The sequence below is a fragment of the Pleurodeles waltl genome, chromosome 12 (genome assembly GCF_031143425.1).
Source record: "Pleurodeles waltl isolate 20211129_DDA chromosome 12, aPleWal1.hap1.20221129, whole genome shotgun sequence".
NCBI classification, from domain to species: domain Eukaryota; kingdom Metazoa; phylum Chordata; class Amphibia; order Caudata; family Salamandridae; genus Pleurodeles; species Pleurodeles waltl.
Window position 1 is genome coordinate 29,136,903 of NC_090451.1, and position 288,358 is coordinate 29,425,260.

Genomic DNA, 288,358 nt, shown 5'->3' on the forward strand with positions numbered 1-288,358 from the left:
TAGAGAGAGTTAAAGTGATAGACAAAGAGAAAAAAAAGTTTTCAGAACTTTTTGGAAAGACAGAAAAAAACTTTTTAAACTTTGAAGAACTTTTTGAAAGTTTAGAAGTACTTTTCAGCACTTAGAAAAGAGTGAAAAGAGGAAATGCAAAACTTTTTGGCTATGTGTATATACACTGACCTTGTTTTGTATATTTTTCTCTTATGAAAAGTACAATGACAAGAGTGGTAAGTAGTCTCAAGCACTTATCCCACCACTGCACAACCAATGTAGGAGGCTGGACTGGCTTGTAGTGAGTACCAAGGGGTACTTGCACCTTGCACCAGGCCCAGTTATCCCTTATTAGTGTATAGGGTGTCTAGCAGCTTAGGCTGATAGATAATGGTAGCTTAGCAAAGCAGCTCAGGCTGAACTAGGAGACGTGTGAAGCTACTACAGTACCACTTAGTGTCATATGCACAATATCATAAGAAAACACAATACACAGTTATACTAAAAATAAAGGTACTTTATTTTTATGACAATATGCCAAAGTATCTTAGAGTGTACCCTCAGTAAGAGGATAGGAAATATACACAAGATATATATACACAATAGCAAAAATATGCAGTATAGTCTTAGAAAACAGTGCAAACAATGTATAGTTACAATAGGATGCAATGGGGAAACATAGGGATAGGGGCAACACAAACCATATACTCCAAAAGTGGAATGTGAACCACGAATGGACCCCAAACCTATGTGACCTTGTAGAGGGTCGCTGGGACTATTAGAAAATAGTGAGAGTTAGAAAAATAACCCTCCCCAAGACCCTGAAAAGTGAGTGCAAAGTGCACCAAAGTTCCCCTAAGGACAAAATAGTCGTGTTAGAGGGAGAATGCAAGGAAGACACAAATCAGCAATGCAACAACGATGGATTCCTGTCTGAAGGTACCTGTGGAACAAGGGGACCAAGTCCAAAAGTCACAAGCAGCTCGGAGATGGGCAGATGCCCAAGAAATGCCAGCGGTTGGTGCAAAGAAGCTCTTTCTAGGCTGAAGAACTGTGAATACTGCAGGAACGACAAGGGCTAGAGACTTCCCCTTTGGAGGATGGATCCCCCACGCCTTGGAGAGTCGTGCAGAAGTGTTTTCCCGCCGGATGGACGCCAACAAGCCTTGCTACACGCAAATCGTGCGTTTGGCGTTTTTGGACGCTGCTGGGGCCCAGGAGGGACCAGAAGGTCGCAAATTGGACCTGCAGAGAGAGGGGACGTCGAGCAAGACAAAGAGCCCTCACTGAAGCAGGTAGCACCCGGAGAAGTGCCAGAAACAGGCACTACGAGGATGCGTGAAACGGTGCTCGCCGAAGTTGCACAAAGGAGTCCCACGTCGCCGGAGACCAACTTAGAAAGTCGTGCAATGCAGGTTAGAGTGCCGTGGACCCAGGCTTGGCTGTGCACACAGGATTTCCGCCGGAAGTGCACAGGGGCCGGAGAAGCTTGCAAAGTCGCGGTTCCCAGCAATGCAGCCCAGCGAGGTGAGGCAAGGACTTACCTCCACCAAACTTGGGCTGAAGAGTCACTGGACTGTGGGGGTCACTTGGACGGTGTCGCTGGATTCGAGGGACCTCGCTCGTCGTGCTGAGAGGAGACCCAAGGGACCGGAGATGCAGCTTTTTGGTGCCTGCGGTTGCAGGGGGAAGATTCCGTCGACCCACGGGAGATTTCTTCAGAGCTTCTGGTGCAGAGAGGAGGCAGACTACCCCCACAGCATGCACAAGCAGGAAAACAGTCGAGAAGGCGGCAGGATCAGCGTTACAGAGTTGCAGTAGTCGTCTTTGCTACTATGTTGCAGGTTTGCAGGCTTCCAGCGCGGTCAGCGGTCGATTCCTTATCAGAAGGTGAAGAGGGAGATGCAGAGGAACTCGGCTGAGCTCATGCATTCGTTATCTAAAGTTTCCCCAGAGACAGAGACCCTAAATAGCCAGAAAAGAGGGTTTGGCTACCTAGGAGAGAGGAAAGGCTACTAACACCTGAAGGAGCCTATCACAAGGAGTCTCTGACGTCACCTGGTGGCACTGGCCACTCAGAGCAGTCCAGTGTGCCAGCAGCACCTCTGTTTCCAAGATGGCAGAGGTCTGGAGCACACTGGAGGAGCTCTGGACACCTCCCAGGGGAGGTGCAGGTCAGGGGAGTGGTCACTCCCCTTTCCTTTGTCCAGTTTCGCGCCAGAGCAGGGGCTAAGGGGTCCCTGAACCGGTGTAGACTGGCTTATGCAGAATTGGGCACACCTGTGCCCAACAAAGCATTTCCAGAGGCTGGGGGAGGCTACTCCTCCCCTGCCTTCACACCATTTTCCAAAGGGAGAGGGTGTCACACCCTCTCTCAGAGGAAGTTCTTTGTTCTGCCATCCTGGGCCAGGCCTGGCTGGACCCCAGGAGGGCAGCTGCCTGTCTGAGGGGTTGGCAGCAGCAGCAGCTGCAGTGAAACCCCAGGAAGGGCAGTCTGGCAGTACCAGGGTCTGTGCTACAGACCACTGGGATCATGGAATTGTACCAAAAATGCCAGGATGGCATAGAGGGGGCAATTCCATGATCATAGACATGTTACATGGCCATATTCGGAGTTACCATGGTGAAGCTACATATAGGTAGTGACCTATATGTAGTGCACGCGTGTAATGGTGTCCCCGCACTCACAAAGTTCAGTGAATTGGCTCTGAACAATGTGGGGGCACCTTGGCTAGTGCCAGGGTGCCCTCACACTAAGTAACTTTGCACCTAACCTTTACCAGGTAAAGGTTAGACATATAGGTGACTTATAAGTTACTTAAGTGCAGTGTAAAATGGCTGTGAAATAACGTGGACGTTATTTCACTCAGGCTGCAGTGGCAGGCCTGTGTAAGAATTGTCAGAGCTCCCTATGGGTGGCAAAAGAAATGCTGCAGCCCATAGGGATCTCCTGGAACCCCAATACCCTGGGTACCTCAGTACCATATACTAGGGAATTATAAGGGTGTTCCAGTAAGCCAATGTAAATTGGTAAAAATGGTCACTAGCCTGTCAGTGACAATTTGAAAGTAATGAGAGAGCATAACCACTGAGGTTCTGGTTAGCAGAGCCTCAGTGAGACAGTTAGGCACCACACAGGGAACATACACATGCACACCTATGAGCACTGGGGCCCTGTGTGACAGGGTCCCAGTGACACATACATATAGGCCACAAACCTATGAGCACTGGGGTCCTGACCAGCAGGATCCCAGTGACACATAACAACCATACTGAAAACATGGTGTTTTCACTATGAGCACTGAGGCCTGGCTATCAGGATCCCAGTGAGACAGTGAAAACAGTGACAAACACCCTGACATACACTCACAAACAGGCCAAAAGTGGGGGTAACAAGGCTAGAAAGAGGCTACCTTCTCACAGTACACTATTGACCTACCTTCGTTACAAGAACCCCGTACTCTAATTTGTGATTTAGTATTGTTTTGGGAGTCGAGTACGGTTGTGTTCTTCCTCTATCCCCTTTTCTCCCATATACTCTCTCTTAGTGTAATGTCAACCAAAACCCATCAATGAGAGCATCCTCGAGTACCTGATAATTGTCTGCATCTTCCACCCTGACAGGAGTTTGCCCCTCCCTTATCAGCAAAGAAAAGCCACAAGATGGCTACCCACTGCCTTTGAGGGGCCTTATGAACTCTACAATCTCTCTCCAAAGCAGTGATCCACAAATGGATGTCGTCTCCAGCCTTGTAAGGTGGGACTATTTTGCTAAGATTTCTGGAGCCAGAGGGGTACTCCCTGACCCTGGTCTCTCTATAGCTGTTGTTGCTACTACCATGGGGTGTCAACCCCAAATTCTGTCTCTCCCTCTCCAATGCTGAGGCCTCCCTACCTAGGACTAACGGTTGCTGCTGCAGCCTTAGTTTGGTCTCTGCTAGTCTCAGTCTACTATATTCTCTTTCTAGGGACTCCCCTCTGAGTTAGAGTGGTCAGTCTCATCAGAAGCTGCTGAGACATGGGTTGGATTTATTCCTCCTTCTGGGGAATCTTTGCACCAACCACCTAGGAGAAAAAGTGGGCCTACTTGTATGTCCCCCATTTTCACTACCAGAAGTGCTCCCAATAGGAGCATGGTGTTCCCCAGAATCTTCCTGACCCTCCCCAGTGGGATCGAAGTTTATCCTGCCTAACACTGGGGGGTCAGTCTCTACTTCCTGCTCTACCTGGCTCTCTGAGTTTTGGAGGTCAGACTGGATTAGCAATCCAAAGAGTAAAGTTTTGCTGGGATTTCTCCCTGTCTTCAACTTTTTAGAGGCAGATAATTCCCTCAGTTTCTGAAAGGTGAGGCCCTCATACTTATATTCTGAAGCCTGGGTTGTGACCTCTACTGAAGACATGAAATCTAGAGTAGTGTGAGTGCACCTACCTACTCTAAGGTTCTATACTTCCTAAAAGTTTAGAGGGAGGGCTAGGCTAGACCCTCAACATACCCAAACAAAAAGTCTAGAAATCCCTAGTACTACAGTGTAATGTGTCGCCAAGGCTAGTAGTGACCTTTCCTGTGGAAAGTCACTAGTGACAAAATGGTAAAGGAATTGCAAGTATCTTATTCCACCGCTGCACCACCAATGTAGGATGCTGGCCCAGTGTGTGGTGGACACCTATAGTGTTACACCTTATACTGGGTCCAAGTAAACCTCTATTAGTGAGTGTTACAGTGTCTAGACAGGGCTCTCTGTGGTAGCTGTGGTGAGCAGCCAAGACTTATCTAGAAGGTATGTGAAGCACTTGCAATACCACAGCAGTCACACAGTCACTTACGGCACATGAAAGGAACCACACAGTGTTGCAAAAATAAAGGTACCTTATTATAGGAACACTAAACTAGACTACCATAGGTATACTTCCCTCTGGAAGTATGAATTCAGCAAATATATACAGGTAAGTAATTAGGAATAGCATAAATTAGCAAGGGCCCTATGGGGGGGTGGCAAACCATATACTAAAAAATAGAATACAAGCAGGTGTCCCTCCCTCCCTCCCACCCTCCCTCCAGAATGTATGGTATAGTTTAGCAATCGCCAGGAGAGAGTGGAACCCCAAAGGTAAGTATCTAGAAGATCCCCAGCTCCCGGGTGCAGAGAGGTAAGTTACCCAGTTTTCCCTTAGGCTAACATGGGGACGTTGGGGTTGGAAATTGCTGAAGCAGGATGGGACTAGTTGAACCCAAGGGCGGGTTCCGGGTGAAGAAGACCTGCAAAAGGAGGGGATAGAGTCCAGTCCATGCAGGAGTGTCCAGGTGCGGCAGGAGCCAATGCCCACCCTTCTGTAGCTGAAGATTCGGGTCGATGGTGATGGGTGAAGTCCAGCTGTGGGATCCAGGAGCTGCTGAGGAGTCCCTGAAGTCACCTACGAGCTGTCCCTTGCCAGTCGACGGATTGCAGACAGATTAGTGGTCAGGATGGCCACAACAAGCACAAGCAAATGCAAGTGCATGGGCAGTGCAGGGGCCCCCAGGGGCACCCGAGTCCCCTTATTGCCAGCCTTTCCATGGCGTGCTGGCGGTAAGGGGAGTCAAAATCCCCAGGGCAGCGCTGCTGGCAGCGCTGCCCTGGCGGATTAAGACCGCCGGGACCACCATGGCGGTATTCTGCCGATCCCGGATACACAATGTAGTACCGCCAGACTTTTGGCGGTACTACTGTCACATTTCCCCTGGCGGTCACCGACCGCCAGGGTTGAAATGAGGGCCACAGTGCTTGTATCTCACTAACCCAGTGAGCTGATGCTATCGCTAACAGGAAAGCTGCTTTCCTCGTAAGGTGTTGTAGGGAAGCTTTGTGGATGGGTTCAAAGGGAGCCTGCATAAGGTGAGAAAGCATAAATTGAGTTGTCAGGGAGGGCTGCCTAATGGGAGGGCAAACCTTCTTCAACCCCTCTAAGAAATCCTTTATGGCAGGGATTTGGAAAAAAGAGGTTTGTGATGAACATTTCTATAGGCAGTAAGAGCTGCCAGACGAACCTTTATGGAAGAGAATTGCAAGCCAGATTTACCCTAGTGTAGAAGGTATAGTAGAATTACATCCTCTTTGCAAGTAGTCGGGTCCACGTTCTTAGAGGAACACCAGACACACAATCTCTCCCATTTGAAGGAGCAAGCAGAGCAAGTGGATAGCCGTTTAGCCTCCTTGTGGATCTCCATGCAGTCTTGTGGGAAGTGCAAATGTCCGTAGAGCACTAGCTCAGGAGCCATGCCACCAAATTTAAGGAGGAGAGATTGGGATCTATCACCTGTCCTCCGAATTTCGTTAAAAGGTCTGGCCTGTATGGCAGCTTGAGATGTGGATGCTGTGACCAGTGAGGAAGATCCGGGAACCACCATTACCATGACTACTCCGGAGCAATTCAGATCATTTGGGTTTGGAGTGGAACAGCTTGCTCAGGACTGCAGGGATCAGGGGAATCAGTGGAAAGGCATAAAGAAATTTACCGGACCAGTCGATCCACAGGGCATTCCCCAGTCTCTCCAGATGGTAATACCTTGAGGCGAAGTTGCAGTATTTTCTGTTTTCCACTGTGGCACAGAGGTAGATAAAAGGGGTGCCCCACAAGCGGAAGATACTTTGAATGACTTCTTTGTGCAAGACCCACTCATGATTATCGTCAAGAGCTTGGCTGAGAGCACCTGCTTGAACATTCTGGACGCCTGGGAGGTGAGTTGCCGCTACCCTCAAGTTCCTGACCAAAAGCCCTTTCCAAATTGTCTGTGCCTCTAGTGACAAAGCTCTGGACCTGGTGCCCCCTTGATTGTTCAGGTACTACATTATCCATCTGAACAGGCAGGGTGTCAATGGTGAATGATGGGTGAAAGGCCTTGAGCGCCAGATAAACTGTGTGCAGCTCAAGGAGATTGATATGGTATGTCATCTCTCTCTGAGACCATGAGCCTTAAATCTTGAGGTGATGCATGTGGTCTCCCAATCCAAGCAATGATGCATCCGTCACAATGGTCTGAGAAGGGATATGTTGGTGAAACGGCGTCCTTTGGAGGAGATTGCTTGGAGAACACCACCATTTGAGGGATCGTATTGCATTTAAGGAAAGTGTGATTCTGTCCTCCTAGGTGCCCGTCAGTTGGCCCCACTGGTCCTATAGACACTCCTGAGAGGCCGCATGTGGAGGCAAGCATTTGGAGTGAGAAAGATAGAGGAGGCCATTAAGCCGAAAAGAGATGAGACTGCTCTTGTTGTTGGATGAGACACCCTCCTGACAGTCTGACATTTCTGAAAGATCAATAAGCGTCACTTCTCTGAAGGACACACTTTTGCGTGAATGGTGTCAATGGAGGCCCTTAAGCAATGCAACGTCTAGACTGGTGTTGACGAGGACTTGCTGAAGTTGTCGTGAAGACCCAACTGATGAAGGAGCTCACAAGTCCAACTGAAATGCAGTTGGGCTTTGTGAGCAGTGGACGCCTTTATGAGGCGGTTGTCTAGATAGGGGTAGATGAAGATTCAGGGGGTCATTCTGACCCTGGCGGTCGATGACCGCCAGGGTCGAAGACCACGGAAGCACCGCCAACAGGCTGGCGGTGCTTCCTTTTGTATTCCGACCGCGGCTATGAAGCCGCGGTCGCCCAGCCGGGTCCGGCGGTTTCCCGCCGGATTACTCCCGGCTGGGAGAATCCTCCATGGCGGCGCTGCTTGCAGCGCCGCCATGGGGATTCCGAGCCCCTTCCCGCCAGCCTGTTTCTGGCGGTTTTCACCTCCAGAACCAGGATGGCGGGAACGGGTGTCGTGGGGCCCCTGGGGGCCCCTGCACTGCCCATGCCACTGGCATGGGCAGTGTAGGGGCCCCCTAACAGGGCCCCAGAAAGATTTTCACTGTCTGCATTGCAGACAGTGAAAATCGCGACGGGTGCAACTGCACCCATCGCACCCCTGCAACTCCGCCGGCTCCATTCGGAACCAGCTTCATTGTTGCAGGGCCTTTCCCGCTGGGCCGGCGGGCGCTCCTTTGGCGGGCGCCCGCCGGCCCCGCGGGAAAGCCAGAATGGCCTCCGCGGTCTTTTGACCGCGGAGCGGCCAAGTGGCGGTTCCCGTTTGGCTGGTGGCTACCGCCGCCAGTCAAACTCGGAATGAGGGCCTCAGTGTTTTCTTAGATGGGCTGCAACCACAGTCATGCAATTGGGGTTCTGGTTGCTGACTTGAGCTCAAATGATAGCACTGTGTACTGGCAATAGTTATGCCCCACAAGGAACTAGAGACATTTCTACAGAAATCTTCTCTTTCTGAATGCAACTGTTGGTGAATCTGAGATCTAGAATGGGTCTGATTCGTGTTTGTCTTTCTTTGGTACTTGGAAATACCTGGAGTAAACACATGTCCCCTGCTGACTGCAGGGGATGGCTTCCAACACCTTCTTTTGCAAAAGAATGTTATCTCCTGTCCTGAGTAGTTTGAGATGGGAAGTGGACGGCTTTGGTGGAATGGACGGTAACCCTGAGAGAGTACCCATTCTTCCCAGTATTCAAAATCGAGGCGTCTGTTGTGATGCGTTGCCACTCTTCCAGGTAATGTGCAATGCTTCCCTCTACCGGAGTGAATAACAGAAGAGGGAGAAGGGAGGACTCATGGTTTTGTGGCTGGTTTGTTTGTTTACCACCTTGGGTGAGCTTTTGTGCAGAATTTCCTCTTGTCTGCTTGCGCTGTGGTTGGTAGGATCTCTGATGTTGTTCTTGAGATCTACTCAGAAGCCAATGAGGGGTGTGAACCCTCTGTGAGTAAAACCGACACTGGTAGGGTCAGAACGATTTGTGTTGTTCCCTGGGTTTCTCCAGACCCACAAGTTTTAATGTGTCCATTTCAGTTTTCATTCTTGCCATCTTGTCGTCAGCATGGCTGCCAAATAGTGTGGAACCTGAGAATGGCAAATTTTTCATGCAGTGTTGCGCCTCAGGTTTTAAAAATGTTAGCTGGAGCCAAGCATGCCTCCGCAAGGTGACTCCGTGACAATAGCCATGTGCGGCAAGGTGAGAAAATCGGCAGCTGCGCTTATAATCTGATTGGAGACTATTGCCCCCTTGTGAACGATCTCCAGGAGTTCTTCCCTTGTGTCCTTTGGCAGGTGGCTGGCAAAATGCTGCAATGAATCCCAAAGGACTCAGTTGTACCTGCCCATGAGGGCCGAAGCACTGACTGCCTTCATTGACGTGGCTGCTGTACTGCAGACTTTGGGGCCTGCTGAGTCCAGTTTTTTACTCCCCTTATCTGGAGCTGAAGAGGATGATGGAGAGGTGGAATGGACAGAGTCGGTGGAGGATCAGTACGAAGAAATAATGGGTCTTGATCCGGAGGCCAGTATTTCTTTTGAAGCCTGGATGGAGCAGGCTTAGCCATGGCTGGAGTTAGGAAAAAATCCATGGCTGGTTCAAGGAGACCCGGGAACAGTGAAAGCAATGGCCTTGAAGCTGTACGCTGATGTAGCATCTATAGCATCTCAAACATTTTTGATGTTGACGGTGTGCGTACCGACATTGGTATATTGAGTTTTGCAACCCCTCGGACTAGCACCTCTTGAAAGGTAGTAATGTCATCTATCGGAAAAACACAAGGTGGTGGAGAGCCCGATAAAATTGGTGAATAGTCTCTTGTAGAAGAAGAGGAATGATTGTTATGCTGTCACTGGGAGCATGACCTTGACCTATGGTAAGATCCATGACAGCTATGGGTATGCCTTGACGTAGTAGAAGACCACCCCAGTGTGTGATGTCCATGATGAGCGTGGTGGCGTGATCAGGAGCCCGTTCGAGGCCTGGGAGCTGAAGTGCTTCTAGGTCCTGGAGAAGGAGGTATAGGAGGAGGCACTGATGGAAGAGGAAGCACCAGTGGTAGAGGTGGGGGCATCGGAGGATGTGAAGCAGATGGAGAATTTGAAGATGGAGGAGGAGATGGAGATGGTAATACAACCAGTGAATGTGATGACTCAGATGAAGACTAAATTATTTTCCTCTTTCTCCTCTTTCTCCTCTCTCTCCTCGACGCCAACCTTTCGCGACGATGTTTAGCCCTTAATGTTGAATGTCTACGCCATCTCGACGGCCAATCGGCACTACTCGATGATGAGGCACTTCTCGACGCCATACACCAGCGATGGACTGTTGGTGTATAATCTCTCGACGTCGACTGATGTGTCGAAGGCGAGCGTCATCGCTTCCTCAACATCAAACCAGCCCCAAACGACAAACAAATCGGCACCGTACCTTGCTTCAATGTCGATCCTATCAACGTCGACCGGGTCCAATGTCTTCTCTGGCTTGGAACATGCTTCTCAGACCTTCCATGTCCACTGGAAGCTGGGGGAAGGGCCCTGGTGGAAGACTGACCTCCCCTCGCTCTGAAGCCCCATTGTTAGGCTGTGTTTGCCGGTAACATCTCTCTTCTCTTCCTTGAAGACAAATCTTCTCTCTGTCACACAGAGTGTGCCTGGAAAACTTCCTGCAGATGTCACAGGTGTCAGGAAGATGAGAAGAAGGTAGGCCGATGATACAGATGTCTTAAGGGTCTGTTTTGGCCTTTTTCCTCCCACAGCGAGGACACTTATCAAACAATGAAGATATTTTTTTTGACAAAATGCCTCAGTTTTCTGTATAAAAACGAACAAAAAAAGGCAGGAAAAGTAAAAAGCCATTGAGTAAAGGTGTTGTCACCAATTTCTGACAAAAAATGTTGAGAAAAAAAGCTATAATAAGACAAGCTCAATGCTTCAGGGTCCTTTCAGCAGGAGCCGGAAAAAAGAACTGAAGCAACTGCCACCAGCGGGCATGATGGGATACGGGCGGTCTCGAGGTTCTTAAAGGCACAGCTTCTATTTTAGCCATAAGGCTACTCTGCCCTGCTGTCCTTCATCTCTATCATAAAAAGGGGGTTGTTAGGGAGATTTATACTGTTTTGTGTATTAGCCCTTTTTTGTGGCCTAGGTATATAGGCTGTGTAGGAAAGTCCCTGCTTTCTGGCATGGCTGCCCTCACTTTTGCCTGTTGTCAGTGTGCTTAGACTGCTAAACAGGGACCCAGTGACTGTGCTCGCTCCTCTAAATTTAGTTTTCTTGGTACTTTTTACACCCCACAATTGGCATACTGGTATACTCCTGTACGCCCCTGGTAGATGGTACTTACATACCCAGGGCATTGGTACACCAGTGGTCTCCAATGAGCTGCAGCATGTATTATGCCACCCAAGGGAGCCCATGCAAAATCTGTCTGCAGGCCTATCCTTTGCAGCCTGTGTGAAATGGTGCATGCACCCTTTCACTGCTGGTCACTACACTAGGTCACAGTAAATCACCCCAGTGGTAGTCCCTTTCAGCCCAAAGGGCAGGGTGCAGGTCCCTGTGTGTGGGCACTCCTGCATGAGCAAAGATATCCCTATGAACTCCAGTTCCAATGCATTGGACTTCATAAGTACGGGGATGCCATTTTACGCATGTACTGGGTGTCCAGCTACACAATGGTAACACCAAACCTGTTTAGTATCAAACATGTCGGAATCATACCCCAATACTGATCTCAGTATTCGTGGCATGATTCCATGCTCCCTGTGGGTTCCTTAGAGGATTCACCAGATCTACTCCTAGCAGTCTTCCAGGGTCTGCGGGCATCCCGCGCTGCTACAGCCCCTAAGACAACATTCTGCCCTCCTGCTGCTTGGCCAGCTCAAGCAGGGGTTAGCAGAACAAAGGATTTCCTGTAGGAGAGGAGTGCAACCACCTCTCCTTTGGAAATAGATGTTACTGGACTGGGGAGGGGTAGCCCCCCATGCCACTGAACTGCTTTGATGGGCACATTTGGTGCCCTCCTTGCATAATCCAGTTTGCACCAGTTCAGGGACCACTGGTCCCTGCTCTGGTGCGAAACATACAAAGGAAAGGGGAGTGTCTACTCCCCTGTCTAGCTCCACCCCTAGGGTGGTGCCCAGAGTTCCTCCAGTTGGCCACTTGGTTCTGCCATCTTGAATCCAAGATGAGCGAAGGCCTCTGGAAGCATCTGACTGGGTAGGCGAGCTAGCTGGCATCAGAGACCTCTCCTTATAGGTAATCACTCCAGAGAGTGACCAAAACCCCTTTTTGGGTTATTTAGGGACTCCCTTGAGGGTGGGTCCTCAGACTTGTCATGCAAGACCCCACCAGGACCTCTCTGCAAAAACATCTTCTGCTCCTGGACTCCGGAATCACTGCTGGGCAAGGAATCGGACAAGCAAGCAATGCCTGAGAAGACTTCTCTTTGCAACATTGTTTCCGTGGCTCCTGTCAGCAATCTGCAACATTTCCACAGTTGTGCATCCTCTAGGGTCAGCAAGAATTCAACTGCACCAAAGAAGCAAGAAGGAATCTCCATTGGAGTGAAGGAGTCACTCCCCTGCATCTGCAGGCGCCTAAGGCAACAACATCCAGCTGCTGGAATTCCCCCGGATCTGCGAAGATTCTCCAACACAGGTGGTGGTTCTGAGGGATCCTCTGGGTCCTCTATGACTTCTGTTTAAAGTGGGAGACAGTAAGCCCTTGCCTCTGCCACTGGGACAGAATCCCTGTGCACCGCCACTGTTGCACCAACCAAGGCTTGTTGACTCCTGCTCCAAGGGATCTTCAGGCTCCAAGTAGCCCGGCACCAAGCACTCTACCTCTGCAAGGACAGTCTCCACTCTGCTGTTCCAGCGAAGTCGGACTCCTCTTCAGGTGTGCTGACTGGCTGCAAGTGGGTTGGCTGTGGGGGCTCTGACTGCTTCTGCTAGCTCTCCTGTCTTCTGAGAGTCAGCCCAGACTCCCCTCCAAGGGCTGAGTCCCCAGGACCTTGCTGGTCCTCCACAGCTCTGCAAAACATCCAGTGGCTCCTCCTGCATTTGCTTGTGCTTGTTGGTGGCCATCCTGACCATTGACCTATCTTGAGGGACAGCTTGTTGGCAACTTCAGGGACTCCTCTGGAGCTCCTAGACCCGCAGCGTGACTTCATCCATCACCGTTGACCCGAATCTTCAGCTACAGAAAGGTGGACATTGGCTCCTGCCCCTCCAGGACACTCATCCGTGAACTGGACTCTGTCCCCTTCTTTTCCAGGTCCTCTTCACCCAGAATCCATCCTTGGGTTCCACTGGTCCGGTCCTGCCTCTGCATTCCCCAACCTCAACGTCCCCATGTTAGTCTATGCGAAAACCGGGTAACTTATCTTTCTGCACCCATCCGCTGGGGATCTTCTAGGTACTTACCTTTTGGGGCTCCACACTCCCCCAGCACTTGTCTAACTAGTCCATACACTCTGGTGGGGCACACCCATTCGTATTCTATTTTCTTAGTACAGGGTTTGGCCCAGTCACGGCTCGTGGGTCGCGAACAGAGGGGGCGACAACGACGACACATAACATAAAAAAATATATTTAAAAAAACACTTACCTCCGCTCCTGTGACGCGATGCTCCGTTCCTCTGCTCTTCTGTCTCCTCCAGCACAGGCTCCAAGCCTGCCCTGCAGCCAATCCTGACGCTGCTCAGAACAGTATCAGGATTGGCTGGGAGCACCCAGCCAGGGTGCCCCCAGGCAGACTGGGAGCCTGTGCAGGCTCCCTCCAGCCCAGCAACTGTGTTGCTGGGCTGGAGAGACCCTTCTTCGCATGTGTGTTTGGCTGGCCTGAGACGGCCGGTCAAACATGCATGCGCAGTGAGGGGTAGTGCTGAGTGCTCCCCCTCATTGCTCCTAACCCCGTGGCCCGCCCCTTTTCCCCAAAAGTTTTGCAAAAGGTTTGCAGCTGCCGCTGCTGGCGGGGAGCAACGCTCCTCCGCCCTTATGGAGGAGCTGCCCAAGTTTGGCCCCCTATAGGGCCCTTGCTAATTTATGCTTTTCCTGAGTACTTACCTGTGTATATCTGGTGTGTTCATACCTCCAAAGGGAGGTATTCTAATGGCAGTCTAGTTTGGTGTGCCTATAATAAAGTACCTTTATTTTTGGCATATGTGTGGTTCCTTTTCTGTGTGTGATAAATTACTGTGTGACTACTGTGTAATGTATTGCAAGTGCTTCACATGCTTTCTAGATAAGTCTTGGCTGCTCACCACAGCTGCCTCCAGGAGATCTTGGAGCTCCAAGAAGCCCCAACCGCCAGCACTCTGCAATTCCAAGAACAGCATACACCCTGCAACTCCTGTGGCATAGGACTCCTTCTTTGTTGTGCTACTGAGGTCTCCCTGTAAGTCCCTGTGCCTGCTGCCAGTGGGTTCTCGTGGGGGCTCCAATGAATCCTGTTGGCTATTCGAGCCTTGGACTCTGAGGGACAAAGGGTTGTGTTGTTTGGACCTTGCTGGTCCCCAAAATCCTGCTAACTTCCCTGCAGCTTCTTCTTGAAATTGCCAATGCTTGTTGCTGGTTCTGCTGACCACTGACCCCTCTGCAATCCGTGACCGACGTGGGACAGCTCGTGGGTGACTCCAAGGATCTTCCTCCATCACCTAGACTTTTTCCTTCACTGACCTGCAGGAACGCCTCCCTTGAAGGGTGGACATTGCCTACCTGCACCACCTGGACATCTACGAGTGGTCTGGACACTGTCCCCTCCTTTTTCAGGCTCTTGTCCAGAATGCACCGTTGCGTTCCACTGACCTGGTCCACGGCTCTCAACAGCAGCTGGAGAAACGAGGCTCCCATTGACTCCAACAAAGGTTTTCCGGTGTCACTGTACTCCTATGCACCTGGACTCCATGGTGTAGGTACTCCACTATCCTGGGCATCCACGGGTAGGGGCACTATCAAACGTTTATTGTGTCAAGTGGTTTCCTCGGGGTCCTCTGGGAAGGGTCCTGAATCCTGAAAATTCAAACTGGGTCGGTCCGGTATTAGTCTACAGGACATCCAACTAGATAGCACCTCTGCACCAGGGTGCCTGGGGGATTTCTATTGCTTACCTTGGATGATTTTGTACTCCCCCACCCCAACACACTTAACTTGGTTGGGCACCTCCATTCTTATACCACTTTCTTAGTAAATGGTTCCCCTCCCAATAGGGCTCCATGTATTCCTCAGGTTTCCTGTTTGTTTCTAAGTATACTTTCTGTGTTTAGATATCTTCAAGTGGAGATATACCAACATTAGGATAGTGCTGGTGTTATAATAAAGAATACTTTATTTTGTAACACTTGGGGGGTCATTCTGACCCTGGCGGGCGGTGATAAAGCGGCGGCCAACCCGCCAACAGGCAGGCGGTCCAAAAAAGGAATTCTGACCCTGGCGGGAACCGCCAACACAGCCCGCTACTTTAACACTCCGACCGCCACGGCGGGACAGACAAACAGCGCGGCGGTCACCGCCAACAGGCAGGCGGCAGACAATGTACCGCCCACCCTATCACAACTCACCAATCCGCCACTTTTTCCGGGGCGGGAGCCCCGCCGATAAAAACACGGCGGAAACAGACTACGAACGGGAAAACGCTCACCTATACACACTCCAAGAGGAAGGAGGACAGCATGGAAGCCGAATTAAACATCCTACCAGCTATTGTCTACCTGCTCATCTACCAGGAGTACGAACGCCGGCGCAGACGACAACGGTGAGTACTGCACCTACGACACAGGGGAGGGGGGAGGAGGAAAGCTTACGCGCACACACATGTGCCATACACCCACCCCCCCAGCACAAATACCTACACCCCAATGCCGAGCAACAAGTCAGAGTGACACCCCCCAAACCCACCGGAATAATGCAAAGACACAATTAAAATGATCTATAAAATATATGTAGAAATAGCTCCATTAAAGGTATGGGAAATATGTCATATAAAAGATACCAAAATAAGGAATGAACATAGTCAACAATATATACATAGGCAATAAGTCCTGCGCATTCCCTCAAAGTTCCATAGTCCGTGGGCCAATGTGCACAAACACATGGGCAAAGCCCACACAGGAGACCAGATACCATTGGAGAGAACACTGCTGGGGCATCAGATGATAAAACTACAAGCACCTCAGGGGGAAGGGAAGGGGGGGCACCTCAGCCACATGAGTCCTTGACGCCAGATTCACGAGGGGCCTCCATGCCCACTGTCCCATCCTGGGGAGTGCAAAGCCACAGTCTCACAAGTCTCTACAGTGGGTGGCTTGCCCACTGTCCCATCCTGGGGAGTGCAAAGCCCCAGTCTCACAAGTCTCTACAGTGGGTGGCTTGCCCACTGTCCCATCCTGGGGAGTGCAAAGCCACAGTCTCTCAAGTCTCTACAGTGGGTGGCTTGCCCACTGTTCCATCCTGGGGAGTGCAAAGCCACAGTCTCTCAAGTCTCTACAGTGGGTGGCTTGCCCACTGTTCCATCCTGGGAAGTGCAAAGCCACAGTCTCTCAAGTCTCTACAGTGGGTGGGTTGCCCACTGTTCCATCCTGGGAAGTGCAAAGCCACAGTCCATCAGATGGATTACCGACTCCACTGTTAATGGAGGAGGCATGGTGCCCAGAGTGCTTCCTGAAGCCCTGGTCGACACAGAACCGGCACTGTCAATGGGCCAGCGGTGCTTGAGATGAAGGGCCCAGCGGAGCGGTGCAGAGACGGCGGGACCCAGCGGAGCGGTGCTTGAGATGAAGGCCCCAGCGGAGCGGTGCTTGAGATGAAGGCCCCAGCGGAGCGGTGCAGAGACGGCGGGACCCAGCGGAGCGGTGCTTGAGATGAAGGGCCCAGCGGAGCGGAGCAGAGACGGCGGGACCCAGCGGAGCGGTGCTTGAGATGAAGGGCCCAGCGGAGCGGTGCAGAGATGGCGGGACCCAGCGGAGCGGTGCTTGAGATGAAGGGCCCAGCGGAGCGGTGCAGAGACGGCGGGACCCAGCGGAGCGGTGGTTGAGATGAAGGCCCCAGCGGAGAGGTGCTTGAGAAGAAGGCCCCAGCGGAGCGGTGCAGAGACGGCGGGACCCAGCGGACCGGTGCTTGAGATGAAGGGCCCAGCGGAGCGGTGCAGAGACGGCAGGACCCAGCGGAGCGGTGCAGAGACGGCGGGACCCAGCGGAGCGGTGCTTGAGATGAAGGCCCCAGCGGAGCGGTGCAGAGACGGCGGGACCCAGCGGAGCGGTGCTTGAGATGAAGGGCCCAGCGGAGCAGTGCAGAGACGGCGGGACCCAGCGGAGCGGTGCAGAGACGGCGGGACCCAGCGGAGCGGTGCTTGAGATGAAGGGCCCAGCGGAGCGGTGCAGAGACGGCAGGACCCAGCGGAGCGGTGCTTGAAATGAAGGCCCCAGCGGAGCGGTGCTTGAGAAGAAGGCCCCAGCGGAGCGGTGCAGAGACGGCGGGACCCAGCGGAGCGGTGCTTGAGATGAAGGGCCCAGCGGAGCGGTGCAGAGACGGCGGGACCCAGCGGAGCGGTGCTTGAGATGAAGGGCCCAGCGGAGCGGTGCTTGAGATGAAGGCCCCAGCGGAGCGGTGCTTGAGATGAAGGGCCCAGCGGAGCGGTGCTTGAGATGAAGGCCCCAGCGGAGCGGTGCTTGAGATGAAGGGCCCAGCGGAGCGGTGCTTGAGATGAAGGGCCCAGCGGAGCGGTGCAGAGACGGCGTGACCCAGCGGAGCAGTCCTTGAGATGAAGGGCCCAGCGGAGCGGTGCTTGAGATGAAGGCCCCAGCGGAGCGGTTCTTGTCCCGGCGGGCCCCTGTTCAGCGGTTCTTGTCCCGGCGGGCCCCTGTTCAGCGGTTCTTGTCCCGGCGGGGCCCTGTTCAGCGGTGCTCCTCCCGGCGGGTCCCTGTTCAGCGGTGCTCCTCCCGGCGGGCCCCTGTTCAGCGGTTCTTGTCCCGGCAGGCCCCTGTTCAGCGGATGTTGTCCCGGCGGGGCCCTGTTCATCGGTTCTTGTCCCGGCGGGGCCCTGTTCAGCGGTGCTCCTCCCGGCGGGGCCCTGTTCAGCGTTGCTCCTCCCGGCGGGCCCCTGTTCAGCGGTTCTTGTCCCGGCGGGGCCCTGTTCGGCGGTGCTTGTCCTGTGTGTGTAGGGAGCCAGACCTGGGCAAGACTTCCCGCTCATTCGCCATCCGACCTTGCGGTCGCGGGGCCCTCCTGTGATGGAGTCCTGGGCCCGTGGGTGTCGTCCGTCACAACCGGAATGGGGCTGGTGGGGCCCTCCTGGGCAGCTCGCCTGCTGCCTGACTTCTCCGCCCTGCTGCCCTTGCCCTCCTTCGCTGAAGCTCTGTGGCCCTTGCCTCCCTTGGATGATGTGGCAGGGGACGGGGCAAGGCTACTGTCCTTGGTGGCAGCCGTCTCACTCTTGTCGCGCCGGGCCTTTTTTTTTTGGTCCTCTTCCCAGGGGGTGGGCTGGCTGTCCCCTTGCTGCTGGCCGATGTTCCTGCCCTAGGAGCTGGTGGACTCCAATAGCCCTGCACTATGGTCACAGTAGATGCAGGGCTGGTGGTGGCTGAGGTGCTTTTTTTACTCTTACCAGATGAGGGGGTGGGTCAGTGATTGGAACGAGCTCAAGGTTGGAAAGGAAAACGACTTGGGAAGGACAGGGACGGGTAGGTGTAGTGGGTATGGGAGTGGAGGAAGAGGATGTGGTTGTAGGAGAGTAAAGTGTGCTGTCTTTGGGTGCAGGTGCTTGTGACGGAGGCTGTCGTGAGGTGGATGGCTGTTGGGTGGGTGGCTGCCTGCGTTTGTGTGCTTTGGAAGAGGGGGTGACAGACACACTGGGAGAGGACACAGGGGACGTGTAAATGGCAGTGGGGGTGGTGACTGCACGTGTGCGGACTGTAATGGAGGGTGTGCTGGTGATGGAAGTACTGGCTGATGGTGGTGTGCATGCAGGTGTGAGTGGAGACGTCACAGAGAGGGAGGAGGGAGATGAGGAGGTGGGGGACACAGAGGTGGTAGTGACTGTTGGCATGTCTGCATCTGGATGTTGCTTGGGTGAATGCTTGTGGGATCTGTGGTGCTTATGTCTGGATGAGCTGCCCTTGGGTGTAGAGGTGTGTGCAGGCTGGTCTGATGGTGTGGATGGGATAGGCAGAGGAACAGGAGACTGGGACTGGGTGGAGGGAGTCAGAAAAGGGAGGCTGGAGACAGGGACAATGGCTGCCGTCAGTGCTGAGGCCAGAGCGTTGAACGATCGCTGATGGGCAACCTGACCCGAATGAATGCCCTCCAGGTATGCATTGCTCCGATGCACCTCCCTTTCTACACCCTGGATGGCATTCAAAAGGGTAGACTGCCCAACAATGAGTGTCCTGAGGAGGTCAATGACCTCCTCACTGAGGGCAGCAGGGGTAACTGGGGCAGGGCCTGAGGTGCCTGGGGCGAAGGAGATGCCCGCCTTCCTGGGCGAGCGGGCACGAAGCGAAGGCTGAGGGGCTGCTGGGAGGGCGGGGCTGGTGCGCTGGGTGGCGGCTGTACCTGTTGTGGCGGTGGGCACGGATGTTGCCGCCACCGCTAGGGAGCTCCCTTCCGAGGACGTGTCGGTGTCGCTGACGTCTCCACGGGTCCCCGTTGTGGAACTCCACTCGCCCTCTGTCTCACTGGTGTACTCGGAGTCTGTTGTATGGCCCTCCGGGGCCATGTGAGATGCAGCTCCCTCGTGCGCTGATGCCACTTCTCCTCCCCCTGATGATGCTAATGCACACATGAACAGGAAGACAAAGAAAATGGGGGGGGGGGAGAAATGAAGACAGGTTGAGTGCATGCATTGGCAACACCGTTGTCGGAGAGGACAGACACAGAAGCCCCCTGAACTAGGCCGCGCAATCGGGGTACACTACTCAGTTATTGTGACTAGGCCTACAGGTCTATGGACGACAAATGCACACATGGGTGAGGCCGGACCATGGATAGCTGTACTTGGCACCCTACAGAGGTGGGGGGCGGGGGCACAGGGCCGTGTCTAACGGAGGGGCCTAGCCTACAGAATGCGCCCTGGCCTGGAGATAGCCACAGCCCTCCTCCCCCACCCAGACACCTTCACTGCGCGCAAAGATAGCAGAATGTGCTGATACTCACCCCCTTGTGTCTGCTGTGATGTCCTCACGCGCCCATCCAAATCGGGGTAGGCCACCGCCAGGATCCGGTACATCAGGGGGGTCAATTGGCGGCTGGCACCCCTCCTACGTTGGGAGGCCATCCCCAGCAGAGACTCGGCGGTCTTTCTGGTCCCGCGGCGGATGTCCTCCCACCTCTTTCGGCAGTGGGTGCCCCGTCTGTTGTGGACCCCCAGGGCCCAGACGTCCTTGGCGATGGCACGCCAAATGTCGATCTTCTGATGGGCGCTGACCTATGTGACATGTACAGGGTGGTAAAGGAAATCGCATCAGTTTTCTGCCTGGTCAATGTGAGTGGCCCCCTCCTCCCCAACCTTGCCATGTGGCACATGCTCTCATCTTTCGTGCGTTGCACTCCTCATTCGCTCCCCTCCCCACCATCTTACATACACCCCACTCATCACAGACATAGCCCATTCAACGTGCACCCTGTGTACTAACCTGTTGGTCTGGAGGACCGTAGAGTAGCGCATACTGGGGGAGGACCCCATCAACAAGTTTCTCCAATTCTTCAGAAGTGAAGGCAGGGGCCCTTTCCCCAGTCGCAGCAGCCATTGTATCTCCCAGACCGAGGTCACAGCAGCACTTGCAGTATAGGTCCTCTCCTGTGGATGATCAGGTCTCGAGTGATTAAGCTGATAGAAAATGGTGGCCACGCCCGCGGCGGTGCGTACCGCGGCGGTGCGTGCCGCGACCGCCGGCGCACATCGTCATTGGCTCCTGAGACCCATAGGGTTCGATGTTAACCAATGCTGCTTTGCGCCGCGGTCTTCGACCGCCACGGTGTGCCACGCCAGCGCAGTGACCTCACATCCCACTGTCACACTTCACAGGTCAGGCAGCCGCCATTTCAAGGGCCCACATGGCATGATTTCTACTGCGTCACACAGGCCTAGGCCTTGCATTGCCACTCATACAAGCCTTTCAATGCATAGCGATTCATGTATTGTGCAAGCTGTGTGAACGAACCTGTGGGTTGCTTGACTCTGTGCTCCATGTTGTCCTTCCTAGGCACCGTCCGCTGGTACTTGCGAGGAGAAGGATGAATCCTCCCGTGTACCGACCGCTGGTGGACCTGTCGACAATGGAAGAACGACATATCATACTTACATACCGGCTTGACAGAGCAACTATACATGAACTGTGTGCCCAGCTGGAGCCAGACCTGATGTCCCCCATCCGCCAACGCACAGGGATTCCCCCTCTGGTGCAGGTTCTGTCAGTACTCCATTTTTTGGCAAGTGGGTCTTTTCAGACAACAGTGGCCATATCATCTGGGATGTCTCAGCCTATATTTTCTAAGGTTTTGTCCAGAGTGTTGTCTGCCCTGATGAAATACATGCAGAGCTACATTATTTTCCCTGAGGTGGGCGAATTGGCTACAGTGAAGGGTGATTTCTATGCCCTTGGACACATCCCCAACATCATTGGTGCCATTGATGGGACCCATGTGGCTTTGGTTCCTCCCAAAGAAAGTGAGCAGGTGTACAGAAACAGAAAAAGTTATCATTCGATGAATGTCCAGGTGGTCTGTTTGGCTGACCAGTACATCTCCCATGTAAATGCCAAGTTCCCTGGGTCAGTGCATGACGCGTATGTCATGCGAAATAGCAGCATCCCTTATGTGATGGAACAGCTACAGAGACACTGTGTGTGGCTAATTGGTGACTCTGGTTACCCCAACCTGTTGTGGCTACTGACCCCAGAGAGGAATCCCCGGACCAGGGCAAAGGAACGGTACAATGAGGCCCATAGGCGCACTAGGAGGATCATAGAAAGGACATTCGGGGTCCTGAAGGCCAGGTTTAGGTGCCTGCATATGACAGGGGGATCCCTAATGTACTCACCAAAGAAGGTGTGCCAGATCATCGTGGCCTGCTGTATGCTTCACAATCTTGCTTTGCGACGCCAGGTGCCTTTTCTGCAGGAGGATGGTCCAGATGGTGGTGTTGTAGCAGCTGTGGAGCCTGTGGAGAGTGAAGAGGAGGAAGACGACGGGGACGACACGGACAACAGGGATACAGTCATACAACAATATTTTCAGTAGCACACAGGTAAGAATCAGCCACGCCATTTTACATTTACTTAAGGCCTCATGGGTCTCCACTGTCTGTGTTTCCCCCCAGTTCCTGTTAACTGATTTGTGACTTTCCCTTCCCTTTTCAGAGCTGTATGACCCACTGCCTGACTTCAGCTTTGTTTGCCCATGGACTAAAGCTTATTGAAATTGGTATGTTGTCATCACAAAGTAACTGGACATTATTGCACCGTTATGTGTAATACATTTGTAAAGAATACAAGCAGACTCCTGTTATTTTAAGTGCAATAAGTGATTTATTTTAAGTGCTACATATAGGTTCATGATTGTGAAACGGTGACGGGTGGGGGTGGAGTTATGTCCATGGCAGAGTCCAGTTCTCAGTCGCACAGGTGCATTGTCCATATGCCTGGGGAAGGATGGAGCAGGGGCAGTTCAAGGTTGGACAGGGTGACAATGTGGGACAGTGGGATGAAATCAGGGGGTATCTTTGGCTGGCGGGGGTCTTGCAATCCTACTCTGTCTTCTTGTGAGATCTCAGGTTCCGCTTGCGGGGTGGTTCTTCTTCTGCAGGAGGTGGGGTTCTGGTGGCTTGTCGTTGTGTGGGGGCCTCCTGTCCACTAGCGCCGGCGGAGGTGGTAGGCTGTTCCTGGCCTGGGCTAGTGACAGGGGCCCTTTGGGGTGCCACATGGTCCCGCAATGTGGTGACGATCTGGGTAAGGGCCACGACGATGGTCCCCATTGCGGAACCGATGTTCCTCAGTTCCTCCCTGAACCCCATGTACCGTTCCTCCTGCAGTTCCTGGATCTCCTGGAACCGGGCCAGTACCGTCGCCATCGTCTCCTGGGAGCGGTGGTATGCTCCCATGATGGAGGAGAGGGCCTCTTGGAGAGTCGGTTCCCCAGGCCTGTCCCCCCCCCCTGTCGCACAGCAGCCCTCCCAGTTCCCCTGTGTTCCTGGGCCTCTGTCCCCTGGACGGTGTGCCCACTACCACTGCCCCCAGGTCCCTGTTGTTGTTGGGGTGGTGGGTCAACCTGGGTGCCCTGTAGTGGTGGACACACCGCTGATTGACGTGTCCTGGAGACAGAGGCATGGGCCCGCTGGGTGGGAGCTGTGCTGGTGTTCCCAGAGGGGGTTGGGTCTGGTGTAGCCTGTGCCTGTCTGTGGGGAACCGACTGTCCAGAGGTCCCCAATGGGCCGGGCTGGTCATCTGGGTCCAGGGAGACAGAGCTGCTGTCATCGCTGGGGGCCTCTTCTGGGGGTGGGATGGACATCTCTGGACCCTCCATGGCGGTGTGGTGGCGTTCGGGTCCTGCCGGGGTATAAAGGTATGGTTATTGCTTCTGTGTGTGGCATTTCGTGTGATGGGTGGGTGTCCGTGTACCCAAGTGCAGGCATTTCCTTGTGGGGGATTTTGTGAGGGTGGCTTGTGGGGGTGATGTGTGTGTGCAGTGGGCATGCTTTGGTGATGGGTGTCCATGCTTTGTGGTCGCATGCAGGGCTTGGTGTTGGGATGGGTGGGTTGTGATGGTGAGCCATTTGCAAGGAGTTGGTGTGATGGGGGTGGGGGTATGATTTGGCATGCAGGTGGGGTGGGGGTGGGAAGCAGTAGTGAAGATTTGACTTACCAGAGTCCATTCCTCCGCCTACTCCTGCGAGGCCCTCAGGATGCAGGATGTGCAAGACTTCCTCCTCCCATGCAGTAAATTCGGGGGGAGTAGGTGGGGGTCCGCCGCCAGTCTTCTGCACCGCAATGTTGTGCCTTGATACCATGGAACGCACCTTCCCCCGTAGGTCGTTCCATCTCTTCCTGATGTCCTCCCGATTGCGTGGATGCTGTCCCACCGCGTTAACCCTGTCCACTATCCTTTGCCATAGCTCCATCTTCCTGGCAATTGTGGTGTGCTGCACCTGTGCCCCGAAGAGCTGGGGCTCTACACGGACTATTTCCTCCACCATGACCCTGAGTTCGGCGTCACTGAACCTGGGGTGTCTTTGGGGTGCCATGGGGTGGTGTGGTTGAGGTGTGGGGTGGCGTTTGTGGTGATGAGTGTGGTGCGTGTGGTGGTGTGTGGTGCTTGGTGCGTGGATTCTGTGTGGGTGATGGTGTTGTGTGCCTCTGTGTTGTGGGATTGTCTAATCTGTGCTCTCTCTCTAGCCTTCGTTAATGATTTCGGGTCGTAGGGGCTTGTGGGTGATGTGGGGGTGTGTTTTATATTGTGTTGGGTGTGTGGGAGTGGTGTTAGTATGTGTATCAGGTGTGTGTATTTCAAACTGACCAATGTGGCTGAGTTTTGTATGTGTGTGTGTATTTTGACCACGGCGGTGTGTACCGCCAATGGAATACCGCGTTTGAAAGAGCGCCGCGTGGATTTGTGGGTCGGAATGATATGGGCATATTTCTGTTGGCGTGACGGTGGAGGTTTGGTCATCGCCATTTTTTCGCTGACCTTTGGTGTGGAGGACTTTTGTGGATGTCGGGTTTTTGGCGGTTTGCCAGTTGCGGGTCAGAATGACCGTGGCGGTTTACCGCGGCCGCGGCGGTGTTATGGCGGTCTTCTGGCCGGCGGTAAGCACCTTTTACCGCCGAGGTCAGAATGACCCCCTTGGTGTTGTTCTTTCTTGAGTGGCTATCACTGATTGACCACTGTGGTATTGTGAGTGCTTTACACTACTCTTTGATAACCCTGAGCTGCTCTCCACAGCTACGACTAGAGAGTTTTAGTTATCTAGGCACCAAAACACTATCACTAAGGGTTGCTTGGATTCAGCATAGGGTGCCACACCATAGGTGTACACTATAAATGGAGCCAGCCTCCTACAGTTTCATTGAAGTCATACAAGAAACAGTCTGTTTGTCGAACAGATACTGTCAGATCAAATCTCTTGGCATGGTATCCCCCAATATCATTTGGTGGTACAGTAGTTTTTAGCTGTCTTTGTGGTGCAGATTCCTTTTCAGGAAATCTCCTAAAGTAATCTCGGAGCATCAGATGGAGGTCTGTAACTAGGGCTATAGGACCCTGCATGATTGGTTTCTGAAGTGGCTGCTTCTTAAAAGTTTCTACATATGGGTAAGTCTTGTGAAACTCTTCATATGATTTTGTTCTATCATGTTGCCTTCCCCTAAAGGAGAAATCTCCTGGCAAATGGGCTGGCACATCCTGATCAAACTCCTCATCTGTTTCCTGCCATTTTACCCATAGGTGTGACGGGCTACTTGCAGCCCCAGAAGGTCCATCATCCTCCTCATCTTCTGAACCTCCTACCTCTAAAAGCTATTCTGGTGACAGAGGTGAAACTTTGCTTGGTGAGGTTTGTTCCAGTCTTAATAATGGTTCAGTAATAACCGTTGATGGGCCTGTCGATGGAGCTGTCCATGAGGATAAAACCTTGGTCGTTGTTGTGTAGCTGTTAACACTACGGTGCAGGTGCCACAGCTGACGAGGGCACAGACAGGTCGTCCACTGACGGTGTCCACGACGGAGCAGCCATCTTCAATGTTGAGAACCACTAGGTCATGGGCAGTCTCGCCGACGACAAAGACACTCTCGAGATTAGTTGTGATGTAGACAACACAGTTGACACCAGAGTAGCAGTGGTCCTTGAAGTAGACATCTCAGAGGTCGACGGTCTTGTCGACGATTTTGCCGTAGATGTATGTGGTCTGAGAGAACGATCTGAGGTAGCCTTTTTGTGTCTGCATAGGCTAATGCCACTTCAAAAGAAGTGGAAGTTTCTGACCTGAATTTCTTCTTAGATGAGTCTTGTGATGATGAATGACTCAATTTCTCCGGCTCTGGCTTATTTTTCAATGTCACTTTAGGTATTTTCTTAGGTGGTTTCTCACTCACCTCCTTACTATGTTTCCTTCTCTTTAAGGTCCTTCTTTCATGAGTTATGGAACCTTTATCTCCAGAGACTGGAGTTTCAGTCATTTTCTTCTTTTGAAGCCATACTTCTGCCTTTTAATATCTTGTGAGAAAAAGTTCTGTAGTATTTGTAGACATATGACCAGGGTGTAAACAATACAGACACTCCTTGTGGGGATCCTAAAAAAATAGTCTAATCTTACCACAGGTCTTGCAGGGTTTATATATATGTAAACCTTTTTGGATCCCTCTGTCGAAGTAAGCCTCAGCAAGGCCTACTAGTGCAAGGGGTTCGCCCTTCTCTGCACAAAGTCCTCAGACCATATAGGAAGAAGTTGGCACAGAAACTGAAATAAAAGACAAAGTTTATTAAACCTCATGAGGTGGTACCACAGTTCAAACAGCACCCTTCGGTAATGTTTGAAGTAGCACACTGAACTAAGAGAGCATGGTCCTTTTATACCCATGCAGGGGCTAAAAGAAGGTGGTACAATTATAGAAGCAAGACTTATATACATATACGGTCATATGGAAATGCACAGTCGACAGGTAGGAGGGGCTAACAGTTTTCAAGGACTAGTAGACACATTACTGTCGGTTACTAATTACTAACAGCTGCAGACCTTACTGGGCATGTGCAAAGTGGGAGATGCTAAATATAACTTGTCACTAGACAGATTTTCAAGAGTAGTTAACAGGATGGTAGAACAGAGCACATGGCGAGCACATGGCAGCATGTGGCAGAGATAATGGCTGCCATGAATACAAAATGGATTCCGTGAAATGTTCACAATAGTTGCTAAATACAAGATGTCTTCTGCTAATGCTTAATCTAATCGCTACAAAATTACAACACCTCTGACATTGTGAAATTCTTGCAGGATTAGGCACAAGCAGGGTAATATTTCTCTGTGGAAGTAAGAAAAGTTAAACTAAAGGTCACAGTTGTGACAGTATACATTTTTCTGCAAACAACCTGAGCAGAGCTCAGGGAAACTCCCTTTCACATGATGTGTCGTTAGAAATCTGAGGTGTGGTGCATCTGGAGGAGAGGAACGAGGCAAGGGCTTCTCTCTATTGGTTGAAGTTTGTTTTTAATTAAAAGGATGTGCATTGGCATACGATCTCATGGGTTTGGACTTTGCGGTCTAGTACTGCTGATTTCATTGCTAGTTATAATTACTGTGGGACTCCCACCTCAATGGTGGGGAAGATTCAAGCATGTCAATCTATGAAAGATGCAATACTGGAGAATGAGAGGGTTTCTCAGCTCAGTTGTTTAAGGTCTGGACCTTTGAGATTTAGGTACCCAGAGGGTTTCTCAGTTGTTTAAGATCTGAACCTTTGAGATTTATGTAACTAGACATTTGCTCAGTTGTTTAGGGTATCGACCACTGAGATTTCTGTAACCAGAGACTTGCTTAGTTGTTTAAAGTCTGGACCTTTGGGATTTATGCAGAGATTTGCTCAGTTGTTTAATGTCTGGTCCTTTAAAATTCATCCAGAGACTTGCTCTACTGACTGATGTCTGAGATTTTGAGATTTCTGTAACCAAACAATGAGCTCTTCTACCTGTTTTTATTGCCTTTGAGATCTACATATTGAAGAGCTATGGACTTGCCTGAATATTCCTGTAACCATCCAGACATTGTGTTACCTAAGAACTGAACTTACAATAAGAGGCGCAGAAACATTGTTTGCAATTTATTTTGAAAGAATACAAATTCACTGAATTCTGCGGTATGGAATGATCCTGCCCACTGGGCTTTTTCGAAAAGTGATCCACCTCAGGCCATCACAGCACCTTTGATGTAAGCTTAGCCCGTCTTTGTCAATGACAAGCCAGTGGGGTTGGGAATGGGTCAGCCACATCTCCCTCCGTAGCCTCACCTGTAGCTTTCACTGCCTCAGTCCAACTAGCCTGCCCAGTATCCTTGAAAAGTCCTGTTTACCAAAGTGCCCTCACCTCATAAAACAAAGGGCCCTCACAGGAGGATGTCTCACCTCTCCTATCTGCGGTCCCCAACACTACAATCCCCCTCTCTTTGTGCTGTGAAACAGTGAGGAAGGTAAGTACTTTCACAAAAAAATCAAGAGGTGCACAGAAGCATAAAAGAAGAGCTGGAAGCAGAGGGGGCAGCAGCAAGAAATGAAAGAGGGAGAAAGATTCACTGTGAGGCGATAAGAGCACGGTGGGGGCGGCAACAGAACAAAAGTTGGTAACATAAAAGTGAGCAGGTGACAGGCTGTTGACAATGAGCTGGGTGAGCTCTGAAACCACAATGTCCTGACAGCTGCCGGTCTCCTGCCAAAACAAGCACACGGTGTTTGCAGCACTGTCAGGCTGCCAGATAGCAAGGGGCAGACTGCCCTTCTCTAGGAGTTTAATGGCAACCCAGGGCTGTGGATTATTATGCTGTAGTGTAGTTGCAATTTACACAGCACCTCATGCTGCCGATAAGGTGACAAAGCACATTAGGCAACATGTATCCCACCTCTCCTTAGATGTAAGAGTGTCTGTGTGTAATGCATCTGATGTTTGCATTGTTTCGATGGTGTGCCCTTATGGTGCTTTCGATGCTTGGTGTGTGGTTAAGTGAAGTTAGTGAGATGGGTGTGTATCTGTCATGTGGCCTACATCGGTACTGTTTCGATGTTGTGCTTAAGGGCATGAGTTGTAATCCTACTGTGATTTGTTACTGTACTCAGGTGTGAATCTGAAGCCAATAGGAGTGTGGGGCAGGGTATTTAAGCACAGAGCCGCTGAGCGAGTGTTATTCATAGACTCAAGTAGCCCAAGAACAAGTCCATTCACATCAACAAAGACAAGTCCCAACCACCAATCAAGACCAGGTTCGACTAGTAAAATATCCAAAGGTCCTTCAGTGACCTTACAAACTGTTCGACTTCAAGAGGGTTTGCAATGGGTCCAGGCAGTCTTTGTAAGACCATCTGATAAAGTAACTCAGCTTGGTTCCAGTTCGGGTCTACTGCAACATCTAAGTTATTTCCAAAAACAACTTCTCCTCCAAGCCCAGGCTTTTACACATGGACGAAGGCAAGGACCTGGCATCGGATCTCCCTGACACCATCCTGACAATGTGAAGGTCTATCTCTCTCTCCTAGAGTCCATCCTGACATTGTGAAGGTCCACCTCCCTCTCCTAAACCCATCCTGACAATGTGAGGCTCAACCACCCTGACCTCATCCTGACAATATGAAGTTCTACCTCCCTCTCATAGACTCCACCCTGACACGTGAAGGTCTACCTCCCTCTCCTAGACTCTATTCTGACAATGTGAAGTTCTACTCCCTCACACCATCTTGACAGTGTAAAGGTCTACCTCCCTCTCCTACTCTCCATACTGACAATGTGAAGATCTATCTCCTTCCCTTAGATTCCATCTTGACAGTGTGAAGGTCTACATCTCTGACCTCATCATGACAATGTGAAGGCTTACCTCCCTCTCCTAGACTCCATTCTGACAATGTGACGGTCTGCCTCTCTCACACCATCCTGACAATGTAAATGTCTACCTACCTCTTCTACACTCCGTCCTGACAATGTGAAGGTCTACCTCACTCTCTTAGTCTCTATCCTGACAATGTCAAGATCTACCTCCTCTGACCCCATCCTGACAATGTGAAGGTTTACCTTCCTCTCCTAGACTCCATTCTGACAAAGTAAAGGTCTACCTCCTCTGACCCCATCCTGACAATGTGAAGGTCTACCTCCATTTCCTAGACTCCCTAATCTCATCTTGACAATTTAAAAGTCTACCTCCTTCTCCTAAACTCCATTCTGACAATGTGAAGATCGATCTTCCTGGCACCATCTTGACACTGTAAAGGTCTACCTCCTTTTCCTACACTCCAGCCAAACATTGTAAAGGTCTATCTCCCTCTCTTAGACTCCAGCAACTTCAAAGCTTCTTGAGTGGCCAACATACAAACAGACCTACAAAAAAAGGAGGATCAGATCTCTGGTAATTATTGTAGAGAATAAGTTACTTACCTGTAATCCTAGTTCTCCTCCAGGGGAATCCTCATCAAAGTCATAAGCACTGAATATTCCCGCCTACGTGTGGGGACCCCGGAGGATACATAAAATATAATATTATATATATAGCAAAAACATCTCACCAGACGCACCAGACTCAAGCATTTCTGCAAATCAGAAAAGAGGGAACACAGAGTGCAAACTCAGACTTTATTGAATGTGAAAACTGCAACGAAATGCATGGGTATCGTTAGCCAATAGGCCTCCTGTGTGCCATCATGCGCCAAAGATAACAGTTAGGTGACAGTTAGGTCAGTACTTTTTTACGGTGATGTGCAGAACAGGACTCAGCCATGTATTAACTGCTTTATGCAAGTTTAGTCCTGGAGGTGGGTGGGCTGCTTATGACTTTGATGAGGATTCCCCTTGAAGAGAACTAGGATTACAGGTAAGTAACTTATCCTTCTTTTCCAGGGGATCCTTATCAATAGTCATACGCACTGAATAGAGTAGCAAGCCCATCCCACACCCCTGCAGACGAAGCAAGAGCAAGCAAAGAAAACAGTTGACATGTTTATTTAAAGAGGTTTCTTGAGGAGGCCTGCCCTACTTGGGTTTCTGTCTTAGTATCTGACTCTAGACAGTGATGCCTTGTGAAGGTGTGCACCGATCTCCAAGTAGCAGCTTTGCAGATTTCGGAGCTGGGGACATTCTTTAGTAGGGCTTCTGTTGCCACCTTACCTCTTGTAGAGTGGGCTCCGGACATGGCAGGCAATTGCTTGTGGGCCAACTGGTAAGTGAATATAATGCAATAAACTATCCATCTGGAAATGGTTTATTAGAGAAGGCTATGTCCATACTCATAGGGCCATAGTCTACAAATGTAGGAGGCTGGTCTGGTGTGTGGTGGGTACCTATGGTACATTCACCTTGTAGCAGGTCCAGTTATCCCTTATTAGTGAAATGTAGGCAGTGTCTAGATGCCAGGTTCTCTAGAGGTAGCTGTGGATGAGCAGCCAAGGCTTATCTAGAAGACATGCAAAGCTCATGCAATACCACTGTAGTCAAACAGTACTCACACTCATGAAAGAAACTACTCAGTGTTACAAAAATAAAGGTACTTTATTTAGGTGATTCAAATACCAGAAAATACCTTAGAGACTGTATTCCATTAGGAGGTAAGTAATACACAAATTATGTACACTAGTATGCAGAAATAGGCATAAAAACAGTGAGAAAACAGTGCAATTAGTGAAAATCACAATAGTTAGAAATGGGCCTAGGGGGAGCACAAACCGTATACTAAGAAAGTGTTATGCGAATGTCAGTCTCCCACCTAGGCAAGTGTAGTGTGTAGAGGGGAGCTGGGAGTACTAGAAAACCCCAAAAGTAAGTATTAGAACCCACCCCAGTGACCAGGAAAGCAGGAGTAAATCACAGAAACTTTCCCAGAACACACACAGAAATGAGAAGAAGGATTATGCAAAACCCAGAAGAGACTGCAAGACACCAACAGTGGGTTCCTGAACAAGAAGACCTGTTGAAGAAGGGGACTAAGTCCAAGAAGCACAGAAGAGTCCAGGAAGAACAGGAGTCTCTGCTAACCTGGATGAAGGTGCAAAAGATGAACCACAGGTGAAGAGGAAAAGTCAGCACTGTACCCAAGCAGACGAAGTCGGGTTCCTGGAAGGTGCAAATGATGTCCCACGCCGGACGGAGGATTGCAGTTGGGTTTGCGTCATTAGAGTCCGCCAACAAGCCTTGGCACACGCAAATCTCACGGTTAGGGGTAAATGCCGCTGCCCAGGACCAGGAAGGACTAGGTGAACTCTACCCAGGAGGGAAAGTCAGAATATATTATTACTGTCAAGTCCGCGAGTTTGATTCCGGGCGCGTCTTCCGTTTCGGAAACGTTGCTACGAGACACAAGAGTTTAGTGCACGAAAAGCCCAGTGCCTTAGCAAATAAAAGTGGATCACATTTGGAGTGACATACGTAGGGCACCACCTCAAGATGGTTTCTTCTCTTTCTTTCCTTTTTTATTGTTAAAATTTATATGTAAATTATGGTATGTGTATTGTGAATAATATATTTTTTGTACACGTATTTATGTAATATGTTTTAAGTTGTGTATGATATCACCATAGATAATTTTTGCTATATATTAAAATCTTTTTGGAAATAAATATGAAAAAGAAATAAATCCAGAAGCAACAGAATTAAGGACTGTTCTTATAACCTAGCACTAAATTTATCCATACCTGCCATTTTTTGCCTTTTTCATGGAAAACCTCAGAAGGCTGAAATGGCAATTCTGGGGGTCCTCTAAGGAGCCCACAGAGTCCATGAAATCATACAACCAATGCTTGCAAAAGCCATGGGGTATGATTCCAACATGTTTGATAACAAACATGCCTGTATTCGGAGTTACCATTATGTAGCCGGACATAGGTGGTGACCTTTGTCCAGTACACATGTAAAATGGCGTCCCTGCACTCGCAAAATCTGGGACAATTGACCTGGAGTTGGTGGGGGCACCTCTGCTAGTGCAGGGGTGCCCTCACACACAGGTACATTTCACCCTGCCCTCAGGGCTGGAGGGCCTGCTATAGGGGTGACTTATAAGTGACCTGGTGCAGTGAACATGGGAGTGAAAGGATGTTTGCACTTTTTCATGCAGGCTGCAATGGCAGTCCTGCAGAAGCCTTTGCATGGGCTCCCTATGGGTGGCACAATATATGCTGCAGCCCATAGGGATCCCCTGGAACCCCAATGCCCTGAATACCTAGGTGCCATATACTAGGAACTTATAAGGAGGCACCAGTATGCCAATTGTGGGTGAAAGACCTTTGGAAGAAAGAGTATAATCACAGGGGTCCTGGTTAGCAGGATCCCAGTGAACACAGTCAAACACACTGACATCAGGCAGAAAATGGGGGGTAACCATGCCTAGAAAGAGGGTACTTTCCTACAACAAACAGATGGTCAGACTGTCTGATGTCTTTAGTCTTGTCCAGATAAAACTTCTGTACTCTCTTCAAATCTAAAGAGTGTAGCACTCTTTCCGCTGGTGTGGACGGATTAGGAAAGAACATAGGGAGTGAAATTGTTTGGTTAATTTGGAAATCGGACCCCACCTTGGGAAGAAAACTAGGGTGAGTGCTCATCACTACCCTGTTGACATGGAACACTGTGTAAGGCTTTTTGGCACACTGAGCCTGTATCTCTCGGACTGTGTGCTGAAGTAATAACAACAAGGAAAACAGTCTTCAGGTAAGGTGCTGCAAAGAAGCCTCAGGTATAGGTTCTAAAGGTGGACCAATGAGTCTTGAAAGTACCACATTCATCTCCCAAGGAGGAGAAGGGGAACGTACAGGTGGGAACACCTTTTTTAGTCCTTCAAGGAAATCTTTTACCTCAGGTATTTGGAAAAAGGACATTTGAGAAGGTGATTTTCTTTAAGCAGTAATCGCTGCCAGATGCACCTTAATAGAGGAAACTTGTAAACCAGATTTAGATAGATGAATGATAGGGTAGTATTACTTCCTTCTGACCTAGAATAGGGCTGGAATGATTCTGGATATACCACATGTAGAACCTCTCTGACTTGAAAGAATAAGAGCGTCTGGTCCATGGTCTTTTCGACACTCTGAGAATATTCCTGCATTCCTGAGGAAGGCCTAAGTGTCCATACTGCAAGAATTCAGAAGCCATCCTGTCAAGCTCAGCGAGAAAAGGTTGGGGTGGAATATCTTCCCTCCGAACTTGGAGAGTAGATCCGGTCTGCACAGTAGTCTCCTGCGTGGTCTTTCCATTAGGTGGAGAAGATCCGGGTACCACTACTGGCAGGCCGTTTTGGGGCTGTCAGGATCATTCTGGTCCTGGCTCTGTATAGTTTATTGACAATTGTTGGTATCAGAGGAATGGGAGGTACGCATACAGAAATGTCCCTGACAGGCTTATCAAAAGGGCATTCCCCTTTGTTCCCGGTCAGAAGAACCTGGATGCGAAGTCTGGGCATTTTTTGTTTGTTTCATGTGCAAACAGGTTTATTTGAGGCTGCCCCCATTCCTGAAAGATATTTCTAAAACATCATCGTGCAGTATCCAGTCATGAGTGAAATTTCGGCTTAGAGAGTCCGTCTTCATGTTCTGGACTCCGGGTAGATGAATCGCCAAGATGGTCAGTTTCCTCGCTATGAGCCAGTGCCAGATGGCCTGCCCTTCCAGAGATAGAGAGTGGGAGCATGTGCCCCCTTGTTTGTTCCGATAGTACATTGTGGTCATGTTGTCCATTTGGATGAGGAGCGCAAAGGTTTGGATGGCTTTATGGATAGACTTGAGGGCTAGATGTAGTGCCGGTAGCTGCAACATGTTTATGTGGTATTGTTGCTCCTTGGGTGACCAAAGGCCCTGTGTCTGTAGAGTACCCACGTGAGCACCCCAGCCCTGGAGGGATACATCAGTGATGATTGTCTGTGTAGGCAGTGAAAAGGACCAATGATAATCAGTTTTTTTGTTTTTGTTGAAACCAGCACAGGATTCACACTTGCACACGCGGAGACAGGGTGATCCAGGTGTCCCTATGGTCAGTGAGTTGATCCCAGTGATCGTCTAGATTCTGCTGCAAAGGTCTCATTTGGAGCCTGCCATGCATTGGGGACAATGAAGATACACAACGCCATGCATCCCAGAAGGGATACCACATGCCTGGCTGATGGATGCAGGGTGTGAAGGATGTTGGCACACTTCCTTGCTATTGATGATAATCTCACCTCCGAAGGACACACTTTTACGACCTTTGTGTCCAGTGTTGCACCTAGGTAGTGTATCCATTGAGTTGGGACTCGGATGGATTTTTCGAGATTGATCTCCAGACCTAACGATTGAAGAATTTTGATGGAGATCTGATACTGTTTGCTCGTCAGATCTGGGGAGGAGCTTTTTACCAGGCACTCCTCTAAATATAGGTAGACGAAGATGCTTTTTTTTCTCATCGCTGCCGCTACGACTGCCATGCACTTCTAAAACGTTCAAGATGCCAACTTCTCTCTAAACGGAGCACCCTGTATTGGTAATGTTTGGATGCCACCTTGAACCTTAGGAACTTGTAGTGCTTCTTGGTGATTGAAATGTGGAAGTCTGCATATTTGAGATCAATGGAACACATCAAATCCCCCTGATGGAGCTGCAGGTATATTTGATGGAGAGCCAGCATTCAAAATATTTCCTTCCTTATGTGTTTGTTGAATAGACGTAAGTCTACGGTGGGTCTGAAGTCCACATTTGGACCTTTTTATTTTACAAGGAAATACCATGAATATACTCCTACTCCCCTCTGAGAGAATGGAACCTCCTCTATTGCCTCCCTGAGGAATAGAGCAAAGACTTCGGATCACAGGAGCTTTAGCTGGAGACCAGATTGTTTTGCAGGTGGAACGTTCGGAAGAAGAGACTTGAATCAAAGTGAATATCCATTCTCTACAATATTTAAAACCCATTTGTTGCTGGGGATGGTGCACCACTCACCAAGATGGTTAACAACACGTCCCCCCACCAGAGTGGGTAACGGTGATGGAGGAAGTGGAATCTCATTGTTCAGTTGGCATCTTTGAGGAGCCTGGGGGCTGTCGAGTGGTTCCTCGTTCACGCACTGGGATGCAGCCTGGTATTGAGCCTTGGCAGACGAGGAACCCTGTGAGGGGTTTGAACCCTCTGATGATAGGGACACCTGTCGTACTGCCTGTACCTGCGACGGAATTCCTTTTTCTTTTCTAATCCCACTGCTTTAAGGGTATGCACTTCTGTTTTCATTTTTGACATTTCATCATCTGTGTGGGATCTAAATAACAAGTTCCCCGTAAAGAGCATATTCAAGATGCGTTGTTGCACCTCTGGTTTAAGCCCTGTATGTCTAAGCCATGATGTACATCTGGTGCAAATGCTGTGCACGTAGCCATGTGCTGCTAGGTTACAACCATCCGCCGCCACACTAATTATCTGATTAGCGACCAGGACTCCTTCTTCCAGGATTTCCTCATAATCCTGTATGTCTTCCCTTGGGAGTTTGTCAGCAAATCGTGCAAGCGAGTCCCAGAGTGATTTATCATAGCGTCCTATAATAATAACGCTGTAGCACTGGAGACTTTCATTAAGGAAGCTGATGTGCCACACATCTTCCTGCCCAAGGAATCAATTTGTTTGCTTTCCTTGTCTGGTGGGACTGATGCTGAAGTGGCAATAGCCTGCGTCTTCTTTGCTGCTGCGATAATTACAGAATCTGGTGGTGGATTGGCTCATAGAAATAAAGGATCTTGCTCGGGAGCCTTATATTTCTTTAACATTCTGGCTGGGGCTGTTCAAATTGAGGCTGGTGTTAGGAAAGTGTCCATTGCTGGCTGGAGAAGCCCAGGGACAAGAAGAAGTAAAGGTCTGGAAGAGGCCCTATTATGCAATGTCTAAAAGATGACTAATTAAGTTGTCATGGGACGGTCATCATGGGAGTTAGAATGTCAATGTTCAATTTATTAGCTCCCCGGACTAGCACCTCATTGAAGGTGTTCAGATCATTTTGTTGGGGATACTCTCATAGAAGGAGTGTCTGTAAGGTTTGGAGAGTAATCCCTCTTTGATGATCCCAAAGATGTTGACCATGCAGATGATCTACATTCACGGTGACAAGATTGAGGTCTCTGAGCTACACAGGAAGGTGTGGCAGATCTCCGTCTGGATCTGCCTCAAGATCTACTTCTTGACCACCTTCTGGGTCTGGGAGTGGTCTCTTTAGACCTCCTAGTTGGCTGTACCAGAGAGCTGGAATCTTGCAAATGGGCCAGACCTTGTAGGAGGCACTGTACGTGAGTACTGTGAGTCAGGACTCCCTGAAAAAGACCAAGGCCCTCATTACATGTTCTGTGGTATTTCGGCAAGACCTACTGGTACCAGTTTGGATTTATCGTTTTGAGTTGTTTGATACTGTTAGAAATGGGGTTTTTGGTTGGCAGATAGGTTGCCCTCTGTCCAAGCAAGAACCCTCACTCTAGTCAGGGTAAGTCACACACAATCCAAAATCAGCCTGTGCTCACCCTCCGGTAGCTTGGCACGAGCAGTCAGGCTTAACTTAGAAGGCAATGTGTAAAGCATTTGTGCAATAAATCATACAACACCACAGTATAACACCACAAAAATACACCACACAGTGTTTAGAAAAATATAGAATATTTATCTGGATAATTGTAGGTCAAAACGATCAAAGTTGCAATACGAATTTGTAAAGATATCACTGAAAAGTGATATTAAGAGTCTTTAAGTCTTTAAAAAGCAATAAAGTGTCTTTCAAGCACAGAGTACCTGGTTTCTGGTGGGAAATCTCCTCAGAGGGCCACAGGAGAAGAGATGCGTGGAAAAAGGGGTGTGTGCGTCGTTTTCCGCTCAGCACACACAGACTTGCGTCGTTCTTTTCCACGCGGGGAAGTCGGGCGTCGTTTTCCGGCGCGCAGACAGTCTCTTTTTGTGGATCGCGAGGATTACCAGATGTCCCGGGTCTGTGCGTGGATTCTCCTGCTTATTTTCCGGCTGCGCGTCGTTCTGCGGGGCTGCGCGTCGAAGTTTCGATCTCACGGTAGGCGTCGCGTCGATTTCTCCTTGGAAGTCGGGCGGCGTTGACCTTGCGAGGCCGAGCGTCGAAATTTTGGTCTCACGGCAGGCGTCGCGTCGATTTCTCCTTGGAAGTCGGGCGGCGTTGTCCTTGCGAGGCCGTGCGTCAAAGTTTCGCACTCACGGTAGGCGTCGCGTCGATTTCTCCTTGGAAGTCGGGCGGCTTTGTCCTTGCGAGGTTGTGCGTCGAAGTCTCGATCGTCCCGAGGGCGTCGCGTTGATCAGCGTCGGTGTGCGGCGTTTTTCTCGCCGCAAAACAAGCTGTGCGTCGAAATTTTCGGCGCACGGAGCGTCCACGTGAAAGGAAGAAGTCTTTTTGGTCCTGAGACTTCAAGGAACAGGAGGCAAGCTCTATCCAAGCCCTTGGAGAGCACTTTCACAGCCAGACAAGAGTTCAGCAAGGCAGCAGGGCAACAGCAAGACAGCAGTCCTTTGGGGAAAGCAGACAGGTGAGTCCTTTGAGCAGCCAGGCAGTTCTTCTTGGCAGGATGTAGTTTCTGGTTCAGGTTTCTTCTCCAGCAAGTGTCTGATGAGGTAGGGCAGAGGCCCTGTTTTATACTAAGTTGTGCCTTTGAAGTGGGGGTGACTTCAAAGAGTCTCTAAGAAATGCACCAAGTTCCCTTTCAGTTCAATCCTGTCTGCCAGAGTCCCAGTAGGGGGTGTGGCAGTCCTTTGTGTGAGGGCAGGCCCTCCACCCTCCCAGCCCAGGAAGACCCATTCAAAATGCAGATGTATGCAAGTGAGGCTGAGTACCCTGTGTTTGGGGTGTGTCTGAGTGAATGCACAAGGAGCTGTCAACTAAACCTAGCCAGACGTGGATTGAAGGGCACAACAAGTTTTTAGTGCAAAGAAATGCTCACTTTCTAAAAGTGGCATTTCTAGAATAGTAATATTAAATCCGACTTCACCAGTCAGCAGGATTTTAGATTACCATTCTGGCCATACCAAATATGACCTTCCTGCTCCTTTCAGATCAGCAGCTGCCACTTCAACAGTGTATGAGGGCAGCCCCAATGTTAGCCTATGAAGGGAGCAGGCCTCACAGTAGTGTAAAAACGAATTTAGGAGTTTTACACTACCAGGACATATAACTACACAGGTACATGTCCTGCCTTTTACCTACACAGCACCCTGCTCTAGGGGTTACCTAGGGCACACATTAGGGATGACTTATATGTAGAAAAAGGGGATTTCTAGGCTTGGCAAGTACTTTTAAATGCCAAGTCGAAGTGGCAGTGAAACTGCACACACAGGCCTGGCAATGGCAGGCCTGAGACAAGGTTAAGGGGCTACTGAGGTGGGTGGCACAACCAGTGCTGCAGGCCCACTAGTAGCATTTAATCTACATGCCCTAGGCACATGTAGTGCACTCTAATAGGGACTTATAGGTAAATTAAATAGTCAATCATGGATAAACCAATCAATAGTACAATTTACACAGAGAGCATATGCACTTTAGCACTGGTTAGCAGTGGTAAAGTGCTCAGAGGTCAAAAGCCAACAACAACAGGTCCGAAAAAATAGGAGGAAGGAGGCAAAAAGTTTGGGGATGTCCCTGTCAAAAAGCCAGGTCCAACATGACCCCCCACCAGCCTAAAGCCAGGGGAGAACAATCACTATCCTGATGTACTTCCCTGTTTGAGGCGACAGAACAAGGACCCAGGCCCACAACAGCAGGGGCATGCTCCAGTTCTTCGCCTTCCTGACTCCAATTGGATCCCTCTGTCCATACTCTCAGGGCCCACTAAGCCCATCCATGGGGAACCTTTCTCCTTTCCTGCGGATCCCATCTGTGCAGCACCTAACCTTACATTGCTCACAGATGTATCCCAGGAGCAGGATAGTACCACCAGGACCAACACAGTGGTGTTGCCCATTCTATCCCCGGGGTGTGACACTGGTCCCCTCCCCAGGGATAACTCTGTCCACCCGGACAGCAAGCCACAGTGATTACTGACAGCTGCCAGGGATGAGAGCCAGGCCCCAGGCCTCTCAAAGCTCTCCAACCACTGTGGCTGTGGAGAGTGGGGGGCGGTAGCCCCAGGTGCTGGCCACCCTTTAACCACTCTCCCTTCCACCAGGTCAGGGATGACAGCCTGAACCTGGTCCTCCCCTCTGGGGCTTTGTACCCTCCCTCCTGGAGCGGTACCCCCAGAGTCCAACATGGCCAGGGGGCTTACAGAAGTCGCCCTGTACCATTCCTCCACCAGTGCAGGGCTATTAACCTGCCACTGGCCCTCCAACCTGGGGTCTGTACCTTCAGGTTGGACTAGGGCCCGGGGTGAGGCTTCCCTCCCCCTGCCCTCCCTTCTGGGGTCCAGCACCCTCCAACTAGGAGTGGCCTCCTCAGAAGACAACATGGTAGGGGCACTGTTATCAGTAGCCCCTCCCTCTAGGTCCGGGGGGACACCCTGAACCTGGTCTTCCAGCCCAGGGTCTGTACCCTCAGACTGGATCACCGCCTGGCAAACCAGGACTTCCTGGGAGGCACACCTACCCCCCACCAGGTCAGAGTTTACCCTCTGCACCTGCCCATTCAACTCAGAGTCACCACCCTGAAGTTGAACAATTGCCTGGCACGCCAGGACTTCCTGGAGGGCACACTGACCCTCCACCGGGTCAGAGTTTAACCTCTGCACCTGACCATTCAACTCAGAGTCACCACCCTGAAGTTGAACAATTGCCTGGCACACCAGGACTTCCTGGAGGGCACACTGACCCTCCACCAGGTCAGAGTTTAACCTCTGCACCTGACCATTCAACTCAGAGTCATCACCCTGAGGTTGAACAATTGCCTGGCGCACCAGGACTTTCTGGGAGGCACACCTACCTCCCACCAGGTCAGAGTTTAACCTCTGAGCCTGGTTCCCCAACCCAGGGTCACCACCCTGAGGTTGGGCAATTGCCTGGCACGCCAGGACTTTCTGGGGGGCACACCTACCCCCCACCAGGTCAGAGTTTAACCTCTGAACCTGGTCATCCAACCCAGAGTCAACACCCTGAGGTTGGACAATTGCCTGGCACAGCAGGGCTTCTTGGGAGGCACACCTACCTCCCACCAGGTCAGAGTTTAACCTCTGAACCTGGGTATCCAACCCAGAGTCAGCACTCTGAGGTTGAACAATTGCCTGGCACGCCAGGACTTTCTGGAGGGCACACTGACCCTCCAACAGGTCAGAGTTTAACCTCTGAACTGGGCCATTCAACTCAGAGTTACCACCCTGAAGTAGAACAATCGCCTGGCACGCCAGGACTTCCTGGAGGGCACACTGACCCTCCACCAGGTCAGAGTTTAACCTCTGAACCTGGTTCTCCAACCTAGGGTCACCATCCTGAGGTTGGACAACTGCCTGGTACACCAGGGCTTTCTGGGGGGCACACCTACCCCCCACCAGGTCAGAGGTTAACCTCTGAACCTGGATATCCAACCCAGGGTCACCACCCTGAGGTTGAACCATTGCCTGGTATACCAGGACTTTCTGGGGGGCACACCTACCCCCCACCAGGTCAGAGTTTGACCTCTGAACCGGGTTAGCCAACCCAGAGTCACCACCCTGAGGTTGGGCAATTGCCTGGCACTCCAGGACTTTCTGGGAGGCACACCTACCTCCCACCAGGTCAGAGTTTAACCTCTGAACCTGGCCATCCAACCCAGAGTCGACACCCTGAGGTTGGACAACTGCCTGGCACGCCAGGACTTTCTGGGGGGCACACCTACCCCCCACCAGGTCAGAGTTTGACCTCTTCACCTGGTAAGCCAACCCAGAGTCACCACCCTGAGGTTGAGCCATTGCCTGGCATTCCAGGACTTTCTGGGGGGCACATCTACCCCCCACCAGGTCAAAGTTTAACCTCTGAACCCGGTTATCCAACCCAGAGTCACCACCCTGAGGTTGAATCTTTGCCTGGCATGCCAGGACTTCCTGGGGGGCACTCTCACCCCCCACAAGGGACACGCCGTCCCCAAGGGCCACACAAGAGTCTGGTTGGCGCAGGTCTCCCGACCTCTGCCCATCCGGCAGAGTCTGGGTTTCCCCCAAACCAGAAACGGTCTCACCTGGGTCATTCCTGGGGGGCTCTGCTCTCAGAGCTGACCCCTGACTTTCAAGATCCTCCACTGGGGTCTGCCACCCCCTCTCAACCCTATGTCTGGACTTCTGCACCCCCTCACTAGGAGTGGTACTGCCAGACACCAGAACTGTTGGGATGCTGTCTACAGTCATCCCTCCAAGTTCTTCTGACACTGCGGGGCTTCCCTCAAAAGGTGGCCCTACGGTACAGGTTAGGCTCTGAGACCTACCTGGGACACTACAATCCTCTCCCACCTCACTTGGTCGGGAACCACCTAGACCACTCCCTTCAGGAGCACCCCCAAATGCCTCTTCAGACTCTCTGGTACTCACCCAAAAGTCTGCCTCCACTGTAAGTTCCCTGGGGTCAGAGAACTCACACTCCACCTGGTGTTGGCGTAGCTCTGGAAAATAAGGACCAGACATATGCTCTCCAGCAATTACATCACTCTGCCCTTCACATGTATTAACCACAGTACCCTTCACCCAACCACCTAGTAACTCAGCCTTGGAAAAGCACTCTTCATCACCCTCTTGAGACTGGTGAGACAGTTTCTGTCTGTCCCTGACACTCAACCCAAACTCTTCTGGGATGTCTCTACACTCTATATCCAGGACGTCCACCAGGGGGGAACCCTTTTCTCTGTCACTCTCTGCTAGAGTCAGTAAAGTGTCCCTCCCCCCAGTAGGAATATGACTCCCTGTGCCAGTTCCCCAATCCTTCTCAGGGACCCTGTGCATAACGGGAACTACCTCATACCCTTGAACCGCCTGGGGTGTGTCAACTCTCTTCTTCAAGTTGGGTACCACATCTCTGGGCTTGTGCCCTTCTTCAGCAGTACTAGATGCAAGATTTTTGCTGCCACCATCTGAACTGGACTCAGCCCTTCCGGCCTCCAGTTTCAGCTCTTTACAGCTCAGCTCTTGAGCTGCAATCTTTTCTTCTTCCAGGGCTAAGAGACTTGCTGCCTCAGCCCTTTCAAGCTGCTCATCTAGCTCTTCAAAACACCGCTCTAGAGCCATGAGCCATTCTTTTTTCACTGGGTCTCTTTCCTCATCTGAGTCGTCCTCCTCCTCCTCTGAGGGGTACTTAGTCATTTGGTTTCTTGCTGCCTCTTTCTCTGCCCATCTGTCTTCCTCCCAGACTATGTAGGCATGTAGCATCTCTGCTTTAGTAGATCTCTTTGTTACAGGAAGGCCACATTCTCTGCAAAGCTTCCTTAGGTCAGCCTTAGTGAGGTGGTCAGTAGGCAAAAAGAATAAGTAGGTAAGCGATCCCATTCTGATAGGATCTTACCAGCAAAAACCAAAATCCAAAGTCCAAAATATCAATAGTATATCCAGGAGGACATCAGAGACCAAAAGTCAAAAAAAGAATAAAAAATCAAGTTGACCTTCAACTGTGGGTAGGTAGTGAAATACTTAGCTACTGTATGTCACTGCACAAACACAAGTCCTATCCTCACCGCTGATCACCAATGTTAGAAATGGGGTTTTTGGTTGGCAGATAGGTTGCCCTCTGTCCAAGCAAGAACCCTCACTCTAGTCAGGGTAAGTCACACACAATCCAAAATCAGCCTGTGCTCACCCTCCGGTAGCTTGGCACGAGCAGTCAGGCTTAACTTAGAAGGCAATGTGTAAAGCATTTGTGCAATAAATCATACAACACCACAGTATAACACCACAAAAATACACCACACAGTGTTTAGAAAAATATAGAATATTTATCTGGATAATTGTAGGTCAAAACGATCAAAGTTGCAATACGAATTTGTAAAGATATCACTGAAAAGTGATATTAAGAGTCTTTAAGTCTTTAAAAAGCAATAAAGTGTCTTTCAAGCACAGAGTACCTGGTTTCTGGTGGGAAATCTCCTCAGAGGGCCACAGGAGAAGAGATGCGTGGAAAAAGGGGTGTGTGCGTCGTTTTCCGCTCAGCACACACAGACTTGCGTCGTTCTTTTCCACGCGGGGAAGTCGGGCGTCGTTTTCCGGCGCGCAGACAGTCTCTTTTTGTGGATCGCGAGGATTACCAGATGTCCCGGGTCTGTGCGTGGATTCTCCTGCTTATTTTCCGGCTGCGCGTCGTTCTGCGGGGCTGCGCGTCGAAGTTTCGATCTCACGGTAGGCGTCGCGTCGATTTCTCCTTGGAAGTCGGGCGGCGTTGACCTTGCGAGGCCGTGCGTCGAAATTTTGGTCTCACGGCAGGCGTCGCGTCGATTTCTCCTTGGAAGTCGGGCGGCGTTGTCCTTGCGAGGCCGTGCGTCAAAGTTTCGCACTCACGGTAGGCGTCGCGTCGATTTCTCCTTGGAAGTCGGGCGGCTTTGTCCTTGCGAGGTTGTGCGTCGAAGTCTCGATCGTCCCGAGGGCGTCGCGTTGATCAGCGTCGGTGTGCGGCGTTTTTCTCGCCGCAAAACAAGCTGTGCGTCGAAATTTTCGGCGCACGGAGCGTCCACGTGAAAGGAAGAAGTCTTTTTGGTCCTGAGACTTCAAGGAACAGGAGGCAAGCTCTATCCAAGCCCTTGGAGAGCACTTTCACAGCCAGACAAGAGTTCAGCAAGGCAGCAGGGCAACAGCAAGACAGCAGTCCTTTGGGGAAAGCAGACAGGTGAGTCCTTTGAGCAGCCAGGCAGTTCTTCTTGGCAGGATGTAGTTTCTGGTTCAGGTTTCTTCTCCAGCAAGTGTCTGATGAGGTAGGGCAGAGGCCCTGTTTTATACTAAGTTGTGCCTTTGAAGTGGGGGTGACTTCAAAGAGTCTCTAAGAAATGCACCAAGTTCCCTTTCAGTTCAATCCTGTCTGCCAGAGTCCCAGTAGGGGGTGTGGCAGTCCTTTGTGTGAGGGCAGGCCCTCCACCCTCCCAGCCCAGGAAGACCCATTCAAAATGCAGATGTATGCAAGTGAGGCTGAGTACCCTGTGTTTGGGGTGTGTCTGAGTGAATGCACAAGGAGCTGTCAACTAAACCTAGCCAGACGTGGATTGAAGGGCACAACAAGTTTTTAGTGCAAAGAAATGCTCACTTTCTAAAAGTGGCATTTCTAGAATAGTAATATTAAATCCGACTTCACCAGTCAGCAGGATTTTAGATTACCATTCTGGCCATACCAAATATGACCTTCCTGCTCCTTTCAGATCAGCAGCTGCCACTTCAACAGTGTATGAGGGCAGCCCCAATGTTAGCCTATGAAGGGAGCAGGCCTCACAGTAGTGTAAAAACGAATTTAGGAGTTTTACACTACCAGGACATATAACTACGCAGGTACATGTCCTGCCTTTTACCTACACAGCACCATGCTCTAGGGGTTACCTAGGGCACACATTAGGGATGACTTATATGTAGAAAAAGGGGATTTCTAGGCTTGGCAAGTACTTTTAAATGCCAAGTCGAAGTGGCAGTGAAACTGCACACACAGGCCTGGCAATGGCAGGCCTGAGACAAGGTTAAGGGGCTACTGAGGTGGGTGGCACAACCAGTGCTGCAGGCCCACTAGTAGCATTTAATCTACATGCCCTAGGCACATGTAGTGCACTCTAATAGGGACTTATAGGTAAATTAAATAGTCAATCATGGATAAACCAATCAATAGTACAATTTACACAGAGAGCATATGCACTTTAGCACTGGTTAGCAGTGGTAAAGTGCTCAGAGGTCAAAAGCCAACAACAACAGGTCAGAAAAAATAGGAGGAAGGAGGCAAAAAGTTTGGGGATGTCCCTGTCAAAAAGCCAGGTCCAACAGATACCAAACAGCCCAGGGTTCAGAGTGGCCATCATTTAGCTATGAAACCTGTGTTGACCAGTGTCCAACACAAGTATTAAAATGGCTACTCTGCCCACTCACTATGCCCAAGGTTTGGTAAGGACATAGAGGGGGCATATTGCTCATGTAGCTATGCCCTCACATACATTATGGTGCACCCTGCATTAGGGCTGGAAGGCCTGCCAGAGGGGTGACTTACCCATAGTGTATGCAGTGTGTAGTTGGCAGGGAACACAGGCAGTGTGCAATGTCGAGGTTTACTTTTTAGGTTTGCCTCAGCGCACTCAGCCTGCAATGGAAGTGCTGGGTGTCCTGGGATGCATGGCCCTAGAGGGTGGCACAATCAGTGCTGCTGCCCTCAGGGGCCTACCTTTAGTACCTCATGCCCTGGGAACCTAAGTACCATTTACTAGGGACTTATAGTGGTAGCTAAAGGGGTCTCCAATATTGCCAGGGCATAATAACAGTTTTAGGGAAAGAGCTCTGGCCCCGGGAACATGATTAGCAGGAGTCCTGGGCACTTCAATTTCAAGGCTACATCATACATCAGGCAAAAAGAGGGGGCTAACCCTGTCAAGAAGAGGCCACTCCTCACAGTAGGTCTGGACAGCATGGCAGCTTGAGGTGTGGACGCTGTGACTGGTGAAGGAAGTCCGTGAACCACCACTGCCATGGGTACTCCGGAGCTATCAGGATGAGTCTGATTCTCGAGTGGGACAGCTTGAGGAGGACTGCCAGGATCAGAGGGATTGGAGGAAAGGCGTAGAGAAATTAGCCTGACCAGGCTACCAATAGGGCATTCCCCAGAGTCCCTGGTTGGAGGTACCTCGAGGCAAAGTCTTCACATTTTTTATTTTCTGCAGTGGCTAACAAGTTGATGTGCGGTGAGCCCCATAACCTGAAGATACTTTGCACGACGTTGTTGTGAAGGACCCACTTGTGGTTTTCTTCCAGAGCCCTGCTGAAGGCTTCTGCCTGAACATTTTGCACACCTGGGAGGTGAGTTGCCGTGATCTGCAGGTTTCTGGCTATGAGCAATCCCAAATTGCCTGGGCTTCATAGGACAACAGTCTGGACATCGTTTCCCCCTGCTTGTTCAAGTAGTACATCTGAACAAGCAGGGATTGGGTCTTGAATGATTGGTATAACACTTTGAGAGCCAGGTGGACTGCCCTGAGCTCAAGGAAGCTGATGTGATATGTAATTTATTTGAGACCATTTGCCTTGTATTTGGAGATGATTCATGTGGGCTCCCCATCCCAGTCCCCATCCCAGTAGTGATGCATCCGTTATTATGGTTTGAGAAGGGGTCTGTTGGTGGAAAGGCACCCCGTGAAGAAGGTTGGTCGGAGAGCACCACCATGTCATAGATTGCTTTGCCTGAGGGGAGAGGATGATCTTGTCTTCCCAGTTGCCTGTCGCTTGATCCCACTGATCCTCAAGACATTTCTAAAGGGGACGCATGTGAAGGCGTTCATTTGGAGTGAGCAAAATGCCATGGAGCCGAGAAGAGAAGACACTGACCTCACCGTGGGACAAGAGGCTGTCATTTGAGAATGACATTTCCGACGGATCGATGAAAATCTCTCCTCTGAAGGAGACACTTTTGCCTGTATGGTGTCAGGAGTGGCTCCTAAGTACTGCAGAGACTGTACCAGATTGGAGATTTACGAGCCCTGGTAGAGGAGTGACCCTCTCCTCGCTCTCAGGTCTCCGCTCGAGACTGGATTTGCTGTCTGCGCCTTTGTTTTGCTCCATGAAGTCAAATCTTTTCCCTCTGTCTCAGTGTTTCTTCCCACAGTAAGGACACTTGTCAAACAGAGATGGCATAATGTTGGAGAAAATGCCTCTAAAATCTGTCAGAAAGGTCTGAAAATGTGAGAAAAAGTTGAAAAACATTGAGTGAAGTAGGCAGGTGAATTTTGAAGAAAAAAGCCAAAAAGGCCAAGTTCAGTGCTTCAGAATCCTGTCACCAGGTACCGGAAAAAAGAACCGGAGCAACTGCCACCTGCTGAGCCTGGTGGGATACTGGTGGTCTCTGCAGCCTTAAAGGCGCAGTCACTGTTTTCCACTCACATAATAGCAGCCTGTGGGGCTACACTGCCTTTCTACTCTTCATCTCTTACTTTGTCAGAAAAGGGTTTGTGAAGGAGGTTTGAGGTCTGGTGTAAACTATTACCTCAAATTATACATTTATAAGGGTGTTTTTAACCCTTTTCTAAGTACAATCTGAAGAATTACACCACTGCAGCCTGTTTGCCTAAGCTGCATATTATGTTCTTTCTTAATTGTCTCTGCAGGCCTTCCTGAAGCAAGGCGAACATCTACACTTAAGAAGAGACTGTGTAAAGAAGTGCTCCGGGATACTGCACCTGGGGGGAACTATTTAAATGCTTAGGACTGTCAATGGAGATCCCCTATGAGAGAACCTGAGCTCTCAAAGGGTAGCTGTGGAGAGCAGTTAAGGCTTATCCAGGAGGGTGTAAATCAGTTGCAAATACCACACAGGTAATCCATTGACGTACACACAAGAAAGAACCACACCACTGTTGAAAAATAATGTATTACTCATTATAACACAAACACTAAAACATCTCCCAACCGGAGATATGTAAATACTAAAATATACTCCGATACAGGTAAGTAAAGTCATAAAATAACATAGGCCCTTATGGGAGGGGCCAAACTATTTACAAAAAAAATGGAATGCTAAAATCACTACCAACCCAAACTACCACCCAAGGACCCTCAGGACTTGGGAAATACTAGAACACCAATGGTAAGTAAGTAGGTTTCCCCAGGCGCCCATGTGCAGAGATGTTACCCCGGGTTAGGTGTCCATAGCATAACGTGAAGAAGTCGCAGTTGGAGTTTTCGAGTTTTAGGACCCTTCCCAGAGGACCCCAAGAAAACCTGTTGGGACAAGGGAAGTTCAAGAGTGCCCCCACCTGTGGATACCCAGAGAAGTGGAGTTCCTACACCAGGGAGCCTGGGTGCATAGGGGTGAAGTCGTGTCAGAACCTCCTGTTGAAGTCAATTGGGACCACGGTTGTCCAGCTGCTGTTGTGACCCGTGGACCACGTCAGTGCAACCCAGGTGTGGATTCCAGAAAAAGAGGACCTAAGGAAAGAGGGGATAGAGTCCAGACTGCCCAGGGGTGCCCAGATAGTGAAGCAGGGCAATGCCCACCCTTCTTTGGAGATGCTTTCCTGTGGAAGATGGCCGAAGAAGTGCAGCTGTGGAATCCAGGTGATCAAAGGAGGATCTCATGAGTTGCCTACGAGCTGTCGCACGCCAGTAGGAGGGGTCAGCAGAACCACCAACAAGCCTTGGCAAATGCAAGAAAGCGTTGTATGGCTTGTTGCAGAATTCTGGGGACCAGCAAGGTTCAGAAGGCTCACACTTTGTAGTTAAGACAGAGCCAGCCCTCAGCAAGCAGGAGAGCCAGAAAAAATCATTGGAGCCACCAGCAGGACCCTCTGGCAGCAGGAACAGGGAGTCGTAGAGAGGCCTCAGCAGCACAGCAAAGAGTGGTGCCCATGTCACAGGAGTAGCAGGTAGCAGGGGTTGCAGCCAGGCAGCTCCAGCGAGGGACCACAGACCTCTCAGTTGCAAAGAAGACAAGTCAGACCTCTGGAGGGCCACAGAACCACCATGTGTGTTGTAGAGCCTTGGAGAGTCCGTAGGACAGCATGGTCCGCAAACTGGTCTTCGTTGCTGAGGTGTCTGCAGATGCATGGGAGTGACGCCTTCACTCCAAGGGAGATTCCTTCTTGCTTTCCTAAATGCAGGCAGATTTGTTATGACTCTGGAGGATGCTTAGCCATGGATATTGCAGAGTCCTTGCAATGCACGGGGACAAAGTTGCTGTAGGAGCCCTCCTACTAGGTGCAGCCTTGTCTTGGTTCCCGGGCGAAGTCCATCAGCAGGATCCGGTGTCCAGGTCACAGAAGAAGTCTTGAAGATGAATCTTGTGGACAGATCTGAGGTCCCACCTTCAGGGGAGCCCTTAAATAACACAGGAAGGGGGTTGGACACTTACTGCAGTGACCCACCTAACAGAGGGGTCAGGACGTCACCCAGCTGGACTAACCAGTCAGATGCTCCCTGCTGGACTAACCAGTCAGAGGCTCCCTGCTCATCTTACTTCCAAGATGGCAGAATCAAGTGGCCACCTGGCAGAGCTCTAGGCACCTCCCTAGTGCAGGAGCTGGACACAGGGGCGGTCAGTCCTCTGTCCTGTGTGTGGTTTCACGCCAGAGCGGGAGCCAGGAGCTTCTGCACTGCAGTAAACAGGTTCATGCAAGGAGGGCACCAAATGTGCCCTTCATAAGCAGTCTGGTGGTGCTCTTAGGCACCCCCACCCTAGCCCATAGACACCTATTTCTAGAGGAGAGGTGCTAACACCTCTCCTCTACAGGAAATCCTTTGTTCTGCCTTTCCCTGTTCGAGTTAGACTCAACAGCAGGAGAGCAGAACAGTGTACAGGGTCAGCAGCAGCACAGGCTAGCATGCAGACCCTGCAAGACTGCACAGGCTGACATGGGGGATCACCTAGGGACCCCCCCACAGTACATGGTATCATGCAACTAGCACTGGAATCGGTGTAGTTGCATGATTCCAACATGTTTGATAGCAAACATGACTAGGTTCAATGAAGCCATTATGTAGTTGGACTTGGACAGCTTGTGTTGATCAGTATCCACTACATACCTTAAGATGGCTTCCCCACACTTACTAAAGCCCAGAAAATTGAGTATTGCGTTTATAGGGGCACCTTTGCTCATGCAGTGGTGCCCTCACACTTAGAACCATGCACCATGCCCTTGGGCTGAAGGGCCTACCTTAGGGGTGACTTACAGGGACAGAGTAGTCACTGTGATATAAGGTAAACCTTACATCTGGGGTGAAAGGTGCATGCACCATTTCACACAGGCTGCAATGGCAGGCCGGTAGTCACATTTTGCATGGGCCCCCATGAGTGGCACAATACATGCTGCAGCCCTTGGGGGACACCTGGTGTACCAATGCCCTGGGTACCTAAGTACCATATACAAGCGACTAACATGGGTGCACCAGTATGCCAATTGTGGGGTGGAAAAGTTACGTATCAACTAAATTTAGGGGAGAGAACACTGATACTGGGGTCCTGGTTAGCAGGATCCCAATGTACTACAGTCTAAACACATTGACACCAGGGAAAAAGTGTGGAAACTATGTCGGAAAGGTGCTACTTTTCTACATAACTCCCTCCCAAAGAAAAGAGGATAAGACTAGCCTTAGCCAGGTGAGTCCTCATTTCCTAAGTTGGCATAGCTACTACCAGGTCTATGTTCCACTTGAAAACACCATCCCCTGTAGAAAAAAGGACCACCTCCAAAAGTTTTAGATCTTTACCCTTCATCTGTTTAAGCCATTAGAGGGGCTTGTGATCTGTCTGAACAATGAAGTGAGAGCCAAACAGGTATGGCCTCAACTTCTTCAAGGCCCAGACCACAGCAAAGACGTCCCTCTCTATGGCTGACTAACGTTTCTCTCAGGGGGACCACCTTCTGCTAATAAAAGCTACTGGTTTATCGTGGCCCTCTTTATTAAGTTGGGATAGTACTGCTCCTATTCCTATTTCTGAAGCATCTGTCTGAACAATGAATTTTGTTTGAGTGGTCAGGGCTTTTAAGAATTGAAGTTGAGCACATCTTGTGTAATACCCAGTCAGGCCCAGAAAAGTCTTGACCTGAGCCTGGATAGTGGGAACAACCCAATCCACAATGGTTAAAATTTTGCTCTGTAAAAGTTGAAATTGGCCTCCACCTACCAGGTGGCCCAAGTAAACAATGTTGCTCTGCCCTATCTGGAATTTACTAGCCTTGATAGTGAGGCCTGCCTTTTTCAAGGCCTCAAGTACACCCCTAAGGTGTGCCAGGTAATCCTGCCAGCTGGAACTAAAGACAGCAATATGGTCTAGAAAGACTGCACTAAAGTCTTCCAGGCCTGCCAGACATTGATTCACCAACCTCTGAAATGTGACAGGTGCATTCTTCAAGCCAAAGGGCATCACAGTAAACTGGAAGTGCCCACCAGGAGTAGAAAATTTAGTTTTTGGTTTGGCAGCATCTGTTAACAGGATCTGCCAATAGCCTGCAGTCAAGTCAAAAGTGCTGAGATACTTGGCTGCAGTCAGAGTTTCAACAAGTTCATCTGCCCTGGGGATAGGAAGGGTATCACTCTTAGTGACTTCATTGAGACCTCTGTAGCCTACACAGAACCTCATCTCTTTCTTTCCACCCTGGGAATGAGGCTTGGGTACAAGGACTACAGGACTAGCCCAAGGGCTGTCCGAAGGCTCAATAGCCCCCAAGTCTAGCATCTTATGGACCTCTGTCCTGATGCAATCTCTTACATGGTCAGGCTGCCTGTAGGTGTTACTCTTGGCAGGCAGTCTATCACCTTTGTCCACATCATGGGCACACCAGGTGGTGTGACTGGGTGTCAGGGAAAAGAGTTCTGTGAACCGACTGTGTACCTGTCTGCAGTCAGTTTGTTGCTGGTTATTGAGGCTGTCAGCAAAGACTACTCCATCCACTGAACCATCAACAGGGTTGTGGGAGTGAAGATCAGGGAGAGGTCACTCTGTTCTTCTTGTCCCTCATCAGTGGCCATGAGCATGCTTATGTCAGCCCTGTCAAAATAAGGATTCAGAAGATTCATATGAACAACCCTGCGGGGGCTTCTTGGAGTGCCCAGGTCCACCAAGTAGGTGACCTCACCTTTCTTTTCAACAATTGTGTGGGGCCACTCAACTTGTCTTGGAGTGCTCTTGGTGCGACAGGCTCCAAAAACCACAATTTTTGCCCTGGCAGGTAAACAGTGAGATCAGCCATTTGGTCATGCCATAATTTTGAAGTTCTTAGCTGGCCTCAAGGTTTTTATTGGCCTTCTTCATGTACTCAGCCATATGTGAACATAGCCCTAGTACATAATCCACAATGTCCTGTTTAGGAGGTTAAAGAGGTTGCTCCCATCCCGACTTCACGAGAAAGAGAGGGCCCTTAACTGGATGTCCAAACAGAAGCTCAAATGGACTGTAGCCCACTCCCTTCTGTGGAACCTCTCTGTAGGCAAATAGAAGGCAAGGGAGTAGGATATCCCCTCTCCTCCTGAGTTTTTCCGAGTCCCATAATCATACCTTTAAGGGTTTTGTTTAATCTTTCAACTAACCCATTTCATTGTGGATGGTGGAGGTGATGAATTTATAAGTTACACCGCACCCCTTCCACATTGTTTTCAGGTAGCCAGACATGAAGTTTGCACCTCTGTCTGACACTACCTCCTTAGGGAAATCCACTCTGGAAAAGATTCCTATGAGGGCTTTGGCCACTGTAGGTGCTGTAGTGGTGCTAAGGGGAATAGCTTTTGGGTACCTGGTGGCATGGTCCACCACCGCCAGAATAATCCTCTTCCCATTGGCTGTAGGAGGGTCTAGGGGACCAACAATGTCAATACCTACCCTTTAAGGTCCTTTTTGAGAGTTTTTGGCAGTGGCAGTGGCAGCACAACTCAGGTTGGTGGGTGACAGGGAGACATAAAATGCATACTGAATGGGGATCAGTCTGTGTTTTCTTCTTACCACTGGCTGGACACTTTACAAATAGGGAAGGGATTTTTGACAGGAAAAAATGAAAATCCTTGTCAGAAAACAATTTTCTCTCACTGTATAAGTGAAAAGACATCGAGTGAATCTGAAAAAACGTAGTTTAGTGAAGTAATTTTTTGACTAAATCTAAAAAAAGGAGGGTACTCAATGCTCTGGGGTCCTCACTGAAGAAGCCAGAAAAAAAGAACTGACCTGTCACCTAACTGTTACCTTTGGGGCATGATGGGATACAGAAGGTCCTGGAGGTCTTAAAGGCACAGTGCCAGTATTCTTTTGTCATGCTTTAATGCAGCCTATTGGCTAATAATGCCTGTGCATTTCCTTGCAGTTTTCCCTTCAACAAAGTCAGAATTTGCACTATATGCTCTCTCTTTTCTGATTAAAAGAAATGCTTCAGTCTTGTGACATGTTTGATAAAGAACACCTAAATGTAAATTAGGCATTTTTAGACCTAATATGGGCTGCCTAGTTGTATGTAAAAACCTCTAGGTACATTTTTTTAAATTATATATATATATATATATATATATATATATATATATATATATATATATATGTGCTTCAGGGTCCCGCACAAAGGCGGAAATATTCAGTGCTTAGGACTATTGATGAGGCTCCCTGGAACAGAACTCACTGCTTCTCCTGGGCCAGATTAGACTTCCAAAGAACAGACATAAGACCAGGTCGTCTCCTCCGATGGGCCAAGACTGAGTTTTGAACTTTGCCACATCTAAAACGTATCCCTGCCTTACAGAGGTTCAGAAAAGCTTGGAAGAGTCACAACCTTTCCACCCACCTACTATTCACGGAGGATTTCCTCTACCTCCCACCTCAGCTGGAGCGAACCGACTCAGTTCATTCTCTGCATGCGTGCACTTATGCGTTCTGTAAGCCCTCAAGGATGCCTTGCATCCCTGTTGGCATACACATGCTCCACTGACTTTGTGGCCTGATCCACACTCTATAAGCCCTTTAGCATCCCACCCATCCATGTTGGTACACACATGCTCCACTACCTTCGTGGTCAGGTCCACACTCTGTAAGCTCCCAAGCATCCTATGCATCCATGTTGGTACACACATGCTCCACTACCTTTGTGGGTACACACATGTTCCGCTGTCTTTATGGTCAGGTGCATGCTCTGTAAGCCCTCAAGCATGCCACACACCCATTTTGTTACACACATGCTCTGCTGCACTTCGCAGTCAGTTCAACACTTTATAAATACCTTTAATAAATGAAAACTCTCGGACTGCTTTCAGATGAGCCATCAATAATACAAGCTAATGTTGATCAATAACTCACTCTGGAACAAGAGAGGCCAGTGATCTATGAAAAATCGCTCAATGGGGGCTCCTTTCAATGCTCAGCACAGATGCACGGTTAACCTTTAGAATACTGCAAGAGTCTTAATTGATCAAATACTGAAATCTGACTGGCTGAGAATGGTAAAAAACTGAGAGAATGGCCAAATCGCTTAGCAACACATTTTATTACTCATGTCCAACTTGCCCTCCTCCCAGTCATTACATCATGTGGTTTATCTCCAATCTTGAAGACAAGAAGCAAAACAGGGATGCTTCGCATAACCCCTATAATTAGCCCATTATTTGACCTGCACTTTCTGTAATTCCAAGCTCTGTCAGAGCCCTGGAACCATTGTAATAAATGGAAGAAGGGCGAGTAGGACTGGGAGTAATAAAGATTACTGGTAAGAAATTAGGCCACGACCTCTATGTCCCTAGTCCCAGTGATTACATCATATAAGGTATACCAAAGTAAAGATGGTCAGTGACATTCATCGTAAAACAAATATATTCACATTATAATGCAATGCACAATGATTTTAACTGCATTTTAGTGACTAATAAATAACAGAAAAAAATAATTGCAGTCTAAAGAAAAAAAATAAGGCCAGAACAGTCTGCAATACTCCTGAACCAAAATTCCCGTTCCCATCGAGAATATTCTGCAAAAGATAATACCTAATGAAAGAGTGGTCAGAAAACCATGCTGCAGTTCTACAGATCTCATAAAAAGGTACACCCTCCATTTCAGCCCAGGAACTGAAGCACCTCTAACTGATCTCCCTTGAACATTCCCTGGAATTGTTCCCTCTTGGTCTGAATAAGCAAATAAGACAGTCTCTTTGTCCCATCAGCTTATTTTAGAAGCCGTCTTACCTAAACCAGGCAAACCAAAGGTGACAAACTGTGTTTTCCTATATTCACTGGAGCTGTTACGATAAACAGGCAATGCATGTTTCACATCCAACAAACTCAACAACTCGCCTTCATCAGAGAGTGAAGGAAAGAGGATTGAGCAGGATAATTTCTTGACAGGCATGAACTGCAGGATTTATTTTAAGAAGAAAAGGTTTTGGTTTTAGATTCTGCAGAAATCTTAAGATAGGAGGACAACAGAGCAGAGCAGAGAGCTCCACTATTGTGCGGTAAACGTTGAACCAGCTGAGCATAAATGCTCAAAAGGAAAAGATTGCAAAGATTTCAGAACTAGAGGAAGGTCACAGAGAGGAGCTGAAAGACGAGAAAAAGATCTTGTGATTGAAAAACTTTTAAAACGCCTTGTTGCAAAACTTCAGCTCCAAAGAATCATCAGCCTTGCAAACCATTGTGTTCTGAGTAGGTTTTTATGGAAACCATTCAAGAGGAGTTGTGGAATAGAAGGGGCTGAGCAAGAAGGAATAGTTTCTCACTTGTCACACTCCTGTTCTCTCACATGGGTATTTCCATGATAAGTCATAAGCGTTGAATAGTCCCGCCAACATGCGGAAACCCCGGAGCAGTTCTTTAATATATCTTTTTAAGTGGAGAATTTAGCCTTTCTTCAGGAAGGCCCATAAAGACACTTAAAAAGAGACAGATAATGCAGCCTTTATATCCTTGCTATAATAGCCAAATTATTCATCATGAAGTCAAAAAGTGCCAATACACTAACAATCATTTGCAATGCAATAGGGTCTCACATTTCTCCGAGTTACAGCTATTAGCAGTTGTAAACTCACAACCGTTTTTTCTTGCCACATTGAATGGAAAAAAACAGCGCGTTCGCGCTGCTACAGTTCACTCGTAGTGAAACCTATCGGCAAAAGTGCAATTATCTATGTAACCAGCAAAAGTGCAATTAACTATGTAACAGGGTTGATGTTATGCAAAGCGCTCGACTTCTGCCATGCGAGATCGCGCTGCGAACAAAAGATAAAAAGTAGTCCACAAACCTGACGGGAAACAGCGAGCCTCGCATGTTTTTAGTACTTGGTCGCTGCGCTCGAGGATGGCTAACCACCGGAAAAGGCATGACATATGTGTGCCTTCCACTAATGAAAGCAAGCAGATTTTAACAGGCAAGCTCACGAACCAATGAAAGACACTGACTTGACATGGACAGGGCTCCAAGCCCTTTTCTAACGCCTAAAGCATCTTGCAAGTGAAACGCATGCTCGACCCTAAAAATGAGTATAATTTAAGATGTTTTGCAAACAGTATAAATCTCCTTCACTAGCCCCTTTTAATGATAGAGATGAGGGAGAGTAGAGCAGAGTATCCTCATAGGCTGCCATTATATGGCTTAAATAGAGGCTGTGCCTTTAAAAAACCCAAGTCCAGCTGGTGACTGTTGTTCTGTTCTTTTTGAAGGCGATGTGTGACATATGAAGATTGCAAGGATACCTCTGTCTATTCCACCCGGGGGGAGGGAGGGTTTCTTATAACTTATCATGGAAATACCTCTAAGGAAGAACAGGAGTAACAGGTAAGAAACTATTCCTTCTCTTATAGGGGATTTCCTTGTAGTCATAAGGGCTGAATAGAGTAGCAAGCCCATCCCCACATTTCGCAGTGGAGAAGACAGAGGGTCACCTAGGCAGTTTAGGCAAACAGATTTCAGAGGGAAGCCTGCCCTACTTGAGCATCTGCTCTCGCATCAAAGTCTATGTACTGATTTCCAGGGAGATGCTTTGCAAATTTTTTGAATCTGGATGTTGTGCAGTAAAGCAGCAGTAGCCTCTTTCCCCCTAGTAGTGTGCCTTATGTTTAGCTGCTAGTGATTTATAAGCTTTTTGGTAGTACAACAAAAAACATGAAACTATCCATCTGGAGAGGGATTGTTTGGAGGTGGCTAAACTAGTGCGGACTGTAGTGAATCCTAATTTGTTTTAATGGGATAACAGGAGTTAGCTTAGCCTCTAGCTTGCAGACTCGTGCCCCCTCACCTAGTGACTTTTAACCTACTTAGCTTGCTTTGTCTTAGCCCATTTAATTATTTAATTCATCTAAGATGGCTGCCTTGTTTATAGTTAGGCTACTTGTTATGCTTTGCATTATCAGTGCCACCGTGCTAAGGCGTCAAGATCAAGTGACAAAGACAAAGAAACAGTAGGTGTTCACACTTAGGGACTTTCCCTCGCTATACTTTTGAGGGATTTGATTATTATTGACGCCCCAAGCATGTTTGTTATCTATTGTTTGGGAACACACCTACGTCAGGGGTCCTGGTAGATCTGTATAAATACATCACACTTTAGACAGATAATCAAAGGGATTCTGACCAGAGGGCATCATCACCATCGCTGATATCGATGCTGCACGTCGTCTTGATGCTGACCCAGTGTTCGTGTCCCTGCGGAGTCTGAGATAGAGACCTCATTCCAAGGTAACGAGGGTTGGGGGCTCCTCTCATGGACATAGCATTGGCAGATTAGGTTTAGCAAACCAAGCTCTCCTTTAGGTAGGAGGTTAGGCCTATCATATTAGGGTATTAGGACATATTACACATCTTATGTCTTTTATATGCTATTGCAAGATGGTGGGGGTCTTTGTAATAATGACTCTTGTCTTCACAATTCTGTTTCTTGCATTGTTCATTATCCTAATCATTGCAGCCCATGCAACATATCGCAGATTGCAGTTGTGTTAAATAAAAACTATTGAAACTTTACTGCATCTTCATTATTGCCTGTGCTTGGTTGAGACATGATGTATCTGTGAGAAAGGGGTAATCTCCGTTTAACCACAACACTCCCTGAGATGTCTTATTCTCGAGTCCATGCGTAAAGGCTGCCACAAATCACCTTTTACTGTTTGTGTTTTTGGTGTGGTGCTGCTAGTGAGCCGGAAGGGTTGGGACGACAGCTGAGACTTGTTGTAGGATAGGCATAGTCACCTACAAACATAAGTACTGTCACCCTTAAACCAGCAGTCTTGCCCAGAGCAAGAGTCCAAACTACGACAGGACCAGACCATAGTTAATAAACAATTGGCCTGTTCGGCTGATGTCTCTTCTCTTGTCGAGATAATATTTCAGAACCCCCCTAACATCCAGTGAAAGGAGAAATCTTTCTGCTGGAGTAGACGGATTCTGAAAGAATGTAGGCAATGAGATAGTCTGGTTTACACGGAAGTCTGACACTACCTTAGGAAGGAAGTTTGGGTGAGTTCTCATAACCATTTTTCTAGAATGAAAGACAGTGTATGGTTCATGAGAAAATAGTAATTGTATCTTGCTAACCTGGCGAGCTGATGCTATCACTACCAGGAAAGCTGCCTTCCACATGAGTGTTCCAGGAAAGCTTTGTAGATTGGTTCAAAGGGATCCCACATAAGGCGAGAAAGCATTATATTGAGTTCCCAGGGATGCGAGGTATGCCTAATGGGAGGGAAACTCTTCTTCACCCCCTTTAAGAAATCCCTCATGACAGGATTTTGGAAAAAAGAGGTTTGTGACTGACATTTCCTGTAGGCAGTAAGAGCTGCCAGATGAGCCTTTATGGAAGAGAATTGCAAGCCAGATTAGGCAAGTGTAAAAGGTATGGTAGTATCACAACCTCTTAGCAAGTAGTTGATTCCACATTCTTAGAGGAACACCAGATGCAAAATCTCTTCCATTTGAAGGTCTAAGTGGAGTGAGTGGAAGGCTGCTTAGCCTCCTTTAGGATCTCCATGCAGTCTTGTGGCAAGTTCAAGTGTCCGTACTGCAGTAGCTCATGAGCCATGTGGCCAATTTCAAGGAGGGAGAGATTGGGATGTACCATTTGGCCTCTGAATTTTGTTAGTAGGTCTGGTCTGCATGGCACCTTGAGATGTGGAAACTATGACCGGTGAAAAAGGTCTGGGAACCACCATTTTCGTGGGCATTCTGGCGCAATTAGGATCATCTTGGCTTTTGAATGGAACAGCTTGATCAGGACTGCTGGGATCAGGGGAATCAGTGGAAAGGCATAAAGGAATTTGCCAGACCAGTTGATCCACAGGGCATTCCCCAGCCTCTCTGGATGGTAGTACCTGGAGGCAAAGTTGCAGCATTTTCTGTTTTCCACTGTGGCGAACAGGCCGATAGAAGGGGTGCCCAACAAGCAGAAGATACTTTCGAACAACTTCTTTGTGCAAGACCCACTCATGATTTTCGTTGAGAGCTCTGCTGAGAGTGTCTGCTTGAACATTCTGGATGCCTGGGAGGTGAGTTGCTGTTACCTTCAGGTTCCTGGCCAAAAGCCATTTCAAAATTCCCTGGGCCTCTCGTGACAAGCCTTTTGACCTGGTGCCACCCTGCTTGTTTAGGTAGTACATGGTGGTTATAGTGTGGTGCCACCCTGCTTGTTTAGGTAGTACATGGTGGTTATATTGTCCGTCTGAAAGCAGGGTGTCAGTGGTGAATAATGAGTTAAAGGCCTTGAGTGCCAGATGAACTGCGCGCAGCTCAAGGAGATTATTATGGTATGTCATCTCTCTCTGAGACCATGAGCCTTGAATCTGAAGGTGATTCATGTGGGTTTCCAATCCAAGCAATGATGCATCCGTCACAATGGTTTCAGAAGGGACCTGTTGGTGAAACAGCATCCCTTGGAGGTGTTGTGCCATGGGCCTCCGTGGCCCAGGCAGGGGAACTGGTTCAGGCCGCGGTTGGAGCTGCGGTCCATTTTCCCAGCCGCAATGCTCGCCGCTGCCCCTTTTTCCGGCCACAAGTCGTCCGAGACCCAGGAATTGGTGTCAGGCCACGGCAGGTTCAGGGCGCGGCATGCCTCGGCATTAGGAGTGGGCGCCCCACTCCTCACTTACCTGGTGTCTAGCCTCTTTTTGGGCTATTTTTTTCTTCTTTCTTCTTCCTTCCTTTTTCTTTCTTTTTTCTTTTTCTCTGTGGGGCCATATTCTCTTTCTCCCAGCATGCCATTCTTCTTGTCTTCTTCCCTGCATGCATCTGGTTCCCTTTCTAACATGGCGTCCTCACCTATCTAATTCTGTAGTCTGTTCCCAATCTAACAAGGGGTTCTTGCTTTTTCCTGCATGTCACTTCCTGTTCAGAGGTATTTAAAGAGTTTGATTCTTGTTCTCCTTGCGCTGCAACACTTCCTTTGGTGGGGATCACGCTCTGGTTGTTTTGTTCTGATTCCAGCCTTTATTCCTGTTTGTTCCAGCTTCCTTCCAGTTATTTTTCTTGACTTGCAAGTCTGATATTTTTTCATGTTTCTTTTCTTCTGTTCCAGGGAGTTCCTGTCATAGAGGTTTTTTCCCTTAGGGTTTTTTCCTCTGGGACTCCTTCTGGAGGGAACGGATTGCCTTTGACGTACCATTGTCAACAGCACCTTGGCTTCCGGAAAGGGACGCCCTTCCCTTGGCCAGAGCAGGACCTGCAACAATCGAGGTCGTCCTCCAGTACCAGCTGACCAAGGCCGTGAGCAAAGGGTAGACCGTGACAGATTGCAGCACAAAAAGAACCAATTTTTGCCAAGCATTATGGAGGACACTCCAATGGCTGCTGCAGAAACAAACGAGTCGCTACTCCTGACCATCCAACAACAAGCCCAGGAACTGCAACAGTTGCAAACTGAAAATGCAGCTTTACGACAAGCCTTAGTTTCCCAAACAACAGATGTTCCCACCGTTTCTGCTACCACACCACGCTTTTCAGGGGATCCCAACAAATTGCGTGAATTCCTTGATGCCCTGTCAGTCTATTTTATTTTGCATTTCGACCTTCACAGTTTGTGCAAGATAAGACTAAAGTAGGATACTTAATTAGTGGCCTGTCTGGTCCTGCTTTAGCCTGGGTGACTCCTTTGGTAGCCACAAATGATTCCCTGTTGTCTGACTATCTGGCTTTTGTTGCTGCCTTAAAGCAAATGTTTGAATGTCCTGGACTGAAACCTTCTGCAGAAGAAGCCTTATGTGACATTCAGCAGGGTACCTAGGACGTCCTACAATATATCACACATTTAAGATAACTGGCAGCAGAAACTACTTGGGTAGAACGTACTCTTGTTACCCTCTTTCGTAGAGGTCTTCGAGATGAAATAAGGAACAAACTAGTACATTCCACTAGAGTGGAAGATTTAAAGGGTTTAATGGACTTAGCACTCACCATAGAATATCGTCTCAATGAACGCAGGTTGGAGAAGAGAAAACATTGTGAATCATCTCATTCAGGGAGCCCACGTACCATCATTCACCGGTCCGAAAAGACTCGACCTGAGTTTAGAGGAGCTACAGAGGAGGAACCTATGCAAATAGACACAGCTTGTGGTCCCTTAACTGCTAGTAAGCGTGAAAATAGACGAAGAAAAGGATTGTGGCGGTCATTCCAACCGCGGCGGGCGGCGGTAGCCGCCCACCTGGCGGGAACCGCCAAATGACCGCACCGCTGTCAAAAGACCGCAGCGGCCATTCTGGCTTTCCCGCTGGGCCGGCGGGCGACCGCCAAAAGGCCGCCCGCCGGCCCAGCGGGAAAGACCCAGCAACGATAAAGCCGGCTCCGAATGGAGCCGGCGGAGTTGCTGGGGTGCGACGGGTGCAGTGGCACCCGTCGCGATTTTCAGTGTCTGCAAAGCAGACACTGAAAATCATTATGGGGCCCTGTTAGGGGGCCCCACGACACCCGTTCCCGCCATCCTGTTCCTGGCGGTAAAAACCGCCAGGAACGGGATGGCGGGAAGGGGGTCGGAATCCCCATGGCAGCGCTGCAAGCAGCGCCGCCATGGAGGATTCCCTGGGCCAGGGGAAAACCGGCGGAAAACCGCTGGTTCCCCTTTTCTGACTGCAGCTTTACCGCCGTGGTCAGAATGGCCCAGGAAGCACCGCCAGCCTGTTGGCGGTGCTTCCGCGGTCCCCGGCCCTGGCGGTCATGGACCGCCAGGGTCGGAATGACCCCCTGTGTCTTTATTGTGGTGCTTCTGGTCATTTGATTTGTACATGCCCAGTTCGTCTGGCAAAGACTTCAGGAAACACCAATTCCCATCCTCTGTGAGAAGGGAGGGGACAGGATTCTCTGAGATACCTTCTATTTGTTCCTCCAAAAAAGACACAATGTCCCTCTTTCTTTTACCCATTACACTGCAGTTACCGGATGGTCGGGAAGAAAGGGCATTGGCATTATTAGACTGTGGAGCCAGTGGAATATATCTTGATGAGACATGGGCTATGAAACAAAAAATTCCTCGAATACCTAATGACATTCCAGAACAGGTTCATACAGTTGATGGATCCCTTTTAGCTTCTGGTCCTGTCATCAACACTACTCCTACCTTATGTTTACGTTTTGGAAAACATCAGGACCTTGTCTCTTTTGATCTGGTCTCCTCACCTAATCATACAATCATTCTAGGAATACCCTGGTTTACACGGCATAATCCTTATATCAATTGGGAAACCAGAACTATTTCTCTCTCTTCCCAATTTTGTCAAGACCAGTGCTATTCATCAGGAACGTACTGGTCACCAAAGAGCATGCTATTAACATCACAGGAAGTAGGTTGTTCCATAAACTCTATCCAAGGGGTACCCAGTCACTATCTGGAATATGCAGACGTGTTTCAGAAACCCACAAAACCAGTACTACCTCCACATAAAGAATATGACTGTGCCATTCCCTTGGAGCTTGGTGCTGTTGCACCCTTTGGGAGCATGTACTCTCTTACTGAACCTGAAAAGAAGATCCTCAAAGAATATATACAAGAAAATGTACAGAGGGGCCTGATTGTACCTTCTTTGTCCCCCGCTGGGGCCCCCCTCATTTTTGGGCCTAAGATGATGATGGATCTATGCCCCCGTATAGACCTTCGTGGACTTAATAAGATTACCATAAAGGACCGGTATCCACTACCCTGTATAAAAGATATTTTGGAAGCAGTAAGAGGGGCACAAATTTACTAAATTAGATGTTAGGGGAGCCTGCCATCTTCTAAGAATAAAGGAAGGTGATGAAGGGAAAACCTCATTTTGCACACCTTTTGGTCATTATGAATATCATTTAATGCCCTTTGGTCTAACCAGATTCATGGATTCATTGTTTTCCGACCTTTTAAATCAAACCGTAGTTATATAACTAAATGATATACTAATATATTCCAGACATCCAGAACATCGCAATATGCATGTACTTCAAGTTCTAGACGGACTCCGTGCAGCACCAACTATTCTGTAAACCGGAAAAATGTGAATTCGACAAGACTGAGGTAAAATATTTAGGATATCATATTAGTCAAGTTGGTATTTCTATGGACCCAGAAAAGGTTCATGCCATCCTAGACTGGCCATCCCACTCTTCTATCAAGGAAACCCAGTGTTTTTTAGGATTGGCCAATTTCTATTGTCAATTTATCACAGATTTCTCCCAAAAAATCAGCCAAATCACACAAACTCTTAAAAAAGAGAATTTACAGAATGGTTTTGTCTGGAGAGAAGTTGCTGAAACCGCATTTCAAAACCTAAAATGTGCCTTCACACAAGCTCCTATATTACAGCATCCTGATACCATCAAGCAATTTATAGTAGTTACTGATGCTTCAGAAAGAGCCATAGGAGCTGCATTGCTACAAAGGCAAAACGATGTTGGATTAAAACATCTGATTTTCTATCTGTCCCATGTGGTTCATGATTCAGAGCGTAATAACTCAGTTTTGGAACGAGAACTTCTCGCTTTAAAGACAGCTTGTAATCAGTGGAGACAATTCCTTGTGGAATCAAGGGAACCATTTGAAGTAAGAACAGACCATAGAAATTTACAGTGTCTACGAAACTTTCAATGTCGGAACAGTCGCCAAGCCCACTGGGCTTTCTTCTTTAGTCAATGTGACTTCTATATAACCTATATACCGGGTTATCAAAATATTCTGGCTGACGCCTTGTCATGACACTAACCTGAAAGTATTGATCGTCCTACACAAAATCTCATTAAACCAGATAGAATTATTGGTCTAGTACAGTCCTTTCTTGATAAAGTACGGTCTGAGTATTCAACTCTCTCTGAACTTGAAATTAAAAACCTATGTCCAAATTTACTCAAAGTAAAGGGGTATTACTGTCATAGAGATGTGTTGATCCTCCCTTCAAAGACAGTCCAAACAAAAGCACTACAAATGTGTCACGACTCCCCTGTGGCAGATCATTGTGGTATCAAAGCCACACAAGAACTATTCCTTCGCTCCTTTTGGTGGCCTACACTAAAGAAAGACACAGAGAGTTATGTGGCTTCTTGTCCCATCTGTGCTCAAACTAAAATACCCCATACCAAACCAGCAGGATTGCTTCAACCCTTACCCGTTCCACCAGCCCCTTGGCATACTATAACAACTGTTTTCATGTGTTCCTTACCTCCCTCAGCAGGAAATCGTGTTATAATGGTGACCGTTGATTCATTTACTAAGATGGCTCATTTTACTGCATCAAAGAAACTACCCACTGCAAAAGATTTAAGTCAAATTTTTATACAGGAGATCTTTCTCCATCATGGTCTCTCTCAAGTCATTATTTCAGATCGTGGCCCTCAATACATTTCACGCTTCTGGAAATACTTTTGTAAAACCCTACACATCGATGTGGCCTTCTCATCTGGTTATCATCCACAGACAAATGGACAAACGGAACTCCTGAACCAAAGACTTGAACAATATTTTCTCTGTTTTTGCAGTACTACTCAGAGTAACTGGTCTATGTACTTACCCATTGCTGAGTTCTCATATAACAACACAGTACATAGTGCCTCAAAAGTCACTCCTTTTTTCTGCTCTTATGGTTTTCATCCCAAATCCTTTCCTGCTATCATGAAAGAATCCTCTACACTTCCTGCAATCACCTAATTTACTCAACGGCTACGTAATATCCAACGTAATATACATTCCAATCTTCTATCTACCAAATAACAAATAAAAAGGATGGCTGATAAGAGACAATGTGATGCCCCATCTTATCAAGTCAGAGACAAGGTCTGGCTTTCTTTTTAAAATTTTTGCCCCTCAGTCTATCACAAAACAAGTTCAAACCCCGTTATTACAGACCCTTCCTGATTCTTCAAAAAATGAATCCAGTATCATTTTTTCTTTGTTTACCTCAAACTTGGAAAATACATCCTGTGTTTCATGTGTCGTAACTGAAGCCCTATAGGCCTGGACTTTTTCATAGACAATTCACATGTCCCCCTCCTCTGTTGGTGGATGAGGTACTCGAGTATGAGGTTCAGGAAATATGTGACTCTTGCATATTCCGAAACCGTCTCCATTTTCTCATTCACTAAAAAGGTTATCCTCTTAGCGAATGTTCTTGGGAAGATGCCTCCTCTGTTCACGCTCCTCTTCTAGCCCGTAATTTTTTCAGTTTTTATCCAGACAAACCCAGGGCTCGGGGGGAGGGACCTACTGTTGTGCCGTGGGCCTCTGCGGCCCTGGGCAGGAGAACTGGTTCGGCCCGCGGTTGGAGCCGCGGTCCTTTCTCCCAGCTGCAGGGCTCGCCGTGGCCCCTTTTTCTGGCCAAAAGTCATCCGAGGCCCAGGAGTTGGCATCGGGCCACGGCGGGTGCGGCGCGCCCTCAGCGTTATCAGTGGGCGGCCCCTCACTTACCTGGTGTCTTACCTTTTTGTGGGCTATTTTCTTCTTCTTTCTTATTCCTTTTTCTTTCATTTTTCTTTTTCTCTATGGGGCCATATTCTCTTTCTCCCAGCATATCCTCACCGATCTAATTCTATAGTCTTTTCCCAATCTAACATGGCGTTCTTGATTTTATCTGCATGTCACTTTCTGTTCAGGGGTATTTAAGGAGTTGGATTCTTTTTCTCCTTGCGCTGCAACACTTCCTTTGGTGGTGATCACGCTCCGGTTGTTTTCTTTCAATTCCAGAATCTTTCCCTGTTTGTTCCAGCTTCCTTCCAGTTATTTTTATTGACTTTTTCACAGATGTTAAGCGGAGCCAAGCATGCCTCTGCAAGGTCACTCTGTGACAATAGCCAAGGTGCGGCAAGGATGGAGGAATCTGCAGCTACATTGATAATTTGATTTTAGTCCATTGCACCCTCATTAACGATCTTCAGGAACTCTTTCCTTTTGTCCTTTGGCTAGGACTCAGCTAAATGCTGGAATGAATCCTAAAGAGCTTAGCCGTGCCTGCCCCAGAGGGCCATAGCACTGGCTGCTCTCATTGCAGACTTTGCGGCCTGCTGAATCCAATTTTCTACTCTTCTTCTTTGGAGGTGAAAAGGATGATGGAGAGGTGGAATGGACCTTTCTCACAGCCAAAATCATGACAGAGTTGGGTGGAGGATCAGAGTGGTCTTGATCTGGAGGCCGATATTTCTTTTGAAACCTGGATGGGGCGGGCTTAGCAATAGCGGGAGTTAAGAAAAAATCCATGGCCGGCTCATAGGGACCCAGAACCAGGGGAAGCAACTGCTTTGAAGATGTATGCTGATGTAGCGTCTCGAAGATTACTGATGTGGACAGTGTGAGTTCTGACATTGATATATTTAGTTTGGCAGCCCCTCAGACTAGAACCTCTTGAAAGGTGGTAATATGAGGTGGTGGTGAGTCCGATAAAGTTGGTGAATAGTCTCGTGTAGAAGAAGAGGGATGATCAGTACGCCATTGATGGGAGTGTGACCTGGATCTATGGTGAGATCCATGACGGCAACTCTGGACCATGACCAGAGTGCTGGCGCGATCAGGAGTGCATTTGAGGCCTGGGAGCTGGAGTGCTTCTAGATGCTGGAGGAGGCAGTAAAAGAGGAGTTGCTGATGGTAGAGGAAGCACCAGTGGTAGGGGTGGAGGAGGTGGTGAAGGTGGAGGAAGAGATGGAAAGGATGGCAACACAACCAGAGAAGGTGAGTAAACTCTGGAATGCTGTGAATTAGATGAAAAATACATTCTTCTCCTCTTTCTCCTCTCCCTCCTTGACGTTGCCGAACTCCTCGAAGTTGACCTCTCACGTCAATGTTTAGCTCTCGACGTTGACCGTCCACGCCCTCTTGACAGCGAACTGGCACTTCTCGACGATGAGTCACTTCTTGACGTCATACACCGTTGATGGATCAATGGCGTACATTCCCTCGATGTCAACTGGTGTTGTGTTGATGGGGAGCGTCCTTGATGTTGAACCAGCCCTTGACAGCGAACAAGCCAGCGCCTTACTGTGCCTCGATGCCAATTCTCTCTACGTTGATCAATGTCGTTTCTGGCGTGAAACACACTTCTCAGACCTTTCACGTCCATTGGATGCTGAGGGAAGAGCCCTGGTAGAAAGCTGACCTTCCCTTTGCTCTGAAGTCCCACTGGCAGGCTGTTTTTGCTTTTGCTGTCTCTCTTCTCCCCCTTGAAGGCGAATCTTTTCTCTGTTGCACAGTGTGTGCTTGGAAAACTTTCTGCAGATGTCACAGACGTCATGAAGATGAGGAGAAGGTAGACAGATGATACAGACCTAGCCACAGCAAGGACACTTGTCAAACAATAAATGCATTTTATTTGACAAAATGCCTCAGTTTCCTGTCAAAAAAATAACAGAAAAAAGCAGGAAAAGCTAAAAGACGTTGTGTAAAGGTGTTCCCACCAATATCGCACAAAAAATGTTTTTGAGAAAAAACCCATAAAAGGTCAAGCTCAATTCTTCAGGGGTCTGTCAGTAGGAGCCGGAAAAAAGAACTTTAGCAACTGCCACCAGCTGGTCATGATGGGATACTGGTGGTCCCTGGGGTTTCAAAGGCACAGGCCCTCATTATGAACACGGCGGTCGAAACCGCCGTGTTCATGCTGGCAGTCAAACTACTGACCGCCAGCGTCCCCGGATCCCCTTTGTTTCCCCCCGCCGGCCCACAGGAATGCCTGGCCGGGACATTGACGATTCTGTGCGGTGGGTGCAGCTGCACCTGTCACGCAGATCACTTCACGATTTTCCTGTGCGATGGGGCAGTGCACAGGGGCCCGTGCGCTGCCCATGCCAAGTGCATGTGCAGTGCATGGGCCCCCAGGGGTGCCCCGGTGCACCCCCTCTGCCAGCCTTTCTCTGGCAGGGAAACCCGCCAGGGAAAGGCTGGAGGATTAGGTATCATTATCTGAGGGGCAGACAGAGGCAGCCTGGCGGTGAAGGCCCTCATAGTGTTCATTATGTGGCGGTGTGGCCCGCGATGTTGAAAATGACCACCACAGTCTTTATTTTAGACATATAATGGCAGCCTATGAGGCTACTCTGTCCTCCTCTCCCTCATCTTTATCATAAAAAAGGGGTTTGTGAAGCAGATTTATACTGTTTGCAAAACATCATAAATTATACTCATTTTTATGGTATTTGTCCTTTTTGACTTCATGATAAATAATTTGCCCATTGTACCTGGTTCTATAGGCTGCATTATCTGTCTCTTTCTTAAGTGTCTTTACAGGCCTTCCTGAAAAAAGGTGAAAATCTCCACTTAAGAAGATATATTAAAGAACAGAACTGCTCTGAGGTCCCTGCACGTGGGTGGGACTATTCAACACTTATGACTATACATGGAAATCCACTACGAGAGAAATAACCGACAACCAATGAGAATATACAGATCCGAAATAGCCCACTGTCTAAAATATATTTTCATAGTTGACCCCTTTAATCCTGAATTGCCTCTGCTAAATGGGAACCACCTTTTTAGTAAACTTCACCTTTCAACCTCCATATCAAAAGGGTACATTTGAGAGGAAGAGGTGGACTGGTATGTTTTAAAGGAGGCGTAAAATGAGGAAGTAACCCTGCAGGTTGAAGAGCTATTGTCTAGAATGATGGAAACAATATCATGAGTGGCCAAAAGGGGACCATTACTACCACAATTTATTTTCCCTACAGAATTTTCAACAACAACTTCTGAATCAAAGGAATGGATAAAGTAGCAAGTTTGGTCACTTCAATAGGACAGCATCCACTCCTCATACCCCATGTTCCTAGTTGCTGGAGTTGGTGATGGAGACAAATAGATTCATGAATGTCTAGAGCACTCAGTTGGACAAAGTCAGATTCTGTGATGTTGAGAACACCCTTCTGATGTGTTCTGCCTCCGTGCTGTCCAAACCTCTGACATGAACTGCTGTAATTGACAGCAGATACCGATTTTCCCGCAAACCTAGGGAGCATGCTATCTCGTTCCGGAACCATGAATGAGTGATTCTCTGGTGATATACGTAGACTATTGTCACAGTGCTCTTGGTTCTTATCAACAAATTGGATGGGTGCATTTGTTGTTAGAAATGAAAGGGAGCTCTATGCACCACTGTCAATTTTTTCACAATTCAGTGACTTGAAAGCTTCCAAAAGGAACCATCTCGCTTGCACTGAAAGGTTCACTTAAGATACACTCTATAACCTCTTGTGCTGGCATCCGTAAGGTGTGGCTCTGGGTTCAGCAGATTCCCTGTTCTTAGATTCTCTGATAACGTCCACCATTGTAACTGGGATTTGATCACTGATTTTACTGGGATCATTACCTCCATACTGTGAAATACTTGCAGAGAAATCTTGGTGCCCAGAAGGATAACTGTCCAAGGAAGGGCGGCTCTGCACACTCTTCCAGAATAAGAGACTGGCCTGTGGCAGATTCCTGATGCAGTGAGGCATCCGGAGAGTGGCTTTCCAAGGGCAGGTTGAGTTGCCCCCTGTTTTCAGCAGAGGTCTCAGGGACATCAAAGACCTCCGTAGAGGGGCTTACATCTTCATCTGTAATATTTGGAGAGTGGTGCCCTCTGTTGTGCGTACACTGTGCCGGATTCCACCTGGCAGGAGAAGTGTGCGCTGGACTAAGGAAGAAGTCTGAAGGCCGGGTGCATCAGGTGCGGGTAGTAAAGTACTACATGCACGACTGGTGTGTGGTACTTTAAAGTAAGGACCACTGCATCCAGAGATCGCTTGTGAAGTGCAGGGATCACTATTGAGGAATCCTGTTGGGGCTTCGCGGAGGTCGAGTGGGAGACATTTCTCTCGTGTGAAACCTTGACTGCATGCTCATTGTGTGAGTTCAAAGGTTGGGACCCTCAGTGGTGTGGGTACAACCTGAGGAGTGTTGCACGTGGCCTAGTGCGGAGGTCGAGTGGGAGACATTTCTCTCGTGTGAAACCTTGACTGCATGCTCATTGTGTGAGTTCAAAGGTTGGGACCCTCAGAGGTGTGGGTACAACCTGAGGAGTGTTGCACGTGGCCTAGTGCAGCACGACTGAACTTGCGTCTAGTGTGTTCATCCGGAGTGAGAGTCCAATACAGCTGAGGTCATAGGATAATGGAGAGAGTACCTCCATCCAGGGGGGTACAGGAAACCAGGAATTGGTTGGAATCACCCTGTGCCTCGGGGAACCCCAAATCATCATATCCCTGAGTAGTGTCCTCTGTTGTGTGGGGACACGGCATTGAGCACTTTCTACATTGGATTGAACCTTTCTGGGGGGGCCATTGGAGGTTCGTGGGTAATAGACAGGGTGTCTCTAGTCCCCAGGCACAGACCTGGTAACTTGTTGTGTACAATCTGAACTGTCTGGGGCGGGTCGAGACAACACATCCTAACTGCATCTCCCCATTCTGAAGGTGCTGATCTTGGTTACGATTTTGCAACATTGGATCTTCTGGTGGGGCTGGCCAACTCCTGGTCTGTCTGCTGGTCCCAGGGACACTCCCGCTGTGTTTTGTAGACCTCTGAGTGAACCTCCTATTTGGAGCCTGAATGTCTCCACCTTGTTTGTCGGCTGGCCTTTGTTTTTCCTATCTCCCACCTTAACCCTGACACCTGAGGAGTGTGGCCTGGCCGGAAACAGCGAGGTGCCCCAGGGAAAGTAAAATAGTCTGGGGGTTGCAGTGGGTGAGGGCAACTGGAGTTCTGGGTGGAAGGTGGAGAGCGGATTGGGACAAAGGGAGTCTGAAGGCAGAAGGGCATCCACTTGCTCGTTATCAGGGCACCCTCTTGCGAAAAGTGAGTGGGTACAATAGTATGTGCGTGTGAACCTATGCCAAGTGATACCCGGGCTCGAGCCGAGGCACAGCGTGGATGTAAAGGAGTGAGTCCAAGTGAGAATGAGTGAGTGCTGTGGCAGCACTGTGGTGTTGCTGGGTACTCTGGTTCTGCCAGGGAGGTCCTAGAGGACTGACAGCACTTTACTAGCGTGACTGAGGCCGGGGATCTGGGTGTGAGAATGTGAGTACCCTGATACATATTTTTTGCTGTTACTGCCAGCCCCGGGGCACACCCTGATTTACACGTGTTACACTGATTGTGGGGGACATGAGGGTGGGCCTAGTGCTGGCAGCAGGTGGGCACCTTAAGCGGGTGCAGGGAGGAAAGGTGTGTTTTCTCCAAATGTATGCACAGGGATTGATGTTTAACACAGTGGGACTTATTATCATGTGTTGCTTTGTTCATTGAGATTCACACTTATGTGTACAGTGTCTAATATTATGTGTTGTATGCTCATTGACCTATAGGCAGAGATCACATTGTAATTGAACTGCGTCGATCATGTGTGTTTGTTGAATGCAGGATTTCTAAATATACAACCCGTGTGAAGTCTTTTTTTGGGGTCATTCAGCTGGGGTGTTGTGAGAACATGCTGTGCTGTAGTTTTACACTTTGCACCTGGGATAAGCCTTACTCTCTGTGCCAAGCTACCCAAGGGTGAGCATAGGTTATCTGGCGGGTATACCACCCGAGACAAGAGTAGCGCACTCCGCCTGGCTGGGCCAACGCCTTAGCCAACCAGACCGAGCTGCCCCCAACAACGACTGTCACAGATACTTCTTTGGCTGGGCTCCAGTGTTCAGATAAGGCTCCCACTCTTATAAGGTGTCACAGTTACTCATTCGTTGGGGCTCCAGTATTCGGATGAGGTTTGGATGAGATTCCTACTCATATAGGATGTTACATATAGTTGTTTGGCTGGGCCCTAGTACTCAGAGGAGGCTCCCCTTCATATAGGATATCCTAGTTACTTGTTTGGCCGTGTTCGGAGGAGTCTCTCACTCTTGAAGGGTGTCACAGTTACATGTTTGGCGGGCCACAGTGTTTGGATGAGGTTCCTACTTATATAAAGATATTACAGATATTTGTTTGGCTGGGACCTAGTGTTTAAGGAAGCACCCACTCATAAACGATATCACAATTACTTGTTTGGCCCTGCCACTGTGTTTGAATGAGGCTTCCACTTTTATAGGATATCAGTTATTTGTTCAACTGGGCCACTAGGTGCAGATGAGGCTCCCACTCTTTTTTAAATATTTTATTTAGTTACTCAGGTAGAAAAGGAAAGTAATCATTGCAAATTTCTAAGCAGCCATTCGTTCATTAGTATACAACGACAATAAAGAAATATTACATATAGAATCTAGACAATGATTCTCTTTTGCACAAGATTCATATATACGATTCTAAGAAATATCAATAATAAAATGTCTTCATAATGCCGTTTGTTGTTTGCATTAAATTAAAGAAATATCACATATAGAAGATAGACATTTTTTCTCCTTTGTCCAAAATTCATATATACGATTTTAATAAGTATCTATAAGAATTTGTCTTCTAACTGCCACATGTTATTCGCATTGTTTAGGCACTGGCAAAGTTCACAATCCCTGATATCGTGATATCTCTTTAGTGCACCTGCATAGAGTTCTATATTGTTTACCCAGGAATCGTAAAAAGGAACGTCTGCAGTTTTTCATTATGACCCCGGCGGTCATGTTGTAGTGGCAGTTGTACTGCCAACAGGCTTGCGGTACATACCGCCATATTATGACATTGACGGTTTGGCAAAAGCCAAATCGGCAATGTACCACACTGACCGCCACGTCACAAGGCCTCCCACAATAATATGACCCCACCCACGCCATAGTTTCTGTGGATTTTTTACCGCCACGATAACCATGGCGGTATGCACTATCAGTGCCAGGGAATTCTTTCCCTGGCACTGTTAGGGGTCTTCCTTACCCCCCTACCCAGAGTCCTCCCTCACCCTCCCCCTTCCGACCTCCGCCCGACATACACACACCTAAACGCACAGACATACACATGCATACACACACGCATACCCACATTCACCCATGCATGCATACATCCTTGCACACACAGATCCACACACACTGATATATATACAAACACACACGCATTCACACATTACAACATACACGCACACTCACATCCATTCATGCACACATGCACACATTCATTCCAAACGCACCACACCCGCATGCACACACACAGAAGCATACACACACCGCCACACACACCCAACACCCCCTCTGCCCCCCTCCCCTGTCGGAGCACCCGACTTACCTGTTTGCAGGGGGTCCTCTTGCAGGAGACGGGGTGTGGCGCTGCTGCTAGCAGCAGCGTCCACCTGCAGAACAATGACAGGCCGTATCATGGATTATGATGCGGTCGGCGGCAGTCTACTGGCGTGGCGCTGCTGCTGGCAGCAGTGCCACCTTACCGCCGTCAGCCGTCAGCCGCCAGGACCGTATCCTTATGGCAGAATTCCAGCTACAGTCATAATATGGCGGTCGGTAGGTAGCCAGAGTGACGGTCGTCGCCATGGCGGTAGGCGGCATTTACCGCCTATGTCATAATGAGGGCCTTAGTCACTAGGGACACCATCAAAAACACTGTTGTTGCCGTACAGAAAGGTTTTGTGCTAGCAAAATTGCAAAAAGTGCTCCAAAGGGATGTAGAGTCATGGCCACCTGAAGTTTAGTACTAATCCACTGAAATACCTTCCTCCAAAAATAGACTAGAGCGGTACATTTGAAGCATACTTGTAGCCAATCTCCTATATTATGCCTGCGTCTACCAGAAGTAATAGGGAACATTTTGTGTAAGCATCCATTTTTAAAAAAGCCATTCTTTTAAGATGTGCCCCTCTAATGGCTTTATGAGCCATTTGATTGTACTGATTCCAAGTTTGCAAGCCAATTGTACACCCAGTGTTGGCTGTAGGAGGCTGGCTCAGTATTTGGTGTACACCTATAGGTGAGGCACCCTGTACTGAGTCCAGGCAGCTATTACTGATAGTGTTAGAGTTTCTAGATAACCAGAGCTCTCAGTGAGTAGCTATTGCGAGCAGCTGAGGTTTATCCAGGAGGGTGTAAAGTGGTTACAAATATCGTATAGGTCAATTTGTGATGTTCACACGAGAAAAATATTCTATACTTATTGTAACACACACACACTAGAACTAACTTTGGTATATCTCCTAACCGGAGATATGATCATACAAAAACATACTTAGAAAAAGGTATGTACAGGCATTTAATAACAGATGCCCCTATTGGGGTCACACCATATACTAAGAAAATGGAATGCGAGAATCACTTCCAACCCAAACTACCACCCAAGGATCCTTAGGACTGGGGAAGCACGGGAACACCCAAGGTAAGTAAGTAGGTTTCTCCATGCGCCCCTGTGCAGAGGTGTAACCACGGGTTAGGTGCCCATAGGATAACATAGGGAAGCCACAATTGAAGTTTCGTGGATTGAGGACCCTTCTCAGAGGAGCCCGAGGATGCCCATTGGGACAAGGGAGGTTGGAGAGTGCCTCCACCCGTGGATACCCAGAAAAGTGCAGTACCTACACCAGGGAGCCCGGGTGCATAGGGGTGAAGTTGTCCGGTCAGTGGAACTCAGGTCTCAGGTGTGGATTCCTGAAGAAGCAGACAATAAGAAAGAGGGGACTGAGTCCAGCCCACGTGGAGGTGCTCAGGCGGTGCAGGGGGGCAAATCCCACCCTTCTTGGAGATGGTTTCCTGTTGGTTAGTGGTCGAAGAAGTGCAGCTGTGGAGTTGAGGTGATGCAGGAAGACCCCTGGAGTCATCTTAGAGCAGTCCCAGGCTGGTCGTTGGATTGCAAAGGGGTCAGTGGTCAGCGGGACCACCAACAAGCCTTAGAAAATGCAGGGAAACGTTGCACTACGTTTGCAGGATTTGTGGGAACCAGCAAGGTCCAGGTAATCCAACCTTTGCAGGTAGGTCAGGGCCAGCCTTCAGCAAGCAGGAGAGCCAGCAGGAATTGTTGGAGCCCCAGGTGTACTCTCTGGCAGCAGGCACAGGGAATCTCAGGGAGGCCCAACAGCACAAAGAGGGATGCCCACGTTGCAGGAGTTGCAGAGAGGACGTCGTTCTTGGAGCTGGAAAGTGCTTTAGGCAGGGGATTCCTGAAGCTAGGAGGTCTTCGGACTGAAGAGCCAACAAGTCTTGAAAGAAGACAAACAGACGTGGTGCACAGGGGTTGCAGCCAAGCAGCTACAATGAGGGACCACAGACCTCTCAGTTGCAAAGAAGACAGATCAGACCTCTGAAGAACCACAGAACGACCACTTGTATTATAGAGCCTTGAAGTGTCCGTGGGACAGCAAGATCCACCAACTGGTTGTCGAGGTTGAGGTGCCTGCGGATGCAGGGGAGTGACTCCATCTTGTAGTCCTAAATGCAGTCAGAGTCCTTGTGACTCTGGAGGATGCACAGTCATGGAGGGTGCAGAAGTCTTGCAGAATTTGGAAACAAAGTTGCAGTAGGAATCCTCCTACTGGTTACAGTGTTGCTATCAGTTCCACCGAAGATCAGCAGCGGTTCCGGTGCCCAGGTTCCAGAAGTGTCTTGCAGAGGAGTCTTGCAGACGGATCTTGAAGTCTTGCAGACAAATCTAGGGTCCCACTCTCAGGGGAGCCCTTAATTAACCCAAGGAGGGGGTTGGACACTTTCTGCAGTGATCCACCTATCAGGGGGGTTTAGGTGCGTCAGCCAGCTGTACTAAAAAGTCAGATGCTCCCAGGGTCATCTGCTCATCTTATTTCCAAGATGGCAGAATCAAGTGGCCACCTGGCAGAGATCTGTGCACCTCTCTAGGGCAGCAGCTGGACAGGGGGGGGTTGTCACTCCCCTGGCCTTTGTGTAGTTTCACACCAGAGCGGAAGACGGGGGCTCCTGCACTGGAGTAAACTGGTTTATGCAAGGAGGGCACCAAATGTGCCCATCAAAGCAATCTGGTGGCACTCAGAGGCACCTCACCCCACCCCAGCCCAGTGACACCTATTTCTAAGAGAGAGGCTGTCACACCTCTCCTCTACAGGAAATTCTTTGTTCTGCCTTCCCCTGCCTAAGTTACGCTCAGCAGCAGGAGGGCAGAACAGTGTCTTGGGTGGGCACCTTCACAGGCTAACATGCAGACCCTGCAAGGCTGTACAGGCAGACATAGGGACCCCCAAAAGTATATGGTATCATGCAATTAGCACTGGAATTGGTGTAGTTGCATGATTCCAACATGTTTGATACCAAACATGCCTAGGTTCGGTGAAGCCATTATGTACAGGGAGTGCAGAATTATTAGGCAAGTTGTATTTTTGAGGATTAATTTTATTATTGAACAACAACCATGTTCTCAATGAACCCAAAAAACTAATTAATATCAAAGCTGAATATTTTTGGAAGTAGTTTTTAGTTTGTTTTTAGTTTTAGCTATGTTAGGGAGATATCTGTGTGTGCAGGTGACTATTACTGTGCATAATTATTAGGCAACTCAACAAAAAATAATATATACCCATTTCAATTATTTATTATTACCAGTGAAACCAATATAACATCTCAACATTCACAAATATACATTTCTGACATTCAAAAACAAAACAAAAACAAATCAGTGACCAATATAGCCACCTTTCTTTGCAAGGACACTCAAAAGCCTGCCATCCATGGATTCTGTCAGTGTTTTGATCTGTTCACGATCAACATTGCGTGCAGCAGCAACCACAGCCTCCCAGACACTGTTCAGAGAGGGGTACTGTTTTCCCTCCTTGTAAATCTCACATTTGATGATGGACCACAGGTTCTCAATGGGGTTCAGATCAGGTGAACAAGGAGGCCATGTCATTAGATCTCCTTCTTTTATACCCTTTCTTGCCAGCCACGCTGTGGAGTACTTGGACGCGTGTGATGGAGCATTGTCCTGCATGAAAATCATGTTTTTCTTGAAGGATGCAGACTTCTTCCTGTACCACTGCTTGAAGAAGGTGTCTTCCAGGAACTGGCAGTAGGACTGGGAGTTGAGCTTGACCCCATCCTCAACCCGAAAAGGCCCCACAAGCTCATCTTTGATGATACCAGCCCAAACCAGTACTCCACCTCCACCTTGCTGGCGTCTGAGTCGGACTGGAGCTCTCTGCCCTTTACCAATCCAGCCACGGGCCCATCCATCTGGCCCATCAAGACTCACTCTCATTTCATCAGTCCATAAAACCTTAGAAAAATCAGTCTTGAGATATTTCTTGGCCCAGTCTTGACGTTTCAGCTTGTGTGTCTTGTTCAGTGGTGGTCGTCTTTCAGCCTTTCTTACCTTGGCCATGTCTCTGAGTATTGCACACCTTGTGCTTTTGGGCACTCCAGTGATGTTGCAGCTCTGAAATATGGCCAAACTGGTGGCAAGTGGCATCGTGGCAGCTGCACGCTTGACTTTTCTCAGTTAATGGGCAGTTATTTTGCGCCTTGGTTTTTCCACACGCTTCTTGCGACCCTGTTGACTATTTTGAATGAAATGCTTGATTGTTCGATGATCACGCTTCAGAAGCTTTGCAATTTTAAGAGTGCTGCATCCCTCTGCAAGATATCTCACTATTTTTGACTTTTCTGAGCCTGTCAAGTCCTTCTTTTGACCCATTTTGCCAAAGGAAAGGAAGTTGCCTAATAATTATGCACACCTGATATAGGGTGTTGATGTCATTAGACCACACCCCTTCTCATTACAGAGATGCACATCACCTAATATGCTTAATTGGTAGTAGGCTTTCGAGCCTATACAGCTTGGAGTAAGACAACATGCATAAAGAGGATGATGTGGTCAAAATACTCATTTGCCTAATAATTCTGCACTCCCTGTAGTTGGACATCTTGTGTTGACCAGTGTCCACTACAAACCTTAGGATGGCTGCCCCGCACTTACAAAGCCCAGTAAATGGAGTCTGGGGTTTGTAGGGGCACCTCTGTTCATCCAGGGGTGCCCTCACATTGAGAATCATACACCCTACCCTTGGGCTGAAAGGGCTACCTTATGGGTGACTTATAGGATCAGAGTGGAGTGACCATGATGTAAGGCAAACCTTGTATCTGGGGTGAAAGATGCATGCACCATTTCACACAGGCTGCAATGGCAGGCCTGTAGTCACAGTTTGCTTGGGCCCTCATGGTTGGCACATATATGCTGTAGCCCATGGGGAAACCTTGGTGTACCAATGCCCTGGGTACCTAAGTACCATATACTAGGGACTTACATGGGTGCACCAGTATGCCAATTGTGGGTTGTAAAATTAACAACTAAACTTAGGGGAGAGAACACTGACACTGGGGTCCCGGTTAGCAGGATCCCAGTGTACTACAGTCTAAACACACTGACACCAGGCAATAAGTGGGGATAACTATGTCAGAAAGATGCCACTTTCCTACATAACCACCCCCCCCCCCCAAATGAAAGAGGATAAGACTAACCTTACCCAGGCCAGTCTTCATTTACTAAGTGGATATATCTAGAAAGTCCATCTGTGTTGGCATGGTTACTCCCAGGTCTATGTTCCACTGAACGACCACCTCAAAAGTTTTCGATTTTCACCCTTCATCTGTTTAAGCCATAAGAGGGGCTTGTGATGTGTATGAACAATGAAGTGAGTGCCAAACAGGCATGGCATCAACATCTTCGGGGCCTAGACCACAGAAAAGTCCTCCCTTTCTATAGCTGACCAAAGTTTCTCTCTGGGGGTCAAACTTCTGCTGATGAAAGCTACTGGTTGAGCCTGGCCCTCTTCATTAAGTTGGGACAATACTGTTCCTATTCCTGTTTCTAAAGCATCTGTCTGAACAATGAATTGTTTTGAGTAGTCAGGGCTTTAAAGAATTGGAGCTGAGCAAAGCATCAATGGCCTCCTGACAGCTAACTGTCCAGTTTACTTTTTTAGGCATTTTCTTTGAGGTAAGATCACTTGGGGAGGGGGGGTCACAATGGATCTATACCCCTTTACAAATCTCCTGTAATACCCAGTCAAGCCCAGAAAAGCTCTGACCTGAGTCCGAGTAGAGGGAGCAACCCAATGCACAATGGTTTGGATTTTGCTCTGTAAAGGTTGAACTTGGCCTCCACCTACCAGGTGGCCCAAGTAAACAACTTTGCTCTGCCCTATCTGGCATTTACTTGCCATGATAGTGAGGCCTGCCTTTTTCAAGGTCTCCAGTACACTTCTGAGATGGACCAGGTGATCCTGCCATGTAGAGCTAAAGACAGCAATATCATCTAGTGATGCTGCACTAAATTCTTCCAGGTCCACTAGAACTTGATCTACCAACCTCTCAAAATGTGACAAGTGCATTTTTCAAACCAGGGGGATCACAGTAAGCTGGAAGTGCCCAACAGGAGTTGAAAATGCAGTTTTTGGTTTGGCAGCATCTGTTAACCTGATCTGCCAATAACCTGCAGTCAAGTCAAAAGTTCTGAGATACTTGGCTGCAGCCAGAATATCAATAAGTTAATCTGCCCTGGGGATAGGATGGGCATCAGCCTTAGTGACTGTATTGAGGTCTCTGTATCCTATACAGAACCTCATCTCTTTCTCTCCTCCCTGGGAATGAGACTTGGTTACAAGGACTACAGGACCAGCCTGAGGGCTGCCTGAAGGCTCAATAACCCCCAGCTCCATCATCTTATGGACCTCTGCCCTGATGCAATCTCTGATGTGGTCAGGCTGCCTGTAGATTTTGCTCTTGACAGGCAGACTATCACCTGTGACTACATCATGGGCACACCAGGTAGTCTGTTTGGGTGTCAGTGACAAAAAAGTTCTGGGAACTGACTACCTGTCTGCAGTAAGCTTGTTGCTGGTCAGTGAGGCTATCAGCATAGACTACTCCATCTACTGAACCATCGACAGGGTTGTGGGAGTGAAGATCAGGGAGTGAGTCACTCTGTTCTTAATGTCCCTCATCAGTGGCCATGGGCAAGCTTATGTCAGCCCTGTCGAAATAAGGTTGCAGGCGATTCACATGAAGCACCCTGTTGGGGCTTCTTGGAGTGCCCAGGTCCACCGGGTAGGTGACCTCACCCTTCTTTTCAACAATTGTGTGGGGGCCACTCCCCTTGTCTTGGAGTGCTCTTGGGGCCAAAGGCTCTAAAACTCACACCTTCTGCCGTGGCTGGTTAACAGCACAGCCTTTTAGTCATGCCATAACCTTTGCAGGTGTTGGCTGGCCTTGAGGTTTTTAATGGCCTTCTTCGTGTACTCGGCCATATGTGAACATAGGCCCAGTACATAATCCACAATGTCCTGTTTGGGAGGCTTGAGAGGCTGCTCCCATCCCTCCTTCACAAGACAAAGAAGACCCCTAACTGGACCCCCAAACAGAGGTTCAAATGGACTATAGCCCACTCCCTTCTGTGGAACCTCTCTGTAGACAAATAGAAAGCAAACTAGTAGGGCATCCCATCTCTTCCTGAGTTTTTTCAGAGTGTCTCTTAATCATACCTTTGAGGGTGTTGTTGAATCTTTCAACTAACCCTATTCCTTGTGGACGGAAGGGGGTGGTGAATTTATACATTACACCACACTTCTTCCACGTTGCTTTCAGGCAACCAGACATGAAGTTTGTACCTCTGTCTAACACCCCCTCCTTAGGAAAACCCACTCTGGAAAAGATTCCTAAGAGGGCTTTGGTCACTGCAGGTGCTTTAGTGGTCCTAATGAGAATAGCTTCTGGGTACCTGGTGGCATGGTCCACCACCACCAGAATAAATCTGTTGCCTGAGGCTGTAGGAGGGTCTAGGGAACCAACAATGTCAGTCCATACCCTCACAAAGGGAACCCAAATCACTGGTAGTAGAATTATAGGGGCTTTTGTAGTGCCATCTGCCTTGCCACTGGCTTGGCAGGTGACACAGGAACAACAAAACTCCAATGTGTCTACAGTCAAGTGGGGCAACTGAAAGTATGGAACAAGTCTGTCCAAAGTCTTGCTTTGCCCAAGATGTCCTGAAAGGGGAATGTCATGTGCCAGGGTCAATAAGAACTCTAAACCTCTGAGGAATGACTAACCTCCTGGTAGCACCAGGCTTGGAGTCTTTAGCCTCAGAGTAAAGACCATTTCCCAGTAGATTCTTTGACATCCCCTGCCTCTTCTGCAGTCTGAGGACTTCAGGAGAGGGGCAGGATTTCTGCTCTAGGCTTACTATCTCTCTGAATGATCCCCCTGTCCCCCAAAACTCTGTTGTGTCAGGCCCAAGCTCCTCTGGGGCAGTTACCCCAGAAGGTGCAAGGTCATCTCCCTGGAGAGATTGATCCACACATGAAGTCTGGGTATACGGTTTACCCTTCCTACCTCTCTTCTTGGGGGCTGCCTGGGCCATTGTTCCAGGCTCCAATGCTCCTTGTTCTGCCTGTTTTTTTACCTGTCCTCTAGTTGCAACAAACACACTCTCAGGGATGGCCAACATTGCTGCATGAGTCTGCAACTCCACTTCAGCTCATGCTGAAGTCTCTAAATCATTGCCCAAAAGACACTCTACAGGAATAAGTGAAGAGACCACAACTTTTTCAGGGCCAGTAACCCCCAGCTGAAATTTACCATTGCTATGGGGTGGCACTTAGCGATGTCTGCGATGGTAACTTGGTACGTATGCCCAAGTAGAATTTGCTCAGGAGACACCAGTTTTTCAGTTACCTTAGTGACACAAGCACCTGTGTCCCTGTAAGCTTCTAACTCAATACCAATAAAGAGGGAATGCGCACAGGAGGTCCCGGGAGGCGTGTCGAGGGCAGGAGCCCTTTAAATTTCAAACAGCGCTCCCGCCGTCGTGGGAAGCGCACAGGAGGTCCCAGGAGGCGTATCGAGGGCAGGAGCCCTTTAAATTTCAAACAGCGCTCCCGCCGCGCAGGACGCGCCCGGGCGCAGCCCGGGCCAAGGGCGGGCCCGTCCTTGCCCGTCATTGCCAGGAAGAGGCAGGGCAGGGCCACCCCCCTGACATTTATCCAAAGTCTTTGGATTTGGCAACTTACACGTGTGGCTGCCTGAAGGTACTGTGTTGACATTTACTCCTAAAAAAGGTCTTTTTATAGAGGGCCTTAGGACGGTACTCTCCCTTTATTGTTGCAACGCTTTTATCATTACCTGATAGATTTTGGAGTGGGGCTAGGCTGGGCCTCTGCCTCTTCACACTTTTGCAAGAGGTCTGCTTGTATCTATAGTGCAACATTTATAGCTAACGTTGTAATACAAGAAGATAATAGTATTAACTAGGTTTCCCCCACCAGTCCTTTTTCTAATCTCTTTTATAAATACATATTGTGGACTGGTCCACAGAGCCGAAGCACTACATAGGCGGCTCAAGTTATGGGAAAACGTAAGGCATCAGAACCCCCAAGGGGGAAGGAGAAATCTATTAAAAAACTTAGGAATGCGGGTGAGAACTGCACTATAGCTGAAATTGATGATCTTATCGAGGAGGTAGAGTCACTACTATGTAGCAGGGCCACTATTCGGGAGGGTCCCGATAAAAAGATTACCTCCTATTACACGAAGAAAATTGAACCAGAGGAAGATAAAGTGATAGAGATTATTTGTCAGCAAGAGGGGGAGGTATCATCCGATATTAGGACTGGCAGCCCTAAGGATGCTACACCTCGATCCATACACCCATGCACCATTGATAATACTAGGAAGAAGGGCCATACGCAGGAGTATGAAGCTGTGTGCTCCAATAAATATGCAGTCTTGGCAGAATTCGATAGTAGTAATGTACAGAATGCACAAGAGGGGGAATCTGTGGATGAGTTACACCCATTTATCCCAACTGTACAGTTAGATAGAGAGAGGACCTCTCCTCTCAATTTAGAACCAGCGAATCCTCCAAAACACAAAATAAGAACTATAGCAGACCTTTATGACCTACTCACTGGATTAATTCAGGAAGTTAGGGATTTGAAACTTGAAGTAAGAACCTTAACAGATATTGTGGAAAAGGATGGGGGTAGGGGTACCCATAGAGCTCAGTGCGAAAAGGAGTCCCCCCTTATATCATTCCATCCACAAGGTAGACCCACATGTTCTCAAAATTTGAATACTAACCTCAACCCTACCCCAGCTATAGCTAAGATTTTACATCAATCACAGGGATGCATGAGAGGGGTAGATGGGGAAAATACTGGTTCACGCAACTACCCTAGAAGAAATGCTAGTGTTCTATGCCAAGAAACAGGGAATTCACGAAGAGAACCCCATTTGGTAAAAGGACCCCAAAAAGGAAATCTGGAACCTACTCTGAACCCCTATCCCCAAGTATTTAATGATCATAACCGTCACACTATATGGAATCGATATTCTGAGGAGGATAGGTTTCCTATTAGGACCAATGTTGTTTATCTGTTAAATGTTCCAAAATTGCCCTTAAATAGCGAAGAAGACGAGGATTCCTTAAAAAATAAGCTCACACACTGGATCAGGGCCAAAAAACACTGTCTATCCATAATTCATTCAGATCTCAGGGGGGCAGAAAGAATCCCAGGAGAGAAGGGGCAACATGACGTTATTGCACTAACATTCAAGGATGGAAGATTAATCAGAGGCCTGATTGACATGGAACAGAGAACCCCCGCCCCCAAAATCAATGCCATGAGGTTTAGTTTGGATCCATTAATTACCAAACCCCGAGTCCAGAGACATAAGTACAATCACAATGAGGGATTGCAAAAGAGAAATGGTGATTCCAATCTTGAAAGAGTAGATTGACTAATCCAGATAGATCAGGCACAAGTGGGACCAAATGGGGACCCAACAGTAGGTGAGCCCCATGAAGGGGATGATCTTCAAGCTACAGGGGCAGGGAGTGTAGTGGAGTCTTTGCACAGTAGGAAAGATTCAACAGCCTATCTGAGTCCTACTTCCAATGTCACGACCCTAAACGGAAGGGGCCCTATTACCATGATCTCCTGGAATGTAGCCGGCTTAAAAAATAAGCTTATAGACCCCGAATGGCAGGACTATATTGATCAACATCATGTCTGTCTCTTTCAAGAGACTTGGCTTAAAGATCCACCGTATAAATTAGGATATAAAACCTACTTTATTAGTGCAACTTCAGCTGCCAGAGGGAGACCGTCTGGGGGGTTGGTTGTATGGGTGAAAATCTCATTAAATGTCGAGATACGTATGCAAGCCACTGAGTCAGAGGACATTCTATGGTTGGTAGTGGGGAAAAAAAATAAGATAATAACCCACTTGTTCAATGTATATATAAGACCTAGAAGGACAAATTTGGAGTCTCCTGAAATAACTCTACTAGACGACCTGCTCAAAAAGATCCCAGTAGGGGAGACAATTATGATAGGGGGTGACCTTAATTGTAATTATGAACCTATAACTGGATTTGAACATTTAGCAGAAGAAGAAGATCGAATGAGAGCAATTCCTTATTTAACAATAGACAAAACTGTTCCGGGCACAGTGGCCGCATTGCAACTCATGGGCCTTACATTAAAGCACGGACTGAGAGCGTGCAATGGCAGAGTGGGTGAAGGAGGCCTTAATTTGGATACCTTCCAGAGAGGCAACTCAACCTCGAAAATAGACTACATTTTGCATAGTATAAGTGTATGGGGAAGATTAGCGACTTTTAAAATAGATAAAAGAAGGGATAGCGATCACTTCCCGCTAATAATTGAACTCAGGGCTCACCTCCTAGATTTGGATTTGGAATACACAGAACACGATAAGGTGGAGTTACAACCCACCCTCAGTAACAATAGAAGGGTTGTAAAATGGCCAGCAATACTAGGCAATCTGGATACTATGACTAATATTTTCAATACATTTTCTGATCTCCTGGAGCCTTATGCCGAAAATAAACCTATTGACATCCCTATTATGGCCATCCATCAATCAATGAGTATTGCACTAAGATCCGTCCTGACCAAACACCTACAGAATAAGCATAAAAAGGAGAAGGTGCAAACCACCCCAAGCAGTCCATGGTACACTATCAAATGTAGGGAGAGGAAAAGAGTACTGATAGAGGCTCTAAAGCAAAAAAATCAATTAGCCGAACAACAGGCAAGGGCCAGCTACAAGAAAACGCTGGCAACTGCCCAAAGCAACTTGCAGGATCAAAAATGGCAAGACCTGCTGGAAGCAGCAAAAAGCAATGATACTAGGATCTTCTGGAAAATAGTTACCCATGGCAGCAAAGAGGGGATATTTACTACAGATCATCATATAGATCCCAAAACATGGGTTAACTATTTTACACATCTTTACTCTGATCCCCCCACCCCCGATATCTATCCCTCAAGACATAAAACTCTAGCTACTTGGGGCACCTTACCCGAGTTACAATTTAGTCTGGAGGAGACGGTGAATGCCATTGAAGCAATCAAGCCAGGAAAAGCCCCCGGTTTGGATAAGATCCCGGGGGATATGTTTAAACATAGCATTGAAATTTGGGCACCTTATTTAAATCTTTTAAGCAACGCTATAGCAAGGGGAGGCCCAATGCCCGCGACATGGAAAGGGGCAGAAATAATCCCAATCTACAAAAAAGGATCCAGGGAAGACCCAGGGAACTATAGACCAATCAGCCTCATAGATGTCATGCAAAAAATTTATGCTAGACAGATGCTGAATAGAATTAGTAGCTGGATAGAAGAAAACAGCATATTGACTATATATCAAGCAGGCTTTAGACAGCAGACGAGTACAGTCGACCAGGCCTTCAGGCTATTGACAATAATGTGGAAATATACTAGACTAAGGAAAGGTCACCTCTATATCGCGTTTGTGGATCTGCGTGCAGCCTTTGATCTGGTGCCAAGAGACTCCTTATGGGCAGCACTAGGGATACAGGGCATGCCAGGGAACCTCCTGGGCCAGCTAGAGAGGTTACATGAAAATACATTTGCAAAGGTTTGGTGGGGGCCAAAGGGGGAGTTGACAGATCCAATACCTATCAAGAGGGGGGTGAGACAGGGCTGTGTGCTTGCCCCAACACTTTTCTCATTATACATTAATGATTTGGTTCATCATTTGAAACAAAGTAACCATGACTCACCAAGATTGAACGGTGATCCAGTCCCCGCCCTCCTTTTTGCAGATGATACCATCTTATTATCTCAAACTCCCATGGGCTTGCAAACTCTATTAGACAAATTCAGTGAGTATTGCAGCTTGAAGGGATTAGAAATAAATACAAACAAGAAAAAATACCTGACTGTCAACCCCCACAAAGCACTCAAGAGAAACATCCGGATTAGAGGGCAGGCATTGGAACGAGTAAATTTTTTAAACTATCTAGGGATAATGCTTGATGCCAAATTGTCATGGGCACCGCACATCAATAAAGCCGCTATTTCCTTAACTCATAGTTCCATGGCAATTAGCAAAAATTACAAATGCTCAAGGTTTAGCATTGTGTCACCAGTATTTGAGATCTATAGGTCCAAAGCACAGGCTGCTGCTCTATATGGCGCTGAACTCTGGGGATTCACAAAACTAACCCCATTGGTTACCCAGGAAAATAATTTCATGAGGGGGGTACTGGGTCTCCCTCTATCCACTCCGCTGATTCCCTTAACCTATGATATTAACATGAAACAAATAGGTAAATTGGCAGCCCTGAGGCCCTTGCTTTACTGGCGTAGACTTTGGACAACCCCTGAATTGATCCAATACAGCCAAGCACTAATTGAGATCATGGACTTGGACAAGGCCATCTCCCTCCCGTGGCTCCACTATGTAAGGCAATGCTTTTACAATCTAGGGCTGAAATTTTATTGGGATGAACCGCATACACTTACAACACAATCCAAGATCCGACTAAAGCAAGTATTTTGGGACTTCACCCTAAATAGCCCTCTCTATAGCAAGGATCTAGGTAGACTAACCTTAAGTTTCCTGGATATCAAACCATTACCAAGTGCTGAGGAATGGATTGATACTATCCAACCTAGACGAGCAAAAGTTTTATTTATGAAGCTTCGATATGGGACTCTCCAGGTTAAGGCCTTTACTTTTAAATGGGGCCCCTTGAATGGGAGAAGTCATGAGGCGACTTGCGAGCTGTGTAATATGGAGACTCCTGAAATGACGGATCATGTACTCTTAAACTGCAATGCCTACGATAAACCAAGGAGGAAATGGATTCGACCTATTTGCAGGAATCTTGGAATCAGGAATTGCAATGAAGCAGCAAGATTCTTGAGATCTAGCACGATACCATATGTTGTTTTTGGTCTAAGCCGGTTTCTACTAGCAATTTCATTCATTAGAGACAAGGCGGGCCTGAGGCTATAGGCGCTTAACTCAGGCAAAACTCCCACGGTTAATCTACAGTCCCCAAACTGATAATTGGGAGCCACCTTTGGTAATCCAATGGTCTCTGGTTATACAATCAGCCAAGGATATATTTAGCCCAGGGGTTATTGACAATGCCTGGGAAGTACTTGAATTATAACTTTATCTTGCCCCCTGGCACAAGGACCGTAGTCATTGGGAGGTTTTTCAAGTTATCTAGAATGGTCATTTGTTACCTATGAAACTAGTTCTTAGATCCAGCTATTTATTTATTTTTATTCTAAAAAATCCCCCCTTAGCTAAGCAAATAAGTGCCCGATGGCACGGGAGGCAAATTTTATGGGTTTTATGGGTTTTATAAATGAAATACTGTAATTGATTCTTATTTATTGTTTTTAAGACTAACATCAGATAGTCTGTTTTTAGTAGTTAAGTGTATATTAATTGTTGTTGGCAGAATGTGCCTTTTTGTATTACTTGATTGTACCCCTTTTTTTGGCCTTTAATCGAATATAGGCATGTATGAAAGAAAGAAATCATTGGGTTCTAGGGACTGTCAACCGGCTTTTAAAATTAGCAAAACAACCCCTCATGTGATGGAGGTATGCACATTGCCAAGACTTTAGAGGCAATTTGACATGCTAGAGGCAAATGTTTTTCCAAAAAGCATGAATCCTATTTTTACAATGGTCACTATTTATGCTTACTCACAGTTCTAGAGACTAAGTGAATTTTCTTTTTTAGTACATAGTTATTGCTACTAACAGTGAGATAACAATTCCAATTGTTTTTTGCACAAAGATCTGTATTTATAGGTATTTACAATATTTTTATGGTGATTTGTATGATGATGTGTATTGTGTATTTTTATAGTGTTTTTATTGATCAATTGCTTATTCTTATAACATTCATATTCACAACTTGCCTATCTGTATTGTATGGCCCTGGGGGAGTCCTGGTCTTGATTTTTTTTTTTTAACATCATGATGGGTATGATTTTATCGACTTTTTCAAAGTGTTTTCGTTCTTTTTTAGAAATGTAAAAAAAAAATCTGTATGCTTTTATGGTATTGTTTTGCCGAAATAAAGCTGAAACATGCACATGGAATGCTGTCTGTATTTCCTCAAATTAAAAGGCCAGGCTGCCAAAGTGGCAAGGTCAGTGCCACCTTCTGATAACAGGAGAGCTTCAGTGGTTTCTCTGACTAGGCCAGAGTCCACTGCGGTACCCAAGGTGAACCCAGCTACCCCTTTGCATGTGGTAGTACTACTAGTGCTGCTGCCAGGGTCACTAGCGGAAGTAGTAGCAGTATTGGTGCTTTTCTTAGGGCAATTGGGATCATATGTCCTATTGCCTTTTGTTTTGCAAAGAAAGCACCATCATCCCCAGAAGAGGTTTGTGGACCTGATGAAGACTCTTTCTTTTTGTATTTAGGTTTCTCCCCATCCTGTCTTGAGGACTTAGAAGCATTACCCTTCTTTTGGTCACCCCCACTATGGATTTTCTTACCCACGCAGGTGTGAACCCATTTGTCTGCCTTATTTCCCGATTCTTTGGGAGAGGTCATTTCAGTGTCTACCAGGTATTGATGCAGCTTTTGAGATTCACAGTTATTAAGGATGTGCTCTCTCATGATCACATTGTACAGCCCTTCATAGTCACGTACATTACTACCATGTAACCAGCTTTCCAGAGCCTTAACTGTGTAGTTTACAAAACAACCCATTCTTCAGAGGACACCTTCGGAGTTTCTCTGAATGTAATTCTGTATTCCTCAGTAGTAAGCCCAAACCCATCAATCAGTGCCTCTTTCAAAACCTGATAGTTGTCTGCATCTTCTATTCTGACTGCCAAATATTTGTCTCTACCATTGTCTGCAAAGGAGAGCCACAGGATAGCTGTCCACTAGCTCTAGGAGACCTTTTGGACTTTACAGGCCCTCTCCAGAGCAGTTACCCATTTGTGGATGTCATGTCCATGTTTGTAAAGGGAAACTATCCTGCTGAGATTCCTAGAGTCAAAGTGCTCCTCTCCGACCCTGGGTTCTAACCCCACACTCTAACTCTCCCTCTCCACCTCTAGGGCCTCCTTTTCAAGGGCCAGCTGCTCCCTTTTCAACCTGAGCTTAGCTTTCTCAAGCTTGAGCAGGAGGTAACACCTATCTAATGCAAATTCCTCTGAGTTATTAGAATGGGTGGACTCAGCACAGGATGCTGAGGAGAGTGAGGATGAAGTTGAGGATGATCTATTCCTTTTGGTAACCCTTTTCCAGGAGGATGTAAAGTGGTTACAAATACCAAATAGGTCAGTCAGCGATGTTCACACGAGAAAGAACCACATCAGTGTTAGGAAAATATTCCATATTTATTATAACACACACACTAGAACTAACTTTGGTATATCTCCTAACTGGAGATATGATCATAGGATAATTTACTTACCTGTAACCCTACTTCTCTTCCAGGAGAATCCTCATCAAAGTCATAAGCACTCAATCAATCAGAGTTTGTAAAGCGCAACTACTCACCCCTAAGGGTCTCAAGGCTCTAAGGGGGTTTGTCCTCTGAGCTTTAGCCGAAGAGCCAGGTTTTAAGGCCCTTCCTCATTGGGGGTAGCGATGGTGACTGCCCGATGTGCAGGGGCATGGTGTTGCAGCTCTTTGCTGCAAGGAAGGTGAAGGATCTTCCACCAGCTAAAGTGTTCCATATGCGGGGTACGGTGGCTAGTGCTTGTTGAGCGGAGAGGTCTGGTGGGGGAGTAGAAGGTGATGCGGTGGTTGAAGTAGGTGGGTCCTAGGTGGTGGAGGGCCTTGTAGGCATGGACGAGGAGCTTGAAGTTAATTCTCTTCTCGACAGAGAGCCAGTGGAGGCCTCTTAGGCGATTAGAGATATGTTTGCAACGGTGAGTGTCCAGGATGAGTCTGGAGGAGGCGTTTTGGATGTGCTGTAATTTCTTGAGATTCTTCTGGGTGGTACAGGCGAAGAGGGTGTTGCCATAGTCGAGTCTGCTGGTAACCAGGGCACTGAATATCCCCACCCAGGCGCGGGACCCCTGAGCTTATATATATATATGAACACATCCATGCAGCCTATAGTAAAGGCTAAAACTGCAACTTACATTAGATTGTCCTTTAATAAATCTCTTATCAGAGAGAGAATATTGAATGCAAAAACAGCAGCTTTCATTAAAGCGAAAACTGCAGAGAAATCCAAAGGCATTACAAGGCATAACAAAGAAAAACTGACACCATGCCCTTAAGATCTCCAGGACCTCCTGTATCCCTTAATGCCCCAGAGGTGACTGTTGGGTGACAATTAGGTCAGTACTTTTATGATGACCTGAAGACTAGACTATAGGTAAGTATACAGTGCTGCATGTAAGATTCACCAAGGAGGAGGGCAGGCTGTTTATGACTTTGATGAGGATTCCCCTGGAAGACAACTAGGATTACAGGTAAGTAACTTATCCTTCTCTTTCAGGGGATCCTCATCAATAGTCATAAGCACTGAAGAGAATAGCAAGCCCACCCCACATTCCTGTGGACTAATCAAGGCTGAACACCAACGTATACTTTTATGACCGAAACAGATTTCTTAAGGAGGCCTTCCCTACTTGGGTATCTGAATCTAGACAGTAATGCCTTGTGAAGGTATGCACCAATCTCCAACTGGCAGGTTTGCAGATTTCAGTGATAGGGACATTCTTTGGGGCTGTTGTTGCCACTGTGCCCCTTGTAGAGTTGACTTTGGGCCAGGCAGGCAATTGCTTGTTAACTAACTGGTAAGTGAACATAATGCAAGAAACTATCCACAGATCCATAGTTTATGAACAGGCGACCAGGCTGCCTAATGTCTTTGGTTTTAACCAGGCAAAATGTCAGTACTCATTTGAGATTTAGAGAGTGTAAAGCTCTTTCCGCAGGTGTGGACTGTAGGAAAGTACCATCTTGCCTGGCATGTTACCCCCATATTTCACTGTGTATATGTTGTTTTAGTCTATGTGTCACTGGGACCCTGCCAGGCAGGGCCCCAGTGCTCATAAGTATGTGCCCTGTATGTGTTCCATGTGTGATGACTAACTGTCTCACTGAGGCTCTGCTAACCAGAACCTCGCTGGTTATGCTCTCTCTGCTTTCAAAATTGTCACTAACAGGCTAGTGACCAATTTCACAAATTCACATTGGCATACTGGTACACCCATATAATTCCCTAGTATATGGTACTGAGGTACCCAAGGTATTGGGGTTCCAGGAGATCCCTATGGGCTGCAGAATTTCTTTTGCCACCCATAGGGATATCTGACAATTCTTACACAGGCCTGCCAGTGCAGCCTGAGTGAAATAACGTCCACGTTATTTCACAGCCATTTACCACTGCACTTAAGTAACTTATAAGTCACCTATATGTCTAACCTTCACCTGGTGAAGGTTGGGTGCAAAGTTACTTAGAGTGAGGGCACCCTGGCACTAGCCAAGGTGCCCCCACATCGTTCAGGGCAAATTCCCCAGACTTTGTGAGTGCGGGGCACCATTACACGCGTGCACTGTACATTGGTCACTACCTATGTACAGCGTCACAATGGTAACTCCGAACATGGCCATGTAACATGTCTAAGATCATGGAATTGTCCCCCCAGTGCCATTCTGGCATTGGGGGGACAATTCCATGATCCCCCGGGTCTCTAGCACAGAACCCGGGTACTGCCAAACTGCCTTTCCGGGGTTTCCACTGCAGCTGCTGCTGCTGCCAACCCCTCAGACAGGTTTCTGCCCTCCTGGGGTCCAGGCAGCCCTGGCCCAGGAAGGCAGATCAAAGGACTTCCTCTGAGAGAGGGTGTAACACCCTCCCCCTTTGGAAATAGGTGTCAGGGCTGGGGAGGAGTAGCCTCCCCCAGCCTCTGGAAATGCTTTGATGGGCACAGATGGTGCCCATCTCTGCATAAGCCAGTCTACACCGGTTCAGGGATCCCCCAGCCCTGCTCTGGCGCGAAACTGGACAAAGGAAAGGGGAGTGACCACTTCCCTGACCTGCACCTCCCAGGGGCTCCTCCAGTGTGCCCCAGACCTCTGCCATCTTGGATTCAGAGGTGTTGCTGGCACACTGGACTGCTCTGAGTGGCCAGTGCCAGCAGGTGACATCAGAGACTCCTTCTGAAAGGCTCTTACCTCTCTTAGTAGCCAATCCTCCTTCCTAGGTAGCCAAACCTCCTTTTCTGGCTATTTAGGGTCTCTGCTTTGGGGAATTCTTTAGATAACGAATGCAAGAGCTCACCAGAGTTCCACTGCATCTCCCTCTTCACCTTCTGCCAAAGGATCGACCGCTGACTGCTCAGGACGCCTGCAAAACCGCAACAATGTAGCCAGACGACTACTAGCTGCCTTGTATCGCTTCATCCTGCCGGCATTCTCGACTGTTTCCAGGTGGTGCATGCTCTGGGGGGTAGCCTGCCTCCTTCTTGCACCAGGAGCTCTGAAGAAATCTCCCATGGGTCGACGGAATCTTCCCCCTGCAACCGCAGGCAACAAAAGACTGCATCACCGGTCCTCTGGGTCCCCTCTCAGCATGACGAGTGTGGTCCCTGGAACTCAGCAACTCTGTCCAAGTGACTCCCACAGTCCAGTGACTCTTCAGTCCAAGTTTGGTGGCGGTAAGTCCTTGCCTCCCCACGCTAGACTGCATTGATGGGTACTGCGTGATTTGCAGCTGCTCCGGCTCCTGTGCACTCTTCCAGGATTTCCTTTGTGCACAGTCAAGCCTGAGTCCCCGACACTCTAACCTGCAGTGCACAACCTTCTGAGTTGTCCTCCAGCATCGTGGGACTCCCTTTTGTGACTTCGCGTGGACTCCGGTTCACTCCTCTTCCAAGTGCCTGTTCCGGTACTTCTGCGGGTGCTGCCTGCTTCTGTGAGGGCTCCCTGACTTGCTGGGTGCCCCCTCTGTCTCCTCATCCAAGTGGCGACATCCTGGTCCCTCCTGGGCCACAGCAGCATCCAAAAACCCTAACCGTGACCCTTGCAGCTAGCAAGGCTTGTTTGCAGTCTTTCTGCGTGGGAACACCTCTGCAAGCTTCTTCACGACGTGGGACATCCATCCTCCAAAGGGGAAGTTCCTAGTCCTCTTCGTTCTTGCAAAACACCAAGCTTCTTCCATCCGGTGGCAGCTTCCTTGCACACTCAGCTGGCATTTCCTGGGCTCCTGCCCACTGTCGCGACTCTTGGACTTGGTCCTCTTGTCTTACAGGTACTCAGGTCCGGAAATCCACTGTTGTTTCATTGCTGGTGTTTGTTTTCCTTGCAGAATCCCCCTATCACGACTTCTGTGCTCTCTGGGGGTTGTAGGTGCACTTTACACCTACCTTTCAGGGTCTTGGGGTGGGCTATTTTTCTAACCCTCACTGTTTTCTTACAGTCCCAGCGACCCTCTACAAGCTCACATAGGTTTGGGGTCCATTCGTGATTCGCATTCCACTTTTGGAGTATATGGTTTGTGTTGCCCCTATACCTATGTGCTCCTATTGCAATCTATTGTAACTTTACACTGCTTGCATTACTTTTCTTGCTATAACCTGCATAATTTTGGTTTGTGTACATATATCTTGTGTATATTTCTCATCCTCATACTGAGGGTACTCACTGAGATACTTTTGGCATATTGTCATAAAAATAAAGTACCTTTATTTTTAGTATATCTGTGTATTGTGTTTTATTATGATATTGTGCATATGACACCAGTGGTATAGTAGGAGCTTTACATGTCTCCTAGTTCAGCCTAAGCTGCTTTGCCATAGCTACCTTCTATCAGCCTAAGCTGCTAGAAACACCCCTTCTATACTAATAAGGGATAACTGGACCTGGCACAAGGTGTATGTACCTCTGGTACCCACTACAAGCCAGGCCAGCCTCCCACATGGACGAATTAGGAAAAAATATAGGAACTAAAATTGTCTAGTTAATGTGGAATTCAGATCCTAAATTGGGGAGAAAACTGGGATGAGTCCTCATCACTACTGTGTTGACATGAAAAACAGTGTAAGGCTCTTTGGCACAGTGAGACTGAATCTCTTTGTGCTGAAGTAATTGCTACTAGAAAAGCAGTCTTCTAGGTCAGATGCAGTAATTAAACCTTATGTATTGGTTCAAAAGGTGGACCCTACATTTTGAAAGTACCATGTTCAACTCCCAAGGAGGAGAGGGGGTATGTACCAGAGGAAACACTTTCTTTAAACCCTCTAGAAAATCTTTCACTAGAGGTACTTAAGAATGACATTTGGGAAGGTGATTTTCAAAATGCAGTAATTGCTGACAGGTGTACCTTGATAGAAGAAAACTGTAACCCTGATTTAGCTAGATGGAGAAGATAGGGCAATATCACCTCTTCCTTGCCTACAATTGGGTTGAAATCATTTGGAAAACACCACATGTAGAACCTCTTCCATTTGGAAGAGTAAGAAAGGTTGGTTGAGGGTCTTTTTGACTCCCTGAGGATGTTCATGCATTCCTGAGGAAGGCCTAAGTGTCTATACTGTAGGAATTCAGGAGCCATGCTGTCAAGCTCAGAGAGGGAAGGTTGGGGTGGAAAGTTTTCCCTCCGAACTTGCAGAGGAGATCCAGTCTCCACGACAATCTCCTGTGTGGTCTTTCCGATAGGTTGATGAGATCTGGGTACCACCACTGGTGGAGCCATTCTGGAGCTGTCAGAATCATACTGGTTCTGGCTCTGTACAGTTTGTTGGTGACTGGTGGGATCAACAGAAGGGGGGAAACACATAAAGAAATGTCCATGACTAATCTGTCAATAGGGTAGTCCCCTTTGTTTTGCGTTGGTAGAACCTGGATGCGAAGACTGGGCATTTTTTTGTTTCTGTCTGCAAACAGGTCTATTCGCAGACACCCTCATTCTCTGACGATATCTCGCACAACATAGTTGTGAAGAATTTAGTTGTGCTAGTCAGTGAAATTTCGATTGGGAGAGTACGCTTGTGTGTTCAGGACTCCTGGGAGATGAATCGCTGTGATTGACAACTTCCTGGCTATTAGCCAGTTCAAGATGGCCTGCGCTTCACAAGATAGGGGGCGAGATTGAGTGTTCCTCCGCCTGTTCAGAAAGTGCATTGTGGTCATGTTGTCTGGTTGGAACAGGAGGGAGCTGGTTTGAATGGATGGATAGAAGGATCTGAGGGCTAGCAGTTCCAGCAGATTGATGTGTTATTGTTGCTCTTTGTCTGACTCCAGGCCCTGAGTCTGGAGGGAGCCCATGCGAGCCTCTTATTCCTGGAGAGGTGCATCTGTTACAAGTGTTTGTGCAGGAAAGTCCTGGTGGAAGGGGACACCTATTAGTAGATTCTGGTGAAGACACCACCATTGTAGTGATTGTTTTGCAGCCGGAGATAGGGTTAACCTGTCATCCCAATGATCTGCAAATTGATTCAACTGATCCTCCAGATTTTCTTGCAGCGGTCTCATGTGTAATCTGGCATTAGGGACAATGAAAATGTATGAGGCCATCAACCACAGAAGGGACTCTACTTCTCTGGCAGATGGTGTGAAAGTGTGAAGGAGGTTGTAACACTTCTGGGCTATTGAGAATAGTCTCTCCTCCAAAGGACACATTTTTCCAAGATTTGTATCCATGGTTTGTGAGAAGAGGCCTCTTTTTGACATGGTTAGCTCCCACTTCTTGCCTGATGTATGTTGTAGCCTAGAAGGTGATAGTACCCAGGGCCCCTGCTAACCAGGCTCCCTGGGCCAGAGCTCTTTCCCTAAGCTGTTGTGATGCCTTGGCACAATTGGAGACACCTTTGGCTGTCCCCATATGCCCCTAGTAAATGGTACTTAGGTACCCAGGGCAGGAGGTACTAAGGGCAGGCCCCTGAGGGCAACAGCACTAATTGTGCCACTCTCTAGGGCCCTGCATCCAGGTACACCTAGCACTGTCATTGCAGACTGAGTGCCCTGATGCAAACCTAAAGTGAAAACTCGACATGGCACACTGCCTGGGTGCCTTGTCCACTCCTCACTGCATGCACTATAGGTAAGCCACCCCTATGGTAGGCCTTTCAGCCCTAAGGCACGGTGCACTATATTGTATGTGAGGGCATAGCTGCATGAGCAATATTCCCCCACTGTGTCCTTGCCACATCTGGGGCATAGTGAGTGAAGAGAACAGCCATCTTAAAATGCATATGCTGGACATTGGTCAGTACGGGTTTCACAGCAACATGATGGCCACTCTGAACCCTGGATTGTTTGGTATCAAACAACTCAGAATGATAAATCCCCTATTGTGCCATTGGTGGATTTATTATAAAATATACCCAGGGGTCACAGTAGATGTGCCCCCTGCAAAAGCTAATTACCCTGGCATGGTTGCTGACTGCTTCTATCCAGCCTGCCATCACCCGACATCCAATCTACTACTTTGGGGGAGAGATCTGTCTCTCTGGATTGTAGAATAATGCCCTTCCTTTGTCGAGGTGCTAACACCCCCTTCCTCAGGAATGTGCACTGCCCTGGCGGCAAGCTTTAAATGGCTTACCACCTTTGAAACTTAACCCCCAGGCCTACTACTAGCAGCAGACGGCAGCCCCCATTGCAAACCCCCACTTTTGGTGGGAGCAACGGCCAGAAAATACACAAAGGGTAGGAGGAGTGGCCCCACCTGGCATGCACCACTCCTAAGATGTTGCCCGCGAGGTGGATACTCCATTTTATTCTCCTCCATCTTGGATGGAAGGAAAATAGCCAAACAGATATAGGGAAGTTACCCTTCCCCACAGGAAGTGGTCACTTAGTGGGTGTAGACCCCCTAAGGTAGATGACTCATTCTTCACTACTAGGTTCCTCTAAAACGTCCACTTAACACAGTATTTAGTGGGCATCCCTAGACCAGGAAATCACATTCAACAGACAAAAGAAGACCAGCACGAACAAGATACGAAGAATTTGGTAAACCAACTGTACGATTTTATATGTATTTTTAAAGGTGATCCTCCATTGATTACTATGGTGCATAATTATGCATAAAAAGTCTATTTGTTTTAAGCTTTGAAAATTCATATCTTGAAAAAGTATTTACCCAATTCTGATGATCTTGCTCTTAAAGTTTATATAAAAATGTGAAGTATTTTTATAAATTGGTCTCAAGTTATTCTTTTGAGTGTGTGAGTTGCAAGATTGATGCTGTGATTACAACAAATACTTTGCACTTCTCCAAGATTGGCCTAACTGCTTGACCAGGCTACCATATAAAATTAGAGCATTAGCTGATCTAATTTTTGCCCCTGTAAACCAACATGTGGTTGCCCGGAGCCCTGCACAGTGTGCCTAGCTTTGCACACTACATAGAGGGCCAGTCTCCTGCATTTGGTGACAGCAGTGGGATAAAGACTTTGCATTTGCTGATACCACTTTGTCAATTTCGTGAGCACACAGGTAACTCGCCAAATTGCCTTTAGTTAATTTATTTTTGATTTTTAATTGGATAAACATTTTTTGCAATTTTTTAAAAGAATTGCTATGGGCCGTGGTTAGGTCCCTACAACTTTAGCAAAACATTTTAAAAGTCCTTACTTTAGTTGGTCTATCCAAAAAGGGGATTCTAAATTCTTAAAAAGGTCCCAACTTCAGTGAAATAGGAATGGCAGATGCAGAGGCTCAGAACCAGGAACTCAACATAGAACCTTATGAGGTATATAGACATGACCAATTAAGGAAACTCTGCAGACTGCACAAAATTCATACTGGAAAGAGCCCCAGAGCAGAGAAACTTAGGTTTCTGGTGGCCTAGCATGAAAAACATAGCCCCCCAGATGAAGTAGATAATGATGATACATATGTGGTGGATGAAGAAGCTGTGGACAATGGAGGTGAGGGTAGCTCCTCTCAGTCCAGCCCTAGTGCACCATAGAAGCAGACCTAGACATTGCCAGGCTGACCAAGAGACTGTAATATCAATACAAAGTGCACTGTTCCACGAAAGAGAGAAAAGCCAGAGAACCACTTCAGTTCTGAAGTGGCGCAACTATACTGAATGTTTCAGGAGGGCCCTCAAGCACCCAATTGGGTGACAGGTATCATCATCGGGCTAACTCCTCACCAGACTGGTGCTGCAATGCCTGGCGGGCCACCCAGCATTCTGGGTGGCACTCAACCATATTAAAAATGCTAACAACAAGGGTCTGGGAAAAGGAAGAAAAAAGAAGAACCGGAGAGTATGAGAAAAACAAAACTCTTAAAATTAGCTCTGAACCTAAATCATAATTTTAATGAGATAGAGAATGGGTACAGGCTAAGATTAAAAATGGAGATTTAAAAGTGTTTACTGGAAATAATGTACCGTTACACTCTATAATTAGGGAAGGTAATTTACCTAATCCTACATGGTCAACATGTTTCGCGTCTATAGTTGGTCACAAAGTGATCCTATGACGCTTCTTCAGGACTCACGAAAAAAGGTTTTTGTTATTAGACTACTTCTCCTATGTGTCAATGATTAAACAAGTGTAAGCAAAATCACTTACAAAACTGAGGACAAAGTATTCCTAAGTCAATTGGTCAGTACAGTCGCCCAACCCATATTAGAGAATGGGCTCCCTAGGTCTGCGCTAGCATCAACCAAGGAGATCGAATTGGAGTGCTCCTTAGTGTGACCGGAGAACCTGCCCCGTGCCGCGCGCCTGTAGACCTAGGGAGCCCATTCTCTAATATGGGTTGGGCGACTGAACTGACCAATTGACTTAGGAATACTTTGTCCTCAGTTTTGTAAGTGATTTTGCTTACACTTGTTTAATCATTGACACATAGGAGAAGTAGTCTAATAACAAAAACCTTTTTTCGTGGGTCCTGAAGAAGCGTCATAGGATCACTTTGTGACCAACTATAGACGCGAAACATGTTGACCATGTAGGATTAGGTAAATTACCTTCCCTAATTATAGAGTGTAACGGTACATTATTTCCAGTAAACACTCTTAAATCTCCATTTTTAATCTTAGCCTGTACCCATTCTCTATCTCATTAAAATAATGATTTAGGTTCAGAGCTAATTTTAAGAGTTTTGTTTTTCTCATACTCTCCGGTTCTTCTTTTTTCTTCCTTTTCCCAGACCCTTGTTGTTAGCATTTTTAATATGGTTGAGTGCCACCCAGAATGCTGGGTGGCCCGCTAGGCATTGCAGCACCAGTCTGGTGAGGAGTTAGCCCGATGATGATACCTGTCACCCAATTGGGTTCTTGAGGGCCCTCCTGAAACATTCAGTATAGTTGCGCCACTTCAGAACTGAAGTGGTTCTCTGGCTTTTCTCTCTTTCGTGGAACAGTGCACTTTGTATTGATATTACAGGTTTATTGTGGGAGACTGTGCACTGGACCAGCAACCTCCCAGTCCCCTTTCTTGTCTATAATGACCAAGAGACTGGCCTTAGAGAGTCAGCTTTTAAAAATAGAGAAACAGAGAAAATAGTTTTGCCTAGGACCCATCTCTGGTGGCAGCATACATGTTTTCAGTGAGAAATCCTTCACCATCAAACTCCCAAAAGGAGTTGTCCCTCCCTGCACTAAAGGGGATGATATAACCAAATAGTTTTCTGCCTTTGAAAGAGCCTGCATTGGGTGGGAAACTGAGAAAAAGCATTGTTGTTGGAGTTATTCTCAGGAAAGTGCAGGGATTGGCTCCTGACACTGAATGAGGCAGATTCTAAATGGTACCTTGATTGAGGGCTTTGGATTTACAACCGAAGAGTCCATATAAAGTTCAGGGAGGCTCGAAAAATCCAGACTCAAACCTGGGTAGACTTTGTGCACAATTCAGTAAACATGTTGGGTGGTTGGTTAGCTGGAAACAAGGTACAAGATTATGATGGGCTGCATAACCCTTTCATGAAAGGGCACCCGATAAGCAATTGTTTCAATGATAGGCTACATCAACATCTGGGAGACCTGGGTCCAAGAATTGGGGAGGAAGGCACACCACTGGGTCAAAACAAAGGTAACCAAAACTACCAATGGTGGGGGAGACCAAAAGAAAGAGGCCCAAAAGCCCCCCGAATGGAAAGATGTAAGCCAAAACAAAAATAACAAAGCCTTCACAAGCCCCCAAAAAACCGTCACAGGAGGGTGGGCCCAGAGACTCCTAACAGTCTTTGGTGGGTACAAAGGTAGACACTTTGATCTCAGCAAGGCTTGGTGCCATGACTGCAAAACGAAAGGGCATAAAACAGGAGACTAGCTGTGAAACCGAAAGGATTACTCTAGTCAACCTGCAGTATATTTAGTTGCCAAGGTCTAGATGGGATTAAAGGTGTAGCGGGACCATGTCAGTGACCCCACAGAGGCACCATTAGTCACAAAGGGTGGCGTAGAATTATCCTGTGCTGTCTGGACAAGTAATATGCAAGCATACAGACATTACCCTGTGATTAATGGGGAGAAAGTAAAAGCACTGAGGGACATAGGAGCTAGGCTTAACTCAGCACTTGGTCCACTCAATCAGTACCTGGTAGGCAAGTCTTATCCTGTCACCAGTGCTGACAATGAGACAAAGTTCCATCCCATGGCTATGGTAAGATTTGGGGGGGGATAGTAGGGCAAAAAGAATTGGGTGTGTCCTCATCTATCCCAGTGGATTGCCTGCTTAGAAATGACCTGGAGCATTCCCCCTTGGCTGAGGTAGAACTGTAGACCCATGCAGCAATGCTTGGGATCCCTGAATGGGCCTGTGTCAATACTAGGGCACAGAGCAAACTTCAGAGAGAAAGGGGAGGGCTCGATCCTGAAATAATGGACCAGCCTCCCAAGAAAAACATCAAGAAGACTTGGTGGGGGGGGGCAGCTTCAAAACAGATCCCAAATCAGGACCCTCTTCTCAGGAAGAGGTTTTACCCATCTTGGAGGGAACTGAGCCTGAAGAGCTTGGGCCTCACCACCCAGAGTTCTTGGGCCTAGGTGAACCCTCCAGGGGAGATTCGTGCCAGGGGCAGGGGACCTGCCCCACTTTTGAATGCCTGTAGTATCAAACTGCACAAGAAGAGTTAAGATATGTCAGTGGTACCCTCTGGGTTTATTGGGAGGAGGGGCTTCTGTACACTGAGGCCCAAGACCTCAAACCTGGTGCAACCAGGGGGGTGATAGTTCCCCAGCAGTTCAGCTGGTTTCTCCTCACTCTAGCCCATGACATTCCCCTAGCTGGGCATCTGGGCCAACATAAGACTTGCAGTAGGTTAACCACTTTTATTGGCCAGGGATGTCTCAAAAAGTGAAGGACTTGGCCAGTCCTGCGCTACCTGCCAAGCCAGTGGCAAAGCAGGTGGGTACTTAAAGCCCAACTTAATGCCACTACCTGTAGTTGGGGTACACTTTGAAAGGGTAGAGGTTGACATTGTTGGTTCCCTTGACCCTCAAACAGCTTCAAGGCACAGATATAAACGAGTGGTAGTGGATCATGCAACTAGGTATCCTGTGGCTATACCCCTTAGGACCATTATTTCTCCTGCAGTTGCAAAAGCCCTCCTGGGTATTTTCACCAGGGTAGGGTTCCCTATGGAGGTAGTATCAGACAGGGGTTCAAATGTCATATCTGCATACTTGAAACACAAGTAGAAGGAATGTGGTATGACCTATAAGTTCACCACCCCATATCAACCTCAAACTAATGGATTGGTTGAAAGATTTAACCAGACCCTAAAAGGCATGATTGGAGGAGTCCCTGAAAAGCTAAGAAGGAGATGGGAGGTCCTGCTTCTTTGCCCGCTGTTTGCCTACAGGGAAGTGCCAGCCACAAAAGGGAGTATATTTCTCTCTATTTGATCTTTTGTTTGAGCACCCTGTTATGGGACCAGTAACTCTTGTTAGGGAAGGCTGGGAGAAGCCTCTGAAAGAGCGTAAGCAAGATTTTGTGGACTATGTGCTTGGCTTATGTTTAAGAATGACTGAGCACATGGAGAAAGCCAGCAAAAATCTTCAGGCCAGCCAGGAGCTGTAAAGGTCTGGCATGACCAAAAAGCTGGTTGAGTTCCAACCAGGACAGAAAGTTTGGGTGTTGGAGCCTGTTGCTCCAAAGGCCCTCCACGAGAAATGGTCGGGGCCCTATCCCATACTTGAAAGAAAAGGGGCGGTCACTTATTTAGTTGACCTTGGCAGTTGCAAAAATCCCAAAATAATTATTCATGTCAACCGCCTAAAACCCTTCTATGTCAGAGCTGATGTGACCATGCCCATGGTTACAGATGAGGGACAGGAGGATGAGAGTGAGCTTCTCCCTGATCTCCTCTCCACCAAACCACAAGATGGCTCTGTGGATAATGTGGTCTTATCAGACACCCTCACAAAGCAACAGCAGGCTGATTGTAGGTATGTCCTCAACCAGTATTCTCCCTGACCCCTGGACAGACAAACTGGTGTGCCCATGATGTGGACACTGGAGGCAGTGTGCCTGTCAAGAACAAAATATACAGACAGCCAGATTGTAGGTGGCAGGCCTGGTTTGCGGTGGGTACCAATGGTACTTACACCTTATACCAGGTCCAGTTATGCCTTATTAGTGAAATGTAGGCAGTGTCTAGAAGCCAGCTCTCTTCGGTACCTGTAGCTGAGCAGCAAAGGCTGCAATACCACTGTAATCACACAGCACTCACACATATGAAAGAAAATACTCAGTGTTACAAAAATAAAAGTACTTTATTTTGGTGACACAAATGTCAAAAATACCTTAGAGACTATACTCCCTTACGAGGTAAGTAATTCACAAATTACATACACTATTATGCAAAATCAGGTGTAAAAACAGTTAGAAAACAGTGCAAATATTGAAAATCACAACTGTTAGAAATGGGCCTAGGGGGGACACAAACCATATACCAAGAAAGTGAAATGCGAATGTCAGTTTCCCACCTAGGCAAGTGTAGTGTGTAGAGGGGCACGGGGAGCATTAGAAAACACCAAAGGTAAGTAATTGAGCCCACCCAAGAGCCCAGGAAAGCAAGAGTAAATCACAGTAACTTTCCTAGAACACACAAGTACACAAGAAAGAAGATAATGCAAGAACCAGAAGAGACTGCAAGGCAGTGGATTCCAGGACCTGAAGACCTGTTGAAGAAGGGGAACAAGTCCAAGAAGCACAGAAGAGTCCAGAGGGAACAGGAGCCCCTGCTAACTCGGATGAAGGTGCAAAAGAAGAACCACCGGTGAAGAACAATAGTTAGTACTGCACCCAAGAAGACGGATGCTGGAGCCTGGTTGGTGCAGATGATGTCCCACGCCGGATGGAAGATTGCAGTCTGGTTTGAGTCGCTGGATTCTGCCAACAAGCCTTGGCTCACACAAAGCTCGCGGTTAGCGGACAATGGCGCAGCCCAGGACCCGGAGGGACCTGGTGGACTCTACCCAGGAAGGGGAGTCAGAGGGGGCTCTCAACGACTCAGAGAGCCTTGAGTAGACCAGACAGCATGCACAGGAGTCCCACAGCACGGGGACAAAGAAGGTGCAAAAGGAGGCCCACGCAGCGCTACAACAAAGTATCCCACGTCGCCGGCGAACCACTCAGGAAGCTATGCGCACGGGGTACTGTTTTGCATGGGGATGTGAGCTCTTACCTCCACCAAAGTTGGACAGTAGGACGTCAGGACTATCGGGACCACTTCAGTCCACCACCTGTGTTGCTGGATCCACGCAACTCATCAGGAGAGGGGACCCACGTCGCTGGTCGGCGATGCAGAGAGGTGCTCCTTCACTCCAAGGGAGATTCCTTCGTTCTTCTGGTGCAGGCTGAAGACTGGCTGTCCTCTGAGGATGCACAACTGGGAAACAGTTGCAGCTGCTGGCAGGAGCTGAAGATACAATGTTGCAGAAGTCATCTTTGCTTCTTTGTTGCAGTTTGTAGAGTTACTGGAGGGTCCAGATGCAGTTTCTTCAGTGAGAAGGTGAAGTAAAGGATGCAGAGGATTCCTGCTGGAGTCTTGCAATCCAAATCTGAAGAACCACCCAAGAGGGAGACCCTAAATAGCCCTGAAAAGGGGATTGGTCACCTACACAGGTAAGCACCTATCCGAGGAGGGGTCTGACATCACCTGCTGGCACTAGTCACTCAGATGCTCCCAGAGTTCCCTGCCACCTTGGAATCCAAGATTTCAAAACCCAGGGACACTCTGGAGAAGCTCTAAGCACCACCCGTGGGGTGGTGATAGACAGGGATGTGGTCACTCCCATTTCCTTTGTCCAGTTTTGCGCCAGAGCAGGGACTGGGGGTCCCTGAACCAGTGTAGACTGGATTATGCAAGGAGAGCACCATCTGTGCCCTTCAAAGCATTTCCAGTGGCTTGGGGCGGCTACCCCTCCCAAGCCTGTAATATCTATTTCCAAAGGGAGATCGTGGAACACCCCTCTCCCAAAGAAAATCCTTTGTTCTTCCTTCCTGAGCCTGAGTTGCTAAAGCAATAGGAGGGCATGAGCCTGTCTGTGAGGTGGAAGCAGCTGGGGCTGCCTGCAAAACCTCAGAAGGCTGGAATGGCAATACTGGGGTCCCACTAATGAGCCCCCAGAGTGCATGGAATCATACAACCAAATGCTTGCAAAAGCCTCGGGGTACGATTCCAACATGTTTAATACCAAACATGCCTATATTCGGAGTTACCATTATGTAGCTGGACATAGGTAGTGTCCTATGCCCAGTACAAGCGTAAAATGGTGTCCCCCCACTCACAAAGTCTGGGGAAATGGTCCTGGAGGTTGTAGGGGCACCTCTGCTAGTGCAGGGGTGTCCTCACACACAGTTACTATGCACCCTGCCCTCAGGGCTGGAGGGTCTGCTATAGGGGTGACTTATAAGTGACCTGGGGCCATATGTGCGAAGACATTTTCCCATAGACGTAGAATGGGTAAAATCCTTTGCTACATCTGGCCCCTGGTGCAGTGGATATGCTGTAGCCCATAGGGATCCCCTGGAAAGCCAATGCCCTGGGTACCTAGGTACCATATACTAGGGACTTATAAGGGGGGACTAGTATGCCACGTTTGAGTGAAATACAGAGTTATTCAGTATGAAACAACAAAATTTAGAGGAGAGCGAGCATAATCACTGGTGTCCTGGTTATCAGGATCCCACTAAACACAGTCAAGCACATTGACAGAAAATGGGGGTAACCATGGCACAAAGAGGGTACTTTGGTACACAGATCATGTCAGGAAGAGCATCCAGGCAGAGGTTAAAAAGATGCTGGATTTGGGTGTCATTGAACCCTCTGAGAGTCCCTGGGTTAGCCCAGTAGTTTTAGTCCCCAAACCTCACTTCAAAGTAGAGAAAAAGGAAATGAAGTTTTGTGTATACTACAGGAGCCTCAACTCTGGTACAAAAACTGATGCACATCCAATCCCAAGAACTGATGAGCTCATAGACAGACTAGGGGCAGCCAAATATCTGAGTACCTTTGATTTGATATCTGGTACTGGCAGATTGGTCTCACCCCAGGAGCAAAAGAGAGATCTGCATTTTCTGCTCCTAGTGGGCATTATCAGTTCACTGTTATGCCCTTGGGACTGAAGAGTGCACCTGCCACCTTCCAGACGTTGGTGAACCATGTCCCAGCTAGACTGGAATTTTTTAGTGCAGATTATCTGGATGGCATAGCTGTCTATAGTTCTTCCTGGCAGGATCAACTGATTCAGCTATGGACGGTTCCTAAGGCTCTGCAGAAGGCAGGCCTCACTATCAAGGCCAGTAAGTGCCAGATAGGGCAGGGGAAAGTTGTTTACTTGGACCACCTGGTTGGTGGAGGCCAAATGCAACCCCTCCAGCCCAAGAACCAGACCATTCTGGCTTGGGAAGCTCCCACAACCCAGACAAAGGTCAGGGTATTCCTTGGCTTGACTGGCTACTATAGGAGATTTGTGAAGGACTATGGTACCATAGTTGCCCCTCCAACAGAATTAACCTCCAAGAAAATGCTCAAAAACGTAATTGGACAGTGAGTTGTCAAAGGGCCATTGACACTCTGAAGAATGCTATGTGATCTGCCCCATTCCTACAAGCACCAGACTACTCTAGACCATTTATAGTCTAAACAGATTCTTTTTAATTGGGGATAGGAGTGGTTCTTTCCCAGAAAAATGATGATGGACATGACCAGCCAGTTGCTTTTATAAGCAAGAAACTACTCCCCAGGGAACACAAATGGAGTGCCATAGAGAGGGAAGCCTTTGCTGTTGTTTGGGCCCTGAAGAAGCTGAGGCCATGCCTGTTTGGCTCTCACTTCATAGTTCCGACTGACCACAGGCCTCTCAGATGGCAACAACAAATGAAAGGTGAAAATCCCAAATTGCTTAGGTGGTCCATTTCCCTACAGTGTATGGACTTTCAAGTGGATCACAGACCTGGGACTGCCCATGCCAATGCAGATGGCCTTTCTAGGTTCTTCCTCTTAGATGATGAAGACTCACTAGCGAAAGGGTAGTCTCCTCCTCTTTCGTTTTTTTGGGGGGGGGGGGAATTAGTGTGAGAAAAGGCCTTTTTTAACATGGTTAGCCCCCACTGTTTGCCTGGTATATGATGTGGCCTAGAAGTTGTTAGTGCCCAGGGCCCCTGCTAACCAGGTTCCCTGGGTCAGAGCTCTTTTCCTAAACTGTTGTGATGTATTGGTATAATTGGAGACACCTTTAGCTGCCCCCTTAAGCCTCTAGTAAATGGTACTTAGGCACCCAGGGCAGGAGGTATTAACAGTAGGCCCCTGAGGGCAGAAGCACTGATTGTGCCACCCTCTAGGGCCATGCATTCAGGTGCACTCAGCACTGCCATTGTAGGCTGAGTGTCCTGATGCCAACCTAAAATGCAAACTCCACATGGCACACTGCCTGTGTGCCCTGTCCACTATACACTGCATGCACTATGGGAAAGACACCCCTCTGTCAAGCCTTTCAGTCCTAAGGCAGGGTGCACTATACTGCACTTGAGGGAATAGCTGAATATTAAGTATAAGTATTTAGTGGGCATCCGTAGACCAAGAAATCAGATTTGATGGACAGAAGAAGAGCAGCAACAAGAAGATCCAAAGGCACGAGAACTGTGGATCTGCTTGCTGCACAAAGAAAAAGCGACAAACCCTTCCTGCTGCACCCAGGCACTCACAATCGCCACTGAGGAGCTGCTGGACAACTGGAAAAACTCTAAAGAAACCCAGAGGACCTCCAGGCTTCTCAAACCGCCATAGAACTCCCTCCAGACTGGAGGTACCACTCTAAATCCACAAGGAACCAACAAGCCGGTGAAGTTGACTTCACTGACCGGATGCTAACTCTGGAACCGGATGCCGCAGCCAGACTGAACTTCACACCGACGACGTGAGGACAAACACTGCCAGTGTGCCAAGTTTGGTGGCACTGCGCCCTCTAGCAGCTGGATTGTACCAATAATCTGAGTATCGGTCACCTGACTTCGGACACCAAGAAAAACAGCCCACCCTGGACTGTAAAAGGACCAGGAGGAAGCCCCAGTTGAGGGAGTTCAGAAACAACCTGGACCTCCTACCAGAGTGCCTCCGTTGTCCTACAAATGTCCTTTGAAGAGACCTACTTCCTGCTTTTGAGAGCATCCTTGCGCACACTCCTGGTTCACCGATTCGCTCTGCACCCAGCCGCCCTGTGACCTGCACTGACGAACCAGCTGTGGCCCAAGGGTCCCCACCCCTTGCAACCCCAACACTCCAAGGGGATCCCCAGGATTCAAATTTAACCTTACCTGTGCAGTGCTTTCCCAAGTGGTCCCCTCCAGTGGTCCTCACAAGCTCCAGAGATCTTTTCCCGTGGTTTCCACTGGAACCAGGAACCACCCAAACTTTTCCAGCTGGCACAGTGTGCCCAATAAAGGCCTCGACTTACCTGCAACAGAGGAACTTGGTAAACCTGCTGTACAATTTTAAATACATTTTTAAAGTTTATCCTCCATTGATTTCTATGGTGTGTAATTATGCACAAAATACTATTTTTATTAAACTTCAAAAATTAATATATTGAAAAGTACTTACCAAATTTTGATGATCTTCATCTTCAAAATTACATAAAAATCCAAAGTATTTTTATAAATTGGTCTTGGGTTATTCCTTTGAGTGTGTGAGTTCCATGAACAAATGCTTTGCACTTCTCCAAGATTGGCCTAACTGATCGACCAAGCTACCTCAAAAATTAGAGCATTAGGTGGTCTAGTTTTTACCTCTGTAGACCAGCGTGTGGTCTGCTGGACCCCTGGCACAGTGTGCCTAGCTTTGCACACTACACAGAGGGCCAGCCTCCTACAACTGTCGCGAATTTGAGCACACAGGCACTTCATCTGGGCAGAGCACTGACCCCACGCTGTGTACTCTTCCCCCAATCACTGCAGCGCCTTCATCTAGTAAGTATCACCATGAGGAGGCAGTGCCCAGCACCAAGCAAAACAAGCTTGTTTATTTATGTATTTATTTAAGAATTTAGAAAGCTCAATACTGCCACAGAAATGGGGGATTTGACCCTTCTGGAAGGAACAGCTTTAAGAAAGGCATAATTTGAAGGTCTTATAGGTGTGCATATGTGCGGTGTGTGTCAGCGTCAGAGCGAGTGAGATGCTTCAGAGGTGCCATTGTGGCGAGGGCAGAGCGTTTGCGGCGTGTACAAGTGTTCAGGGGAGAAAAAGAGTGGGCAAGACAAGAGGCGTGTGTGTGGGTGGGGGAGGAGGAGGGTCAGTGAGGAATGAGCCTGTTCTGGTCAGTTCCTCGGTGCTAAACCTGGTACCCCCTGCAGCTCGCCAAAAGCTGCTCTTAAAGAAATGCTTGGCGCTATCCTAAGAGTGGTGCCCGGTGCTGCTCTGAGAGTGATGCCTATCACTGCTCTAAGAAACATGCCCAACACTGCTCTGAGAGTAATGCCCAACACTGCTCTGAGAGTGATGCCCAACGCTGCTCTGAGTGATGCCCAACACTGCTCGGAGAGTGATGCCCAACGCTGCTCTGAGAGTGATACCCGGCGCTGCTCTGAGAGTGATGCCCAACACTGCTCTGAGAGTAATGCCCAACACTGCTCTGAGAGTAATACCCGGCGCTGCTCTGAGTGATGCCCAACACTGCGCTGAGAGTGATACCCGGCGCTGCTCTGAGTGATGCCCGGTGCTGCTCTGAGAGTGATGCCCAACACTGCTCTGAGAGTGATGCCCAACGCTGCTCTGAGTGATGCCCAACACTGCTCGGAGAGTGATGCCCAACGCTGCTCTGATTGATACCCGGCGCTGCTCTGAGAGTGATACCCGGCGCTGCTCTGAGTGATACCCGGCGCTGCTCAGAGAGTGATGCCCGGTGCTGCTCTGAGAGTGATGCCCGGCGCTGCTCTGAGAGTGATGCCCGGCGATGCTCTGAGAGTGATGCCCGGCGCTGCTCTGAGTGATACCCGGCGCTGCTCTGACAGTGATGCCCGGCGCTGCTCTGAGTGATACCCGGAGCTGCTCAGAGAGTGATGCCCGGCGCTGCTCTGAGAGTGATGCCCGGCGCTGCTCTGAGTGATACCCGGCGCTGCTCTGAGAGTGATGCCCGGTGCTGCTCTGAGAGTGATGCCCGGCGCTGCACTGAGTAATACCCGGCGCTGCTCTGAGAGTGATGCCCGGTGCTCCTCTGAGAGTGATGCCCGGCGCTGCTCTGAGAGTGATGCCCGGCGCTGTTGTGAGAGTGATACCCGGCGCTGCTCTGAGAGTGATACCCGGCGCTGCTCTGAGAGTGATACCCGGCGCTGCTCAGAGAGTGATGCCCGGCGCTGCTCTGAGAGTAATGCTCGGCGCTGCTGTGAGAGTTGCCCGGCGCTGCTCTGAGAGTAATACCCGGCGCTGCTCTGAGAGTGATCCCTGGCGCTGTTGTGAGAGTGATGCCCGGCGCTGCTCTGAGAGTTGCCCGGCGCTGCTCTGAGAGTGATGCTCGGCGCTGTCTGAGAGTGATGCCCGGCCCTGCTCTGAGAGTGATGCCCGGCGCTGCTCTGAGAGTGATGCTCGGCGCTGTCTGAGAGTCATACCCGGCGCTGCTCTGAGAGTGATGCCTGGCGCTGTTGTGAGAGTGATACCCGGCGCTGCTCTGAGAGTGATGCCTGGCGCTGTTGTGAGAGTGATGCCCGGCGCTGCTCTGAGAGTTGCCCAGCGCTGCTCTGAGAGTGATGCTCGGCGCTGTCTGAGAGTGATGCCCGGCGCTGTTGTGAGAGTGATACCCGGCGCTGCTCTGAGAGTGATGCCTGGCGCTGTTGTGAGAGTGATGCCCGGCGCTGCTCTGAGAGTAATGCTCGGCGCTGCTCTGAGAGTGATGCCCGGCGCTGCTCTGAGAGTGATGCCCGGCGCTGCTCAGAGAGTGATACCCGGCGCTGCTCAGAGAGTGATGCTCGGCGCTGTCTGAGAGTAATGCTCGGCGCTGTCTGAGAGTGATGCCCGGCGCTGCTCAGAGAGTGATACCCGGCGCTGCTCTGAGAGTGATGCTCGGCGCTGTCAGAGAGTGATGCTCGGCGCTGTCTGAGAGTGATGCCCGGCGCTGTCTGAGAGTGATGCTCGGCGCTGTCAGAGAGTGATGCTCGGCGCTGTCTGAGAGTGATGCCCGGCGCTGCTCTGAGAGTGATGCTCGGCGCTGTCAGAGAGTGATGCTCGGCGCTGTCTGGGAGTGATGCCCGGCGCTGCTCTGAGAGTGATACCCGGCGCTGTCTGAGAGTGATGCCCGGCGCTGCTCTGAGAGTAATGCTCGGCACTGCTCTGAGAGTGATGCCCGGCGCTGCTCTGAGAGTGATGCCCGGCGCTGCTCAGAGAGTGATACCCGGCGCTGCTCAGAGAGTGATGCTCGGCGCTGTCTGAGAGTGATGCCCGGCGCTGTCTGAGAGTGATGCTCGGCGCTGTCAGAGAGTGATGCTCGGCGCTGTCTGAGAGTGATGCCCGGCGCTGCTCTGAGAGTGATGCTCGGCGCTGTCAGAGAGTGATGCTCGGCGCTGTCTGGGAGTGATGCCCGGCGCTGCTCTGAGAGTGATACCCGGCGCTGTCTGAGAGTGATGCCCGGCGCTGCTCTGAGAGTAATGCTCGGCACTGCTCTGAGAGTGATGCCCGGCGCTGCTCTGAGAGTGATGCCCGGCGCTGCTCAGAGAGTGATACCCGGCGCTGCTCAGAGAGTGATGCTCGGCGCTGTCTGAGAGTAATGCTCGGCGCTGTCTGAGAGTGATGCCCGGCGCTGCTCAGAGAGTGATACCCGGCGCTGCTCTGAGAGTGATGCTCGGCGCTGTCAGAGAGTGATGCTCGGCGCTGTCTGAGAGTGATGCCCGGCGCTGTCTGAGAGTGATGCTCGGCGCTGTCAGAGAGTGATGCTCGGCGCTGTCTGAGAGTGATGCCCGGCGCTGCTCTGAGAGTGATGCTCGGCGCTGTCAGAGAGTGATGCTCGGCGCTGTCTGGGAGTGATGCCCGGCGCTGCTCTGAGAGTGATACCCGGCGCTGTCTGAGAGTGATGCCCGGCGCTGTCTGAGAGTGATGCCCGGCGCTGCTCTGAGAGTGATGCTCGGCGCTGTCAGAGAGTGATGCTCGGCGCTGTTGTGAGAGTGATGCCCGGCGCTGCACTGAGAGTGATGCTCGGCGCTGTCTGAGAGTGATGCTCGGCGCTGTCTGAGAGTGATGCCCGGCACTGCACTGAGAGTGATACCCGGCGCTGCTCAGAGAGTGATGCCCGGCGCTGCTCAGAGAGTGATGCCCGGCGCTGTCTGAGAGTGATGCCCGGCGCTGCACTGAGAGTAATGCTCGGCGCTGTCTGAGAGTGATGCCCGGCGCTGCACTGAGAGTGATGCTCGGCGCTGTCTGAGAGTGATGCTCGGCGCTGTCTGAGAGTGATGCTCGGCGCTGTCTGAGAGTGATGCCCGGCGCTGCACTGAGAGTGATACCCGGCGCTGCTCAGAGAGTGATGCCCGGCACGCCTCTGGTCTCTGGCTCCCCAGCCACCACCAGTAATTGGCGCTGGAGTTATAATAGAATAAAGCATTCTCGGGCTGGAAGGCGCCTCGGGGCTTCCAAATGCAAATTTAAAACATTATTACCGAAGGCAGAATCTCCCCGGCCTGGTCGTGAAGTGAGCTGTCTCAGAAGGCCGAGGACTGGCCTGTGTGCCAGATTAGACATGATATCTGAGATGTATTTCATAAGCACCAGGCTCGGGTTATTCCAGTGTGATTTTGGGTACAGGGGCTGCAGGGCATGTTGGGCAGTGACAGAAAACGTCTGCTAGCTGATAGCATGTGCAGCTGCACCTGTCTGCAAAGAGCACACACCGTCACCGTGTGCGGCGACAACACAGTCTGGGCAAGTAGACCTGAGCATCTCCTGAGGTGAGATGACTGAGTCGGTGTATCTGAGGAGTGTGGAATACAATCTATCTGTCTATCTATCTATCTATCTATCTATCTATCTATCTATCTATCTATCTATGTGATCCTGGATTATAAATCCTATCTATCTATCTATCTTTCTATCTATCTAGATAGGACCTTTTGTTTCAAAGCGTGTTTGTTTTAGCAAGGGTTTTATGTAAGACATTCCTTTGGGAAAATACAAATTTTCAATAATGTATTGACAATTCTGGCTGGATTGGTTACAGAGCTATTCAAGGAGACATTGATCTGCTGTTGCTCTGCTAGCCTACAAGTATTTGAAGCACTGATTAGGTATTCTGTGGTCAAGAAGTTAAAGGTGGTCACCTGTAGTTGTTTTCATGTTTTGCTATCTGGTGAACTGAGCTGTGCTGCTGAAAATGTGGTTGAGTAGTGGAGAGGCAAGGAGGGAGACTGGCACTGCTGGGTGGGGAGTAATTCAGGTGTACCTTGCAAACAGCAAGGGTCAGTGGTGAGGAGCCCTTTTGTTGTGTTGCCAAGGAACCAAGATGTCCAAATGTACTACTAATTCAGGTATTACGGTTGGCTGAGCCTTTTTCTCTTAAATATTCTAATGGGGTTGTTGTTTGTGACCTGGATGACCCTCACCAGGTCTAAAGGCTCCTCAAATGGTCTCCCTATTCAGATTTCTTGTCCCGTTTTATGTGCTCCTGGCCAATGTAATCTCTCTAACCTGCGGCTCAGCTCTCTAGGACATAGGGCATGTCTCCCTGAACAAAGGCAGACATCAGGTCTTGTGGTTCATAAACTTTATCCACAAAACATCAGATTTACAGGAGTCAACTACACATGTACCGAGAGAAAAGACCATGAGAGAAAGTATATTAATTTAAGAAAACACAATATTGCCTGAACAGGAGCAGGAATGTCCCCTGCAATGTGTGCAGTCACATTGACATATCCTGAGTGGCAGACTGTGATCACCTGGCATCCCAGTTTCTGGTTTTGGCACTCGCTTCACGCCATCATACTGTATGCGCAGAGGCCCATGCTTTCCCTTAATGTGACTCAGGTCCTGCACCTGTCCTATGACCTGGAGGGGCCCACCAGGCATACCCTCATTTTGTTGACTGTGGTCTACCAGCCCTGTCGCACACTTAGCTTATATATTGGTGGTGCAGCATACCATGTTTTGTGAGTCCATTGTTATGACCAGACCTTCTTATCTGTGTCAGTGAAATGCAGGCCTATTGGCCCAACGCATGTCTTGTTCTGCTTCAATGCTCTAAACCTAATCCTGGGCTAATATCCCAAATGTATGTTATGCATGTTTAGGTATTTATTTGTGTAGTGCGTGTAATATGTGCCCAGTCCACGTGCTTCCAAGGACACAGAAACCTGCGCTGTAGTGAGACTGTATCACGGCGTGTAATGAACTGATCACAAGCATTAATGACCCAAGGTATCTGATCCTTAGACTTGATTTGTGTTGCACCAAACTCTCTGACCTAACAGAGACCTGCATAGATTCACAAGAAGAGGCAATCCTGGGGAATGGGAATGGGAGGGTGTTATCACAAGGTGCAGTAGCCCGAGAGCCAGTGTATATTATCATACCTGCTACCATTACCTGTGGTGGTGTTAAATTTTAAGTGTGTGTATTAAAGTACTCTTTTTATCCAAGTAAAGCACTGCGCTGGGAGGACAGGTATTGTGCTGCTGTCTGAGTTCTGTGTTTGTACACCCCACACTACCTCCCTAAGAAGCCTGTGACTGCTTGCCACTGCTACCACTGAGACTCAAGTGCTGAAGAGGTAGTATGTGGCCCAGGTTTCAGAGCCACATTTGAATGGATTACGGAACATCGGAGGCCAAAAACCCAGCCCGCAAGGCTGAAGCCCAGTGGCCCTTGCTTTCCTCATGGCCCTCTGAACTCGGTCTGACAGATCCTCCAACAGAAAGAAAATGTATTCAGACTGATCAGCTATGCACCGTGTGCTTCCTAACTCTATATATACACACAATGACGTTCACGTAATACTAATTTTTCAATAGGAGTTTAGAGTACAATGGATACAGCTAAGAATGGTGCAAGGTTCTTGGTATTAAAGGCATTAAATAAAAGCAGTGAAAACAGGTGACTTTGAATAAATCTAACAGTGTTATAAAAACCACTTCACTGATTTGGTACCCTGGCACACACGACATAACACCATTTTATTCCTGAAAAGGTAATATACTTGATTAGTATTAGAAGAATTCTTGAGCACTTTCATGGATGTGTTTCAGTACTTCTATGACTTACTTTTTGAATCTGCCCTTACAGTGCAGCTGTTGCTAGAGCTTGTGTGATCAACAGAAAAAGAGCTTTATGGAGCACAACTGAGAGAGCATCTTGGCTCTGCCCGTGTTGTTTACCTTAAATACAGCACTTGATTGGATAGACATTTTGTGCTGCTGCAAAGAAAGAGTGTTTGACTCACTGCTATAGGCTCCAGAATGGTGTTTTCTTAACTAACCTGGATGTTCCATTAAAATGTAATGACCTGGCAATGTGCAAGAGGAAAACCCCTCAATCGTGCTCCGATTGTATTGGCTAAGACTATTGCTCCATTAGCCAGCAGTAGTATGAGACTGGTAGACGAACTGGTCGATAGAGCTCGTTAGTAAAGGTTTTTCGCTCATCCAAAATGGCTGCTGGGTCCAAAAGCTTCCCGCCAATTGCCCCTCCTGCACCAAGCCCCAGTTTACTCTCCTAACTGCACCAGCTCCTCCACAACCAACTCCTGCACCAGCCCAAACAACCTCAGCTTGTTCTTCACTCCAATACCATCTCCAGCATCCATGGGGTGTAGATGCTGGCCTACATTGTGGCTCCGGCAGTGGCAAAGGCAGCTTTGGTCACAGATGACCCTGCACCCAATTCCTTCACAGCAGCCGTTCTGAAGGGCAACAGGGATCAGGTACAACTCGTACATCTATAGCCTGTGCCCACCCACACTGCACCCTCAGGCCGAAGTCCTCACTCAATTCTTTCACCAGCCCACAGCCTCAGATGGGGTGCTCCTCTTCCTGCAGCTTTCACCTGCTGTCCCTTCCTGTACCACATCCCCACTCTCTCCCAGCTGACCCCCACAACCTGAGTCTGATCTAAACTCCCACATCACACCTGCCCCGGCAGATTCAGCCCAAACTCACTTCATGTACCATCTCACAGCCTTGGTACACTCTTCCCTCTTACACCAGCCTAGTTGCAGATTAAACTTAATAGGCATCTAGTACTCCAAGAAGAGCAGAAAAGCTTGTGGGTGGATTTGTGGACATATGTGCATGTTCACAAGTTTTGCTGTGTGAGAGGTGTGCTCTTGTAGGTGCTGGATCACTGAGTGGTGTGAGTGCAGGGTTTGTGGTGTAAGTGTTGAGTGAAATGTGTGCCAGTGTTAGTTCAGGGTGAGTGGTATGCCCATGGGAGAGCTGGGTGAGCATTGTGTCAATGTAAGTGAATAGTGAGGTGTGTAATTAATAGATGAGAGGAATCCTGTGTGAGTGGAAGGTGATTGGTGAACTTGTATAAGTACGGGGTGAGAAGTGAGAGCTGTGTTAATGCAGGACAATGGATCTCTAGACACTCCAGGTAGCTCACCCTATCACTGAGGTTTGGTAAGTTGGGCTTTGTGTGAAATTTAAACAAGGATTTTTGTGGCATCAATCGAAGATGTAGGGTGGAGAACATACATTATCATCTGATCCTGCATCAAAATGTCAGCTTTTTGGACATGCCTAAAGTTACATTTCTAAAGGTGGCAGAGCCAGTGAAAGCCAGAGTCACATACTGAGCTCTAACTCTGAAAGATGTATTCTTTGAACCTCACGCCAAGTCTATAAATGGCTTCTGCCACACATGCCTTTTGTCAATCACTAAACTCCCTATCCCCTCATCCCTTCATCTAGTGGATAAACTGTGAAATGTGAAATTGGGATACTTGGGATCAAACAGTTTACCTGCTTGACAAAATTACCCGACTCTGCAACTTATTTTACTGTGTCTCCTTTTCTTTTATGATTGCATTTCTGAGTACCTTAAAAAAAACTTCAGTTTAGGATGTATGCTCTACAAAAGCCACAAATGTTGCACCATATGCAAGCAGCATTTACATGATAACTTACGTGTTTCTTGGTTTACTTATAGCATCATCATAAGAGGCATGAATGTTTCTAGGTTTATGTTTAGAAACTAAGGGATACATTTACTAAATACTCATGCACAGCAGCACAGCAGCACAGCAACCAAAGTTGCTTTGCTGTGCTGTGTTGTGTGGGAGAGAGAACAGGACAGTACCATATCTATGAAGATATGCGCGTTCCTGCTCTTTTCCTAGCACTGGTGCACATTCAGCCTGTCGGGCGCCACACACACCTTTGCATGATAGTGAAAAGGTGTTTGCACTATGTCTAGCATAGGTTTTGTACAGGTAGAATACCATTCCTGTACAAAATGTACAAGTTACTTACCTTCGGTAGCAATATATCTGGTAGAGACATATTCTAGTTGCAGATTCCTTACCTTTGAATTTCCCCAGGCATCAGTCTGGATCCGGAGATTTCTCTTCGAGCAGTACCTCTGGGCGCCGTCAGGTGGCATTGGTCGACTCCGCAGGCGTTGAAGTTGCTGTGATGATGTTGCGGTCGTATATAGGCGCCACCCCGGCACGCTCACATCAGTTTCTTTTCATGACTTTCCACGCCAGTAGCATGGAGCAATGAAGAACACTGAGAGTGGTGCACCAAAACTAGGGCCCTTAAAAGGAAGTTCCTGTCCCTAGAAATCAGTTTGCAGTGCGGGGAGGAGGGGCGACTCGATAAGGAATCTGCAACTAGAATATGTCTCTACCAGATATACCATTACCAAAGGTAAGCAACTTGTACATCTTATAGAGACTTCTAGTGGCAGATTCCTTACCTTTGAATAGGTACCCGAGCAATACCATCCCCGGTGGTGGTCTGTGAACCAAGATCACACCAAGAAATCCTGCAGAAGCGAAAGGCCAAAATAGTCGTCTCTGCAGACCTGACCAGGCAGTAGTGTGTGGTAAAGGTGTGCAGAGATGCCCATGTTGCTGCCTGACAGATATCCACGACTGGAACGCCCCATGCTAGTGCTGTGGTAGCAGCAGTAGCTCTGGTGGAGTGAGCGCGCAAACCTTCAGGGGGCTGTTTCTTAGCCAGAGTGTAGCACATTTTGATGCATAAAAGCACCCATGTTGAAATGGTCCTCTTCTGCACCACCTTCCCCTTCTTTGCACCCACATATCACACAAAGAGTTGATCGTCCACCCGGAAGTCTTTGACCCGATCAAGGTAAAACACCAACGCTCTTTTTGGATCCAGGCAGTGGAGTCTCTCCTCTTCATGTGACCGATGTGGGGGTGCATAAAAGGTAGGCAAAGTGATGGACTACCCGACATGGAAGGGTGTCACTACTTTAGGTGGAAAAGAAGCCCTTGTGTAAATTACCATTTTGTTAGGGTGTATTGCCAGGAGAGGTGATTTAGATGAAAGAGCTTGCAGCTCACCTACTCTGCGGGCACGGGTGATGGGAACTAAGAAGACAGTTTTGATGGTTAAGAGCCGTAAAGAGCAGTTGTGAAGCGGCTCGAATGGGGCTCACATAAGGTAAGTTAAGACTAGGTTCAGATCCCATTGGGGCATGATGAATGGGATAGGAGGAAAAAGATGTGTGAGGCATTTAAGAAACCTCCTAAAAATGGGAGATTTGGATTAAGAAGGTTGATCTGGTAACCTCAAGAAAGCAGAGATAGCGAAGAGATATTCCTTAATGGTGCCCAGGGTAGAGCCTTGTTAGGCAAGGGAAAGAATAAAGAGAATAACTTGAGAGAGAGGAGCAGATAGAGGATCAACAGATTTGTTGATGCACCATGCCACAAATTTCTTCCAACGATTGGCGTGTACAGTTTTGGTTGAGGGACACCTGGCTGCCACAATGACGTTACAGACTTTGGGTGGCACGTCAAAAGACGTCAACTGTTGCTGCTCAATCTCCACTCAAGGAGGCAGAGGGTAGGCAGGTTCGGGTAGATGACCCTCCCCTGTTGCTGCAACAGAAGATCCTCCAGAAGAGGCAGTCTGATCAGAGGAGCTATGGCTATGCTCAAGAGCTCGGGATACCAGACTCTTTGTGCCCAGTCCGGAGCCACCAGGATTACTTGGGCCCGGTCTTCCCTGATCTTCTTCAGAAATCTGGGCAAAAGTGGTATGGGCGGAAAGGCGTACAGGAGGCCTGAGTTCCACTATTGATGAAAAGCGTCGCTGAGCGAGTGCCGCCTTGGAAACGCCAACGTGCAAAACAGCTGGCATTGCATGTTCTCTACAGAGGCGAATAAGTCGAACCAGGGTTCTCCCCACACTGAAGGAAGAGACCTTGTACCACCTCCAGATGGAGACACCATTTGTGATCGACCATGCATTGTCGGCTGAGTTCATCTGCCCTGGCGTTCAGGGAGCCCGGCAGGTGTTGAACCACCACGTTAACGCCCTGATGTTCCAGCCAAGTCCAGAGGAGAAGAGCCTCTTGACAAAGGGTCCACAACCCCATTCTGCCTTGTTTGTTGCAGTACCACATGGCGGTGGTGTTGTCTGTGAACACCTGCACTGCTTTCCCTCTGAGAGAGGGAAGAAATGCTTTTAATGCTAGTCGAATCGCTCAGAGCTCCAGAAGGTTGATATGGAGCCCGGTTTCGGCCGGAGACCAGAGGCCTCTGATCTCTACCTCTCCTATGTGGCCGCCCCATCCGAGGAGTGATGCATCTGTCACCACTGTAAGATCTGTTTGGGGAAAGGAGAGGCATCTGCCTTTGACCCAATCCTGATTTGTTAACCACCACTGCAGGTCACTTGGAGTTCCTTCCGTGATCTGGACCTTAACGGAGAGATTCCCCTGATGCTGTACCCACTGAAACTTCAGGTCCCACTGCAGAGCCCGCCTATGCCATCTGGCCTTTTGAACTAGCAGGATGCAGGAGACCATGGGGCCCAGCAGCCTCGGACTCATTCTCACTGAAATCCAGGATAGAAGCTGAAACATCGGTATCGTAGCCCGAATATCCTGGACTCGCTATTCGGGAGGATACGCCCGAAACTGCACTGTTTCCAGAACAGCTCCGATAAAAGGGAGCATCTGAGAAGGAGTCCGGTGTGGCTTTGGCATGTTCATAGTGAATCCCAGTGAATGCAAAAGGTTTTACGTAGTGTGGAAGTGGGAGACGACTGTCTGGGACGAGTTCGCCTTCAACAGCCAATCGTCGAGGTAGGGGAAGACTGGAACCCCTAACCTGCGCAGGTGAGCTGCCACCACTACCATCACTTTCGTGGACACCTGAGGCGCACTGGTGAGGCCAAATGGAGCATGGTGAACTGAAAATGCTCGTGACCTACCATTAGGTAACATCTGTGGGCTGGCAAGAAGGGGATGTGGAAGTATGAGTCTTGCAAGTCCAACGCTACCATCCAGTCTCCTGAGTCCAGGGCAGATAGGACCTGAGCCAATGTCAGCATTTTGAACTTCTCCTTCTAGAGAAAGAGATCGACGGAGCAAAGATCTAACATAGGACGAAGACCCTTGTAAGGAATGCCTCCTTGGCACGGTTACCCCCTGACTTTTTGCCTTTTGTTGATGCCACTTTTGATTGAAAGTGTGCTGGGACCCTGTTGACCGGGCCCCAGCACCCGTGTTCTTTCCCTTAACTGTACCTTTGTTTCCTCAATTGGCACAGCCCTGGCACCCAGATAAGTCCCTTGTAAATTGTACCCCTGGTACCAAGGGCCCCGATGCCAGGAAAGGTCTCTAAGGGCAGCAGCATGTCTTATGCCACACTGGGGACCCCTCACTCAGCACATGCACACTGCCTCACAGCTTGTGTGTGCTGGTGGGGAGAAAATGACTACGTCGACATGGCACTCCCCTCAGGGTGCCATGCCAACCTCACACTGCCTGTGGCATAGGCAAGTCACCCCTCTAGCAGGCCTTACAGCCCTAAGGCAGGGTGCACTATACCACAGGTGAGGGCATATGTGCATGAGCACTATGCCCCAACAGTGTCTAAGCAAAACCTTAGACATTGTAAGTGCAGGGTAGCGATATAGAGTATATGGTCTGGGAGTTTGTCAAATACGAACTCCATAGTTCCATAATGGCTACACTGAAATCTGGGAAGTTTGATATCAAGCTTCTCAGCACAATAAATGCACACTGATGCCAGTGTGGGGTTTATTGTACAATGCACCCAGAGGGTTAGAGATGCCCCCTGAATACCAGCCGACTCCTAGTGCTAGGCTGACCAGTTCTTGCCAGCCTGCCACAACCAGATGAGTTTCTGGCCACATGGGGAGAGTGCCTTTGTCACTCTGTGGCCAGGAACAAAGCCTGTACTGGGTGGAGGTGCTTCTCACCTCCCCCTGCAGGAACTGTAACACCTGGTGGTGAGGCTCAAAGGCTCATGTCTTTTGTTACAGCACCCCGGGGCATCTCAGTTAGTGGAGATGCCCGCCCCTCCGGCCACTGCCCCCACTTTTGGCGGCAAGGCTAGAGGAGATAATGAGAAAAACAAGGAGGACTTCCCCTAAGGTGCCCTGAGCTGAGGTGACCCTTGCCTTTAGAAATCCTCCATCTTGAGCTTGGAGGATTCCCCCAATAGGATTAGGGATGTGCCCCCCTCCCCTCAGGGAGGAGGCACAAAGAGAGTGTAGCTACCCTCCAGGACAGTAGCCATTGGCTACTGCCCTCCTGACCTAAACACACCCCTAAATCTAGTATTTAGGGGCGACCCAGAACCCAGGAAATCAGATTCCTGCAACCCACAACATGAAGAAGGACTGCTGACCTGAAAGCCCTGCAGAGACGACGGAGATGACAACTGATTTGGCCCCAGCCCTACCGGCCTGCCTTCAGACTCAAGGAACCTGCACAATGACGCATCCGACAGGGACCAGTGACCTCTGAAGCCTCAGAGGACTGTCCTGAACCGAAGGACCAAGAAACTCCAGAGAACAGTGCACTGTTCAAAAACAGTAACGACTTTGCAACTTTCTTGCAACTTTCAAAGACTTCACTCTTCTCGCCCACTCTGCACCCGACGCCCCCGGCTCGAGCTCCAGAGAACCAACACTGCAGGGAGGACACCCAGGTGACCGCGACCTCGTGAGTAACCTGAGACGACCCCCCTGGATCCCCACAGCGACGCATGCAGAGAGGATCCAGAGGCTCCCTCTGACCGCGACTGCCTGGAACAAAGAACCCGACGCCTGGACCAAGTACTGCATCCACAGCCCCCAGGACCAGAAGGAACTGAACTCCAGTGCAGGAGTGACCATCAGGCGACCCTCTGCCTAGCCTAGTCAGTGGCTAGCCCGAAAAGCCCCCCTGTGCCCTGCCTGCACCGCTAGAGTGACCCCCAGGTCCCTCCATTGACTTCTGTTGAAAACCCAACGCCTGCTAAGCACACTGCACCCGGCCGCCCCTCTGCCGCTGAGGGTGTGTTTTGTGTGCCTACCTGTGTCCCCCCAGTGCTCTACAAAACCCTCCTGGTCTGCCCTCCAAAGATGCAGGTACTTACCTGTTCAAAGACTGGAACCGGAGCACCCCTGTTCTCCATAGGCACCTATGTGTTTTGGGCCCTCCTTTGACCTCTGCACCTGACCAGCCCGGTGTTGCTGGTGCGGTGACTTTGGGGTTGCCTTGAATCCCCAGCAGTGGGCTGCCTATGCCCAGGAAACTGAACTTGTAAGTGCTTTACTTACCTCAGAAACTTAACCTTACTTACCTCCCCCAGGAACTGTTGATTTTTGCAGTGTCCACTTTTAAAATAGCTTATTGCCATTTTAACTAATACTGTGTATGTTACTGCTCTAATTCAAAGTTCCTTACTTATCTGTGTGGAGTACCTTGCATTTTATGTATTTACTTCAAATCTTGAATCTTGTGGTTCTAAAATAAATTAAGAAAATATATTTTTCTATATAAAAACTATTGGCCTGGAGTTAAGTCTTTGAGTGTGTGTTCCTCATTTATTGCCTGTGTGTGTACAACAAATGCTTAACACTACCCTCTGATAAGCCTACTGCTCGACCATACTACCAAAAAATAAAGCATTGGAATTATCTAATTTTGCCACTATCTTACCTCTAAGGGGAACCCTTGCACTCTGTGCACACTCTCTCTCACTTTGAGATAGTATATACAGAGCCAACTTCTTACAACCCTTGTCCTTTTTTGGCACCAGAAAGTAGTGGGAATAACAACCACGACCTACTTCTGGAAAAGGGAACCCTCTCTATAGCTCCTTTGTCCAAAAGGGCTTGGACTTCCTCGCGGAGAAGCGCTATATGATCCTCCAATATGCGATTGTATGAAGGTGGCATGGCTGGAGGAGGTGTCTCAAAGGGGAGGGAGTAGCCACTTCGGGCGACCTGGAGGACCCACCTGTCCGAGGTAATGGATTGCCATTGGGGCAGGTGATGGCGAATCCTGCCACCAGCTGGTTCCTGGTGTACCCGCAGACTAAGAAAGTTTGGAGGCTGAGGAGGGGGCGGAAGTGGACTGGGTGACCCGCTGGCTCCCTGATCCCTGGGAACATTGGATCCCGCATCCGAGGCCACGCAGGGGCTGTACAGCATAGACAGGTCAATGGCTAGGGGGGAAAGAACGTGGTTGGATGCCCCTTCCATAGCCATGAAAGAGGCGGACTGATGGGGTCTAGGAGCAGGTGCGAGGCCAAGGGACCGGGCCGTGGTTCGGGAATCCTTGAAGCGCTTGAATGCGGAGTCCGCCTTGTCTCCAAAGAGATGTGTGCCATCAAAGGGCGTGTCCATCAGAGATTGCTGGACATCCCCTGAGAAGCCATGTTCTCAGCCAAGCGTGGTATCGCAATACCACTGTTGATGCAACCGATCTGCCCAGACAGTCAGTTGTATCCAGCCCACAACGAACCATGAACTTTGCTGCATTCCTCCCATCTGTCACTGCTTGGGAAAGGACAGTCCTGGACAGTCTGGAGCTCTAGGCAGCACTTGCGCGACCGTATCCCAGAGAGTATGGGAAGAGTGGCCCAAAAGCCATGCGATGTTCATGGACCACAGCGCTAGACTGGTGGTAGAAAACATCTTCTTCCCCAAGTTGTCCAGTCTTTTTGATTCCCTATCCGGGGGTGTGGTAGGGAATGCGTCTGATGAAGATGATGCCTGGATGACAAAGCTCTCAGGTGTGGAATGTTGAGTGAGGAATTTGGGGTCTGATGTTGCAGGTCTATGGCGGCGCGCAATTGTCCTATCCACAAGAGCCCCTGTGCTGGGTCTGCGGGCTACGGGCTACGGGTCGTCAGGTATAATTATAGGATCTACATCGATTCTGGGCACAATCAGTGTCAGGAGCATCAACGTCTGACCCAACGCCGGGGAAAGTCGTGCTGATATGACCGGCGTTGGGACGGATCCAGAAGCGGATCCGGAGGGACCCTCCAGAGTCGGGGTCGAAGCCGACGACTTGGAACCTGAGTTGACCCCTTCTGACTCATCTGGGCCCGACGGCGCCAAGGGTGGGTCAGTCGGCTCAAAAATGAGGCGCATGGCCTCATAGAACTCTTTCAGTTGGGCAGGGGTGGCACCAGCTCCCTGGAAGTTGGGGAAACGCGGAGCGGACCCAGATGCAGGCTCTGATGACAGAGGCCTAGAGTGTTGACGCTCTTCCTGCGTCGCATCATCCAATCGATGGGGTGAAGTCAAAGAACGTTTATCCTTCTTTGACTTATTTTTCTTGTGAATGCCCTGAAGACTTCGAGGATGAAGAGTGGTGATGACTCCGCAGGCGGTCTCGAGACCTTCCTCTTGAGTGAGGCCGGAAGTGACGCGGAGTCGAGTGTCGGGCCACCAGCAGCTTTAGGGACTGCTCCCTCAAAGCTTTTGGATTCATGGACCAACACTCGGAGCACGACTACAGGCCATGGTCGCGCTCCAAGCAATAGAGACACACAAGGTGCGGATCCAGCACCGACATAGTTCGGTGGCAGGAGTCACAGGGTTTAAAGGCGGTCTTACGTGACATCCCTGAACACATCCACAATCTCGTCACAAAAAGTTTGACAAAAAAGTCATTGGTAGTCAATAAATGACTGAGGTAGAGCTTTCTCCGGTTCTGCGTGGAGGCTGGCGCGGAAAGAAAAGAACTGACGTCATTGTGCCGGGGTGGTGCCTATATACGACAGCGACGTCATCACGGTGACCACAACGCCCGCAAAGTTGACCGACGCCACCTGATGGCAAGCAGAGGTACTGCTCGAAAAAAATCTCCGGATCCAGACTGATGCCTGGGGAAAATCAAAGGTAAGGAATCTGCAACTAGAAGTCTCTATCAGATACTATGCCTAAATAAACTTTAAAACTTTTCCAACTTTGGATGTGTGCTATACAGTGGAACTCACATGCAAAGTTGGAACAGTTTGGAGAAGTACACATATTTCTCCTTTTTAACACTTGCCTCAAAGAGGTAAAACCCTCTCTACTATTGTTAGTAGATAGGGTTTTGCATCAAAAACCATGGAACCATGGGACACTCGTGCACTGCCCGTGAAACCCCTCCAAACTAAAGCAAAGCAGCACAAAGCGCAGCACAAAGCGCAGTTTTGTGTTAGATTCTGGCAGCATTGTAAAGATACAATGTAAATTCCAAATAAACGTTTTATGTCAGTTTGCATCACTTTTGTGACACAAACCTGGTGCAGAATGTTAATAAATTTGCTCCTTAGATTTCTCATAATTGTCACTTATTGCAGCAATTAATTCTAGTGTTCTGAATTGAAACACTTCAATTAAAGAAATATGCTGTTTTGAAGCGTCTTTAGCATGTTTTTACATGACGATTTAAATATTAAGCAGAGGACTCGGATTGTGTTTATGGCACTTAGAAAGAAACAAGCCATATCATTTGCTTAGCTCTCTTATTGCCTTTCTGCGTGTTTCCCTGAAATACATTCTCATTTTGTGGGCAACAACAGGCCTTTACAAGAAGTGAAAACACAAAGACTTGTTAATTGATGGTCCTTTGAAGACCTGTGAAATACTTTTAATGCATGTGAGGCTTCAGCCCCAGCCCATCACAGCTCAAGCAGTGTGTCTGTCCTGGAATCTGATGCTGCATGAACCTGGGCTACGGCAGACGAGGATGGTGGGTAAAGCCCTTTCAGCCCAATGGGTGTTGCGCACATGCCACTGGAGAGTCAAGGGCGAGTTACCACAGCAGGCCACTCCATGCAGGTGGAGCCGAACAGTGCTTAATTTGTAAATAAAAACGTGCCGGTGCTCAAAGCCCTTCTCTTAAACACGCGGCTGCTGCAATTAAATGTGAGAACACTGAATACTGAGGCAGCTTAATCCTGAAGCCATCTTGGGCCTCTTCAATCCATTTACAGCCACTCCCTGCCCCCTCAGCTCACTCTTGCAGCTTTCTCCTTTCTCCTATTGTGAAGCTTTTTCGTTTTTCTCTTCCTCTTCCTCTTTCTCTTTCCCATATGTGTCTTTTGCTCGCAGTGAATGCTTGAGGGAGCACAATCAGTGCCGGCCCCTAAAAATAAGTGCTGGTGCTCCGCACTGGAAACAACAAGCACAAATTAAGCACTGGATCCGGAGTATCGGGCCTGGTTTCTATGGTGAAACCTCTAGAAACAGGGCCAGGGGCTGAGGGAGCGAGCAAGGTCGAACCCTTGTGGCACAATATAGGGGGCATACAGTGTTCCCCCTGCCCTGCCTTAGTCCCCGGAACCTCCAAACCACCCTGACCCCTCCCACCCCAACATCCCCCTAGAATATAACTGGAATACAGCAGAAAGTGACCCATTATTCCCATGGTGCTGGTTATTCTCAATTCTGGGGTCACACCGCGTGACTGACCGGGCCTCTGCTGTTGTTGCACCTACTGTGGAGTACTGGGGAGTACCGGGGGCTCTGGCGGGCCCAAAGGGCGGCCCAGGGCTCTTGGGAGTGGGTGGGGAAGGCAGGGGAGTTGTGTTGTGTGATAGTGATTTCAAGGGAGTTCATTGTCTTTACAAAGTCAAAACTATGTTGTAGATAAAACATGCATTTTTTACACCCTTGATTGCTGGGAAATTATTTTAGAGGTTTTTAGAGGACACGTGTTTCACTTGAATAACCAAAAGCTCGTGCCAGGCTGTAAGGTAATACACGGGAAAGCAGCGCTGCCTGTCAGACGTTCTTGTAAACATCTATTGTGGAGCGGTATAATGCCGTGCTGTGTTGCTCCTGACACTGTGCCACACGTTCCCAGAACGGGCGAGCAGGTGTAGTATTGTTTCGCCTTGTATCGCTTGGCCCGGAGCAGGGGTAAATAACCCTTTTCTATGCAGACTGTACTAATGTGGTTTTTCGAATCCCTGTGTGTGGTGAACTGAGCCTCAGTTGCGCTAAGGGCTAAATGTAAAAAGCATTTTTGCTGTTGTAACAAATTGGGCCATTTGTGCCTGCAAAAATGCTTTGAGAATGCTTGAAAAAATATTTTTAAGAGCAGGCAGTTGTTCCAATGACCACTGGCTACTCTTACAAAATAAAAATTATTTGAAACACATTTGATTTTCCTTTAAGGAAAATTGGCTGTGATTGGAAAAAAACAGATTGCTTTATTTAAAAGCAATCACAGACGTTGTGGTCTACTGACCCCAGCAGGGCACCAACCCTGTAATGGCAGCGAATCATTCTAGTAGGTCACAAATTACAACCTACCTCATAAATATTCATTACACACTATTTGTGACCCTTTAGGAATCGCTATTAGCAATTCTTAGTGGGAGCCATAGGAAATCAGGGCCAGATTTCACTTTGTGGTTCCTGTGCTCCCGGGACCCCTGGGGGTCCGCAAAGCCTCCCCAGGTGGTCCGGGACTGCTTAGAAAATGAAACAATATTAACAGATTAGGTCCCCAGCTTTCAGTAATGAGGCAGTGGGGGGTCCCTGGATTCCAATGATGATTCAGAGGCTGTCCCCGGGTTCCAGTAATGATAAAGTGGGGGTCCACAGAAGTTAAAAGGTTGGGAACCACTGTAGTACATTAGTAATAGTGATTCACAAAAAATCACTATTTGGTCATTGTTTTTACTATTGTTCGTACATGTAGCCCTATGTTCTTTAGGTAACCAGTCTACATGGCCTATTTTCTCGTGTGTACCACTTTGAAAATCACTGATATCTTTGTCATTCCCTGTAGAGGTCCTCTTACCTTCCGTCCATCCATCCACTCATCCACCTGTCCAGCTGTCTCACTCCATCCATCCATCCCTCTCCGACTGTCCGTCCGTCCATCTCCCTACCACCCCGTCCAGAAACCCCAATCCACAGGTGCCTTGCGGCTCCCTGCTGCGCCCTCCCACGCACACACACATCCCTCGCTCTGCACTGAGCATAATTTCTATCTTAAATATGGATGAGATCATTTGCAAGTAATGAATTTAATTTACATGAGTAAAACCAATTCATTAGTGTGTGAATATAGAATCCAATCTACATACATGCATCAATACATTCAGGGGGCCTTCCCTGCCGGGAAAAGCCCCAGAGGTGAGGGGGGAGAGGCGAGGGCACTGGAGGGCTTTATTTCAGGGGAGCTAAAGCCCTCAAAGGAGCAGAGGCTAGCAGGGGAGGGGCAGGGGCGATGCAGGGTTGTGTTTCAAGCAAGGGCTTTGCAGGACTTCTTTTTGGGGAGGTGGAACCCCTAAAGGAGCGGGGAGCAGCGGGAGAGAGAAAGGGTGCTGAAAAGTTGAACATTTGCTTGAGACGAAGAAAGGGGCCCCAAAAGAATGGAGGGCGCCGGGGGAGAGGCGAGGCCTGTTAACCCTTGGATCAGTAGAGGGGAAACCCCAAAGTAGTGGGGACTAGCAGAGGAGAATCGGGGCCACTACAAATGCGCATTTCGGGCGGGTGGAACTGCAAAGGAGTGGGGACTATCAGGGGAGAGAAAATGGCACTGAACATGTTTAAGGTGAGGATGGTAAATTCCAAAGGAGCGGGGACTAACGCGGGGTGGGAGGAGGCCACGGCACACCTTTATTTCAGAAGAGGTGGGGGAGGGGCCCAAGGAGTCTGGACTAGCAAGCCAAAGGCGAGGGTACGCAAGCCTTTTATTTCAGGGTGGGCCAAGAGAGGGGCAGTGCCTCATTCAGAAAACACGTGCCAGGGCCCTGTCAGGAGGCCACTGAATCCTGCCCCGCACATTGCCCCTGTCCCTGCTGCCAATGGCAGCACCAGCTCAACTACTAATCACCAGACTCACACACGTGGGAGAATCCGACCTATCCCAGGCCCCCCGAAGCTGTAAAAGTGGTTGTGTGACACTATTAGTCATCTTAATGTATATTAATATACTAAACAACTGCTGTTGTGCTCATCTCAAAATTGGATGAACAGTGCCACCATGTGACAGACTGTAATAAGAGCCAGAGTTGACAATTAAGTGACAGCTCTGAGCCGGCTCAAATTAAGCATACAGGTTATTTTGCCCGTACGGACGAGCACTGAAGATCTTGCTATCCTTGGGAGAAAGGCTTGCAGGATGAGAAAATGTCTTTGAGCTCCAAGCTGTTGATGTGCATATTCTGCTGATGTGCTGACCACTTCCTTTGGATTTGCAGGTCTTGTAAGTGGCCTCCCCAGCCGTCCATTGAAGCATCCGTCATAATGACGTGTTCAGGAACTAATGATAAAAATGTGAGGCCTTGAGACAGATGAGGCCCGTGAGACCACCACTGTAGCATCTCTATAATCTTCGGGGTGATGGATATCAAGTCTTCGAAGGTGCCTTGACACTGGACCAACTGCAACGATGACCGGCTGCGTGGATCTCCTCTCGTCCTGAGTTGTGTGGATCCTGCATCACTGGTGGTGGTCTGGAGTGGTCCCCTTGGTCCTCTCTGCCATCTGTCCAAATTTGGTGGAGGTAAGTCCTTGCCTTCCCACGCAATGCAGTACTTGTGTGCATAGCTTCTCTTTCAGCTACCAGGGCTTGTTAGAAACTCCTCCTAGGGATGTCCAGGTTCCGTGTAGCTCAAGCCTCCTGCACTCTTTCCTGTAATGCACAGCCCTCTGCATGCTTCTCCTGCTGCATGGGACCCTTCTTCAATTGTGCTGTGTGGGATCCGCTGCGACTCCTGGTTCCTCTTCCAGTGGCTTTAATGTGGGGGCTGCCTTTTCTTCTGTGGACTTTCTGCTTTGCTGGGGGTGCCCTCAGGACTCGCCCTGTGTGGTGAGTCCTCCTGGACCTTGCTGGTCCCCGACAGCTCCACTTTTTGTCCACCGTGACTTCTGCCTTTGCCAAGGCTTGTTGGTGGCTTTTTCATGCCACAGACAGACTGAAATCTTTCATCCGGCATGGGACGTCAACTGCATCCTCCAGGAACTCTTCACCGACTCCAGGGCTGCATTGCTGACTGTCTTCGTCCTACCGTAGACCAACTCCTGCGACCACAGATGGGTGGGTAGTGGCTTCTGCCACCACCGGACACTCCTGCAACTTCTGGACTTGGTCCCCTTCTTCCACGGGTCTTTCTCTTCAGGAATCCATTGCTGGTTTCTTGCAGTCTTGTCTGGGTGTTGCACTATTTTCTTTTTAGTCCTTTTGGGTGGTTTGGGGAAAATCCAGTAAGTTACTCCTTTCTTCCTGGTCGCTGGGGGTCACTGTGGTACTTACCTTTGGGGTTTGCTAGTTCCCCCAGCTCCCCTCTACACATTCCACTTACCTAGGTGGGGGTCCTGCGTTCGCATTCCATTTTTTTAGTATATGGTTTGGGCTCCCCCTAGAGTTACTTGTTTATTTGCTATTGCACTGTTTTCTATCACTTTTTATGCCTATTTCTCATTACTAGTGCACATATTTGGTGTGTTTACCTACCTCCTATTGGAGTATTGACTATCCAGTGTTTTGGTACTGCATTACTGTAATAAAGAGCCTTTATTGTTGTAACACTGAGTGATTTATTTCATGTGTGTGAGTACCGTGTGACTACAGTGGTATTGCATGAGCTTTGCATGTCTCCTAGATAAGCCTTTGCTTCTCATCCACAGCTACACCTAGAGAGCCTGGCTTCTAGACACTGCTTACGCTACACTAATAGGGGATACCTGGACCTGGTATAAGGTGTAAGTACCTTAGGTACCCACCACACACCAGGCCAGCTTCCTACAGGGGTGAAAGAGAAGAGCTCAGCATACTGATGCAAGGCTTACGTGCAGTCAGTCTGCTGTTGGTCAGAGAGGGTGTCTGAAAAGACTACTCCTTCAAATGAGCTATCTTTTGGGTTGCTGGAAAGGAGATCAGGGAGAGGTTCACTCTCAGCTTCCTGCCCTTTATCAGTGACCATAAGCATGGTCATTTGGGCTGTCATGAAAGGGTTTCAGGCGGTTTACATGGAACACCCTTTTGGGGTTCCTGCAAGCGCCAAAGTCCACCAAGTAGGTGACTTCCCCTTTCCTTTCTCAGATGGCTCCAAGACCCACACCATCTCCTATAGTTGGAACTCCAGCAGTGCAGTCTTCAGCTCTTGGCTGACCTCAACGCTGACCTCAAAGTTTTTGGATGCCTTTTCCATGTACTCAGCCATTCTCGAGCGAAGGCCAAGCACATAGTCCACTATGTCTTGCTTTGGTTCTCTGAGCGGTCTCTCCCATCCCTCCTTCACAAGGCAGAATGGTTCCCTCACAGGATCCCCAAACAAAAGTTCAAAGGGGGAAAACCCTACTACCTTCTGTGGCACTTCCCTGTAAGCGAAGAGTAGGCATGAAAGTAAGACATCCCATCTCCTTCTGAGGTTTTCAGGGAGTCCACAAATCATGCCTTTGAGTGTCTTGTTAAATGATATGGGGTAGTGAACTTATAGGTCACACCACATTCAGCCCACATGTGCTTCAGGTAGCCAGACATGAAGTTGGTACCTCTCTCTAATGCCACCTCCTTTGGGAAACCTACTCTGGTGAATACACCAATGAGGGCCCTAGCTACTAGAGGTGTATCGGGTGAAGATACCTCCGTCTTTACTGTACGGTATAGAGCATATTGCGGTATCAAAATGGATCTTTCTCGATAAACTCGAAGGACGTGTCTTAAGGAATATCTTAACTGTAAACTCTGCTTTTTCTGCACCAATATTAAGACTTGAGTAGGGCTTGCACAGTTCTTTTACTGAAGGCCTGGCTACAGTAATTCGCTGGATGTTTAACCTGATGGCGTGCAGTGACGACTCTTTGCGGTCAGTGCGAAAAAAAGAAATATTAGCTGGTCATAGAGCAAAATATACTATCTGCAGGAATTTTCTATATGCCATTGATCATCTACAATTAGATTTTTCTGTAATTTCACTCTCTCTCCAGCACTGCTCAAATCCACACTCAGGAAAGCAACTTGGGCGGCAAATTTCCGCTAGGACAGCCAGGCCTGTGCAAACAGGCAGAGTTTTCTCACAATATCTGATTCCTTAAGGCCAGGGGTCACACAACCCTACCTCATCTGGAACATGTCCGATGGGGTGAGAAGATTCTGGCTGCTGCTGCGACAGGGGCAGCTTCCCCTCAATACATTACAAGCCAGATGGTTTGGTTCATCCGCTATTTGTAATCTTTGCCATAACGGCGTCCAAGATTTGAAACGTGTTGTTTTAATCTGCCCGGCCTTATTGCTTCATCGCCGCAGGTGGCTGTGCTCTTTCTGTTTTACTTTTTCCCTTAGTACTGCTTCCAATTTATTACAAGCCCTCATTATTCCACCTAATGAAATGTTTTGTGGTAGAGTTTTTAACTATTTTAAGTGTTTCTTATTATTGTACTAGTTTAATCAACCTGTCTACGAAAGTTTAATCCTTTTTATTTTTACTATGGTTTTTTATAAATATGTATAATTTTATGTGGACCTCCAGTGGAGTTCTGTAACATAATAAATAAATAAACTTGACCTGATAAACTTGGCCCTAGCAACTGCAGGGGCAGAAGTAGGCCTCAGGGAAATTGATTCAGGGTACCTGGTTCCATGATCCACCATAACCAGTATAAATCTGTTCCCTGAAGCTGTTGGAGGGTCAAGGGGGTTGGTTATGTAAATCCCTACCCTTTCAAAGGGAACCCCAACCACTGGAATTGGAATTAAGGAGGGCTTTGGGTGGCCACTTGTCTTGCCACTGTGGCAGGCAGCACAGGAGTTACAAAAGTCCTTCACCTTTTGAGACATGCTTGGCCAGTAGAAGTGGTTTACCAACCTATTCCATGTTTTTGCCAGGCCAAGATGCCCAGGTAAGGGGATATCATGGGCAAAAGGGAGAAGAAACTGCCTAAACGGCTGAGGTACTACCACTCTCCTAGTGACAACAGGTTTAGGGTCTCTGGCCTCAGTGTAAAGAACTCCCTCTTCCCAATAGGTGCTGTGGGATCCACTGATATCACCTTTCTCCTGACCAGCAGCTTGCTGCCTCAGGCCTTCAATAGTGGGACCGGTTTTTTGTCCCTGGCACAGATCTTCCCTAGAGGGTCCCCCTGGTCCTAAGAGCTCTGCCATGTAAGGGCCAAGCTCTCAGGTTTCCTCCCTGAGGAGAGGGATTGAGTTTTGTGCTCTGTTTTGAAGCTGGTCCCCCAGTTTTCTTGAATTTTCTCTTGGTAGGTTGGGCCATTATTCCATTCAGCGATACCCAGCATGGCTGCATGGGTTGTTCTTTCTACCTCAGCCCATGCTGAGGACTCCAGATCATTACCTAGCAGACATTGCACAGAGATTGCAGGAGATACCACCACCTCATTCTTCTGGCCAGTAACCCCTCCCCATTCTAAGGATGCCATTGCCATTGGGATGTATCTCAGCCTAATTATCAACGTTGAGGACTGTGCCTGTCTTACCAGTCAGATACTGGTCTGAGAGCACCAGTTCCTCGGTCACCATGGTGACACTGGCACCAGTGTCTCTCAGTGCTTCAACTTGAATCCCATTAATATGAGGCTGTTGTCTGTATCGCTCCAAATTAGTGGCCCAGATAGCCAGGGAAGCATATCCACCCCACCCTCTGAGACTTATTTGGGGACAATCCCTTTGTGGATTTTAGGGTCACAGTGCTTTTCTCTGTCCCTAGCTGTAAAATTGCTGCCACCATAGATGGGTGCTAAACCCATTTCTCTTCTCCCTTTCTCCATTGCTAGGATTCTGTGTTCTAGAGCAAGTCCCCCAGCTAATCTCGCTAAGAGAAGCTCCTCTTCAGAGAGTGTTTCTCTGGACCTTGAGGAATTTAAGGCACTCTCATGAGAGGAAGGTGTCCTAGACACTTGGGGTACAGATTCCTCTCTTTTAAGTGGTGGAGGGTCTCTTTTTTCCTCCCCATTTGGGTTGTCTTGAGCCTGATTTACAGGATCAGTGGCCTCATCAGAAGCATGGGACTGCTCATGCTCTGCCAGTAGCTCCTGGAGCTTTGCACTGGTAGGGCTTGAGCCTGCTTCTATTTTGTACTCTTTACAGAGGGCCCTTAACTGCTTATGGGAAAGCTGAAGGCAAGGGGTGATGTTGAGCTCCACCCCCATCCTCTGACGTACTCATTATTTTACTAAAGTTGGGAACTTTGTGAGCCAGAGAAAAAAAACCTAACACAGGTTTTTGCAGTCCTAACTGAAGTAGGTTTTTAAACCTTTTACTGTTAAGCTACAGGGACCTAACCAGGGTCCAAACAATACTTTTAAGAATTTGGAAAAATAGCTAGTTCAAAAATGCAATTCATCTAAAGGCAATTTTTGGATTTGCTTGGATAGTCACTTATTGACCAAGTGGTATCAGCAAATGCAAAGTCGCAGACCCCACCACTGTTCTACCAATGTAGGAAGCTGGCTCTCTATATAGTGCACTAAAATGAAGTACACTGTGCAGAGAGTCCAGTGGATCACCAATTGGTATTGCAAAAGTGGATAGGACTAATGCTCTATTTGTGGTAGTGCTGGCGAGCAATTAGGCTTATCAGAGGGTAGTGCTAAGCATGTGTTGTACTCACAGAGGCAATACATGAGACACACACTCAATGAATAAATCCAAGACCAATTTAGAAGAATAACAATTATTTTTATATATGTTTTAAATGCAAGAACTTTGTAATCAGGTAAGTAGACTTTTAAGAATAAATACTTTGCTGTCCTCAATTTTATCCTATTGAGGAAAACCATTGTTCAGGAAACACATGATTAACAACGACTTACAAAGCCAATCTCAGGGAGTTAAGGGACTGGGCACTGATCAGAATCACACCAACAGGTCACACCCAGAGGCAGTGGGGCGGCCGGGTGCAGAGGGGCAGTAAGGCGTTGGGTGCACAATGGTTTCCTATGGGAGTTTGGTCCTCACGAAGACAGGCTGCAGGCTCTGGCTAGGAAGCCAGTCAGGGGAGAAAAGCAGGTAGGTTTGAAGACTTGAGATGTCCAAGAAGGTAGGTGCACTGTTGGTCCTCATCTCAAGAGCCCAGGTGCGACGGATACAGGGGTGTCCTTTGGCATTGGGTTTCACCGTCTGGGAGTACTCGCGGTCAGAGGGTCCTGCGTGTTGAGGCTTCAGGCGTCGTGGGGGAGTACAGAAGATGTGGACCCAGGGTGGATTCGAGCTCTTAGGAGCCAGGGGATGTCGTTGGCACCGGTAACCCTCCTCAGTTGGGGTCAGGGGTTCAGTGGTTGGTGTAGCTGTCAGGTTTTCTCTCTCCACCAGGCTGAGGGAGAGGGGGGGCCTGTGTGCAGGGGCTGCAAGTGACTTGGATGAGTCTAGGAGAGGTGACACTCGGGTGGGCTTGGGCGCAAGACAGCTGGGGAGCACTGCTTGCACCATTGGTGGGCTCCTTACTGGGTCTAGGTCGTCGGATGCAGAAGTCACTTCAGGTGTCAGGTCTCCCGGCTGCAGAGACCTTGTTGGACACTTTGTTGCTGAACAGGACAGCTACTCACAGGAGTCTGAGTCTTTTTAGAAGGCAGGCTGGCTTCCTGACTTTCTTGAAGCTGCAGCTGCGGGACGAGTATTTTTGTGCAGAGCCTAGAGAGGTTCGCAGGTATGCCGGAAGGGCTGGTACCGGGTCAGATGCTGCTTCCTCCTCTTCTTATGCAGGGTCGACTCTTCTTTGTCCTTCTCCTTCGTAGGTAGTCAGGCTCTCAGTTCTAGTGTTCAGGGGTGCCACCTAAGTACTCAATTTAGGGGTATTACAGGGAGTGCCAGGCGGTAGCCAATGGGCTGCCCACCTTTAGGGTGATTACATCATTTCTGATGGGAAGTGAGCATAACCCTAACCCTAGGGTACTAATTCCTTATGGGTGGGGCTGGCATGAAGTGGGCACACCTCTTAATCTGCCTAATTTTCCCACCAGTGCTGCTGCCAAGTCAGGACAGGTTGGTCATCTCTGCATTGTGGAAAGACCTGGGTTGCATTTCAAAGGCATCAAGGCCTTTGAATCTCCCCACCTTGGAATGTCCGTTCTGTTCTGGACGATGTGTTATCACCTCCACCTAGAGCAGGTCTTCGTTCTGGGCTTCCGAGAGCATTGGCTTTCACCTTAGGGGGCCAGAACTCGATCTAGATGGCTGCACAGGTTTGAACCAGTCAGTAAACAATCCAGTAGCTGGGTAGGTTTTCAGGGGGCATCTCTAAGGTGCCCTCTTAGTGCATGTTTTAATAAATCCATCACTGGGGTAAGTGAGGGCTTATTATTCTGAGATGCTTGCTAACAAACATCTCTGGGTTCAGAGAGGCCATCATGTAGCTGGTGTAGGAGGCTGGCCCTCTATGTAGTGTGCAAAGCTAGGCATGCTGTGCAGAGGGTCCAGGCAACCACATGTTGGCTAACAGAGGTAAAAACTAGATCACCTAATGCTCTAATTTTTAAGGTAGCTTGGTTGAGAAGTTAGGCCAATTTCGGAGAAGTGCAAAGTATTTGTTGCACTTACAGCATCAATCTTGCAACTCACACACTCAAAGGAATAACTTGAGACCAATTTATAAAAATACTTATATTTTTATAAATTGCCTTAGGGCTGAAAGCCTGCCAGAGGGGTGACTTACCTATATGGTATGCAGTGTTGAGTGGACAGGGCACACAGGTAGTGTGCCATGTCGAGTTTTCACTTTAGATTTGCAGCAAGGAACTCAGCCTGCAATGGCTCACTCTCATCCTTCTGTCCCACATCTGTGACCATGAGCGTACTCACATCAGCTGTATCATGGTAGGGTTTTAGGTGGTTGACATATATTATTCTCTTTGTGTTTTTGCAACTGCCCAGGTCAACTAATAAATGATCTCCCCTTTTCTCTCAAGTAGGGGATGTGGCCCAGACCATTTGTCTTAGAGTGCCCATGGAGTAACAGTCCCCAAAACCCAAAATGTGTGCCCCTGTTGGAACCCCTCCATAGCAGCTTATTGGTCAAACCAGAGTTTTTTCAGCTCCTGACTGCCTGAAGATTTTTGCTGGCTTTCTCCATGTACTCAGCCATCCTTGAACATAGGCCAAGCACATAATTTAGAATATCTTGCTTGGGCTCTTTGAGAGGCTTCTCCCGGACTTCCTTCACAAGACTCAATGATCCCTAACAGGGTGCCCAAACAAAAGTTCAAATGGAGAGAAACATACTTTCTTTTATGGCACTTCCCTGTTGGCAAACAGCAGGCAGTGAAGTAGGGCATCCCATCTCCTTCTGAGTTTTTCAGGGAGTCTTCCAATCATGCCTTTTAGGGTCTGGTTAAATCTCTCAACCAGCCCACTGGTTTGAGAATGGTAGGGGTGGTGAACCTGTAAGTCACCCCACACCCCTTCCACATGTGTGTCAAGTATGCAGACATGAAGTTTGAAACTCTGTCTGATACTACCTCCTTAGAGAACCCTACCCTGGTGAAAATACACAGAGGGCTTTGGCAACTGCAGGTGCAGTAATAGTCCTAAGGGGTATAGCCTCAGGATATCTAGTGGATGATCCGCTACCACTAGTATGTATCTGTGTTATGATGCTGTTTGAGGGTCAAGGGGACCAACAATGTCAACCCCTACCGTTTCAAACTGAACCCCAACCACAGGTAGTGGCATTAAGGGGGCCTTAAAGTGTCCACCTGCTTTGCCACTAGCTGGGCAGGTAGTGAAGGAATGGCAAAAGTCCCTCACGTTTTAGGACATTCCTGGCGAATAAATGTGGTTAACTAACCTACTCCAAGTTTTATTTTGGTCCAGATGCCTAACTAGGGGAATGTCATGTGCTAGAGTGAGGAGAAATTCTCTGAACTGCTGGGGTACTACCACCCTCTTGGTTGCAACAGGCTTGAGGTCTCTGGCCTCAGTGTACAGGAGCCCTTCCTCCCAATAAGCCCTGTGGGCACTACTGACACGTCCTAGCTCTTCCTGTGCTCTTCCTGTGCAGCTTGCTGCCTCAGGCCTTCAAGAGTGGGACGGGTCCTCTGGCCCTAGCACACATCTTCTCTGGCGAGTCCCCCTGGGCCCAAGAGCTCTGGGTGGTAAGGTCCAAGCTCTTCAGGTGCAGTTCCCTCTAGTAAGGGTGAATCCTCTTCCTGAGAAGGGTGTTCCTGTTCTGTGATCTGTTTTGAAACTGGTCCTCCACTCTTCTTGCCTTTTCTCTTGGGAGGCTGGTCCACTATTTCAGGATCCAACTCTCTTTTTCCCTTCTGATGTTTGCTCTGTCCCCTTGTATTGACACATGCCCATTCTGGGATCCCTAGCATTGCTGCATGGGTCTTCAGTTCTACTTCAGCCCAGGGGCACTGCTTCAGGTCATTTCCAAGCAGGCAATCTACTGAGATGGATGAGGACACAACCACTTCTTTTTGCCCTTCTACTTCCCATCAGTCGGAGCTTACCATACCCATGGGATGGAACTTTGTCTTATTGTCAGCATTGGTGACAGGATAAGACTTTCCTACCAGGAACTGCTTTTAGTGGACCAAGTGCTGAATTATCATGGTAACACTAGCTCCTGTGTCCCTCAGGGCTTCCTCTCTCTCCCCATTGATAAAAGGGTGCTGTCTGTATTTTTGCATATTACTTGGCCAGACAGCACAGGATAATTCTAACCCACCCTCAGTGACTAATGTTGTCTCTGTGGGATCAATGATGTGGTCAGGCCACACCTCTGATCCCATCTGGAGATTAGCAACTGCATTTATTGCAGGTTGACTAGAGGCATTCTTTTTGATTTTACAGCTAGAGTCTCCAGTTTGGTGTCCTTTGGTTTTGCAGTCCTGGCACCAAGCCTTGCTGGGATCAAAGTATTTCCCTTTCTACCCACCCCTAGACTATGAGTAGTCCCTGGGCCAACCCTCCTGTGCAGGTTTTGGGGGACCTTTAGAAGACTCTTTGTTATATTTGATTTGGCTCCCATCTTTCCCTTGGGGGGTCTTTCTATTGGTCTCCCCCACCAGTGGTAGTTTTGGTTACCCTTGTCTTGACCCAGTGGTCTCTACATTTCTCCTCAGCTCTTGAGGGGAAAGTGGACCCAGGCCTACCAGATGTTGATGTAGCCTATCATTGAAACAATTACTTAGTAGATGCTCTTTCATGAATAGGTTATACAGCCCATCATAATAGTGTATCTTGTTTCCAGCTAACCAACCATCCAGAATTTTTACTGAATAGTCCACAAAGAGCCTCCCTGAACTTTATATTGTACTCTTCAGTTGTAAATCCAAAGCCCTCAATCAGGGTTCCCTTCATGAGGTCATAGGATTTAGAATCTGCCTCATTCCGTGTCAGGGGCCTACCCCTGCAGTTTTCTGAAAATAACTCCTACAACAATGTGCCACAATGCTTTTTCTCAATTTCCCACACAATGCAGGCTCTTTCAATGGCAGAACACCATTTGACTATGTCACCCCCTTCCCTCCTTTGGGACTTTGATGTTGAATGATTTCTCCCTCAACACTTGTATGCTGCCACCAGAGATGGGCCCTAAGCCCAACTCTTTTCTTTGTTTTTCTATTTCCAAGTGCTGACTCTGCAAGGCCAGTCTCTTGGTCAGCCTGGCAAGGTCCAGGCCCGATTCCGTGGGTGCACTAGTGCTTCTGGTATAGGAGCTACCATCATCCGCATTATCCACAGCTTCCTTACCCACTACCGATGCATCATCATCTTCCTCATCTGGGGGATTACTTTTTTCATGCTGGCCCACCAGACACCTAAGTTTCTCTGCTTTGGGGCTCTTTCCAGTATGAATTTTGTACAGTCAGCAGAGGCTCCTTAATTGGTCATAGCTAAATGCCTCATAAGGTACCAGGTTGAGCTCTCGGTTCTGGTTCTCTGCATCTGACATTTTCACTTTACTAAATTTGGGACATTTTTAAGAATTTAGAATCCCCTTTTTGGGTAGGCCAACTAAAGTAAGGACTTTTAAAAAAAATTTGCTAAAGTTGTAGGGTCCTACCCAGGGCCCTAACAATTATCTTTAAAAATTGCAAAATATATTTAGCCAATTGAATATCAAAATATTAACTAACTAAAGGCAATTTGGAGAGTTACCTCTGTGCTCACAAAATTGACAAAGTGATATCAGCAAATGCAAAATCTTTATCTAACTGCTGATACACCAAATGTAGGAGGCTCGCCCTCTATGTAGTGTGCAAAGCAACAACACGTTGGTTTACAGGGGTAAAAACTAGATCACCTAATGCTCTAATTGTTCAGGTAGCTTGGTCGAGCAGTTAGGTCAATTTTGGAAAGGTGCAGAGCATTTGTTGTACTCACATTATCAATCACGTAACTCACACACTCAAAGGAATAACCTGAGAACAAATTCTAAAAAGACTTCATATTTTTATATGATTTTTAAGACCAAGATTATCAAAATTGGTTAAGTACTTTTTGAGATATGAATTTTTGAACTTTGATGAAAATTAGTCTTTTGTGCGTAATTACGCACTATAGGAATCAATGGTGGGTCAACTTTAAAAATACACATAAAATCGTACAGTTGGTTTACCAAGTTCTTCTTTTGCAGGTTGGTTGAGGTTGTCGGTGGGCACACTGTGCCAGCTGGAGAAGTTCATGCAGATCCCAGTTCCAGTGGAGCAGCAGGAGAAGGTCTCTGGAGCTGGTGCAGGGCCACTGCGGGAGACCACTTGGAAAAGCACTGCACAGGTAAGTTTAAAGTTGAATCTTTTGGGTCCTGTGGGAGTCTTGAGATCCCAAGGGGTGGGGGTCCCTTCGGGCACAGCAGGTTCTTAGGTTCAGGGCATAGTGCGGTGAGTGCAGAGCGAATCGGTGAGCCAGGAGCTGTGTGCAAGGATTCTCTCTGGAGCAGAAAGTACGTTGGTTCAAGGATCATTTTCAGGACAATAGGGGCACTCTGGTGGTGTGTTCCTGAAGTACCTTGACTGGCGCTTCCTCCTGGTCCGGTTGCTGCCCCGGGCGGGCTGTTTTGCTTGGTGTCCAACGTTAGCTGACCAATACCCAGGGTATTGGCACTGTTTGGCCGTTAGGGGTCACAGTGCCACCAAACTTGGCACACTGGCAGGATCTATCCTCATGGTTGTTGGGATGAAGTTTGGTCCAGCTGTGGTGTCCGGTTCAGGAGTTAGCAGCTGGTCAGTGAAATAACCCTCACTGGCTTGCTGGTTTCTTTAAGTTGTAGGGTAGTACCTCCATTCTGAAGGGAGTTCTTGGGTGATTTGTGAAACCTGGAGATCCTCTGGGGTTCTTGTAGAAATGTCCAGTTATCAAGCAGCTCCTCAGCAGTGACTGTCGGGTCCTGGGTGCAGCAGGCAGGGTTTGGTGCCTCTTCTTTGTTGCAGCAGGTTCACAGTCCTCATGTTTTGGTTCTTCTTGGTGCTGGTCTTCTTTTGTCCATTGAATCTGATTTCCTGGTCTAGGGATGCCCACTAAATACTGTATTTAGTGGGCATTTTAGGGGGAACCTGGTAGTGACCAATAGGTCGCCTACATTGGGTGGCTACACCCACTAAAGTGACCACTTCATGTGGGAAGGGTCACTTCCCTATCCTGATTGGCTATTTTTCTTCCATTCAAGATGGAGGAAAATGAAATGGAGTGCCCACCTCGCGGGCAGCACCTTAGGCGTGGTGCATGCCAGGTGGGGCCACTCCTCGTACCCTTTGTTTGAGTTTCCCATCACTGCTCCTGCCAAAAAGAGGAGGTTTGCACATGGGGGGTACCACCTGCTGCCAGCAACAGGCCTGGGGGTTGATGTTCAAAGGCGGTTAGCCCTTTGAAGCTTGGCGCCAGGGCAGTGAGCATTCCTGAAGGAGAGGGTATTGGCACCTCCACCCAGGAAGGGCTTTGTTCTACAATCCAGAGAGACGGAGCTCTCTCCCAAGGTTTTGTAGATTGGATGTCTGGAGGTGGCAGCTGGATAGGACCAGTCATCAACCATGCCAGGGTAGTTAGCATTTGCAGGGGGCACCTCTAAAGGGATCACTGGGTACATCTCATATTAAATCCAACACTGGCACCAGTGTGGATTTATCATTCTGAGTTGTTTGATACCAAACAACCCAGGGTTCAGAGTGGCCATCATGTTGCTGTGAAACTCATACCGACCACTGTCCAACGCATGTCATTTAAAACGGCTACTCTGTTCACTCACTATGTCACAGGTTTGGCAAAGACACAGTGGGGGCATATTGCTCATGCAGCTATGCCCTCACATATAATATAGTGCACCCTGTCTTAGGGCTGAAGGCCTGCCAGAGGGGTGTCTTACCTATATGGTATGCAGTGTGGAGTGAACAGGGCACACAGGTATGTGTGCCATGTGTTCCATGTCGAGTTTTTACTCTAGGTGTGCATCGGGGCACTCAGCCTGCAATGGCAGTGCTGGGTGCACCTGGATTCAGGACCCTGGAGGGTGGCACAATCAGTGCTGCTTCCCTCAGGGGCTTACCCTTAGTACCTCCTGCCCCGGGCACATAAGTACCATTTACTAGGGGCTTATGGTGGCAGCCAAGGGTGTCCCCAATTGTGTGAATGCATCACAACAGTTTAGGGAAAGAGTTCTGGCCCAAGGAACCTGGTTAGCAGTGGCACTGGGCACTATCAACTTCTAGGATACATCATACATCAGGCAAAAAGTGGGGGGCTGACCATGTCAAAAAGAGGCCTTTCCTCACAGCTGGGTAGCTCCCACTGACCAGTGTCCAGCACATGCATTTAAAGTGGCTTCCCTGTGCACTTAATATGTCTCTGAATCTACAGAGACATAGCAGGGGCATATTTGTTTATGCATGTATGCCCTCATATGTGCCTGGATGCACCCTGCCTTAGGGGTGACTTACACCTGGCACATGCAGTGCTAGGGGACCTGGCACACAGGGTGTGTGACAGGTCATGTTTATGATTTAGCCTGCACCAACACACACACAGTCTGCAATGGCATCACTGTGTGGGTTTGGTGAGGGTCCCTGAGGGTGGGACGACTGGTGCTGCACCCCTCAGAGACCTTCCTTAGTATCCCAAGACCTAGGTACCAGGGGTACCATTTACTAGGGACTTACAGTGTGGCTAAAGAGTTTGCCAAATGTGCAAAACAACTGGGCGGTTTGGGGGAAAGAGATCTGGCAGTGGGGACCGGGTTAGCAGGGACCCAGTGCACTAACAGTGAAAATCACACCAGAAACCAGGCAAAAAGTGGGACGGGTGACCATGTAAAAAAAAGGCACTTTCCTACAATGATCATCATGTAAATCTGGGCATAAATCACATTTAGAATTAGTACTCGTAGTACTAGGCCCAAGTGTGTTAAAAACCATAAACAGTATGTACCAGCGAGAAAAATAATACTTTCCTTCCCTGCACCCTCATGTGGCGCCAAACGTTGTCAGCATAAGACCCACCCTAGAGATTACCCCAATTCAGTAACACAGTGTTGCTGGGTGCACCCCGGTTCACAATGTTAGCAGCAATATATACATATACAAACATGCAGCACTTTTGATTAGATCAGCAGCCAGAGCCACACAAGTAAAACTCAATGTCAACCGTGAGAGGCTTCTGTCAAGAAATAACGTGTACTGCAACACCACTGTGTTGTTCTATCATTCACTCCCTTAGATTCACTCTGCCACAGATAGCAGGCGGCTCGCTCCTAGCACCCTAATGCGGTGCACTGATATCCGGCCGGTTAATGTCACAGTGTTCACAGAACACCCAAGGCCCCAAACCGCCCTTCACACGCAAACCAGTTCCTGCCACCCCCCCCCAAGCTAAATCTGAACCAACATTTATCCGGATACTAGGCCACTCACGGCTGGAGTCACAGTTCTCAGGATCCCGGGGACAAGGTAGGGGAAGACTGAGATAACAGCTGATCAGGCAACAGTTAAAATATAGAGGTTTGAGCCAGTGCTTAATTTGTAAATAAAAACGTGCCGGTGCCCAAAGACCTCCTCTTAAACGTGCAGCTGCTGCACTTAAATGTGGGAACACAGAATACTGAGGCGGCATAATCCTGAAGCCATTTCGGGCCTGTCAATCCATTTACAGCCACTCCCTGCCTCTTCAGCTCACTCTAGCAGAGTTCTACTTTCTCCTTTTGTGACGCTTTTTCGTTTTTCCCTTCCTCCGTCTTTCCCATATGTGACTTTTTCTCGCTGGAAGTGCATGAGGCAAAAGAATAAGCACCGTCCCTCAAAAATAAGTGCTGGTGCTCTGCACCGGAAACAACAAGCACAAATTAAGCACTGGTTTGGGCACCAATCGGAAGGTTCACTCAGAGGACTGCAAAGCATGAAGTATTATTTTTCTCACTGGCACATACAGTTTATGGTGTTTAACACAGTTGGGCTTAGTACTGCAAGTAATATCTCCAAATGTGATTTATGCCCAGATTTACATGATGATCATGCTTTGTTAATAATGTGTGTGTTGAATACAAATTGTATCTATATATACCTTGTGTGAAGTCTCTTTTGTGACCCTCAGTGTAATTGTTGTGTGGAAGTGCTGTGCCTTTGCTTTACACATTGCCCCTGTGATAAGCCCGACTGCTCTGTGCCAAGCTACTTAAGGGTGAGTGCAGGTTATACAGTGAGTTTAATCTCCCACCCCTGACGGAAGTGGTAGGTTCTGTCTACCTGGGACTTTCCTTAGCCAACCAGAACGTGCCGTCTCCAACAACACACGAACCTCAAAGCTGTCAGACACAGGTGTCAGTGTACACACACGGGTCACAGAGATGTAACATACAGAGCACAGTTATACACAGATAACCGGGCTCAAACACACTAACCTCAAGCTGTCACAACCAGGTCTTAGTTTGTCATCCCAGTGTGTCACATTTGGTTGACAGAGCTATAACACCCAGGTCACATAGTTATCACACACATGGAGTGGCGGCCGGCAGCTTTAGGAGGGAGGGGGGCGAGCGGGAAGCACACACACACACACACACACTCATTCTTTCACACACACACACGCACGCACCTCCATTAACAACACTCATACCATTCAAACATGCACTCACGCACCAAACATTCATTTTAAAACATCACACACACTCATTCTTTCACACACGCACGCATGCACATCCATTAACACTCATAACATTCAAACATGTACACACGCACCAAACATTCATTTTAAAACATCACACACACACACACTTACCTTCAGCCTCGAGGTCCCAGGAGGGTTGGGACTGCTGCCTTCCCTCATTGGCTGACCTTAGGTCAGCCAATGAGGGAAGGCAGCAGTCCCAGCCTCATCACAGAGTGGGATGGGGTCAGTGAGACTGCTGACCCCACCCCACTCTGTGACGAAGTGTCCCTGATTGACACTGGCCCTGGGCGCTTCAGGGCTTAAACCTGAAAGTGCCCAGGGCGAGTGTCAATGGGTGACGCTTTCCTCGTCACCCAGGGGAGGGCCTCGAGGCACTTTTGCTGAGCCGAGGAGGTCACGCCCATAGGAGCTGTGACCTCCTCAGCCCAGCCTGACAGACACTCTTCATGTTCAGCTCAGGCAGCCAGGAGTCTGCGCAAATCGCGCAGGTCTGCTCCTGGCTGCCTGACCTGAACATGAAGAGTGTCTGTCAGGCTGACCTTTGTTCAGCCTTACAGACACTCTTCATGGGGGGGCAAAAGGTGGGGGGGCGTGGCCCCTCCGCCCTAAAGGACGGGCCGGGCCTGCACACATGTCCCTGTTCTGTTCCACAAGGGTCACAGAACTGTTACACATAGGCTCTGATCTGTCACATATGGGTCACAGAGCTGTAACACTGAGGCCTTGATTTGTCACACACAGGACGCGGAGCTGTAACATACAGGCACTAATCTGTCACCACCAGGTCATAGAGCTCTAACACACAGGCTCCTATTCTGTTCCACACAGGTCACAGAGCTGTAATTCACAGGTCCCTGATCTGTCCACAGCATTCACAGAGCTGTAACACACAGGCCTGTGTCCTGTTTATACCATTCACAGACCTGTCACACATAGGCTCTGATCTGTCACAGACAGGTCACAGTGCGGTCACACACGGACTCTGATCTGTTACACACAGGTCGCAGTGCTGTCACACACAGGCCCTGTTCTGTTACACACAGGTCGCAGTGCTGTCACACACAGACCCTGTTCTGTTACACACAAGTCGCAGTGCTGTCTTTGTTCTGTTACACACAGGTCACAGTTCTGTCCCACACAGGCTCTGAACTGTTACACACAGGTCACAGTTCTGTCACATACAGGTCCTGTTTGGTTACACACAGGTCGCATTGCTGTCACGCACAGGCTCTGATCTGTTACACACAGGTCGCAGTGCTGTCACACACAGGCCCTGTTCGGTTACACACAGGTCGCAGTGCTGTCACACACAGGCCCTGTTCTGTTACACACACGTCGCAGTGCTATCTCTGTTCTGTTACACACAGGTCGCAGTGCTGTCACACACAGGCCCTGTTCTGTTACACACAAGTCGCAGTGCTGTCTCTGTTCTGTTACACACAGGTCGCAGTGCTGTCACGCACAGGCCCTGTTGGGCTACACACAGGTCGCAGTGCTGTCACACACAGGCCCTGTTCGGCTACACACAGGTCGCAGTGCTGTCACACACAGGCCCTGTTCTGTTACACACACGTCGCAGTGCTATCTCTGTTCTGTTACACACAGGTCGCAGTGCTGTCACACACAGGCCCTGTTCTGTTACACACAAGTCGCAGTGCTGTCTCTGTTCTGTTACACACAGGTCGCAGTGCTGTCACACACAGGCCCTGTTCTGTTACACACAGGTCGCAGTGCTGTCACATACAGGCCCTGTTCTGTTACACACAGGTCGCAGTGCTGTCACACACAGGTCCTGTTCGGTTACACACAGGTCGCAGTGCTGTCACACACAGGCCCTGTTCTGTTACACACAGGTCGCAGTGCTGTCACACACAGGTCCTGTTCGGTTACACACAGGTCGCAGTGCTGTCATACACAGGCCCTGTTCTGTTACACACAAGTCGCAGTACTGTCTCTGTTCTGTTACACACTGGTCGCAGTGCTGTCACTCACAGGCCCTGTTCGGCTACACACAGGTCGCAGTGCTGTCACACACAGGCCCTGTTCGGCTACACACAGGTCGCAGTGCTGTCTCTGTTCTGTTACACACAAGTCGCAGTACTGTCTCTGTTCTGTTACACACAGGTCGCAGTGCTGTCACACACAGGTCCTGTTCTGTTACACACAGGTCGCAGTGCTGTCTCTGTTCTGTCACACACAGGCCCTGTTCTGTTACACACAAGTCGCAGTACTGTCTCTGTTCTGTTACACACTGGTCGCAGTGCTGTCACGCACAGGCCCTGTTCGGCTACACACAGGTCGCAGTGCTGTCACACACAGGCCCTGTTCGGCTACACACAGGTCGCAGTGCTGTCTCTGTTCTGTTACACACAGGTCGCAGTGCTGTCACACACAGGTCCTGTTCGGTTACACACAGGTCGCAGTGCTGTCACACACAGGCCCTGTTCTGTTACACACAGGTCGCAGTGCTGTCACACACAGGTCCTGTTCGGTTACACACAGGTCGCAGTGCTGTCACACACAGGCCCTGTTCTGTTACACACAAGTCGCAGTACTGTCTCTGTTCTGTTACACACTGGTCGCAGTGCTGTCACGCACAGGCCCTGTTCGGCTACACACAGGTCGCAGTGCTGTCACACACAGGCCCTGTTCGGCTACACACAGGTCGCAGTGCTGTCATACACAGGCCCTGTTCTGTTACACACAAGTCGCAGTACTGTCTCTGTTCTGTTACACACTGGTCGCAGTGCTGTCACTCACAGGCCCTGTTCGGCTACACACAGGTCGCAGTGCTGTCACACACAGGCCCTGTTCGGCTACACACAGGTCGCAGTGCTGTCATACACAGGCCCTGTTCTGTTACACACAAGTCGCAGTACTGTCTCTGTTCTGTTACACACTGGTCGCAGTGCTGTCACTCACAGGCCCTGTTCGGCTACACACAGGTCGCAGTGCTGTCACACACAGGCCCTGTTCGGCTACACACAGGTCGCAGTGCTGTCTCTGTTCTGTTACACACAAGTCGCAGTACTGTCTCTGTTCTGTTACACACAGGTCGCAGTGCTGTCACACACAGGTCCTGTTCTGTTACACACAGGTCGCAGTGCTGTCTCTGTTCTGTCACACACAGGCCCTGTTCTGTTACACACAAGTCGCAGTACTGTCTCTGTTCTGTTACACACTGGTCGCAGTGCTGTCACGCACAGGCCCTGTTCGGCTACACACAGGTCGCAGTGCTGTCACACACAGGCCCTGTTCGGCTACACACAGGTCGCAGTGCTGTCTCTGTTCTGTTACACACAGGTCGCAGTGCTGTCACACACAGGTCCTGTTCGGTTACACACAGGTCGCAGTGCTGTCACACACAGGCCCTGTTCTGTTACACACAGGTCGCAGTGCTGTCACACACAGGTCCTGTTCGGTTACACACAGGTCGCAGTGCTGTCACACACAGGCCCTGTTCTGTTACACACAAGTCGCAGTACTGTCTCTGTTCTGTTACACACTGGTCGCAGTGCTGTCACGCACAGGCCCTGTTCGGCTACACACAGGTCGCAGTGCTGTCACACACAGGCCCTGTTCGGCTACACACAGGTCGCAGCGCTGTCTCTGTTCTGTTACACACAAGTCGCAGTACTGTCTCTGTTCTGTTACACACAGGTCGCAGTGCTGTCACACCAGAACCACCGAGCACCCGCGCAAAGGCCTCGGAGCTGTCTCGAGCACACCTCACCGCTGCCACACACTATACGCGACTTCCCCGTCCGCAGCCCAGGGCCTCGGGTTTACTCTGCGAGTTTACAAATTGAGTTATCTGGGGCGCATCCGTGCAATCAGAGGCTGAGAGAGGCTGCTTTCCGAGGAGCCCTGCCAGCTCGACCCCTCGCTGTCACTGACACAGACATCCCGGGGCCTTCCCACACAGCCATCCATCATTTGCACACCACCTCCAAAGCTCCGCGTCCAGCGAGACAAGGAATTAATGAGTCGGCTTTAATTGTTCCCACTCCGTGAAGCCCACTCGTCACATTAGCGTGAAAAGCGACCAATTTACACGACAGGCTAGGGAAAAGTGACCCCTCTCCTCACGCCGCCTCCTCTCCAAGAAAGCCAGTGAGTGGCAACGGCCAGGCTCGCCGCCCTCTCAAAGCCAATCACCCACCATTACCAGCCACCATTACCAGCCACCATTACCAGGTCACATTACCAGCCACCATTACCAGCCACCATTACCCGGCCACATTACCAGCCACCATTACCCAGCCACCATTACCAGCCACCATTACCAGCCACTATTACCCGGCCACATTACCAGCCACCATTACCCAGCCATCATTACCAGCCACTATTACCCAGCCACCATTACCAGCCACCATTACCAGCCACCATTACCCGGCCGCATTACCAGCCACCATTACCAGCCACCATTACCAGCCACTATTACCCGGCCACATTACCAGCCACCATTACCCAGCCACCATTACCAGCCACCATTACCAGCCACATTAACAGGCCTCTCGGGGAAAGGTGGGGGGCTCTGGGTAGGGACACCAGAGCAAGCTCGCGCATGTGAGCGAGACTGTGTGCGTTGCATTGTTTTGTGATTGCGTTTGTATAGCGCGTACTACACCTGACGAGACATTGAAGCGCTTCGTATGGACCCTGGACCCCAAGCGTGTATGTGAGAGAGAACGCGGTGTGTGCGGTCGAAGTGGGCGAGATTGGAGGGTCACGAGGTGCCCCTACTTTTTTAAGTTATGAAAAACCGTTCCACTACTTCTTATTAAAAGACAACTGTCCTGGGATGGTAAACTTGTGCAAATGCTTCAGCTTAAGTGTAGTTCAGGGAGTCTCCTTTGCTGTGAGTCTGAGGGAGAGGCAGGCAGCTTATCAATAAACAGGCCTTCTTGCCAGGGTGCCTCCTCCAAAAGAAATGCAAATGCGCGCAACTGGTGAATCTGCAAATGTAGAGGTGGCTTGGGAGCAGGTACTGGTTTAATTGATCGGATTACATGAACCTTTGTGATGACAGATTTATTCTTTTCGACTGGTAGTGCAAGGGAGTTACCAGCTGTGCTGTGCAGCGTGTCCTTCTCAGGGCAGTTAAATACAAATAAATCATTAAGGGGGTATTTTGGGATTTGCCCTGGGCTGGCGGGCGGCCGCCAAAAGGCCGCCCGCCAGCCCAGGGCAAATCAACCTTCCCACGAGGACGCCGGCTCAGAATTGAGCCGGCGTAGTGGGAAGGTGTGACGGGTGCAGTGGCACCCGTCGCGTATTTCAGTGTCTGCATAGCAGACACTGAAATACTTTGTGGGGCCCTCTTACGGGGGCCCCTGCAGTGCCCATGCCATTGGCATGGGCACTGCAGGGGCCCCCAGGGGCCCCGCGGCACCCCCTACCGCCATCCTGTTCCTGGCGGGAGACCCGCCAGGAACAGGATGGCGGTAGGGGGTGTCAGAATCCCCATGGCGGCGGAGCGCGCTCCGCCGCCATGGAGGATTCTGCAGGGCAGCGAGAAACCGGCGGGAGACTGCCGGTTTCCCGCATCTGACCGCGGCCGAACCGCCACGGTCAGAATGCCCTGCGGGGCACCGCAGGTCTGTCGGCGGTGCTCCCGCCGACCCTGGCCCCGGCGGTCAGAGACCGCCGGGGTCAGAATGACCCCCTAATTCTGCGTATTACTGAAACCTATATTTTGAAAGCACCGATTTATCTGAAACCTTTTTGCACATTTGGTAGCTGTCTGTGTTATACTTCCTGTAATGCAAGCGTAACATAATGACTTAGATTTTCTCAGTGCTTCCTGTCACAGGCTGGACCCTTGTGGCACTAACAACACACAAGCCACAATTCCACATTGCACCAACCAACATTTAATTCTGTGATGTTTGTGTCCCAGCCAGCCCATTAACTGATAGGGGTTTCATAATACACACTAGTGCACTTACCACTGATTAACTTAACTTTTTCTTTTTTTTGTCATTTAAGTCTGTGAGTTATTATATATGTAGCTACCTGAAGGAGAATATTTAGTTTTTTTAGCCACGCCTTTAACCCTGCCCCCATTGCATGCAGCATCACAGTTCCCATACTTCTTTCTGATGCACTTCGATCGTTGGTGAGAACACAATAACTATGTAAGGGAGAGAAAGGATGCGTATGTGCTCACTGTTGGAGAGAGAGCACTGTGTGTGTGCGCACTACCTTGCCCCTCCAGTTCCTGGGGGAGAGGCACCCTTGGTTGCGCCACAGGCTGGAGCCCTTCTCCCTTCCTCCCACCACTGCGCAGGTCCGGCCACAGTAGCGGATACCACAAAGGGGCTACGTTGACCGGAATTGCGTCATCTGTAGGGGCTGTGGGGACACAACACAGGAAGACATTTAAAGGAGGCTTGACCAGGACCTTGCCCTTTGATCCCCAGAGGTGTCTGCCATCGAAGCGGCAGAGCTCGTTGGAGCCTACTGTGGTGGAAGAACTCACCAGCACCGGAGTCGGCGGTGTGTTTGCAGGGCGAGGGTGGCGGGTGGGAGCTAGGGGGGGCCGCCCGGCGTAGCAGTGGGTGGTGTGTAGGTTTCTGATTCAGGAAGGGAGGTGTTGGTGAGCACTAATTGAACCCCACCCCCAAGGGATCTTCACATATTTTATTTACTTGCTGTTGTGTTTCTGGACACTGAAACTCCGACTTAATGTTTTTTTTGGGAGGGCACAGAAGTTACCTGGTTATAGGCCAGCTGGTTCCATGGTTTGAGGGCGGTGCTAATAACGCCAAGGTTGCGGGTTCAATCCCCACACAGGCCATTGCACACTGCAGCCTTAGTGGCAAGAGACTGTCTCCACGAGTACTGTAACCAATCTGCTGCCAGCTGTCTTTGTAAACATCTTTGGAAATGCTCGAAGACATCCTTCATAATTTGTCAAATTCTGCTGTAGCTTGCGGAGGGAGGGGAGGGTCTTGGGGCTGATTGATGGCAAGTGGCATACGCCATTGTGATATGCTACATGATGTTATGTTGTGTAATGTTTTATATTTGGAATTAAAGGGCTAGGCATGGGTAATCCCCATATTTCAAGTGGTTACAAATCTTCTTTCATATGGAGGGTGTAGGAGGCTGGCCTGGCTTATAGTGGGTACCAATGGTACTTACACCTTACTACAGTAGTAGTGTTCTAGCAGCTTAGGCTGATAGAGGTAGCTATAGCAGAGCAGCTTAGGCTGAACTAGGAGACAATGAAAGCTCCTACTATACCACTTATATCATATAGGTACTATATCATAAGAAAAACAATACTCAGAGTTACTAAAAATAAAGGTACTTTATTTTAGTGACAATGTGCCAAAAATATCTCAGAGGATATACTCCCTTAGGAAGTAAGTAAAATACACAAAATATACACAGAAAACCAAATCAGGTAAGTAACACAGTCAGAAAGTAGTGCAAACACTGTATAATACAATAGGATGCAATTGGCCTAGCGGCAACACAAACCATATACTAAGAAAGTGGAATGCGAACCACGAATGGACCCCTAGGCTAGTGTAGTGTGGAGAGGGTCGCTGAGAGGGTAAGAAAACACTAAGGGTTACCCCACCCCAAGACCCTGGAAAGTAGGAGTAAAGTACTACTATTTCCCCAGAAACACACTAAAGTCGTGATAAAGGATTTTGCAAAGACCACAACAGACTGCAAAGCACTGAAGACGGATTCCTGGACATGAGGCACTGCAAAGGAAGGGAACCAAGTCCAAGAGTTGCGAAAGTGTCCAGGGGGTGCAGGAGCCCACTAAATCCCAGATGAAGGTGCAAAATGGTTGCCTCCGGGAGGAAGAAGCTGAAGATTCTGCAACAACGAAAGGTGCTAGGAACTTCTCCTTTGTCCAGAAGATGTCCCACAGCGTGCTGAAAGATGCAGAGTTGTTTACCTGGCAAAATACTGCAAACAAGCCTTGCTAGCTGCAAGAGTCACGGTTGAAGAAAAAGGATGCTACCCGGGCTCAGGAAGGACCTGGGAGAAGATACAGAGGGAGCCCTCAGCAACGTAGAGAGCCCACGCACAAGATGTAGCACCCGCAGAAGTCCTTGAACACGGATTCAAGAAGTCTGAACACAGCGGTCGTCTCAACACTGAAAAAGAGGGTCCCATGAGACCGGAGATCAACTCAGGGAGCTGAGCATCACAGGACAGAGTGCTGGGGACCTAGGCTTGGCTGTGCATGCAGGATTTCATGGAAATGTGCATAGAAGCCCTTGTAGCTGCAGTTCACGCAGTGCACAGGATTACTGTCGGGGAGGGGAGGCAGGGGCTTACCTCCTCCAAATTTGGACAGTTGGACCACTGGACAGTCTGGGTCAATTGGGTCCACCACCTGTGTTCCAGGGGCCACTCTCGTCAGGATGAGAGGGGTCCCAGAGTACTGGTGACGCTGAAGTTTGGTGCCTGCTGAAGCAGGGGGAAGATTCAGTCGACCCACGGGAGATCTCTTCATGGCTTCCAGTGCAGGATGGAGGCAGGCAGCCCCCAAAGCATGCACCACCAGGAAACAGCCGAGAAAGCCGGCAGGATTAGGCGCTACAATGTCGCTGGTAGTCTTCTTGCTACTTTGTTGCAGTTTTGCAGGCGTCCTGGAGCAGTTAGCGGTCGATCCTTGGCAGAAGTCGAAAAGAGAGGTGCAGAGGACCTCTGGTGAATTCTTGCAAGTCGTTATCTGAGGAAAAGCCCACTGGAGAGACCCTAATTAGCCTTTAGAGGAGGATTGACCACCTAGTCAGGTAAGCACCTATCAGGAGGGGTCTCTGACGTCACCTGCTGGCACTGGCCACTCAGCGGCCTCCAGAGTGCCCTCACACATCTGGAAACAAGATGGCAGAGGTCTGAGACACACTGGAAGAGCTCTGGGCACCACCCCTGGGGTGGTGATGGACAGGGGAGTGGTCACTCCCCTTTCCTTTGTCCAGTTTCGCGCCAGAGAAGGGAATGGGGGGGGATTCCCTAAACCAGTGTAGACTGGCCTATGCAAGGAGGGCACCATCTGTGCCCTTCAAAGCATTTCCAGAGGCTGGGAGAGGCTACCCCTCCCCAGCCTTTAACTCCGATTTCTAAAGGGAGAGGGTGCAACACCCTCTCTCAGAGGAAATTCTTTGTTCTGCCTTCCTGGGACTGGGCTGCCCAGACCCCAGGGTGGCAGAACCCTGTCTGTGGGGTGGCAGCAGCGGTAGCTGCAGAGAAAACCCCAAAGAGCTGGTTTGGCAGTACCCAGGGTTCATAGTGGAGCCCCGGGGATGAATGGAATTGGCTCCCCAATACCAGATTTGGAATGGGGGGACAATTCCATGATCTTAGACATGTTACATGGCCATATTTGGAGTTACCATTGTGAAGCTACATATAGGTATTGGCCTATATGTAGTGCACACATGTAATGGTGTACCCGCACTCACAAAGTCCAGGGAAATGGCCCTGAACTATGTGGGGGCACCTTTGCTAGTGCAAGGGTGCCCTCACACTTAATAACTTTGCACCTAACCTTCAGCAAGTGAAGGTTAGACATATAGGTAACTTATAAGTGACTTAAGTGCAGTGAAAATGGCTGTGAAATAACATGTGCATTATTTCATTCAGGCTGCAGTGGCAGGCCTGTGTAAAGGTTTTTTTGAGCTCCCTATGGGTGGCAAAAGAAATGTTGCAGCCCATAGGGATCTCCTGGCACCCCAATACTCTAGGTACCTAGGTACCATATACTAGGGAATTATAAGGGTGTTCCAGTGTGCCAATTGAAATTGGTAAAAGTGGTCACTAGCCTATAGTGACAAATGTATAGGCAGAGAGAGCATAACCACGGAGGTTCTGATTAGCAGAGCCTCAGTGACACAGTTAGTCATTACACAGGGACACACATTCAGGCCACAAACTATGAGCACTGGGGTCCTGGCTAGCAGGATCCCAGTGAGACAGGCAAAAACAAACAGACATACATGTACAAATGGGGGTAACATGCCAGGCAAGATGGTACTTTCCTACAGAGGGTGGGAGTTTCACTTTGTGTGCACACTATGTGAGTGGGTGTGTATTGTGAGTGGTGGGGGTGAGCGCTGTGTGTTTCGGTATTTGTCTGATAGCAATGTGGGGGAATGGTGGATGTGAGCACTTTGTGTAGGAAAAAAACAATATATAGTGCATGTAAGCACTGAATGTGTGTGTGTGATTGCACCATGCGTGTGTCACAGCGTGTTTCTGTATGTGTTGAAGATAACTGGGTGATTGCATGTGTGAGAGAGTATGTGTGTTAAGATGAATCTCAGATATATATTCATTCCTGTGATTTGTGTTACATAACCAAACTGATTCTTCTACGGCCACTTCAGGGCGCTTTGTTGACATGAGTGAGAGGATTGGATCAATTCGAGACAGCTTGTTGTATGTGTGTGCTATACACCTGTGCCTGTCATCTCATCTAGTCAGATACACTTTGGATGGGTTGCAGGCAGTACCATCATAGCGGAATCACGAGGGACCCTGAGTTACAAAGCACAACATTCTGAGATGGTGTCCCTTAAACCTCAGGTAGCAGGAGGCTATCTAGTCATGTCATCGTGGGGCTCGAGGGAGAGCAGGGGACACCACCAGTCCACGCATGTTTGGCCCAGTTGGGCCCCGCTTGTATGTGGCAGCCTTTTCTACAGTGCTGTTGGTTGTCAGGAGCACCTACAGCGCTGAGAGAGTACTGCATTGTGATGTAGAGCTCCCTAAAGATGGGAGTCTTCAACCCTTCCTACATTGGAGCGGCGTTGGGACGCTCCTGATGGAGACAGAGAAGTTGTTCCAGCTCCTGGCAGCGCCAAAGGACCCTGGAGCCTTGTGGAGTCCATCTGGAGATAAGCTGGAACAGGCAACAATTTGCAAACAGACAGGGCGTGCGAGCCCTAAGGCCCCACAGCGCTATGGGGTGGCTGGGTAAGAGGCTCCTCCTCCCGTTGCACATGGCTGGAACAGGGTGATGGCTGAGGTGTACATTGAGTGAGGTACTGGTGTCACGGGCAAGCCTCAGGGATGTGCTCCCAACTTCACTCAGTGGCGTGCAACAGTGTTCTGTGAAGGATATGTGAGGGGCAGCTTCACTGATGCCCACACAAACTAGAATGACTCTTAATCTGTGAAACAGCTGACACAAGATTTGGGAGACAGGCATCTCTGTATTGCTTTTCTGAATTCTAGATGGTTGCTGACATTCCTTGTTCTATTTGAGAAGTTGTTCCAGAACTCTCAATTCTGAAAAAAAGGACCTCCATGAGGCATTTTTTTTTTTTTTAATGGTTGGGGGGTGATTGGGACTGAGGTATTCTGGAGCCAAGGTCACTCCCTCAAAAGGACAGATTGAGTGTTGATACGCCCTGTCCCAAGCCCTGCGAGAGAAACAAAGGCCTTTAAAAGAGATTTTTATTGCTACTGATAACAAGTGTTGACCTCGAAATCCAGGAGTAATATAGTCCCATCTGCTGACTGCCACATTCTGGATTTGTTGTAGCCTGCCTATTAGGTTTGTAGAAAGACCAAAGGGGTCTCTAAAGGAATTAAATGGTTGTTTTTCTGCTCCTTTGACATGTGTCCACTTCACCCCCTTGGCCACAAGCTACCTTTAGAGATGGGGTGAGGTACCTTTTCGACCATGTGCAAACTCAATGCAGTCTCATCTGCAACTTCAGTCCGAGCCTACAGTACAACCCATCTGCAGCTCGCATGCAGCTCTGTGGTACGCCTCCTCTGCAACATGAGTGAGTGTGGCCTATGGTACGCCCCATTTGCAACTCACATGCAGCCTACTGTACACTTCCTCTGCAACATGAGTGCAGCCTATGGCACACCCCGTCTTCAGTTTCCATGCTGCTGCTCTACTGTACACATCCACTGCACCTTTAGTGCAACCTAAGGTACACGCAATCTGTATCTCCCATTCTGCTCTACTGTACACCTCCACTGCAGCACCACTGGAGCACTACCATTACTCCACTAATGGATCTTTCATAGATTCACATGCTTGAATCATTCTACATTGTCGAAGTGGGAGCCCCACTGTACCATAATATAGCAGTGTGTATCATTACAATAGGCCCTAATGGCAATGAACAGTCTCTTTAATAATATATCTATGTCATTTTAAAAAAAGGACCAAACTTACATTATGACCAATCAGGTAACAGCAGCCTCTAGAACACTCCCAAGAGAGGCTGCACCGCTCAGATTTTCTACCACACGTCGTGAGAAGGGAGTCTCCCTGAGATTTGCTCAGTTTTTTTCCTTACTTCAACCTACAATTCAGCTGAAAATGTCTGAAACTTCCAAAAAAGGACTCTTCAGATCCTGCAAGTCCTGTGGGAAAAAACGTCTTCATATGGAGGACCCACATATGGAATGTCTTTACTGCCTCTACCCCAGTCACCAGGTAAAGGACTGTAAGATATGAAGAAACGTCTTTACAAAGGCTCTAAAAAATAAAGAGGGGAGGCTACGTCTGTGTCTACATAAGTCTAAGAGCCTAAAGACTATCACTTCTGAAGAGGACAGTGACACTTCAGAGAGGTCAAGAAAAAGGGTGACATCCTTTGAGGGAACATCTGAGGAGAGTAAAGGCCTTAAAACCTCACCAGAAAGATCCTCTGAAAAAGGAGAAAAAGCACAATTTCACCACATAGAAGTCCTCCTCTCAACCCACTACTCCATCTTAGAAATAAGGAGAATCTTGTGTCTAAGATTGTTACAAAACCATAGTAGACAACATCATTGTCTCCTGCAGTCTCGGCAGCAACGACAATGGTAGTACCTGTCTCATCTACGAGGCCACTGTCATGAGGAACAACGAGGATGGCGGCCGTTGACGCTCCCATTTTGGCAACAAAGATTCACCCACAGTTGGCGCTCCCGTCTATGACTACTCTGTTGATGGCAGCACTATCGACAACACCGTCATCAATGGCAGCAACAACAAGAAAGACACCATAGACAGCAAAACCATCCCTGCCAACACCAACAACCTCATTTTCAGATATTGCATCGACAACAACATCGTCGATGACATCGTCGATTGGACCGTCACCGATGATTATAAAAGTGGCCACAAGGACAATAACTCCATCGCTAACATCCCCTAGTAAGGTCTCACCTTTTCCTCCATCACATCTGTTAGATATAGAGGAGTCAAATGATGAGAGACCATCTGGACCTGCACACAGTCCATCTGAACTTTTAGTTAAATGTCAGGAAGATGATTACATTGATGATGAAGATGAGCAATATTATCATCAATATTATGCTCCTCCGCCAAAGCGGCATTACAAACACAATCATCAGCATCAGCAATGACAGGAGGAAGTACAGTTACCTGTCTCTTTGGTCCACTATTTGCAAGCTATGTTGCAAGATAACAGACGGATATTTCCTAACACAACAACTGAACAGCAGGTACTACCACCTCAACCAGGTGTACCTACTCAGTATATTCCTCCACCTTTAACTCCCAGAATTACACCCGAGCCAACCATAGCAGCACCACCAAGAGCAGACCCCTCTTTATTGGACGATGAAAGAGAAGAAAGAGAGATACAGGAGAATGTTCCTCCACAGAATGAGTGGGATTACTATCTTATTCCCACACGATCACCTCCACCATCACACCCATCAGACTCTCCCCCGGAGGACATAGGGGGGGTTTCATAACTTGATGGACAGATCAGCAACAAGGTTTCACCTCCCAACTTCCATTAAGCATGCTGATTATTCCTTTACAGACAGGCAAGGAAATCAGTCAGAGCGATCTCCATCGTTGAATATACATGGGAGAAGGGGGTAAAGATTATGAAGAACCCATTTACAGTGGCAGCAGTGCCACCCTGGGTAGACAAAAAGTACAAAGCCCCGGGAGAGTCCCATGCATGCCTGACTGGTCATCCCAAACCTGATTCAGTTATATCGCAGGCTGCACAATGGCATTCCAAGAACCCTTCTGCTCCCATCTCTACACCACCAGATAGGGAGGGAAGACATCAGGACAATGCGGTTAAGAGATTTTCCCTCATGTCAGCCATTGTGGTACAAGTAGAAAATTATTTAGCCATCCTAAGCATTATGATAGCCAGATGTGGTCAGACACTGGCAACCCCATGGACCTTATCCCGAAGACAAGCAAATGGAAGTCATGAGGATTCTACAGGAGGGAGAGCACACCTCCTCTAAGCCTCAACAGGCTTTCATCAACTTACTGGAGCAGCAGTCCTCAGGCACTAAGGATGGTTAAATCGGCATCTGTCAGACTGGAGGTCCAGTCTAAGATGTTGGATATGGCTTATGATGGGGAAATGCAGTTTGGAAAACACATCAATGGTGCATTATTAGCATAGAAACAGACCCTGATACTGCTTGATCTTTCTGCACCCTCCAATATAAAAAAGTAAAATTTCAAGAAGTTTGTCGAAGAGGCTTCTCCTCTTATAGAGGAGCAGAACAACATCAGTAGTTTCAGTCCTTTCAAACACAATACAGAACAACTTATCAGCAGCAGTACCATCATCCACCTGCAGCAGCCTATACCAAACAAGGCCCTTGCCAAAAGAAATCCTCCCAAAAAAGATACGCAGGTCATAAACAGTGACCTACCTTGGTACCGGCTACAGACACCACTCTTCATCCTGTGTGTGAGAAGATTTCCAACCATCTACCCCAATGGAAACAGATAACAATGGACAAATGGGTGTTAGACCTGGTCGTTTCTGACCACACCCCAGAATTTGGGCAGACACCACCAAACAACCCTCCAAGGGGAGCGCACCCCCCTCATCTTCACTTACTGAAAAAGGGAGCCCTCACCATGCTGGCAAAGGGAGCAATCAAGAGAGTTCCTTTCTCACAAAGAGGCATAGGCTACTACCACTGTTTCTTCATGGTAAGAAAGAAAAACAGGGGAATAGAGGCCCATCCAGGACTTAAGAAAACTGAACAAATTCCTACACAAGCAATTGTTTCGGATGGACACTCTCTCCAACATCCTGCACCTCCTCAGCAGTGGAGATTTCATGACGACTCTTGATTTGCAGGATACCTATTTCCACATCCCCATTCATCCCAAACGCAGAAAATAACTTCGCTCCACCGTGGCCGGTACCCATTACCAATTCAAAGTCCTCCCATTTGGACTCAAATTGGCACCTCGCATATTTACAAAGTGCCTGGCACCAGTAGCAGCCACTCTCAGGAACCAAGGTGGCCAAGTGTTTCCCTACTTGGATGACTGGTTACTCAAGGCCTCAACAGCGCACCAAACATTCAAAACCACACAAGCCTGTCTCGACTTATTTCACAAACTGGGTCTAATGGTCAATTTCCAAAAATCAGTTACTATTCCAAACCAAATCATAATGTTCTTAGGATCTCTTCTGGATACAATACACAACAAGACTTGTTTATCCCAAGACATACAACACAAGCTAAGGGACCTGGCTGTCAAGCTGTCAAAAAGAAGGATCTCTTCAGTTCGTCTGTACAAGTCCTTGATGGGCATGATTCCTTCTGCAATCAGTCTTGTACCTCTTCCACGACTGAAGATGAGACCACTTCAAGAAGAATTGCAAAAGCGATGGATCCAGACAGAGGTATTGTTCGAAGACATTGTGGCCATCACTCCAAACTTGAAGACCCTAGTGTGGTGGTCCCAGGCATCTCATTTATCACTGGGCCTGACATTTCTTCCTCATGTCCCTGAGTTCATGATAACCATATATGCCTCTCTGCATGGCTGGGGCAGCCATCTTCAAGACCTACAAATTCAGGGAAAGTGGTTGGCATAACAGAAAACCTTGCATATCAACAGTCTTGAGTTGAAGGCCATCTTTCTCAGTCTACAGCCTTTTCTTTCGAGGATAGCAAGCCCATCAGTGCTGCTTTGTACGGACAACATGACCAGCATGTATTACATAAACAAACAAGGGACACACAATCATTAACACTCTACCAAGAGGATCAGGATCTGTGAAATTGGCTCATTATTCACAACATATTGCTGTTGGCTGAACATGCGTCCGGAGTCAGCAACACTTTAGCAGACACACTCAGTAGGATGACAGACAGTTGTCACAAGAGGAAGCTGGATCAAACACAGCTAAACAGGATATTCTCACACTGAGGCACACCGGCATTGGATCTTTTAGCAACAGACAAGAACACCAAATGAATGCTAGTTCTATGCCAGTCGGTACCCACTCCCAGGGTTGTGACAGAATGCCCTTTTGATTAGAGGGTCAGGAATTTATGCTTGTCGTAAAATCATGATTGCTCCCAAGTGGCCCAAGCAGCACTGGTTTACAGAACTCCTCCTGTTGTCAGAATGCAATCCCATCACTGCCAAAATTGAACAAGGGCCAGATTCTCCATCCGGATTGAACGCCTCTCCACTTGTGTGCATGGCTCCTGAGTTCAATGAATTTAAAGACCTAGACATTCCTAAGGACTGTAGGGGATATTCTGTCTAACATCTGATGTGCAGTGTTTAGTTGCCAGCCTGCTTGGGGACGGGGCCTCGGTGACAGAAAGAGCCTGTCGTAGGCACACTGTAGTGCAGCTCTCAGGGACCTCGCCCATGTTATCCCATCTGATGACTTCAGAGGGGTGGGGTGAAGAGGGACTCTTTACTAGCTCTGACCGCCAGATACATGTGCCCCAAGCACTCCAAGGGCACATGCCCCCTGAGCCCTGCATGCCTAAAAAGCCAGTGCCCCTCTAAATCTTGCCAATTCATGTCATTAACTTTTCTGTAAGTGGTTCTTTGAAGGCACAGAACAACGCTGCTCCCAATAATGAGGTTATGATTATTCAATGAGTGGAGACCGGAGTGAATATTCTATCAGAGGGAGCTCCTGTGTAGGATTAGACGGTCCATTCATGGAGCATGCCTTCTTGTTATGTATTATTAATAGGGCTCCAGGTTTAATGGTATTTCTTTTTTTTTTTTTTTAAGATTTCCATCTGTGTATAGCTATATTTATTTTTATTTTTATTTATCCATAGGTATTTTGAGTTTTGAGAATAAATTGAGTCACCAAACGGTATATTTTCACATTTATTTAACTGATAAGCATGTATTATACTTCGATGTTTGTCACATTTTGGAAAATTAAGCAGCCAAATACAACAAAACACTACACCCACAAGTAAATATTACCATAATATACAAATAACATATACCTGTATTTAAGAAAATGTCATCCTGTTTTTTAACTACCCATGCTGTCTGTCTGCTCAGCAGTTGGCCTGGAATTCATGAGAGACAGCATGGAGAGTCAGCTACAAGAAGCACAACTGCGTATATTTTTCTGCTTTTAAAAATAAAGACAGGAAACATATTGCTTTCTGTCTGCATGTATCTGTACAAATCATAGGCAGCCGTAATTACAAAGTGCTCTCTCTCAGGGACCACCTGATTCCAGTACTGGAGAACTATAGTTACAGGTAAGTAACTTATTTTCTTACTCCAGTATTGGAACTTTCATAGATTCACATGCTTGATTCAGAGTAGGAAGCAGTAATACAAACACATTGTTTCTCAAAAAAGGTCAAAGGCTACAGGGGGACGTTATAGTTAGTGTAGGAAGCTGGCCTGGTGTGTGGTGGACACCTATGGTGTTATCACCTTATATCAGGTCCAGGTATCCCCTATTAGTGAGGTGTAGACAGAGTCTAGGAAGCCAGGGCTCTCTAGAGGTAGCTGTGGATGAGCAGCCAAGTCTTATCTAGGAAACAAGCAAAGCTTATGCAATACCACTATAGTCACACACCACTATCACACATGAAAGAACCACACAGTGTGACAAAAATAAAGGTACTTTATTATACTAACACAAATAATAAAAAAATACTGTATAGGCAATACCCCAACTGGAGGTTGGTAAACACACTATTATATACACATTAGCAATCAATAAATAGCATAGAAAGCAATTGGCATTGGTAAAAGCAATAGCAAATAGTGAAGGCCATAGGTGAGAGACAAACCATATACTAAAAACGTGGAATGTGAAAGACAGCCCCTACCCAAGGAAGTGGGATCAGTAGAGGAGAGCTGGAGGAACTAGAAACCCCAAGAGGTGAGTACCAGAGTGACCCCAGAGACCAAGAGAGCAGAGGTAAGTACCTGGGTTTCCCCAAAACCAACAGGAATACTTTGGAAGAGGATTGTGCAAGACCCAGACAATACTGGAAGAAAACAAATGTGGATCCTGATAGAAGAGGACCTGCAAAGGAATGAAACCAAGTCTAGTTCCTGATGGAGTGTCCGATTGTGGTAGGAGTCACTACCCACCCGTCTGTGGATGCAGGACCAGGTCGACGGTGGATGAAGAAGGTCAGTAGTGCAGCACAGGAGCAGAAGAGGAGTTCCAGTCGGCTGTCGTGATACAGTTGGTCAGTGGTGCTGGACAATCACCAACAAGCCTTGGCAAATGCGAGAGACGGAGAGGAAGGTTTGCAAGGCTGAAGAGAACCCGCAAGGTCCAGGGGACTGAACCCCAAGGAGGGGGGTCAGGGGTGACCCTCAGCAGCTGGGAGAGTCACAAAAAGAGGATGCAGCTCACACAGGCAACCCACTGGCAGCAGGCACGGGAGTCACTGTGAAGCCCACTCAGCACACCTGTAGAGGAGTCCTACGTCGCTGGAGCAGCAGGCAGGAGACTGTCCTTTGCAGGAAGGAGTGTTGGAGGCAGGGGCTACAAAGAGCCTGAAGATCCATTGGAGGAAGAACAAACAAGCCTTGGAAGGTGCAAGAGTCACAGTGCACAGGGGCACTCTACTGCAAGGAAAGGCAAGGCCTTACCGTCTCCCAAGTCAGACAGCTGGCAGAGAGGACCAAGGGGACCACACCAGATCACCACCTGTGATGCAGGATCCATGCAGTTCCGGAGGAGAGAGGATTAATTTAGCTGGTAGTTGTTGCAGTTGGTGTCTGCGGATGCAGGGAAGTGACTCCTTCACTCCAAGGGAGATTCTTTCTTACTTCTTGTGCAGGCTGAAGACTCGCGACCTCAGAGGGTGCACAGCCAGGGAAGTCTTGCAGTTGCTGGAAGGAGCCAGAGAAACAATGTTGCAGAGCGGAGTTATCGCTGTAGTTGCAGATTGTCGGTTCCTGAAGGATTCAATTGCAGTCCCAGTGGCCAGAAGATGAAGTAAATGATGCAGAGGAATCCTGGTGGAATCTTGCACGTCGAATCTGAGGACCTATCCAAGAGGGAGACCCTAAATAGCCCAGGAAGGGGGATTGGTCACCTAGGAGGGTTACCACCTATCAGGAGGAGGCTGTGATGTCACCTAACTGACCTGGCAACTCAGACGCTCTCAGTGGCCTGTGCCCACCTTGGATTCAAGATGGCAGAATGGAGGAGCTCTGGGCACAACCCCTGGGGTTGTGATGGACAGGGGAGTGGTCACTCCCCTTTCCATTGTCAATTTTCGCACCAGAGCAGGGACCAGGGTCCCTGGACTGGTGCAAACCAGTTTATGCAAGGAGGGCACCTAATGTGCCCTTCAAAGCATACCAGTGTAACACCTGTTTCCAAGGGAGAGGGTGTTACCTCCCTCTCCCAGAGGAAATCCTTTGTTCTGCCTTCCTCTGCCTGAGCTCATCAAGCAGCAGCGCAGGCTGTCTGGTATGCCAATTATGGGATGTGCAAAAGTCCTAATCAACCAAATTTAGAGGAAGAGAGCATAGTCACTTGGGTCCTGGTTATCAGCATAGTCAGCAGCATCCTAGTGAACACAGTCAAAACACACTGACAGCAGGCAAAAAGTGGGGGTAACAATGCCAAAAAGAGGGTACTTTCCTACATAACCCCCCCACCACAAAAGAAGGACAATAAGACTAACCTTGCCCAGTTGAGTCTTCGTTGTCTAAGTGGAAATATCTGGAGAGTCCATCTGCATTGGAGTGGTTACTCCCAGTTCTATGTTCCACTATATAGGCCATTCCCTGTAGGGATACGGAGCACCTCAAAAGTTTGGGATTTTCACCTTTCATCTGTTTTAACCATAGGAGGGGCTTGTGTTCTGTTTGAACCAGGACATGAGTGCCATATAAGTATGGCCTCAGATTCTTCAAAGCCCAGACCACAGTAAAGGACTCTCTTTCTATGGCTGACCAATGCTTTCCCTGGGGGTCAACCTTCTGCTAATTAAAGCTTCAGGTTGGTCCTGGCCCTCTTCATTCATTTGGGAGAGTACCACCTCTATCCCTACCTCAGAAGCATCTGTCTGTACAATAAATTGCTTGGAGTAGTCAGGGCTTCTTAGTATAGAAGCAGAGCACATGGCTAGTTTAGCGTCATCAAAAGCTTTTTGGCAGCTAACTGTCCATAAAACATTTTTGGGCATCCTTTCGGATGTGAGGTCATTTAAGGGGGCTACAAAGGAGCCATAGTTCTTAATGAACCTTCTGTAGTACCCTGTCAGACCTAGGAAGGCTCTGACTTGGGTCTGTGTGGTAGGGGCAGTCCAATTCAGAATGGTCTGGATTTTTCCCTGCAGTGGTTGTATCTGGCCTCCACCTACCAGGTGGCCCAGGTAAACCACTTTTCCCTCCCCTATCTGGCACTTTGAAGCCTTGGTAGTGAGGCCTGCATTTTGCAGAACCTCCAGTACATTCCTAAGGTGGACGAGGCGATCCTCCCAGGTGGAGCTAAAGATAGCTATTTCATCTAGATAAGCAGCACTGAAGCATTTCAGGTCTTGGAGAATTTTGTTCACCAACCTCTGGAATGTGGCAGGTGCATTCTTTAGTCCAAAGGGCATCACTGTAAAGTGATAGTGCCCACTAGGAGTGGAGAATGCAGTTTTTGGTTTAGCATTTTCTGATAACTTGATCTGCCAGTAGCCAGCAGTCCGGTCAAAGGTGCTCAGATACTTGGCAGAAGCCAGTGTATCTATGAGCTCATCTGCCCTAGGAATAGGATGAGCATCTGTTTTAGTCACAGTATTGAGGCCTCTGTAGTCTACAGAGGACTTAATTTCTCTTTTACCATTTTGAGAGTGCAGCTTTGGGGAAGTACTACAGGACCAGCCCAGGGGCTGCCTGAAGGCTCAATAACTCCCAAGTCTAACATCGTTTGCACTTCAGATTTGATGCACTTGATGACATGATCAGGCTACCTGTACATTTTGCTTTTAGTAGGCAGGCTGTCATCTGTAGCAATGGTGTGTTCACACCATGTAGTTTGACCAGGGGTCAGAGAGAACATTTCAGAGAACTGTGCCAGGAGATTTCTGCAGTCATCTTTTTGTGACTCAGAGAGGCAGTCTGAAAGCACAACCCCATCTACTGAACCATCCACTGTATTGTGGGAGAAGAGGTCAGAGAGAGGATCACTCTCTTCTTCCTGTTCCTCATCAGTTGCCATGAGTAAGGTCACGCCAGAACAGTCATAGTAGGGCTTCAGGCGGTACACATGGAGCACCTGTAGGGGCTTCTAGGAGTGCCTAGGTCCACCAAATAGGTGACCTCACCCTTTCTCTCCACAATAGAGTGGGGTCCACTCCATTTGTCTTGGAGTACCCTGGAAGCCACAGGCTCCAGGACCCACACTTTCTGTCCTGGCTGGTAAACAGTCAACACAGCCTTCTGGTCATGCCATTGTTTTTGCAACTCTTGGCTGCCCTGAAGGTTTTTGGAAGCCCTCTTCATGTACTCGGCAATCCTAGACCTGATGCCTAGTACATAGTCCACAATGTCCTGTTTTGGAGGCTTGAGCGGTTGCTCCGAGCCTTCTTTCACAAGAGCAAGGGAACACCTAACAGGGTGTCCAAACAAAAGTTCAAAGGGTCTTTTTAAACCTCTCAACTAGTCAATTTGTTTGGGGAGGGGATGGTAAGGGGTGGTGAACTTATAAGTGACATCACACACCTTCCACATGGCTTTAAGGTAAGCAGACATGAGGTTTGCACGTCTGTTTGATACCACCTCTTCAGGAAAACCCACCCTTGAGAAAATTCCCAGGAGGGCTTTGGCCACTGCAGGAGCTGTAGTGGTCCTAAGAGGAATGGCCTCTAAATACCTAGTGGCATGGTCCACTACCACCAGTATAAATCTATTGCCAAAGGCTGTTGGAAGGTCTAGGAGGCCAACACTATCCACCCCAACACTCTCAAAGGGCACCACAACCACTGGTAGTGGAATTAAAGGGGCTGTTGGAGTGCACCTGTCTGGCCACTGGCTTGGCAAATGACACAGGAGCGACAAAAGTCCTTTGTATTTTCAGACATGTGGGGCCCGCGAAAGTGAGGGACAAGCCTGTCCCAAGTCTTGCTTTGCCCCAAGCGGCGTGCAAGGGGAATGTCATGTGTTAGAGTTAACAGGAAATCCATAAAAATCAGCGGGATAACCAGTCTCCTGATGGCACCAGGTTTAGGGTCACTTGCTTCACAGTAAAGTAGGCTGTTATCCCAGTACACCTTATGGGTGCCACTGACATCCCCGGCCTCTTGTGCTGCAGCTTGCTGCCTTGAGCTCTCCAGTGTGGGAGGTCCTCCCTGGTGGCCCCCCTGCACCCAAGAGCTCAGCTGTGTCAGCTTTGAGCTCCTCTAGCATAGGCACACCCAAGGAGTAGATTCTTCTCCCTCAGGAGTTGAATTTTCACTGGAGGCTGGAGCAAGGGGTACCCTTTTACCCTTTCTGCTCTTTTGTTTAGGAGCCTCCTGGGCTATTGTTCCAGGCTCCAGAGCTCCCCATTCCCTTGATTTCTTTGCCTGTGCTCTGGTAAGGGCACATATATGCCCAGGGATGCCCAGCATTGCTGCACAGGCCTCCAATTCCACTTCAGCCCAAGCTGAAGCCTCCAACTCATTACCTAGCAGACAATCTGCAGGTAGATCAGAGGACACTACAGCCTTTTTAGGGCCACTGACCCACCCCCCCCTCCCAGCTCAAGCCAATAACTGCCATGGGGTGGCACAATGTGTTATGGTGAGCATCAGTTACTTGGTACGTGTGACCAAGTAGGTGTTGCTCAGGAGAGACCAGTTTTTTAGTCACTATAGTGACACTGGCATCTGTGCCCCTGTAGGCCTCAGTATCAACACCATTGACTAAGGGATGCTGCCTGTATTTACTGTGGTAAACTGGCAGCTTGTGAAGTAACCCTCCCCCCACCACACACACACACACTTTTTGCCTGGTTTCTGAATGCAACGTGGACTGGAGTGCACTTGGATCCTGCTAACCAGGTTCCCAGTGCCAGTGTTCTTTCTCTAAAACATTGTAGAGGTAATTAGATACACCTTTAGCTACCACTATAAGTCCATAGTAAACGTACTTAGGTACCCAAAGCATGGAATACTACAGGCAGGCCCCTGAGGGCAGCAACATTGATTGCACCACCCTCAAGGACCCTGCATCCGGATGCACCCAGCACTGCTATTGCAGGCTGAGTATCCTGGTGCAAACCTAAAACTCAAACTCGACTTGGCACACTGCCTGTGTGCCTGTCCACCATACACTGCATTTACTATGGGTAAGACACTCCTCTGGCAGGCCTTGTAGCCCTAAGGCAGAGTGCTCCATATTATATGTGAGGGCATAGCTGCTTGAGATACATGCCCCCTCTGTGTCCTTGCCGCAACCGGAAGTCACAGCCAGAACCGACCATACTGACGACAGCATGGACGATACCTACAAGTGTGCCAAGTTTGGTGGCACTGCGCCCTCCAGTGGCTGAGTTGCGCTACTACCCTAAATACTGGTCAGCTGAGGTCAGACAACCAGAAAACCAGCTCCCTTGGTGCTGAAAAAGGTTCAGGAGGAAGCCCCAGTCGAGGGACTTTAGGAACACCCCAGACCTCCCACCAGAGCATCCTCGTCGTCCTGCAAGGCCCCCGGAAGAAGACTTACCTCCAGCCCTAAAAGGTTCAAGTGTGCACAGCCTCCATGACCTCCAACTCGCCCTGCATCCGGCCGCCCTGAAACCTGCATCGTGGAACCAGCTGTGTGCCATGGGTCCCTAACCCCTTGCGACCTCCACAGCCTAAGGGGACCCTAAGGCACCACCTTTAAATCTGCCAACCACTTCCTTTTCCAGGTGGACCTGTGCCAAGAGACTTTCCAGCACTGCTCCTGCCGGAACAGGAAGCTGTCCAAGGCTCTCCAGGTGGCACTCGGTGCCCACCATCCTCATCAACCATCCTGCAAAAGGAGAGACTGGTAACTCAACTGTGTAATTTTATATGTATTTTTATAGGTGGCCTACCTTTGATTCCTATGGTGCGTAATTACGCACAGGAAGACTAACTTTATTAAAACTTTGAAAAATCATAACTCAAAAAGTACTTAACGTATGTTAACCATCTTGGTCGTAAAAATGATATAAAAACCTAAAGTAATTTTTATAAATTGGGTCTTGAGTTATTCATTGAGTGTGTGGGGTGCATGATTGATACTGTGAGTACAACAAATGCTTTGCACATCTCCTGGATTAGCCTAAGTGCTTGACCAGCTACCTCAAAAATTGGAGCATTAGCTGATCTAATTTTTGCCTCTGGAAACCAAGGTGTGGTTGCCTGGACCCCCTGCACAGTGTGCCTAGCTTTGCACACTACATAGAGGGCCAGCCTCCTACACTTACCCATGTTAAGCTGACAGGCAGTAAGGGTGACAAAGTCAATGCTCTCATCAGAGACCAACTCGGCTTTAGTGGTCTCTCTCACTAGCCCAGATCCCATTACAGTCCCCAAGGTGAGCCCAGCTACACTCTTGGACTGATTACTGTTATTACTGTTACCACAAGGCTTGGTGCCTTTCGTAGGACAGGAGCTGTCCACTGGCCTATGTCTTTTATTTTCACAAATGTAGCACCAAGGTTTCTTAAAATCTAAGGAAGAGGATTTATTCCCAACCACAAAGGAGTTCTGTGGGCTGTAGTTTTACCTTTGCCCCACCCTTATCCTGATGCTTACCTGCTTCATTCTTTTTGTAGTCACCCCCTGTGTGAGTCTTTCTACTCACCCTGGTGAGGACCCACGTGTCTGCCTTCTTTCCCAATTCTTGAGGAGAGGTCAGATCAGAGTCCACCAGGTACTAATGAAGCTGATCATATGTACAGTTATTCAAAATGTGTTCTCTTAGAATCAAACTGTATATGTCCTGGTAGTTACTCACTTTGCTCCCATGCAACCAGCCTTCCAGAGCTTTAACTGAGCAGTCCACAAAAATCTACCCAATCTTGGAAGGACTCCTTTTTGGTTTCCCTGAACTTGATCCTCTATTGTTCAGTGGTCAAACCAAACCCATCTAACAGTGCATTTATGAGTGCTGTATAATTGTCTGCATCTTCCTCTCTGACAGTGAAGAGTTTGTCTCCAGCTTTGTCAGAGAAGGAGAGCCACAAGATTGCTGCCCATTGTCTTTAGGGACCTTCTTAAATTTACGGGCCCCCTCCAAAGCAGTGAACCATTTAAAAACATAATTCCACCTTGTAAGGTGGGTCTATCTTGCTCAGGTTCCTAGAATAATAAGTATCCTCTATTAGTGAAGTGTAGGCAGTGTTTAGAAAGCCTGGGCTCTCTAGAGGTAGCTGTGGATGAGCAGCCAAGGCTTATCTAGGAGACATGCAAAGCTCATGCAATACGATTACAATCGCACAGCATGTGTACACATAAAAGAACCACACAGTGTTACAAAAATAAAGATACTTTATTATAGTAACACACATACTAAACTACTGTATAGGCAATACCCCAACTGGAGGTAGGTAAACACACTATTATATACACATTAGCAATCAGTAAATAGCATTGAAACCAATAAGCATTGGTAAAAGCAATAGCACATAGTGAGAGCCCTAGGGGAAGGCCAAACCATATACTAAAAAAGTGGAATACGAAAGGCAGTCCCCCACCCAAGGAAGTGGGATCAGTAGAGGGGAGCTGGAGGAACTAGGAACCCCAAGAGGTGAGTACCAGAGTAACCCCCACCGACCAAGATAGCAGAGGTAAGAACCTGGTTTTTCCCAAAACCAACAGGGGGAATTTGAAAGAGGATTGTACAAGACTAGAAGAACCCAAAGGTGATCCTGACAGACGAGGACCTGCAAAGGACAGGGACCAAGTCCAGTTCCTGATGGAGTGCCCGGTTGTGGCAGGAGCCACTAACCACCCTTCTATGGATGCAGGACCAGGTTGGCGGTGGATGAAGGTCAGCAGTGCAGCACAGGAGCAGGAGAGGAGTTCCAGGAGTGATGCAAGTGATGTCCCACATCAGCTGTCATGATGCAGTTTGTCAGTGGTGGTGGACAATCACCAACACTCCTTGGCAAATGCAAGAGATAGCGAGGAAGGTTTGCAAGACTGAAGAGGACCAGAAAGATCCAGGGGACTCAACCCAAGGAGGGGAGTCCGGGGTGACCCTCAGCAGCTGGCACAGGGATTGCAGTGAGGCCCACTCAGCACACATGAAGAGGAGTCCCACGTCGCTGGAGTAGCAGGCAGGAGACTGTGCTTAAAGTGTTGGAGGCAGGGGCTACACAGAGCCTGAAGATCCCTTGGAAGAGGAACAAACAAGCCTTGGTGGGTACAAGAGTTGTGGTGCAAAGGGGTACTGCCCTGCAAGGAGAGACAATGGTTAGCGTCTTCCAAGCTAGACAGCTGGCAGAGAGGGCCAAGGAGACCACTCCAGACCACCACCTATAATGCAGGATCTACACAGTTCCAGAGGAGATAGGATCCACGCAGTCAGTCGTCTTTGCAGTTGGTGCCTGCGGGTGCACGGGAGTGACTCCTTCACTCCAAGGGAGATTCCTTCTCACTTCTTGTGCAGGCTGAAGACTCGTCACCCTCAGAGGATGCACAGCCAGGGAAATGTTACAGTTGCTGGAAGGAGCCAGAGAAACAATGTTGCAGAGCGGAGTCGTCGCTGTAGTTACAGATTGTCAGTTCCTGGAGGTATCAGTTGCAGTCCCAGTGGCCAGAAGATGAAGTAAACGATGCAGAGGAGTCCTGCTGGAATCTTGCATGTCGAATCTGAGGACTCACCCAAGAGTGAGACCCTAAATAGCCCAGGAAGGGGGATTGGTCATCTAGCAGGGTTACCACCTATCAGGAGGGGGCTGTGATGCCACCTACCTGACCTGTCTACTCAGATGCTTCCCGGGTCCCCTGCCTACCTTGGATTCAAGATGGCAGAATCAAGTGGGCACTTGGAGGAGCTCTGGGCACTACCCCTGGGATGGTGACGGACAGGGGAATTGTCACTCCCCTTTCCATTGCCCATTTTCAAGCCAGAGCAGGGACCGGGGGTCCCTGGACTGGTGCAAACCGGTTTATGCAAGTAGGGAACCAAATGTGCCCTTCAAAGCCTACCAGTGGTTTGGGGAGTCTACCACTCCCAAGCCATGTAACACCTGTTTCCAGGAGAGAGGATGTTACCACCCTCTCCAACAGGAAATACTTTGTTCTGCCTTCCTCTGCCTGAGCTGGTCAAGCAGCTGGAGGGCAGAAACCTGCCTGAGGGGTGGCAGCAGCTGGGGCTGCTCGGAAAACCCCAGAAGACTTGTATGAGCAATGCTGGGGGTCCTCTAAGGAGCCCCCAGAGTGCATGGAATCATACAGTCAATACTGGCAACGGTATTGGGGTGTGATTCCGACATGTTTGATACCAAACATGCCCAGGTTCAGAGTTACCATTATGTAGCTGGACACAGGACACCTATGTCCAGTACACTGGTAAAATGGCTTCCCCGCACTTATGAAGTCCAGTGTAATGGAGCTGGAGTACATAGGGGCACCTCTGCTCATGCAGTCGTACCCTCACACACAGGTAGCTGTACCCTTCCCTGTGGGCTAGGAGGGCCTACCATAGGGGTGACTTACAGTGACCTGGTGCAGTGACCTGTAGTGAAAGGGTACATGCACCTTTTGACGCAGACACAGTTTGCATGAGCTCCCATGGGTGGCATAATACATGCTGCAGCCCATGGGGGACCCCTGGTGTACCAGTGCCCTGGGTACCTGAGTACTATATACTAGGGACTTACAGGGGTACACCAGTATGCCAATTGTGGGTTGTGCAAAAGTCCTAAGTAACCAAATTTGGAGAGGGAGAGCACAGTCACTGTGGTCTTGGTTAGCAGGATCCCAGTGAACACAGTCAAAACACACTGACAGCAGGCAAAAAGTGGGGGTAACTGTAGGAGGCTGGCCTGGTTTGTAGTGGGTACCTATGGTATGTACACCTTATACCAGGTCCAAATTATCCCTTATTAGTGAAATGTAAGCATTGTCTAGAAACCAGGCTCTCTAGGGGTAGCTGTAGCTGAACAGCCAAGGCTTATCTAGGAGACATGCAAAGCTCATGCAACACCACTGTAGTCACACAGTACTCACACACATGAAAAAAAATACTCAGTGTTACACAAATAAAGGTACTTTATTTTGGTGACACAAATACCAAAAATACCATAGAGACTATACTTCCTTAGGAGGTAAGTAATACACAAATTATGTACACTAGTATGCAGAAATAGCCATAAAACAGTCATAAAACAGTTTAAATAGTGAAAATCACAATAGCTATAAACGGGCCTAGGGGGAACACAAACCATATACTAAGAAAGTGGAATGCGAATGTTGGTTACCCACCTAGGCAAATGTAGTGTGTAGAGGATGCTGGGAGTATTATAAAATACCAAAAGGTAGGTAATAGAACCCACCCCAGAGCCCAGGAAAACAGGAGTAAATTACAGTAACTTTCCAAGAACACACAACAACACAAGAAAGAAGATAATGCAAGAACCAGAAGAGACTGCAAGTCACGAACAGTGGATTCCTGGACCTGAAAACCAGTGGAAGAAGGGGACCAAGTCCGAGAAGCACCGAAGAGTCCATGGAGAACAGGAGACCCTGTTAACCAGGATGAAGGTGCAAAAGAAGAACCACCGGTGAAGAGCAACAGTCAGTACTACACCCAAGAAGACGGATGCAGGTTCCTGGTTGGTGCAGATGATGTCCCACGCTGGATGGATGATTGCAGTCTGGTTTGCGTTGATGGATTCCACCAACAAGCCTTGGCATACGCAAATCTTGCAGTTAGAGGAAAATGGCACTGCCCGGGACCAGGAGGGACATGGTGGACTCTATCCAGGAGGAGGAGTCAGAGAGCTCTCAGAAGACCAGGCAGCGCGCAGAGGAGTCCCACCGCATGGGGATAAACAAGCTGCAAAAGGAGGCTCACGCAGCACTACAACAAAGGGTCTCACGCTGCCGGAGAACCACGCAGGAAGCTGTGCGTCGCAGGATCGAGTGCTGGGGGCCGGAGCTGCATGGTGCACAAAGATCTTCATGGGAGGATGCCAACAAGCCTTGGCAACTGCAAAACATGTGGTGCATGGGGGCACTGTCTTGAGTGTGGAGGCACGCTCTAACCTCCAAAGTTGGACAGTAGGACGTCAGGGCCATCGGGACCACTTCAGTCTACCACCCGTGAGGCAGGATCCATGCATCTTGTCAGGAGAGGGGACCCATGCCGCCGGTCATCGCGGCAGAGAGGTGCCTTCTGAAGCAAGGGAGTGACTCTTTCACTCCAAGGGAGATTCCTTTCTTCTTCTTTGTCTTCTGGTGCAGGCTGAAGACAGGCTGTCCTCTGAGGATGCACGACTGGGAAACAGTTGCAATAGCTGCTAAGACCAGAAGATACAATGTTGCAGAAGTTGTCTTTGCTTCTTTGTTGCAGTTTCTAGAGTTCCTGGAGGGTCCAGGTGCAGTTTCTTCGGTAAGAAGGTGAAGTAAAGGATGCAGAGGATTCCTGCTGCAGTCTTGCAATCTGAATCGGAAGAACCACCCAAGAGAGAGACCCTAAATAGACTTGAAAGGGGAATTGGTCAGCTACACAGGTAAGCACCTATCAGGGAAGGGCTCCGATGTCACCTGCTGCCACTGGCCACTCAGATGCTCCCAGACAACTTGTAATCCAAGATGGCAAACCCCAGGACCCTCTGGAGGAGCTCCCTGGGGTGCTCGGGTGGTGATGGACAGTGGAGTGGTCACTCCCCTTTCCTTTGTCCAGTATCATGCCAGTGCTTGGACTGGGGGTCCCTGAATCGGTGTAGCCTGGATTTTGCAATGAGGGCACCAAATGTGCCCTTAAAAGCATTTACAGAGGCTCTGGGAGGCTATCCCTCCCAAGCCTGTAACACCTATTTCCAAAGGGAGAGGGTGTAACACCCCTCTCCCCAAGGAAATCCTTTGTTCTGCCTTGCTGGGCTTGAGCTGCTCAAGCAACAGGAAGGCAGAAACCTGTCTGAGAGGTGGCAGCAGCTTGGGCTGCCTAGAAAACCTCACAAGGCTGGAATGGCAATACTGGGGGACCTCTAAGGAGCCCCCAGAGTGCATGGAATCATACAACCAATGCTTGTGAAAGCCTTGGGGTATGATTCCAACATGTTTGGTACCAAACATACCATGCTCTGAGTTACCATTATATAGCTGGACATAGGTAGTGGCCTATGTCCAGTACACATGTAAAATGGCATCCCCGCACTCACTTAGTCAGGGGAAATGGTCCTGGAAGTCGTGGGGGCACCTCTGCTAGTGGAGGGGTGACCTCACACACAGGCACTCTGCACCCTGCCCTCAGGGCTGGAGGGCCTGCTATAGGGGTGACTTATACGTGACCTGGTGCAGGTTAAATGGCAATGAAAGGGTGCATGCATCTTTTTCACACAGGCTGCAATGGCAGTCCTGTAGAAGCCTTTGCATGGGCTCCATATGAGTGGCAAAAGATATGCTGCAGCCCATAGGCATTCCCTGGAACTCCAATGCCCTGGGTACCTAGGAACCATATACTAGGGACTTATAAGGGGCACCAGTCTGCCAATTTTGGGTGAAACACTGGGTTACCAGTATGCAGTGACAAAATTTAGAGGAGAGAGAGCATAATCACTGGGGTCCTGGTTAGCAGGTTCCCAGTGAACACAGTCAAGCACACTGACATCAGGCAGAAAATAGGGGTAACAATGGCAAAAGTACTTTCCTACACAACCCCCCCAAACGAGGGGCAATAAGACTAACCTTGCCCAGATGAGTTTTCAAGATACTCTGTCATTGTCTAAGTGGAAATATCTGGAGAGTCGCACTGCATTGGAGTGGTTACTCCCAGGTCTGGGTTTCACTGTGGAGTCCATCCCCTGTAGGGAGATATACCACCTCAACAATTTCGGGTTTTCTCCTTTTATTTGCTTTAAGTCTAAAATAGTCTGGATCTTCCTTTGTAGTTATTCAATCTGTTCTCCACCTACCAGGTGTCCCAGATAGCCCACCTTCCCCTGCCCTATCTGGCATTTTGAGGCCTTAATAGTGAGGCCTGACTTTTGCAGGACCTCCAAAACTTTCCATAGGTGGACCAGGTGGTCATCCCAGGTGGTCATCGCAAGTGGAGCTAAACACAGCAATATCATCAAGATATGCTGCACTGAAAGCTTCCACACCTTGGAGGATGCACGACTGGGAAACAGTTGCAGTTGCTAGCAGGACTGAAAATACAATGTTGCAGAAGTCGTCTTTGCTTCTTTGTTGCAGTTTGTAGAGTTCCTGGAGGGTTCAGATGCAGTTTCTTCGGTAAGAAGGTGAAGTAAAGGATGCAGAAGATTCCTGCTGGAGTCTTACAATCCGAATCTGAAAAAACACCCAAGAGAGAGACCCTAAATAGCCCTGAAAGGTGGATTGGTCAGCTACACAGGTAAGCACCTATCAGGGAAGGGCTCTGATGTCACCTGCTGGCAGTGGCCACTCAGATGCTCCCAATGTTCCCTGCCAACTTGGAATCCAAGATGGCAAAACCCAGGGACCCTCTGGAGAAGCTCTGAGCACCACCCCTGGGGTGGTCCTTTGTCCAGTATCGTGCCAAAGCAGGGACTGGGGTGCCTAAACCAGTGTAGACTGGATTATGCAAGGAGGGCACCAAATGTGCCCCTCTAAGCATTTCTATTGGCTTGGGGAGGCTACTGCTCCCAAGCCTGTAACACCTATTTCCAAAGGGCCTTCCTGGGCTCGAGCTGCTCAAGCAACGGAAGGGCAGAAACCTGTATGAGAGGTGGCAGCAGTTGGGGCTGCTTGGGAAACCTCAGAAGGCTGGAATGGCAATACTGGAGGTCCTGTAAGGAGCCCCCAGAGTGCATGGAATCATACAACCAATGCTCGCTAAAGCCTTGGGTATGATTCCAACATGTTTGATACCAAACATGCCTATGTTCGGAGTTACCATTATGTAGCTTAACATAGGTAGTGACCTATGTCTAGTAGACTTATAAAATGGTGTAACCGCACTCACGAAGTCTGGGAAAATGGTCCTGGAGGTTGTGGGGGCACCTCTGATAGTGCAGAAGTGCTGTCACACACAGGTACTCTGCACCCTGCCCTCATGGCTGGAGGTCCTGCTGTAGGGGTGACTTATAAGTAACCTGGTGCAGTGTAATTGGCAGTGAAAGGGTGCATGCACCTTTTCACACAGGCTGCAATGACAGTCCTGTAGAAGCCTTTGCATGGGCTCCCTATGGGTGACAAAAGAAATGCTGCAGCCCATAGGGATCCCCTGGAACCTCAATGCCCTGGCAACCTAGGTACCATATACTAAGGACTTATAAGGGGGCACCAGTATGCCAATTTTGGGTGAAATACTGGGTTACCAATATGCAGTGACACAATTTAGGGGAGAGAGAGCATAATCACTGGGGTCCTGGTTAGCAGGATCCCAGTGAACACAGTCATCAGGCAGAAAATGGGGTAACCATGGCAAAAAGAGGGTACTTTCCTACAGTAACCATGCCAAAAAGACGGTACTTTCCTACAGTGGTTGCCTATGGAGCTGTTGTTGTTGTTGTGTGGTGGCTGGAAGAAATTGCCTCTGATAAGGTCGGTATTACCTATACTGGAGGAAGCCGCTTCTGTAGGAGTAAACTCTTCAACCCCTGGTTCCTTGAAAGGGCTGCCTTACGTATTGTAGGGTACCTAAAGATCTGGCTGTCTCGGTGTCTGTCTTTATAGATTGTAGCACCTCATCGACATGCTTCCGAACAGGGGTTCCCCATAATATTGCATGTCTAGTTCCCTCTAGTACCCTTATCGGAACTTCCAGGTGGAACGAAGTGGCTTTCAGCCATACCTGGCGTCTTAGTGCTGCTGCTCCGGCTAGCTGCCAAAAACCTGTGGATGAGACATCTATGGCACAGTGTATGATCTCCGTGTAAATCTCTTCTCCCTCTTGAAGAATCTTCTGTGCTTCAGATTTAGCGTCCTTGGGGAGGAGATCGATGTATTGGGAAATGTCTGCCTATATTTGGCGGTCGTATGACCCTAGGATCGCCAATTAATTTGATGCACTGACAGTTGTAGCCACAATCGTCGAGAATTTTTTTCCTATGGTACCCCAGGCATCATTCTTCCTTATCCTGGGGTGCAGAAAGTGGAGAAAATGGGTTTCTGGGCCTGTTATTGGTTGCCTGAGCTATCACAGAGTCAGGTTTGGGCTTATGAACTAGACAAGCTGGGGAGTTCTCAGGCATTTTTTACTTCTTGTACAATATGGGAAGTATCGCTGGTATTGAGGATGGGGTCTGCATAACCTTAAGGCCCTCTTCCCAAATAAAATCCACAATCAGGATAGCACAAACTGACTTTCTGGTATCCTCCTTAAAGTCATAAAGAAAGCAATCCAATTCCTTTGTGACGATGGGAAGCTGAATTCTTTTGGCAGCTTGTTCCATAACACTAAGGAACCCTCCTATGTCCTGCAGTGGGGAATCTACAGGTGGTGGAATAGAGGGGCATGGTGTTTGTATTTGGTAGTCGTCCCACTCATTGGGAAGTGAGGCAGTCTCTTGAATCTCACTCTCTTCTTGGTCCTCATCCAATGAAACTGGATCATTTATAGGAGGTAAAGATAGAGGTGTTGCAGTTACTTGCAACTCTGAAGACTGATTTCTGGTAGAAGGTCGCTCTAGTGGTGTATGTGGTTCCGGAATGCAGATCCTGATGGTGGGAACCTGCTATAATAGTCTTGCATCATATGCTGTAAATTGGCGACCAGTGACTTTGGCATTTACACCGTGGGTTCCTGTTGTTGGTGTGACCCTGTCTCATGTTGGTAAACAAATGGTTCATGGACATATGAATAGTAAATCTGAAGGACTACGAGCCACTCCAAAAAGTCCATCACCCGAATATTCATCCTCATAGTCCTCTTCGTCTTCATCATCATCTAGAAGGTTATCTGGAGGGGCAGGCGATACCTTATTGGGTAAGGTATGTGATGGTAACAGTGTCTCTTGTGTGGACTTGCGCCTTAAAGGTCTTAATGTTAAGAGTAGGAAAGCCGGTTGGTGTGAGTCCAAATCAGGTCTTGTTGAAGGCATTGTTTTTATTGTCATTGACGGTGTTGGCGTCAATGGTGTGTCTGCAGGATGTAACTGAGTTGTGGGCGGTGCTGTCCATCGTCAGTGCCGCTGCGTCAGTGCTGCAGTCAACAGTGTTGTCGTCGACAGTGTTGTCATTGTCGATGGAACCGTTGATGGTATTAACATCAATGGTTTAAAATTTTCTGATTTTGTCACTTTCTTTGCTGATGTCGATGGGCCTGAAGGGAAGGAGCAGAACTTTTTTATTGATGGGTCAAATTTAGATGTCCTCGTCGAAGCCCTGTTCACCTGGGGTGTCGATGACAGTAAAGTAGGTTTATACTTTACACTAACCCATGTTATCGTCAATGATAATGATAATGACGTTATTGTCAAGGGCAAAGGTGGTGCAGTAAATGTTGTCTTGGTAGCAGTTGTGGCCAAGGCTGTCATCGATGAGGCGCTCAACGACGGTCTCATCAACTAGACTGACATTTTTTATGTTGGTGGTGGCAGAGATTTGGATGTTTTTTTCACCTGAATAGTGCTGGCAGCTGGTGTGGAAGGTTCAGAATGACCTTTCCCTCTTGAACTTTCTTTCTTTGAGGTGGATGGACTTTCCTCTGTTTTTTCTCCTACAGAATGGGTTTTCTTGGCTGCCTTACTTTGTTTTAGAGCGAAACTCTCCACAGATCTTTTTCTCTTTTTCGATGGCACAGATCTCTGTTAAGTATCGCTGTTGTTATCAGAGAGGGGGTACTTTTTGGTCTTAAGTTTCTGTAGACAAAGTAGGAGCCTAGCCTCTCTGTCTCTCAGGGTTCTGTCAGGAAAGGTTTGACAAATCTTACAATCTTTCACCTTGTAGTCTGGGTAAAGACAGTATGTGCAGTCCTTGTGAGGATCTTCACAGTGGAGCCTAAGCTTCCCACAGGTGCTGCACGGTCAAAATAAACCTTTCATGGGTATAGACATGATGTTAGAAGTCGCAGTCCAAGACATAAACAACAGTATTCAGAAGAATTCCTGTGAGAAAAACTCTAAACTGAGCAGAGCTCAGGGAGACTCCCATCACATGACGTGCGGTAGAAGATCTGAGAGACTGGGGCCTCTGTGGTGAGGGTTGTAAAGGGTACTGTCGCCTGATTTGCGGGCTTTGGGTCATTTCTAATAACACTGATAAGCAGTGGCGGCCGGTAGCTTTAGGAGGGGGGGGGCAGGTGGGATGCACACACACACACACACTCATTCTTTCACACACACACACACACACGCACGCACATCCATTAACAACACTCATAACATTCAAACATGCACGCACGCACCAAACATTCATTTTAAAACATCACACACACACACACACACACCTTCAGCCTCGGAGGTCTCAGGAGGGTTGGGAGTGCTGCCTTCCCTCATTGGCTGACCTTAGGTCAGCCAATGAGGGAAGGCAGCAGTCCCAGTCTCGTCACAGAGTGGGATGGGGTCAGTGAGACTGCTAACCCCTCCCCACTCCGTGACGAGGTGTCACTGATTGACACTCACCCTGGGCAGTTCAGGGCTTAAACCTGAAGCGCCCAGGTCAAAGTCAATGGGTGACGCTTTCCTCGTCACCCGGGGAGGGCCTCGAGGCACCTTTGCTGAGCCGAGGAGGTCACACCCATAGGAGCTGTGATCTCATCAGCCCAGCAACGTTCAACTCAGGCAGCCAGGAGTCTGCGCAAATAGCGCATGTCTGCTCCTGGCTGTCTGAGCTGAACATGAAGAGTGTCTGTCAGGCTGACCTTTGTTCAGCCTGACTGGCACTCTTCATGAGGGACAAAAGGTGGGGGGGGGTGGCCCCTCCGCCCTAAAGGACGGGCCGCGCCTGCTGATAAGCTATTCAAGTGAGTGTCTTTTGCATTAACTTCAATGTCAAATTTTAATGTACTGCTTTCTATGTACCGTGGGACTCCCACTTTGATGACGGGGAATGATTCAAGCATGCATGTCTATGAAGGATACTCCAATAGTGGAGAACCTGGAATGACTACTTCCTTTTTTTTTCTTTCTGCAAAACGAAGCTGTTACAGAGCAATTCTTCAGTTAAGCAATGTATGTCTTTATATTATTGTCTGTTAACCAATTTTCTTTCCCTCTAAAGACTTGCTTCAAAGACTTTCTATCTGGTCTCTTTATATAGTTCTGTCGGCCCTGATGAGCAGGCGAAGACCAAAAACAACATGTTCTTTGGGTGGCCAGAGAGGTTTATTAAACACTGCTGTCTGGAAGGATCCTACAGGCCTCTTCACACTAGTAAACCTTGCAATAAGTCCCTCTGTAGATAGAAAAGGCATTTGCTACCCAAGAGATTAACTCGTCAGAGTTGTTCGGTGGGGCTGAGGTGAGAATAAGCTGTAATGTCAAAGAGATCTCGCAGAATAAACATAAAGGCTGCCTGCCCGCTACCTGCCAATGCGGATGCGGCCAGATAACATACGCTCGCCTTCGGATCTCATTTGTGGAAAAGAAGCTGTCTGATCAATGCCAAGGAGGAGGAAAGGAGGCCGTGTACTCTGTCAGATGGGGCTGCTCTGAGGCGGTGGAGCCCCGGGGTAGCTTTCAGTGCCTGTCAGAGGCAGTGCTGGGCAGGCGCGCTTTTATCTTCAACCGGTGCAACGTTGCTCCCTCGCCTACGGGTCCCTTCCGGTCTAAAACACATTTATTTGTAAACAAACCTTTGCTGCACAGGCGAGACGCAAAGAGTACCTACGGTAAATGGCGCAGTTAGAGTAATATTTATAAAATATCTCTACAGCCGAGCAAGCGGCTGTCTTGCAAGTCATGTCAAGTCAAGTCCATTTTTATTATGATGAGGAACTCCTACGGAGGTGTACATAACAAGAAGTATTACACAAGAGGCTCTATACATGTTAATATCAAAATAAGAGTTAATAAAACCAGAAATAGCCTCCAGAGATATACAGACAACATCTAAAACTGACAACAAGGATCCTGTAAGATGTAGCAACATAGCACATGCCTAATCCCGACACATATGGGAAGGGAAGAATCCACATGCTACTGTGAAGCAGAACAATCACTTTTTACCATGCTCTACAAAGTGCAACATGCACAATGCAATTAATAAAGTGCAAATAATGCCTGATGCATTCTTGTGAGTCACCTCAAAGTAAACTATCACGTAGCAGCATATATGACCCAAGTTAAAATACAAATAATTGTATACATGTTGCCAGACTACATCCCCAAACATAACTGTTCAGCTATAGTCACCACATCTACTCATCCAAGGCCCAAAAAGAAAATAATCGAAACTTGGGCTCTAAAAAATATTCAAAAAAGATTTTAAAAATTGATAAAGCTTATTGCACATAAAGGCAGTATACATTTTCAAACCTCCGCAGCAGAATGTACATTATATTTAATAAACGTGGGCCTTAAGAATTGATGTTAAGCCTCCACAACCCAGGGCACACGAATACTACGTGATTGAGGTCCTGGATGAAAGCCTGCCACAGCTCACACTCTGTTCTTTATGGGCACATTGTCCCAGATGCCAGTAACAACCCGTATAGGGATCAGGTCCAATCTCAGCAGAAGGAACAACATCCGAAGCCCATTGGGCATATTCCTTGTTAGATAAAGCTGGGGTTTATTCCCTAAAGTGCTTTTGACCACCACCTGATGGCGCGGGTTAACTGACTCAAGGCAATAGCTCTGACCAGGCCTACTTTGTGCAGAGAGCCCTTTAACAAGTTCTTCATGGCAGCCTTGGACATATAAGAGTCTAATTTCAAATTACTCTCAAAAATTTCATTAGCCCGCCTAAGGGACATGAAGAATGCACTGCGCTCTTTAAACGGAAGAAAATTTAAACCCTCAGCGCAGCCTGTAAAGTTCCCACCTCACCACAAACAAGCATTTTCAATGCAATAGGGTCTCGCATTTCTCCGAGTTACAGCTATTAGCAGTTGTAAACTCCCAACCGGACTTTTCTTGCTACATTAAATGGAAAAAAAACAGTGCGATCACGCTGCTACAGTTCACTCGTACAGACAGTTGAAGGCGGCATGCAAGTAGAAAGAAAAAAAATGCAAAAATAGAGCGCGATCGCACTGCTACAGTTCACTCGTAATGAAACCTATCAGCAAAAGTGCAATTATGTACGTTACCGGCAAAAGTGCAATTAACTATGTAACAGGGTCGATGTCATGCAAAGCACTGGACTTCTGCCAAGCGAGATCGCGCTGCGAAAAAAAGATAAAAAGTAGTCCACAAACCTGACGGGAAACAGCGAGCCTCGCATGTTTTCAGTACTTGGTCGCTGCGCTCGAGGAGGGCTAACGACCGGAAAAGGCATGACGTATGCGTGCCTTCCACTAATTAAAGCAAGCAGATTTTTAAAGGCAAGCCCACAAACCAATGAAAGACACTGACGTAACATGGACGGGGCTCTGAGCCCTTTTCTATCTACTAAAGCATCTCGCAAGCGAAACGCATGCGCACGCGCATGCGACGCAGGCTCAATCCTAAAGAGGGAGCCATCCCACCTCAGAACAGCTGCTACTGACGAAACAAAGGGGGATAATAAACCAAATTCCAGGCACAGCATGTGGGGAGCCGCAAGCGTATTCAGATTCCACAGTTGACGGAAGATTCGACCCTCAGTCCTCTCAAATAAATGCCAATACTTCATGTCATCAACTTCACATGCATAGCACAGAGAAGGCGAGATGTCAGTCCTATACACAGACAAAACATACCCAAAATGGCGACTCCCACACGATTTATAGAATCTAAGCAAGGCACTACCCTGAAAGAGGGCCCTGTTCATACAAACCTTTATATGGTCCAAATCCCGCCCACTCTTGGAGAAGACTTTACTGAGGTAGAGGCATGAGTAAACTATGTCCAATTTATCAAGTGCCAATTGAGATTCCTTTCTAATCTACAGCTGTGCTTTCTGAAGGTCAAAACCTTGCTTTGGGAGATATTGATCTTTAGAAAGTGAGCATCCGCATACTTCGACAATGCTGCAAGACAGCGCTGCAAACCAATGGGAGTAAGATCCATTACAACTACATCATCGGCATAAAGATCCAATAAAGATTCCTAATTTTAGGAGGATCACCCCTCACTTGGTTAAGGATACCTGGAAGATCCTAAATATATAAAGAAAACAAAAGGGGTGCCAACAGACAGCCTTGCTTAAGACCATTATGAGTTTTGACTTTACAAGATAAGCCCGGTGTCCCTCCCATCAAAATTTGGCACCTTTATCTGCGTGTTACTCATTATAAGACCCAAAAGGTGGTGCGGGACACCCAACCAGAAGAGCTTCCTCCCCGGTGTTTGGCAATCAATTCCATCAATTGCCGTGGAGAAATCAATGAATGCCGTATAAACTGGAAATACCCTAGGAAAATACATATTTTTCCACTATTGTTTGGAGGACAGCAATATTGTCTAAGGTACAACGGTTCTTTCCAAAAACCAGCTTGTTCCGGGGGTTTGATATTCTACTCATGAGCCCATTGCTGGAGATGGCACAGAACATTCTTGGCAATGAACTTGACAGAGGCGTCCAATAAAACTATCTGTCTGAAGCTTGCTGTGGAGTTTCTAGGGTCCGTCTTATACAATGGGACAATACCACTGTCCTTCCAAGATGCAGGAGTTTTCCCTGAGCAGTAACAGTAGTTGAATAATGGGGTGAAAAACGCACTCCAAGCAATGGACGCCTTTTTAAAAAGCACAATGGGGACCTTAATAGGCCCCAACTTGCTAGAGGACCTAGCATTCCCAATGAGACCCGCTATCTCATCCTTTGAAGGGGCACCATACAGTGTTAGGAAATCCTTATCCACCCGAATAATCCAAGGGAAATCAGGCTCAGAATTAGGCGGATAAAACTGGGAGCTATAATCCACCCTAGTGTTTTGAGCATTCTGGATAGCCTGCACCTTCACCCTCAAGTCACAGTATTCAGCGATCAAGCACCAATACTTCTGGGAATCATCAGCCCTAGCCACCCCTCTGAGATTGATCCATTGTGGTCATGATCCCTTCTGCTCTCAAGACATTTATATCAGGTTCATAACCGTTTTAATCGGTTGATTTCACGGTCAACTCTCGGAAAAACACTAATGCTGTTTCAGAATGAATACATGTATTTCCCGCTTTAAAGCCTTCAGAGGGTTGTTTTGTTTCTTCAACATCCGCACATCAATGTGACTGGAATTTAATTTACGGAACTCTTCCAAATGGGATTAAAAAAAAGAATAACATTGGCATAGACGTAGCCCGCCGGATTCCCACAAACTCTCCGGATCTTACCTCTTGCGGCTGCTGTATTCTTGGGTGTCTAAAAAGAGCGACCATTCGACTTGTTGAAACCAGTGGTGCCTAAACAAAAGTGCCCACAGTTCTATGCGATGATCTCTTACATCACATTGGGAAGACCACTAGCGCCTCAAAAAAACCGAACATTTGGTAAGAGGCTACCACATATTCTAATCGGCTCTGAGCGGTGGGGGTATGAAAAGTAGAAGAGGCAACTTCACCAACAGGAGATCTCCCATTCAGTATAAACGAGTCAAATTTATTAAAGGACTCAAGAAAAAGAAATCCACGCTTGTCAATCCTGATTTTGTTAGGTAGAGGCCCCTCTAGTGGGAATTTATTTGCAATTATAAATAAAACACACTGCAGCACTTACAACACTGGTACCACAAGCAGTTCTGCAGGCCTCTTCTCATTAATGACAAAAAAGCATGCAGTGGAGAGATAAACAGCCCTCGTCCAGAGCCACTCCACAACTTCCCCCAAGGCAGATTTGTGGGGCTGGGGTAAGCGTAGTCAGCTAGTCCTGATGAGCAGCGAGAGGCTACGGTAAACGCTGCCTGCTCCTATTGACAGGCACATCTGTGGCCAGATAACAGGGCAGCTGTTATCAAACCTCCTTTGTGAAAAAGAGATGGCTCATCAACGTAAAAGGGAAAAAAACAGAAATTGATTTTCAGTCTATCTGCTAAAACGTGGGCCTTGTAGGCAGAAAAGGGCTGGAAATGACCAGTTGAGCATGGGGTGTTAGCTGAGTAGATGCACTGACTACATATGTGAGCTGTAGGGGATCAGGGGATTTACCGAAAGGTGGATGAAGCTAGAATGGCAAAGTCCATTTTAAAACAGCCACTTAACAATAACACTATGTCACTCTAATACATTTTTTTTCTTTGACAAGTAGTATTGGTACCTTAGACCATGTGGCTGCCCTCGGGTGATCCCAAATAGAGCCTTGCATTAGGAAAGCTTCAAAGTCTGCCATGGATCTGTTTGAAACCGCGATGACTCTTGGAAAGGGAGATCCCCTGCATGTTTTAGGAATGTGTGATGTGTACACACCCTTGAGTCAGGCTCACACAAGCAGCAGGAAGAAGCTGAGAGACAAGCTTCAAGGCTCTCTCCCTCTGTATCAGCACTAAAACATGAAGGACAAATTTGGGTTTGCAGTGATTTCTGCAAACTGGACGAAGTTTATAGGTTAATGTCTGCCCGGCCCCAATGATGGAAACTGATGTTCAAGGACATCATTCCACCTTTTTTCTGGTTCTACTGTATCTAATTAAAGATCACTGGTAATCCCCTGAACTAAGGTGCCCAAAAGTCAAACATTAGCTCGTACTCCCAGGGAGAGTGTAATGTATGATTGCTTGAGGCAAAAATTACACATGGGACATGAAGGCACGATTCACATCCCTACTTCTCTTACAAAAGGTTGCCTATTTAAGCAAGGGCCATCTTTATAGCTACAAAAATGTACGCACATAGCAATGTGCAGTGATGTCTTCCGTGGGGTCCGGGCAGAGTCGGAAATCGCTCAGTGGAGGGTATTTCCTCCTTCATGATATAAGGGCACCAAAGTTTAGTATGTTGCCTTGAAGCTAGTTTCAAGTGAGTAGGATTTATTCAATTTTCAATAGCTACTTTAAAACGATGCATTAAAGCCTTTTCCACTAGGTGATTCTAGATATTAAACTGAAGCACGTGGTGTATGGGGTAGGGTGGGAGAGAACCCCTTTATCACAATTCTGTAGCCTATAAATAGTGAACAGGTCTGAGCATTACACATTTATTTATTTGAAACAGTCTTTTTAAGTGCCAACGAGGCCTCTGGGGCGTCAGAACGCTGTACAAGTCACTATTAAAGGATAAGCAGATATGCATGCTGATCTCGTTTTTTGCCTGCTGACATATTTACATATAAAATTTTGTACAGACAATGCATTAATTGGGAGCAAGTAAAATAAGGGGGGAGGGCAGGGCATCACTGAAATTTTTTCAAGAAAGCTGTTTGGTATTTTGCGAACAAAAAGCAACTAATGGCTGGATAGACGCTGGAAACTTACCGAGGAGGCGTGGCTGGGCTGTGGTGGACAGGGGGAAGTGGGTGGAGCTATGGCCCTGCTAAAATAAGGGCCAGATTTCAGAATAGTGGCACTACACCCAGTGCAGCGCCACTTTTCTTGCGTCACTGAGAGCCCCGCTAACGCCACCATGTGTGCGCCGTATCTAAGATACGGCGCACCATGGCGGTAGATAGGGAACTAGCGTCAACATTTTTAAAGCTAGTTCGGAGCTTTGCATGATTTGCGTCAACAATTTTTACTCTAATCCTGCGAAGCCCATTGAGGCCCATTGTAAACAATGGGGTACCTCTTTTTAACGCCTGCTCTAAGCAAGTGTTAAAAGTGCCGAAGAAATTGACGCAAAGAAATCTCTTAGATCTCTTTGCGCCATTTTTTCGGCCCCTTTAACGGGGGAACGCCCCCTTTGCATACATTATCCCTGGCGCAGGTATAATGTAGCGTAAAGGGTTACAAAGTGGTGCAATATATGCATTGCACCACTTTGCAAATTTGGTGCAGTGATTTTGACCTCATTGGGCAACATTAGCATTAAAAAATGACGCTAATGTGGCGCAAGGAGGCACTAGGGGCTCTTAAATCTGCCCCTAAGTTTATATGGCTGTGTAGCAAGGAGATTCATGGGTCAGGGCTCGAGCGAATCAACAGAAATGGCTGTTTCGTATTACTTCTGCCAGTGATAGGGGACTGGTGGAGAGCTGGGGGTAACGATGTCTGGGAACTAGTGACCTAGGGTTGACGGTTTCAGCCTCCAGGGGTGCATACTTGAAGCACCACGCAGGGTCTCCTGCTCCATGTGTTTAGGAGTCTCTAGGAGCTGAGGTTCTTCATTACCAAGGAAGCTTTTTTCAGTCCTAGGGCTATATTTCCCCATGCAAGCGCCTGCGATACTCACTGACATGCATGTCAGGCCTGCCATCTTGAAAGCACATCCAGCCTCTCACGGACGTCACTTCCGGAATCTCAGATGGTATGTGATGTAATCACGAGGTCAGGGAGCTGCACCCTGTAGTACAGCTGTCAGAGGCGGTCCGGTCAGTCTTAGCTCACCGTGTTCCACAATGATGAGATTTTCACAAAGGAAAAGATTGGTCTCATAGCTAGCTACACGGCCATTTTTGAACTACCTCCTCTACCCCATGTTTATGGTGGCAGTCTAGAGGGTATAATCATCTTGGGTACAAAGTAGAAGGGCATTTCCATTATTGATCCTTCATAAAAACCAGAGGGCATTGCATCTCCTGTGCCGTGGGCTTGGTGTCCATGGACGAACTTGAGCCCATCCGCACCACCCAAAGGCGTAAAGGGCCCTAAGCTAAGAACCTTAAAGACCCAACTTCTGCTAGTTCAGGACCCTGTGGCTGGTTCCGGGGGCTCTAACTTCTACTATATCTTTGAGAGGGATTAGAGGGATTCCAAATCCTCCTAGTAAATTGCTACTGCGTCCGAAGCACGAGGCACCTGGTTTGTGTAGGATAACTGTCCACTGCTGAGCTAGAAGGATACAGAAGACGGTGCCGAGTTATTGGTGTTAGAGGACCTCAGCCTTTCAGTAGCTGTCGTGTCATGGATTAGCAGAAGCTGTTGGGGGCAGGAAAGTGTCACTGCCCATCACTGCTGCCTGTGCTGTCCTTTGGGTCAACACAGTGACAGCCGTTTCCTTCCACTGTGGACGTCAGGTGTTATGTGGGCTAAATGCGGAAAGAGACAAGGCCCCGCCCAGCTGGCACCAAATATTGTTCTGCTTTGTAGACTCAACAAGTCAATCACTTTAACTCGACACCTTTCTATATTTGCACTATACAAGCCCCAATGGCTGCTGTCACACTTGTGTGTGGTGTGTGTGTCACCTCGTCTACCTCGGCCAGCTGGCACTGGAATACAGGTGTTTTTATTGCCCTACTTTCGTGCTTGAATTTGGAAAATTTCAAAACCTAGAAGTATTTGCAGTAGGAGCTCAAACTAAATGAAGCCCAAGTGAGGTCTTTTCAGCGAGAAGGTAAAAGGAATATTTGAGTTGGTAATCGGGTGTGTACAACAGCGGTACTGCCTCGGTGTCTAGCGCCGAAGGGACTGGCGCCCTCGGCTTTTAATGAGGGCGCTTTAATGATCCGACTGGGGAGATCGACCGCTTTAATGTTTCTCGAAATCTGTTGATGTTCGAAAAAAGACAGGAGCTTGTTCTACTGTGGGTGGCAGAGATTCTAAACGAGATGAGACGTCAGTCAGCCGAGGCTGCCTCCCACCTGCACATCAGGTACCCTCTGCTCTGAACTTCCGAGAGTTCTCGGCATGTTCTTCACTGCCCAGCAAGAAGGTGTGTCACGCCCTCTGGCGTCCGCAACGAGGCTGCGCCAGCCTGGAGCCAGGCGGGCGAAGAAGAAAGCGCCCCCAAGGGTTCCCTCATGCCCGTGTGCCCTTGTGCCGACTCCGGTCTAGAGGCAGACGTGGAGATGGTGAGGCAGGAGGGTAAAGATGCTGACCACCTAGCGGCCACACCAGAAACACGTGCAAGGGGAAGGTGACTCCAGAAGGAGGCGAGAGTGGTTGTAACCACCCTGTGCTGCTCTCTTCTTTACAGCCCCTCCTTAACCATATGGATGAATCGTTTCCTCTGTTGACTATCCCATGTGCTACATTGTGGCCAGTTACATCATGCCATAGTAAATAAGGGTGGAGAGTTTGACATGTTGAAGGATGCACTTATGACGCCATCTCTTCTTCCTGCATGTGCTAAAATTATTTAAGTAGGTACGGTCGGATAGTCCCCAGTAAGAGCGATGTTTGTTCAAGTATGCACTCAACCATCTATGTGTTTATTCCAGACTGGATTGACATTAACAGGAAAGTATCAGTCTCCATTTTAGATTGGGAAGGGGATGGTCCTTTTGTGACTCAGGGCCAGATGTAGCAAAGGTTTTTACCCATTCTGTGTCTATGGGAAAAAGTGTTTGTACATATGGCCCACAGTCACTGTAAAACATAGTTTCAGCCAGGACGCAACCCCAGTTGCCCGCACGGGAGGTTGGGTGTGAGGGGGGGGGGGGGGGGAAGCTGGAAAGCTGCATTTTGGATGCGCTTGGCCAGCAATTTTCATGGCACAGGCAACACACTCGATATGAATGTGCATTTGGCAAACTCATCCATCACGAAATGATTGCCTGTTAAAGGAGGTGCAGAGAGTGTGAAGTAGACAGAGGTGTGCTTTAAAAGGAGGAAGTAAGTCATGGAGACATGAGGTACGGAGAGGTCTGCATTAAAGAAGGTAATAAAAAGTGTAGCCAGTTATGCGTTGAAGGAGGTAGCAGGCAGCGCAGACAGCGCAGGGGACAGAGAAGTGTGGTGTCAGGGATGATGAAAGGGAGCACCAGGCCCTGCCTTGCCGCCTCTGCCAGCCCCAGAGTAAACAGAGCGGCAGCTCTCGGTTGCCTTTGTTAGGGGGAGGCTGTTTCTCTGTCCTGTGTTTGCTCTGCTGGGCAGATCTGCCAAGCAACGCTCCCGCCCCGGGCACGGCGGGATTATTAGACAGCTTCCAATAACCGACATCCCATAATATCTGGCAGCGCTGACATTAGGGCTGCAGAGGGAGGCATTAAGATGGCTATCTGCCTTGTCCGCGGCTCGTGCGCGTAATGGACAGCTCGGCGAGCCTCTTAGCCGCCCCTGCTCTGGGGGCTGAGAGGCAATCTGTCCTAATCACAGCAGAGGCATCGGGACACGGTGAGGGATGGGAAAGAACAAATCACCAACATCCTGTTAACTAACAACACGGCGAGGGGTGGGGGCTGGAAACATCATCCTTGATAACTAAAAACATGGCGAGGAATGGGGGCTGGGAAAAACACAAAACACCAACATCGTGCAACTAAACGCACAGTGAAAGATGGAAGACAGAAACAAATCATATCTCGAATCTCATGCAAACTAAGACACGTCTAAAACATCATGTAAACTAAAGACGTGGTGAGGGATGAGAGAAAATCAAATCATAAGCATAATGTAAATTAAAGCCACAATGAGGGATGGGAGCCGAAACCCGAAGGAAGTGAGCTGGAAAAAGCAGGGCACCAACAATATGCAAACTAAAGACACAGTGAGGGACGGGAACCAGAAAAAGTAAATTACAACATCATGTAAAATAAAAATACGGTGAGTGATGGAAGCCGGAAAAATCAAATCACCACCACCATCGTAAATGAGACATGATAAGGAACGGAAGCCTGAAAAAGCAAATCACCAACATCATGCAAGCTAAAGTCAGAGCAAAGGCAGGATGCCGGAAATACCAAATCACCAACTGTAGTAAGCTGGGTTCTGGTTGTAGTACCCCTCATTTTTTTGCCTGGTGTTAGTATGTTTTGGACTATAGTGCACTGGGATCCTGCTGACGGGGGGCCAGTGCTCTCTCTCCTAAATTTGTCTGCTTGGTAACTTTTTACCCCCACAATTGGCACATTGGTGCACCCATGTAAGTCCCTAGTATATATTACCCTGGTACCCAGGGCATTGGTACACCAGGGGTCTCCATTGGGCTGCAGCATGTAATGTGCCACCTATGGGAGCCCATGCAAACTGTGTCTACAGGCCTGCCATTGCAGCCTGCGTGAAATGGAGCATGCACCCTTTCACAACCGAACCTGGCCACTCGACTTAGACACTAAAGATCACCCCTCTGGTAGGCTCTTCAGCCCAAGAGCAAGGTGCATGTCCCTAAGTGTGAGGATAACCTTCATGAGCAGGGTGCCCCTACAGACCCCAGTGCAATTCCTGAACTCTGGAAGTGCGGAGAAGCCATCTTAAGATATGTAGTGGACACTGGTCAACACGAGTGGTCAAACTACATAATGGCTTCTCCGACCCTGGGCATGTTTGGTATCAAACATGTTGGAATCATGCAACTACACCGATTCCAGAGTTATTTACATGACAGCATGTACCCCGGGGGTTCCTTAGAGGATACCCCAGTTCTGCCTGTGGAGCCTTATGGGGTCTAGCTGCCAGCCCGCGCTGCTGCTGACCCCAGACACTGTTCTGCCCTTCTGCTGGTGAACCTGGCTCAGGCCAGAGAGCCAGAACAAAGAATTTCCTGCAAGGGAGAGGAGTGACCACCTCCCCCTGTGTATTAGGTGTCTAAGGGCTGGGGTGGGATGGCTTCCGAGCCCCACCAGACTGTTTTGAAGGGCACATTTGATGCCCTCCTTGCATAATCTGGTTTGCACCAGTTCAGGAACCCCTGAACCCTGCTCTGGCGTGAAACTACACAAGGGACAAGGGAATGACCACCCCTGTCCAGCTCCTCCCCTAGGGAGGTGGACAGAGCTCTGCCAGGTGGCCACTTGATTCTGCCGTCTTGGAAATAAGATGGGCAGAGGCCCCTGGGAGCATCTGACCGGCTAGGCCAGGTAGATGACATCCCTGACCCTTCTGATAGGTGGGTCACTTCAGAGAGTGACCAACCCCCTTTTAGGGTTACTTAAGGGCTCCCCGAGGGTAGGTCCTCAGATTCGTCAAGCAAGACTCTCCAAGGAACTCTCTGTAGGAGGCTGGCTCAGTTTATGATCTAGGCAACCCTTAGTGATAGTGAATAAGGATCCAGATCTAGGTCAAGCAACTAAAGCTTTTCCAGGAGGAGTGTAAAGCACTTGCAACACCACAGTAGTCAGACAATAACTTAGTCACAAGAAAGAACCACACAAGTACTGCAAAAAAACGATACTTTATTACAGCACTACTACTAGACTAGCATTGGTATATCTCCCTTTGGAGATATTACATACAATATACACCTAAAATAACCATCAGAGATAGCATAGAAAAATACAGAGCCCTAGGGGAGGGCAAAGCATATACTAAAAAAGTGAAATGTGAAAGAGTCTAGGCTTGGTGGTTAGCTAGGAGCTGGGGGCAGTTAGGAACACCAGAGTTAAGTACAGTAAGTGAACCCAGCTACCAGGAGTAAGTCAGCTGCCCACCCAGTTGTCCTATAGGCTAACACCAAGAGTAGTGGTTGGAATTTGTGGAATTCAGGACCTTTTCCAGTGGACTCAGAGGAAACCAGCAGGCAAGAAGATGGATGGAGAGTGCCCCTACCCCAGGATACCCAGAAGACAGCAATACCTACACCAGGGACCTGGATGCAGAGGAGAGAAGAGACTCTTGCTGAAGACTATGGATGCCTCGGATTGGCCAGCTGCTATGACAGCCCGTGGACCATGCCAGTGGACCCCAGGGACGGATATGAAGGACCTGCAAAGGAAGAGGTCAGAGTCCAGCACCCTTGGAGATGCCCAGGTGGTGCAGGTGGCAATGCCCACCCTCATAAGATGAAGTCCCTGGAAATCGGTGGAAGAAGAAGTCCAGCTGTGGGGTCCAGGAGCTGCAGAAGATCCCAGAAGTCACCTACAAGTTGTCCCTCGATGGTCGCCGGATTGCAGGAGGGTTAGTGACCAGCCAGGTCACCAACAGCCACTGGCAAATGCTAACAGAAGCAGAAGAGGAGTTTGCTAAGTTTTGGGGACCAGCAAAATCCAAGAGACTCTACCCAGGAGTGGAAGTCAGGGCTGGTCCTCAGCACACAGGAAGGTCAAAAGAAGTCAATGGAGCACCAACGAGTAACCCACAGGCGATGGACACAGGAAGTCATAAGGAGGCCTGACCAGCATGCCAAAAAAGAAGTCCCACGGTGCAAGAGCTGCAGGACAGGGGCTGATCTTTGGATTGCAGAGTGCTGGAGGCCTGAAGATCTCTGGGAGGAAGAGTCAACAAGCCTTGGCAAGTGCAACAGTCGTGGTGCACAGGGGTGCCAGTTCAATGGCAGGAGCAAGGGCCCACAGTCTCCGAAGTTGGAAAGCAGACAAGCAGGACTCAGAGAAAGGCACAGACTCACTCCCTGTGAAGCAGAGGCTTTCAATGTTTGTGGAACAGCAGACCCCACCAGCTGGTAAACATTGTCTTGAGGAGCCTGCAGGACAGTGACTTGTTCACTCCAAGGGAGATTCTTTCATGCTTCCAGGTACGAACAAGAGTCTTTGTGACCCTGGAGGATTCACAGCTTTAAATGTTGCAGACTTCTTCCGGATCCGGAGAAACAATGTTGCAGTGGGAGCCTTCCCACCAGAAGCAGACATGTTTCAGTTTCAAAGCAGACCAGCAGCGGTTCCAGAGGCCAGGAGCAGAAGATGCATTGCAGAGAGTGTAGGGAAGTGCCATCCTTCTGGCATGATTTCTGGGTCAACACAGGATGGACTCAAGGTCGGAAATGCCTGGGGACCTTCTCTGGACCAGTGGGTCACCTGGACATGGGCCATGGGTGTCAGGTGAAGAGTGGACAGGGCTTGCGGATCCGGGGCGGTTCTGGAGTCCTTTTGGTGATTTCTTCTGGACAGGGCCGCTGTCCTTGAGAGTTCTTGGCCCTCTGCTGGGCAGGCATTCCTCCGGTGTTTGTGGAGGTTGCTGGTCCTTCATGATGCACCGCCTTCTTGGAGCAGGGGTTTTTGAAGCAGCAGACAGGCTGGTAGGGCTGGGGCCAAGTCAGTTGTCGTCTGGAGTCTTGACTGCTGAGGTCGGCTAAGCAGTCCTTCTTCTTTCTTGTTTAGGTTGCCAGAAATCTGGTAAGGTTCAGGGGAGCCCCTTAATACTAGATTTAGGTGTGTTACAGGGGTCAGAGTTCAGTAGCAAATGGCTACTGTTTCTGAGGGTGGCTACACCCTTCCTGTGCCCACTCCCTTTGGGGAAGGAGGCACATTCCTAACCCTATTGGACCCTATCCTTCAAAACAAGATTAAGGATTCTGTATGGATGGAGTCACTTCAGCTCTCGAGACTCTAGGGGTGGCTCCAGCTGAAGTAGTCACTCCTCGTTGTTTTTCCTAATTTTCCCATTGGACTTTTCACCAAAAGTGGGGCCTGGTCCTAGGGGTGGGCATCTCCACTAGCTGGAGTGCCCTAGGGCACTGTAACCGGAGGCCTGAGCCTTTGAAGCTCACCACCAGGTGTTACAGTTCCTGCAGGCGAGAGGTGTGAAGCACCTCTACCCAGAGCAGGCTTTGTCCAGAGAGCACAAAGGTGCTCACCCCATGGGGTCAGAAGAATAAGTTACTTACCTTCGGTAATGCTTTTTCCGGTGGATACAGTAGCTACCTGTGGATTCCTCAAATTATTAATTCTCCCAATGCACCAGAATTCAACGTAAACTTTCTTCCCAGCTCTTCACGTCGATGAGGATGTCACAATTGCACAGGTCCGCACGCGACTCTGTCTGACGTCATCATGGCAATAAGAGGTCCTCGCCAACGTGCTGACGTCAGTTTCACCATTTTGTACGTGCCTTTGAGGCGAACAGGTGAATACAGACTTCACAAGAACAACATAGATATATACCAATCCAAACACAAATATAAATCACAATATTTATTTATATAAAAAACACCAAAAACGTATATACATATCTAGCAAAAGAATACTTGGTATGACCAGACAGGCAACGGGGAGGCAGTTGGGACCGTGCGGAATCCACAGGTAGCTAATGTATCCACCAGAAAAAGCGTTACCGAAGGTAAGTAACTTGGTCTTATGATGGATACAACTACCTGTGGATTCCTCACCTTATGAATAGAATTCCAAAGCAGTCCCACACTCGGGGGTGGGTACCTGAGCGGTCACACCAAGAAATCTTGCAACAAGAACGTGCAAAATGGCTGTCCCTTCTAACTTCCGAGTCCAAGCAATAATGCTTCGAGAAAGTATGGAGGGAAGCCCAAGTTGTGCCTTTACAAATTTCAGCAACTGGGACACCTCTAGCCAAGGCCAAAGTGGCAGACTTAGCCCTACCTTCAGGAGGAACCTTCTTTGCCAGTGAATAACAAATCTTTATGCAAAGGATGACCCTCCCGGGAAGGGTTCTCTTGTGGGCGGCCTTGCCCTTCATCTTGCCCACATATCCAACAAAGAGTTGATCATCAATATGAAAGTCCTTTGTCCTTTTAATATAAAAACTCAGAGCCCTTCTTGGATCTAGGCGATTAAGGAGGGTAGAAGGATGAAAGAGTTATAGATTGCCCCATATGGAAGGGAGTGACAACATTAGGAAGGAAAGCCACCCTGGTTCTCAGCACCATCTTGTCAGCATGAAAGAATGTAAAGGGAGGTTTCACACTAAGAGCCTGGAGCTCACTCACATGCCTAGCAGACGTGATAGGCGTGAGGAAGACTAAAAGCTTCAATGAACAAGAATGCATAGGCTCAAACCGTGAACCCATTAAAAAAGTAAGAACCAAATTCAAATCCCACTGAGGCGTGAGAAACGGAATGGGAGGAAACTTGTTAGTCAGGCCTCTCAAGAACCTGATAACTATAGGAGATTTAAACAAGGAAGGTTGATCAGGAAGGCACAGAAAGGCCGACAGCGCCGATAAATAACCCTTCACAGTCGCAACTGCACAACCCTTCTGTGCTAAGGAAAGGGCAAAAAGCAAAACATCAGACAAATGGGCCTTCAAGGGACCAATTTGCCTCTCGCCACACCAAGTAACACATTTTGCCCATCTGTTGGCATAGACAGTTTTGGTGGAGTGTTGCCTGGCCGATAAGATAACATCTACCACTTCTGGAGGGAGAGAAAAATAACTCAGATTGCCCCGTTCAATCTCCAGTCATGTAGGTGCAGGCTCTGGAGGTGGGGGTGTAGAACCTGCCCCTGTGACTGCGAGAGGTCTGCCCTGTGAGGGGACAGAGCGGAGGGCACAATGAGAGTTGAAGAAGGTCTGAGTACCACACCCTTCTTGGCCAATCCGGAGCTAATAAAATGACCTGAGCCCGGTCTTGGCGAATCTTCCTCAGAACCAGACGAATCAAGGGTATTCGGGGAAACGAGTAAAGTAACTGGTCGCACCAAGACTTCTGAAACGCGTCCCCCAATGCTCCTTGCACCGGATACTGGAGGCTGCAGAATGACGGTCAGTGTGCGTTCTTCCGAGTGGCAAACAGGTCTTTCGGTGGAAAACCCCACATCCGGAAGATGTGAAGGACCAGGTCTAGATGAAGACGCCATTCGTGATCAGCCGAGAAATGCCAACTGAGACTGTCCGCACGTACGTTGAGAACCATGGCCAGATGGCTTGCTACTATGCAAATCCGATGGTCCTGAGCCCAGGACCAGAGCCACAGAGCCTCTCTGCAGAGAAGGTACGACCCTACTCCTCCCTGCTTGTTGATGTACCACATTGCGGTAGTGTTGTCCGTCAATACCTAAACTGACTGACCATGAAGGGACGGGTGGAAGGCCTTGAGAGCCAGACGTATCGCCCGCAATTCCAACAGATTGATGTGAAACATCTGTTCCACTAGAGACCAATGACCTTTAATCTCCATGTCCCCCAGATGACCCCCCCACCCTAGAGTGGAAGCACCAAATCGCGGTAGTGTTGTCCGTCAAGACCTGAACTGACTGACCACGAAGGGACGGGAGGAAGGCCTTGAGAGCCAGAAGTATCACCCGCAATTCTAACAGATTGATGTGAAACATCTGTTCCACTGGAGACCAATGACCTTTGATCTCCAGGTCCCCCAGATGAGCTCCCCACCCTAGAGTGGAAGCATCCGTTATGACCGTGGCCACTGGAGGTGGTAAACAAAACGGCCTTCCTTGGGAAAGGTTGGTGTCCACAGCCCACCATCGTAGCTCCATTGCAGCGCCTCTGGAGATCGTTATTGACTCTTCGAGATCCCTTTTGTGTTGAAAACACTGCTTGTGGAGGCACCACTGGAAAGCCCTCATGTGCCAACATGCATGAGTGACCAACAGAATGCAAGAAGCGAACAGACCGAGCAGACGTAGGACCTTGCGGGCTGGAACAACCACTCCATTTTGAAACATTGGAATCAACGTCTGAATGTCCTGAATCCACTGAGGCGGAGGATAGGCACGATTCAATGTTGTATCCAGTACTGCCCCTATGAACAGGAGGTGCTGAGAGGGCTTCAGGTGAGACTTGGGCACGTTCACCGAAGAGCCCAGGTTGAACAACAACCTTGTTGTCACTTGCAATTGATGCTGCACAAGCTCTGGGGACTTGGCTTTTATCAGTCAATCGTCCAGGTAAGGGAATACAGATATTCCTTTCCTTCTGAGATCCGCTGAAACCACCGCCATCACCTTCGTGAAGACCCGAGGTGCGGAAGTAAGACCAAAAGGAAGGACCGCAAACTAGTTAGTGTTGCGACCCCACCACGAACCGGAGATACTTCCTGTGCGACTTCAGAATGGGGATATGAAAATAAGCATCCTGTAAGTCGACAGACACAATCCAATCTTCCTTGTTCAATGCCAGAGGCACCTGCGCCAGAGTCAGCATTTCGAATTTCTCCTGTTTGAGGAACCAATTCAAAATCCTCAGGTCCAGGATAGGCCTCAATCGACCATCCTTCTTGGGAATCGCAAAATATCTCAAATAGCATCCCTGACCCATTTCCTGCTCTGGAACCAACTCCACTGCACCTTTTGATAAAAGGACTTGAACCTCCTGTTCCAGCAACAGGAGATGATCTTCTGAACAAAACGAATGACGGGGAGGGATAAGAGGGGGAAACTCCCAAAAGGAAGGGCATAACCTTTCCCCACAATACTTAGTATCCAAGAGTCCAATGTGACTAACTCCCACTCTTGGAGAAAATGAAATATCCTGCCACCTACGATAGAAGCATGACCTGAGATGGATGGAAAACTAGGGCTGCTTTCCTTGTTGTGTTCCCCCAGTGGAAGAGGATGAGGCAGGGTGCTGCTGGCTGCAGGCTCCTTTCTACAGTCTTGGACACCGCTGGAGACATAAGAGGCTTTCTCCACATGTCCAAAATAGGCTCAGTAAGAGCATCATTGAAAGGGAGCAGGGGCTCATCAGAAGTAGGGGAAGGATGCAATACCTCAGTCAAAATGTTTGTCTTTACTTCCAAAGCTGGTAATGGAAGCTCCAAAAACTCCACAGCCTTCCTTATGACAGTGTGATAGGATGCTGCCTCCTCTGTAAATTCACCTGGGATGAAAGATCCCATTCAGGGGAGGTATCCAGTCTACCAGCAGAGTCCAGACCCTGAAACTCTCCCACAGACTCAGAAATCTCTCCTTCCTCAAATAACTGTCACTGGTATTCCTGTTCTCCCAAGAGCCTCAATGCTCTCCTCCTCGATCTCAATCTGGCCTCCAATCTCGGCATCAACAGTTAGCCTACGTCTACGACGAGGGCTTCAGGACAGATGGACGTGGCAGAGGAGATGATGGAGATACACTGCATCCCGACCTGGACCCATCCAGCACCAGTATTGACTCCATGGGCGCCGTCAGCATAATTTGAGGTGATGACGTCATTGGCGCCGTACCAGCACCCTCAGCCTGATAGAAGGGCACAAACGGAGCCGACTTGTATCGCGCCGGCGAACCCAAGGAGGACGCTAATGGACCAGTGGGACCAGCCGGTGCACCAGCAGGGACCATAGCTTTGTTAAAAATGCCTAACATAGTATTTAGGAATGCCGCCGGATCCGGTCCCGGAGTCGGGAAGGCAGGAAACCTCTGTTCGTCTTGTGGCGCTTGGGTCAGATCCGAAACTTGCGCCACCGGCTCCTGAACCAACAAAGGTGAAAAGTGAGTCGGTGGACTCACCAGGGACTCAACAACCTCGATCAGTGATGGTGTCGGAGAAGCCTGAGGACTCTGAGGCTGGGGAGTAACAGTCAGACTGACCTCCCAAGCCAAACGACGTTGTCTCGAAGGGGACCAAAACCGATCTCTGGAAGAACGGCATCGAGAATCTTGTGAGATCTCGATGACTTATGAGAAGACCCTTGTCTTAGATCTCCAATGACCCTTGTGCCCTCTCTTAGCTTTTGCTAAGAAGAGTTTACCCTCTCTTTCTTTTAAAGCCTTTGGATTCATCCTCTGGCAAGACACTCACCCTTCCACGTCGTGGTCCGAACTCAGACACCACAAACAGTCTTCATGAGGGTCTGTGACTGACATATGTCCACCGCACTCACGACAAAGCTTAAAACCTGATTTCTTTGGCGGAGACATTGTAACAAGTACAAGACACCTTTGAACAGTAGCTGTTCGAGAGCCAGGAAAAAAACGTTCGCGTCGAAGGCACGGAAAAAAGGGAACTGACCTCAGCACGTCAGCGAGGACCTCTTATTGCCATGATGATGTCAGATGGAGTCACGTGCGGAGCAGTGCAATTGTGACGTCCTCGTCGACGTGAAGAGTTGGGAAGAGTGTGTCCGTCGAATGCTGGTGCATTGGGAGAATTCGTAAGGTGAGGAATCCACAGGTAGTTGTTTCCATCAGAAACTTGTCTGTTAGTGGCAGGCTGGCACAAACTGGTCAGTCCTGCACTAAATGGTTGGGCAAAATATAGGAAGCATCTCTAAGATGCCCTCTGGGTTCATTTTACAATAAATCAAACACTGGCAACAGTGTGGGTTTATTGTGCTGAGACGTTTGATACCAAACTTCCCAGTCTTCAGTGAAGCCATCATGGAGCTGTGGAGTTCATAATGACAAACTCCCAGCCCAGGTACTCCATATGGCCACACTGCACTTGCAATATATAAGAATGGACTTAGAGACTGTAGGGGCATATTGCTCATGCAGTTATGCCATCACCTGTGGTATATTGCACCCTGGCTTAGGGCTGTAAGGCCTGCTAGAGGGGCGACTTACCTATGCCACAGGCAGTGGTTGGTGGGCATGGAACCCTGAGAGGGATGCCATGATAACTTTACCCTTTTCACACAACCAGCACATGAAATTTGCTATGGCAGTGTGCATGTATTTGGTGAGGGGTCTCTTAGTTTGTCACAAAACATGTTGCAGCCCTTAGGGACCCTCCCTGATCACAGAGCCCTTGGTACCATGGTACCTTTTACAAGGGACTTAGCTGAATGCCAGGGGTGTGCCATTAGGGAAAGAACACAGGTGCTGGGGCCTGGTTAGCAGAATCCTAGTACACACTCAGTCAAGTTGGCATCAGATAACAGGCAAGAAGTGGTGGGGGAAATTCTGCAAACAAGGGGCCAGTTTCCTACACAAGCCCCCCCCTCCTGCCATCCAGCCCACAGGCCAGGAGACTCAGCCAAACCTGGGAGATTTTTCCTAGTCTGTCAGGCGAGGAAGAGTAGGGAAACAGGCTGGTTTGTTACAAGGCATACTCGGCCCTATATCCTCCAGTCCAGGTCATTCCCTCTGGGGAACTGACCTACCTCAACAGTGATAGGACCCAATCTACATTGCCTCTTGTCTGTGTTTGTAATGTCTACACCCATTCTTTTTTATCTTGGGGCCAGAGGCATCCCCTCTGCTAATTTTATCTTAGCCAGGGCCACCCCCAGCTTACCCACAGAGGCTACCCACAACAGGAGTAATCCCACCATGACCAGCAGGGTCAGGGGCCTAGCTTGATATTTGGGGTGGGGTCAGACCACCATGCCAAGGACAGTGCAAAAATAAAGGCTAACACCCAGCAGAGGCCACTGACAGATGTCAGTGTCCAGAACCACACCATTAGCTCTTCAGCAACAGGGGAAGGGGCTAAGATTCTGACTTCTTTGGGTTCAGGGCACCGGCCTACTGTGTTAGAATGGGAGGGTTGCTACATCTTGTGGTAAACACCCTGCTCCCACTCTCTTCTGTTAGCTGAGAAGCCACCAACTGATGCCTAACAGTTACCTGACTGGTCAGGACGTCTTGTGGGTCAGGCTGGCCTTCACCAGTGCCAACTCTGGAGTTCTTAACTAGTGGAGCAGAACCTCCGTGGCTCACTGGAACCTTGGCTAAAGGCTGCCCACCTTTCCTGCACTTCTGTTTCTTCTTTTTCTTCTGGGAGGTACCTGCAGACACTGCAGGGGCAGCACCTCCAGAATGCTTGAAAGAGGATTGGAACTGGACCAGCTCCTCTTTTGGGCTCTGACCAACCTCTGGGTGGTCATTTCCAAGGAGACAATCAAGGGGGAGGTCTGTCCTAACAACCACCCTTCTCCAGCTAAGGGTCCCACCCACTTCTAAGGGCATTAAAGGTACAGACCTATTAGTGACTTCGCCAAAGCTAACCATTACCCTGGCAGTCTTAACTGGAATATACTGGCTTGAGAGCACCAGTTTGTCATGCACAATTGTGTGACTGGCACAGGTATCTCTCAGGTCAGTGGCTGGGATTCCATTCACCAGTAGGTGGTGGAAGTGTTTACTCCCCTCTGGAATCTCCAACTCACCTGTGGGACCTACTGTGAGAAGGGGCCCTTTTTGACATGGTTATCCCCCCACTATTTGCCTGGTATGTGATGTAGCCTAGAAGCTGTTAGTGCCCAGGGCCCCTGCTAACCAGGTTCCCTGGGCCACAGCTCTTTCCCTAAACTGCTGGGATGTATTGGCACAACTGGAGACACCTTTAGCTGCCACTGTAAGCCCTGGTAAAAGGTACTTAAGTACCCAGAGCAGGAGGACTAAGGGTAGGCCCCTGAGGGCAGCAGCATTGATTGTGCCACCCTCTAGGGCCATGCATTTAGATTCACCCAGCACTGCCATTGCAGTCTGAGTGTCCTAATACAAACCTAAAACACAAACTCAACATGGCATACTGTCTGTGTGCCCTGTCCCCTACACACTGCATGCAATATAGATAAGTCACCCCTCTGGCAGGCCTTTCAGCCATAAGGCAGAGTGCACTCTACTGTATGTGAGGGCATGAGCAATATGCCCCCACTGTGTCCTTGCCAAACCTGGGACACAGTGAGTGAACAAAGCAGCCATTTTAACACATGCTGGACACTGGCCAATGCGAGTTTCACAGCTACATTATGGCCACTCTGAACCCTGGGTTGTTTGATATCAAACAACTCAGAATGATAAATCCAAGGTGGTACCAGTGTTGGATTTATTATAAAATGGAACCAGAGGTCGCCTTAGAGGTGTCCCCTACAAAAGCTAACTACCCTGGCTTGGTTGCTGGCCAGTTACATCCAGCCTGCCACCTCCAGAAACAAATCTGCACCCCTAGGGTGAGGGGCTCTGCCTTCTGGGATGGAGAACAAAGCCCTTCCTGGGTGGAGTTGCTAATACAGTCTTCCTCAGAAAGGTGCACTGCCCTGTTGGCGAGCTTCAAAGGGCTTACTGCCTTTTGAAACTCGACCTCCAGGCCTGTTGCTAGCAGCAGATGGCAGCCCCTGTTATAAACCCCCACTTTTGGCGGGAGCAACAGCAGGAAACTCGAACAAAAGACAGCAGGAGTGGCCCTACCTGGTATGCACCACCCCTAAGGTGTTACATGCGAGGTGGACTCTCCATTTCATTTTCCTCTATCTTGGAAGGAAGGAAAATAGCCACAGGAAGTGGTCACTTAGTGGTTGTAGTCACCCTAAGGTAGATGACCCATTGGTCACTACCAGGTTCCTCCTAAAAAGCCCACTAAGTACAATATTTAGTAGGCATCCCTAGACCAAGAAATCAGATTCGACACCAGAAGACGACCAGCGTCAAGAAGATCCAAGGCCAGAGAACTGTGAACCTGCTGCACCAAAGAAAAGACGCCAAACCCTACCTGCTGCACCCAGGACCCGACAATCGCCAAGGAGGAGCTGCTGGATAACTGGAACAACTCTAAAGAACCCTAGAGGACCTCCAGGCTTCACAAATTGTCATAAAACTCCCTCCAGAGTGGAGGTACCACTCTAAAGCCACAAAGAACCAACAAGCCAGTGAGGTCCACTTCACTGAGCAGATGCTAACTCCAGAACTGGACATCACTGCCAGACCAAACTCCACACCAAAGACCACAAGGACAAACCATTAGCCAGTGTGCTAAGTTTGGTGGCACTACACCATCTAGCGGCTAAATCGGACCAATACCCTGTGTATTAGACACCTGACTTCAGACACCGGTAAAAACAGTCCACCCGGAACTGAAAAAGGACCAGGAGGAAGCACCATTCAAGAGACTTCAGAAATGACCCAGACCTCCTGGCAGAGTGCCCCTGTTTTCCTGCAATCGACCCTTGAACCGGCCTATCTCTTTCTTCTGAGGGCATCCTTGCTCACCGCTCCTGGCTTACTGACTCGCTCAGCACCCGGCCACCCTGTGCCCTGAACCAAAGAACCTGCTGTGCCCTAAGGGTCCCCCATCCCTTGCGACCTCAACACTCTAAGGGGACACCCAGGATTCACCTTTAAAATTACCTGTGCAGTTGTTCTCCATGTGGCCCCTCGCAGTGGCCCTGCACCAGCTCCAGAGACCTTTTCCCACTGCTGCTGTCGGAACTGGGTGCCACCCCAACTTCTCCAGCTTGCACAGTGTGCCCACTGGTGTCCTCGACCAACCTGCAAAACAAAAACTTGGTAAACACACTGTGTGATTTTATATGTATTTTTAAAGGTTATCCTCCATTGATTCCTGTGGTGTGTAATTACGCACAAAAAGACTATTTTATTAAACTTAAAAAATTAATATCTTGAAAACTACTTAACCAATATTGATGATCTTGTTCTTAAATTTTATATAAAAATCAAACATATTTTTTTTAATTGGCCTTGCGTTCTTCCTTTGAGTGTGTGAGTTGCAAGATTGATATTGAGTACAACAAATGCTTTCCCCTTCTCCAAGATTGGCCTAACTGCTCCACTAAGGTCCCATAAATATTTGAACATTTGGTGGTGTAGTTCTTACCCCGTAAACCAACTTGCGATTGCTTGGACTCCTTGCACAGTGTTCCTAGCTTTGCACACTACATAGAGAACCAGCCTCCTACATTTGGTGGCTCATCGGTGCGATAAAGACTTTGCAATTGCTGATACCACTTTGTCAATATTGTGAGCACACGGATAACTCTCAAAATTGCCTTTAGCTGAAATGACTTTGATTTTCTATTGGATAACAATTTTTAAAATAATTGTTGGGGCCCTGTTTAGGTCCCTACAATCTTAGTAAAAAGTTTTAAAAGTTCTTACTTTAGTTGGCCTATCCAAAAAGGGGATTCCAAATTCTTAAAAAAGGTCCCAAATGTAGTAAAGTAAAAATGACAGATGCAGAGACCAAGAATCAGGAGCTCGACCTGGAACCTTATAAGGCATATAGCTATGACCAATTAAGAAGACTCTGCAGACTGTACCAAATTTGTACTGGAAAAAGCCCCAATGCAGAGAAACGTAGGGTTCTGGTGGCCCAGCACAAAAGAGATAATCCCCCAGATGAGATTGATGATGATGATGATACGTGTGGTGGATGAAGAAATCCCTGTGGATAATGGGGATGAGGGTGTTTCCTCCTCCAGAAGCACTACTGCACCCACAGGAGCAGACCTGGACATTGCCAGGCTGACGAAAAGACTGGCCTTAGAGGGTCAGCTTTTGGAAATAGAGAAACAGACAAAAGAGTTGGGCTCAGGACCCTTCTTTAGTGGCAGCATACAAGTATTGATGAAGAAATCCTTCAACATCAAACTCCCAGAAGAAGTTGTTCCTCCCTTCACTGAAGGGAATGATAAAGTCAAATGGTGTTCTGCCATTGAAAGAGCCTGTATTGGACGGGAAATTGAGAAAAAGCATTGGGACACACTGTTGTGGGAGCTATTCTCAGGAAAGTGCAGGGATAGCCTCCTGCCACTGAGTAAGGCAGATTCTAAATCATATGACCTCACGAAGAGAACCCTGATTGAGGGTTTTGGATTTACAACTAAAGAGCACCCTATAAAGTTCAGCCAGGATTGAAAAACCCAGAGCCAAACTTCAGTAGACTTTGTAGACTATTCAGTAAAAATGATGGGTGGTTAGCTGGAAACAAGAGACAAGATTATGATGGGCTGCACAACCTATTCATGAAAGAGCATCTGCTAAGTAATTGTTTTACTGATAGGCTACATCAATACCTCATAGATCCACTTTCCCCTCAAAAATTGGGGAGGGAGGCAGACCACTGGGTCATAACAAGGGTAACCAAAACTACCACTGGTGGGGGAGACCAAAAGAAAGAGGCCAAAAAGCACCCCCCAAGGGAAATATGTGAGCCAAAACTAAAATAACAGAGTCTTCTGAAGGCCCCCAAAAATCGGCACAGCAGGGTTGGCTTAGTGGCTCCTCACAGTTTACTGTGGGTACAAAGGTAAGAACTTTGATCCCGACAAGGCTTGGTGCCATGACTGCAAAACTAAAAGGCAACAAACTAGAGATTCTAGCTGTAAAATCAAAAAGAATGCCTCTAGTCAACCTGCAGTAAATGCAGTTGCTAATCTTCAGATGGTATTAGGTGTGGCCTGACCATGTCAGTGATCCCACAGAAGCAACATTAGTCACCGAGGGTGGCACAGAATTATCCTGTGGTGCCTGGCCAAGTAATATGCAAAAATACAGGCAGCGCCCTTTGATTAATAGGGAGAAAGTAGAAGCACTGAGGGACACAGGGGCTAGTGTTACCATGCTAACTCAGCACTTGGTCCACTCAAATCAGTACCTAGTAGGGAAGTATTATCCTGTCACCAATGTTGACAATAAGTCAAAGTTCCATCCCATGGCAACCTTTGATTGGAGGGGGAGGGTAGTATGGCAAAAAGAAGTGGTTGTGTCCTCATCCCTCCCAGTGGATTTCCTGCTAGGAAATGACCTGGAGCATTCCTCTTGGGCTGAACTAGAACTGAAGACCTATGCAGCAATGCTAAGGATCCCAGAATGGGCCTGTGTCAACACTAGTGCACAAAGCAAACTTCAAAAGGAAAAAGGAGAGCTGGATCCTGAAAAAGTTGACCAGCCTCACAAGAGAAAAGGTAAGTAGACTGGTGAACCAGCTTAAAAACAGATCACAAATCAGGGCATCCGGGCCAAAATAAAACTTTAAGTAAGTTAGTTAACCACTTTAATTGGCCAAGAATGTTAAAAAAAGTAAAGTAATTTTGCCAGTCCTGCTCTACCTGCCAAGCCAGTGACAAAGCAGGTGGACACTTAAAGGCCCCTTAATGCCACTACCTGTGGTTGGGGTACCCTTTGAAAGGGTAGGGGTCGACATTGTTGGCCCCCTTGACCATCAAACAGCTTTGGGACACAGATACACACTAGTAGTAGTGGATCATGCCACTAGATATCCTGAGGATATACCCCTTAGAACCATTAGTGCAGTTGCAAAAGCTCTCCTAGGTAATAGACCAGGGTAGGATTTCCTAAGGAGGTAGTACCAGACAAATGTCATGTCTGCATACTTAAACACATGTAGAAGGAATGTGGGGTGACCTATAAGTTCACCACCCCATACCATCTCCAAACAAATGGGCTGGTTAAAGGATTTATCTAGACCCTAAAAGGCAAGAATGGAGGACTCCCTGAAAAGCTCAGAAGGAGATGGGATATCCTGCTTCCATGCCTTCTGTTTGCCTACAGCAGAGGTCTTCAAACTGGGGGGCGGGCCCCCCTTGGGGGGCCTCAAGTGATCCCAGGGGGGGCGCCAAACTCTGGCCAAAATAAATATTATACAGATAACATGCCTTTGTTTTAAGCAGAAGCATGTTATTGCAGTTTTAAAAAGGTAACAGTACATAACTGCAATGTTTAAATAGGTTTAGACCTATTTAAACATTGCCATCTTTCTAAAATAATTGTGAAAAATTCTGAAGGGGGGCCCAATGGTTTTAATTTTTCAACTGGGGGGGCGCGGCATAAAAAAGTTTGAAGACCACTGGCCTACAGGAAAGTGCCAAAAAAGGGAGTAGGTTTCTCTCCATTCAAACTTTTGTTTGAGCACCATGTTAGGGGGCTACTAAGGAGGTCATTATGACCCCGGCGGTCGGTGGTAATATGGCGGTAAGTAGCGCCAACAGGCTGGGGGTACTTACTGCCATATTAAGACATTGGCGAGTTGGCTGAAGCCAACCCGTCAATGTACCACTCTGACTGCCATGGTGGTGACAGCCGCCGGGCTGGAGATATCTATCTGCAGCCTGGCGGCCGTCACTGTTCCGCCTGCAGGATTATGACCCCGTCTACCGCCATGGTTTTCATGGCTTTCTTACCGCCACGAAAACCATGGTGGTAGGCACCATCAGTGACAGGGAATTCCTTCCCTGTCACTGATAGGGTTCTCCCCCTCCCTCTCCAGTTACCCCCCCCAACCCACCCTGCCTCTCCAAAGGCGCCCTCACCCCCTACATTCACGCCCCCTTCACACACATACAGACATCCACTCACACACACCTGCACACACTTTCAAACATACACGCAGACACAAATACAACACACACGCAGTCACACCTTCATACATGCACACTCGCATCCAACACGCAACACACACCCACATCCACGAACACACAAACATACACACACACCCCCACGCATACAACTCCCCCTGTCCCCCTCCCCTGTCCTGTCCTTACCTGTAGTCAGGGGGTCCTCCGGCAGGAGGCGGGACGGGGCGCTGCTGCCACCAGCAGCATCCGCCAGCAGAACACCGCCAGGCCGTATTATGGGTCATAATCCGGCCGGCGGCAGTCTACTGGCGTGGTGCTGCTGCTGGCAGCAACGTCACCTTACCGCTATTCGCCTGCATGGCCACAGCCTGATTTCCGCCATCCTTCTGGTGGAAATGCATCTGTGGTCATAATACGGTGGGCTGCTGGTAGCCGCGGCGACGGTCTTTTTGCGGCCGTCGCCGCAGCGGTAAGCAGTTTTTACCGCCAATGTTATAATGAGGGCCTAAGTCTTGTTAGGAAAGGCTGGGAGAGGCCTCTTAAAGAGCCCAGGGAAGATATTATGGACTATGTGCTTGTCCTACATTCAAGAATGACTGAGTATATGACAAAAGCCAGCAAAAACCTCCAGGCCTTCCAGGATCTGCAAAAGTTCTGGTATCCCAGAAAGCTGTTATAGTTAAGTTCCAGCCAATGCAAAACGTTTGGGTGTTGGAGCCTGTTGCTTCAAGAGCTCTCCAGGAGAAATGGTCTGGGCCCTAGCCCATCTTTGAGAAGAAAGGGGAGGTCATTGACTTAGAGGACCTAGGCAGTTGCAAAAATCCCAAAATAATTATTCATGTCAACCGTCTAAAACCCTTGTACGATAGAGCTGATGTGAACATGCTCATAGTTACAGATGAGGGACAGGAAGATGAGAGTGAGCCTCTTCCTGATCACCTCTCCAGCAACCCACAAGATGGCTCTGTGGAGAGTATTGTCTTATCAGACACCCTCACAGAACAACAGCAAGCTGATTTCTGGCAAGTCCTCAACCAGTATGGTGAATTGTTCACCCTGACCCCTGGAAAGACAAACTGGTTGTGATCGGGCGGCCACGATCACGCCACAAGGCGAAGCAACCTATGACGTGTCGGAGATCCGCGTTCCACCGTTCCCATGGGAACGGCCTCGGAGTCCTGGGGGCGTTTCCCTGTTTCTAGGGAACGGCTCAATGCCTTCCGGCTCGCCGGCCGCGATAAAGAGGAACTGAACGTTCCGGGAGGCGAGCGGGAGGAAGGAGTGACGGAGACAAGTGAAAGCGCCAAGGAGAAGATCGCGAGGAAGACGGGAGACGATAACGGAGAGGAGAAGGAGAGATCATATCACGGAACGCCGGAGACGAGGAGCCCAAAAGCCAGCCACGACCCCGGAGGGTCGTGGCTTACAAAGGTACGGTCCTTACTAGGGAGAACAGACCGGAAAAGGGAAAAACATACAGGGGAAGGGAACTGGGAGGAGGGAGAGGGAGGAGGAGGGATGGGGAAGGAAGGGTAGACTCCCTAACTAAAAAAGGAGCCAGACTGTCCCCTCTGGTCTGGGAGCACCGTGTGTCTAAAACACAATACATCACCACGTTTTAAAATAGTGCACGGGTGTCTCTGCACTCTTCCTGTATACCCCACTTGGCCCTCCCCTATTCCTACCTGAAAGATAAAACCCCGGAAATAGCCAATTTACTTACCTTAGGTTTCTCATGTTTTCTTGCCGGTCTTCTCCCGGGAGCCGCTCGTATTTACCTTAGAACAGTGACCTGCAAAACGAGAAGAAGAAGAACGACAAGATTAAGGAAAAGAAGAACGTTAAACCATAGACTTTACAGATACTTACCCACTGTGGAAAGCAAATAGAAAAAAAATAAGAAATAAGAAAAGACACTAGAACAATAAATTTCTATTTACTCACCACCTTACGCCGTTTCCAGTCTGGTTTATACCGTCTAGCCTGTCACATTGGTGTCAGAAGTGGGATATTGCCCCTAGAAGGCTAAGAAACGGTATAGACAATGAGTGAAGCCCCTACTTTGGAGGACATGATTAAACAGCTGGCCGAAGGCCAACGCCATTTACAGTTGGTGTGGGAAGCTCACCAACGTGAAGCCAAAGAGGATAGGGAGGCGTTGCAGTCCGCCTTAAAAAGTCAAGCCACTATCCTGGCGAACAATCAACTTGTACATGGAACCGCGATGAAAAAGCCAACCGAGACGATAGCCTCCAGTAAAGTGCACCCGAATGTCCCCAGTTCGGTCTTACAAAAATATCAGGAGGGCGAAGACCCGGACTCATTCTTTACTAATTTTGAAAGGGTAGCTTCCTCTGCTCAGTGGCCGGAAGACAGATGGGGACAATACATCGCTCCTCTACTCACAGGATTTATGCAGACAGCTTACCAGGCGGCTAATCCCGGTGGAACCACCACCTACCAGGACATAAAAAGGAGCATTTTGGAACGGGTGGGACACGATACTGAGTACTATTGAGTAAAATTCCGGAGAGTAAAATGGGGACACAATGAAGACCCCCGCACCTTCTACTTTAGGGTCCAGGATCTGGCACTAAAGTGGTTGGGCCCGATAGGATCTAACAGAGAGGATATAATAAAGACGATCATCCTCGAGCAATACCTGGAGTCCCTTCCTTCCAGTACTCAAAACTGGATAAGGCAGCATCCTAATGTAGATACAGACCTAGCCATAGACTTGGCGTGTGCCTATCACAGGTCCACCGATGTGAGAGTACTACAACCTCGACCCAACGTAAAAACACTCACTACTCCATCAAAACCCAACCCAAGATTTCCTGTAGAAGAATCCTTCCATGTAGACAGGGGGAGGCCCCTCCTATGCAAGGACCTCAATGCTTTCACTGTGGAGAGTGGGGTCATATAGCTCGGACATGCCCCAGGAAAACAGAGGGGGTTGAGCCTATGGAGATAGGGGTAACCCGACGCAGAGTCTTGTGTACAGGAGAGGGAGACACCAAATTTAAACAGACCATAAAAATCAATGGGCGCCCTCTCTCTGCCCTTATAGATTCAGGCTGTAGTCAGTCCGTTATTCGACAAGATCTGGTAGAGCTGGTGGACAAGAACGCCAACAGATGGGTTACCATCTGCTGTATATACGGCGACAAGGAACAATACCCTCTTAGCACCGTAGAGATAGAGTGGGATACGCACCGAGACTTGCTCCCAATGGGAATAATGGACCAACTGATCGAGGACTGTATTATAGGTACTGACTACAAACATTTTCAACAACTCCTAAATGGGGTCCAGGCCCAAAGGGAGAAACCCGAATGGTTGAACGAGGCTCCCTTTTGTGATAGTATCATTGAGTGTCCCCCATACCGCAGGAAACTTTCCCGTCAGGAGAAAAGAGACGAGAGACTCAAGTTTTGGGCAGGCAAGGACAATAATCTCCCCATAAGAGTTATAGCAGAGACTTATAGCGCTCCTATCAGTTTTTGTCAACGTCAGAGAGAAGACCCTACTCTCACTCATGCCTGGAGAGACGCAAAAACTGTAGAAACCGATGAGGTGGGTCCCTATTTTATGGTACAAAGAAACCTTCTCTATAGAGTGAGCACTACACGGGCAGGAGAACGCAAGCATCAATTAGTAGTCCCAGAATCCCATAGGGACCAAGTACTTTTCCTAGCGCATAATCAGGCAGGAGGAGGTCATTTCGGCAGGGAAAAAACGGAGGAATATCTCCTCAGGAAGTTCTACTGGCCAGGGGTTTTTGCCCATATTAGAAAATATTGCTTGCAATGTCCCAGATGTCAGCTCACCGAACCAGGTCGACCCCGGAAAGCACCCCTCCTACCCCTTCCCATCATTGACATTCCATTTAGCAGGGTAGGGATGGATTTGATCTGACCCCTACTTCCCTCCTCTAAAGGCCACACCTATATCTTAGTTATCGTAGACTATGCTACCCGATACCCCAAGGCCCTTCCCCTTTCAAGCATAACCACTAAAACAGTAGCACAGGCCATGATAACGGTATTCACTCGGACCGGGTTTCCCCGCGAGATACTCACTGACCAGGGTACGCCATTCATGTCCAACCTCATGAAACAAATATGTAAGGTATTAGGAATTACACAAATCAAAACTGCAGTTTATCATCCCCAAACAGACGGGCTAGTAGAGCGCTATAACAGGACAATTAAATCACTGTTGAAAAAAATTGTCGATGAGACAGGGAGAGATTGGGACCTGAAATTGCCCTTAGTACTTTACGCCATTAGAACCCACGAACAGGCTTCAACGGGCCACAGCCCATTCGAACTGGTGTTTGGCAGACAACCCCGTTCTCTGTTAGATATGGCCGTTGAAACCTGGGAAGAAGTGGAGGAAGAAGAGGGCCGACCATTGTTAGAATATGTCCAAAAACTGAAAGCACACTTACAGGAACTATGGGAAGATGTACGACAACATCTGGAAAAAGCACAAGAGACCCAAAAACATTATTATGATAAAGGAAGTAAATTGCGCACATTTCTCCTGAACGATCAAGTCCTGATCATGCGGCCTACGTCTGAACAGAAATTATTGCCCAGATGGCAAGGGCCCTATAAGGTGATTCGGGCAGTCTCCCCTGTCACCTATCTCATAGAACGCAGTGTCAACCCTAGGAAAACCCAAATTTATCATGTGAATCTCCTAAAAAAATGGGAACCCGTAGATGAGGGTCATGACCCCGTCGAGATAGGTCGGTTTATATCCCCCTGCAAAGAATTAGACATCGAACTATGTCCCGTTGAAACACCACAACAGGAGACAAGGCCCTGTATCAACGCTTCTCTGACAACGTCAGAGAAGCAGCAGTTGTACGCCCTGTTAAACCAATATCCCCAAGTCTTCTCCGACATCCCTGGAAGAACATCCTTGATTTATCACCAAATCAGAACACCTCCAGGACAAACTATCCGACTACGACCGTATCGCGTCCCCGAGGCAAGGAAACACCTCATAGAGGAGGAAATAAGCAAAATGTTAAACCTAGGGGTAATTGAACCTTCTATTAGTCCCTGGTGCTCTCCAGTAGTCCTGGTTCCGAAACCCGACGGATCAGTTCGGTTCTGTATTGACTTCCGAAAACTCAACTCAATATCCTTGTTTGACACTTACCCTATTCCCCGGGTGGATGATGTCTTGGAGAAGATAGGGAAAGCTAAATATATGTCTACTCTAGACCTCACTAAAGGTTATTGGCAGATTCCCCTGTTTCCCGAAGACAAAGAGAAAACAGCCTTCTCTACTCAATCTGGCCTTTACCAATTTACGGTGCTACCCTTTGGTCTCCATGGAGCCCCGGCCACATTTCAGAGATTAATGGACCGCTTGCTTAAACCCTTTCATACCTTCTCCGCTGCTTATCTAGACAATGTCGTCATTTTTAGCGACACCTGGGTAGACCATCTACACCATCTACACCAAATCTTGGCCACTCTGGCAGAGGCAAAATTGACTGCTAAGAAGTGTATATTAGGGAAAACGAACATATCGTACTTAGGCTATATGATAGGCAATGGTACGCTACAACCCCAAACTACAAAGGTTGAAGCCATCAGCAACGCCCCCACCCCAAAAACTAAAAAAGATCTGCGTTCCTTCCTTGGTTTAGTGGGCTACTACCGTAGATTCATACCAGCATACTCCACTATTGCAGCCCATCTTACAGATTTGTTATCTAAACGTCATCCTAACAAGTTGGTGCCTTTTACCGGGGCTCAGAGGGCTAGTTTTGACCATCTACGGTCCATTCTTACATCAGAACCTGTTTTACAGTCCCCTGATTTCTCTAAGCCCTTCCATCTATATACGCATGCTTCTAATGTGGGTCTTGGGGGGGTGCTTGCCCAACCTGATTCTGAGGGTAGGGATCACCCGATTGTTTTTATTAGTCGGAAACTGCTACCCCGGGAGTGTCATTACCCTATCATCGAGAAAGAGTGTTTGGCCATTAAATGGGCGATAGAGAACCTGCAGTATTACCTTTTAGGTAGACCTTTTATTCTATATACAGATCACGCTCCTCTTACTTGGCTAGCATCTCACAAGGACTCAAATTCCAGGATCCTACGCTGGCTCCTTGAACTACAGCCTTTTTCCTTCCAGGTCCGCCACATTCCGGGGTCTCAACAAGGCCCTGCGGATTACTTATCGAGGTTTCCCAACTCTTCCACGATCCTCGAGCAGGATCGCTCTTGGGATGGGGTGTGTGATCGGGCGGCCACGATCACGCCACAAGGCGAAGCAACCTACGACGTGTCGGAGAACCCCGACACGTCAGATCCGCGTTCCACCGTTCCCATGGGAACGGCCTCGGAGTCCTGGGGGCGTTTCCCTGTTTCTAGGGAACGGCTCAATGCCTTCTGGGCTGCCGGCCGCGATAAAGAGGAACTGAACGTTCCGAGAGGCGAGCGGGAGGAAAGAGTGACGGAGACAAGTGAAAGCGCCAAGGAGAAGATCGCGAGGAAGACGGGAGACGATAACGGAGAGGAGAAGGAGAGATCATATCACGGAACGCCGGAGACGAGGAGCCCAAAAGCCAGCCACGACCCCGGAGGGTCGTGGCTTACAAAGGTACGGTCCTTACTAGGGAGAACAGACCGGAAAAGGGAAAAACATACAGGGGAAGGGAACTGGGAGGAGCGAGAGGGAGGAGGAGGGATGGGGAAGGAAGGGTAGACTCCCTAACTAAAAAAGGAGCCCGACTGTCCCCTCTGGTCTGGGAGCACTGTGTGTCTAAAACACAATACATCACCACGTTTTAAAATAGTGCACGGGTGTCTCTGCACTCTTCCTGTATACCCCACTTGGCCCTCCCCTATTCCTACCTGAAAGATAAAACCCCGGAAATAGCCAATTTACTTACCTTAGGTTTCTCATGTTTTCTTGCCGGTCTTCTCCCGGGAGCCGCTCGTATTTACCAGAGAACAGTGACCTGAAAAACGAGAAGAAGAAGAACGACAAGATTAAGGAAAAGAAGAACGTTAAACCATAGACTTTACGGATACTTACCCACTGTGGAAAGCAAATAGAAAATAAATAAGAAATAAGAAAAGACACTAGAACAATAAATTTCTATTTACTCACCACCTTACGCCGTTTCCAGTCTGGTTTATACCGTCTAGCCTGTCACACTGGTGTACCCATTATGTGGACACTGAAGACAGCTTGCCTGACAAGAATAACATTTACAGTCAGATCATGAAAGGGAGAGTATCCTGGCAGAAGTCAAAAAGATGTTGGATTTGGGTGTCATTGAAACCCCAGAGAGTCCCTGGGCTAGACCAGTAGTTTTAGTCCCCAAACCTCACTCCAAAAGAGAGAAAAGGGAAATGAGGTTTTGTGTGGATTACATGGGGCCTCAACTCTGTTACAAAAACAGATGCACACTAAATCCCAAGAACTGATTAGCACATAGACAGACTAGGGGCAGCCAAATATCTGTGCACTTTGGATTCAACATCTGGGCATTGGCAGCTTGGCCTGACCCCAGGAGCAAAAGAGAGGTCAGCATTTCTACTCCTAGTGGGCATTATCAGTTCATTTTTATACCCTTTAGATTAAAGAATGTACCTGCCAGCTTCCAGAGGTTGGTGATCCAAGTCCTGGCTGGACTGGAAACTTTTAGTGCAGCTTACTTAGATGACATAGCTGTCTATGGTTCCACTTGGCAGGGTCCCCTAACCCACCTAGGGAAGGTCTTCGAGGCTGTGCAGACGGCAGGCCTCACTATCAAAGCCAGTAAGTGCTAGATGGGGCAGGGAAATGTTGTTTACTTTGGCCGCCTAGTTGGTGGAGACCAAGTGCAAACCCTCCAGGCCAAGATCCAGACCATTCTGGCTTGGGATGCTCCCACAACCCAGACACAGGTCAGGGTATCCCTTGACTTGACTGGGTATTAAAGGAGATTTGTGAAGGATTATGGTACCATAGTTACCCCTCTCACAGAACTAACCTCCAAGAAAATGCCAAAAAAGGTTACCTGGACATTGAGCTGTGAAAGGGCGTTTGACACTCTGAAGAATGTCATGTGCTCTGCTCCAGTCATACAAGCATCCGACTACTCCAGGCAATTCATAGTCCAAACAGATGCTTCTGAAATGGGGATAGGAGTGGTCCTTTCCCAGAAAAATGATGATGGACATGACCAGCCAGTTGCTTTTATAAGCAAGAAACTTCTCTCTAGGGAACAAAATTGGAATGCCATAGAGAGAAAAGCCCTTGTTGCGGTTTGGGCTCTGAAGAAGTTGAGGCCATACCTGTTTGGCTCTCACTTCATACTTCAGGCTGACCACAGGCTTCTCAGACGGCTACAACAGATGAGGGGTGAAAACCCCAAACTGCTTAGGTGGTCCCTTTCTCTAGAGGGAATGGACTTTCAAGTGGAACACAGACCTGGGACTGCCCATGCCAATGCAGATGGCCTTTCCAGGTTCTTCCACTTAGATGATGAACACTCACTTGGGAGAGGGTTGTCTCATCCTCCTTCATTTGTGGGGGGGAAGGAGGGTAGTATGAGAAAAGGCCCTTTTTGGCATGGTTAGCCCCCACCTTTTGCCTGGTATGTGATGTAGCCTAGAATTTGTTAGTGGCTGGGGCCCCGGCTAACCAGGTTCCCTGGGCCAAAGCTCTTTCCCTAAACTGTTGTGATGCATTGGCACAACTGCAGACACTTTTAGCTGCCCCATAAGTCCCTAGTAAATGGAAATTAGGTATCCAGGGCAGGAGGTACCAAGGATAGACCCCTGATGGCAGCAGCAATGACTATGCCACCCTCTCGGGCCATGCATTTAGGTTCACCCAGCACTGCCATTGCAGGCTGAGTGTCCTGATGCAAACCTAAAATATAAACTCGACATGGCACACTGTTTGTGTGCCCTGCCCCCTACACATTTTATGCAATATAGATAAGAAAATAAGTTACTTAACTGTAACTGTAGTTCTCCAGTATTGGAATCTTTCATGGATTCACATGCTTGAATCATTCCCCGTCGTCGAGATGGGAGCCCCCGGTATAAATCACACAAGTAGTGTTAAAATATATTAACAAAAAAAGGCCGTAGGCCTCTTCACTTTAACAGTCTATCAGAGTCATTCTAGGAAAAGGACCAAACTTGAGTATCCACCAATCAGGCGACACCACCCTCTAGAATCCTCCTGAGAGAAGCTAAAGCACCTCAGATTTTCCAAGCACAAGTGCGTTAAAGAGGAAAAAGAGAGAAAGGAAAAGGGAAGGTGAAAATGAGCCTCTCCGGGGAGGTGGGAAGGTCGCATGTGAATCTATGAAAGATTCCAATACTGGAGAACTACAGTTACAGGTAAGTAACTTATTTTCTTACTCCAGTATTGGAACTTTCATAGATTCACATGCTTGAATCAGAGTAGAGAGCAGTACTTATGCACATTGTACCATTGTAACTATGTATGATACAAAACACACACATATATAAAACATATGTATATACATCCATATAACTCTAAGTATTTATATATATATATCTATATATGTCAAGGAATACTTCAAAGAAAACATGGTATGTCAATAATATTGTTAAGTATCTCTATTTTTCTCTATGTTACACTCTTCTTTTTTTCATTTTTTTTTTTCAATCATAACTTTCTATCCGAACATAAGAGACATAAACAATGTGCATACCTGTTCTAGGATGGAGGGATGAAAAAAGATGGCTCACCTTCACCTGAAGAGATTCCTGAGGACTGCTTGACCCACTGCTATTTCTCCTTGAGATAGAGATTCCAAGCAGTAGTGCCTTGTGAATGTATGACAGCTCTTCCATGTTGCTGCTCTACAAATGTCTTGCAGGGAAACCCCCACGAACAGCGCTGCTAACGAAGAGACTGCCCTTGTAGAATGAGCATGTACAGATGAATGCAGAGGTTTACCCGCTGCTTGATGGCAGAAACGAATGGCTGAGGTGATCCATCTGGATATACTCTGCTTAGAGAGTGGTTGGCCTTTTCTAGGTGCACTGTATGCTACGAATAGCTGATTAGAGCGTCGAAAGGACTTTGTCCTGTCCAAGTAGAATTTAACCCATCTCTTAACGTCTAAGGAGTGTAATGCTCTCTCCGCCGGAGTAGAAGGATGAGGAAAAAAAGATTTGAACACTAAGGGCTCATTGATGTGGAAGTCTGAAGGGACCTTCGGGATGAAATGCAGATTAGTACGCAGCAGTAGCCTGTCTCGTTTAAACTGTAAGAACAGCACTTGAATAGAGAGGGCCTGCACCTCGCTGACACGTCTGGCTGATGTGAGAGCCACCAATAAAGCAACCTTCTACGAAAGGAATTTGAGAGAGGCACAATGAATCGGCTCAAACGGATGCTTCATCAGCTGTGCTAAAACAATATTCAGGTTCCACGAAGGAGGAGGTGGCCTGAATGGAGGAAAGACTCTGAAAAGTCCTTTAAAAAACCGTTTGATTAGACTAGAGGAATAGAGCGAAGGGGAAGCGTCTGAGCATCTGTATGCTGCTATTGCCGCTAGATGTACTTTAATGGATGAATGAGCCAGGCCTGCTTGTGCTAACTGCAATAAGTACGGCAATAGTTGTTCCGGTGGTGATGATAGTGGGTCAATCTGCCGCTGATGACACCAGACACAAATTCGTTTCCATTTGCAAGCCTTATTTGTGCTATTCGCTCTAGCTCTGGACAAGATGTCCCTACATTCCTGTGGGATATTCAGATGTGCGAATTCCCTCTGCCCAGGAGCCATGCTGACAATCGCATCAACTGTGGATCCGGGTGCAATACTTGCCCTTTGTTCATTGTTAACAATCGTGGAAACGGTTTCAGCGGAATGTGAGGCTTGATTGATAGAAGAAGAAGCTCCGCAAACCAGTGTTGGCACGGCCAATACGGAGCTATTAATATCAGAGTGCACTGCTCTGCCTTCATCTTTGTGAGGACTCTTGGGATCAATGGAATCGGAGGAAAGGCGTAAGCAAAGATGTCTGACCAGACTATCGAAAACGCATTCCCCAAAGATCCCTTTTGGTGATGCCAGCTTGCGAAGTACCGGCATTTGGCATTGTCTTTGTTGGAAAACAGGTCTATTGTTGGCATTCCCCACTGGGAAAAGATGTAGTCCACTATCGACTGGTCCAGCTCCCACTCGTGGCAGCTCGATCTTTGTTTGCTGAGCGCATCCGCTGTCTTGTTCTCTATTCCTGGCAAATGCACAGCTGAGAGTGTGATGCCCTACTGTGAGGCCCAATTCCACATTCTCTGGGCTTCTCTGGAGAGAGTGAGAGATCTTGTGCCTCCTTGTTTGTTGAGGCAATGCATCGTAGTGGTGTTGTCTGTTCTTATTACTACGTGCGATCCTGATATTTTCGGGAGAAAAGCCTGCAAAGCGAGGTACACAGCTCTGAGCTCTAGCCAATTGATATGCATCGCTGTCAATTGCGGCGGCCACTTGCCACTTACTTGAAGATCCTGTAACACGGCTCCCCAACCCTCCAGAGATGCGTCTGTAGTAATGGTCCACAGAGCCTCTGGGGGTAATATTGACAGTACTGTTGAGAAGAGGAAGGATAGGTGGAATATCTATACTGCTGATATCCTCCTCTATATGAAGGTTGGCCACGTCCTCTAGCTCGAATGGAAGGCTTTCTAAATTGGAGAGTCCCTAAAGGCCTTGTCTTATCTGTGTCCGTCTTAATAGATTGTAGAGCCTCGTCGACATGTTTGCCGAATAACGCCTGTCCATCAAAAGGTAAGTCCAAAATCTTATTCTGCACCTCAGGTCGGAATGAAGTAGCCTTTTGCCAACCTTGTCGTCTAAGAACAGCTGCCCCTGCGAGCTGTCTAAATGCAGTCGTGGCTATGTCCATTGTACAGTCAATGAGTTCCGCTGATGTGCGTTGACCCTCTTGCAAAGTCTTGTTTGCCTCTGATTTTGGGTCCTCCGGCAACTGGCTAATATGTGGGGCGATGTCTGCCCATAGCTGCCTGTCAAACCTAGCTAACACAGCTAGTGAGTTAGAAGCTCTTACCACTAGGCTAGCCAGGGAGGAAAACCTCTTTCTGATGTTGTCTAATCGCCTACCCTCTTTGTCTGGGGGTGCGGAAATCGGGGCAGACAGATTTTTGGACTTCCTCTGTGCCGCCTGCGCTACCACTGAGTCCGGATGGGGATGTCCAGTTAGGCATGCTGGTGCATCGTCCGGTGCCTTGTACTTTTTGTCTAAACGAGGCAGTACTGCTGTGACAGTAGCAGGATTGTGCATGACCTTTAGACCTTCTTCCCATAGATAGTTAACCAGCGGAATAGAGCGCACAGATTTCTGGAACGGCTCTTTAAAATCATAGAGAAAACAGTCTGTTTGTTTAGATGGCATTGGCAAAGCGAAACACTTGGCTGCTTTTTCTAGTAGATTGTGAAATCCTCCAATGTCGTCTGGTGGGGACTCCACCTTTAATTGAGAAGGAGAAGGAGGAGCAGGGATGATGTATTCATCCCACTCGGAATGAGTGTCCAGGAGCTCCCCTTCTTCGTGATCCCCTTCTGAGATGTCTGTATCCTGAGGCAGCGTCATATCTGGTGTAGCCACGATAGTGAGAGGTAAAGAAACTGGTCTCTGACGTGGAGTTGTAACCCCAGAGACCGGCGATGGAGAAGGTTGCTCCCCTTGAGGAGGAAAACGCCTGCTGTAATCAGCTAACATTGCTCGGAGGTCAGACACTAAGGAGGATGGAATGTGTGCCCCCTGTTGATATTGTTGGTCTTCTCCATAAAATTGAGGGTCATAGGATTCCTCAAATTCATCCTCTTCTTGATACTTAACGTTCAACTGTGATGGACTATGGGCTGCTCCGAATGGCCCCTCGTCGTCCTCATCTCCCTCTAAGAGATGTACTGGAATAAGGGAGGTTACCATACTAGGTGAGGTATGCTTTGGGGTCAGTTTCTCCTGAGTTTTGTGATGTTTTCCTCTCGTCGATGATGTCATAGATGGCGCATACATGGACTTCGTCGGCGGCGGTGTCGTAGACGCTGAACGCATGGAGATCTTGATGGATGAAAGCCTCACTGACGAGGTCGTCGACAACGTTAAGGCCGATACCGTCATAAGCGCCGTCAACGATGATGAAGTGTAGACGTTGGTCGACGATGATGTCGTCGATGACACTCTCGTCGACGGTGGGGCACTCGTCGTCATCGTCGTCGGAGCTGCCGTCGACGATGGAAATGTTGAAGTCGTCATTGGCGTTAAAACACTCACCGACGGTCTCGTCGACGGTGCCTTTTTTGTGGAAGTAGTGGATGGTTTCTTGAAAGGCACAGATGGAGGGACAGAGGAGGATTTTTTATGCCTCTCTGAACTGCTGGCATGACCTCTCTCCCCTCTGCTGGAAGATCTTTGAGGTGAAGTAGATGGGCTGCAGTCCTTGTAAGACCCTGAAGCAGTCTTTTTGTGGGCTTTTCTTGAGTGTTGGGAGGGAGATCTTGTGTCTGACCTCGCCCTCTTTGATGACTTTTTAGATGTTGAAGAGTCATCACTCTCAGAATCAGAAACTGGATTTTCTCTGTATTTCAGTTTCTGCAGCCATATCAATAATCTGCCTTCCCTATCCTTAAGAATCTTAGAGGAAAAGGTACGACAAACCTTACAGTCCTTGGCTGAATGGTCTGGATAGAGGCAGTAAATACAATCCTGGTGAGGGTCTTCAGAATGCAGTCTTTTCTTGCCACAAGTTTTGCAATTCCTGAATAAAGCCTTCTTCTCCTTATCAGACATGGTGAAGATGTTTTTCCAATCAGGTCAGATAAGTTTTTCTCAGTGAAAAATATGTTGAAAAGGTGTGAAGAAAGAGCAGAGCTCTGAGGAGACTCCCTAGCACGACATGCAGTAGAAAATCTGAGGTGCTTCTGCTTCTCTCAGGAGAATTCTAGAGGGTGGTGTCGTCTGATTGGTGGATACTCAAGTTTGGTCCTTTTCCTAAAATGACTCTGATAGACTGTTGAGTTGTGAAGAGGCCTAGGGCCTTTTTTTGTTAATATATTTTAACACTACTTGTGTAATTTATACCGGGGGCTCCCATCTCGACGACGGGGAATGATTCAAGCATGTGAATCTATGAAAGTTCCAATACTGGAGTAAGTCACCCCTATGGTAGGCCTTCCAGCCCTAAGGCAGGGTACACTATACTGTATGTGAGGGCATAGCTGCATGAGTAATATGCCACCACTGTGTCCTTGCCAAACCTGGGATATAGTGAGTGAATAGAGCAGCCATTTTAACATGTGCTGGACACTGGTCAATATGAGTTTCACAGCTACATTCTGGCCACTCTGAACCCTGGGTTGTTTGGTATCAAACAACTAAGAATGATAAATCCAAACTGGTACAAGTGTTGGATTTATTATAAAATGCACCCTGGAGTCACCTTAGAGGTGCCCCTTACCAAAGCTAACTACCCTGACTTGGTTGCTGGACGGTCACATCCAGCCTGCCACCTTCAGACATAAATCTGTACCTCTGGGGTGAGGGCCTTTGCCCTCTGGGATATAGGACAAAGCCCTTCTTGGGTGGAGGTGCTAACGACCCCTCACTCAGGAATGTGCACTGCCCTGTTGGCGAGCTTCAAATGGCTTACCGCCTTTTGAAACTCAACCTTCAGGCCCGCTGCCAGCAGCAGATGGCTACCCCCTTTGTAAACCCCCACTTTTGGTGGGAGCAACGCCTTGAAACTCAAACAAAGGACAGGAGGAGTGGCCCCACCTAGCCTACACTACCCCCAAGGTGTTGCATGTGAAGTGAACTCTTCATTTAATTTTCCTTCATCTTGGATAGAAGGAAAATAACCAATCAGGCGTAGGGAAGTAACCTCTGCCCTCAGGAAGTGGTCACCTAGTGGGTGTAGCCACCCCAAGGTAGATGACCAATTGGTCACTACAAGGTTGCCCCTAAAATGCTCACTAAATAAAGTATTTAGTGGGCATCCCTAGACCAAGAAATCAGATTTGACGGACAGAAGAAGACCAGCACCAAGATCCAAGGCCTGAGAACTGTGGACCTGCTGCATCAAAGGAAAGGCACCAAACCATGCCTGCTGCACCCAGGACCCAACAATCGCAGCGGAGGAGCTGCTGGACACCGGGAAAAACTCTACAGAACCCCAGAGGACCTCCAGGCTTCGAAAATTGCCATGGAACTCCCTCTAGAGTGGAGGTACCACTCTAAATCCACAAGAAACCAACAAGCCAGTGAGGTCCACTTAACTGACTGGATGCTAACTCCGGAACTGGATGCCGCAGCCAAACTCCACACCAACAACCGCAAGGACAAACCCTGCCAATGAGCCAAGTTTAGTGGCACTGCGCCCTCTAGCGGTTGAATCGTACAATACCGTGGGTATTGGACACCTGACTTTGGACACTTGGAAAAACTGTCCACCTTGGACTGAAAAAGGACCAGGAGGAAGCCCCAGTTGAGGGACTTCAGAAACAACCCGGACCTCCTGCCAGAGTGTCCCTTTTGTCCTGCAATCGACCCTTGAACTGGCCTACTTCTTGCTTCTGAGGGCATCCTTACGCACAGCTCCTGGCTCATGACTCGCTGTGTACCCGGCCGCCCTGTGCCCTGTACTGAAAAACCCATTGTGCCCTAAGGGTGCCCCACCCCTTGCGATTGCGACACTCCAAGGGAACCCCTAGTATTCAACTTTAAACTTATCTGTGCAGTGCTTTTCCAAGTGGTCCCTCGCAGTGACCCTGCACCAGCTCCAGAGACCTTTTACCACTGCTCCTGCCTGAACAGGGAGCTGCCTGAACTTCTCCAGCACGCACAGTGTGCCCACCGACAACCTCGACCAACCTTCAAAAGAAGAACTTGGTAAATCCACTGTGTGATTTTATATGTAATTTTAAAGGTTATCCTCCATTGATTCATATACTGCGTAATTACGCACAAAATACTATTTTTATTAAACATCAACAATTCATATCTCGAAAAGTGCTTTACCAATATTGATGATCTTGATCTTACAATTTATATAAAAATTAAATCCTTTTTTATAAATTGGTCTCCAGTTATTCCTTTGAGTGTATGAGTTGCAAGATTGATGCTGTGAGTACAACAAATGCTTTGCACTTCTCCAAGATTGACCAAGCTGCCATAAAAATTAGAGCATTAGGTGGTCTAGTTTTTACACCTGTAAACCAACATGTGGTTCCCTGGACTCCCTGTACAGTATGCCTAGCTTTGCACTCTACATAGAGAGCCAGCCTCCTACACCCACATTCCAGTTAAAGATCTACGAGGACCTCCTCATCTGAGGAGTCGTCTCCAATGGCTACACTGGCTACCCCTGGGGTTTGTTAGTGGGTTTGTTTTTGGGACCAGAAGTGTCCTTAGTGTGGTGCCCTCTCTGTTTACGTGTGTGGCTCCATGACTTAGTGGCTTCCCAGTTTTAAGCCTGGTACCTGCTTTTGCTTTGTGAGGTGTCTTGGGGCCCACCCACCTGGACAGGTTTTTGGGGGCCTACAGAAGATTATTTTTCTTTATTTCTAGGAGTACCACCCACTTTCTCCTGGGGAGGTCTGGTAACCCCTTTCATTTGGTCACTACCACTGGAAGTCTTGGTCACCCTAATCTTGACCCAAGGGTCTGCCTTCTTTCCCAATTCTTGGGGGGAAACTGGACTTAGGTCTACCAGATATTGATGCAACTTGTCATTGAAGCAGTTATTTAAAAGGTGTTCTTTCATAAACAAGCTATAAAGCCCATTATGGTCATGCACTTCATTTCCAGTTACCCAACCACCCAGTGCTTTCACTGAGTAGTCTACAAAATCATCCCAGGAATGGCTCCAGGTTCTGTGAGCCCCCTGAACCTAATTCTATACTCCTCAGTGGTGAATCCAAAGCCCTCAATCTGGGTAGCCTTCATGTGGTCATAGTGTAGGAGGCTGGCCTGGTTTGTAGTGGGTACCTAAGGTACTTACACCTTAAACCTGGTCCAGTTATCCCTTATTAGTGAAATGTAGACAGTGTTCTAGCAGCTTAGGCTGTCTAGAGGTAGCTGTAGCAGAGCAGCTTAGGTTGGACTAGGAGACATGTAAAGCTCCTGCAATACCACTATAGTTACAACAGTACTTATACACAATAAAAGACAATAGTCAGTGTTACCAAAAACTAAAGGTACTTTATTTTAGTGACACATGGCCAAAAATATCTTAGAGGCATTACTCCTTCTGAATGTAAGTATTATACACAATATATACACAGTAACCAAAATCAGGTAGGTAAACAGTTATAGAATAGTGCAAACAGTAGAAAATACAATAGATTGCAATGGGCCTAGGGGCAACACAAACCATATATTAAAATAGTGGAATGCGAATGTCGAATTCCCCCAAAGGCAAGTGTAGTGTGTAGAGGGACACTGGGAGTGTAACAGAACACCAAAGGTAAGTTAAGTACCGCACCCCAGAGCCCAGGAAAGAAGGAGTAAAGTAGAGCAAGTTTCCTCAGGACACACTGCAAGTTGTGATAAAGGATTTTGCAAGAACCAAGCAAGACTGCAAGCAACAAACAATGGATTCCTGGACCTTAAGACCTGTGGAGAGAGGAGACCAAGTACAGAAGTTGAAGAAATGTCCAGGAAGGACAGGAGTCCCTGCCAACCTAGAAGAAGGTGCAAAAGTGGATTCTCCGGTCCAATGAAAAGTACGGAAGTGCACCAATGAAAATGGCTGCGAGTTCCTGCATGGTGCACGAGATGTCCCACGTCGAGTTGTTGGAAGCAGACTGTTTGCGTCGCTGGATTCCACCAACAAGCCTTGGTTCAAGCAAGTACGCAGTTTGCGTCAAAGAGGAGTTGCCTGGACCCAGGAAACAACTGGGGGTCTCAACTCAGACGGAGGGGGCTCTCAGCACTTCAGAGAGCCCTCAGAAGACCAGGCAGCACCCAGAGGAGTCCCAGAACACGGGGACAAAGAAGATGAAAAGTGCGGTCATAGCAGCACTACACTGGAAGGTCCCACGCCACTGGAGAACAACTCATGGAGTTGTGCATCACAGGATGGAGTGCCAGGGACCTGGGCTATGCTATGCACGAAGAACTTTTGGAAGAAGTGCACAGAAGCCCAAGGAGCTGCAGAAGACGCGCTGCACAGGGGTAGTGTCGCAGCACAGGGAGGCAAGCTCTTACCTCTACCAAATTTGGACAGCTGGACCTTTGGACAGTCTGGGTCACTTGGGTACAACACCTGTGTTCCAGGGAGCACACTCTTCGTCAGGAGAGGAGTCCCAGAGTACCGGTTGTCGTTGCAGAAGGGTGCCTGCAGAAGCAGGGAAGTGATTCCGTCACTCCACAGGAGATTCCTTTGAGTCTTCTGGTGCAGGGTGAAAATAGACAGTCCTCCAAGTGTGCACACATTGAAAACTGTTGCAAACGCTGGCTGAAGCTGAAGTTGCAGTTCACAGGAGTCGTCCTGGATACTTTGTTGCAGTTACAGCGGTTCCTGGAGCAGTCTGAAGTTGATCCGACGGTCAGAAGCTGAAGCAGAGGAGTCCCGGAGGAATCTTGCAAACCGAATCTGAGGAAACACCCAGAGGAGAGACCCTAAATAGCCCTGAGAGGGGGATTGGCTACCTACCCAGGTATGCACCTATCAGGAGGGGTCTCTGACCTCACCTGCTGGCACTTGCCACTCAGAGGTCTCCAGACGGTCCTCACACCTTGGAATCCAAGATGGAATCCAAGATGGCTAACACCAGGGACTCTCTGGAAGAGCTCTGGGCACCACCCCTGGGGTGGCGATGGACAGGGGAGTGGTCACTCCACTTTCCTTTGTCCAGTTTCGCACCAGAGCAGGGACTGGGGGTCCCTGAACTGGTGTAGACTGGATTATGCAAGGAGGGCACCGTTTGTGCCCTTCAAAGCATTTCCAGAGGTTCCGGGTGGCTATCCCTCCCATGCCCGTGACACCTATTTCCAATGGGAAAGGGTGTAACACCCCTCTTCTGAAGGAAATGCAGTGTTCTGCCTTCCTGGATTGAACTGCTCAGTCCCCAGGAGGGCAGAAACCTGTCTGTGAGGTGGCAGCAGCTCGGGCTGCAGTGGAAACCTCAGAGAGTTGGTTTGGCAGTACTGGGGGTCCATGGTGGAGCCCCCAGGGTGCATGGGATTGCCCCCCCAATACCAGATTTGGATTGGGGGTTGAATTCTATGATCTTAGACACCTCACACAGCCATATTCGGAGTTACCATTGTGAAGCCCCATATATGTATTGACATATATGTAGTGCACGCTTATAATGGTGTCCCCGCACTCACGAAGTTCAGGGAATTGGCCCTGGACAATGTGGGGGCACCTTTGCTAGTGCAAGGGTTCCCTCACACACAGTAACTTTGCACCTAGCCTTCAGTAAATTAAGGTTAGACATATATGTGACTTATAAGTTACCTGGTGCAGGGAAAATTGCTGTGAAATATTGTGTGCACTATTTCACTTCGGCTGCAATGGCAGTCTTGATGAAATGTTTGTATGAACTCCTTTTGGGTGGCAAAAGAAATGCTGCAGCCCATAAGGATCTCCTGGAACCCCAATACCCGGGGTACCTAGGTACCATATACTAGGGACTTATAAGGGGGGGTCCAGTGTGCCAATTAGAATTGGAATATGGAGTCACTAAACTGTAGTGACCAATTTGGTAAGTATAGAGAGCATAGGCACTGGGGTTCTGGTTAACAGAACTTCAGTGACACAGTCAAGCATACTGACAACACATATAGGCTGCAAACTATGAGCGCTGGAGTCCTGGCTAGCAGGATCCCAGTGAGCCAGGCAAAGCACATTGACAAATAGGTTTAAAACTATGAGCACTGGGGTTCTGGCTAGCAGGATACCAGTGAGACAGTAAAAACACACTGACAAACACTCACAAACAGGCCAAAAATGGGGGTAACCATGCTAGAAAGAGGCTACTTTCTCACACATAGGATTCAGCCTCTGCACCAGTGAGTGTGAGGAGTCTATCCCTACACTTACCAGTGAGCAGTTCCCAAAGGAGAGCCCCACAGTGAGACTTTTTTCAATCTTCTGGTTCCACAGCCGCCTCAAAGGCTGTCATCACCTTCCTCATACTTGGCAACAATCCCTTTGGGGATTTTAGGGGTGTCAGAATGCTCTAGGTCCCTAGTTGCTAAGTTTCTGCCACCATTAATGGGTGCTAAGCCCATTTCTGATCTCTCCCTTTCTATAGCCAGGAGCTGTCTCTCCCGAGCTAATCTATTGGCCATCCTTGCTAAAAGGAGGCCCTCTTCATTGAGGCTACCCTCAATGTTGCCAGAAATGCTGGGCTCCCCTGTGGTAGATCCAGATCCTGTGAGTACTATCCTTGGAGTCAGGGGCATTTGGACCCTGTCCTCCCTAGTTAGGTTAGGAGGGCGGGGTTTATCCTCCTGATCCCTAACTTCTTCCCCATCTGAGGGGAGGTCTTCCTCCTCAGTAGGGTGTTCTTTAGCATGCTCTGCCAAGAGCTGCTGGAGCTGGATCTTGTTAGGGTTGGAACCAGTTTTTATTTTATTTTTTGAGGCTGCAGAGATTCCTTAGCACTCTCATCCTAAGATGGAGGTAAGGGGTGAGGTTGAGTTCCACCACCATGTCCTCTGAGCTGCTTATTTTGTTACCAAGGTTGCGGATTTCTTTTAGGAACTAAAAACTACTTCTAGTGACTTACCCCTAACTATGGTAACTTCTTAAATCTAAAAAAATGAAATGCTAAAAGGGACTTAACCAAGCAATTAGCATGACTTAAAAAATCACTTGAATCTCGAGGCAATTTTAGAACTGAGTCGTGTGATCAGATACTGGCTGAGTAGTTCACCAAATACAAAGTCATACACCCACCGCTGATCCACCAGTGTAGGAAGCTGGCTCTGTATATACTATACCAATATGAGGTATAGTGTGCACAGAGTCCAGGGGTTCCCCAGAGGTTTAACAGAGACTAAGTAGATACAACTAATGCTCTCTTTTGTGGTAGTGTGGCTAAGCAGTTAGGCTTATCTGAGGGTAGGGCAAAGCATTTGTTGTACACACCCAGTCAAGAAATGAGGCACACACTCATTGACTAACTCCAGACCAATTGTTTCTTATATAGCAAAAACCTATTTTGTTACTTTATTACTAGAACAAGAAGAACTTTGTTGCAGGTAAGTACAGTTGTCAATAGGTGTCAAGCATATATCAAATGTACTTTGTTTGGTTTTTATAAATAAAGCAGTTTACAGGTAAATAACGATTTTCTGTTTTAAAAGCTGATAATGGAATTGTCCATAGGAGTCCACAGACGTCTGGGGGGAAAGTGTTAGCACAGAAAACAGGTAAGTACATGACTTACAATTCCAGTCTTTGGGAATTAGGATGTTCACAGGTCAAAGTTTAGGCTGGTCCCTGAATGCACCACCAGCAACACAGGGCCGGCTGGGTGCAGAGGTCAAAGTAGGTGTTGAATTTGCAATGGAATCCTAAGAGGACTGGGGGTGCTTCGTAGAAAGCAGATTGCAGGTAAGTACCCACAGTTCCAGGACACAAGCCTAAGGGGGTTTAGGTCAGCACAGGGGGGAGGCGCACAGGGTCACACAAAACACACACCCTGAGCAGCATAGGGGTGGCCAGGTGCAAGGAGCAAACACAGAACTCAGTGACCAAGGCTTCCCCATGGGGGGACCCTGGGGCTCACAAAAGATGCTGCAGGCTGGGCCCAGGGGATCGGTTCCGGGAAACCAAAGGCTGGACAAGCAGGAGAGGTGCCCGCTGGACGTTGCTGGACTGTCGGTCAAATTCCTCAAGGCCAGGGAGCTGCAGATGCAGGGGTCTCCTTGGGCGTCGGGTATCTTTATTGGATCTGGTCGCGGTCAGGGGGAGCCTCTGGATTCACGCTGCAGGCATCGTTGTGTTGCCCAGGAGGGGTCAACCCAGGATGGACTCTAGGTCAGAATCACCTGGGGACCTCCTCTGGACCAGTGGGCAACCTATGGGATGCCTGCCCGTGGGCGTCTGGTGCAGAGTGGACAGGGCTCGTGGATCCATGGCGGTTCTGCAATCCTTTTGGTGATTTCTTCTGGACATGGTCACTGTCGACAGGATATCTTGGTCCTCTGCTGGGCAGGTAGTCCTCGGGGCTTATAGAGTTCATGGTCCTGCGGGATGTGTCGCCTTCTTGGAGCAGGGGTCTTTGAAGCTGCAGACAGGCGGTAGGGCTAAGGCTAAGTCAGTTGTCGTCTGGAGTCTTCACTGCTGGGGTCAGCTAAGCCGTCCTTCTTTCTTCTTGAGGTTGCCAGGAATCTGGTAAGGTTCAGGAGAGCCCCTATATACTCAATTTAGGGACGTTACTGAGGTCTGATGGCAATAGCCAATGGATACTGTCCCTAAGGGTGGCTACACCCTTCCTGTGCTCACTCCTTTTGGGGAGGGAGGCACATTCGTAACCCTATTGGCCCCTGTCCTTCAAGCCAAGAGGGAGGGTTCAGCAAGGAGGATGTCACTTTAGCTCTGCACACCTTAGGGGTAGTCCCAGATGAAGTGGTCAGTCCTCTTTGTTTTCCCTAATCTTCCCACCGGACTTGCTGCCAAAACTGGGGTTAGGTCCAGAGGGCGGGCATCTCCACTAGCTGGGGTGTCCTGGGGCACTGTAACAACAGGCATGAGCCTTTGAGGCTCACTGCCAAGTGTTACAGTTTCTGCAGGGGGTGAGGTGTGAAGTACCTCCACCCAGAGCAGGCTTTGTTTCTGACCCCCGAGAGCACAGAGGCTCTCACCCCATGGGGTCAAAAACTTGTCTGTGAGTGGCAGGCTGGCACAGACTGGTCAGTGCTGTACTAAAGGGTTGGGTAAAACTTAGGAGATGTCTCTAAGATGCCCCCGGGTGCATTTTATAATAAATCCAACACTGGCATCAGTGTGGGCTTATTGTGCTACCAAACCTTCCAGTCTTCGGTGAAGCAATCATGGAGCTGTGGAGTTTGTAATGACAAACTCCCAGCCCATGTACTCCATATGGCCACACTGCAATATATAAGAATGGACTTAGATACTGTAGGGGCATATTGCTTATGCAGCTATGCCCTCACCTGTAGTATAGTGCACCCAGCCTTAGGCCTGTAAGTCCTTCTAGAGGGGTGACTTACCTATGCCACAGGCAGTGGTTGGTGGTTATGGCACCCTCAGAGGGATGCCATGTCGACTTTACCTTTTTCTCCCCACCAGCAGACACAATTTGCAATGGCAGTGTGCATGTATTTGGTGAGGGGTCCCTTAGGGTGGAACAATACATGCTGCAGCCCTTAGGGACCATCCCTGGTCACAGAGCCCTTGGTACCACTGGTACCTTTTACAAGGGACTTAGCTGTGTGCCAGGGGTGTGCTAATTGTGAAAACAATGGTACAGTTTAGGGAAAGAACACTGGCGCTGGGCCTGGTTAGCAGGATCCCAGCACACACTCAGTCAAGTTAGCATCAGATATCAGGCAAAAAGTGTTTGGGGTGGGGGGTACTGCAAACAAGGGGCCAGTTTCCTACAGGTACTTCCTCTGACCTCACTGGGCAGAACCTTGAGCCTTAAAGGAGCTGTGTTGGCAGCACAAGAGAGGGTCATAGTAGTAGGCCCACTTTTTCTCCCCCAGGGTTAGTAAAAAGGGTAGCCAGGAGGAGTGTATCCAACTCATCCTCAGTTTCCCTTGGTTCAGAATCTGCTGTTGGCACCATGCACTCTAGCTCAGATGGGGAATCCCTAGATAAGGGGTTCAGCTTCCTGAGAATTGAGAGGGCCAAACTTGAATTGAAAAAGCAGCAGATGGCTCTATAGAGAGAGGCCCTAGAGATGGAAAGGGAAAGAAAGAATTTGGGGTTAGAACCCTGTGGTGGCAGCATAAGAGAGTCCAGGGTCAGGGAAGACACCTCTGATTCCAGCAATCGCAGCAAGATAGTCCCTCCTTACAAATCTGGGGATGACATCCACAACTGGATTACTGCTTTAGAGAGGGCCTGGAGAGTTCAGAAGTGGCAGTGGGCAGCTATACAGTAGCCGTGGCTCTGCTTTGCAGACAAGGGAAGAGACACACTCTTAGCAGTTAGAGAAAAAGATGCAGACAACTACAGAGTCTTGAAGGAGGCTCTGATTGATGGGTCTGGGCTTACCACTGAGCAATGCAGAATTAAGTTCAGGGACACTCAGAAAGAGTCCTCACAAGACTGGGTATATTTTGTTGACTGTTCAGTTAAGGCTCTGGAAGGCTGGCTTAATGGTAGCAATATACATGACTATAAAGGGCTGTATCATTTGATCATGAGAGAGCACATCCTTAACAACTGTGTGTCTGAAAAACTGCACCAATACCTGGTGGACTCTGAACTGACTTCTCCCCAAGAATTAAGAAAGAAGGCAGACAAATGAGTTTGTACCAGGGTGAGCAAGAAAGCTCATAGTGGGGGTGACCAGAAGAAGAATTCTTCTAAGTCCCAGGAGAAGGATAGGGAGAAGGATGAAAGGGAAGAAACTCCTTCAGGCCCCCAACCATCTGACCAAGAAGGTGGGGCTCAGTTTACGTCTAACAACAAGAGTGGGTACCAGGGTAAGAACTGGGATGTCGCTAAGGTATGGTGCCATGACTGTAGACAGACAGGGCACAAAACAAAGGACACTGCCTGTCCTAAAAACAAACCCATTAACCAACCATCAGGAGTTGTCAGGGTAGCCATAGGGGATGCTTCCTCAGATGAGGAGGTCCTCTTAGCCCTTAGCTGGGAAATGGGGCAAAAAGGTGAGTTGGATATTCCAAAGGAATGTAAACACTTCCACCACCTACTAGTGAATGTACTCCCATCCACTGCCCCAAGAGACGCCTGTGCCAGTCACTGTTGTGCTTGACAGCCTAGTGTTCTCAGACCAATATATTACAGGAGAGACTGCCAGGGTAGAAGGGTTATACCAGGGGAGGTCACTGTCAGGCCTGTGGTTTTAGTGCCCCTAGAGATAGCTGGGTCCGTTAGCTGGAGAAGGGTGGTAGTCAGCAGAGACCTCCCCCTTGATTGTCTCCTTGGAAAGGACCACCCAGAGGTTGGCCAGAGCCCAAAAGTGGAGCTGATCCAGTGCCACACCTCTTCCAAGGATTCTGGAGGTACTGCCCCTGCAATAAATGTAGGTAGGCCTCAGAAGGGATAGAGAAGGAAATATGTAGAAAGGCTGGGAAACCTTAACCCAAAGTTACAGTGGGCCAAGGAGATTCTACTCCAGTAGGGAAGGAGCCCAAAGTCTGGCCCTACCGCAGCCCAACCTGACCCACAAGAAGTCCTGGCCTACAGACCCCATCCCAATTCCTGGACTCTGTAAGTGCAAGGAAGCCATCTTAAGGTATGTAGTGGACACTGGTCAACACGAGTAGTCCAACTACATGATGGGGTCTCCGAAGCTGGGCATGTTTCATATCAAACATGTTGTAATCATGCAACTACACAGATCCAAGGGTTAGTTGCATGATACCATATACCCTGGGATTCCGTAGAGGACCCCCACTTCTGCCTGTGCAGCCTTACGGGGTCTAGCTGTCAGCCCACGCTGCTGCTGACCCCAGATACTGTTTTGCACTCCTGCTGGTGAGCCTGGCTCAGGCCAGAGAGGCAGAACAACGGATTTCCTGCAAGGGAGAGGTGTGACCACCTCCTCCTGTGTATTAGGTGTCTAAGGGCTGGGGTGGGGTGGCCTCTGAGTGCCACCATACTGCTTTGAAGGTCACATTTGGTGCCCTCCTTGCATAATATGGTTTGCACTAGTTCAGGATCCCTCGGTTCCCGCTCTGGTGTGAAACTACACAAGGGACACAGGAGTTACCCTCCCCCCCCCCATGTCCAGCTCCTCCCTTAGGGAGGTGCACAGAGTTATGCCAGGTGGCCCCTTGATTCTGCCGTCTTGGAAAGAAGATGGGCAGAGGCCCATGGGAGCATCTGACTGGTTAATCCAGGTAGCTGACATCCCTGACCTCCTCTGATAAGTGGGTCACTTCAGAGAGTGACCAACTCCCTTTTACGGTTACTTAAGGGCCTCCCGTGGGTAGGTCCTCAGATTCGTCAAGCAAGACTCTCCAAGGAACTCTCTGCAAGACATATTCTGTTCCTGGCCTCTGGAACCGCAGATGGTCTACTTTGGAACTGAAGCACGTCTGCTTCTGGTGGCAAGGCTCCCACAGCAACAATGTTTCTCTGGACCCTGCAAGAATTCTGCAACATCGAAGGCTGTGCATCCTCCAGGGTCACAAGAACTCTGCACCTGGAAGCATGAAGGAATCTTCCTTGGAATGAAGGAGTCACTCCCCTGCATCCGCAGGCACCTCAAGACAATGTCGATCCGCTGGTGGGGTCTGCTGTTCCACGAACATCGAAAGGCTCTGCTTCACAGGTTGTGAGTCTGTGGCTTTCTCTGGGTCCCTCTTGTCTTCTGATCAACTTGGAAGACTGTGGGCTCCTGCCACTGGACTGGAACCTCTCTGCACCACGACTGTCCCACTTGTCAAGGCTTGTTGACTCTTCCTCAAGAAGATCTTTAGGTGCCAAGAAGCCCCAGCCTCCTGCACTCTGCAACTGGAAGATCAGCCCCTTGCCTTGCAACTCCTGCGACGCAGGACTTCTGTTTTGTTGTGCTGCTGAGGCCTCCTTGTGACTTCCTCTGTCCACCACCTGTGAGTCACTCATGGGGGGCTCCATCAACTTCTTCTGGCCTTCCTGCGTGCTGAGGGCCAGCCCTGACTACCCCTCCTGAGTAGAGTCTCCTGGACCTTGCTGGTTCCCAGAACTTTGCAAATACTTCTTCAGCTCCTGCTTGCATTTGCCAGTGCTTGTTGGTGACCTGGCTGGTCACGGACCCTACTGCAATCCCATGACCATCGAGGGACAGCTAGTAGGTGACTCCTGGGATCTTCTAAACCTCCTGGACCTCACAGCTGTACTTCTTCTTCCACTGACTTGCAGAAACTTCACCTCCAAGAGGGGGACATTGCCACCTGCACCACCTGGGCACCCCCAACGGTGCTGGACTCTGTCCCCTTCATTTGGAGGTCCTCCATGTCTGGAATCCATCCCTGGGTTCCACTGGCCTGGTCCACGGGTCATGACAGCAGCTGGACAATCTGAGGCATCCACTGACTTCAGAGAGAGTCACTTCTCCCCTCTGCATCCGGGTCACTGGTGTAGGTTCTCCTGTCTTCTGGGTATCCTGGGGTGAGGACACTCTCCAACCTTCCTCTTGTCTGCTGCTTTCCTCGGGTCCACTGAGAAGGGTCCTGAATCCCACAAACTCCATCCACAACTCTCTGTGTTAGCCTATGGGACGACTGGGTGGGTAACTACTTTGCACCTGGTCGCTGTGGACACTTACCATACTGACCTCTGGTGTTTCTATCTACCCCGAGCTAACTACAACTCTTACTTTGGTTGGGTTTGTTAGTTCACATTCCACTTTTTTAGTATATGGTTTGGCACTCCCATATGGCCTTCTGCTATTTCTCGTAGTTATTTTGTGTATGTAGATATCTCCAAAGGGAGATATACCAATGCTAGTCTAGTAGTAGTGCTGTAATATAGTATCTTTTATTTTTTCAACACTTGTTTGGTTCTTTCTTGTAAGTGAGTTACTGCGTGACTACTGTGGCATTGTAAGTACTTTACATTCCTCCTGGATACGTTTCAGCTGCTCACCTCAGCTACCCCTGGAGAGCTTTTTGATATTGACACCTATTCATTATCACTAAGGGTTGCCTGGACTCAGTATAGGGTACCACACCATAGGTGTACACCATAAACTGAGCCAGCCTCCTACACCAACGTAATGCAAACTAAAGACACATAGAGGGATGGTAGCCTGAAGAAACATATCACCAACATCATCTTAACTAAAGCCATGGAGAGAGATGGGGACCAGAAAAAGCAAATCACCTCCATCATGCAAACTAAAGACACAGTGAGGAGTGGGAGCCCGGAAAAAGCAAATCAACAATGTATTGTAAACTAAAGACAAGGGCCCTCATTACAACCCTGGTGGTAAATCCCGCTTTCTGCCTTGCAGAAGACCGCCAACATACCGTTGCAGCAGCGGAATTCCGCTACAGGTATTACGACCCACAGCTCGGAATCCGCCACAATACAGACACCCACACAAGTCCGCCACACCAAAGGTCAGTGAGAAGCTGGCGATACCAAAGCCTACACAGTCACGCCAACAGGAATAAGCCCACAGTATCATGACCCACGAATCAATGCGGCGGCCTTTCAACCGCGGTAAACCATTGGGGGTATACACCGCCGTGCTCAAAATACACACACACTAACAAAACACAACCACATTGGACAAATCAAAATACACACACCTGATACACATACACACACCACACCCACACACCCAATCCAATATAAAGCACACACCCACATCACCCACAAACCCTTACAACCAAAAATTTGAAAGAAGGCCAGAGAGAGAGACTATCTAACACAACACCAGCATCCACAGACACACAACACCATCACTCATAAAACATCCACGCACCTCAAACAACATACAGCAACACATCCCCTCACACATCACAACAGACCCCACATCACACATCACCCACACCACATCATGGCACCTCAAAGACACCCCAGGTTCTCTGAGGAGCTCAGGGTCATGGTGGAGGAAATCGTCCAGGTAGAGCCACAGCTATTCGGATCACAGGTGCAGCAGACATCCATTGCAAGGAAGATGGAGCTACGGTGCAGAATTGTCGACAGGGTAAACGCAGTGGGAAAGCATCCAAGAACACAGGATGACATCAGGAAGAGGTGGAACGACCTACGGGGGAAGGTAGTTCCGTGGTATCCAGACACCAGATTGCTGTACAGAGGACTGGCGGTGGACCCCTACCTCCTCCCCCACAACTAACAACATGGGAGGAGCAAGTCTTGGTGATCATGCATCCTGAGGGCCTTGCAGGAGTAGCAGGAGGACTGGACTCTGGTAAGGCAAATCTTTACTACTTTATCCCCCCACCCCACCTGAATGTCACCACATACTCCCACCCTCACCCTCACACCCATCACCCCAACAACCCACAGATACCCCACTAACACAACCCACATATCCTAAAACCAAGCCCTGCATGTAACACCAATGCATGGCCACCCATCACCAAAGCATGTCCAGTAGAGAGACTCACTCATGCCCCAAAATCACCAATCACACAAGGGCCAAGCCAATAATGCAAGCACAGGAGTAAAGGGTAACTCACCCATTGCGCAAGATGGCACACACAGATACAATAACTATGCATTTACACCCCAACAGGACCCCTACCTAATGTCACCGGACAGGAGTTGCCAGACATATCCAGTCCCCCCACAGAAGAGGCCCACAGTGACGACAGCAGCTCTGCACGCCTTGATCAAGATGACCAGTCCTCCCCATCAGGGACCTTAGGACAGTCGGTTCCCCTGACACAGTCACAAACCACCACTGAACCTCCCCCTCAGGAAACACCACCACAGCACCCACCCAGCGGGCCCATCCCTCTGTCCCCGGGGCACGTCAATCAGTAGTGTGTCCACCACTACAGGGAACCCAGGCAACCCCACTAACACAGGACGATCAAGGACCTGAGGGCAGTGGCAGTGGGCACACGGTTCGGGGGACAGACGCACAGGATAACAGGGAAGCTGGGAGGACTGCTGTGCGACAGGGGGAGGACAGGCCCAGGGAACTGACACTCCACAAGGCACTCTCCAACATCATGGGAGCTTTCCACCATTCCCACGAGACCATGGGCACGGTACTGGCCAAGTTTCAGGAGACCCAGTGGCAGCAGGAGGAACACTACCTGGGGATCAGGGAGGACTTGAAGTCCATCAACACCACCCTGGTCACCATTGCAGGGGTGCTGGCAGACCTTCTCAACACCAGGAGGTACACAGTGGCACACCAGCGGGCCCCTGACACTAGCCTGGACGATGAACAGCCCTCCACCTCCGCCGGCGCTAGTGGACAGCAGGCACCGCCACAGGAACAACATGCCACCAGCACCCCACCCCCTTCAGATGGAGAACCACCCCGCAAACGGTCCCTGATATCCAAGAACAAGACAGAGAACATTACCAAGACCCCCGCCAGGAAACAAGACCCCCCTGAATGTCACCCTTCTGTCCCACTTTGACACCCTGTCCACCTTAAACTGCCATTGCTCCACTTCCTATGCCCCATTGGACAATGCACCAGTGAAACAAATAGACTGGACTCTGCCATGGACATTCCTCCACCATCACCTTCTGTCCCACTTTGAAACCCTGTCCACCTTAAACTGCCATTGCTCCACTTCCTATGCCCCATTGGACAATGCACCTGTGAAACAAATAGACTGGACTCTGCCATGGACATTCCTCCACCATCACCCCAGCCCATTTTACAACCCCCTCCACTTATCTGCACAGAAATAAACACACTTGAATCACAAAACAATCTGGAGTCAGTCTGTGCTTTCACAAATGTGTAATTGCAAAATCTCTCGAATATAGCAATGTCTATATACTTCTTCACATACCAATGTAACACAGCTGTAGGCCAGCAGTAAACATAGCAGACGGCACAAAGTTGGAACCAGATCTGTAAAATGGAAAGGCAAAGTAACAAGTCAGGGTCCATACACTGAGTGAAAATGACAGACTTATGCTAGCTCCAACAATAGTATGAGATGTGGGAAGCAGTTACATCTTACCTGTGTCTCACTGGAAGTATTGCATGGTGATGTTGTTTCGGTTGTCGACATCTTCTTCTTCTGCCTCCTCTTCTTCACTGTCCACAGGCTCCACAGCTGCCACAAGACCACCATCTGGCCCATCCTCCTGCAGAAAAGGCACCTGGCGTCGCAAAGCCAGGTTGTGCAGCATACAGCAGGCCACGATTATCTGGCACAGCTTCTTCGGTGAGTAGTATAGGGAGCCACCTGTCAGATGGAGGCACCGGAATCTGGCCTTCAGGAGGCCGAAGGTGCGTTCTATAATCCTCCTAGTTTGCCCATGTGCCTCATTGTAGCATTCCTCTGTCCTTGTCCTGGGATTCCTCACTGGGGTCAGTAGCCATGACAGGTTGGGGTAACAAGAGTCACCTGCAAATGGCGAGGGACAGCTGTTAGACACACACTAACCCTTAGGGACAACCCCATTCCCAGACACCTATGTCAACTGTGTTGGGACCTTGGCCTCACCTATTAGCCACACACAGTGCCTCAGGAGTTGCCCCATCACATAAGGGATGCTGCTATTCCTCACATGGGAGATGTACTGGTCTGCCAAACACACCATCCGCACATTCATCGAATGGTAGCTTTTCCGGTTTCTGTACACCTGTTCATTCCTGCGGGGGGGACAAATGCCACATGTGTACCATCAATGGCACCAATGATGTTGGGGATATGTCCCTGGGCATAGAAGTCACCTTTCACTGTGGGCAAATCCTCCACCTGAGGGAAAACGATGTAGCTGCACATGTGTTTCATCAGGGCAGATAACACTCTGGAAAACACATTAGAGAACATTGGCTGGGACATCCCTGATGCCATGGCCACTGTTGTTTGAAAAGACCCACTGGCCAGGAAATTGAGTACAGACAGAACCTGTACTACAGGGGGGATTCCTGTGGGATGGCGGATAGCTGAAATCAGGTCTGGCTCCAACTGGGCACACAGTTCCAGAATTGTTGCACGATCATGTCTGTATGTGATTATGATGTGTCTCTCTTCCATTGTCGACAGGTCCACCAGGGGTCTGTACACTGGAGGATGCCGCCATCTCATCACCTGCCCCAGCAGACGTGCCCTATGGAGGAGAACAGCGAGCAGAGGGTCATTAAACACTGAGGTATCACAATGTGTTATTTGCTGAAACGTTGGTAATTCGCAATGTGCCTGTATCTGTCTGTATTCCCGGCCTAGATAGGTGTGACGCAGTTTTTATCCATCCCATGTGGCCCCCTGAAATGGCAGCTGCCTGACCTGTAATGTGGGACAAGGGAAATGAGATAACTGCGCTGGCGTTGTACATGGTCGCGGTGGGCGGTCGAAGACCGCGACGCAATTCAGCATTGGTTAACATGGGGCCCTATGGGTCCCAGGAGCCAATGACGATGTACGCCGGAGGTGACGGTACCCACTGCCACAGACGTGACGGCCATTTTCTATCTGTTCACTCACTTGATACCTGACCTTCAACAGGAGAGGACCTACACTGCAAGTGCTGCTGTGACCTGTGTCTGGAAGTGACGATGGCTACAGTGTCTGGGGAAAGGGCCCCTGCCTTCACTTCGGAGGAGTTGGAGAAACTAGGTGATGGGGTCCTCCCCCAGTACACGCAATTGTATGGTCCTCCAGACAAACAGGTGAGTACACTGTGAGCATGCTGCGTGGGCAATGCCTGTTTTGAGTGGTATGGATGGAAGATAAATGGGGGGACGGGTCTGAGGGCCGCATGTGCGGATAGTGAGTGTATGTGCGTCAGGGCATGGTGGGCAATGAGTATGATGGTCCAGATGGGTGAGTAATTTCCTTTCCTCCTGTACCTTTCCTCTAGGTCAACGCCCACCAGAAGAAGGGTATTTGGCGTGCCATCGCCAAGGACGTCCGGACCCTGGGGGTCTACCACAGACAGAGCACCCACTGCCGTAAAAGATGGGAGGACCTGCACCGCTGGAGCAAGAAGACGGCGGAGGCCCAGCTGGGGATGACCTCCCAACGTGGAAGGGGTGCCCGTCGCACCATGACCCCCCTGATGTACCGGATCCTGGCGGTGGCCTATCCGGAGTTGGATGGGCGCTTGAGGGCATCACAGCAGCCACAAGGGGGTGAGTACACTGTCATTCAGCTGACTGCACGCATTACAAGGTGTCTGGGTGGGGGAGGTGGGCAGTGGGTTCCCCAAGGCCAGGGCGAACTTGGTAGACAAGGTCCCTTGTTAGGCAGGCTCTGTGGCACCCCAACCCCACTAGTGGTAATAGCCATCTACACCTAGTCAGGCTCCTGCGACTTCAAAGTGTGCAGCAATTGGGTTTAGGCCTCGTACCCCATGGGCATGTGAATTTGCTAGGAACTGTTAGTGCATGGCGTAGTACAGAGGGCTGCTCCCTGTGTGTTGTGTCCGCCAGCGGTAGTGGTGTTGCATGCACTGAACATGTTTTTCTTCTGTCTTTCCCCCCCTTTTTGTTTTGTCTCCCTGTTCTTGTGTGCAATAGCATCATCTGGCAGAGGAGCAGTGGCACTGGAGCAGGAGGGAGCTGCAACCCGCTTGGCTCTGGAGGGTGAAGCAACGGAGTCTGAAGCCACCAGTGGGATGGAGGGCGAGGGGAGCTCCACGACGGGGACAGGAGCATACACCAGTGACAGCGACTCCTCCTCTGATGGGAGCTCCCTTGCGGTGGCGGGCACCTCTGTGCCCACTGCATCAACAGGTACAGCCGCCACCTCCCCACCAGCACCGCCCTCCCAGCAGCCCCTCAGCGTGTGTCCAGTGCCCGCTCACCCAGGAGGGTGGGCATCTCCTTCGCCCCAGGCACCTCAGGCCCTGCCCCAGTCAGCCCTGCTGCCCTCAGCGAGGAGGCTATTGACCTCCTGAGATCCCTCACTGTTGGGCAATCTACCATTTTGAATGCCATCCAGGGTGTTGAGAGGCATTTGCAACAAATAAATGCATACCTGGAGGGCATTCATTCTGGGCAGGCAGCCCAACAGAGAGCATTTCAGGCTCTGGCCTGAGCACTGATGGCAGCCATTGTCCCTGTGTCCAGCCTCCCCCCTCCAACTTCCTCCACCAATGACCCAATCCCCTGTACCTCAGCCTATCCCAAGCACACCATCAGACCAGCATTCACACTCATCAACACACAAGAGTGGACATGGCAAACATAAGCACCACACATCCCACAAGCACTCACACAAGCACCATCTCCATGAAGACACAGCAACATCCACTGCCTCCACTGTGCCCCTCTCCTCAACGTCCTCCTCCTCCCTCCCTGTCTCGTCTCCACTCATGCACTACATCCTCAGCCACGACCTCCATCACCAGCACACCCATCACCACACACCGCTCCCGTGCAATAACCACCCCCACTACCATGCACACATCCCCAGTGTCCTCTCCCAGTGTGTCTGTGAGCCCTCCTCCCAAAGTACACAAACGCAGGCACACACCCACCCAACAGCCATCCACCTCACAACAGCCTCCGGCCCATGCACCTTCACCCAAATTCAGCAAACGTACACCTCCTACAACCACTACCTCTTCCTCCACTCCCAAACCCCCTCCATCTTCCCATCCCAGTGTGTCTAAAAAACTTTTCCTGGCAAACCTTGACCTCTTCCCTTCACCTCCCCCCCCCGTCCTTCCCCCAGGGCCAGGCTTTCCAGGTCCCAGCCCAGCACCTCAGCCACCAAATCCCCAGGCACAGTGGTGCCAGCAACTGCAGAGTCATCGAGTGCGCCACCCATCAGGGCTGCCAGTGTGCCACGTAGCGAGGGCAAGGACATTCCGCCACCTGCCAAGGTGAAGAAGGTGCCCACATCCCGAAAGGAGAAGCCGCACCTACCAGCCACCAAGGGCTCCGCCAAAACAAAAGGGGACAGTGGCAAGACACCTGCGGCACCATCAAAGGTGAGGAAGGAACAAAAGCAGAAGAGCAGGTCAGGACAGGGCACGGTGGCACCGACTGAGGGACTAGTGTCACCCCTTCTGTCCACAACTACATCAACCTGTATGGTGGCGAACACCGCAACCTGCCCCGCCACCAGCACTGCCACCAGCACTACCACCTGCACCGCCACCATCACGCCATCTGCACAGCCACCTGCACCGCCACCTGCACCGCCACTGGCAAGTCTGCAGCCTCAGCAACAGTCCCCTGCATCTTCCCCAGTGGGCAGCCGTCCAAGGCTGCAGGAGACATCCTGCTGTGTCCCTCAACAGGTGCTGACCCATGCACCACTGCCAGCACCGCCGCCACAGACACCGCCGCAAGCACTGCCACCAGCCCTGCGACGTGCTCGGACAGTGGCATCACCGCTGACATGGCTACCATCCCCAGTGGTCAGTCGTCCGAGGCTGGAGGAGACTTCCTGGAGCCTGCCCAGCTTCCATGAGGCATGCCTTCCATCACTGTTTCCACCTGCAGGTGGAAGGTGAAGCCGCAGCAGTGTGGGGTATGTCTCTGCCTCCACGGCGTATCATGCTACCTGTTCCTAGGCAATCTCGTGGCACACACACCCAGGTGAGGGAATGGGACCGGCCACACTGCATGTGGAGCACTCTGGGCACCATGCCCCCACCAGAACCAGTGGAGAATCACATCCACTACCTCAGTCCTTGGCAGGATGAAGCACTCTGGGCACCATGCCCCCTCCAGAACCAGTGGAGAATGACATCCACTACCTCAGTCCTTGGCAGGATGAAGCACTCTGGGCACCATGCCCCCTCCAGAACCAGTGGATAATGACATCCACTACCTCAGTCCTTGGCAGGATGAAGCACTCTGGGCAGCAGGCCCCCTCCAGAACCAGAGGAGACTGTTATCCACTACCTCAGTCTTTGGCAGGATGAAGCACTCTGGGCACCAGGCCCCCTCCAGAACCAGTGGAGACTGTTATCCACTACCTCAGTCCTTGGCAGGATGAAGCACTCTGGGCACCATGCCCCCTCCAGAACCAGTGGAGACTGTTATCCACTACCTCAGTCCTTAGCAGGATGAAACACTCTGGGCACCATGCCCCCTCCAGAACCAGTGGAGACTGTTATCAACTTGAGAGACTGTGGCTTTGCACTCCCCAGGATAAAGCAGTGGGCAAACCACCCACTGGAGAGACTTGAGAGACTGTGGCTTTGCACTCCCCAGGATAAAGCAGTGGGCAAACCACCCACTGTAAAGACTTGAGAGACTGTGGCTTTGCACTCCCCAGGATAACGCAGTGGGCAAACCACCCACTGGAGAGACTTGAGAGACTGTGGCTTTGCACTCCCCAGGATAAAGCAGTGGGCAAGCCACCCACTATACAGACTTGAGAGACTGTGGCTTTGCACTCCCCAGGATAAAGCAGTGGGCAAACCACCCACTGGAAAGACTTAAGAGACTGTGGCTTTGCACTCCCTAGGATAAAGCAGTGGACAAACCACCCACTGGAGAGACTTGAGAGACTGTGGCTTTGCACTCCCTAGGATAAAGCAGTGGGCAAACCACTCACTGGAAAGACTTGAGAGACTGTGGCTTTGCACTCCCCAGGATACAGCAATGGGCATGGAGCCCCCTCGTGCAGCAGTGGCGTAGTGCGTTCATCCGGCTGAGGTGCCCCCCCTTTTCTTCCCCCTGAGGTGCCTGTTTATTTTCGATCTGATGCCCCTGCAGTGTTCTCTCCGTTTCAAGTCAGGTATCTTGTGTGGGCTTCGCCCATGCATTTTGGGACCACTGGTCCACGGACAATGATTGGTACACTATCCGGACTTGTGTAGTTGGTGTACATATTTGTATATACTGAATTGTGAACTTTCACTATCAGATTTTTCATGATTACAATTGTTACAATCATTTAATTTTGTCCTTGCGTTCTTCCAGGGGGTGGGTTGGTGTGTATGTAATGTTGTTGCATGTATTTGTGTGTATGTTGTTGTGGGTGAGGGTGGGGGTGGGGGTATTGCGTGTTGCGTGTGTGTGTCACTCTCTTTTCCCTCCCCCTCCCCTGTGTTGTAGGTGCAGTACTCACTGTGGTCGTCGACAGCGTCTGTCCTGCTCCTGATAGAGCAGGAGGAAGACCAGCATAGGCAGTACGTGTAGTTCCGGCTCCATGGCGTCCTGGTTCCTCATTGAGTGTCGAGAGGTGAGTGGTTTCCCTTCTGTGTACTGTTTCTGCCGTGCTTTTGATAGCGTTGGTTCCGCCCCGGAAAAGGTGGCGGATAGGCCTGTTGTGATACGGTGGGTGGTACTTTGTCCTCCGCCTGTCTGTTGGCGGTGACCGCCGCGGTGTTTGTTTCTACTTCCGTGGTGGTCGGAGCGTTAAAGTGGCTGTCTATAAAGGCAGTTTCCGCCATGGTCGTGATTCCATTTTTTTTCCACCGGCCTGTTGGCGGTATTACTGCCGCTTTAACACCGACCGCCAGGGCTGTAATGAGGGCCAAGGTGAGGAATGGCAATCAGAAAAAAACAAGTCACCAATTTTAGGAAGCTGGCCTGGTGTGTGGAGAGCATCTATGGTGTTGTCACCTTATACCAGGTCCAGGTATCCCCTGTTAGTGAAGTGTACGCAGTCTTTAGGAAGCCAGGGCTCTCTAGAGGTAGCTGTAGATGAGCAGTCAAGACTTATCGAGGAGACATGCAAAGCTTATGCAATACCACTATAGCCACACAGCACTTACACACATGAAGGAAAACACTCAGTATTACAAAAATATAGGTACTTTATTATAGTAACACAAATAGTAAAATACTGTATAGGCAATGCTCCAACTGGAGGTAAGTAAACACACTATTATATACATGTTAGCAATCAATAAATAGCACAGAAAGCAATAGGCATTGGTAAAAGCAATAGCAAATAGTGGGGCCCCTAGGAGAGGGTCAAACCATATGCTAAAAAAAGTGGAATGTGAATGCTAGTCCCCCACCAAGGAAGTGGAAGCAGTAGAGGGAACCCCAAGAGTTGAGTACCCGATTGACCCCCAGCAACCAGGAGAGCAGAGGTAAGTATTTGGTTTTCCCCAAAACAAACAGAGGACTTTGGAAGAGGATTGTGCAAGACCCAGACAAGACGGGAAGAACCCAAAGGTGGGTCCTGACAGAAGAGGATCTGCAAAGGAAGAGGACTAACTCCACTTCGTGATGAAGTGTCCATTTGTGACAGGAGCCACTACCCACCCTTCTGTGGATGCAGAACCCGGTCGACGGTGGACAAAGAAAGTCAGCAGTGCAGCACAGGAGCAGAAGAGGAGTTCCTGAAGTGATGCCAGTGATATCCCACATCGGCGGTCGTGATGCAGCCGGTCAGTGGTACTGGAAAACCACCAACAAGCCTTGGCAAATGCAAGAGTCTGAGAAGAAGGTGTTATAAGGCTGAAGAGGACCAGCAAGGTCCAGGGGACTCGACCCAAGGAGGGGAGTATGGGGTGACCCTCAGCAACTGGGAGAGTTACAAGAAGAGGAGGCAGCCCACACAGGCGACCCACGGGCAGCAGGTACAGGAGTCGCAGTGAGGCCCACTGAACACACATGAAGAGGAGTCCCACGTCGCTGGAGCAGCATGCAGGAGACTGTGCTTTGCAGGAAGAAGTGCTGGTGATTAGGGCTGCACCGAGTCTGAAGATCCCTTGGAGTAGGAAAAAAAGCCTTGGTAGCTGTAAGAGTCACAGAGGGGTACTGTCCTGCAAGGACAGGCAAGGGCTTAACTTCTCCCAAGTTGGACAGCTGGTAGAGATGACCAAGGGGACCACACCAGACCACAACCTGTGGTGCAGGATCCATGCAGTTCCAGAAGAGAGAGGATCAACGCAACGGTCATTGCAGTTGGTGCCTGCAGATGAGGGGAGTGACTCTTCACTCCAAGGGAGATTCCTTCTTACTTCTTGTGCAGGCTGAAGACTCGTTGCCCTCAGAGGATGCACAGCCGGGGAAATGTTGCAGTTGCTGGAAGGAGCCGGAGAAACAATGTTGCAGAGGGGAATCGCCGCTGAAGTTGCAGATTGTCAGTTCCTGGAGGGTTTTGTTGCAGTCCCAGTGGCCAGAAGATGATCCAAAGGAGTCCTGCTGGAATTTTGTGTGGCATAGGGCCTCTTTTTGACATGGTTATCCCTCCAGTTTTAGCCTGATGTTGATGTGTTCTAGAGATTGTAGTGCCCAGGGCCCCTGCTAACCAGGTTCCCTGGGTCTGAGCTTCTCCCTAAATCTGTTGTGATGCATTGGCACAATTGAATACACCCTTAACTACCATTATAAGTCCCTAGTAAGTGGGTATCTATGTACCCAGGGCATGTGGTTCTAGGAATAGGCCCCTGAGGGCAGCAGCACTGATTGTGCCACCCTCTAGGGCCATGCATCCAGATGCACCCAGCACTGCCATTGCGGGCTGGGTGTCCTGGTGCAAACCTAAACTACAAACTCGACAGTGCCTGTGTGACCTGAACACCATACACTGCATACCTCAGAGGTGCCCCCTGCGAAAGCTAACCTAACCTGGCATTGTTGCTGACTGGTCTTATCCAGCTCCCATCTCCAGACAGCCAATATACAAACCTTGGGGGAGAGGCCAGCTTCTTTGGTTTGTAAGACAATGCCCTTCATGTGCACTGTCCTGGTGGTGAGCTTCAAAGGGCTTACTGCCCTTGAAACCTGACCCCTAAGCCTGCTCCTAGCAGCACCTGGCATCCCCCTTTGCAAACCCCCACTTTTGGTGGGAGCAAAGGCGGGAAACCTAACAAAGGGTAGGAGGAGTGGCCTCACCTGGCATGCACCAGCCCTAAGGTGTTGCCTGTGAGGTGGACCATCAAATTCAGTTTCTTCCATCTTGAAACGGAGGAAAATAGCCAATGAGTTTTAGGGAAGTGACCCTTCCCTTAGGAAGTGGTCACTATAGTGGGTGTAGACATCCAAAAGTCAGTGTCCCACTGGACACTACCAGGTTCCCCCTAAAATGCCCACTAAATTCAGTATTTAGTGGACACCCCTAGACCAAGAAATCATATTCGAAAGGACAAAGAGGAAAACCCCAAAGAAGACCACAGGAAGAGAACCGAGGACCTGCTGCATCAGAACAGGAGCCACGACCCTGCTTGCTCATCTGTGTCCCAACACTAGCCGCTGCGGAAGAGCTGACCACTGGACTGACCTCAAAAATCTCAGAGGACCTCCAGGCTTCACAAATAGCCTGAGATCTCCCTCCGCAGTGGAGGCACCAGTCAAGAAAGCAGCAAGAACCAACAAGCCAGTCAGAGTCACTTCAATGACCGGCCGGTATCTCCACAAACGGAAGTCGCAGCCAGACTCCACAACAGCTCAGAGGAGACTGACAAGTGTGCCAACTTTGGTGGCACTGCACCCCCACAGTGGCTGTCGTGCCAGTACCCAAGGTACTGGCCAGTGCACATCGGACCCCAAGAAAACCAGCTCCCGCAGAGCAGCAACTGGACCAGGAGGAGGCTCCAGTAGAGGGACTTCAGGAACACCCCAAACCTCCCGCCAGAGTGCCACTGTTGTCCTGTGAGCCGCCCTCAAACAACCTTACCTCCAGCTCCAAAGGGCTCCATTACACACAGCTCCTGGATCACCAACTCACCCTGCATCTGGCTGCCCTGCACCTTGCAACGAGTAACCAGCTGTGCTCCACGGGTCCCTAACCCCTTGCGACCGAGACTGCCCAAGGGAACCCCAAGGCACAACCTTTAAATCTGCAAACCATCTCCTTTTCCAGGTGGCTCCTCCAAGTGGCCCTGTACCTGTGCCAAGAGACTTTCCAGTTCTGCAGAGGGTGGTAACCCAACTGTACGATTTTTTGTGCATTTTTAAAGTGAGTGCCTATTGATTATATGATGCGTAATTATGCACAGAAACACTAACTTTATTAAAACTTTGAAAAATCATAACTCAAAAAGTACTCTACGTATCTTGACCATCTTGGTCTTAAAAATTATATAAAATTATGAAGTATTTTTATAAAAATTGGTCTTGAGTTATTCCCTGAGTGTGTGTGGTCCATGATTGATGCTGTGAGTACAAACAATGCTTAGCACTCCTCCTATATTGACCTAACTGCTCGACCAAGCTACCTCAAAATTTGGAGCATTAGGTGATCTGATTTTTGCATCTGGAAACCAACGTGCGGTTGCCTGGACCCCTTGCATAGTGTGCCTAGTTTTGCACACTACATAGAGGGCCAGCCTCTTACATTTGGTGGATCAGCGCTGGGATAAAGACTTTGCATTTACTTATACCACGGTGTCAATGGTGTGGACACATAAATAACTCTCTAAATTGTCTTTAGATAATTATTTTTTATTTTCTAATTGACTAACAATTTTTTGCAATTTTTTTAATTAATTGTTAGGGCCCTGGTTAGGTCGCTACAACTCTAGCAAAACAGTTTTCAAAGTCCTTACTTTAGTTAACCTATCCAAAAAAGGGGATTCAAAGTTTTTAAAAAGGTTCCAACTTTAGTAAAGTAAATATGTCTGATACAGAGGTCAGAACCCAGGACCTCGACCTGGAACCTTATGAGATATATAGGCCCTCATTACAACTTTGGCGGGTGGCAAGCGCCGCCCGCCAAGTTGTATCCGCTGCGCGGCCGCCAATGCGGCTGCACTCCCGCGGTGGCCATTTCGAGATCCCTGCTGGGCCGGCGGGCGGAAACCTAGTTTCCACCCGCCGGCCCAGTGGGGATGTCGGCCACAACACGGGAGCCGGCTCCAAATGGAGCCGGCAGTGCGACGGGTGCAGTTGCACCGGTCGCGCTTTTCACTGTCTGCTATGCAGACAGTGAAAAGCTCCATGGGGCCGTGGCAGGGGGCCCCACGACTCCCCTTTCCGCCAGCCTTTTCATGGCAGTTCATACCGCCATGAAAAGGCTGGCGGGAGGGGGACTCGTAATCCCTTGGGCAGCACTGCAAGCAGCGCTGCCCTGGGGGATTACAACTGCCGGGACCAAAGTGGCCGGAAACCGCCGGGACCAAAGTGGCCGGAAACCGCCGATCCCGGCGGTGCAACGTAATTCCATGGTAAGCACCGCCAGCCTGTTGGCGGTGCTTCCGACAAAACATCCCTGGCGGTCTTTGGTTGTGTCCTCATCCATCCCTGTAGATTGCCTGGTTGGAAATGACCTGGAGCATTCCCCCTGTGCTGAAGAAGAACTAAATACTCATGCAGCAATGCTAGCGATGCCTGATTGGGCATGTGTCAAGACCAGGGCACAGAGCAAACTTCAGAGGGAAAAAGGAGAGCTGGCCCTCTGAATTGAGGTCTGATAGCACTGCCCCAGCCCCTATCTCTGAAGCATCTGTCTGGACAATAAACTTCTTTGAATAGTTTGGGCTTTTAATGATAGGTGAAGTACACATAGCCTGCTTAAGCTCCTCAAAAGCATTCTGACAGCTAGCTGTCCACAATACCTTCTTAGGCATCTTTTTAGAAGTAAGGTCATTAAGAGGGGCAACAATGGAGCCATAATTCTTAATGGACCTCCTGTAGTACCCAGTGAGACCAAGAAAGGCTCTGACCTGGGTCTGTGTAGTAGTAAAATAGGCTGAATCATCCCCTCAGTGGTTCAGTCTGTTCCCCATCAACTAGGTGTCCCAGATAAACCACCTTTCCCTGCCGTACCTGGCACTTTGAAGCCTTGATAGTGAGGCCTGCCTTTTGCAGGGCATCCAAAACTTTCCATAGGTGGACCAGGTAGTCTCCCAGGTCGAGCCTGAATACGGCAATATCATCTAGATATGCTGCACTGAAAGCTTCCAGACCTTGGAGGACTGTGTTCACCAGCCTCTGGAAAGTGGCAGGCGCATTCTTCAAACCAAAGGGCATAACAGTAAGCTGATAATGTCCTCCAATGATAGAGAAAGCAGCTTTCGGTTTTGATTGATCTGATAATACCCTGCAGTCAAGTTAAAAGTGCTGAGATACTTGGCAGATGCCAGTGTATCTATAAGCCCATCTGCCCTAGGTATAGGGTGAGCATCAGTCTTTGTGACTCTATTGAGCCATCTATAGTCAACACAAAACCTCATCTCCTGTTTCCCATTCTGAGAATGCGGTTTGGGTACTAGCACCACTGGGCTGGCCCAGGGGCTATCTGAGTGCTCAATCACTCCTAAGTCCAACATCTTCTGAACCTCAGATTTAATGCAGTTCCTGACATGGACAGGTAGTCTATTAATCTTACTTTTGACAGGTAAACTGTCTCCAGTATCTATGGTGTGTTCACACCAAGTGGTCTGACCAGGTGTCAGAGAGAAATGTTCAGAAAATTGGCCCAGGAGGTTCCTGCAATCCTCCTTCTGTTCTTCAGAAAGGCAATCTGCAAGAACAACTCCTTCCACTGAGCTATCAGCTACAGTGTTGGAGAAGAGATCTGGGAGAGGGTCACTCTCTTCTTCCTGTCCCTCATCAGTGGCCATGAGTAGGGTTAAGTCAGCCCTATCATAGTAGGGTTTCAGGCGGTTCACATGAAGTACTCTTAGAGGACTTCTCTGAGTGCCTAGGTCCACTAAATAAATGACCTCACCCTTTTTCTCCACTATCAGATGTGGACCACTCCATTTGTCCTGAAGTGCTCTTGGTGCCACAGGCTCCAGTACCCACACCTTCTGTCCTGGGTGGTACTCAAGTCAGGATAGCCTTCTGGTCATGCCATTATTTGTGCAACTCTTGGCTTGCCTGACGGTTTTTGGTGGCCTTTTTCATGTACTTGGCCAGTCTAGATCTTAGGCCAAGTACATAATCCACTACATCCTGTTTGAGGGGCTTAAAGGGTTGCCCCCGCCCCTCCTTCACAAGTCCTAGTAGACCCCTAACAGGGTGACCGAAAAGGAGTTCAAATGGGCTGTAGCCCACTCCCTTCTGGGGTACCTCCCTGTAGACAAAAAGGAGGCATGGCAATAGGACATCCCATATCCTTCTGAGATTTTCAGATAGTCCCATGATCATACCTTTCAAAGTTTTATTAAACCTCTCAACCAACCCATTTGTCTGGGGATGGTAAGGTGTGGTGAATTTATAAGTTACACCACACTCTTTCCACATTGCTTTCAAGTATGCAAACATGAAGTTACTACCCTGTCTGATACTACCTCTTTTGGAAAGCCCACCCTATAAAATATTCCCAGGAGGGCCTTTGCCACTACAGGAGCTGTAGAAGTCCTGAGAGGAATTGGATAGCTAGTGGCATGGTCCACTACCACCAAGATAATCCCATTGCCAGAAGCAGTAGGAGGGTCAAGGGGGCAACTATGTCAGCCCCTACCCCTTCAAAGGGCTCCCCAACCACTGGCAGTGGGATCAAAGGGCTCCCCAACCACTGGCAGTGGGATCAAGGGGGCATTTGGGGTGCCACCAGTCTTAGCACTGGCTTGCAAGTGGCACAAGAGTGACAGAACTCTTTTGTGTCTTCAGACATATGAGGCCAGTGAAAGTGAGGGACCAGTCTGTCCCAGGTCTTACTTTGTCCCATATGTCCAGCAAGGGGAATATCTTGTGCAAGTGTTAGGAGAAACTCCCTATACTGCCAGGGGATAATCAGTCTCGTGGTAGCACCAGGTTTTGAGTCCCTTGCCTCTGTATAAAGGAGACTTTTTTCCCAATTCACTTTGTGAGAGTCATTGACATCCCCTACTTCTTGTTTGACACCTTGCTGTCTGAAAGCCCCTAGTGTGGGGCAGGTATCCTGTGCCACACTCAGCACCTCCCTGGCAGCTCCCCCTGCAGCCAAAAGCTCAGCTGTGTCAGCTTGGAGCTCCTCTGGTGTAAGTTTTGCACAGGGAGTAGACTCCTCCTCATCAAAAGGGGAATCTTCAGTGGAGGGAGGGATAGTGAATAAGGGTTTACCCTTTCTATCCCTAGTTTTTGGGAGCACTTGGTCCATTGTTCCAGGATCCAAGTTTCCCTGTCCACTTTGCGTCTTGGCCTGAGCCCTGGTTAGAGCAAAGATGTGCCTTGGAATGCTCAGCATGGCTGCATGAGCATCCAATTCCACTTCAGTCCAAGCTGAAGTCTCCAAATCATTGCCTAATATACATTCTGCAGGTAGGTCAGTGCATACCACAACTTCCTTTGGACCAGTAACCCCCCAGTTGAGATTCACAACAGACATGGGATGGCTAACAGTGGTATTGTGGGTGTCAGTCACTTGGTACTGATGATCAAGTAGGTGTTGCTCAGGGGGCACCAGTTTCTTCATCACCATAGTGACACTGGCACCTGTGTCCCTGTGGGCCACAACCTGAACACCATTGATTAGGGGTTGTTGCTTGTACTTATCCATATTAGGGGACAAACAACAAACTTGGCAAGGTCAATGCCACCATCTGAGACTAAAACAGCCTCGTAGTTTCCCTAACTAACCCAACCCCCACTACATTACCCAAGGTGAGCCAAGCTACGCCTTTGGACTGGTTATTTGCAGTGTTTTTCCCACCACGACTGCTATTACTAGGGGTACTAGTGGAAGCAGTGGGGGTTGTGGTGGTAGGAGCTTTGGTGTTTTTCTTGGGACAAGTGGGATGACTTGCCCAACTGCCTTTGTTTTTACACATGTAACACCAAGGCTTTTTTCTGTTGATTGGAAGAGGATTTGTGCCCAGCGCCAGAAGATTTTTGTGGGCCTGATGAGGACTCTGACTTTTTATCTTTGTCCCCACCCTTATCATGAGACTTGCCATTATTCTTCTTGTCCTTGACACCCCCTGTATGGGCTTTTCTGCTCACCCTTGTTCTGACCCATTTGTCTGCCTTCTTTCCCAATTTTTGGGGAGAGGTCAGATCTGAGTCTACCAAGTACTGGTGCAACAAGTCAGACACACAATTGTTAAGAATATGCTCTCTCAAAATTAGATTATCTAGACCCTCATAGTCAGACTCTTTGCTGCCATATAACCAACCTTCTAAAGCCTTCACTGAGCAGTCCACAAAGTCTATCCAATCTTGTGAAGACTCTTTTCTGGTTTCTCTTAACTTAATTCTGTATTGTTCAATGGTTAAGCCAAATCCTTCCAAGAGTGCTGTCTTCAAAACATGGTAGTTATCTGAATCTTCCTCCCTGGCAGTGAGGAGTCTATCTCTCCCCTTGGCAGAAAAGGAACACCAAAGAATAGCAGCCCACTGCATCTGAGGGACCCTCAGTACTTTACAGGCCCTCTCAAGTGCAGCAAACCACTTATAGATGTCATCCCCCTCCTTGTAAGGGGGAACAATTTTGTGCAAGTGTCTGGAATCAAAGGTATTCTCCCTAACACCATACCTCCTGAAACACCTGTAACTGCTGCCACCATGGGGAACTAACTTCAACCCCTGCCTTTCCCTTTCCACAGCTAAGGCTTCCCTATCTATGGCCAACTGTTGCTGTTGCAGCCTCAGTCTAGCTTCCTCCAATCTCAGCTTTCTGAGTTCCCTGTCTAGGGAGTCATCCTCTGGAATGGATGTGTGGGACCGCTCAGAGACTGAGGTGACAAGGCAATGGACAGAGGCAGATCTTTCCCTAGCTTTGGTAACCCTAGTGACCTGACCTGTAGGTGTGAAGGGAGGTCTACCTGTATGTGAACCCCTTCCACTGCCAGCTACACTAGATAGTCCGTTAGGGGGAACATTTTGTGAAGGACCCTCCCCTGAATCCTCAGGCTGCTCCCCTTATTCTAAAGGGTTAGAATCCCCCTCCCTCTCCTCTCCCTGGTTACCACACTGCTCCTGGTCATCCTGGAGAAGAAGACTTAAAAGGAAATGCTTGTTAGGGTTATTCCCTACCTATAGGCTTCTCTCTGAGCAAAGCCCTCTTAAGACTTTGAAAGTCATGTTCTCATAGGGAGTCCCCATGACTTTAGGGGTGGCCTCAGAAGAAGACATAGGGGGTCATTCCGACCCCGGCGGGCGGGGGGCGCCGCCCGGCGGGCGGAAACCGCCCAAACACCGCCCCGCGGTCAAATGACCGCGGGGACCATTCTAACTTTCCCGCTGGGCCGGCGGGCGATCTTCAAGAGATCGCCCGCCGGCCCATTGGGAAAGCCCCAGCAAAGATGAAGCCAGCTCCGAATGGAGCCGGCGGATTTGCTGGGGTGCGACAGGTGCAGTTGCACCCGTCGCGATTTTAATCTTAATGGGGCCCTGTTAGGGGGCCCCTGCACTGCCCATGCCAGTGGCATGGGCAGTGCAGGGGCCCCCAGGGGCCCCACGACACCCGTTCCCGCCAGCCTCTTCCTGGCGGTGTAAACCGCCAGGAACAGGCTGGCGGGAAGGGGGTCGGAATCCCCATGGCGGCGCTGCATGCAGCGCCTCGATGGAGGATTCCCCCAACCGGGGGAAATCCAGCGGGAAACCGCCGGACCTGGCTGGGCGACCGCGGCTGTACCTGATGTAGCACCGCCAGCCTGTTGGCGGTGCTACCTTCGGGGGTCGTAATGAGGCCCATAGTGTAGAAAGTTAGAGTAAAGTAAAAGGAAAGGGAAAGACCTACTTTACCTAACTTTTAGTCTTTTAGAAAGCAAGCAAGTGAAAAGACTAGGTATACTTTTGTATAGCTCTAGGTATACAGTACACTTTCCTGTGGAAAGCACCAGTGACAGAGTGATAAGGCAATTGCAAGTACTTATCCCACCGCTGCATCACCAATGTAGGAGGCTGGCCTGGCTTTTAGTGGGTACCAAATGTACTTACACCTTATACTAGGTCCAGTTATCCCTTATTAGGGAAATGTAGTCAGTTTCTAGCAGCTAGACTGTCTAGAGGTAGCTTGTGGCAGAGCAGCCAAGGCTGAACGAGGAGACATGCAAAGCTCTTGCAATACCACTGTAGTCACAGAGTACTCACGCACATGAAAGAAAATACTCAGTGTTACGAAAATGAAAGTACTTTATTTTGGTGACACAAATGCCAAAAATACCTTAGAGACTATACTCCTTTAGGAGGTAAGTAATATACACAATATATACACACTAGTATCCAAAAACAGGTAAGTACATACTCAGAAAACAATGCAAATAGTGAAAATCACGATAGGTTGCAATGGGCCTGGGGGATGTAGGAAAGTACCATCTTTCTTGGCATGTTACCCCCAATTTTACATGTATGTCAGTGCGTTGTTGCCTGTCTCACTGGGATCCTGCTAGCCAGGACCCCAGTGCTCATAGTTTGTGGCCTAAATGTGTATACCTGTGTAGTGCCTAACTGTATCACTGAGGCTCTGCTAATCAGAACCTCAGTGCTCATGCTCTCTCTGCCTTTAACTTTGTCACTATATGCTAGTGACTACATTTACCAATTTCAATTGGCATACTGGACCCCCCTTATAAGTCCCTAGTATATGGCGCCTAGGTACCCAGGGCATTGGGGTTCCAGTAAATCCATATGGGCTACAGCATTTCTTTTGCCACCCATAGGGAGCTCAGACAAACCCTTAAACAAGACTGCCATTGCAGCCTGCGTGAAATAACGCACATGTTATTTCACATCCATTTTCACTGCACTTAAGTAACTTATAAGTCACCTATATGTCTAACCTTCACTTGCTGAAGGTTAGGTGCAAAGATACTAAGGCGGTCATTCTGACCGCGGCGGGCGGCGGTCGGCGCCCGCCATGCGGTCACCGCCGAATGACCGCCCGCAGTCAAAAGACCACGGCGGCCATTCCAACTTTCCCGCTGGGCCGGCGGGTGACCGCCAAAAGGCCGCCCGCCGGCCCAGCGGGAAAGCCCCTGCAACGAGGAAGCCGGCTCCGAATAGAGCCGGCGGAGTTGCAGGGGTGCGACGGGTGCAGTGGCACCCGTCGCGATTTTCACTGTCTGCTAAGCAGACAGTGAAAATCTTTGTGGGGCATGTTAGGGGGCCCCTGCACTGCCCATGCCAGTGGCATGGGCAGTGCAGGGGCCCCCAGGGGCCCCACGACACCCGTTCCCGCCATCCTGGTTCTGGCGGTGAAAACCACCAGAAACAGGGTGGCGGGAAGGGGGTCGGAATCCCCATGGCGGCGCTGCAAGCAGCGCCGCCATGGAGGATTCCCTGGGCCAGAGGAAAACCGTCGGGAAACCGCCGGTTCCCCTTTTCTGACCGCGGCTTTACCGCCGCGGTCAGAATAGCCCTGGAAGCACCGCCAGCCTGTTGGCGGTGCTTCCGCGGTCCCCGGCCCTGGCGGTCATAGACCGCCAGGGTCGGAATGACCCCCTAAGTGTGAGGGCACCCTTGCACTAGCAAAGGTGCCCCCACATAGTTCAGGGCCATTTCCCCGGACTTTGTGAGTGCGGGGACACCGTTACACGCATGCACTACATATAGGTAAATACCTATATGCAGCTTCACAATGGTAACTCCGAATATGGCCATGTAACATGTCTAAGATCATGGAATTGTCCCCCCAAGCCAAATATGGTGTTGGGTTGCCAATCCCATGCATCCCCGGTGCTCCAGCATGGACCCCGGGTACTGCCAAACTAGCCCTCTGGGGTTTTCTCGGCAGCTACCGCTGCTGCCAACCCTCAGACAGGCTTCTGCCCTCCTGGGGTCTGGGAAGCCCAGTCCCAGGATAGCAGAACAAAGGATTTCCTCTAAGAGAGGGTGTTATACCCTCTCCCTTTGGAAATAGGTGTTAAAGGCTGGGGAGAGGTAGCCTCTCCCAGCCTCTGGAAATGCTTTGAAGGACACAAATGATGCCCTCCTTGCATAAGCCAGTCTACACCGGTTTAGGGAGCCCCCATTCCGTGCTCTGGTGCAAAACTGGACAAAGGAAAGGGGAGTGACCAATCCCCTGTCCATCACCACCCCATGGGTGGTGCCCAGAGCTCCTCCAGTGTGTCTCAGACCTCTGCCATCTTGTTTTCAGAGGTGTGGGGGCACTCTGGAGGCTTCTGAGTGGCCAGTGGCGGCAGGTGACGCCAGAGACCTATCCTGATAGGTGCATACCTGACTAGGTAGCCAATCCTCCTCTGAGGGTTATTTAGGGTCTCTCCAGTGGGCTTTTCCTCAGATAACGACTTGCAAGAATTCACCAGAGCTCATTTGCACCTCTCTCTTCGACTTCTGTCAAGGATCGACCGCTGACTGCTCCAGGACACCTGCAAAACTGCAACAAAGTTGCCAGAAGACTACCAGCGACATTGTAGCGCCTAATCCTGCCGGCTTTCCCGACTGTTTCCTGGTGGTGCATGCTCTGGGGGCTGCCTGCCTTCACCCTGCACTGGAAGCCATGAAGAAATCTCCTGTGGGTCGACGGAATCTTCCCCCTGTGCCAGCAGGCACCAAACTTCAGCTTCACCGGTACTCTGTGTCCCCTCTCATCCTGACGAGCGTGGCCCCTGGAACACAGGTGGTGGACCCAAGTGACCCAGACTGTCCGGTGGTCCAACTGTCTGAATTTGGAGGAGGTAAATCCTTGCCTCCCCTCCCCAGACAGTAATCCTGTGCACTCTGTGATCTGCATCTACAAGGGCTCCTGTGCACATTTCCAAAAAATCCTGCATGCACAGCCGAGCCTAGGTCCCCAGCACTCCGTCCTGCGATGTTCAGCTCCCTGAGTTGACCTCCGGTGTCAGGGAACCTCTCTTTGCAGTGCTGAGATGACCGCCATGTTCAGTCTTCTTGAACCCGTGTTCAAGGACTTCTGCGGGTGCTTCCCTCCTTTCCATGGGCTCTCAACGTTGCTGAGGGCCCCCTCTGTCCCCTCATCTGAGTGGCTACATCCTGGTCCTTCCTGGGCCCGGGCAGCACCCTTTTTCTTCAATCGCTACTCTTGCAGGTAGCAAGGCTTGTTTGTGGTATTTTCCCAAGGAAACAACGCTGCATCCTCCAGCACGCCGTGTGACATCTGCACAAAGCAGAACCTCCTTTCGTTGGTGCAAAACCAGCATCTTGTTCCAACCGGAGGCAGCCATTTTGCACCTTCATCTGGGGTTTAGTGGGCTCCTGCCCCCCCCGGACACTTTAGCAACTCTTGGACTTGGTCCCCTTCCTTTACAGGTCCACAGGTCCAGGAATCCTTCTTCAGTGCTTTGCAGTCTGTTGTGGTCCTTGCAAAATCCTTTATCGCAACTTTAGCTTTCCTGGGTCCTGGGGTGGGGTCTCCTTTACACCCTTAGTGTTTTCTCACACTCCCAGTGACCCTCTACAAACTACACTTGCCTAGGGGTGCATTCGATGTTCGCATTCCACTTTCTTAGTATATGGTTTGTGTTCCCCTAGGCCTAATGCATCCTATTGTGTTTGACAGTGTTTGCACTACTTTCTGACTGTTTTACTTACCTGATTTGGTTAGTTGTTTATATTTTGTGTATGTTACTTACCTCCTAAGAGAATATATCCACTGAGATAATTTTGGCATATTGTCACTAAAATAAAGTACCTTTATTTTTTAGTAACTATGAGTATTGCCTTTCTAATGATATACTACTTATATGATATAAGTGGTATTGCATGAGCTTTGCATGTCTTCTATTTCAGCCTTGGATGCTCTGCTATAGCTACCTCTATCAGCCTAAGCTGCTAGAACACTACTACACTCTACTAATAAGGGATAACTGGACCTGGTATAAGGTGTAAGTACGATTGGTACCTACTACAAACCAGGCCAGCCTCCTATAGGGGAACACAAACCATGTACTAAAATAGTGGAATGCAAAAGTCGGTTTCCCACCTAGGCAAGGGTAGTGTGTAGAGGGGTGCTGGGAGTGTAAGAAAACACCAAAGGTAAGTAATAGAACCCACCCCAGAGCCCAGGAAAACAGGAGTAAATAACAGTAAGTTTCCTGAAACACGCAAAAAGTTGTGATAGAAGATTATGCGAGAACTAGAAAAGACTGTAAGACACCAACAATGGATTCCTGGACCTGAAGATCTGTGGAAGAAGGGGACCAAGTCTAAGAAGCACTGAAGAGTCCACGGAGAGCAGGAGCTCCTGCTAACCAGGATGAAGGTGCAAAAGAAGAACCACCAGTGAGAAGACAAAGGCCCTCATTACAACCTCGGCTGTCTTTTCAAAACTGAGGCTGCGGGAGCCAGAATACCGCCAGTGCTGGCGGTATTTCTGGCTCCCTATTACGACTTTTCCGCTGGCCCAACGGACAGTGACAGTGTTATCGTCCGCTGGCCCAGCGGAAAAGTCACATCAACATTGCTGCCTGCTTGTAATAGAGCCGGCGGCAATGCTGATGTACAGTGGGTGCAGCAGCACCCATTGTGCATTTCACTGCCCGAAATTCGAGAAGTGAAATGTGCAACGGGGCTATGCCTGGGGGCCCCTGCACTGCCCATGTCAAGTGCATGTGCAGTGCAGGGGCCCCCAGGGCACCCCAAGTCCCCCTTACTGCCAGCCTTTCCGTGGCGGTGTTTACCACCGTGGCCAGGTTGGTGGTCGGGGACTCATAATCCCCAGGGCAGCAGTGCTTGCACCACTGCCCTGGGTATTATGACCACCAGACAGAAGCCTGGCGGTATAATGGAGGGGCTGGTGGTATGGCCGTGGCTATTGCGCCACAGTCATAATAGCTGGCGGAACACCTCCAGCCTGTTGGCAGTGTTACGCCAGCTTACCGCCGGCCGCCAGGGTCATAATGAGGCCCAAAGTCAGTATTGCGCCCAAGAAGACAGATGTGGGGTCCTGGTTGGTGCAGAAGATGTCCCATGCTGGATGGATAATTGCAATCTGGTTTGTGTCGCTGGATCCCACCAACAAGCCTTGGCACATGCAAAGCTTGCTGTTGGAGGAAAATGGTGCCACCAGGGACCAGGAGGGACCTGGTGGCCTCTACCTAGGAGGGGGAAACAGAGGGGGCTCTCAGCAGCTCAGAGAGCCCACAGAAGACTAGGCAGCATGCACAGGAGTCCCACAGCAAGGGGACAAAGAAGGTGCAAATATAGGCCCATGCAGCATGACACAAAGGAATCCCACCAAACATGGCCATATTCAGAGTTACCATTGTGAAGCTGTACATAGGTAGTGACCTATGTCCAGTGCACGTGTAAAATGGCATCCCCGCACTCACGAAGTCCGGGAAAGTGGTATTGGATAATGTGGGGGCACCTCAGCTAGTGCAGGGGTGCCCTCACACACAGGTACTCTGCACCTAGCCCCCAAGGTTGGAAGGCCTGACATATAGGTGACTTATAAGTGACCTGGTGCAGTGTAAGTAGCAGTGAAAGGGTGCATAAACCATTTCACACAGGCTGCAACGGCAGTCCTGTAGAAGCCTTTGCATGGGCTCCCTATGGGTGTCAAAATAAATGCTGCAGCCCATAGGGATCCCCTGGAACCCCAATGCCCTTGGTCCCTAAGTACCATATCCTAGGGAGTTATAAGGCTTGACCAGTATGCCAATTTTGGGTGAAATACTGGGTTACTAATATGCAGCGACAACATTTAGAGGAGAGAGAGCATAAGAACTGGGGTCCTGGTTAGCAGGATCCCAGTGACACAGTCAAACACACTGACATCAGGCAGAAATTGGGGGTAACATACCAAAAAGAGGGTATGTTCCTACACTCATCAGGTCCACAAAACTCTGGGGGTGGGAAAACAACCATTTCTTCTTCTTCTTCTTCTGCATACACTAAAAAGCTTTGATGCTGTGTGGGCAGAAGTAAAGGCCATAGGCCAGGAGACAAATCCTGCCCAGGTAAAGCCCCTGAGCCTTCCACCACTACTACCCCCATCTCCACTCCTAGTACCCCTAGTAGTAGTAGTAATAGTGGTGGGACTACTGGCAATAGTCAAAACAAAGGTGTGGTTGGGTTCACATTTGGGTCCATAATAGAATCTGGGGTAGGTGTAGTAACCCCCAAGAGAGTTTCTGTCTCACCGGGTGGCACTGGTCTTGCCACCTAAGCTGCTTGTACCCTTAATATGGATAAGTACACGCAGCTAATTCAGATAAATGGTGTTGAGGCCCAGGCCTACAGGGACACAGGTGCAAGTATTACTTAGTCACTGAAAACTTGGTGTCACCTGCACAACACCTCCTTGGACAGAAGCACCAAGTCACTGATGTCAACAACGCCACTCAGTCTCTCCCCTTAGCTGTAGTGCAACTTAGTTGGGGTGGAGTTACTGGCCCTAAGCAGGTGGTAGTCTCACCTAGCTTAACTATGGACTGTCTCTTAGGAAATGACCTAGAGGCCTCAGGTTGGGCTGAAGTAGAGTTTCATACCCATGCATCCATGCTGGGTATTCCCCAAGAATAGTTTCCTTAAATCTCAAGGGAGATTAAAGAGTAAAGAAGGGAAGGAGCCCTGGAGCCTAAAATAATGACCCAGGATACTCCTAAAAACAGACATGCAGGATTTCAAAATACCCCCTACCCACCCTATCACTAAGGATATCATTTGTGTGAGGGGAGATTTCCACCCCTAGGCTGGGGCCTGTATCAAGGGAGTCAAAAGCTACCACAGCTGAACTCCCAGAGGTGAACGTACCTCTCTGTGGGAAACCTAAGACAAAACAGCAACCCTGCCCTGTCTTAGAAAATTGGGAGAAACCTTCCAGACCTCCCAGAGAAACGTTGGCAGCACCCCTGCACTACCTCTAACCCTAAAGGACAGCAAACCTGTCCTTATGTAGAGCCCTTGGGACAGCAACCTTGTCCTGTTCTACCCCAAGAAGGACAGCAGACCTGTTCTCCTTTAGAGCCATGGGGACAAACCTGTTGCCCCGCTCTAGCCTTGCTAAGACAGCATCCCTGTCTGGCATTACATCCCATAGGACAGCAACCCTGACCTAACATAGGGTCCCAGGGACAGGAATCTCAGGGTACACAGTTTCACTGTTAGCTAAAAGTAACCAAACAGGGTGGTTCAGCTCCCCACAGGGAAGGGACCACATAGTGAATGATAAAGGGAGTAACCACTCTATTGCAGAGCGACTCTCCACTTATGACCACTTAGACAATAAAGTCTCAACTGGCCAAGGCTAGCCTTATTGTCCTTCGTTTGGGGGGGCTGTGTAGGAAAGTAGCCTCTTTCTAGCTTGGTTACCCCCACTTTTGGCCTGTTTGTCAGTGTGCTTGACTGTGTCTACAGGGATCCTGCTAATCAGGACCCCAGTAGTTATGCTCTCTCCCTTAATTAATGGTTGTTCTATACTGTTAACTCAGTATTTCACCCACAATTGGTATACTGGTGCCCCCTTATAAGTCCCTAGTATATTGTACTTAGGCCCCAAGGGCATTTGGGTTCCAGGGGATCCCTATGGGCTGCAGGATATATTTTGCCACGTATAGGGAGCCCATGCAAAGGCTTCTGCAGGACTGTCATTACAGCCTGCGTGAAAAGGTGAATGCACCCTTTCACTGCCATTTACACTGCACCAGGTCACATATAAGTCACCCCTATAGCGGGCCCTCCAACCCTGAGGGCCAGGTGCAGAGTACCTGTGTGTGAGGGCAATCCTGCACTAGCAGAGGTGCCCCCACGACCTCCAGGACCATTTTCCAAGACTTCTTGAGTGTGGGGACACCATTTTACACATGTACTGGACATAGCTCACTACCTACGTCCAGCTACATTATTGTAATTCCGACCGTAGGCATGTTTGTTATCAAACATGTTGGAATCATACCCCAGGGCTTTTGCAAGCATTGGTTGTATGATTCCATGCACTCTGGAGGCTCCTTGGAGGACCCCCAGTATTGCCATTCCAGCCTTCTGAGGTTTTCCAGGCAGCCCCACTGCTGCCACCTCTCAGACAGGTTTCTGCCCTCCTGTTGCTTGAAAAGCTCATTCCCAGCAGAATAAAGGATTTCCTTTGGGAGAGGGGTGTTACACCCTCTCCCTTTGGAAACAGGTGTTACAGTCTTAGGAGGGGTAGCCTACCCAAGCCACTGGAAATGCTTTGAAGGGCACCTTTGGTGCTCTCCTTGCATAATCCAGTCTACATCCGTTCAGGGACCCCCAGTCCCTGCTCTGGCGTGAAACTGGACAAAGGAAAAGGGAGTGACCACTCCCCTGTCCATCTCCACTCCGGGGGCGGTGCTCAGAGCTGCTCCAGAAGGTCCCTGGGTTTTGCCATCTTGGATCCCAAGTTGGCAGGGAACTCTGGGAGCATCTGAGAGGCCACTGACATCAGGTGACTTCAGAGCCCCCCCCCCTGATAGGTGCTTACCTGTTTAGCTGACCAATCCCCCTTTCAGGGCTATTTAGGGTCTCCCTCTTGGGTGGTTCTTCAGATTCGGATTGCAAGACTCCAGCAAGAATCCTCTGCATCCTTCACTTCAACTTCGCACCGAAGAAACTGCATCTGGACCCTTCAGGAACTCTACAAACTGCAACAAAGAAGCAAAGATGACTTCTGCAGCATTGTATCTTGAGTTCCTGCCAGCAACTGCAACTGTTTCCCAGTCATGCATCCTCAGAGGACAGCCTATCTTCAGCCTGCACCAGAAGACCGAACGGATCGCCCTTGGGGTGAAGGAGTCACTCCCCTGCTTCAGCAGGCACCTACTGCAACGACGACCGGCTGCGTTGATCTCCTCTCCTGCTGAGCTGCATGGATCCTGCATCACGGGTGGTGGACTGAAGTGGTCCTGACGGTCCTGACATCCCACTGTCCACCTTTGGTGGAGGTAAGGGCTTGCCTCCCCACGCAAGACAGTACCCCTGTGCACCACGTCTTTTGCAGTTGCCAAGACTTGTTGTCATCCTTCCATGAAGTTCTTCATGCACCGTGCAGCTACAGCCCCCAGCACTCTATCCTGCGACACACATCTTCCTAAGTGGTTCTCCAGCGGCGTGGGAGACTTTGTCGTAGTGCTGCATGGGCCTCCTTTTGCACCTTCTTTGTCCCCGTCCTGTGGGACTCCTGTACGCACTGCCTGGTCTTCTGTGGGCTCTCTGAGTTGCTGAGAGCCGCCTCTGACTCCCCCTCCTGGGTAGAGTCCACCTGGTCCTTCCTGGTCCCGGGAAGCGTAATTTTCCGCTAACCGCAAGCTTTGCATGTGCCAAGGCTTGTTGGCGGACACTAGCGACACAAACCAGACTGCAATCTTCCATCCGGTGTGAAACATCATCTGCACCAACCAGGAACCCAAATCCGTCTTCTTGGGTGCAGTACTGACTGTTCTTCTTCACCGGTGGTTCTTCTTTTCCACCTTCATTCGGGTTAGCAGGGGCTCTTGTTCTCTCTGGACTCTTCTGTGCTTCTTGGACTTGGTCCCCTTCTTCCACAGGTCTTCAGGTCCAGGAATCCACTGTTGGTGTCTTCAATCTCTTCTGGTTCTTGCATAATCTTCTTTCTTTGTGTTCTAGGAAAGTTACTGTGTTTTACTCCTGCTTTCCTGGGCTCTGGGGTGGGTTCTAATACTTACCTCTGGTGTTTTCTAATACTTCCAGCGCCCCTCTACACACTAGATTTGCCTAAATGGGAAACCGACTTTCTTAGTATATGGTTTGTGTTCCCCGTAGGCTCATTTCAAACTATTGGGATTTACAATAATTGCACTGTTTTCTATCTGTTTTTACACCTGTTTAGCATACTAGTGTATATAATTTGTGTATTACTTACCTCCCAAGGGAGTATAGGCTCTATGGTATTTTTGGCATTTGTGTCACCAAAATAAAGTACATTTGTTTTTTTAACACAGAGTATTTTCTTTCATGTGCGTGAGTACTGTGTGACTACAGTGGTACTGAATGAGCTTTGCATGTCTCTTAGATAGGCCTTGGCCTCTCAGCTACAGCTACCCCTAGAGAGCCTGGCTTCTAGACACTGCCTACATTTCACTAATAAGGGATAACTGGACCTAGTATAAGGTGTTGGTAACATAGGTACCAACTACAAACCAGGACAAACCTAACACACAAACTCGACTTGGCACACTACCTGTGTGCCCTGTCGCCCATACACTGCATTTACTATGGGCAAGACACCCCTCTAGCAGGCCTTGCAGCCCTGAGGCAGGGTGCGCCATACTAAATGTGAGGGCATAGCTGCATGAGCAATATGCCCCCACTGTGTCCTTGCCAAACCTGGAACATAGTGGGTGAACAAAGCAGCCATTTTAATATATGTGCTGGACACTGATCAATGCGAGTTTCCCATCTACATAATGGCTACTCTGCACCCTGGGTTGTTTGATATGAAACAACTGAGAGTGAAAAATCCAAACTGGTACCAGTACTGCATTTATTATACAATGTACCCGGGATCACATTAGAGGTGCCCCCTGCAAAAGCTAACTATCCTGGCATGGATCCTGAGTGGTTCCAGCCAGCCTACCACATCCAGACAGCCAATATACAAACCTGGGATAGAGCCCTGGCTCTCTGGTTTGTAAGACAATGCCCTTCCTGGGTAGAGGAGCTAAAACCTCCTCCCCCAGGAATGTGCACTCTCCTAGCGGTGAGCTTCAAAGGGCTACCGCCCTTGAAACTTGAGCACCCAGGCCTGCTGCTACCAGCAGATGCCTTCCCCCTTTGTTAACCCTCACTTTTTACAGGAGCAAAGGTGGGAAACCACACAAAGGATAGGAGGAGGGTTGTCACTGAGCATGCACCGCCCCTAGGGGCTTGCAAGCGAAGTGGACCCTCCATTTCATTTTCTTCCATGTTGGATGGCAGGAAAATAGCCAGTGAGGTTTAGGGAAGTGACCCTTTCCACAGGAAGTGGTCACTGTTGTGGGTGTAGCCACCCAAGGGGAAGTGTCCCATTGGACACTTCCAGGTTCCCCCTAAAACGCCCACTAAATTCAATATATAGTGGGCTCCCCTAGACCAAGAAAGCAGATTCATCAGGGAGAAAAGAAGACAGAACCAAAAAACGCATATCGGACAATAACAAAAATATCTCACCCAGAGCTGCAACTGGACCAGGAGGAAGCCCCAGTCGAGGGACTTCAGAGACACCCTGGACCTCATACCAGAGCGCCCTTGTGGTCCTGGAAGGCCCCGGAAGAAGACTTACCTCCAGCTCCAAAGGGTTCCACTGCGCACAGCATCCAAGACATCCAACTCGCCCTGCACCTGGCTGCCCTGAGCTCTGCATCGCGGCACCTTCTGTGTGCCCCGGGTCCATCGCCCCTTGCGACGTCATCAGCCCAATGGAACCCATAGGCTCCACCTTTAAACCTGCAAGCCAGCTTCTTTTCCAGGTGGCCCCTCTCAGTGGCCCTGTGCCAAGAGGCTTTCCAGCACCGCTCCTGCCGGAACTGGGAGCCATCTGAGACTCTCCAACTGGCACGGTGTGCCCACCATCCTCATCGACCACCCTGCAAAAGAAGAGACTGGTAACTCACCTGTGTGATGTTATATGCATTTTTCTAGGTGGCCTTCCATTGATTCCAATGGTGCGTAAATACGCACAGAAAGACTAACTTTATTAAAACTTTGAAAAATCATAACTGAAAAAGTACTTAATGTATCATTACCATTGTGGTCTTAAAAATTATAAATAAAAGTCTGAAGTATTTTTTATAAATTCTGGTCTTGAGTTATTCATTGAGTGTGTGTGGTGCATGATTGATTTTGTGGGTACAACAAATGCTTAGCACATCTCCTGGATTAACCTAACTGCTTGACCAGCTACCATAAAAATGGGAGCATTAGGTGGTCTAATTTTTACCTCTGGAACCCAATGTGTGCACAGTGTGCCTAGTTTTGCACACTATATAGAGGGTCAGCCTCCTACACTAGCTCCCCATGGTGGCAGCAACATTAACTGCAGGGACACCAAGGTCAGGGAGGACTCCTATGACTCTAGGAACCTGAGTAAGATAGTCCCAACTTACAAGGTGGGAGATGGCATCCACTAGTGATTCACTGCCTTAGAGAGGGCTTGTAAAGTACAGAGGGTCCATCAGAGACAGTGAACAGCAATCTTGTGGCTCTCCTTCTCTGACAAAGGAAAATACAAACTCATCACTGTCAGAGAAGAAAATGCAGATGATTACCAAGCACTTAAGAATGCACTCTTTGATGGGTTTGGGTTGACCACAGAACAGTAAAAAATTACATTCAGGATTGGATAGATTTTGTGGACTGTTCTGTTAAAGCTCTGGAAGACAGGTTGCATGGAAGCAAAGTGAGTGACTATTAGGGCTTGTACAATCTAATTTTAAGAGAGCACATTCTTAGCAATTGCATTTCTGATCAGCTACATTAATACCTGATGGACTCTGATCTGACCTCTAAACAAGAATTGGGAAGGAAGGCAGACAAGTGGGTCTGCACCAGGGTGAGTAGGAAAGCTCCCTGGCAGGGAAAAAAGAAGTGCTCAGGTAAAAATCAGAACAAGGGTGGGGACAAACAAAAAGAAAAAGAGTCTTCATCAGGCCCAGAAAACTCTTCTGGGGGTGGGTCTAAATACTCTTCCTCTCCCCACAAGAAACCTTGGAGGTACATCTGTGGACAAAACGCCATCAGGTGGGTGACAGCGCCTGCCCTAAATAGAGCACCAAGCCTCCTACCACTACTCTACCACTTCTACCCCTGGTGCCCCTAGCAATAGCAACAACAGTGGTAGCAGCAGTCAGTCCAAAAGTGTAACTACACTGTAGTGGGCTCTGGGCTAGTCAGAGAGACCATTGAGGCTGTCTTGGTCTCTGAGGGTGGCATTGGCCTTGCCACCTTAGCTGCTTGTCTCCTTACCATGGATAAGTATAGGGCAGCATTTCTTCATAAATGGTGTTGAGGCTGAAGCCTACAGGGACACAGGTGCCAGTGTCACAGTGGTGACTGAAAAACCAGTGTGACCTGAACAACACCTACGTGGTCACATGTACCCAGTGACTGATGCTCACAACAACACTCAGGCGGTCATTCCAACATCAGTGGTAAAAGCCTCTTACCGCTGTCAGAAGACCGCCACCATACCGCCGCCGCCGCGGTAAACCGCCACGGTCATTCTGACCCACAACAGGCAAACCGCCGAAATACAGACATCCACAAAAGTCCGCCACACCAAAGGTCAGCGAGAAACTGGCGATAACCAAACCTCCACCGTCACGCCAACAGAAATACGCCCACACTATCACGACACATGAATCCACGTGGCGGTCTTTCAACCGCGGTATTCCATTGGCGGTACACACCGCCGCGCTCAAAATACACACACACTTACAAAACACATCCACATTGGACAATTTGAAATACACACACCTGAGACACATACACACACCACACCCACACACCCAATTAAATATAAAACACACACCCACATCACCCACAAACCTCCACTCCAAGAGAATCGATACCACGCACTGAGAAATAGATATCCGAGCACCCAGACGCGCATATTATATTCACCCAGCAATATTACCACGCACTTCACACAACACACCAATACACATCACCACACTTAGCACCACACAATCCACCCCACACATCACCCACACCACCCCATGGCACCGCAAAGACACCCCAGGTTTTCTGAGGATGAACTCAGGGTCATGGTGGAGGAAATCGTACGGGTAGAGCCACAGCTCTTCGGAACACAGGTGCAGCACACCTCCATTGCCAGGAAGATGGAGCTATGGAGCAGAATAGTCGACAGGGTCAACTCTGTGGGACAGCACCCAAGAAATAGGGACGACATCAGGAAGCGGTGGAACGACCTACGGGGGAAGGTGCGTTCAATGGTATCCAGGCACAACATTGCGGTTCAGCGGACTGGCGGCGGTCCACCACCTCCTCCCCCAGAATTTGCAACATGGGAGGAGCAGGTCTTGGCGATCCTGCATCCTGAGGGCCTCAGCGGAGTAGCTGGAGGAATGGACTCTGGTAAGTCTCATCTTCACTACTTCATCCCCCCCACCCCACCAGCATGCCAACTCATACCCCCACCCACACCCTCACCCCCATCACACCTACTCCTTGCAAATGTCTCACCATCACAACCCACCCATCCCAACCGCAAGCCCTGCATGCGACCACAAAGCATGGACACCCATCACCAAAGCATGCCCACTGCACATCCCCCCCACCCCCCAAACCACCATCACAAAAGCCCCCACACAGGAATGCAAGCACTGGGGTACACGGGCACCCACCCATTGCATGCTATGGCACACACAGATGCAATAACCATCCCTTTATACCCCTGCAGGACCCGAACGCCACGTCACCGTGCAGGAGGGTCCACAAATGTCCACTCCACCCCCAGAAGAGGCCCACAGTGATGACAGCACCTCTGTCGACCTGGATCTTGATGACCAGCCCGGCCGATCGGGGACCTCGGGACAGTCGGTTCCCCTCAGACAGCCACAGGCCACAGCAGACCTTCCCCCCTCTGGGAACACCAGCACAGCACCCCCCCAGCGGGCCCATTCCTCTGTCCCCAGGACACGTCAATCAGCGGTGTGTCCACCACTACAGGGCACCCAGGTTAACCCACCACCCCAACAACAACAGGGACCTGGGGGCAGTGGTAGTGGGCACACGGTCCAGGGGACAGAGGCCCAGGGAAACAGTGGAACTAGGAGGGCTGCTGTGCGACAGGGGGTGGACAGGCCCAGGGAACCCACTCTCCACGAGGCCCTCTCCTCCATCATGGGAGCCTACCGTCATTCCCAGGAGACGATGGCGACGGTACTGGCCAGGTTTCAGGAGATCCAGCTCCTACAGGAGGAACAGTATTTGGGGTTCAGGGAGGAACTACGAACCATCAGTTCCGCCCTGGGCACCATTGTAGGGGCTCTGAATCTGATAGTCACCACATTGCGGGACACTGTGGCACCACAAAGGGCCCCTGACACTAGCATGGACCAAGTACTGCCTACCACTTCTGCCCCTGCTCCACTTTCCACAGGCATTTGGACAATGCACCTGTGATACAAATAGTCTGGACTCTGCCATGGACAATCCTCCACCATCACCCCTCACCGATTTGCAACCACCCACCAATATAGAGCACTGTAATAAACACAGTTATTGCACAAAACAATCAGGAGTCTGACTGTGATTTTGAACAAATGTATTAGACATTAACGTGCCAAAATGCTTATTACCATTGTGATGCCAACATACCAATGTCACACAGCTGTAGTTCATGGGGAAACAAAGCAGATGTCACGCAGTGGGGCCCACATCTCTGAAATCGGAAGGGAAAGTCACAACTCAGTTATCATACACTGGGGGAAAAGGACAGACAGTAGAGAGGTAGTAGTGTTTAAGTATATGTAATATGCCGGTGTGTATTCTTACCTGTGTGTCATTGGAAATACTGCTGTATTACTGTGTTCCTGTTGTCTATGTCGTCTTCTTCGGCTTCCTCGTCTTCACTCTCCACAGGCTCCACAGCTGCTACAACACCACCATCTGGACCATCCTCCTGCAGAAAAGGCACCTGTCGTCGCAAAGCCAGGTTGTGAAGCATACAGCAGGCCACGATGATCTGACACACCTTCTTTGGTGAGTAGAATAGGGATCCACCTGTCATATGGAGGCACCTGAAGCTGGCCTTCAGGAGCCCGAAAGTCCGCTCGATCACCCTCCTAGTTCTCCCATGGGCCTCATTGTAGCGTTCCTCTGCCCTTGTCCTGGGATTCCTCACTGGGGTCAGTAGCCATGACAGGTTGGGGTAACCAGAGTCACCAATTAGCCACACACGTTGCCTCTGGAGTTTACCCATCACGTAAGGGATGCTGCTATTCCGCATGATGTACGCGTCATGCACTGAGCCAGGGAACTTGGCATTAACATGGGAGATGTACTGGTCTGCCAAACATACTATCTGCACATTCATCGAATAATAACTCTTCCTGTTTCTGTACACCTGTTCACTCCTGTGGGGGGGAACCAAAGCCACATGGGTCCCATCAATGGCACCTATGATGTTGGGGATATGTCCAAGGGCATAGAAATCACCCTTCACTGTAGCCAAATCCCCCACCTCAGGGAAAACGATGTAGCTGCGCATGTGTTTCAGCAGGGCAGACAACACTCTGGACAACACCTTGAAAAACATAGGCTGGGACATCCCTGATGCTATGGCCACTGTTGTTTGAAATGACCCACTTGCAAGGAAATGGAGCACTGACAGCACCTGCACTAGAGGGGGGATCCCTGTGGGTTAGCGGATTGGTGACATCAGGTCTGGCTCCAGCTGGGCACACAGTTCATGAATAGTGGCACGGTCAAGCCTGTATGTCAGTATGACATGTCTTTCCTCCATTGTCGACAGGTCCACCAGCGGTCTGTACACAGGAAGATTCCACCATCTCCTCGCATGTCCCAGGGGACGGTGCCTATGAAGGACAACAGCGAGCACAGAGTCAATCAACCCACAGGTACGTAACCACAGCTTGCACATAACACGATTCTCACTCCAATGAATGCTTTGTATGAGTGTTGATGCAAGGCCTAGGTATGTGTGACGCAGTAAAAAGTAAGCCATGTGGGCCCCTGAAATGGCAGCTGCCTGACCTGTGAAGTGCGACAATGGGATGTGAGGTAAATGCGCTGGCGTGGCACACCGTGGCGTTAGGCGGTCGAAGACCGCGGCATTGGTTAGCATTGAACCCTATGGGTCTCATGAGCCAATGACGATGTGCGCCGGCGGTCGCGGTACGCACCGCTGCGGTACGCACCACCACGGGCGTGACCGCCATTTTCTATCTGCTTAATCACGCGATACCTGATCTTCGACAGGAGAGGACCTACACTGCAAGTGCTGCTGTGACCTCGGTCTGGAAGAGACAATGGCTCATGCGACTGGGGAAAGGGCCCCTGCCTTCACAGCTCAGGAGTTGGAGAAACTTGTGGATGGGGTCCTCCCCCAGTATGCGCTACTCTACGGTCCTCCAGACCAACAGGTTAGTACTGAGGGAGCATGCTTTATGGGCAATGCCTGTGTTGAGTGGGGTGGATGAAAGATGGTGGGGAGGGGGAGCAATTGAGGCATGCATCAAACGACGGTGAGAGCATGTGCCACATGGCAAGGGTAGGGATGGGGGGCCACTCACATTGAATATGCAGAAGGTGATGACTATTTTTCTCCCCCTGTACATTTCACATAGGTCAGCGCCCACCAGAAGATCGATATTTGGCGTGCCATCGCCAAGGACGTCCGGACCCTGGGGGTCCACCGCAGACGGGGCACCCACTGCCGGAAGAGATGGGAGGACATCCGCTGCTGGAGCAGGAAGACGGCGGAGGCTCAGCTGGGGATGGCCTCCCAACGTGGGAGGGGTGCCAGTCGGACTTTGACCCCCCTGATGTCCCGGATCCTGGCGGTGGCCTACCCCGATTTGGATGGGCGCGTGAGGACATCACATCAGACACAAGGGGGTGAGTACACTCTCATTCTGTTGACTTTGCGTGCAGTGGAGGTGTCTGGGTGGGGGAGGAGGGCTGTGGGTATCCCTAGGCCAGGGTGATTTCTGTAGGCTAGGCCCCTCCGTAAGGCATGGCCCTGTGCCCCCACACCCCACCTCTGTAGGGTGCCTAGTACAGCTATTCATGGCCCTGTGTCATCTATGTGTGCAGATGTCGTCCATAGGCTTGTAGGCCATGTCCCACAGATTGAATAGTCGACCCCAAGTGCGCGGCTTAGTGCAGGGGGCTTCTGTGTCTGTCCTGTCCGCCAACGGTATCACCAATGCATGCACTCAACATGTCTTTATTTTCTCCCCCCCCTTTTTTTTTGTCTTCCTGTTCATGTGTGCATTAGCATCATCAGGCAGAGGAGAAGTGGCATCGGAGCACGAGGGAGCTGCATCCCACATGGCCATGGAGGGCCATGCAACGGACTCCGAATTCACCAGTGGGACAGAGGGCGAGGGGAGCTCCACAGCGGGGACTCGGGCAGACATCAGTGACACCGACTCGTCCTCTGAAGGGAGCTCCCTTGTGGTGGCGGCAACATCTGTGCCCCCCGCAACAACAGGTACAGCCGCCACCCACCGCACAAGGGCCGCCCTCCCAGCAGCCCCTCAGCGTTTGGCCCGTGCCCGCTCACCCAGGAAGGTGGGCATCTCCTTCGGCCCAGGCACCTCAGGCCCTGCCCCAGTCACCCCTGCTGCCCTCAGTGAGGAGGTCATTGACCTCCTGAGGACGCTCACTGTTGGGCAGTCTACCATTTTGAATGCCATCCAGGGTGTAGAAAGGGAGGTGCACCAGAGTAATGCATACCTGGAGGGCATTCATTCTGGTCAGGCTGCCCTTCAGCGATCGTTCCAGACTCTGGCCTCAGCACTGATGGCAGCCATTGTCCCTGTCTCTAGCCTCCCCCCTCCAACTTCCTCCACCCATACCCTATCACCTGTACCTCTGCCTATCCCAGACACACCATCAGACCAGCCTGCACACACCTCAACACCCAAGGGAAGCTCAGGCAAACATAAGCACCACACATCACACAGGCATTCACCCAAGCAACATCCACATACAGACATACCAACACCCACTGCCTCCACTGTGTCCCCCTCCTCCTCGTCTCCCTCCTCCCTCCCTGTCACGTCTCCACTCACACCTGCATGCACAACATCTTCAGCCACTACGTCCCTCAGCAGCACACACACCAAAACACCCCGCACACGTGCAGTCACCACCCCCACTGCCATTTACACGTCCCCTGTGTCCTCTCCCAGTGTGTCTGTGACCCCCTCTTCCAAGATACACAAACGCAGGCAGCCACCCACCCAACAGCCATCCACCTCACGACAGCCTCCAGCCCAAGCACCTGCACCCAAAGACACCAAACTTACAACTCCTACAACCACAACCTCTTCCTCCATTCCCATACCCACTACACCTACCCATCCCACTGCTCCTAAAAAGTTTTTCCTGTCCAAACTCAACCTCTTTCCCCAACTCCCCCACCCCGTCCATGTCATAGGACTACAGTCAGCACCTCAGCCACAACAAAACCGGCCCCTGTCATCACAGTCTGCCATGGACTGTGGAGTGCCCCACCCTCCAGGGCAGCCAGTTCGGTACGAAGCCAAGGCACGGGCAGCCCACCCCCAGAGAAACATCCAAAGATAGGCAGTGGCCGGCGCAAGAGGGGGAAAACACCAGGGACTAAAACTAAAATAGCTCCGGCAGGAAGTGTGGAGACAGCTGGCACACCGCCCAAGGTGGGGAAGGGCCACAGGCAATCAGGGAAGGCTGGGAATGGCAGCATGCCCGACAACACCGCCATCAGCCCAGCTGGCCAGGAGGGCCCCGCCAGCCCCATCCCAGGTGGGCAGGAGGCCACCAACAGGCCCGGCACAGCTGCCCAGGAGGGCCCCGCCAGCCGTAGGACAGATGGGCAGGAGGGCCCCGCCAGCCACAGGACAGATGGCAAATGACCTCCCCGCCATGGCCGGACCCACTGCACTGGGCCCTTCATCTCAAGCACAGCTGTACTGGGCCCTTCATCTCAAGCACCGCTGCACTGGGCCCTTCATCTCAAGCACCGCTGAACTGGGCACCGCCGTCTCAAGCACTGCTGAACTGGGCCCTTCATCTCAAGCACCGCTGAACTGGGCACCGCCGTCTCAAGCACCGCTGAACTGGGCCCTTCATCTCAAGCACCGCTGAACTGGGCCCTTCATCTCAAGCACCGCTGCACTGGGCACCGCCGTCTCAAGCACCATTGCACTGGGCCCTTCATCTCAAGCACCGCTGAACTGGCCCTTCATCTCAAGCACCGCTGCACTGGGCCCTTCATCTCAAGCACTGCTGAACTGGGCCCTTCATCTCAAGCACCGCTGAACTGGGCATCGCCGTCTCAAGCACCGCTGAACTGGGCCCTTCATCTCAAGCACTGCTGAACTGGGCCCTTCATCTCAAGCACCGCTGCACTGGGCCCTTCATCTCAAGCACCGCTGGCCCATGAGCGGCAGGGGCTGGCCCGCATCTGTGTCGGGCAGGGCTGCACGAAGCACTCTGGGCACCAGTCCCCCTCCAGAACCAGTGGAGACTGTTATCCACTTGTGAGACTGTGGCTTTGCACTTCCCAGGATGTAACAGTGGGCAGCCCACCCACTGTCTGGAATTGTGAGACTGTGGCTTTGCACTCCCCAGGATGTAACAGTGGGCAGCCCACCCACTGTCTGGACTTGTGAGACTGTGGCTTTGCACTCCCCAGGATGTAACAGTGGGCAGCCCACCCACTGTCTGGACTTGTGAGACTGTGGCTTTGCACTCCCCAGGATTGAACAGTGGGCATGGAGGCCCCTCGTGGATTTGGCGTCGTGCACTCATCTGGCTGAGGTGCCCCCCTTCCCTTCCCCCTGAGGTGCCTGTAGTTTTGCTATCTGATGCCCCTGCAGTGTTCTCTCCGTTGGAGTCAGGCATCCTGTGTGGGCTTTGCCCATGTGATTTGGGCCCAGTGGTCCACGAACAATGCCTGCTACAATGCTTGGACTTGTACATTTATGTATATAAGAGTTTTTGATGTGTATATATATTTTTTTGGCAGTAATAGAATATATTCAAATGTTTAGAATCATTTCCTTTTGTCTTTGCATTCTTCCGGGGGGTTTGGGGGGTGTCACTCTGATGTGTTGCTATGCATTGATGTGTGTGTTGTAGTGGGTGAGGGTGGGTGTGTCGCGTATGTGTGTACCCGTGATAATTTCCCCTCCCCTCCCCTGTGTCGTAGGTGCAGTACTCACCGTTGTCTTCTGCGCCGGCGTTCGAGCTCCTGGTAGAGGAGCAGGTACACTATCGCTGGGAGTATGTGGAGTTCGGGTTCCATGCTGTCCTGATTCCTCGTGGGCTGTATGGAGGGGAGCGTTTTCCCTTCGAAATGGCTGTTTCCGCCGTGTTTTTATCGGCGGGGCTACCGCCCCGGAAAAGGTGGCCGATTGGTAGGTTGTGATACAGTGGGCGGTACATTGTCTCCCGCCTGTCTGTTGACGGTGACCGCCGCGCTGTTTGTTTGTACCGCCGTGGCGGGCGGTGTGTTGATATGGCGGTCGCTGTTGGCGGTTTCCGCCAGGGTCGGAATTCCATTTTTTTTACCGCCAGCCTGTTTGCGGTTTGGCCGCCGCTTTAACACCGACCGCCAGGGTTGGAATGACCACCTCAGTGCCACCCCATAGCAGTTGTTGACTTTCGCTGGGGGGGGGAGGGGTTACTGTCCCTAATTACGTTGTAGTGTCCTCTGATCTACCTGTGGAGTGTCTGCTAGGTAATTACTTGGGGAATTCAGTTTGGGCTGAAGTGGAGTTGGAGGCCCATGCAGCAATGCTGGGCATCCCTGGGCATATCTCTGCCCTGACCAGAGCACAGGCCAAAAGGCAAAGGGAGCAGGGAGCCCTGGAGCCTGGAACAATGGCCCGGAGGCGCCTAAAAAGAAAGGCAGGCAGGGTAAAAAGTAACCCCCTGCTCCAAATTCCAGTGGGAGATGATTCTACTTCTTGGGTGGAACATACACCAGAGGAGCTTAAAGCTGATACAGCTGACCTCTTAGGTGCAGGGGGGACCACCAGAGAGTAACTCAGTTTGGAACAGCAAACCTGTCCTACACTGGAAGGTTTAAGGCAGCAAGCTGCAGCACAGGAATCGGTGGATATCAGTGGGAACCATAGGGTCTACTTGGACAACAAACTCCTTTATTCAGAAGCAAGGGACCCTAAACCTGGTGCCACCAGGAGATTGGTCATCCCTCCGAAATATAGGAAGTTCCTGATAACTTTGAGTCATAACATTCCCCTTGCAGGCTATCTAGGGCAAAGCAAGACTTGGGACAGACTTTTCCCTCGCTTTCACTGGCCCCACATTTCTGAAAACACCAAGGAATTTAGTCACTCCTGTGTGACCTGTCAAGCCAGTGGCAAGACAGGTGTCACTCCAAAGGTCCACTTAATTCCACTACCAGTGGTTGGGGTACCCCTTGAGAGGGTTGAGTGTATGTTGTTAGCCACCTGGACCCTCCAGCAGCCTCTGCCAATAGATTTATACTGGTGGTAGGGGACCATGACACCAGGTATCCAGAGGCAATTCCTCTTAGGACCACTACAGGCCCTACAATGGCCAAGGCCCTCCTGGGAATATTCTCCAGGGTAGGCTTTCCTGAAGAGATGTTATCAGACAGAGATGCAAACTTAGGGGGTCATTCTGACCCTGGCGGCCGGTGGCCGCCAGGGCCACCGACCACGGGAGCACCGCCAACAGGCTGGCGGTGCTCCCACGAGCATTCTGACCGCGGCGGTTCAGCCGCGGTCAGAAGCGGCAAGTCGGCGGGCTCCCGCCGACTTACCGCTGCTCGGGGGAATCCTTCATGGCGGCGGAGCGCGCTCCGCCGCCATGAGGATTCTGACAGCCCCTACCGCCATCCTGTTCATGGCGGGAAACCCGCCATGAACAGGATGGCGGTAGGGGGTGCCGCGGGGCCCCTGGGGGCCCCTGCCGTGCCCATGCCAAGGGCATGGGCACGGCAGGGGCCCCCGTAAGAGGGCCCCGCAAAGTATTTCAGTGTCTGCCATGCAGACACTGAAATACGCGACGGGTGCAAACTGCACCCGTCGCACCCCTGCAACTACGCCGGCTCAATTCTGAGCCGGCGTCCTCGTTGCAGGGGCATTTCCTCTGGGCCGGCGGGTGCTCTTTTGGAGAGCGCCCGCCGGCTCAGAGGAAATGTTAGAATGGCCGCCGCGGTCTTGTGACCGCGGTGCGGTCATTTGGCGGCGGAACCTTGGCGGACGGCCTCCGCCGTCCGCCAAGGTTAAAATCAGGCCCTTAATGTCTGCATACCTCGAGGCCATGTGGAAGGAGTGTGGGGTCACTTACAAATTCACCACTCCTTACCATCCACAAACCAATGGGTTAGCTGAGAGAGTCAACAAAACCCTCAAAGCCACGATAATGGGTCTCTCAGAAAAAATTCAGATGCATGTGGGATGTCCTATTGCCTTGCTTCCTCTTTGCCAACAGGAAGGTTCCTCAAAAGGGAGTGGGCTACAGTCCCTTTGAACTTTTGGCTCCTTCCAGCAACTGCAATATTTCCCAGGCTGTGCATCCTCTGAGGTCGGCGAGACTTCAGCCTGCACCAAGAAGAAAGAAGGAATCTCCCTTGAAGTGAAGGAGTCACTCCCCTGCATCTGCAGGCAACGATGTCCGGCTGCATGGACCTGCTCTCCTCTGGAACCGCATGGATCCTGCATCACAGATGGTGGTCTGGAGTGGCCCCCTTGGTCCTCTCTGCCACCTGTACAATTTGGGAGATGGTGAGCCTGTGCCTCTCCTTGGAGGACAAAACCCCTGTGCACAGCGACTCTTGCAGCTACCAAGGCTTGTTGACTCCTACTCCAATGGATCTTCAGGCTCCGAGTAGCCCCGGCCCCCAGCACTTCATCCTGCCCAGCACAATCTCCTCTCTGCTGCTCCAGCGACGTAGGACTCCTCTTCAGGTGTGCTGACTGGGCCTCATTGTGATTTACTGTGCCTGCTGCCAGTGGGTGCTGCGACTGCTTCTGTTGGCTCTACCGACTGTTGAGAGTCACCCCGGACTCCCCTCCAAAGGTCGAGTCCCCTGGACCTTGCTAGTTCTCTTCAGCCTTGCAACTCTTCTTTTGCTCCTCTTGTATTTGCCAAGACTTGTTGGTGGTTCTCCTACACCACTGGCCACTCGCAACCCGACAACCGACGTGAGACACCATCTGCACCATTCCAAAGACCCTCCCTCAGCTCCTGTGCCACAGCTGGTTGTCTTCTTCTCCCGTGGACCTGGTTCTTCATCCACAGAAGGGTGGGTAGTAGCTCCTGTCCCCACTGGACACTCCTTTGTGGACTGGACTCAGTCCCCTTCTTTTGAGGGTCCTCTTCTACTGGAATTCACCTTTGGTTCCTTCTAGACTGGTCCTGTCCATGTACATTCCTTTTTCTAAGTCCTCCTGTTAGTCTTTGGGAAGACAAGGTGCTTACCTGTGGTCTCCTTGTCACTGGGGGTCACCCGGGTACTCACTTCTTGGGGTTCCTAGTTCTTCCAGCTCCTCTCTAACAACTCCATATCCTTGGGTGGGGGACTCCACTTCACATTCCACTTTCTTAGTATATGGATTGGACCTCCCCTAGGGTCCTCACTATTTTCTACCATTATTGCTAATGCTTATTGTTACTATGCTAATTTCTGATTGCTATTGTGTATATACCTGTGCGTACATACCTCCAGTTGGGGGGACTGCCTATAAGTAATCTAGTGTTGTGTTACTATAATAAAGTACCTTTAGTTTTGTAACATTGCGTTGTTCTTTCATGTATGATAGGTTGCTGTGTGACTATAGTGGTATACAGTCTCCTAGAGAAGTCTTGGCTGCTCATCCACATCTACCTCTAGAGAGCCCTGGCTTCCTATGTATTTCCTACACTTCACTAATAGGGCGTGCCTGGACCAGGTATAAGGTGCCAACACCATAGGTGTCCACCACACACTAGGCCAATTTCCTACAGTAGCTTCTCCATGTTAACCAATCGGGAGACCAGCTCTCATAGGTAGTGTAAACACACATGGGTATTCTTCAGTCCCTGGACATAGGTGCCCCTTACACTCCCACAAGCCTGCAATGGCAGGCTGGACTCGTGTAAGAACACCACAGGCGCAAGTGCGCCCACACAGGTAAGTGCTACTTCCTAGCGTATGTAGGAAAGGCGCGAACACTTTCAGACTGTACCCGGAGGCCTAAGGGAACAAGAGAGAATCAGTAAAACCTATGGGAAAAAAGCAAAAAAGTTCAAGGAAGCACTACCACAGCATGTCAGATCTAACAAGACATTCCTGTCTTAAGATCCGTGTTCTATTTAGACAAAAGCTCCAAAGGATTCCCTGTCCCCAAACCAATTAGTCACACATTGTGCAGTTGTCAGAGAGTGCATAAAGGCAAGGAGGTGTCAACACAATCAGCTCCAATGTAATGGGATTTTTCGGCAGTATATTCCCAGAGTACAGCCTTCAAGATGTAAAGCAGAGGCCTATGTATATAAATAGAGACTCCGAAAGCGACTCTGTAGTTATAGTGAAGCTGCATTTTTCAGAGCAAATGGCTTTCATGATTGCTAATAGATTTGGTGCTGTTTGATAAATATGAATGTAATTTTGCAGCCCCTTTCTGGCTTAGTGTCTTCATCTAAAGTTTCATGTACGTATCTCAGGGGCCCAGGGCTAAAGTATTTGGCATAAATTATGAGTAACAATTTCTATTCCATTTTATGTTCCATAGAAATTTTTGCTCTCTGCTGCACCCAAAAAACACTACTGATTGCAAAAACACCAAACTTGCCTTCATGATCCAGCTTTTTCACAATAGACAATTTTGTGTTACTGTCTAAGTTCAGCTAGTAGTTAGAGATATTTGCATTACATAATGGTAGCAGATAAAGGGCTATTTTTGGAACAATTATCCTGTTTTTGTAAATTGACCATGAATCTATATTTGTGGATAAAAAAACGTATTAAAACCGGATTAGACAAGGGAAGGATAAATTACTTACCTGTAATCCTAGTTCTCTTCCTCATCAAAGTCATAAGCATTAAATATGCCCGTCCGCGTGCGGGGTCCCCGGAGCTCACAACACAAAAACATGTGTGTGTGTATATATATATATATATATATATATATATATATATATATATATATCCACAATGTATATGTAGTACATAAACTTTTTACATATTTTTTTTTAAACATATACATGATAAAAGACATACATGAAGCCTATATAATAAGGGCAAAAACATGTCTAGTTTTCATTAGCTTTCCTTTAATAAATACCCCAAAGAACTCCAGTAGTTCTTGAAGAGAAAACTGTAATGAAAAACAAAGACATTTTTAGCCAATAGGCTGCATTCAGATTAACATGTAAATCAAATAAATGGCACTGTACCTTTAAGGCCTCAAGGACCTCCAGTATCCCACCATGCCTCAGAGGTCAGAGAAAGGTGACAGTTGGGTGACAGTTAGGTCAGTGCTTTTTTACAGTGAAGTGAAGAAGGAAAACTCCACTAAGCATGAACTGCTGTATGCGAGGTTCGTCCGGGGAGGTGGGAGGGTTGCTTATGACTTTGAGGAGGATTCCCCTGGAAGAGAACTAGGATTACAGGTAAGTAACTTATCCTTCTCTTCTAGGGGATCCTCATCAATAGTCACAAGCATTGAATAGGATAGCAAGCCCATCCCATACCCCTGCGGACAAAGCTAGAGTAAGCTGCAGCAGTCGACTTCTGTATTTAAACAGGTTTCGTAATGAGGCCTGTCCCACTTGGGGGTCTGCTCTAGTATCTGAATCGAGACAGTAGTGTCTTGTGAAAGTACGTACCGATCTCCACTTCGCAGCTTTGCAGATTTCAGAGATGGGGACATTTTTTAGAAGAACTATTGTTGCTGCCTTGCCCCTGGTGCAATGGGCTTTGGGCCTGGCAGTCAATTGCTTATTAGCCAACTGGTACGTAAACACAATGCAGGAAACTCTCCATCTAGAGATAGCTTACTTGGAAACAGCCATTCCTGTTCTCATTGGACCATAGTTCACAAGTAAATGATCAGACTGTCTTTCGTTTTATCCAAATAGGACCTTAGAACTCTTTTTAGATCTAAAGAGTGAAGAGCTATTTCTACTGGTGTGGATGGTGTGGGGGAAAACATAGGGAGTGAGACAGTCTGGTTAATATGGAAATCAAAAACTACTTTAGGAAGGAAACTAGGATGGGTTCTCATTACTACCCTACTATCATGGAACACTGTGTATGGTTCTTTTGCTCAGAGTGCCTGAATTTTGCTTACTCGGCAGGCTGAGGTAATAGCAACAGGAAAAGATGTTGTAGAGAGGACTTATCTATAGGCTTAAAGGGAGGACCCATCAATTTCAAATTACTACATTCAGCTCCCAGAGGGTAGAGGGTGAGCAAACAGGAGGGACAACTTTTCTTAAGCCCTCTAAAAAATCTTTAACAACAGGCTTTCAAAATAATTATGTCTCAGAAGGTAATTTTCGATAAGCAGTTATAGCTGCAAGATGTACCTTTATCGATGAAAACCACAAACCTTATTTTGCTAGATGGAGAAGGCAAGGTAAAATGACATCCTCTTGCCCCAGAATCGGATAAAAAGTATTCTGGATGCACCACATATAAACTATTTTCCATTTAAAAGAATGTGAACATCTCATTGATGGTCTTTTGGACTCCTTGACAATGTTCATGCATGCCTGTGAAAGACCTAGATGATCAGATTGCATGAATTCAGGAGCCATGCTGTCAAGTTCAGCGAGGGAAGGTTGGGATGGAGTATTTTTCCCCCTGAACTTGTGGAGGAGATCCAGTCTGCACGGCAATCTCATGTATGGTTTCTCTGACACATGTAGTAGGTCTGTGTACCACCACTGGCAAAGCCATGGCGGGGATATCATGATCATCCTGGTCCTGGCTCTTTAGAACTTGTTGATGACCTTCGGTTTCTGAAGAATGGGAGGCAATGCATACAGAAAAGTTTCTGATCATTTGATTAAAAGGGCATTCCCTTTCGTCCCTCGTTAGTAAAACCTGGATGTGAAGCTTGGGCAGTTTTTGTTTGGTTCATGTGCGAATAGGTCTATTTGCGGTTGCCCCCATTCCTGAAAAATTGCTTGAACGACGTTGTTTAGAACCCAGTCGTGATCTTTTGTATACGTGTGGCTCAGACAATCTGCCTGGGATCCTGGTAGGTGATCCGTCGATATTCTCAAGTTCCTGGCTAGTAGCCACTTCCAGATGGCTTGCGCTTCCAGTGATAGGGGTCGTGAGCGGGTCCCTCCTTGCTTGTTCAGGTAATGCATTATGGTGGTGTTGTCCGTTTGAACAAGCAAAGAGTCTGTTTGTATGGATGGATAGAGGGATTTCAGTGCTAGATGGACTGCTCTGAGTTCCAGCATGTTCATGTGATAAAGTTGTTCCTTGACCGACCACAAGCCCTGATCTTGCAAAGGACCCATGTGAGCCCCCCAACCCTGAAGGGAAGCGCCTGTGATCAAAGTTTGTGTAGGAAGTTCCTGGTGAAAAGGAACTCCTGTCCGTAAATGTCAGTTCTACATTCACCACTGGAGTGGTCATTCGACTTCCCTTGTGAGAAGTATCTTGTCGTCCCATTGGTTTGAATATTGAGACCACTGATCTTCCAGAACTTGGTGTAGAGGTCTGATGTGTAGCCTGGCATTGGGAACAATGAAGATGCAGGAGGCCGTTGATCCCAGTAGCGATGCCACTTGTCTAGCTGATGGGCGAGTAGTGCAGAGGAGAGTATGTCATTTTGGCCCTCAGTACAACCCTGGTGGTGGTGTTAAAGCGGCGGTAATACCGCCAACAGGCCGGCGGTAAAAAAAATGGGATCACGACCACGGCGGAAACCGCCAACACATACAGCCAGTTTAACACTCCGACTGTCACGGCGGTAGCAACAAACACCATGGCGGTAACTGCCAACAGCCAGGTGGAAGTCAATGTACCGCCTAACCCATCACAATCCCCCATCTGTTAGCTTTTCCGGGGCGGTACCAACGCTATCAAAAGCACAGTGGAAACAGTACCCAGAAGGGGAACCACTCACCTCTCGACACTCAATGAAGAACCAGGACGCCATGGAGCCCGAGCTGCAGGTCCTCCCCATGCTGGTCTACCTCCTCATCTACCAGGAGTACGAACGGCAGCGGCGACGACCACGGTGAGTACTGCACCTAGTACACAGGGGAGAGGGGGAGGAAAAAGAGAGTGACACACACACGCAACACCCCCACCCTCACCCACAACACCATACACACAAACACATGCATCAACATCACATTTACACCCCGTAACCCCCTGGAAGAAAGCAAGGACAAAATGAATAGAGGCAAATCAGTGATATTTTAGAAATAGGCAGATATACGTAATAATTTTAAAAACAGTATTTACAAAATATACAATATGTACATAAGGCGGTACATTGTTCACTCAAAATGTCCGTGGGCAACTGGGCCACAACTCATAGGCCAAGCCCACCCTTGACTCCTGCCTCAATACGGAGAGAACACTGCAGGGGCATCAGGTCGAAAACACACAGGCACCTCAGGGGGATTGGGGGGGGGGCACCTCAGCCGGAAGATGAAATAACGCCACTGCTCCTGGAGGGGGCTCCATGCCCACAGCGATGTCCTGGGTAGTGCAAGGCCACAGTCTCTCAAGTGGGTGGTTTGCCCACTGCTTGGTCCTGGGGAGGGCAAGGCCACAGTCTCTCAAGTGGGTTGTTTATCCACTGCTTGGTCCTGGGAGGGCAAGGCCACAGTCTCTCTAGTGGGTGGTTTGCCCACTGCTTGGTCCTGGGGGGTGCAAGGCCACAGTCTCTTAAGTGAGTGGTTTGCCCACTGCTTGGTCCTGGGGAGGGTAAGGCCACAGTCTCTCTAGTGGGTGGTTTGCCCGCTGCTTGGTCCTGGGGAGGGCAAGGCCACAGTCTCTCTAGTGGGTGGTTGGCCCACTGCTTGGTCCTGGGGAGTGCAAAGCCACAGTCTCTCAAGTGGATGCATATCTCCACTGGTTCTGGAGGGGGCTTTGTGCCCAGTCTGCTTCATACTGCCAAGGATAGGGTGAGTGGATGCCTTTCTCCACTGGTTCTGGACGAGGCTTGGTGCCCAGTCTGCTTCATCCTGTCAAGGAAAGTGATAGTGGATGCCTTTCTCCACTAGTTCTGGAGGGGTCTAGGTGCCCTGTCTGCTTCATCCTGCCAAGGATAGGGTGAGTGGATGCTTTTCTTCACTGGTTCTGGAGGGGGCTTGGTGCCAAGTCTGCTTCATCCTGCCAACGAAAGGGGGAGTGGATGCCTTTCTCCACTGGTTCTGGAGGGGGCTTTGTGCCCAGTGATGCAACACTTGGGGCATGGCAGTTCACAGTACCTCGCCTGGGTGTCTGAGGCACGAGATTTGCAGGGACCAGATGGCATGATAGTCCATGGAGGCAGGGCTAGACTCCATCCTGCGGTGGCTATGGCTGCAAACGGGTGGTAGTGCCGGTGCTGGTAAGGGTGCTGACAGTGGTGGAGGGAGGCTCTAGCCCTTCTCTTTCAGCATCGGACGGCTGCCCACTGGTAGTGGTGCTACTGTCAGCGGTGCAGTTGGCGGTGCTTCCAGTGGTGCCTGCGGTGGTGCTAGCAGCGGTGCAGGTGGCAGTGCTGGCCGTGGTGCAGGTGCTGGTGCTGCCAGTGGTGGAGGGAGGCTCTAGCCCTTCTCCTTCATCCTCGGACGGCTGCCCACTGGGGCTGCTGCTGCTGACAGTAGTGGTGCTTGCGGCGGTACAGGGAGCGGTGCTTCCGGCGGTGCTAGCGGCGGGGCTGCTGGCGGTGCTGCCCGCGGTGCAGGTGGCTGTGCTAGCGGTTGTGCTGGTAACCACCAGGCCTTCACCTACAGCCTCGGACGGCTGAAGTGCCTTGTCTGGTGTTTTCTGCCCCTTCCTCACCTTGGCAGATGGTGGTGTGACCTTTCGTCTGGCAGCTGGAGTCTTTGAGGTGGCCTTGCTGGGTGGTTGTGGATCCTTCCACTTGCTGGATGCTGTCCCCCTCTTCACCTTGCCAGGTGGCGGAATGGCTTTGGCCTTGGCAGGGGTTGGTGGCACACTGGCTGGGCTGACAGGTGCCCCCTTTGAGCCTCTGATAGCTACAGGAACCACAGCGTACATCAACTTTGTGGCTGAGGTGCTGGGCTGGGTTCTGGCCACCCTGGCCCAAAGGGAAAGATGGGGGGGGGGTAGGGAAGATGTCAATGTTTGCCAGGAAAAGCTTCTTATGGACACTGGGGCGGGAAGAGGGAGAGGGTTTGGGAGTGGAGAAAGAGGGAGTGGTTGTAGGAGGTGTCTGTCGGCTGAGTTTGGGTGCAGGTGCATGGGCTGGATTCTGTTGTGAGATGGATGGCTGTTGGGTGGGTGGGTGCTTGCATTTGTGTACTTTGGGAAGAAGGGTCACAGACACACTGGGAGAAGACACAGGGAACTTGTGCATGGATGTGGGGGTGGTGACTGCCAGTGAGGGATATGTTGTGATGGGGGTGCTGGTGATGGAGGTAGTGGATGAGGATGTAGTGCATGGAGGTGTGAGTGGAGACGCTACTGGGAGGGAGGTGGATGATGAGGAGGAGGGGGACACAGTGGAGGCAGTGGATGTTGGTGTGTCT